The following is a 288,358-nucleotide window of genomic DNA, read 5'->3' as shown; positions in this document are numbered from 1 at the left end:
ACAAACTTAACCACTACACCAAACTGGCTCTCCAGAGGTGTCAAACTCATAAGTTTGACACCAGAGGTGTCAAACTCATAAGTTATGAGGGCCAGATCTGACTCAAATGAGACCTTGTTGGGCTGAGCCATGTCAGGCCAGGCCGCATGTGTACCTATTTAAGATTAGGCAGCAGAGATATAAACTTTATAAAGGACACAGACAAACACAAATATTTTTTTTAAAAAACCCTTAAAATGAAACATACTTAAAACATTAGCACTTATTAGTCTTAAAGGTGCTTTCTTTGTATCACTCCCATGGGATCCAGGGAACTAGGCAAAGGATGTTCTGGCTCTTTCCTTCCTTTCCCAGGGGCCAGGAGGGGGATTAACCTCAGCCAATAGAAGGAAGAGAGGCTTGGCTGAGAGAGCCTGGCAAAGCAAGCTATTTCTCCCTCCCCAAGGGAGGCGCTTCAGCTAATGTAGAAAATAGAGGCTTTGCTCTGTAGGTCCTGCGAGCCTGTCAAAGCAAACTGTGATGAAGGAAGCAAGAGAGAGGGAGAAGGAAGCAGATGACAGCCAATTGCTCGGGGTGTCTGATATGAGCCCTCCGAGGGCCTGATTTGGCCCCCAGGCCACATGGTTGACATACCTGGGTTAGACTTCCAGAAAGCTGGAAGAAGCTTGGCCCTTGATTAAAACAATGGACAGATGTTATCATAGGGTGCTAGGTCAGACTGACGCATCTGGAGCAATTTTAACCACAGAACTATCTTTTCTAACAATACTTCATATTTTAGGTGGTATTTCCAGAAAGCTCCAGGGCTCCATTCTAATTCATTTTGCCATATTAAATCCTAGAGGGAAACATCTGCGGGAGCAGGACTCTCGGGTACAGCTTTCCTAAGGAAATCAGTAATAGTGAATTTTTATTTTCTATTAACAATAACAAGCTCAAAATACGATTCCTGATAAATTATTTATTACTGTGAAAACATGACTATGAGTTTTATTCTAGTGATATAAAAATTTAAGCAGAGCTTCTAAGTATAACTGACATTTTAGCAGGAGAGGTCACGAAGTATTCGTGTGGCTCTAAATCTGAGCTGCTTTGAGATGTTCAGTAACAAATCAGTGATTGTCCACAAAGTGTGAATGTGCTTTTATTGAAAAGAATCTACTTTTTTGTTATACTTAAGGATACAATTTATCTGCCCTTCTGGAATGTTTACCATGTAAGCCACTGAGACTATAAATATTTTCCACATGCTGTCTGTTTTATATTTTTTTTAAAACAAAGACTGATTTCTATAGGTTGTGGTGAATGTATGTGTATGAGAGAGTCTATGAAGGGCTAAAGACATGAAATAATTTGCAGCAATGCCAGAATCTCAGCATTTCATTTCTAAAGGGGAAAAATATAGGAAGAGTTCTATAGCTAGCATAGCCTGATCCTGATATTTCTGATATCCCAAAACAGTTTAAGTTAAGAGAGCTATATGTTGTCAATAGTTGGGTTCGCTCTTAGCTTCGTCTTAGTTGGATTGAGTCTCAGCCAGCTCTTTTTCACCCTTCCCACCACAGTCTCCAAGCACTCAACCAGGTTTTGCAAGCCAGTGTCTGGATGGCCGTCCATCAACAGACACAGCTGGGTGTCATCAGAATACTGGTGACACCCCAGCCCGAAGCTCCACTCTAACTGGGCAAGGGGGTCCATACAGATGTTAAACAACATCAGAGAAAGGATTGCCCCTAAGGGACCTTGTATATTAAAGGGTAGGAATACCTTGATTTATAGCTGAGAAGAAGGGGTCTCTTATATTGCTCTGGCATGGGGCATGTAGAGGCCCCTCATTTTGGATTATATTATTTCAGGGATCTCTCTCTGTTTGCTATCAGAAGAAATGCAATCCCAATTAACAGACTGCCACACTTGCATTCAGAACCCAAATTTCGGTGAGTATCAAAACCATTTTGAGCATCCAATATCCTCTTCTAGGGGATCAAAGCAGTTTTATAAATTGTCTGAATTTCCACATCCAAAATGCCCCCACAATAAAGATGCAAAAAAGTATATCATAGAGGTTCTTTGTTTGGTATAAAGATATACATATTCCTTGACTGCAATAATTTTATTTACTTCTTGTATAGTCTGCCTTGCTCCCTAATGAAGACCCAAAGCTGTTTATAATGATAGATTAAAACTGAGATCGCGTGACCTGCCCAAGCTTCCATGGCAGACTGGGGATTCAAACCTGGGTCTCTTAGATCCTAGTCTCTAACCACTACACCACACTGGCTCTCTAATAATGCACTTGGATCACATGGATTTCAATGAAATGAGGTTCAGGATTGCACCATTTCTTACTGAACAGTAAATTAAGTCCTAATGAAAATCTCCTCTCTCTATATATATATATATTATATATGCTCTTTCTTTTTCACACACTGCCTCTGAAACGGTGTTGTAAACTATGTATATTGAAACAATGTGCTTCAGGGGATGGCAGACAAACATATCAGTTACACAATCAAAAGCAATCTGAAGCTGAAAATTGATAAAAGTATGAAAGCCTTTCACCCAGGCTTAAACCAATGCATTTTAATCAAGAGTAACAGCTGCCTTCACTTTCCAGGTCCTGATAGCTTAGAACTAAAGGTGCTGGAGCTTTGTGACCCTCCCACTGACCAAAAGGCTTTGGATAGTGCTGCCTACAGAGAGCTCATTAGCTACACGCAGTGCATGAACAGGAGAGTCTGATGACATGAGTGGAGTTAAGCAGACTCTTTGTTTTGTAGCAAACAATAGGCTCAATTTAGTAAGCTACTGTGTCTCAGACTGAATTGGGGGGAGGTTGAGACTTGTTATGAATCTATTCGAAATGATTTAATTAATGGTTCAACTACTCAAATAATTCAGATGCCTGGAGGGCCTAGATCAAGCAGATATTCCCCACAAGGAACAGAGGCGAAGTATGAAACATGATGTCAGCCTCCAGGTGGGACTGGGGATCCCCTGGAATTACAGTTCCTCTACAGAGTACAGAGATCAGTTCCCCTGGAGAAAATGAATACTTAGGAGGTTGGACTTCATGGCATTCTACCCCACTGAGGTCCCTGTCCTCCTCAGGCCCCACCTTCAAATGTCCAAGAGTTTCCCAACTTGGAGTTGGCAATCCTACCCCCCAACTCCTGCACGAATGACTATGGAGGACCTGGGAATCTTAAGTGTGGAGGCAGATTAAAAAGCATATCAAGAATTTTTTTTAAAAAAGATTCAAACAAGAGAATACAGAGACATTGACAATAGTGCCAAGGCACCGCTTTAGGTATGTCTAGCCAAGTGTCCCAATGAAGCTCAGGATATGAATGATAGAATAAGCAGTTCCCTGTTGTTTACCCCCAGCATTTTACCCTCAGCATATGCCATTGAATATTACAGCCTCATTGGCATAGCCTTAGCATGGTAGCTTCAAAAGGACTGCTTCCACTAGGGTTGAACAACCCACATATATTTTAGAACATTCTCCACATATCAAGGCATAAATCACATTCAAGGAGAACTATAAAGACACGTGTCTTAGAACATATCTCCCGTGTTGGTCATCGGGTTCCGGGAGTACCGCTTTTTCAACATTTTACAGAGACTAATCATGATATCGAGTCCTTAAGGTTTTTTGCAAATCAGAAGTTGGAGAGATCTGAGTGTAAAGGAGGTGATCCATACAGGATTTTTATTGCAAAAAGAGGCTCGATGGATTCATCGCCTCAACTCAGTGGAACCCTTTGGCTTGAATCAATCTAATGATTTGTCATGCTATATCTAAGTGTTTACTGGAGTACATGTTGTAAAATAGTTTGCTGAGTTTTATAGTCATGGTCCCTTTAATGCGATTATGCGCAACGGCTGTGGTTGAAGTGATATTGCTTGTGTGCGAGTGCAATTCAAGCCGCCTCTTGAAAAGAATGTCTAAAGAAATGGGTGAGTAAAAGTGATACTTGAAGAGGCATTTTTGTAAGTTTGTTTCACAATTTACCGCCCCCCCCTCTTTTTGTTTTAATGTTGAAGGTTAGGCTTGTAACTCCTTCATTTTTCCACAGCAAATGCTAAGATTGTTATTCGGCTTGTGAAAAAGCTTTGTTTAAGCGGAATGTGGATCATATAGCCGGCAACCGCTGAAGGAAAATTACCCTTTGGAGCCAAATTCTGGATATTGACTCTTTACAGACTGAACTTCGGATCTATTGTGGCCTTTACTAAAGAAGAAAACTTGGAGGAGTCCTACAGAATGAACTTCTGTGGTGTATATCCCTTTAAGAGGGTTATATATAAGTTAAGATAGGAAGTAGGGAGTGAACCTTGCAGCTGTAGGACGTGATTTTATGTTGTATGTGTTGACTGACTTGGAGATAATAAAACAAACTTGAAGACTGATGTGGAGGCTTTATTGAAGAGACATAACAAATTGGCGATGAAAGAGGGATGGCATTTCTGCCTCTGAATCCACCGGTACCTTTTTTTGCAAAATCCAGGTGAGCCTCCAATTATTTTCACCTCATGGATCCGCATGTTTGAGAATTACCTGCTTGCAAGTAGTGACACTGTGGTGTCTGAAGAACGTAAGCTTGCATTGCTTATCCACTCCCTAGGAGTAGAAGGACAGCGTATTTTTTATACACTCCCTCTTGTGGATGATAAATATGAGACAGCTCTTACTGCATTGAAGGGTTTTTTTGTGCCCAAGGTTAATGTGGTTGCTAGTCGTTATAAATTTCGTCAACGTGAACAGAGACTGGGGGAGTCAAGGTTACAATCCATTGCAGCTTTGAGAGACTTAATTGGCCCCTGTGAGTTTGGAATGTTGGCTGATGAGATGATCAGAGACCAGCTGGTTGAAAAGATAGCTGTACCTCGCATAAGGGACCGGCTACTTTTAGAACCAGAACTTTATTTGGATAAAGCTATAGCAATAGCAACCCAAACCGAAGCAACTTTGAATGAACCTAAGATGATAAGTTTGGGCACTGGAGATGGAATAAAAGAAGTGGAACTGTTGCAGAAAGTGCCAAGACAAAGTCAAGACTCTGTAAAAGAACTGAAAGAACAGGTTGGAAAGCCAGGAAATCAGAGACACAGAATGCCAATAAAAACCTGTTTCCATTGTGGCTCTATACAACACCTGGCAAATGACCTTAAGTGCCCTGCAAAAGGAGTACAATGTTGTCATTGCAAAAAATTTGGACTTTTTTAAAGACTTGTTATAGCTGTCAGAATAATCATCAGGTGCATGCAATCCAAGTGCCTGATGTAAATGTTTTGAAAGTGAATGGGAATAGAAGTATCTCTGAGGTAAAAAGAATTATGTGTACTGTTAAGATAACCGTTAGTCCCTTGGGGGAGAGTCATGAAATTGAGTTGATGTTAGACACTGGGTCAGCAGTCTCTATACTATCTGAGGCATTGCATTTGCAATATTTTGGGAATGTACCATTAGTGGAACCAAAATTACAACTGGTTTGTTATTTAAAGAACCAAATACCTTTATGTGGTTGCCTATCTGCTGAAGTGAATTGTGGTACAAGTTGTGCACCTGCAGAATTTTATGTTGTGCTTAATGGTACCCCTATTCTTGGCAGGGACTTGTTTGCTGCATTAAAGCTGATGGTAGTGGATGGCTGTGTTGTGGCCCCACAACTGGAGGCTGAGTCTATAAAGTAAAAGTGAGGTCTAATGTAAAAGTGAGGTCTGAGTCCATAAAGTAAAAGTGAGGTCTAATGTGATCTTTGTGCAGCAGAAGTTACTACGATTGTCATTTGCTGTGAGAGATGCTGTGTCAGAAGAGCTTAAGAAATTGATGGAGAAGGATATTATTGAGGAGGTGGACTCATCAGAATGGGTCTCACCCATAGTGGTGGTAAGAAAGAAAGACAAAAGTATGCATCGTTGTGTAGGTCTGAGAGAACCTAATAAGGCTGTAGTGATTGATGGTCATCCATTGCCACATATAGAAGAAGTGTTCTCTGAATTCACAGGAGCTAAGATGTTTTCCACCAAGTTATGTTGCATAGAGAAAGTAGAGATCTTACAGCATTTATTACACATGATGGGTTGTTTAGATTTAAGCGTGTTCCATATGGATTGGCTTCGACCCCTGCTGCTTTTCAAAAGATGATGTCTTTAATACTTAAGGGGCAGAATGGGGTGCAGTGCTATTTAGATGATATTATTTTATTTGGAAAGACCCCGGAAGAACACGAGAGAAATTTACAGTCAGTATTAAGGCATATTAGTTCAGCTGGGCTGGAACTTAATATGGAGAAATGTAAACTTAGGCAGGTGGAACTTCCTTTTTTGGGACATAGTGTTTCAGCAGAGGGGTTGAAACCTGATGTAGATCATGTTGAAGCAATTATGCAGGCACCACCTCCAACGGATCTACAAAAGTTGCATTCTTTTTTTGGGCTGACTTCATGGTATGCAAAGTTTATCCCTAATTATGCTTCAGTTACTGAGCCATTGAGAGAACTGTTGCGTGGAAGTCAGCCTTGATATAGTCATCTGCAGCTCAGGCTAGTTTTGAGACTGTAAAAGATTTGATCATTCATAGCCCGGCTTTGGCATTGTTTGATCCATCTCTGCCTATAATTGTAACAACGGATGCTTCTGAATATGATCTGGGAGCTGTTTTATCTCAGCTCCATGAAGGCAAGGTAGAAAAGACAGTTGCGTTTGCATCAAGAACAATGACTGAGGCCGAAAGAAAGTATTCTGTGATCAAAAAGGAGGCTCTTGCATGTGTTTGGGCCATAGAAAAGTGGAACACTTATCTGTAGGGTCATCAATTTAAATTACGCACTGACCATCGCTCCCTGATAACACTGTTGACATCAAAAAGATTGGGAAGAGCAGGAAATCGAATAGCTAGGTGGTCAGCACGACTGCTTTGTTCTAGTTATGAAATGGAATATAAACCAGGAGCAGAAAATGTAACAGCTGATTGTTTGTCGAGGCTTCCCTTGCCATCCTCAGGTGCATTGCCAGAAGAGGATGTAGAAGTAGTTGCACTGCTTTCAGGCATTCCGGTAGCAGTCACACAAGAGAAATTTCAAGCTGCATGCTTGGCATGCCCAGTTCAGCAGAAACTAAGGGGATTTTTGATGAATAAATGGCCTAGTAAGGAAAAGGGAATGGAATTAGAACTGTTGCCTTATTTTAGAGTACGTGATGAACTCTCATTACAAAATGGCTGTATTTTACGAGGTACACATTGGTTGCTTGTCCCAGAAGAATTGCAACCTACATTTGTAGCTCTTGCTCATGATACACATCAAGGAATTGTACGCACAAAATGACTGCGTGATTTGTATTGGTGACCTGGGATGGATTCACAAGTGGAAACAGCCATTAAGGCTTGAGTCACCTGCCAGTTACATAAGACAGCGGTTACACATCCCACACCATTACAGCTGGCCGCATTCCCACATTCTGCTTGGGAAAAAGTTGCTATTGACATTGTGGGACTTTTGATACTGCCTCTATTGAATGTCGCTATGCTATTACACTGATAGGCTATTTTAGTAAGTGGCCAGAGATAGCATTTACATCACAGGCCACGTCAGCTGCTGTGATTAATTTTTTGGTGGTAGTTTTCAGTAGGGAAGGGGACCCTAAAGAGTTGATCTCTGATAATGGCACCCAATTTACTTCTGTGGAATTTGAAACATTCCTTGCAAAGCAAAATATTATACACAGGAGGTCATCAGTGTAGTACCTGCAGGCTAATGGAGAGATTGAACGATTTAATAGAAGTTTGAAAGATAGCTTGCTCCCACCACAAGCATAATTTATTAATTTATATAACAATCTCATTTTCAATGTATTAAATTGCCAACATGCAGATGGAAGGACAGCATTTCAGTACTGTTTCTTGCCATTATCCATATACTTTGAGTTCACTATACATTCATTTTCTGTATACAAACAAGCCGACTTTCCCATTATTAAAAAAAAAAAAAACCGCCAGACAGAATTTGTACTATTAAAATTGGCTGAGGTTAAACATTCATACTCCTAAAAGGGAGGGAAATTGATATTTCTCCTAATTTTTAAAGTATCTGTGGAGGTGTTTTTGTCTGACTCCTTTCTTTGAGGAACAAAACATTAAAAGCACTTCAGTACAGGATCATGATTAAGCCTTAAATAGAATTGGCATTGATGCACCTACCTGTTGAGAGTAAAAGCTTTTTCTGTCAGAGATTGTAACCACAAATGGTTTCCCAGGGACTGAGCCCTTCTGATGCACTTCAGTCCTATCAGCTGTTTTCTTATCTAGCATCTTTGCCTCCCAATGCTTAATAACAGTGACTTAAGGACCTGTAAAGACAGGGGGAGAAAGTCATTTTGAACAGGCAGGCTACATTTAGCAATGTCACCTTGTTCTTCTGTGTGCTTACTTTGTCTTAAAGGAGAGAAGAAACAAATTGTTTCAGTCACAGAAGGAACAAACAAATATATGGGGGGAAAGTTTCATTGGAAGCTGTAAAGAGGGAGAGAAAAATGTTCATGGGGGACAAAGAGAAGGTCTAGTTTTGATTGAGAGTTAGATTGCTGAAAGATATCTAACTACCTTTTTGGCAAGATCAGGCCATTTTTTTAAAGTCTCATTGGACTACCATATGGCAAACAGTTTTGCCCAACCGTCTTCATCTTCTTGAGACGTAATTGGTTCAGTATTTTATTTGTCCACTCACTAGCTTCTTCTAAGAACTTATCATTATTGTACACTTATTTAAATTTTCAACGTAATCAACAATGACACTTTCATTTTGACGTTTTGGTTTATCCAATTTAGACTGACAGATCCACTCCCCCACTTAGTATGGGAGTAATGCTAGTTTGCTTATATGCATGGAGCTTATGGCATGTGTGTTTGTATATGTTGTAATTGGCTGATCTAGAGCAGAATGTTCTTTTTCCCCCCTTTAATGTGTAAATGCAGTGGTTTAGGCCAGCTGAGTGGTGTGTTTATTAGGTAGCTTGGTTGTAGGAAAGGAAATATACACTGATCTAAATCAGGCTCCTGCCTTTAAGATATTGTATGTTTATACTCTGCTCAATAAAAGCGACTTTGGAACCTAAGTACCCTGCTTCTTGAACCTATAAACAAAAGGAAAACATTTCAGAACTTTTATGCGTAGGAATATCCAAGAACCCGACTCTAGCCTGCATTTTAACTTATACCTTGATTAAGGACAAGGAAATGCCGGACCTAACCCTGTCTCTGATCTAGAAAGAGATCCAGCTTTTCTGCGTGTGAGGCAAGGCACCCCATTTTCTCTCAAATGGGTCTGTAACCAGGATTTTTTTGGGGGGAGGGGGTGCTGAGGTGCTGGGAGGTGCTAACATAATTAACAGAGGAGGAGGAGAAGTACTTCACCTTGCCCACCCAACAGACTCTTCTTCTCCCTCTAGCAGAAGGTCTTGCAGAGCAGGCTGGTGGGCAGGGCTGGGGGTGAGGTGAAATTAGAACTGGCACTGCTGCAGGGAGCTACTCTTCTCCCTCCCCTCCACTGTGCCCTTCACTGCACCTGTGCCAGGGCAGCAGGGCAGGAGCTCACTGCTTGCATCATGTGATCACCTGTCTGCTCCAGGGGACCTTCTCCCTCTCTGTGAGAAGAAGAGCCTGGTAGGTGGACAAGGTGAGGTAGCACTGCTGGGTTTAAATTCACCTACCCCACTGCCCTGCCCACCCTCCTGCTCCATGGAACATCTCCCTCTGCCCAGTGGGTTGATGAGGTGAGGTAGCACAGTAAGGCACAGCAGCTCATGCAGTTTAGGGTGGGAAGTGCCAGGGCACATTTGGGAGGGAGCATCACACTCAAATGCCTTCTGTGGCTACAGGCCTGCATCCCAAAGAGTTAAAGTGAATACTAGCAAGCCTACTCCAGCCTGCAGATATCCATAATTGTGCCTTTCTGCTTATACTCTTCTTAGCACTGTCAAGGCTGAAATCAAGAATGTGATAAGGGGTGGAGGGGAATATGGTGACACTGAATGAAAATGGCCACCTGATGCTATCACTCCACAATCCCTCTTTCCTTCCCCGTTTCTCAAAGCGATCTAGTGGACTGGTCATGGACTCAATCTATGGGCCACTTAAATCCTCATCACAATTTTGCTAAAACACACACAAAAAGGTACAACTTTTTTCAAGCTGAACTCTGAGAAATCTATCCTTCCTGTTAGTCCAATGTCGGCCTGCGAAATGACACCTGTCACCTAAAGGACAGATAAAGCTGAAGAGGAGCGATAAAGCAGATAAAGTGGAAGCTACAACATGGGGAGGATATGGGCAGATAAATTAATTACGATGGATTCTTCCCTTCGACAACAAAATCTTAAACTGAGGGGCCTTGTGGAGAAATGGAGGGAAATGTGGTACTCCCAACCAACGCTCTCTCTAAGCTGTGGAGTCTTGTGAGCAAAAAATTCTACTTCGAGAGCTACTGGCATTAAAGCTGTGAGCGAGCAATTTGGCCACTGCATAAATTAGTTTATTCTGGGGCCATCCTTCCCAAGGTAAGACGAAAAATGTGTGAGTTGGATGCTAAAAAACAGTTGACTAGCTCACACTAGCTCAGCTTAGAGAAAACACTGCTCCCAACCTTTCTGTCTCAATGGTTGGCTCTGGAGACAGGAGCTGAAGGCAACATAATACCAGTTGTAACAAAAGCCTTTCATATCGCTTCCTTAGTAATCTGAAATGCTGATCGTCTAGAGACATTATTCTAACATTAACGTATCTTAGAATAACTGTAAAAACCTTAGAAAGCAGCACTGCAATGTGGCCACCTGATCTATAAGGGAGAGAAAAAATTGAAGTTGATCAAGATCTCCGCCTAGAGGCCACTGGAAAATGGTAGAAGCTGAAGCTTTCTAATCTTCAGAAGAAAGCTTTGCACTGCTTCGCCTTGGATCTTGAAATGCTGTTGGGAGATAATTAAAAAAAAATCCAATAAATGACGATGTACGTCTCCCTCACCACTGCTGTCAGGAAACGAACTGTCTGCCAGGTAGCCGTCCTGAAAGTTGCATAATTTTCACACTGTTGCTGGAACTGTTCTCGTACCGAATGTGCATTTGCTGTTCCGGATCACGTTTGTACAAGGTATTTTTTACACTGTGTTAAATCTGCTGTGTAGGGTTCGGTAGGGACAGAGTGATCTGCCTCTTATAAAGGTAAAGATAAAGGTAGTCCCCTGTGCAAGCACGAGTTGTTTTTGACTCTGAGGTGATGTTGCTTTCACAACGTTTTCATGGCAGACTTTTTATGGGGTGGTTTGCCATTGCTTTCCCCAGTCATCTACACTTTCCCCCCAGCAAGCTGGGTACTCAATTTACCGACCTCGGAAGGATGGAAGTCTGAGTCAACTTCGAGCCGGCTACCTGAACCAGCTTTCGCTGGGATCGAACTCAGGTCGTGAGCAGAGGGCTCCGACTGCAGTACTGCGGCTTTCCCACTCTGCGCCACGGGGCTCTTATAGCTCCTCATTAACTTTATAGTTCTTGCAGTTATCTGCTTTGTCACAGTTTCCTAGCCTCTTGCAGGTCACAATTGCCTGCAAGAGTTCTGAAGACTACTGCACTGAGGAATTGATTTTTATATACTCTCTTTGGTGCAGTGGTTAAGTGCACGGACTTTAATCCGGGAGAATGGGTTTGATTCCCCACTCCTTCCCATGCAGCTGCTGGGTGATCTTGGATCAGTCACAGTTCTCTCAGAGCTGTTCTCTCAACAGAGGTTCTCTCCAGAGCTGAGCCCACCTACTTCACAAGATGTTTATTGTGGGGGAGGGGGAGAGGGGAAAGGAGATTGTAAGCTGCTGAGACTCCCAGTGGAGGGTGAGGTATATATCTAATATCTTGCTGTTCATTGTTTGTTCTGGTGATCTATTATTCTCTGTGTCTTGTTATCAATCAAATTAGTGAATCCTTTTAAGCTAAAACTAAATCCATTTTAACTAAAACTAAATCCATTTATAAATTCTGATTCAATTAATTTAATTACTCTATCCTTATAAAATTAATTAATTTGATTGATTGGTACTGATATCTCGATTCAGTAGAAATAGTTGGACTTTTGAAATTGACATTTGCACAGGGATTGGGGAAAATTGGAGAGCACACCTAATTTATTACACATTATCTTATTTTTTATTTATTCACCACTGGCACTACTGGAAAGACTTGGGGCACTGTCTGCCATGTCATTTTATTGTTGCTATATGACCTTCTTAGCAAATTGAATCTTTGCCTTTTGATTTTGCTCTTAATAATTCTTATATAACTGTCACTAAAGATACTTCCACCCGGGGCTTTGTTTTGTAGAAAAAGTCCAGCAGGAGCTCATTTGCATAATAGGCCACACCCTGTGATGTCACCAGAAGTGTCATCATCATCCTGTCATGCCCACCTTGCCATATCACTGGAAGTGACATCAGCTAGGCATCCAATGAAAATAAACAGAGGATAACTGTGACCCCAAACTGCTGACCCAAATTGCCAACCCAAACTGCCCAGTAAACTTCTTTGGAAGGGTCCCACAGCAGTCAATGGGACTGACTCCCCAGCAGCACTAAAAGGGAGGGGCTTAAGGTTAAAGGGGAAGGCTGCAGCCACTGATGCTTCTTACCAACTACAGCACCGAAGAAGCTCTTTCCATCAACGCAAGCCTAAATAGAGTTATATGACTCTAAGACCACTGAAGTCAATTGGTTTGAAAGGGCATCACTCTGCTTTAGCGTTGCACTGTAGGTATCAGGATGGAAATCGAGAGAGGCACAGTTCCTGCCCAAAATTAAAATGGCAATCTTCACTGTTATTACAATTTGTCAAGGACTTACCTGCAATCTTTAAGCTTGTTTGGTGTAGTGGTGTAGAGCCAGTTTGGTGTAGTGGTTAAGTGTGCGGACTCTTATCTGGGAGAACTGGGTTTGATTCTCCACTCCTCCACTTGCACCTTTTGGCATGGCCTTGGGTCAGCCATAGTTCTGGCAGAGGTTGTCCTTGAAAGGGCAGCTGCTGTGAGAGCCCTCTCCAGCCCCACCCACCTCACAGGATGTCTGTTGTGGGGGAGGAAGGTAAAGGAGATTGTGAGCCACTCTGAGCCTCTTCGGAGTGGAGGGCAGGATATAAATTCAATATCTTCATCTACCTCACAGGGTGTCTGTTGTGGGGGAGGAAGGTAAAGGAGATTGTGAGCTGCTCTGAGACTCTTCAGAGTGGAGGGTGGGATATAAATCCAATATCTTCATCTACCTCACAGGGTGTCTGTTGTGGGGGAGGAAGGGAAAGGAGATTGAGAGCCGCTCTGAGACTCTTCAGAGTGGAGGGCGGGATATAAATCCAACATCTTCATCTACCTCACAAGGTGTCTGTTGTGGGGGAGGAAGGTAATGGAGATTCTGAGCCGCTCTGAGACTCTTCAGAGTGGAGGGCAGGATATAAATCCAATATCTTCATCTACCTCACAGGGTGTCTGTTGTGGGGGAGGAAGGTAAAGGAGATTGTGAGCTGCTCTGAGACTCTTCGGAGTGGAGGGTGGGATATAAATCCAATATCTTCTTCTTTTCTCCCAGGCCTTCCTCTTCTGAACAGCCTCCTGTCGGATGGCTCGGCTAGCTCCTTGTAATGTACTGGAAACCGAGATGGTTTGAAGGCAACATTGTTTATTGAGAGCACATTACAAAAGTGAGTACACGCGGCCGGGGTCCCGCATATATATATTTCCCCGGATGCCCCCCCTAGTCCGACCAGGCCAATCCTGGTTGGTTAAACTTCCCGCCACAGATGTTGAGGGGCGGGGCCACTTGCGAGCCACATCAGGGAACCCGAGGGTCTCCCTTCGGTGACCATCGCCATGCGGCCTGGCCACTTATGGACAATACATAACACTCCTGCTCTGCAGGGCTGGGGCTGACAGACCCACAGGCTGACTGTCCGCCAGCTGACTTGGCAAAAGCCAGATCTGAACTCTGCAAGCTTTCCAGTGACTCCGCAAGCTTTCTCCACTAGCAATGAGCAAAACTCAAGGGAGAGAGGGTGGTGAGGGGGAAAGAAGCTAATTCTGCGTCTGCTGCCTCCCGCCTACACTGAGATTCATCAGCTCCCTCCCAGCCCTAACAGGCTCACTTACTCATGAGGAAACATGCTTCCTGAACAGCTAGAGTTGCAGGAAGGGGAGAAGAGAGCAAAGCTTTGGACAGTTCAATTCGAGGAGATGGCTCTGGCAATGACGACCACCCAAGCAGCCCAATGCCAAGAGGAGTGGAGGTGCCACAGGCTCTTAGGCCCAGCTGCAGCACCACTGATGACCATGTTGCAGAGTGACGGGCAGCAGGACCAGCAACAGTGCTGCTGCACTGACCTCAGAGTGCTGTGCCTGACACCATCCCACAATACAAAATTCAAACTGTGCATAAATACATAACAAAGATTGACTATAAGGAATGTTATTTCGTAGATGAGCAGGATGGAAGGAAGAGTAGTGAAGATAGTTACTTTTATCAACCTTTTTCTTATAGTTCTTAACTGCTAAGGTATCCTGGCTAGACCTGAAAGCATTAGCTTCACAGAGCAGCATGATTCGACTATGCTGAGGTTTTTAGACACTATTGTGTATAGGTCTAGTCAGGATATCTTAGCAAGAACTCTAAGAAAAAGGTTGATAAAAATAACTATCTTCATTAATCTTCCTTTCATCCTGGTCATCTACGAAATAATGTTCCTTATGCTCAATTTCTCAGACTTAAAACGAATCACACTTTGCCCATTAATTTCCATAAAGAGAGTGAAGAGTTAAGCTCCAATTTCTCCCAGCGAGGTTCCCCAAACCATGTTATAGAGCAGGCTAGACAGAGAGCAATGGAAAGGAATAGACATACAACATTACCATACAACAGAAGTGAAAGATCAAAAGATAGATTCATTTGGTCCTTGGATTTTACTCCATGAGCTTCAGTTATCAGGAGTATCGTATGCAGACATTGGCACATTGTAAAACGCTTACCTGGGTGCCAGGTTCCACCCATGGTGGGTTTCAAGAAAATGAAAAATTTGAAGGAGCAACTTGTGAGAGATAATATAAAGGAAGCTAGTGGGAATGAGAGCAAACCTATAGGACACCATAAATGAGGATCTTGCAAAACATGTACATTTATGTTAAATACAGCTGAATTCATTGAACCTCATAGTGGCTACAAAATTGTTCCAAAAACTTTTTCTAATTGTTCCACACGTGCTGTTGTATATTGTGCTCCCTGTGCATGCCCCAGGGTCTACGTTGGGTGTACCACAAGACCATTGAAAATGAGGGTGCTGGAACATGTCTGTCGCTTGAAGAATGTGGTACAGGGGGCATTCAGGTTATGTTCCCTTGAACCTAATGGTCTAAATAAAAATAATGACTTGTCTTGTTTTTTATAATGTTGACTATTGGAAAGATTTAGGATACATAGGCTACTTTAAGACATGTCACTTGGAGCGCTAATTGTAGACACCTCTAAATCACTATAAGCACAGCAGGCTACTATAGGAGCTTGAACTGGTGCCAATTTTATGCTGTTTGGTGTGTAATGAAGTGAATGTGAGAAATTTTTGGAGGTTTTCCCCCTGGATTGAATGATTGTAAGTATATGCTATGTGTGGTTATTTTGTGTTTTTGATGGCAATATTTGTATTTGACACGGAATTTATTTATATATAGGCTCTTGACAAAGCCGAGGTTGCCTTGTGCAATCTCGAAACACGATAAGTAATTAGCTAGCAAGCACGTAGAGGAGGAGGAGATAGATTCCATTGTTGTTTATTGTGCTGAAAATGGAAACTGTGCCCCTCCTGTGGGTCTATCAGCAAAGGGTTGCATTCTTAAGAAGACATCTATATGGACATTTAATTGAGTGTGAACACAGACTTGCAAGCTACTTACCCTACTGTAGTTTTCACACCATTAGATACTTGTTGTTTGCCTTTTGAGCTATTGTCCTTTTGTAAGTGTGCATTAGTATTTTTCAATTTTGATAAAATCTTTTGAATTTACCGTTTCTGGGTAAGGTAATTGAGAAAGCGGTGGTAGAGCAGTTCCAAGCCTTTCTGGAAGATACTTCTAACCTTGATCCCTTCCAGTCTGGCTTCCATCCTGGTCATGGAATGGAGACTGTTTTGGTTGCCCTCACAGATGACCTTAGAAGGCACCCAGATCAAGGCGGGTCAGCACTGCTATTGCTGTTAGATCTTTCAGCAGCATTCGACGCGGTCGATTACGAGGTTCTGTACCTGAGTCGGGGGGATTAAGATCGGGCATCTGACTTCCCACCCTGGATGGTGCTCCTCTTGTACCAGCTCAGAAGGTGAGAAGTCTGGGGGTGATACTGGATTCCTCCCTTTCCATGGAGGCCCAAGTCACAGCAGCTATGTGATCTACCTTCTACCATCTTTGGCAGGCCAAACAGCTAGCACCCTATATGATGCCCTAGGACTTAGCTACAGTGATCCATGCAATGGTCACTTCCAGGCTGGACTACTGTAACTCACCCTACGTAGACTTGCCCCTGGGGCTGATTCAGAAACTCCAACTGGTGCGAAATGCGGCAGCACAGCTGTTAACTGGACTGCCTTTATGGGCAGGCAGTCAGCCGATGCTGTGCAAATTGCACTGGTTACCAATTGAGTACCAAATCCGCTTCAAGGTTCTAGTACTGACATTTAAAGCCTTACGTGGCCTGGGACCGACACACCTGTGAGACTGCCTCTCCCCATATGAGTCCCGAAGACTTCTGCGATCTGCTAATCAACATCTTTTGGTCATCCTTGGCCCAAAGAACGTCCAACTTGCCTCGGCCAGGGCCTTTTCGGCCCTGGCCCCAACCTGGTGGAATCAGCTCCCCATGGAGATCCAGAGCCTACTGGATTTGTTATCATTCCATAGGGCCTGTAAGATAGGGCTATTCTGCCAGGCTTTCGATGGAGGCAAGCGGGCGTCCTTCACTGTTTATATCATCTACTATCCTCCCCCACAGTGACTTACCACCTGAATTATTATACTTGGGCCAACAACTATATTTTAATCTGCAATATGAGCCTGCCTGCCTTTGCTACATTTCACTGTGCCGTCTTGTTTTAACTGTACTTTATTAGTCTTTTATTGTATTTCAACTGGTTTTATTGCTTACAATCCACCCTGAGCCCCCTTGGGAAAGAGCAGAATATAAATTCACCAAATTGAATAAATAAATAAATTCTGTTATGCATTTATACACAGCTTGTATTTGGTATTGCCGTTTTCTACCACGTATTGCCTGTTTTTCTACTTGCTTATTATTGACATCATCCCGGAGCAAGCTCTGCCTTCCGTGAAACCTCCAGGCTTGAATAGTAAGTTCCCCTCTCCTCACAGCCATGCTGCAAGAAATTCCAGAGATGAATTTTTTATGGGGCATAAAGCGGCTGCCTTCTTCTGCCAGAGTTGGAGCCCTGGGCATCCCAGTCAGAGCTCTGGCTCGAAAGAAGCCCCGTTTGAGACTATAATTGACCTAGGGGTCAGAGAGAAGTCATTCTAACTTTGTGATTTTCCTGGAGTGAGGCCTGGACTATGCTAAGTTTGCATTGCAATGAACAACTGCACAGAAATGCTTAAGCCCCAACCTTAGACTCTGAGACTTTAAGATTGTGCCATCTAATACCAGGTACCAATGGATTAGATAAAAAAGCTAGCGTTCTTGTTTTTATGTTGTAAGGCTTAGAGCCTGTGTTGCCTAGTCGCAAGTTGGTTCTTTATGAATTTAATAAACCTTATATTAAAGTCTGGTTTTTTGTGTGCATCTAGCGTTGAGAACCCACTAGGCCTGGGTGTGGGTTCCTTGACACCGTATTAAACTTCAGGGTACACACACACAGGTGGTGGTTGCTCTAGGTGATGGGATGTGTGGCTTATGACTGCTCACTTACCATCGGTGGAATTATTTCTCTCATCTTTCCACCCCCCCAATAAGTAATTGCATTAAGAAATTTCAAAAGATACAGAATATAAAAAGAAGAAGAGTCACCAAATAAACTGAAACGGCGACAAAATGCTAGATAAAATACAGTTTTAATATAAGTAAGTAAGTAAAATTTTATTTGTATCCCGCCCTCCCCGCCGAGGCAGGCTCAGGGCGGCTAACAACATTTCATACAAATACAATAATAATATAAAACTTTGAATTAACCATAAAACATTGAAATTTAACATTCTTTAAGAACCAGTCAATGTAATTAAAATTATATAATTTAATCTGACAGTAATGATGGCATTTTGACGCTAATTTCTGTCAGATTGCATAATTTTCATGATGCCATAGGTCCTTAGACAGGGCCGTGTTGAGGATCCATTGATTAACAGCATTATTCAGCAGTCCGTATATGCTAATTTGGAGAGGGTGGTCTTGCAGGCCCTGCGGAACTGATCCAGGTTCCGCAGGGCCCGTACCTCCTCAGGGAGCTGATTCCATAGGGTGGGGGCCGCATAACATAGCTTAAGATTCTGAGAGTACTCCATCGTTACTGCATAATGTGTATTGGACCTAAAGCAAATACCATAGCACCAGGGATACTATTTAAAACTGGGATTCCAGAAACTGAATGAAGCAGACAGACATAAAAATAAAGAAACGAAATAATTTGTTAAAAGTAAATAATAAAATAAATACAGAGACACAGCTAAATTATAAATGAACATTTATAGAATACATCCTCAAAAGTATCTAAAGAAAATACGTAACTATCATGACAATTAAATGCAAACATCCAGCCACTCCCGTGCCCCAGAGAAGAGAGGAAAGAACAGAAGTAGAGACATTTGTGAAGGACTATATGGAGGAATTTCTTGGGATGTTACATAGCTCACAAAAGGAAACCACTTAGCTGAGAAGTTGGAGGAATCGGATTGTTGAAGGTTGGAGTTGATTTTGTCCATTATAAAATACTCCCACACTTTGGAAATATTTCTCTCATCTTAAGCCCCCTCAGTAACCAATGAGAACATAAACAGAAAACTACAGCGAGACTGCAATAGAAAATTTACCTTAGGAGAACCCAGGTCCTGGGTGAGGGAGCAGAATGCCCTGTTTCAGTCTGAATATGTTTTCAATAATTAATTACAGAACACTCTGTTGTAGCTTACCTGTGTTGAAGGATGTACGCTACTAGTGAATAACCACTCTCGTGCTGTTTTCCCTGCCTTCCAAAAACTTGGGACTAGGTCTAAAAGACTGCAGTGACACATTGATGAAACAGAGTGCAGCTCCAGAATTTATCTCAAAAGGAAAGGACTTCCCTGCAAAAGGCCAAAGGGATGTGAACATAATATCCAGGCAGTGTTAAACTCTACTCCTATGACTCATGACAAAAGGGGGGGAAAGGGGGAGGGGGAGAAATCTAAGGTCTTTGCAATGTTCTTTCTTTCCTTCCTTCCTTTCTTCCTTCCTTCCACCAAGATAAATGTCTTTTCTGCCGAGTGCTGAGTCTGCAAAAATTCTGCACATATGCAGTGTTTTTCTCTCACTAGAAAGTGACTGCATAAATCTACCTACTCAGGAAAGGAACTCATAGGTTGGGAGAATGTTTGCATGTAGGAGTAATTCAGGAATCTCCCCTTGTTTTGTTTACTTAAAATATTTATTAGCTGCCCTTCCTTATAGAGCTCAAGGCAGCTTACAACATAGATAAAAATATCAGATAAAATACATTAAAAACATAAGACGCATTAAAACATAAAACCAAAATTCAAAATTACTACTCAGGACCGCGAATAAACTTCACCAAATGCAGCCCTGAATAAAACCCTCTTCAAAGACCTCCTAAAGATCAAAAATGAGAGGGTCAGGTGCAACTCTCTGAGGAGTTTGCTTCATAACCATGGAACTGCCCCTGAAATGGCCCTTTTTTGTGCAACCAGCAAACAAGCTCCATTGATTGATAGGACAGTCAGCAGGACCTCTCCCTGAGATCTTAATTCCTGGGCAGAAACATATGGAAGAAGACTTTAAGATAACACAGGTAAGGCCTTAAAGTACAAGCCCAATATTTTGAATTGGGTTCAGAGCAGTGCCAGATTTAGGACAAATGAGGCCCTGTGCTAGTTAAGTTATGAGGCCCCTTACTTGGGCCCTGAATAGGATTGCCAAGTCCAATTCAAGAAATATCTGGGGACTTTGGGGGTGGAGCCAGGAGACATTAGGGGTGGAGCCAAGATCAAGGCTGTGACAAGCATAATTGAACCCCAAAGAGAGTTCTGGCCATCACATTCAAAGGGATGGCACACCTTTTCAATACCTCTCTTCCATAGGAAATAATGAAGGATAGGGGCACCTTCTTTTGGGGCTCATAGAATTGGACCCCCTGATTCAATCTTTTTGAAACTTGGTGGGTATTTTGGGGAGAGACACTAGATGCTATTCTGAAAATTTGGTACCTCTACCCCAAAAAACAGCCCCCCCCAGAGCCCCAGATACCCGCGTATCAATTCTCCATTATTTTCTATGGGAATAAATCTCCATAGGGAATAACAGAGTTCACAGCAGACATTTCCCTCCCCTCCCCCCGCTTTCTGACAACCCTGAAGCGGGGGGAGGGCCTCCAAACTGGGGCATCCCCTGCCCCCACCTGGGGATTGGCAACCCTAGCTCTGAAGGAGGTAGGCCCAGCATGCCTACACAGGCAGTCTGGCATACATGCTGAGAAAATTTAGGAATAGTTAAAATATTACATGTCACCTGGTCAATCATTATTTTCAACAAGTTTTAGGCAATATATGAAAGCGCAACGCTCACGTCTTTGTTCCCTGATATTGTTGGCGTTCTTAGCTCATCTGAGTGGAGGCCCTGTTCGATTCACATCACGTGAACAGCATGTTTTCGCCCACTGATAGAACATACCATACGCACAACTTTCCAACACGCATACATAACTCAGTGTACGCTTTTGCAATTGAGGTGATCCACTTGAATTTTTCAGATATAACGAATTTGTGTAGACCGCAGGCAAATCCATGTTCGTATGCAAACGCTGTGTGGTCATGCACACACACATACAGAACAGATCTATTTGTAATAAACTGATGTAGATAGATCCAAGAGGGCAGCCGTGTTGATCTGAAGTAGTTGAACAAAGCAGGAGTCAAGTGTACCTTTAAGACCAACCAATTTTTATCCAGAACATAAGCTTTCGTGTGGATAAACGTCAACTGCGGGGTGACATGATAGAGGTTTACAAGATAATGCATGGGATGGAGAAAGTAGAGAAAGAAGTACTTTTCTCCCTTTCTCACAATACAAGAACTCGTGGGTATTCGATGAAATTGCTGAGCAGACAGGTTAAAACGGATAAAAGGAAGTACTTCTTCACCCAAAGGGTGATTAACATGTGGAATTCACTGCCACAGGAGGTGGTGGCGGCCACAAGCACAGCCACCTTCAAGAGGGGGTTAGATAAAAATATGGAGCAGAGGTCCATCAGTGGCTATTCGGTGGTAGGAGGATACAGAGGGTAAGGATATCGCCGCTTGCACTAGGCAACAGGAAAACATCACACATGGCGGACTGCATTTATGAACTGAATGCTGCTAGCCTCTAAACTTGAGATTTTCACCAGTATGACAATATTTTCAATATGTTATATTGTATAAAATGTTATGCTGAATTGTTCAGTGTCTTTTCTGATATCGAATGACAAGCTTTTCTTGCTAAAAACTGCAATTGTTTTCAGCATTTGCTATCAAGTTACGCATTGGGAGCAGCTTTTATATCTGAAAAGTTTAAGTTAGATCAACCTACTTTTAGGTTACTAATACATGCAAAAACTTTTGCTGAATCGATGGAGGATTTCAGCATGGATTTTGAAGTTGTTTTGGAAGGAAAACTTTCAGCGGGATTTTGAAGTTTTTTTGGAAGGAAGATGGGGCCCCCCTGGCCAACGGGGCCCTGTGCTTAAGCACACCTAAGCACAATGGTAAATCCAGCACTGGTTCAGAAGCAGATTGGTAGCCAAAGTAATTGCTGTAATAGCAGTGTCACATGCTCCCAATAGCTGGCCCCAACCACGGCATTCTGCACTAGCTGCAGTTGCCACTCTTCAAGGGTAGCCCTCAGTAGGGAGGGATGGTGGCTCAGTGGTAGATCATCTGCTTGGTAAGCAGAAGGTCCCAGGTTCAATCCCAGGCATCTCCACTAAAAAGGGTCCAGGCAAATAGGTGTGAAAAACCTCAGCTTGAGACCCTGGAGAGCCACTGCCAGATAATACTGACTTTGATGGACCAAGGGGCTGATTCAGTATGAGGCAGCTTCAAATGTTCATATGAGCAGAGCATATTAGAATAGTCCAGTCTAGATGTAACTAAGGTATCAGTCACTAAGGCTAGATCTGACTGGTCCAGGAACACAAGCAGTTGATGCCCCAGCCAAAGCTGAGCAAATGCACTATGATCCACAGCAGCCACCTGGTTTTCTAAAGTGACTGCAGTGTCAAGCAATATTCCCAAGATTTTCACAGGGAGTATGATTCTATCAAAGACAGGGAAGATCAGAAGTCCCTGTTCTGCCTTTCTATTTAGCCCAGAGTACTTCTTGTTGTCGGAATTTAGTTTCGTCTTATCCATCTTCATGCAGCCCATTAATGACTCAAAGTACCTGTTCAGCATATCAACAGCACCCATGGAATTATGCAGAAAAGAAAAGTAGAGCAGGGTATCATTTGCATTTTGGTGACACTAAAGGCACATGTTTGAGACTATGCTCAGATACCATGTGGTACATACCTTATGGTGTGTGCAAGTGACATCACCAGGTCCATCATGTGAAGCTGCTGGATCCCACCTATGACATCAGTGCCCAAAATATCTAAGAATTTTGGGTTCTGAACTGTACTAGAGTGGCAACTTTTTTGTTCCTTTAAAAAGCAGAACTTTATGATACAGCTTGTCCTTTGAATTAAGTCTCTATTATATCTGACTTATCTATTCAAAGTGGGAGGGAGAAGTTTCTGAAAACTTTATAAACATTAAAAAAATTGGTTGAGGGCCAAAGAAATTTTGTGGTGAGGCGATATGAGCAAGGAAAAGGTTAGGATTCTCAGAACCCAAAATTCTTAGATATTTTGGGCACTGATGTCATAGGTGGGATCCAGCAGCTTCACATGATGGACCTGGTGATTCTGAGAATCCAGCCGGTTCAGGAAAGCTGGACGAAAGAGGAAGCCCTTCTCCCAATCAACATCTTGGTGCTAAGAGTGATCAAACTGGCCCTATTGCACTTTGCCCCAGAGATCTTCGGCATGCACATTCTTATCCAAATAGGCAATGTATCCACCAAGGCCTACAGCAACAAACAGGAAGGGATCCAGGTCATCCTTCTTTTACAGTGAAGCATGCCAGATCCTGTCATGGACAAAGATGTATGTAGCCTCCACCAGGGTGGAACATATAAAGGGGGCAGACAATATTCAAGTGGATTGGCTGAGTCAGCAGACCATCAGACAGGGAGAATGGTCTCTCAACAAGAAGGTCTTCCAGTGGATCCTATCCAAACTGGGCAAACCAGTTGTTGACCTTTTTGCCTCCCCAGAGAACCATCAACTGGACATGTTCTGCTCCAGATTTTTCCATCCAGGCGCTGACAGCCACTTGAAGCTGAGGATGACTTCCACCAAAGGAACAGGAAGTGAAAGAAATTAGTTCCTGCTTCCCTAAATGTAGGATAGAAATTGCCCACAAGATGTCCTCCTATCCTCAGAGGAGAAGGACCCTTCATGGTAAGTAGCCAGTGGTCGTTTTGGTCTGCAGCCAATATCGGGCGATATTATTTAGCTCCATGCTATGACAAGTTTCAGCTGCCCCTTTCTGCACATTAAGCATCTATTGACATGACATTTTGTTTCAGGACTATTCAAGGGGAGTATAACCTCATTTGGAATAGGCTGAACTCCCATTTCCATATTAGGTTTACTCCCAACCCAAAGCACATTGGTTTTGTTTGGATTAAGTTTCAGTTTATTTGCCCCCATTTAATCCTTTGCTGACTCAAATACTGGATTAGCATTCCCACTCACTCCCTGGTCTTAGATTGGGTCATTAAAATTACATATACTATTCTAGATGCTGCTGTACCTTAGAGTTAACAAACCTGAATTTTGACAAGTGGATAGGGGAGACAGTTGGAAAACCTTGCCTCATCACTTCAAGAATATGAGGAAAAACTGAAAGCCACCATTTTAATTTATTTTAATGTATTTTTCTTCTAATGGCAAATGATATGTATGTTACATGTTAAAAGGTAAATTAGTTGGATGGGAAAAACTTCTGAGAAAGTAATGCCCTCTTTTTGACCCAGGCTTATATAATAGAGTGATTGACAGACATTCTCACATTTTGACATATTACTGTTTTATTGCTTTCGCATGCTCGTGCTACCCAGATCAAAGGTTTGCTCAATTTGTTAATTTTACTATTCTGTCATTGGATCTTAAATTTGTACCATTTTGCATTCTACATCACCGCCTACCAGCTATATCTAGCCCTGCTCTCTGTGCCTGATTCTTCTTCTGATGAAATGTGCTTGGAGCACACGGAAGCTTGCGTTCTGAATAAAACTTTGTTGGTCTTAAAGGTAAACTTGACTCCCACTTTGTTCTAAACGGATTACAGCGAGACTGGCAAATTTCAAGGTATTTATATAGCCAGAATATTTCTAATACAAATTTATTAAGGGTTCAATGCTTAGTCACCCCCCCCCCGCCCCCCGCTTTAATTTGCTATAAACTTGTGAAAACTTGTAAAAGGAAACGAAATGTTCTTTTTTTAAAAAATAAATAAATCCATATATGGTCGACGAGGTGGAAAAATAACTTTTTTTTATCATTGGAGTGGGTATGTGGATATGATGGGAGATGATTAGAGAGCATACCTCCGGCTAGGTCTAGAGGCTGCCTTAGAGGGAGAAAAGTCGGTAAATTCTATCTACAGAACAGAGAGGCGAGAGAATAATTTTAGTTTAAAGCGACCAAGTATACATTCTAGCTGGTAATTCAGCTCATTTAGGTGACATCGATTTGAGAGATCTGGGAATGGACTAGGAATGGCATCCGGATTTTAAGGGGACATTTGGTGGTTGATTATTTATGGAGGGATGGTTTGCACAGTCACCTATATGAGGATCCAGTACACATCATGAGAAGCTGGTATGCACACATAAAAGATAACATATGATGTCGTAGAAAATCCATAGAATCATAAATAACTTGACCCAATTCATGCAATTATAATTTATACTGGACCTATGAATTAAGTGCCCATACTATACAGTGCATGGTGTGCAGAGCAGGGGTCATGTAGAAACCAGTCCATTCACTGGAGAGCCAGGTTGGTGTAGTGGTTAAGTGTGCGGACTCTTATCTGGGAGAACCGGGTTTGATTCCCCACTCCTCCACTTGCACTGCTAGCATGGCCTTGAGTCAGCCATAGCTCTGGCAGAGAGTGTGCTTGAAAGGGCAGCTGCTGTGAGAGCCCTCTCCAGCCCCACCCACCTCACAGGGTGTCTGTTGTGGGGGAGGAAGGTAAAGGAGATTGTGAGCCGCTCTGAGACTCTTCGGAGTGGAGGGCGGGATATAAATCCAATATCTTCATCTATCTCACAGGGTGTCTGTTGTGGGGGAGGAAGGTAAAGGAGATTGTGAGCTGCTCTGAGACTCTTCGGAGTGGAGGGCGGGATATAAATCCAATATCTTCATCTATCTCACAAGGTGTCTGTTGTGGGGGGGGGGAGGATGGTAAAGGAGATTGTGAGCTGCTCTGAGACTCTTCGAAGTGGAGGGCGGGGTATAAATCCAATATCTTCATCTAACTCACAGAGTGTCTGTTGTGGGGGAGGAAGGTAAAGGAGATTGTGAGCCGCTCTGAGACTCTTCAGAGTGGAGGGAGGGGTAAAAAACCAATATCTTCATCTAACTCACAGGGTGTCTGTTCTGGGGGAGGAAGGTAAAGGAGATTGTGAGCCGCTCTGAGACTCTTCAGAGTGGAGGGAGGGGTAAAAAACCAATATCTTCATCTAACTCACAGGGTGTCTGTTCTGGGGGAGGAAGGTAAAGGAGATTGTGAGCCGCTCTGAGACTCTTCGAAGTGGAGGGCGGGATATAAATCCAATATCTTCATCTACCTCACAGGGTGTCTGTTGTGGGGGAGGAAGGTAAAGGAGATTGTGAGCCGCTCTGAGACTCTTCAGAGTGGAGGGAGGGGTAAAAAACCAATATCTTCATCTAACTCACAGGGTGTCTGTTGTGGGGGAGGAAGGTAAAGGAGATTGTGAGCCGCTCTGAGACTCTTCGAAGTGGAGGGCGGGATATAAATCCAATATCTTCATCTACCTCACAGGGTGTCTGTTGTGGGGGGGAGGAAGATAAAGGAGATCGTGAGCCACTCTGAGACTCTTCGGAGTGGAGGGCGGGATATAAATCCAGTATCTTCATCTACCTCATAGGGTGTTTGTTGGTGGGGGAGGAAGGTAAAGGAGATTGTGAGCCTCTCTGAGACTCTTCGGCGTGGAGGGCGGGATATAAATTCAATATCATCTTCATCATATGTATCATTTCCATAGCTACAACTGATTTTTTAGGATAGAGTTTTATACACACCTGTTTGTTGTCTTGGGAAATAGATCACTCAGTAGCTGTATTCAGTTCAGATCAAGCTAGTGTTAAGGCCAGAAACAGGCTGGATTGTTAAAATTCTTGAAATGAATATTGCCTAGGACCGGGGAGTTAATATTTCTGGGAACTACTTGATTTTTCACCAACTGCTATGGAAGTTGCCAGACACTAAGTGGTGGCTTGTTGGGTGGAATCTGCCACAAAATGGTGGCTTGTACAAAAATCGCATCATCATCAGTTCTGCAAATAGCAATTTTCGTGTGCAGAGGAAATCAGTATGAACTTTTTGCATTCAGAGCAAGCGTGCATAGGGTTGTCAAGTCCGACTCAAGAAATATCTGGGGACTTTGGGGGTGGAGCCAGGAGACTTTGGGGGTGGAGCCAGGAGCAAGGGTGTGGCAAGCACAATTGAACTCCAAAGGGAGTTCTGGCCATCACATTTCAAGGGACTGAACACCTTTTAAATGCCTTCCCTCCATTTGGAATAATGAAGGATAGTGGCACCTTCTTTTGGGGCTCATAGAATTGAACCCCCCAGTCTAATACTTTTGAAACTTGGGGGTATTTTGAGGAAGTGTCACCAGATGCTATGCTGAAAATTTGTTGTCTCTACCTCAAAAAACACCCCCCCCCAGAGCCCCAGTTACCTATGGATCAATTTTCCATTAACCTATGGGAATCAGTCTCCATAGGGAATAATAGAATGCCTGGAAGACATCCTCCCCCCACCCCGCTTTCTGATGACCCTGAAGTGGGGGGAGGGCCTCCAAGCTGGGGGATCCCCTGCCCCCACCTGAGGACTGGCAACCCTAAGTGTGCATGTGTGTGGAAGTGGAGAAATAAGAGCTAAATAGGGGTGAGGAGGAGTTCTGTTGCTATCATCCCATCCGGAGCAAAGGTCCCTGAATATGTGTACGGCCTTCTTTTCCCAAACAGAAAAGGGAAGACGGCTGATGTAAAGAATAAAACCGTGATTATAGCAACACTGGGAGAGGGGCTTGGAGACTGATTTGCCACATCAGTGACCCTCACCACTCTTGCTCTAGAACAGGGGTGTCAAAAGTGCAGCCTGTGGGTTGGATCAGGTCTGTGGTGGGCTCCTATCAGGCCCGCAAGCGACTCACTGTTGACTGCTTCCTTTTCTCTCTCTTGCCTGTACAGAGCTGATGGAATTCATTTATCAAATGAGGGCAACAATATTTTCCTGCCGGGTTTGCTGCAAGAGGTTCGGGCAGTGTCACACTGTCCATTGGGGGCAAAGGTCTAAGCAGAGGTTTGGCCTTAGCTGTGTCAGGGTAATACAGGTTGAAATGTAGAACCAGTGAGCACCTTAGGGCATATTCTTGTTAGGGAATAGGGCTGTCTGTCAGGAACTGCCTTTGGGTTTTGTGACCCTAGTCAGGGAATGAAGTTTGCCCTTGGGAACTCCCTGGCTAAGCCACTCCCTGCAAGTTGTGTGGATTCAGGGGGTGCTCTGGGGCGGCTACCAGTCGCCCATGCCACCAGCTGGCTGGCGCAGGTGTCTTGCCCAATGAAGGGCAAGGAGGATGGTGCCTTGCCTGTTCCACACCTGCTAGGTTCCTCTCCCTGCAGCACAGATTGTTGCTCGTTAAATAAAATGGTGCTTGTTGGATTCCAAAATGGTGTCTGTCTCCTTGTTCTGAGTGAGGGAATCATCCCCTGAACGATGTGTATTTCGAAGTCATCATTTTTTTTTTAAACTTCTAATTTTTCCCTGTAAAGAGAGATCAGGCACCCAAGGCATTTTATGCCCAGACATTTTACTTTCAACTGTGATATCAAGGCAGAAGTGCAAAACTGTATTAGTTGACATAAATATGCAACCTGTTGGATCCTTCTAATTAAATAGATAGATGGAAACTGTCATTCAAATTGAACATGTGTTTCCTACATTTCCTCCTGTGACAACTGGATTCACAGATTTAAGACTAAATATGTTAGGGGAAAAATGTTCTCTGTGGCAGAATGCCCTAGAAACGGGAGAGGTGACACCAACTCCAACAGTGACAGAGTAGTGTGTTAGAAAAGAGGGCAGAATGATTAGAAGCTGTAACTTTGTCCTGTTCGATCTGAGATGTCGGTGAGATTTCAAGAAAAAAAGATCTGATAGTTGTAGGCTATTAGCATGTGAACTTCTGCAGATTCAGAGTGCACTGGCTAAATGTTCTGCAATTAAGAGTGATTAGGACCCTATCCCTTTCAGCTGCCTTGAAGGGTCAGTAACTTTGCCCTCTACAGAGCCCTCTGGTCTCTAGCTGTGGGCTGCTGCCCTCATGCCGGCTGGCAAGAAAGTCAGAATCTTCCAGAAAGACAGGATAATATTGCTATAATTCTTGCCTTGATGACATCAGTGATGTTAACTGGCTGGTTACTGGAATGTTTCGGCTGTACAACCTGGTTTCTTTGCTTTAAAAGGACAGTGATTCTTCAGTATGTGCTATATAGTGGTTGGAGCATTGCATTAGGAATTAGGAGGCTGTAGTCCATAACGTCTTCTATGTCATGATGGTCACTGGATGCTCTTGGTCCGATCACTGTATTTCATGTTATCTAATCCTACAGGATTGTTGAGAGGACGGAAAATCCTGCAGTCTGTTCTGTGCTCTTTGAAGGAAGGGTGGGGTAGAAATATGGTAGCTGATGGTTTTGTTGTTTTGTAGGTTCTAACACTTTTTAAAAACTCTACAAACTCTTTAGAGAGGGTTTTTTTTTTAGATTAATGGCTTAAATAATGACGTCTAGGAGGGCCAAGTGTAAGCTTAGGGTTCGGGAGCCTCACTAGTCTTCACAGTTTTAAGGTGACGTAACAATGGGTGTGATCAGATGGGCATTTCGGTCCACCATAGCCAACCCCCACCTCCAGATTTAATGGGAGTGATCACATATGCACATCTCTTCCCCCTGGCCCACTCACGCCTACCTCGTGCTGTGGCGCATCCCACATGCATTTAATAGACACCAGGAACTTCTTGGTGGCAAAGTCAGTGAGGCACTTCCATGAAGTGTTCCCCACTATCTGATTGGCAGGGCATGCCATGGAAGCGCAGGAGTGGTGTAACTGTTCCACTCTGCTTGTTTGCAGCCCATCCCTGACATCATGGACCAGGACTATGGGAGCCATTTTGGTGTAGTGGTTAAGTGTGCGGACTCTTATCTGGGAGAACCGGGTTTGATTCCCCACTCCTCCACTTGCACCTGCTGGTATGGCCTTGGGTCAGCCATAGCCCTGGCAGAGGTTGTCCTTGAAAGGGCAGCTGCTGTGAGAGCCCTCTCCAGCCCCACCCACCTCACAGGGTGTCTGTTGTGGGGGAGGAAGGGAAAGGAGATTGTGAGCCGCTCTGAGACTCTTCGGAGTGGAGGGCGGGATATAAATCCAGTATCTTCATCTACCTCACAGGGTGTCTGTTGTGGGGGAGGAAGGGAAAGGAGATTGTGAGCTGCTCTGAGACTCTTCGGAGTGGAGGGCGGGATATAAATCCAATATCTTCATCTACCTCACAGGATATCTGTTGTGGGGGAGGAAGGGAAAAGAGATTGTGAGCCGCTCTGAGACTCTTCGGAGTGGAGGGCGGGATATAAATCCAATATCTTCATCTACCTCACAGGGTGTCTGTTGTGGGGGAGGAAGGGAAAGGAGATTGTGAGCCGCTCTGAGACTCTTCGGAGTGGAGGGCGGGATATAAATCCAATATCTTCATCTACCTCACAGGGTGTCTGTTGTGGGGGAGGAAGGGAAAGGAGATTGTGAGCCGCTCTGAGACTCTTTGGAGTGGAGGGCGGCATATAAATCCAATATCTTCTTCATCTTCTTCTGTGTTGCAGGGTGAGCAGGCACCATCTGATCACCACAGCACATCTCTAACTCTAGCGGCTTTTAAAAAGTCAAAAGACTGCTGTGGCAAAATCCAGTCTGATCGCACCCAATGTGTGTAGCTCCTGTTACACGAGGAGAGTTGGGAGCGACATGCAAATTCCATGTTTGCTTGTGCTAGAAGTGCTACAACAGCCATGTGCGTTGCACAGTCAATCTAGCACATTGATTTCAACCTTTATATTGGCATGCCTTGATCCAGAATAACAGCCTGTAAAGATTAAAAGAGTCACTCTGCTTAAATATTCAGGGTATGTTTCTTGGTGATAATCCCTGCCTTTGAAAGGAAGAAAACCAAAGTGTCACAAAAGATGCAACACTGGTATTACCATGCATCTACCACTTTTGGCTCTTTCAAGGCTGGTGTGCATTTGTCATCTGCATAAAAGGCAGAAATTCGACAGGCAAATGATTTTTTTTTCCTGTGTGGAAATGCCGTGATGTAAAAGTTTACTTTCTGCTTGTTATAAACCTAGTGAAAGCACCAGACGCGTGCCAAAACAGAGGCAGTAGCCCTACTGATAGACAAGCAAATACTGGATTCTCACTTGCTTGTTTGGATGGTGTGCTGCTCTTATGTTGCTATAAAAGAGCAGTTCTGGAGTTTAGATGATTTCCTAACAATGGAAGCAGATCTGTTACAGAAGAGAAATGATCAGGGAATTAATGCTGAGGAGGAGAAGGGAAGTCAAGATAGGATAATTAGCCTTGTCCTGCTTCTGGCAAGCTGTTCTTATGTCTGAACCATCTGCTACATAATTAAAAAAAACAAAACAGAACACCTCTTTGCTAGTGGTCTGGCTACTGAAAACAAGCAGTTTCTTAGGGATTGTAATTCTGGGGGATATACGTAATATGCTCTTTCTAATCTCTATTTACAGGGGGGGATTTCTACATTTACATTACATTTAGAGTTGCCAGGTCCAACTCAATAAATATCTAGGGACTTTGGGGGGTGGAGCCAGGAGCAAGGATGTGACATCACTTTTGTGATGTCATGTCCTGTGATATCACTTCCAGGTCAAAGGTCAAGTGATGTCACTTCCTAGACTCCACTTCTTCTGATGTCACTTCCAGCACACCATTCCCAAACTCCTTCCCTTCCTGTGATGTCACTTTCTCCTTTCAAATTAATTTTCTCTCCTTAAGGTAACGGGTTTCAATACAGAACAATACTTATTCGACAAAATTCTTTTGGATTCCCAAGAAAAGTTAATCTCCAAACTATATTCATATTTACTTCAAATGAAGACACAAGATGAAGTTGTAAAGGACTGTATGGTTCAATGGGCAAAAATTTTTTGGTTATAATATTGCATTAGAAGAATGGGAGAGACTGTGGAAGCTTAATGTTAAACTAACTAGGTCAGTAGCCTTCAAAGAAAATCTTTATGAGATGTTGTATAGATGGTATTTGACTTCACAGAAACTGTGTAAGATTTATACTAATATGTCTAACAAATGCTGGAAATGTACTAAACAGATTGGCACCTATTACCATATATGGTGGGCATGTGAGATGGCGAAAGACTATTGGAAAATAGTGCATAAAATGTTACAGAAAATTATGAAAACTCCATTTTAAATTAGAATTATTTTTATTGAACGTATTTCCTGAGGACTACTCTAAAGAGATGAGACATTTATTGGCACATTTTATCACAGCAGCTAGGATCCTTCTGGCACAGAGATGGAAATCGCAAGAAACTCCCATGAAAATGGACTTGGTGGGAAAAGTTCTAGAGACAGCAGAGCTGGACTTTCTATCCCAGCTGATGGCTGGGAAATCTAAAGAAGAAGCAAGAAAATATTGGATGAAATTGTATGCTTGGTTGGATACTCAAGACTCTTAAGATTCTCTCGTATGAACTGACTTCTTTTTGCTTTTCTCCTGTATTTTATATTATAAAAGTCATCTTTACAGGAATTGTTAAAACTATTAGATAATATCAAAAGATTTATACTATAAAACTTTTAAATGGAATATATACACCTTAGACAAAATAATGTGGGACAATTTATGTAAAGAAAATTAGAATTATACTTGAACTTTATTTTTTGAAAGTATTTTATACAAAATATGGCCAGAATGTATTGTGTTTTTATCTCCCCACCCCCTTATTCCTATTCCTCATCTTTTTCTGAAACTAATAAAACAGCAATGTGTCCAACTGGTCAGTGAGTAGACAAGATGTCAGAAATGACTGAAGCTTTCTTTATTTTAGCATTTTTAGCACAGTGTGGAAATTCTTCATGATAAGAACTTTGCCTGAGAGCAATCAGAAGAAGCATCAGTGGCCATGTTGGAGTCTTGAGAAAGCATGGGAAAAGTAGGTCTGATGGAGGATTTAGGCTGGAGATAGCTGCACAATGTATCAGGGTCCGAATTTTTTTATTTTGTTTTATGACTATCAGCTTTGTCCATCTTCTCACCATGCGAAAAAAGAAAAAGAAAATCTGTGCTCAGGTGATACAAATAGGAAGGTTGGGAGGAGAGCTCAGTTCTTACACATCTTCCTCCATTAGAGTTGATGCCCCGCTCCCATGTTTTAAATACCCTACCGACCAGCTGGTTGGCGGGCTCTTTAAATGAAGGGGGAGGCTGGCCTGTCTGCTTCTGCTGGTATTCCCGTGTGATCTGGAGAGCACCCAAGAGCAGGCACCAGCCTCCTGGGTGATTTAAAGGCCCCACTGATCAGCTGATTGGTGGGACCTTTCCTGGACACGGGAAGGGCAGTGGCTGCTCCTGGATGCCATCCTGCGCAATTTAAATTGCCTTGGAGGGAGGGGGCAACCTCCACTCTCCCAGTCTAGGGTGTCAGCAAGCCTGGTACTGGCCCTGAGAGCAGGCACAGCCTCCACCATCACCTCCAACACAAAGACATATTCAGGGAGGGGGGTGCATTGCTGACCTTAAAGGTACTGTTGGGACAAATGCAATGTTGAGGAGGGTAAGAAAGGAGGGTAGGCATAACCTCCCTTCACCTCCAGCACACACACACATTAATGGAAGGGGGGGGAACTTTGTTGATCTTAAAGGTGCTCATGCCGCTGGGTCACATGTGATGCCAAGGATGTTGAGAAAGGAGGATGGGCACAGCATTCCCCCACCCCTCTCTCTCTCTCTCTCTCTCACACACACACACGTTTTAAAAAAAACTTTGTTGAACTTAACAGTGCTGCTGAGTCAAGCATGATGCCAAAGAAGGGAGAAAGGAGGACATGCATGGCCTCCCCTGCCCCTCCATCCCTAGCACCCATGCAACCAGACCCCACAGCAGACACACACCTCTCCCTCCCCCAGGGCTCCTCCAAAGGCTGCAGCATGGCAGTGAAAATCCAGCCACCAGCTTTTCCAGGAATCTGACCTTCTCCAAAGTCCCACACGGTACAGGAAACCCAGCAGCTCTGTAGACACCTCCCACCACCAGCTCACTGGCAGAAGGTCAAATGTGGGGTGCTGGGAGTGACCATGAGGTGAAGTGTGGGCATTTACCCCTCTGCCTGGAGAGCATGGCCTCAGGTCACTTCCACTCCCCCAAGAAAGCTGCCTGATGGAGGTGGCGAGGGGCCTGAGAGTATCCTCACCTCCAGCAGAGCCCAGTCCTCAGAGCCAGGAAGTGCCTGCTGTGTCAAGCATCACATCTCAAAATAACCAGCCGTTGATTTTGAAACAAAGTATTGGTTTATTGATAATCCATTGCGCTTGGGTAGGCACCAGATTGGAAGTGATACAATGTAACTCTAGAATACTAGCTTTATTGGGGCACATCAAAGATATCTTAGGAATTCCTACTCAGGCGTGTGAAATTCACACGCTTGCTACTTTATCTATTCATGCGGTTTAGCAACATCCTGGGCCCAGGTCTGCACCTGGGAAAGTATTCCAGGAGGCCTTATCTTCAAAGAGGACGTTCCTGCATTTGCTACTAGTGCGAACCAAGGAAGAAGTTACATGGCTTTGATGTGCAACACATGAAAATAGCAGTTAACAACACAACAAAGAAACAAGATGCTCGACATGCTGGCCTGTCAGAGACTTGTGCACTGTTTGGGTGTGGCACCTGCAGGGAAAATCAATGCCACGCACCAGCTCACCCTATGGGGAACCAACCAACTCAGCAAAACACGACGCTCCATTGAGGACTCTGCCTGTGGTGCTCTAGCCCCCCCCCCCCAGCAGGGGATTGGGAAGCCTAATTACATTTGTGCCATTGTTTATAGGTTCTATTTTGTATTAAGGAAGAATTTGTTGCTCTAGATTCGGACTTTCTTACCTCTCTTGACTGCTACCCATTATGCATTTAGAACTGGAGCCCACTGATCCTTGTGCCCATTCACCTCAGTGAAAATTCTATGAAGTAAGTTTCTGACGTGAACTTTGTTTCTACACTGTTGCATATTATTTGGCCTGTATGTTTATGTTTTCTTAACCTGAAGGGACTTAATTCATCTCGATTTTCTAGCTAACCATCAGCCTCAAATGCGATCGTTTCCCAGAATCCGTAACAATATGTACTTGACAAGATTTTCAGTAGTTTACCAGTAAATAGTTGTTTACATTATTTGCATGCTGAACATGATGAAAGAACTGTTTCACTTTTAATGTCGTGTTCTGTTGATAACATATAATTTACAGTACTAAATATAATAATGACTAGCTTCAGTGTAATTTCCTTATACATGCAGAGCAATGGATAACTCTTTATTTGTAAACCCAAGAAATTAAATTTGGGAGTTAACTGACCAAGGAAGGGGGAAAGACCAGAATTTCTGAAGCAATGTGGCAGAGATCATTTGAGAGATTTCATAATGCAAGTAAGGGGGAGGGGAAGATTAATCTGTCTTCAATAACCATTGTTTCCTGCTGAGAAGTGATGGGAAATCTGGCCTTCCTCAGCCTAACTGACTCTGGGCTAAGGTCAATATACAGCAGGAAGAATGAGTCAGCCACCAAAAGAGTGGCCGCCACCGCTGCCTCCCCCCCCTTCCTTCCCATATCCAGGAAGGAAGTGGGGAGGAGGCAGCTGCTGCCGCTCTTTTGGTGGCTCGCGTCCTTTCAGCTCTTGCCACCCCCAGGCTCAACCCCGTGATGATCGTGAGTGTGCCGGAGGGCTGGTTTAGGAGCCACAAGCCTCCGGTGCCCTTTTACTCTCCAATCAGCTGATAGATGGGGGGATTTAAAGAGCCCAGGAAGCGCAATGCTCAATCGCCCCTTCCCGAGCATTGAAATGGTGGGGAAGGGAGGGAGGAGGAGGCATGGCAGAGGAAGGTGGCAGGGCAAAGGAAGAATTTGCCTAGGGGAAGGGGGAGGGCTGAATTCGGCACCCTCGCCCTGCCGGAGCCCTAGGCAAATGGGCTGGCCCTGTCTAGGGCCATTTTTCTTCAGCTGGGATAAAAATGTGCAAGCTGGAGGCTAAAAGATTATGAGCTAGCTCACACTAACTGAGCTTAGAGGGAACACTGGTGGTGAATGTTGGCATTAGAGGAAGGCTGTTATTTTGCTTTTTACCACCTTTACTATTTTCATATTCACTGTTGCACTAAATATGGCTGCCTGATTTATGTTGGATAATATCTGGAGACTTTGGAGGTGGAGCTGGGAGACAATAAGGTTTGGGGAGGGGGGGGGGGCTCAGCATGATATGATGCCATTGAGTCCACCCTTCAAAGCTGCCATTTTTTCCAGGGGACCTGATTTTTACCAGCTGGAAATCAGTTGTAAAAGTAGATCCCCAGGCCCCACCTGGAGGCTGGCAAGCCTAGCATTAAAAGCTTTTACAAGCCACTTGTTTCTTCTTAAGCACTTACAATAAACCTGTTGTTGTTATACTGCCTGGGGCCTCATGTCTTTTTGGTCATGGATAGAGGGTGTTTGTTAGGAAGGTCCGGCCCCTTCCCAGCCGAGACGGCATCGCCGTCGTTTAGGCTGGGGGCCGTCTTTGCCCCCTCGGAAGGAGGGAGCAGAAGAGTGACAGCCCCGGTGCATCCGGGTGCTTTTTCTGGGCGGGCGTCAGGGCTATATAAGCCCCAGCCCCGCCCAGAGCTACGCAGTTGTTTCGGGCTCTCTGCCCGCCCACCCTCCCCTTTTGGCAGTACAGGTTTCAACCGGTCGCCTTATTAGGGGCCAGGTAGGAATTTTTTCACCTTCACAGAATTGGCCCATGTGGAGTTGTTTTTCGCCGACCGTGTACTGCCTTGTAGTGTTAGGGTTTATTAGTAGGATTTTTGTTCGGTCGCAGGCTGGAGGATGTTTTGGCCACAGTGTTTTCAGGGGAGCACCCATGGCCTAGCACCAGGTGTGCTGGTGGTCTGTATGAACCACAGATGAGCTACACGGCTCAGTGCGGGGAATGCAGATCACGAAAAAGCCTCACCTGGGCAGATCTTTCCATGGGGGATTGATGCTAGCCCAGGTGGAGAATGGCTTGGGGCCTTGCCGCTCAGCAACAACCCGAATACGGCGGGCTTGTGCTGGGGGCAGGGATGCTCGCCCTTCAGGACAAGGTGGGGTCAGGGGGTGACCCCAGGGCTTGTCCTTCTAGGCCCCATCCCTGCCAGTTATAGGTTTGACAAGTTCTTTCAATAAAGTGGCCCGGTTTTTATGCCCAACACATTGAGCATTTTCGCACTAACCTTAATCGGGAGCGACGTCCCTCTTCACCGCGCAGCGTCTGCGCGGATTTCGCACTAATTGCTCCGCAGAACTCGGAAGAGCCGCAAAGTCCCGCGGCTTTTGCGTCGCAAATGTAAACTGGTTTTTGGCCAGTTTACATTTGCGACGCAAAAGCCGCGGGACTTTGCGGCTCTTCCGGGTTCTGCGGAGCAATTAGTGCGAAATCCGCGCAGACGCTGCGCGGTGAAGAGGGACGTCGCTCCCGATTAAGGTCAGTGGGAAAACGCCCATTGTGTCTGCCTCTTCATTCCGACTGGGGGGGGGGCAAGGGAGACACAGGGGTTGGATGGGTGCTCTGGGCCCTTCCTTACCAGTATGGTGACAGCCAGTAGAAGGCCCTTCCTGGTCCCCTGCTTGGGACAAGCAGTGAAGCATTACAAGTGGGTCTTTTTTTGTTTTGTTTTGCTGTTTTCCTGGTATGCTACACTTGCAGAGTATAAGAAAGCTGATAGCACCCCAAAACATCAGATCATTTTCCTTTTACCCACTTAAAATTGCAAAACTTTGTGCTATTTATTTCTCATGCTTAGTGGGTTAAATGTAACTGCAATGTGCAAAGTACTATGGGCTCTTAAAAGTCTGGTTCAGTTAGAGGCAAAGGTCTGCACACAGGACCGGCCTACCTGAAGGACCGTCTCTCCCCGTATGAGCCCCAGAGAGCACTGAGGTCAGTAGGAAAAAACAGACTGACTACCCCTGGGCCAAGAGAAATTAAACTACAGAACACTCGCACACGGGCCTTTTCGGCTGCGGCCCCATATCTTTGGAACCAACTCCCAGAGGAGGTGCGGGCCCTGCGGAACCATGATCAGTTCCGCAGGGCCTGCAAGACCACCCTCTTTAAATTAGCTTTTATGAACAGCTGAATTATAATTTTACAACGAAGAAATATCCGCCATCAGCATTAACTAGAATATAGCGTCAATGATAATGTTATGGTTTGTTTTAATTAATGCACGAACTGGTTTTTAAGGTTAAATTAATGCTCAACTTTAATGTTCTTAATGTTTTATTAATGTACCATTGGTCATTGTGTTGTTTATTACTGTTCTATTTATTAATGTACCATTGATCATTGTGTTGTTAGCCGCCCTGAGCCTGCTTCGGCGGGGGAGGGCGGGATACAAATAAAATTTTACTTACTTACTTACACAAAGAGGCCTAAAACCAAGCCTTCCACTTAGGGTTGCCAAGTCCAATTCAAGAAATATCTGGAGACTTCGGGGGTGGAGCCAGGAGACTTTGGGGGTGGAGCCAAGATCAAAGCTGTGACAAGCATAATTCAATCCCAAAGAGAGTTCTGGCCATCACATTTAAAGGGCCAGCACACCTTTTCAATACCTTCCTTCCATAGGAAATAATGAAGGATAGGGGCACCTTCTTTTGGGGCTCATAGAATTGGACCCCCTGATTCAATCTTTTTGAAACTTGGTGGGTATTTTGGGGAGAGGCACTAGATGCTATTCTGAAAATTTGGTGCCTCTACCCCCAAAAACAGCCTCCCTGAGCCCCAGATACCCGCATATCAATTCTCCATGATTTTCTATGGGAATAAATCTCCATAGGGAATAACAGAGTTCCCAGCAGACATTTCCCTCCCCCCCCCCCCGCTTTCTGACAACCCTGAAGCGGGGGGAGGGCCTCCAAACCGGGGGATCCCCTGCCCCCACCTGGGGATTGGCAACTCTACTTCCACTAGAAGGCTGGAGTTGCTGCTTTCTAGGCTTCCCAACCCCTGGTCTCAACAGAGGAACCTCCAGGTTTCCAAGCTCCACTCCACCCCTAGCCAGCAAGCCGGTGGGGGAAGTCCCACCCCTACAGCCATGATGTGCCTTTAGATCTCCCACAGGTTTAGAAGCCTGCAAACACGTCACATTTTAAAATACATGTGCTTTTAAATTTGAGCAGGAAATGAAAGCTGCATCAGAAGGGTCCAGCCGCAGAGCCACGTTTGCGTGTGTGAGAGAGCCGAGTCCCTCTGCTTGCTTTGGTTTTAGACATCTTTGTATAGGAACCAGAGTCAATAAGTGTATGTGTGTGTGTGTGTGAGAGAGAGAGAACAGTCTCTGTGCTTGTTTTGGATTCTTTTCAAATGCCTTTGCATAGAAATCTGTTTATGCGATAGAGGAAAATGTCATCTCTCTCTCTCTCTTTTCATTTGCCTGTGTTAGTCTGAAACAGTTGGTTGGAAATACAGCAGCTCCTGTGCGTGAAGCCTCAGTGAGATCACAAAGGCATGCGCTTGCAAACTCTGCTTTGTTAGTATGTGTTCATTTTCATTTACTGGCATTAATGGAGGGACAAGGAAATGAAAACTACTTTAAAATTGAGACACAGTTTGGTGTAGGGGTTAAGTGTGTGGACTCTTTTCTGGGAGAACCAGGTTTGATTGCCCACTCCTCCATGTGCACCTGCTGGAATGGCCATAGCCATCGCAGGAGTTGTCCTTGAAAGGGCAGCTGCTGTGGGAGCCTTCTCAGCCCCACTCACCTCACAGGGTGTCTGTTGTGGGGGGGGGGGAAGATAGGAGATTGTAAGCCGCTCTGAGTCTCTGATTCAGAGAGAAGGGCGGGGTATAAATCTGCAGTCTTCTTCTATTTGGGGGAATTGCCCTGCTGTATTTTTATTTATTTTAGGGAATGGGAAAGTCTCCTGGCTCTACCCCCAAAGTCTCCTGGTTCCACCCCCAAAGTCCCCAGGTATTTTCTGAGTTGGACTTGGTAACCCTACTGCTTTCTTTGCTTTTCAATTCAATCCAGGAAGCAAACGGGGGGTGTGGGAGGGGGGAATCACACCCTGTGATCTTATTCAGGAAATGTTGTGGCTCAGCATGGTCGAGCTTCATTTCTAGAACATGATAGCGTAGGATTTGCATTTAATGAGCCTTTTCTTAACAGTTCTGTTGCTTGAAAGGGTACATTTTTTGTTTGCTTGCCCTGCTGTATGGTATTCAGGGTAAACTAATACATTCTTCATTGTCCGTTTTAAAATGATCACTTTGAACCTGTTAGCCATTGCTTCATGCAATGTTAGGGTTGCCAGTTCCCAGTTGGGGGCAGAGAATCCCTGGTTTGGAGGCCCTCTCCTTGCTTCAGGGTCATCAGAAAGCAGGGGTGGCGTTAGGGAAATGTCTTCTGGGCATTATATCCTGTGGAGACCAATTCCCATAGGTATGATGGAGAATTGATCCATAGGTATCAGGAGCAGAGGGGGGTAGGCTTCCCAATCCCCAGGTCCCAGCGGGGGATCCCCCGTTTTGACAGGCTTCTCCCCGCCCCCAGCCAGCTGGCCGGCGGAGGAAGCCCCGCCCCCACAGTCATTCTGTAGATTTAGAGCTCCTGCAGGTTTAGAAACCTGCAAACAGTTTTTAAAATGTGTACCTTTAAGGCTGAGCAGGAAGCAGGAAACAGGAAGGGCTTCATGGGAAAGGATCAGTAACAGTTTCCTCAGAGAACGGCCCCTCCCTTCCTTTTGCTTTCGTTTTCAGAGCGAGTAAAGTTCTGCAGGAACAAGACCCAGTAAGTATTTGTGCGTGTGAGAGAGGGAGGGGGCAGGGGATTCCCTGGTTTGGAGGCCCTCCCCTCGCTTTAGAAAGTGTGAGGGGGGGGAGGAAAATGTCTACTGGGCACTCTATTATTCCCTATGGAGAAAGATTCCCATAGGGAATAATGGGGAATTGATCCACGGGTATTGGGGGCTCTGGGGGGGGGCTATTTTTTGAGGTAGAGGCACCAAATTTTTAGTATAGCATCTAGTGCATCTCCCCAAAATACCCCCCAAGTTTCAAAACGATTGGACCAGGGGGTCCAATTCTATGAGCCCTAAAATATGGTGCCCCCATCCTTCATTATTTCCTATGGAAGAAAGGCATTTGAAAAGATGTGCTGCCCCTTTAAATGTGATGGCCAGAACTCACTTGTTCCTGGCTCCACCCCCCCAATGTCTCCTGGCTCCACCCCCAAAGTCTCCTGGCTCTGCCCCCAAAGTCCTCAGATATTTCTTGAATTGGACTTGGCAACCCTGGGGGGGGGGGCTGTTTTTTGAGGCAGAAGCACCAGATTTTCCGCATAACATCCAGTTCTCCTTCTCAAAACACCAAGTTTCAAAAAGACTGGACCAGCGAGTCCAGTTCTATGAGCCCCAAAACAAGGTTTCTCCTATCCTTCATTATTCCAAATGGAAGGAAGGCGTTTAAAAGGTGTGCGGTCCCTTTAAATGTGATGGCCAGAACTCCCTTCGGAGTTCAATCATGCTTGTTGCACCCTTTCTCCTGATTCTACCCCCAAAGTCCCCAGCTATTTCTTGAGTCACACCTGGCAACCCTATGCAGTGCTAGGTTAGAGGAGAAGTCCCCTCCTGCAGCCATATTGTCTATTGCCAGAAGAATACACAAGGAAGGAACCGTGGCGATTCTAGCCATGTCACCCACATTCTTTCTCAGCTCACTTGGCAGAGTAACCCTGATAGAATGCCAGAGATCTCCTTCAGTGCAACAGGACTCTTTTGCCATCTTTTTGGCAGTGATCAAATGTGGCTGCCCATCTAGAACTTTATTGCAGTCTTGTTGGTGACCAGACAATATCCCCTCTGAGTATTATATAGATTTCATGAAGGGATGAGTCAGAACTGGGAACTTCAAGAACGACACATTACTTTGTTTCAAAAGTTAAGACGTTTATTGAGAACTTAGTGTCCAGGAAAAGAGCAGGTTGACTCTGATAGCCTTCACAGCTATCGGCACATTCTTATGCAGTGGTAACAGAAACAATAAAACCATTTCTCACACCCAGAGAGACAGGCGTCTGTTCCCAGGCCCCTTATCTCCAAACGTGGGGGGAGGAACCCTGCTGCTCTTCTCTGGCCTGTTAGCTTCAAAGGCCAACTGCAGATGTTTCCCAGGGCTATCTGTCATCCTTCAATGGTTAGTATTTGTTTGAAATGCAAAGCTACAGGGTTAGTAGACATTTCTAATATGGAGTCAGTCAGGCTAATAGTAGTTGCTCAGCACATAGGAAAGTTACAAGTTCTGACATACTGCCCCCCCTAAGCTTTCGCCCTGGGCTTGTACGGTGGAATTTCTTAAGCAGGTGAGGAGCCCGCACATCGCTGGCCTTGACCCATTCGTCACAGCTACTCGGGAAGTACTTCCACCTGATGAGGTAATACAGCACCCCCCTTTTGACCCTAGAGTCCAAAATTTCCTGAACCTCATGGTGGCTCTGGCCCTTCACTTGAATAGGTGGTGGTTCTGGAGGGCGAGGGTGCCAGGATGTAGCTCCAGGTTCCTTGCGAAGAAGGCTGCAATGAAAAACAGGGTGGATCTTTCTAAACATCTTGGGCAACTCTAATTCCACTGTGACCTCATTGATCACCCTTTTTATCTTGAATGGGCCCAGGTATTTGTAGGCTAGCTTTCGGCAAGCTTGAACGCCCACTGGGGGGAGTGTTTCCGGTCGAAGTGCTTTTTTGTAGTCCTCCTTGGCACTTTCCAAGTTTTCTTGTATCACCTCCACCCTTCTTTGATCCCCTCCCACCATTGTTGGCACGAGGTCGGAGTTGGCTCTTCTGGTTGCCCTGGTAGTAGCGGGAAGGGCTTCCCCTCGTAGCCATTTACAATTTGAAAAGGGGAAGCTTTGGTGGAACTATGCAAGCTATTGTTATACCCATACTCTGTGAAGGGTAGGAGTTCTACCCAATTGGATTGCTGGTAGTTAACATAGCAGCGTAGGTTTTGCTCTAGCAGCCCGTTCACCCTCTCCGTCTGTCCGTCGGTCTGGGGGTGGTAAGATGGAGCTCAGTCCCTGTTCCATGCCCGTGATCTTACAAAACTCCCGCCAGAAGTTGGCAACGAACTGTGGCCCGCGGTCACTAATCACCTTATCTGGGAATGAGTGAAGGCGGACCACGTGATTGAAAAACAAGTGGGCTAGCTTCTTGGCGGTGGGCAATTTCTTGCACGGGATAAAGTGAGCTTGCTTTGAAAATGTGTCGACTACCACGAGAACTACCGTTTTCCCTTGGGAGGGTGGTAGTTCCACTATAAAGTCCATGGAGACCACTGCCCAGGGCCTCGCGGCTGTGGGCAGTGGCTGTAAAAGTCCGGGTGATTTCCCCCCCCCTTCTCTTTGCCATGATACAGGTGGGGCAGGAGCTCACAAACTCTGAGATGTCCCGTTTCATCTGCGGCCACCAGAACTGACGTGCTAGGTGTACTGTTTTTACGTACCCGAAGTGCCCCGCTAATCGGCTGGAGTGGCATTGCGTTAGGATTTCCCCCCTCAGGCACTTAGGCATGTATATTTTCCCATTGTAATACCACAGTCCTCCTTCCCCCTTCTCCACCCCTTCCGGCCTCCCTTCCCCTGCTTTCTCCGTTTCCGCTACCAGTCTCTCTTTTCCCTCTGGTTCGGGGAGGCCTGTTTTTTTCCCGGAACAGGTGGTGACTCCCCCTGCAACCTGGGAGGGGGGAATGATTGAATCTATTGTCTCTTCCCTCTGGCTCTTGTGCTGCGGCATGCGAGAGAGGGCGTCTGCTAAAAAGTTCTTAGATCCGGGTATGTGCTTTAGTACAAAGTCAAATTTGGCGAAGAATCCCGCCCACCGGATCAGCTTGGCCATGAGTTTGCACCGGCCCGTTAATGCCTCCAAGTTTTTGTGATCTGTCCAAATTTCAAATGGAACCCGTGCCCCTTCTAGCCAAGAGCGCCACGTTTTGAGGGCGTATGTTACCGCGAACGCCTCCTTGTCCCACACTGACCAATTCCTCTGTTCGTTTGAGAATTTGCGTGAGATGTATGCGCAGGGTCTCAACTCCCCCTCTTCATCTCTCTGCATTAATATTGCCCCCACCGCGACGTCGGAAGCGTCGCATTGCACCACGAAGGGCTTAAGTTCATTGGGGTGGGTTAGCACCGGCTCGCTAGTGAATAGTCTCTTTAATTCATCGAACGCCTCTTGGCACCTGGGTGTCCAATCTAGGCGGGCCCCCGGTTTCTTCGCCTCCTCCCCCTTCCCTTTGGTCTTGAGCAGATCCGTGAGTGGTAGCATCACCTGCGCGAACCCCTTTATGAATCCCCTGTAAAAATTTGCGAACCCCAAGAAAGATTGTAGCTGCCGTCGGGTTCGGGGGGCTTCCCACTCCAACACCGCTTGTATTTTGGCGGGGTCCATCGCCAGCCCCTCCCCGGATACTCAAAACCCAAGATAGTCTAGTTCCGTTTGGTGGAACTCGCATTTGGTCTGCTTTGCATATAGTTTGTTTTGGTACAGGGTGGTCAGCACTTTCCTGACCAGGGGCACGTGCGACTCTAAGTCTTTTGAGTAAATAATGATGTCATCCAGGTACACCACCACCCCCTTATACAGGTACTCTCTCAGTACTTCATTTATAAAGTTCATGAACACCCCCGGTGCCCCCTGCAGCCCAAACGGCATCACTAGGTATTCAAACTGTCCCATTGGGGTGTTGAAGGTGGTTTTCCATTCGTCCCCTTCTTTGATTCGTACTCTGAAGTACGCATCTCTAAGGTCGAGCTTCGTGAACACCTTGCCCTCTGCCACTGTGCTCAACAAGTCTTTAATCAGCGGGATCGGGTAGGCGTTGGACATAGAAATCCCGTTTATCCCGCGAAAATCACTGCAAAGTCTTAGGCTCCCGTCCTTCTTCCAGAAGAGGACCGGGGCTGCGTGGGGTGCTGTGGCGGGGCGAATGAAGCCCCGTTTTAAATTCTTGTCTATGAATTTTCTCAGTTCCTCCTTCTCTGCCCACCCCATCGAGTATAGTTTGGCCCGTGGCAGCTCCTGGCCCGGTATGAGTTCAATCGCACAGTCTGTGGGGCGGTGGGGCGGCAGCTCGTCAGCCTCCTCCTCGCTAAACGCCCTCTTCAAGTCCCGATACTCTTTTGGGATTGACTTAACCTCCTCTATCGTTAAGCATAGCCTTTCGTTCTGAGGCGGGGGATTGGGGCCCCACTCCCCCCGCCAGTGGTGGTGCTCACACCTCCAATCCGGGAAGTTGATGATCTGCGCTTCCCATTGTATGTCCGGTTGGTGCCTTGCTAACCACCCCGCACCCACAACCACGTCAAACGAGGAGGCGGGGGCCACCACGAATATTTCTATCCGCCAGTGCTCTTTTGTCCCCACTGGCACTGCCTGCATCTCCTCCGTGCAGGGCTCCCCTTTCATCACCGATCCGTCCATCTGCTCGAACTGGATCGGGTGCGGTAGTGGAGATTTGGCTTACCCTAGTGCCTCTACCAGGCGGGTGGTGATAATCTCCCTCGTGCACCCCGAATCTATAAGAGCGCGGGTGTGCATGAATCGTTTTAGTTTGGGATTTAGCAGAGTCACGGCCATAAACAAAAGTTCCCCCGTTATTCTCACCGTCATTGGTGCCGTCACTTCTTTGACCTGCCTCGCGGCACCCATCAGAGCAGGTCGCTGTCATTTCCCGTCAGCTCGGGGTCCCAGGTCTCCTCGCTCGACTCCTCGATGGTTATAGTATCCTCGTCAATCGCCATCGATGTGGCGACGGTGCCCCGGCTGGGCTCCTTCGCTCTCCCCCCGGCTTTCTTTGAAGCCGTGGCGATGGGTTTGGGGGGAGGGGTGGCCATCCGCGGCTTCTCCGGGCAGTTCGCCGCCAAGTGCCCCGGATCCCCACACCTGAAGCAGCGTCTCCCCCCCGGCGGGCCCGGTGGGGTGACGGTTGTCTGGGTTTTCCTCCCCTCGGCTTTAGCGGGGTTTGGGTCACTTTCTCCCCTTTCTTTACCAGTTGCTGCTGGCAGCGGATGCCCACGTGCTGCAAGTTGGTCTCCACCTCACCGGCTAGTTATATCCAGCCCACCAGGGTATCCGGCCGCCCTTGATGGTAGCACCGGTCGAGGATGTTAGCGTTCAGCCCATTTTGGAACGCGGTGTATTTCATTTGCTCGCTCCAGCCCCGCGAGCAATGTGCCATGAACTCGGTAGCGTATTCTCGTATTGTGCGGGCTCCTTGGTCGATACCCCTAAGGGCAGCGATTGCTTTCACCTCTTGCAGGGGATCGCCATACTGCCGCAGCATCACCTGGAGGAACCCCGCTATGGTGGTTAGCTCAGGTCTTCTCCCCGCATACAGGCCCACGAACCATTTTCGGGCAGCCCCTTTCAGTTTAGAGGTGAGGTAGTCCACTCAGCTCGCTTCGGAGGGGAAGCTCGCGCCCCAGTGGGTCATGAAGCTGTTGCACTGGATGGTGAAGTACTCCACCTCCTCCGGATCCCCGTCGAAAATGATCTGTAACTCCCGGCTCCTCGCCCCCTCCCACGGGCCCGGGACAGGTGGCACCGCGGGCAGGGGAATCGGTCCCACCGGCGGCCCCGGCGGCGCCCCCACCGGTGGGCCCGCCGGCTGTCCTCTCGGCGGTGCCCCAGGTTGGCCATCGGGGCCCCCCGCCGGCGGCCGGGCCGGGCCTTCTCCCCCTCCAGGCGGTGCCGCTGGCTGATCCGGCACTCCTGCGGGCGGCCTCGCCGGCGCCCCTCTGCCCGGTGCTCCGGTTCCATGTAGTGCCTGGATCTGCTCGCAGATGGCGTCCAACTGCCGCTGCAGTTCCCCGGCGAGTTGCACGTGGCTCGCGTGGACCTCATCGTGGATCTCCCTTGCCCACAGGAACATCTCGTCTCGTAACATGCGGGCATCGTCCTCCCCTGTGGGGATCGGGGCCCCTTCCCCCTCACGGTCCTGCGCCGTCGGGTTTGCCCCGGCCTTGGCTCCGGTACCCGTTATCAGTGCTGCGTAGTGGTCGGGTGGCCTCGTCCATGAGTGCGGTCGACTTGCGCGGCTTCCAACTCTTCGGGGTGTAGAGAAGCGTTGAAAAATGCATAGGGTCCTTCACCTTACGCCTCACCACCGTCACTCCGGGGTTGACCGGCTGCTCTCTAGGTGGGGTGTTGGGCTCTTGGTTATCTGGAGCCTTTGTTGCCAGCTAAGTTGCCAGTTTGGATAAGCTCCAAAGGGATCAGAGTCAAAATGTCAGAACTGGGAACTTCAAGAACGACGCATTACTTTGTTTCAAAAGTTAAGACGTTTATTGAGAACTTAGTGTCCAGGAAAAGAGCAGGTTGACTCTGATAGCCTTCACAGCTATCGGCACATTCTTATGCAGTGGTAACAGAAACAATAAAACCATTTCTCACACCCAGAGAGACAGGCATCTGTTCCCAGGCCCCTTATCTCCAAACGCGAGGGAAGGAACCCCGCTGCTCTTCTCTGGTCTGTTAGCTTCAAAGGCCACCTGCAGATGTTTCCCAGGGCTATCTGTCACCCTTCAATGGTTAGTATTTGTTTGAAATGCAAAGCTACAGGGTTAGTAGACATTTCTAATATGGAGTCAGTCAGGCTAATAGTAGTTGCTCAGCACATAGGAAAGTTACAAGTTCTGACAGGATGTGCTGAATGTACACCTGAGAAATTTAATTAGAGACACCAAAACTAACCTAAAAATGTTTTTTTCCTTAATCCACTTTTTTGGGGGGTGGCTATTTCTCCAGGGTAGAAATCACAGCAGCATTTTGCATTTGATGTAACAAAACAGAGGCTGGATGGCCATCTGACAGCAATGCGGATCCTGTGAATTTAGGGGAAGGTTTTTGTGAATTCGCTGCATTATGCAGGGGGTTGGACTAGATGACCCTGGAGGTCCCTTCCAACTCTTTGAGTCTATTATTCTGTGTGGGTAATTGTATTCACAGGACTTTACACTCACATCACATGGAACATCTTTCACAAACCCTGGAATCCTAACAGAACATCTAGCATTGATTAAAAGGCAAATGATACCAGCCCTGCCACTTAGCAATTAATCACAGAAAAGGAGAACTGTCACTAGCCCCATCTTCCTTCCTTCCTTCCTTCCTTCCTTCCTTCCTTCCTTCCTTCCTTCCTTCCTTCCTTCCTTCCTTCCTTCCTTCCTTCCTTCCTTCCTTCCTTCCTTCCTTCCTTCCTTCCTTCTTTCCTTCCTCCCTCCCTCCCTCCCTTCCTTCCTTCCTTCCTTCCTTCCCTCCCTCCCTCCCTCCCTCCCTCCCTCCCTTCCTTCCTTCCTTCCTTCCCTCCCTCCCTCCCTCCCTCCCTCCCTCCCTTCCTTCCTTCCCTCCCTCCCTCCCTCCCTCCCTCCCTTCCCTCCCTCCCTCCCTTCCTTCCTCCCTTCCTCCCTCCCTCCCTCCCTCCCTCCCTTCCTTCCTTCCCTCCCTCCCTCCCTCCCTCCCTTCCTCCCTCCCTCCCTCCCTTCCTCCCTCCCTCCCTCCCTCCCTTCCTCCCTCCCTTCCTCCCTCCCTCCCTCCCTCCCTCCCTCCCTCCCTTCCCTCCCTCCCTCCCTCCCTTCCTTCCTTCCTTCCTTCCTTCCTTCCTTCCTTCCTTCTTTCTTTCTTTCTTTCTTTCTTTCTTTCTTTCTTTCTTCCTTCCTTCCTTCCTTCCTTCCTTCCTTCCTTCCTTCCTTTCTTCTTCTTTCTTTCTTTCTTTCTTTCTTTCTTTTCTTTCTTTCTTTCTTCCTTCCTTCCTTCCTTCCTTCCTTCCTTCCTTCCTTCCTTCTCTCATCCATCTGTCCTTAATTTTTCCTCCTTTTTTGGCTGATTCCTCACTTGAGCAGAAATATTCACATTTGCCTTGTAAACTTCACTCTAGGCAAAATCTGCATTGTCTGAGTGAGGTCTGAAAAGTAAATTTCTTCCAGAGGTATTAATAGTATGTCACATATTCTAGAATCCGTGACTGGTTTGTCATTTCATTTGTGGTGCATGAGTCAAGACATACAGCTGATATGCCTTGTCAATGTTTTCCATTTCTGTTTGTTCATATAATTGAGCTTTTTTTTTTGCTATAATAAAAATCTCTTAGGATGTAGCTTTATTTGCACATGTCATTCCTATTTTTTCAGTATATAGAAAGATGCACATTCTGTTATTATGTGTAGATATCCCTCTAACACATACGGAAGGAAGATATCAGTCTTGATAGGCATTCCTTTACTGGTGACAACTGCCTTATAATGTGCTGTGTTCTCATACTTCTGTAATTGAAAGATTCCCTACCTCTTTAAGCTGATGGTGTCACTATGGATGGGATAATACACTCAGGTAAGTTGTGGTGTCTCTTTATGTTTCCAATTTTTTAGGTGAGGATATGGAATTGAGATAAAGAGGTTGACACCAACTGAATTACTTGGTGAGAATATTCCTCCGGAAACAGATTTTAAGTGTCAGTGAGATAAAGGAAACTGCAGGGTGCATTGCTTCAATCACAACTCCTTATAAAGCACACGCAAAAAAAGGATTACAGAAACATTTTCACCCAGCATGCATGATCTTACAAGTGAATTCATTGGACAGAATTGCCACAAATCCAATTTGCTTCTCCAATAGAGATCGGATTCTTATTATTTTATGCCCACCTATTTTTTTTTAAATAAAAATTCTTATAAAAAGCTCAAAACTGTGAATAACACGAATTAAAACCTTAACATTTTAAAACGCCTTCAGGCCTTGTAAAGACAAAAATGCTAAAACGATGTTAAGCAGTGCATATACATCAATATTTTCCCCAGTTTCTGAAAATTCAGAACCATTAGGGAAACCAAACGTGCAAATAAATGTGCATAGCTTTTTCATTTCAGAGTAACATTCATGACATCCATGAAAACGGTTGTATTTAAATGAAAGCACAAGGCTAGTCTGTGACTAACGAGTACAATGCTAATTTTCTCAATTTCATTTTGAAACCCAAACTCCATTTTGAAATATATAAGTAGCTGTTTCCAAAGCCTGTGATTACTATTCATCCTTCTCAACTGACCCAAATCTCTAGGAGCTTTCCTTGAGCTTCATTTCATAGAATCAAGCAGAGAGTTCACTAAGAATGATTACCTGCCCCTTTGGCATTCAAAGGTCCTGTGGAAGCTGAAATTATTTTTCCCGCCATCATGGAAACTTGTACTGTCATATTCATTGATATATGTTCTATGCATTTTAACTTTAATTATTTATTGTACATGTTTTTGTTATAAGTCCCTCTGAACCCTGCTCACAGGGAAGGGCAGACTAACAAATGCAAATAAATAAAGCTCTCTGCTTTAAAACACCCACCTGAATCAATCAGATAAGAGGATCATTAGTTCAGTATGGATTTTTAAGATCTCTGTATAAATTTACAAATAGCTATATCAAAATTCTTTCATGCACAAGTGATTCATTAGCTCCTGGGGGGTTATCTAGGAATGGGCATGAACCAGAAAAATGCTGTTCGTGATAGCTCATGGCTTACCCAGTTCATGAACCACAAACCATCATAAAATTTTAGGGGCTAAATGAACCGGTTCAGTTCATGAGGTTTGTGTTGCAGTAGAATACTCCCACCCCCACATGCTAGAGACACCAAACTCACCAGGGATCCCTGGCTGACTCTCCTCAACCTGTCCTCCAAGTTGACGTGTTTGAATTTATAGAATCTGTGTTTTGTAGGCTTCCCAACCCTCCCGCACTGGCGGGGGACCCCAGAATTTCCAGCCTCTTCCCCCGCTCCCCAAAAAAACAGAAGCGGGGGGAGGGGGAAAACGGCGCCAAGGAGCGTTTCCAAAGATGCCGCCTCTTCTCCGTAGCTGCTCCTCTGGCAGCCGGGCAGATGGTCAGCTGCACCGCGAGGCTCCCGAGCGGAACTACACGCAGCTGACTGGGCCTCAGGAACAGGCGGTCGCTCTCGGTGTTTGACTACCTGGGCTGGGGGTCGTTGGCCGGCTGGGAACGATGCGCTCAGCGTGCTAAGCCTATAGGCATGCGCATGAGGGCTGTGCACAGGGAGGCGGGCGCATGCTCCGTGTGGCACGTTGCGTCCTGGGGCATGTCGGCAGTATCCAAGGTGGTGCTTGGGGTGATGGTGCTGCTGTCAGTCGGTGCCATGGCCGGCATTCATATCCAGCAGAGCCATCTCAGAGAGGCAAGTGGAGGCCCCTGCCCCGTTCGCAGGAAGGCGCCGGCGGAGGCCAAGCCGCATCCCACCCCCCACTCCCGTCCCGAGTGCAGGGTCACACAGCATTTGACCTTTGGAGTTCAATTATGCTTGTCACAGCCTTCATCTTGGCCCCACCCCTAATGTCTCCTGGCTCCACCCCCAAACTCTCCTGGCTCCACCCCCAAAGTCCCCAGATATTTCTTGCATTGGACTTGGCAACCCTAGTGTTATGACCCCCCCAAATAAGTTGCCCCAGGAAAGTGTTTTCTGAGGAAATGACAGGTGCAGGTTCAGGTGGTTCAGGAGTGTATGGAATGGATCCTGTGCAAGCTTCAGACACCATATTTGCAGGGTATTTCTGGCTTACTCTCCTCTACCTGCCTTCCAAGGTTGGTGAAAGTAGAATTTTTTTTACTTAATTTTTTTTATCATAAAATAATATCAAACTCTATGTACATACAATATATTAAAGACATGAATAAATAAAAATACAATACTACTAATAATCTTGGTAATAGAACTTAACATAATACACATAATATATAAAAGTTCACATTTGTGTAAGAATATTAATATAAAACAAGGTCTAGGTACTTGTTTGATATTTTACATTTTTTTGAGGAATTTTTGTTGACATAATCAAAAAACCTAAACCATTTTTCTACAAAGTTTCCCCCTGCATTGGAGTTTTCACAAAACAGAAGTTGTGAGGCAAATTTGTCTTGAATTACAATGTTCCATACTTTTTGAAACCAGAGGGTAATAGATGTTAGTAAAAATGGTCAACTATGCTCACAGGCACAACTAGAGGCAAAATTGAAGACTAGTATTCCCTGGTATGAATACCACCAACTTCACAATGCATTACACAAGGTGATTTCTGTAATACCAACTGAAGGTCAACTTAATAGCTTTGAAAAACTTATCAAGAATGAAAAAACCAGTATGAAAGGAGTGATTTCCAAAATCTATTTATTATTGAACCAGAGAAATTGGACACAGCTAACATTGCAACAAAATGCATGGCACAAGGACTGCACTTTAAAATTATCAGAGGAACAATGGTCCAAAATTTGGACCTCATCATTATTCAAAACTCTGGAAGGAAAACATCTGGAAGGAAAACTTTCTCCAGTAGAACACGGCACTTGATCCCAAAAGATTCTACAAACCCTAATTCAAAACTAAATCGACAATTTTTAAATTGCAGCAATATAAGTTGTTTTCGAGGTGGTATTTGACACCATCATCTTTAAGTCATGCTAGGCTGCTGCCCAACTTTATTTGCTGGAAAGATGTGGGGAAACTGGAACATATCTCCATTGCTGGTGGTCCTGCCAGAAAATCCAATCTTTCTGAACTGATGTAATAGATAAAATTGACATCATAATTAATGGCTCAGTCCCTCCGGCACCCAGTCAGATATGACATCTAACAGGCCAGGTGGGGTATCTACTGGTGGGTTAGGCAGATGGAACACCAGCCAAATAGCCAAACTCTACTCGACATCCCATGCCAGGCCAGTACATTCAACACCAGCGATATTTGGTGCATGGAGAGCCCTGAAAAAAAAAAGAACCTTGGATGAGCAACTCCACACACACCCTGCCCAGTTGTACAAGACTGATGAAGAACTAAAAAACCGGGTGGGGCAAGTTGGTAAAGGACAACTTTTTCACCCTCCTAAACCCAAGTCACACAATCCAGATCCACATTAAGTTCTGCAAGGTACTCTTATTGGACTAAGGTTTCATTATTAATGGACCTGCCATTAAACAACACTAGTGTTGGAGACAGGTACAAATTCATAGCCCCACAGCTGACATTCCTTGGGATGGAAAACCAAAATTAACCAACACACTGTTAGCTGTAATAGCACACAAGAAGGATGTAAATAAAGAACAATTTTCTTTGTTAAGAAAAATTTTCATTAATGTCTATAATGTCAGAATCTTATTATTACATTTATATTATATTTGTATATTTGTAAAATGGACAGGAATGGGCAAATTTAACTCAGAGAATCATTACATCTATTACTGTGGGCAAGAGTCTCATAGAACAAATGGTGTGACTTTTATAGCTAACAAGAGAGTGAGGAAGGCAGTAATGGGATACAATCTCAAAAATGACAGAATGATCTCAGTCCATATCCAAGGCAAACCATTCAATATCACAGTAATCCAAGTCTACGCCTCAACCACTGACGCAGAAGAGGCTGAAGTGGACCAGTTCTATGAAGATGTACAACACTTTCTAGAACTAACACACACACAAAAGATGCATAGGGACTGGAATGCCAGAGCAGGAAGTCAAAAGGTAACCGGAACAACTGACAAATTTGGCCTTGGAGAAAAAATGAAGCTGGGCAAAGGCTAAAAGAGTTTTGTCAAAGGAACAAGCTAGTCATACCAAACACCCAATAACCTAAAAGGTGGCTCTACACATGGACATCACCTGATGGGCAACACAGAAATTAGATTGATTATATACTCTGCAGTCAAAGATGGAGAAGCTCCTTACAGTCAGCAAAAACAAGACCTGGAGCTAACTGTGGCTCAGATCATGAGCTACTCATTGCAAAATTCAGGCTTACACTGAAAAAAACTGGGAAAACCATTAGGCCATTCAGATTTGACCTTGATCACATCCCTTATGAATATACAGTGGAGGTGAAGAATAGGTTTAAGGAACTAGAATTGATAGACAGAGGGCCTGAAGAACTATGGTGGAGTTTCGTGACATTATACAGAAGGCAGCAATCAGCACCATCCCCCCAAAAAAGAAATGCAAGAAAGCAAAGTGGCTGTCTGATGAGGCTTTACAAATAGCTGAGGAAAGAAGGAAAGTGAAAGGCAAAGGTGAAAAGGAAAGATTCACCCAACTGAATGCATATTTCCAGAGAACAGCAAAGAGAGATGAGAAGGCCTTCCTGAAGGAATAATGCAAATTAATAGAGGAAAATAATAGACTGGGAAGGACAAGAGATCTCTTCAAGAAAATTGGAGAAATCAAGGGAACGTTTTGTGCAAAGGTGGCCATGATAAAGGACAAAAATGGTAAGGACCTAACAGAAGCAGAAGAGATTAAGAAGAGGTGGCAAGAATACACAGAAGAATTATACAAGATGGATCTCAATGTCCTTGACATCCATGACGGTGATATCATTGATCTTGAGCCAGACATCCTGGAGTGTGAAGTCAAATGGGCCTTAGAAAGCATTACAAATAACAGAGTGAGCAGAGATGACGGTATCCCAGTTGAGCTATTCAAAGTCCTAAAAGACGATGCTGTTAAAGTATTGCACTCATTATGTCAGCAAATTTGGAAAATGCAATAGGACTGGAATAGGTTCCAATAGGACTGGAAAAGGTCAGTTTAGTCCCTTGGACTGCAAGAAGATCAAATCAGTCAGTCTTAAGGAAAATCAACCCTGATTGTTCCCTGAAAGGTCAGATGCTGAAGCTGAAGCTCAAATACTTTGGCCACCAAATGAGAAGGGAGCACTCACTGGAAAAGACCCTGATGCTGGGAAAGACAGAAGGCAAGAGAAGAAGGGGATGGCAAAAGATGAGATGGCTGCAGAGCCTTTCTGATGTAATTAACATGAATTTGAGCAGACTTTGGAGGATGGTGGAAGACAGGAGGGCCTGGCGTGACTTGGTCCATGGGGTTCCAAAGAGTTGGACTCAACTGTGTGACTGAACAATAACAAAATATTTGCATATATATTATATTGGTACACAATATTATTACCACTGAACATGGAGCATTAAAGCAACAGGCAGAGTACATGAAAGTCCAATGGAAAAACAAATAAATTCACACTCATCAGTTCTCAAATGGAATCCATCAAGTCTATAAGAAGTCCTCTATGAAGTCCTAGTCCACACGAGGATTCTAGATAATACCTCGTTCCGATGACCTCATTCGTTGGGAGGGAACATAGGTGGGAAGGGGTCTGAGCTCTTCCATTTCTCTGGCCTTTGGAGTTTCAAATTAATTACAGTACGAAAAATTGACTCAGTACATTAGGAGAGCTGCGCTTCCTTTCTAATCTCTGAATTTTGTACAGATGGGCGAGATCGCATAGTTTACCACCTATGTGATTTTTTTTTTTTTTGGTTCTTCCTCTGCATTATTAATGGCGCATGTATAGAGTACATGTACATATATGTATGTACAAATATTTAAGTAAATAAACAAAACGATATCTAAATAAGGTGAACCAATAGGTATTCCCCCTTGACCTGTATGGTCCAGGCTACCCTGATCTCAGACCTTGGAAGCTAATCAGAGTCAGCCCTAGTTAGTGCTTGGATGGAAGATTACCAAGAAAATCCAGGGTCACTGCACCGAGGAAGGCAACAGAAAGCCACCTGTGAATGTCTCTTGCCTTGAGGGGTTGCCACAAGTTGCTGACACTTGACAGCACTTTGAACACACAATAGGTATGCTGCAGTGAGGCTGAAGGTGAGAAACACAGAAGCAGAAGTCCAGTGTCATGGGAATATTTCCATATAAAGAAAAAAGAAGAATTCTCCGGGGTGAGAAAAGAAGCATTGGATACTGTAGTAGTAATAGTAGAAGAGATTGGATTTATACCTCGCCCTTTATTTGTAGTCTCAGAGTAGTTTATAATCTCCTTTCCCCTCCCCACAACAGATACCCTGTGAGCTAGGTGGGCCTGAGAGGGATCTCTGAGAACTGCTCTTGAGAGGAGCAGCTCTGAAAGAGTTATGACTGACCCAAGGACAAAACCAACAGGTGCATGTGGAGGAGTGGGGAATCAAACCAAGCTCTCCCCGATTAGAGTATGTGCACTTAATCATTACACCAAACTAGCTCCTACTCAAATCTGTCTTAGTGTGCAATGCTAATGTTGGCTTTCTTTCTAAGGGCCAAATGCTACACCAACAACATTATTTGCCTTAAACATTAGTGACTACAAAATCCCAGTTGATTGACTGAAGAAGAAGAAGAAGAAGATATTGGATTTATATCCCGCCCTCCACTCCGAAGAGTCTCAGAGTGGCTCACAATCGCCTTTACCTTCCTCCCCCACAACAGACACCCTGTGAGGTGGGTGGTGCTGGAGAGGGCTCTCACAGCAGCTGCCCTTTCAAGGACAACCTCTGCCAGAGCTATGGCTGACCCAAGGCCATGCTAGCAGGTGCAAGTGGAGGAGTGGGGAATCAAACCTGGTTCTCCCAGATAAGAGTCTGCACAAGAAGATATTGGATTTATATCCCGCCCTCCACTCCGAAGAGTCTCAGAGTGGCTCACAATCTCCTTTCCCTTCCTCCCCCACAACAGACACCCTGTGAGGTGGGTAGGGCTGGAGAGGGCTCTCACAGCAGCTGCCCTTTCAAGGACAACCTCTGCCAGAGCTATGGCTGACCCAAGGCCATGCTAGCAGGTGCAAGTGGAGGAGTGGGGAATCAAACCCGATTCTCCCAGATAAGAGTCCGCACACTTAACCACTACACCAAACTTGCTCTCCAAGGACCAAGGAGAGGCCTGGTTTCACTATGAAACTGCTGTGTCTCCAATGATCATCATGGGTGGTGCCTGCTCCTGTCTTTCCTCTGTGGGCTATCAGCATTTTGTCTTGGAGATGGTCAAGAGCTTTACTTGGACTCAGTTGACTGGTGGAGAGGAACTGATCTCTATCCTGACTTCCAAAGGGAGAGAGTAGGGGCAACAAAATAGAGGTTTTATAGGAATGCATACGATTGTAAAAAGGTAAAGGTGCAAGTTTAAAGTGTAAAAAGGTGCAAAAAAAGGTAACCCTATGCAAGCACCAGTCGTTTCCAACTCTGGAACAACGTTGTTTCACGGCAGACTTTTTACAGGGTGGTTTGCCATTGCCTTCCCCGGTCATCTACATTTCCCCCCCAGCAAGCTGGGTACTCATTTTACCAACCTCAGAAGGATGGAAGGCTGAGTCAACCTAGAGCTGGCTACCGAACCCAACTTCTGCCGGGATCGAACTCAGGTTGTGAGCAGAGTTTAGGACTGCAGTACTGCAGCTTTAGCACTCTGCACCACGGGGCTCCTAATACTATTGTATTCCCATTTAAAGAAATTCTAGTCTATTTCAGCAATTGAGGGCAGTTTCATTAAGGTTAAAATAGTCACGTGGTTAAAATAGTCAAGATCGCCGCATGCATCCAACTGGGGCTCCTAAACAAAATATACTGTAGTACTGTGGCTTTTTAATATGTTTTAATGTCTTTTATGACTGATTATGGGATTATAATATCTTTAAATGAATGGTTAAGAATTGTAGAAAAGGTGTATTCTGTGCTAGCCCTCATCTTCTAGGAAAACCCTGTTGGTTAATTTTCTACTTGGTGGAATATAGTTTTCTACTGTTAACATATCTGGAACCAGTCAATTATTTCAGAAAAGCATCTTCTAGGCAGGGTCCAAACTACCGGCTTGGGGCGGCAGCATTCCAACCCAGAAGTGAGCTGGCACAAACAGAAGCACCCTGAGATGGTCAGATGGTGCATGACCCGCTGCCAGGGCAGACGCAGGCGGTGCACACCTCGGAGGAGTGTCCACTGTGCTCAAGTGCTTGAGCTGCCACGTCTCTGGTGCTCCCCGGCTGTTCAGACGGCCGGGAAGGCACTTCGGAAATGCTCCCCTGATTGAAGACCACCCGGGATCGGGCCTTCTCCATTGCAGCCCCACTGCTGTGGAATCAACTCCCGGAGGAGGTACGGGCCCTGCGATATTTAGACCAATTCCGCAAGGCCTGTAAGACCTACCTCTTCAAAATAGCCTTCCCCTAATACCGAGCCAAGAAAGTCTCGCTGGACATGTTTTAGCCACTGCATTTTATTAAGGACCTAAGTTATAGCACCGCAATGTTAATTTTAATGTAAGTTGTCAATGATTTAATGATGATTTTGTAATTGTAACTGTAATTACTATGTATGGTTTTATTGTATTTTGTATGCTGTGAGCCGCCATGAGCCTGCCCCGGCGGGGAGGGCGGGATACAAATAAAAAGTATTATTATTATTGTTACCACTTCAGAAGTGGTAGCATTTTGGAGCACAAATGATGCCGTTGGACAAGGTAAGGCTGGGAGCAAGACGGGAGCCAGATGTGCATAGATGGATGCACTTCCCAGGTCCTGTCCCTGTGCTGGCTTAATCTGCCAGTCTGAATTCAGCCCTAGAAATCTAAAGTTTTAAAATGCATATAGTTTATGGAATTAGCTGCTGACAGTCTCCAGAGTAATGGTTTCTCACAGACCTCTGTTACACACTTCTAACCTATGTTAGCCAGGAAATCATTTACCACAGCACAAATAACTTTAAGTATTTGACTGTCAAACTGGATCAAACCAGCTTCAGTTAGAAGTACTTTCGTCTAACTGCATTGTTGATAGAGTATAAGGGCATTTCATCTTCCTGCTATCTACTTTTACATTTATAGACTTTAAATGACTAGTGCATGAACTATGCCTAATCCATATCAATGTCAGCAGTGATTATTCACTGATCTTATAGAGCTACTTGATTAAGATGCTCGTCAAAGTCACAGTATCCCATAACCTTCGTGAAGGTTACTTATATTCACAATAGCTATTAGTTGATTTATTTTTGAAAATTCTATCCTGTCCTTCCCCAAGGAAGAATTTTCAAGGCCCAAGCAGGACATTCGAATGGCTAAAAGTTGTAATGAAATATAACATTTTTAAAATAAACAAAGTAAAACATATAACATTAGCACCAGCCTATGTCCTATCATAGGCATATCAGCTTAGAAGAAAGTCCAGCTTTAACTGTGCTCACGCCCAAGTAGGGTTGCCAAGTCTAATTCAGGGAATATCTGGGGACTTTGGGGGTGGAGCCAGGAGACTTGGGGGTGGAGCCAGGAGACTTTGGGGCGGAGCCAGACTTTCCCATTTCCAAAATAAATGCATAAAAATACAGCAGTGCAGTTCACCTGAATAGTCATCATTTCCTCATCCCCCAATAGTTGCAATTCTACTAAATGAAAGTGTAAACACACAAAAAGCAGCCCAAATGCAGCGTTTGCAAGCTCACATTTTTGTGATCTCACTTGGGCATCACTCACAGGAACTACTGTTCTTCAGCCTAACACAGGCAAACAAAAGAGAGAGAGGTGGAGTTTTCCTCTATCCCACAAACAGGCTCCTATACAAAGACTCTAAAAACAATGCAAAACAAGCACACAGAGAAACACACACTATTACTGCCTCTCCTACAAAGACTTCTGAAAAGTACTCTCTCTCTCTCTTTCACTGGGTCTGGTTCCTTCACAATGACATCTGACAATTGCAGGGGCTACGCTGCTCTCTCTCACACACATACACACACTCTAACTTGCTGTGAAATGAAAGCAAAACAAATGGAGGCTCTGATTCTGACCCTTCCCCATGAAGTCCTTCCTGCTTCCTGCTCAACTTTAAAGGGGCACACACAAAGAGGCATTTTAAAACGGGACCTTTTTTTGCAGGTTTCTTAACCTGCAGTAGATCTAGAGGTACTGGTGGCTGTGGGGGCATAGCTTCCCCTCTGCTGGCCAGCTGGCTGGGGGCAGGGGGAAGCCTGTAAAACCAGGGGATCCCCGCTGGGACCTGGGGATTGGGAAGCCTACTCCCAAGTAAGTACAGATAGGACTATAGCCTTGCTTCCAGCATTCCTGGATATAGCTTCTGATAGTTGCAGCAAAATATTGTCATGCTCTTCAGAGATGCCATAATTAAGATCCAGACTAGATGCCACATGTGATACAAATTGAGACACAGGTGCCTGACCTGTATAAACTGGGGAACGTATCTTAAAAAATGCCCCATTGCTAGGACACATGGAGCTAAATAAATAGGTACCTCTTTCCTGCAGCCATTTCAGCTGGAGAAAATGGCATGTAAAGAAACATGAAGCCCTTTCTCTAAGCAGTGGTGGAAAAAGGTGCCTCCAATGAGAGACCTTTCACCATAGCATAGGATTGCCAAGTCCAATTCAAGAAATATCTGGGGACTTTGGGGGTGGAGCCAGGAGACTTTGGGGGTGGAGCCAGGAGACATTGGGGTGGAGCCAAGATCAAGGCTGTGACAAGCATAATTGAACTCCAAAGGGAGTTCTAGCCATCAGATTTAAAGGGACAGCACACCTTTTCAATTCCTTCCTTCCATAGGAAATAATGAAGAATAGGGGCACCTTCTTTTGGGGCTCATAGAATTGGACCCCCTGGCCCAATCTTTTTGAAACGTGGAGGGTATTTTGGGGAGAGGCACTAAATGCTATGCTGAAAATTTGGTGCTCCTAGCCCAAAAAACAGCCCCTCCAGAGCCCCAAATACCCGCGGATCAATTTTCCATGATTTTCTATGGGAATAAATCTCCATAGGGAATAATAGAGTTCCCAGCAGACATTCCCCTCCCCTCCCCCCGCTTTCTGATGACCCTGAAGCGGGGGGGGGGAGGGTCTCCAAACCGGGGGATCCCCTGCCCCCACCTGGGGATTGGCAACCCTACCATAGCAGGAACTGAAGCATGGTTGCTGTAATTTAGGCCTCAATTTGACTCCTCAGTCAACAGACCCAAAGGCCTGGCAACTTCTTCTTCAAGGGGCTTTCCTCTTGAAAGTGGTATCATATGTTCAAGGCTGCAATCCATCACACAGCTAATTAAACCCAGTGGGACCTATTTCTGATTAAATATGCATAGCATCAGACTGAACCTCATTGGCAGCTAGATTTGGAAAAGCTTTTTTAGGAGAGATTAGCAACAAAACCAATTTATTGTTTTGTTTTTGGGGGGTTTTTTTAAAGCACAACTCTCTAATAAACTGCCAGAGGCCAATCCAAGTTTCAGCATCATGCAGTTAGCAAAATCAAGGACAGATTAGATTCTAAACAGTTAATATTCATTTACCACCATGGTGTAGTGGACTGCATTTATAGGACCTGCAGGAACTAGATTCAAATCCCCACTTGACCATGAAATCTTGCTGGGTGATCTTGGGCCACTCCCACATTCTCATCTTAACCTATCTCAAATGGTTCTTGTGAGGAGAAAACGGAGGAGAGGCGAAGTGTTGTGTCTTACATTTCGATTCCTGAATTACAATACAGTGCGAGTGCACACTCGGGGAAGTGACCAGTGGGAAACCGCAGGTCGCTGGACATAAGGACTAAATACAATCTACCTATGAAGCTCTGTGGCAGGAAGTTTAACTGGCCAGGATTGGACCTGGCCAGGGAAGGGGGTTGTTCTGGGAGATGTATATAATTGGGGACCCGTCCCTGCCATGTTGTCTTTGTGATGTACTCACCAATAAAACATGCTGCCTTCTAAATGTCTTGGAACTCATTACATTACACAGGCAACGAGGATGGTGTAACGTACTGAGACAGGAGACGTTGGTAGGGCAACATGCTTTAATGGAGGCACGTTACAAGAGAGGGAACACGCGGGCCGGGCCCCGCTTATATACAATATCCCGGAACAAACTCCCTGGCTGGCCAGCCCAATCCTGGCCAGTTAAACTTCCCGCCACAGCCTGTGATGGGCGGGGTGTTTCGCGCCCTGTGCGGAGTCGCCTGGGGGCAGCCCAGTCGCCTCTGCACATGGCCGCGTTTGCTTGGTCTATCGTCCTTGCGTTATATCGTAATGGCATCCTAGCGATACACTACAGATGGGATCCTAGCTGAGTCTGTGGGCAGCTAGTTCTCCCATCGGGAAACGGCCGACCTGGCTGGAGACAAAGAAGGCATACAGCCCAGAGGGGCAGGCACACCTGTCGCTGCCGGAACACCCGCTGCTACCGGAGTGGCCTCCGCTGCTGAACTGTTATCTATGGGCGAACGTGATTACAGACGACAGAAGGAAGCAAGACATGATCCTGAGTGTCTGCAGGGATGCCACATTTGAGATCGCCAAAGTTCTCTCAGCCCCCACGAAAGTCACCGCAAAGACTTACGAGGAGGTAGTCACCCCAGTTTGGTGTAGTGGTTAAGTGTGCGGACTCTTATCTGGGAGAACCGGGTTTGATTCCCCACTCCTCCACTTGCGCCTGCTGGAATGGCCTTGGGTCAGCCATAGCTCTGGCAGAGTTTGCCCTTGAAAGGGCAGCTGCTGTGAGAACCCTCTCAGCCCCACCCACCTCACAGGGTGTCTGTTGTGGGGGGAGAAAATACAGGAGATTGTAAGCCGCTCTGAGTCTCTGATTCAGAGAGAAGGGCAGGGTAAAAATCTGCAATTCTTCTTCTTCTTCTTCCTTACCCTTCTGACCGGGCATTTCTTACCCAGCCATCCATCATCGCCTGCCAGTTCCTGTTCCACAAGAGAGATCAGGGGGCGGGAGAGACGGCTGCCGTCTACCTGGCCGCTCTCCACCAAATTGTGGCAAACTGTAGTTTCGACAAGCTAGAGGAAGCCCTGCAGGACCAATTTGTCTAGGGCCTCTGGGACGGAAGGCTACAGCAGAAGCTCTTAGCAAAGGAAGAGCTGACCCTCCAACTCACCTTCAATGAAGCTACCACATTTGAGAGAGCCGCCAAGACTCACTCCAGCCCCTGGATGGAGGCTGTCCACCACGAGGAGATGGAGTCGGATGAATACGAGGAGGAAGAGGCACACCAACTCTGCCAACAGCCACAAAATGGGTCAAAATCATTCACCCGGATGCAAACTGCACGGAAGCAAGCCAGCACAAAGTGCGCCAGCTGCGGAGACCCACACGAGCACAGACTGCCCCCACCGCAACGCTAATTGCAGGAACTGCGGGAAATTGGGCCACATTGCGTGATCTTGCCGGGCCAAGGCCAACCACAGGCGCCAGTCTATGCTCCACGACTCGACTGACACTCACATGACCACATCAACCAGCATCCAGGTAATGGATTTGCCCCTGGACACCCCTGATAAGGTCAAGGTGTTGGTCCAAATCAAGGTTGCTCCCTGCTTAATGGAGCTGGACTCAGGATCCTCCATCTCCATAATCTCGGAGGAATCCCTAAGAAAATTCTGCCCCCACGTCTGGCCACCCTTGCAGCCTGCTGATTTCATACTGCGGGACTTCCAGAAAAACCCTGTATGGATTTTGGGGTGGGCCAGTGTGAGGGTAGAGTTCAAAAATTTTAAGGGTGCTCTGGACATACTCGTGGTCAAGTGCCAGCTCACCACATTACTGGGTCTGGCCTGGTTCAGACCACTGAGCATAAAAATAGCCGCCCTGAGCCTGCCTTAGCCGCCCTGAGCCTGCCTTGGTGGGGGATGGCGGGATATCAATAAAATTTTATTATTATTATTATTATTATAAATAGTCAGGGTGCAGCAGATACAAATGCACAATTTTAAAAATGTGTGCCAGGAATTCCCGGAGGTATTCGATGGGACCCTGAGGTGCTACAAGGGGCCACCCATCACCTTACAGCTCGACGGAGGGATGGTGGCTCAGTGGTAGAGCATCTGCTTGGGAAGCAGAAGGTCCCAGGTTCAATCCCCGGCATCTCCAAAAAAGGGTCCAGGCAAATAGGTGTGAAAAAGCTCAGCTTGAGACCCCGGAGAGCCGCTGCCAATCAGGGGAGGGACGGTGGCTCAGTGATAGAGCATCTGCTTGGTAAGCAGAAGGTCCCAGGTTCAATCCCCGGCATCTCCAAAAAAGTGTCCAGGCAAATAGGGGTGAAAAACCTCCGCTTGAGACCCTGGAGAGCCGCTGCCACTCTGAGAAGACAATACTGATTTTGATGGACCAAGGGTCTGATTCAGTATAAGGCAGCTTCATATGTTCATATGTTCAACTGAATCCAATAGTTTAATTAAAGATCTTCCACAATACCCATCTGAGAATGGACTTTTTGTCCAGGATTGGGAAGGTGTCATGACAAAATAAGATCTCTTCACTTTCTACTTTCAACCATGCACTGATACCCAGTGCATGGTTGAAGCATATCAGCAACTTCCTTTGCCAGAGGGAAGAATTCTAATCCAATGATACAAAACACTATCTGTATAATACCTTTTATTAGGACCAACCCAATGATATAAAACTGTATGCAAGCTTTCAGTTTCACCAGAAATTTTCATTAGGCCAGATGTTACAGAATAAAAAAAAGGAGGGGAAGCAGATATGAAGTTTGTTCTTCTGATGCGGGTGTAAAGGTGGCGTCATGCCAGCACAAAATGGAATTTCTGATAGACAATGGAGACTGATGCCCAGTTGCTGTAGATGCTAGGGCCATATGAACAAGAAGCAATAAAGCAATTAAATGAATGATGTGGCAACAATTTCCCAATTGATTTCCACTCAATGCCTTCCCTCCAGTCAAAAGAGCAAATCCTCTCTCAATTCCTTGCAAGTTAAAAGCCCATAAAAGGGGGTCAGGGAAGGGCTGAGATAGAGTTTCCTTTCCTCCTTTCCCCTTAGCCTCCACCATTCGGCAGGAACCAATCAATTGCAGCAGGAAATGGAAGATCTGGAGCAGGTTGTGTGAGAGAGAATAGGCAAAGTATGTTTTTTTTTTTAAGGAATAAGCATGATCCAGGTAAATCTAGAGAGAAAATGACTTCTAGGATGGCCAGACAGAAAGAAGAAAGTTCAAGCACAGGAGTGGTACATTTGAAGGCTTCTCCTTCAGCTTGCTCGCCCTTGAGAGCTCACACAGTTCCGCAGAGCCTGCAAAACGGCTCTCTTCCATCACGCTTTTTCATAATGACATCTACAGCGATTGATTGGGCCCAGAAACACCACCAGTGGCTTGCCTGAGACTTCCAGAAGTTTAAAAATCAACCAGTCTGATCACCACCACTAATATCTTGTTGTTCAGATACATCAAATTAGCAGCAGATGTTTTTAATGTTTTTCTATTTAAAATTGTTTATATTTACTGTAAAATGGTTGGGTGGGCATACTATTGCTGACCCTCATATTGTTAGCTGCCCTGAGCCTGCCTTGGTGGGGAGGGCGGGATATAAATTAAATAAATCAAGTGTGTGGACTCATATCTGGGGGAGCCAGGTTTGATTCCCCACTCCTCCACTTGCAGCTGCTGGAATGGCCTTGGGTCAGCCATAGCTCTCGTATAGGGTTGCCAAGTCCAATTCAAGAAATATCTGGGGACTTTGGGGGTGGGGCCAGGAGACTTTGGGGGTGGAGCCAGGAGACATTGGGGGCAGAGCCAGGAGCACGGGTGTGACAAGCAGAATTGAACTCCAAGGGAGTTCTGGCCATCACATTTAAAGGGACAGCACACCTTTTAAAATGCCTCCCTTCCATAGAAAATAATGAAGGATAGGGGCACCTTCTTTTGGGGTTCGTAGAATTGGACCCCCTGGTCCAATACTTTTGAAACTTGGGGGGTATTTTGGGAAGAGGCACTAGATGCTATACTGAAAATTTGGCACCTCTACCTCAAAAAACAGGGGGCCCCCAGAGCCCCCGATACTCGCAGATCAATTCCCCATCATTCCTTATGGGAATTGTTCATGGAGGTGCATAATGGCTGTGGGGGTGGGGCTTCCCCCGCCGGCCAGCTGGCTGGGGGAGCGGGGAAGCCTGTAAAACCGGGGGATCCCCCGCTGGGACCTGGGGATCGGGAAGCCTACTCTCGTAGGAGTTGTCCTTGAAAGGGCAGCTGCTGTAAGAGAGCCCCACCTACCTCACGGGGTGTCTGTTGTTGGGGAGGGGGGAGGTAAAAGAAGATTGTGATCACTGAGATGCTGAGATTCAGAGTATAGGGCAGGATATAAATCCAATATCTTCTTCATCTTCTTCTTCCTCCTTTTCTCCTTACTCTTAATGTCATCTAGGAAGGGAGGATTACTGAAAGTGGGACTGAAGCAGGCAATGCTAGGAAGTTAGGAGGAACCATTTTTTAAAGCAAAAACCCCAGACGCACTACTGCCCAAGATAGGGTGGCAAGTTCAATAAGGAGGTATTGAAGGGGATGGTGGCTGATAGGGAACAGCAGAGTAAGGCAAAAGGAAAGCAAGATTGATCTCCCCCCCCCCACTTTCTTCCTCACCACTTGCCAGAAATCAGCGAAGGAGAGGCAGTGGTGCAAAGTGGTTTCTCCTTCTTCCCTACAGTTGCCAGATCCAACTCAGAAAATATCTGGGGACTTTGGTGGTAGAGCTAGGAGACTTTGGGGGTGGAGCCATGAAACTTTCCCATTCCCTAAATAAATAAATAATACGGCAGGGCAGTTCCCCTGAATACAGTCTTAATTCCCTTGCCCCCCAGAAGCTAAGCTTCCACTAAATGAAAGTGAACACACACAATCTCACAAAACAGCCAAAATAAACACAGTTAGCAAGCACACACTCTTGTGATCTCACTGGAGCAATTTACTCAGGTTACTGAATATAACCAACTGCTGTACTTCAACCAACTTCTTCAGACTAATAGGAAAATGAAAGAACAGCCTAGGGGGTGGAGTTTTCCTCCAAAGAAACAGAGGGACTGAAAGCAATGTGGTTCTGTCTGCTTGCCGCACCCCCTGCAACTTTCCTGCTGAGATTTAAAGGCACACAAACATTCCAAAAGCAAACAGTTGCAAACTTCTTCTAAGGTTTGAAGGCTCATGGTGGCTGTTGGGCGGGACTTCCCCCACTAGCCAGCTAGCTGCTGGTGAGGAGGAGCCTGAAAAACTGAGGGTTTCTCCAGCTAGATCTGAGGACAGGCAAGCCTATTCTTCCCTGTTCCCTCCACCTCTTACTTTCCCATTGCTTGCAGTAGTTTATCTGCTTGAGGGCGGCTAAATGTGGTAGATCTGAGGTCCTCCCCAGATCTACCACATTAGGTACAAAGAGCTGCTGTTGCCATCACTTGCCACTACAGCTGTGTCACTACAACTGGTCAGTTAAGGGCGTCGTAGTGCTACCCATGGAGTTCCCCACCCCAGAGCCCAAGGCAGGTCCTGGCATGTTCCTCGGCCTGGCCAAAAGAGAAAAATAATGATGGGACCTCTGATCACATCTTGTGGTCTTTAAGGTAGCCAAAGCCAGGAAAAAACAGGGGCTTTGGTGAATAGCCCAGGGGGTCATAAACCCATCAGAAAATTATCAAAGATTTCAGGTTTTCACGGCTGGTAACATCTTTAGGGTTTGTAGAATCTTTCGGGCTCAAGTGCCGTGTTCTACTGGAGAAAGTTTTCCTTCCAGACGTTTCGTTCTCAGCTGCGGAGAACATCCTCAGTGGCGTTGCAGCCGGAGCAGGCGCTCAGACCTTCTTGGCTGCTGTGCATTGAGTCAGAAAATTCTGGGGGGGATTTAGCTCCTTCAATGTTTATTTCTCTGATTGCATTTTCCCCTTTTGTTCTGGGGTCACAGTACTTAAAGTCCCATTTAACTCACAATTCCCTCAGATGCTGAGGTTTTCAGCTGACGTTTTGTCATCTCTAACATGGTAAAATGCAGAAGAACAAAGCAGGAGTCAAGGACCACCTTTAAGAACAACAAAGCTTTATTTTTTTATTTTATTTTATTTATTTATGTTATTGCATTTATATCCCACCCTCCCTTAACGGGCTCGGGATGCCTTGCGTTCTGAATAAAACTTCGTTGGTCTTAAAGGTGCGACTTGACTCCTTCTTTGTTCTACTGTTTCAGACCAACACGGCTGCCCACCTGGATCAATAGTAAAAGGCAATGGCATCTGTGAAGACAGCTTACATAGACAGCATTTTCTTCGTTGTATAAATTGTGGCTTTCCAAGGTGAACACTCATGAAACACACCCAGTCTGTTCCCTTCTTTTGAAATACTACTTAAGGAGTTCTACAGCATTCTAGTTCGTGGTAGATCGAGCAAGGGAACAATGGCAGTTCCGTTCTTCTTCTTTATTCTGTGAAGGTTCTTATTCTGTGAAGATTTTTGCCTGTCCTTAACATGAGCGTGTTGAGCATTCTCTTTGAAGTAGAACGCCGGCAGAAAGTGCCTGAAGTTAGGAATATGTATAGGGCAGACCACTAATTAGCTGCACACATCACACAAATCATCTTACAGCTTTCAAGTCAGAGAGCTTATTTAATTGTGCGGAGCTTGTGAGATAACACAACTCGCCTATGACACCATTTGTTCAATGGGAGCTGCATATTCCTTTCATGTTTGCTTGAACTTCCTGCATCCCTTCTACTGGTGTGAGAGGGATTTTGTGTCCCAGATAGTTTAGCAAGTGCTCATCATTAACCATTATTTTCAAAAATGGAACATAACAGTTAACACTGGTGAGAGATTAATAGATCCTAATTCATCTGGCACTAACAGATTTTTGTTTCGGTGTTAGACTTAGTGAGAACAGTCTTAATTGTCAGCATTCACTGAGTTTAAAAAAAAAAACACGTATCCTGCCTTTTGTTCCCAGAAATGTTAACAAAAATAAAATAATCAACAAATAAAACATCTGCTGGCACCAATCAAGCATACATAGCATTATGTCAAACAGGAGGGAAGATGGCATGGTTGCTCCCCAAAGATGGAATAACGAGTCAGACACAGAGTGTTGGAGTAAAATTGGGCCACTTTATTAATTAAGCTAATTGGCAGCAAGGGTACCCCACCAGCGGCCTGGCCAGGGCTAGGGGTCACCGCGACCGCTCCCCTGCCATAACGGGTGAGAGACCCAGCCCCCCAGCCGGGCAGGCCCAGCAGGGAGGCCCGCACCAGAGGGCCCAAACCCAGACGTACGTCTCACCAGAAAGCACCCTCTAGCCGAGTCTCCCGGGAGTCTGCATTCTCCACCCAGGTCTTCAAACCCCAAGGTTGATCATGCCAGACCCCAAATTCCCCAAAAGGGGGATGCTTCACAGTCCTCCCCAGGCCGCATAGTGCCCTAAACCCCAAAAAACCTGCCACTAAAGTGACCGCCTATTTAACAGCACCTCCCGATAGCCAACTCCTCAATCCACTGTAACGCTACATAGGGTAGGCGAAAAACACCCCTGGACCTCGCCAATCAGCCAAGGGGTGAAAAAATTCCTACCCGGCTCCTCCAAGGAGGCAACCAGCAAAGTGCCTACATAACATACAGGGCGGGCAGGAGGGCCGATTGTCCTCAGATGCCGCAGACTGAGGAGAGCACGGATCTGACCGTTACTCAGTCAGACCACGCCTCCCAATCTGCGCGCCCAAAACGGGTGCCCCCTGACTCTTCCCATCTAGGGAAGCAAACCTGTGCCTCTGCAGCCTAGCAGCTACACTGCAGGCTGCAAGCACATGAATCTCATCAGATCCCAGAAGAGCTAAGCAGGATCAGTACTTGGATGGGAGACCACCAAGAAAGACTCTGGACTGGAAGGCAATGGCAAACTACCTTGCTTCTCACTTGCCTTGAAATCTGTTGCTGGGATCACCATGTCAGCTGAGACGTGATGGCACTTTACATACACATTTTGTGAACAGGAAGAGGAAGAAGAGCTGAAAGTACTGTACTCGCTTAGCAAACTGTTACCAGCTAAAGCTAACCAAAAGCTGCTAGATTTTAACCTGATACCCTGAAAAAAGCACAAATTAGGGCAAGACTGAAAGACGTGCAGAGTGAACATATGAACATACAAAGCTGCCTTATACTGAATCAGACCCTCGGTCCATCAAAGTCAGTATTGCCTACTCAGACTGGCAGCGGCTCTCCAGGGTCTCAAGCTGAGGTTTTTCACACCTTCTTGCCTGGACCCTTTTTTGGAGATGGCGGGGATTGAACCTGGCACCTTCTGCTTACCAAGCAGATGCTCTACCACTGAGTCACCATCCCTCCCCTGTGCATTCTTCCATCTAAGTGGCGTTCTTCCATCTACGCCAAGCTAGGCAGCTGGCTCCCGTCCTACCTTGCTCGGACTTAGCCACAGTAATGCAATGGTCACCTCCAGGCTAGACTACTGCAACTCGTTCTACGCTGTCCTGCCCTTGACTTTGACCCAGAAACTCCGTGTCCAGAATGCGGCGACTTGAGTCCTGACAGGAACTCCATGGACGGCACATTCTACCTGTGCTGTGCCAGCTACACTGGCTTCCAGTTGAGTACTGAGTTAGATTCAAGGTTCTTTATGACCTTTAAGACCTTGAGTGATCAGGGACCAATGTATCTACGGAACTGCCTCCTCTGCTTTGTTCCTGGAAGAGCAATACGGTCTACAGGTAAAAATCTACTGGTAATCCCTGGCCCCAAAGAGGCCTGGCTGTCCTCAACGAGGGCCGCGACCTTTCTAGTCTTGACCCCAACCTGGTGGAATGCTCTGACAGAAGATACTAGGGTCCTGCAGGATCTTCTACAATCCAGCAGGGCCTGCAAAGTAGAGATGTTCTTTCACGAGCACTTGCTTCCTTCATAGAGTGGAATCACTCAGAGTAGGGATTGGTATTGAATTTTAGTTGTCAGCCAAATTCATTTGTCTTACTGTTTATTAAATACTGCTGAATTATTAAGAGGGGTTGCAGTAGGAAGGGGAATGAGAATAAATTGCCTCCTTTATGTGCCAATGAACATGTTATTCCATTATTGTATACATTATTACATTACTTGATGAAAACCCTTGGATGCAACCCATTGCACATATTTTCTGAGCATTTTGTAATCCCATACTTTTCTTACTAAAGAACTTGTCAAGTCTAATTCTGAGTCAGAACACATCCACGGTGATGTGACCACAAAGTAAGCACTTTCTTTTATTCCCCTCGTTTCTGTTATTGAGTTCTTCCTATGTTTTTCAAGACGCATGTATGTGCAGCTCTCTTTCTCATGAACTAGCTGTGAGTGAGGCATAACTGGTCATCTTAATTATTTGAGATACATAAAGCTATTTGATTGGGACTTGCCAAAATATGTATTTTATTTTGATTCGCTAAAGATTTTGTTCCCAGTGCCTATTATTGCATGTCTTTCTTGCTGTCAATCTTTTTTCTAACAAAAGTTAACTGGACAATTGACTCATTCGTTTTTATAGAAAAATGCCACTTCTGTCTGCAGTCTGTGAATACAAAGACTCAGACCTCAAATGTCCAGAGTTTAAGGTGCATATATGAATGGCCATGCTCATGTACCTATGTTCCCAGGTCCGTCGCTACAGCGGGGTCCGGGGGGGCAGGCCACTTCATTCAACCCCCCTCCCCCTTTCTATCTGTATGGCCCCTCCATTGGAGGGCCTCCAATCTGCCCCCTTTGCTCACCACCACTCATCACTGGTCTGAACAAGTGCAGCATTGCTACTGTAGGGGCTTGGTGGGGGGGGGAGAAACCTATTTGCAGCCGGATCCCCCTGGAAGGTTTACCGAGTTAGACAAATGTGGGCGGGCTGTCACTTTACGTGAGAAGAAAAGGAAGTGTTTAAGGCCAAACCGGGTGGCCCCCTCGCTCCCACAAACAAACAAAAATTCTGCTGCAGGTCCCACCAAACATGAAATCCTGGCTACAGCCCTGCCAGTTCACCTGAGAATATGGTCAAGATCTGGCTTCCTTGGATGTAGTTGTTGTAGAATCTGCCAACCTTCATTCTTGCCTAAGAAAAATCATTAGGTAAGTAATAAAAGCCCAAGTGTGGTGGCAATTCTCAGGATTTTTATTGGATGGATGTGGCTTGAGCAGGATTGGCTCACACTGTCTCTGCCATGCCATTGGCTGTGTCTGTTCTCCCCATTAGGCAAGAACCCTAGCAGAAGGCCACTGACCTTAGATGGAGACCACTCTCTCCTGACAGGGAGCTTACTGAGTAGGACTGCTTCTCCTCAGGGCCTGTTGTAGGAAGTCCAGGACAGTCCGTCTGAGGGCGGCAAGGAGGTGTGAGGGTGTAAAACAGAGGAAAGATTTGTGGTGCCTGACCCCCCCCCAGCCCCCCTCCCCCAGCTATGGGCCTGTGCTCATGAGAAAACAGCAGGGGTCCTTCTCTTCAACTAAGGCAAAAGGAATGTTCATTCACAGCAGGCATTTCCACCTGCCAATACTCTTCACTCTTTCTATTCCAATTAGACTACAGTGGACTCATATGATGGAATGGACTCTGAAGGAGAGGCCTTTCCTCCTGGGGAATCACTGTTACCAATCTCCAGATGAGGGCTGTAGAAGCTGACTGGGTGATTTCAAACCAGCCTAAACTGTCTTACGAGGCTGTTGTTGTTCAGATCAAAGGGGGGAGGGGAGAGGAGAGCAGAATGACGTAATGGCTGAGGACTCCTCCCATTAAACAGGGTTTATTAAACCCTCCCTATTAAACAGCCTGTCAGAGAGAGACTGTTAGTCTGAAAGGTATCACTACAGGCCTCTGAGGGAGGCCTTTCCCCCTGGGGAACCACTGTTGCCAATCTCCAGGTGAGGACTGTAGTAGCTTGACTGGGTGATTTCAAACCAAGCTAACCTGCCTCACGAGGTTGTTGTTGTTCAGATAAAAGGGGGGGGGAGAGGAGAGGGGAATGCTGTAAGCTGATGTAATGGCTGATGACTCCTCCCTACCCTATTAAACAGTTTGTCAGAGATAGTCTGTTGGTCTGAAAGGTCTCACTACAGGCCTCTGAGGCAGAACTCATTGGGCCCAGTGCTGACTATGGCTACCAGTTCCAGGTTAGTGAGAAATTCCTGGAGATTCTGTGGTGGACTTTGAGGAGGCTATAGGAGTTAGGGCTTCAGAGTGGGGTCTGCCGGATCCAGGTCCTTGCTGTGGAAGCTGACTGACTGATTTCAGACCAGTCACAGACTTCCAGCCTAACCTGCCTCACAGGGCTGTTGTTGAGATCACAAGGGGGGAGAGAATGATGTAAACTGCTTCGCCCCCCCCCCCCTTGTGAAGAAAGACTAATTTTCCTATATAGAGGCTGCAAGGAGGGCACAAATGATGGAAAGCTGAAGTCAGAGGGGCAGATAAAGGGAAGGAGATAGGCTTGCCAACTCCAGGTTAGGGAATTCCTGGAGATTTAAAGGGCTGGGCCTGGAGAGGGCAGAGTTTGAGAAGGTGTGGGACCTCAGAGAGGTACAATGGCATAGACTCTGAGCCTGCTTCGGCGGGGAGGGCAGGATAAAATAAAATGATGAATGAATGACTCCAAACCAACAATTTCCTCATGGGAACCACTGTTGCCAATCTCCAGGTGAGGGCTGGAGATCACTCAAAACTACAACTGCTCTCCAGATGCCAGAGATCAGATCCCCTTGAGGTGTGTGTGTGGGGGGAGTGAATACCTTCACTTTGGTGGGTGCGAAGACAGCAAGAGTGGCAGACACTCACACAGAGGCCTTCAGTGGTATCTTTCCATGTTGATGGAAAATTCCTGGAGATTCTGGGGTAGACTTTGAGGAGGGCACAGTAGTTAGGGCTTCAGCATTGAGTCTGCTGGACCCAGGTCCTTGCTGTGGAAGCTGACTGACTGATTTCAGACCAGTCACAGACTTCCAGCCTAACCTGCCTCACAGGGTTGTTGTTTAGATCAATGGGGGCAGAAGAGAATTATGTAAGCTGATTTGGTTCCTCACCCCCCACTGTGGAGAAAGACAACCTATGTAGAAGCTGCAGGGAGGGGGAAGGAGATGGAAAGCTGAAGTCAAAGGGGCAGATAAAGGGAAGGAGATAGGTTGCCAACTCCAGGTTAGGGAATTTGTGGATATTTAAGGGGTGGGGTTTGAGGAGCGGTGGAACCTCAGACAGGTACAATGCTATTTCCTCCTAGGGAACCACTGGAGATCACTCAGATTTACAACTGCTCTCTAGATAGCAGAGATAAGCTTTCCTTGAGGTGGGGGAAGTTAATGCCTTCACTTGGGTGGGTGGGAAGACATCAAGGGTGCTAGACACTTGCCCAGAGCCTCCTTCTAGAGCCCATTGTATTGTTTTCCCCACAATGGGCCTTACTCCTAGTGTCAGTATAAATGTTTAAGTCTTTCAGATGCTACAGGATTCTATAGGCATAATCCCTAAACAGTTTATATTGTTTGAAGAACAGCATCTATTGTTGCAAATCTATTTTGAAACTTCACAGAGTTTCACTAAGGGCGTTTTCGCACTCACCTTCAGCCGGCGCGGCCCCCCTCTTCACCGCGCAGGATCTGCGCGGATTTCGCACTAAATGCCACGGAGCAGCCGGAAGAGCCGGAAGCTCCCGGCGCAAAAGCCGCTCAAACGTAAACCGCCAAAAAGCAGTTTCCGTTTGCGCGGCTTTTGCGACGGGAGTTTTCGGCTCTTCTGGCTGCTCCGCGGCATTTAGTGCGAAATCCACGCAGATCCTGCGCGGTGAAGAGGGGGGTCGCGCCGGCTGAAGGTGAGTGCGAAAACGCCCTAAGAGTTTATGATAAAGCATGAGGGTCTGTGTCATGATATGAGGCCTACTGCAACCTAGAGGGCAGGGAGAAGCCTGCCTAGGAGTAGATACAAGAGGCCCACATCTCCCAGGATTCATTTTGTCACTCTGATTGGGTAGCAGAGTTTTTTGAGGGAAAACCTGCCCAGAAGGGGTGGCAGCTGGGAAGAAAAAATAAAAGATCCAGCTACAGAGGAAGGTTTGTTCTTTCTCTGGAAAAGGTTGCGGGAGAGAAGACAGCTGGAGAGAGGGTTCCCTCAGTCTAAGGAGGTGGTGAGTTTTTGGCAATTGAACCAGGGAACGTCTAGTCAGACACATCAGGATTTTTATTTATTTACACCAGCCTTTACTGTTTCTTTATTCACTGTTGCACTAAAAGTCTTTTATTACCCACCTATTGTTTGAGCACTTATAATAAATTTCTTGTTGTTATTGTTAAACTGCTTGAGTCCTCATGCCTCTTCAGTCATGTTTAAAAGGTTTTGCTAAAGGAGAAGATACAAGGGTGATTGGGTGCTCTGGGCCCACCCATTCAGACCCATTCCAGAGTGGTGGCAGCCAGTAGAAAGCCCTTTCTGGTCCCCTGCTGTGTGACAGTCTGCTGTTTAAAGTTTAAAATCCCAAATTCTTTGGTATGCCCAAAAATCGTTCTGTGAATCTTGGCCTTTGATATTTGCTTAAAGAGTGGTAATACAAGGTATACCTCTATTTGTATGCAAAATGACATTTGAATTACTAAAATACAATGGTGAAGTCAATTGTCATATTAATAGCAATGCTTCAGTGTCTGATAATAACAATTTGAAAAAACTGAAGCCAATTGTGCTCTGCCTAGTACAGCATCTAGCTTCATATAATAAGCTAAAACACAAAAGACTCGTAGACTACGCTGGTATTTTAGACTAGATTTTTAGACTAAGCTAATTTTTTTAAAGGCATAAATCAGTTTATTGGTTAATAATTAAAATACATCAAATGCGTAATAAACCCAAAGTACAGCCGAAAAAAAACATTTTGCCTACTCTATACATAAATAGGGTGCATTGCAAAATAAATAATAAATCCAACCGACTAAGCAGATAAAACCATTTAAACAATAGGTTTCTTTTGATACATTTTAGCCTAGACAACTTAGCATAAAACTAAAAATGAGAGGTATTCTTCATGGGTTGATGAGGATGAGGCACAGCGGGGATTAAATTTCCAATTCAGGAAGGGCTCTCATTTTCATAGTATCTATTTTCTTCTCCTGAGTTGTAGGGAAGGACTACGGGAACCTGCTACTTTGTCTCGAAGGAAATACTCCCACAGCTTTGATGCCCCAGTCTGTATGGATGGAGATTCAGTCATTTTCCATTTTAGTGCAATAGCATATTTTGCAGCTGTAAACATTGGAGAGAGGAGTTCCCACTGTGCAATAGAGATATTATATTCATCCCAGATATTTAAGAGAATGAACTAGGGAGAGAGTGGTACTTCCTTTCCAGTGAGCCTTGTGATTCGAGCTAGAACAGTTCGTGAGAATGTGGTGATAACTGGGCAGAGCCACCAACTGTGAAAGAAAGATCCTACCACACCACAGCCTTTCTAGCAATCTGTGGAGCCTCCAGGAGATACATGTGGCAGTCGGACGGGGTTAAATACCACCGTGAGGCTACTTTATATCCTTGAAGTATAATATTTAGGGACTTAGGAAAGGAAGGAGGGGATTGCCAAACTTGAGACCACTGATCTTCAGAAAATGTGCACCCAAGATCTGCCTGCCAGTCTAGTTTGCATAGTGATTGAGCTTCGATGCCATAGTTAAGGAGGAGCATGTAGATACGTGAAATCAGACCCTTTACTTGAGAATCATCAGAACTTAGCATGCATTCAAATTCAGTTAATTTAGCTCTGAGAGGGGGTTGAAAAGGGTGAGAGTTTATAACATTTCGAATTTGTAAATATTCAAACCAAGGCAAGACAACAATATGTATACGTTCTCAGTCACATTTTAATTTCATATGTCCCTGGGCTAGCATGTCTTTGAAGCAGATTAGGTGCAACTTTCTCCAAGCCAGAAAAGAATGGGTATTTACAGCAGGGGGAAAATCAGGATGGCATGTAAATTCTGTTAATAATGAGGTGAGTGGAGCTCGAAAGTTAGAGGTTCTATTCCATACTCTATATAAAGCCTTCAAGAATGGATTAGAAATAGTCTTGAGGGGCCAGGTTTTATTGTGCCAAAGGGATTCACAAAAGGAAAACGATGTTATTCTTCCATTGTTTTCCATTCTGCTATGTATGTAGGCTTGTAAAACTTAATTATATTAGACAAGACTATAGCCTCATAGTAGAAACGAATGTCTGGTACAGCCAGTCCCCCGAATTGGAGTGGTTGTTGTATGAGGATGAAACATATATTTATTTTATTTATTTATTTATATTGGGATTTATACCCCGCCCTTCGCACCGAAGGTATAGACCTTAGTCTTACCTTGCCAGATAAAGTTTTTAATATCTCTCTGTCATTTTTGAATGAGAGAAAGGAATATCAGTGAGGCGGGCTTGAAAATAAAATAACATCTTAGGAAGCAAAACTATTTTCACCAGTTGGATTCCTTCTAATAAAGATAAAAATTTTGATGACCAGTGAGTAAACAGCTCCTTAATAGCCTAAGAGAGTGTCATATGATTAAATCACAACAAGTTAGATAGTGATACCGGAATGGAAACACCTAAGTATTTCCATTTAGAAGAAGCCCATGAATATCTATGAGTGGTGCAGATGTATCATATCATATCAGGAGAAAGGTTGATGGGATAGAGGAGAGATTTGGAGGAATTAAGTCTAGCCACCTCACGAAACACTTTGGCAAGCATTTCAAGCCATGGGAGAGAGATTCTTGGATTGGATATAAATAAGACTAAATCATCAGCAAACAAACTAACTTTTACCCTGTGTTTGCCCACCAAAATTCCTGGAATAAGAGGATTATTACAAATTGAGATAGCTAGTGGCACTATAGCAAGAGTGAATAAAAGCGGCGACAAGGGGCATCCTTGTGGTGTGCCCCTGAGATAATTGAATTATGGGGGAGTTAAATTCATTAATGCGCAGAATGGCTTGTGAGTAATATATGGCATTCATGGTATGTCTAAATTTAGGACCAAATTTCATCTCCTGTAGAAGAGATTGCAAATAAAGCGGTTCAATGGTATCAAAGGCTTTTTCTAAGTCTAATGTTAATAAGCAAGTATCAGGAACTTTGTGAGCATGACAGTATGAAATTACATTTATTAATTTCTGAATATTATCTGCTAAATCTCTATTGGGGATAAATCCAGTTTGTTCTATAGAAGAACATAAGAACATAAGAGAAGCCATGTTGGATCAGGCCAATGGCCCATCCAGTCCAACACTCTGTATCACACAGTGGCCAAAAATTTATACACACACACACACACACTGTGGCTAATAGCCACTGATGGACCTCTGCTCCATATTTTTATCTAACCCCCTCTTGAAGCTGGCTATGCTTGTAGCCGCCACCACCTCCTGTGGCAGTGAATTCCTCATGTTAATCACCCTTAGGGTGAAGAAGTTCCTCCTTTTATCCGTTCTAACCCAACTGCTCAGCAATTTCCTTCCTTCCTTCCTTCCTTCCTTCCTTCCTTCCTTCCTTCCTTCCTTCCTTCCTTCCTTCCTTCCTTCCTTCCTTCCTTCCTTCTTATTGCTCTCAAACATCTGATGTTCATGTCTTGCAGTTCTCAAACATTTATTCTGTGTGTCTCCCACGTTAAAGAAGGTTTGGCCACCCCTGAGATAGTGATTATCAGAGCCAAACACTGAATACACTGTTCATCTGCATTCTTACCCACTGTGGAGTTCAAGTCAAAATCTGAACAATGCCACTGAGGGGATTTGACTTTCACCAAAGTGAGGGGTTTAGTCAAAATCTGTTTGACTAATAATTATGTTCATGTCAGCCTGTGCATATACATGACACTTTATAGCAGGGGTGGCCAAACTTGCCCAACGTTAAGAGCCACATTGAATAAATGTCAGATGTTCGAGAGCTGCAAGACATGAATGTCAGATGTTTGAGAGCTGCAGGGAGGGAGGGAAATAGATGAGGAGGTGGAAAGAAAGCAACTTTAAACACATTCTCCAAGCTGCTGGCTGGAGTGATTTAAACAGAGAAATGCCTTCTCCAAGTCCGCCAAGTGGAGGCTTTGAGGGCCACACAACATGTGTGAAAGAGCCACATGTGGCTCCCGAGCCACAGTTTGGCCATCCCTGCCTTATAGCATAATCAAAAAAGACAAGATCCTTTCCCAAGGCAATTCTTAAACATAAGTGGGCGGACAATGGTGAAGAATTGATTTAGCTGTATCTGTCAAGAGATATGTATGCCTTCTGAAGGCTATTTCAAAAGTTCAGTCCAGAGCAACAGTGGAAAGCAAATTGCTAGTGCCTCCTTGATTGGCAACACAATTAACACAACAAATAGCCATCTTCCCAAAGCACCTTCATGAGCAATGAGGATCCTGCTCCACTAACAGCAACCTTATTAAATAGAGTAGGGAGCAGTGGGCCTTCCTGAATTAGCTAACCTAGGTAAGCATTGAGAAATGTAGTCACTAATAATCGTGTTTAGACTTTGCATCATAATGGCGGTAAATAGTTTATAATCGTTCATTAATGAGATTGGCCGATAAGATTTTGGATCGGTAGGATCTTTGTCTGGCTTGGAAAACACCACTACCTTTGCAGTAGACCAGGAAAGAGGAGGAGATCCCAAATCCAATATGTGATTGAACAGACTTAAAAGATATGGAGAAAGGACATGTTTTAATTATTTGTATTATTCAGATGTGAAACTGTCAAGGCCAGGGGCCTTGTTAGTTTTCAATGATTTTATCACAAGATCCAACTCATGTTCTTCTATTGGTCTGTCTAGCAAGGAACTATGTGATTCAGACAATTTTTTAAGATCAGGAACAAATTTGAAGAAATCAGAGATTGAGTTCATGGATGGGTTGGTAGTGTGATATAGATTTGAATGAAATGATTGAAAAATAGATAAGATAGATGGGGAGGAAGTGTGCAATTCACCTGAACGATCTTTGAGACCTTGAACACCAAAATTTGTAGCTCCTTTTTTAACCTTCCATGCTAGCAGGCGTGAAGACTGAGGGCATTTTCACCACCGTGACTGTTTCAAATAAAGAAGATTGTGTTTCATTTTAGAAATGTCTAAAGGTTCAAGTTTCTTATGTTCGTTCACCAGTTGTTTGTAAACCCTTTTTGAGCATGTTCTCGTATGACTTTCTTCAAGAGTTTTAATATGATCAAGCAATTCTGATTGCAATTTAATCCATTGTTTGTGATGCAACTGAGATGGAGTAGCCTCTCACCACTGCTTTATACATATCTCAAACTAGGGGGAGGCTAACTTCCCCAGTAAGATTTAGATGAAAAATATCAGTTGTGGGTTGCTCCAAATTTTGAATAATTCTATCATTTTGGAGTAGAGAATTGTCAAATCTCCAAGTGTGGCTTTTATTTCTATGAATATCCTTGCTGAGCACACAGACCACTGCTGCATGATCAGACCAGCATCTGGGATCAATGGAAGCTGATGTGAGTCGGTTTATTAAGGAACTAGAAAGAAGAAAATAGTCAATTCTAGTGTGGGTTTGGAATTGATTTGAGAAATAGGTGAAATCATGTTCTTGTGCATGTAAACAATGCCATGAATCAATCAAATCAAAGTTTTGTAGGAGTTTGTGTAGCCTAGTATAATTATGGCATTGAGCATTATGTTGGTATCTTCTGGAAAAATTAGACTGGCGATCAAATTTCAGATCTATTAAATAGTTGAGATTAACTCCTAGAATTACTGGTCCAGTTTGGAAATTGCAAAGTTTATCTAACATACTTTGAATAAAGTCAAGCTGCCTGGAATTGGGGGCATAAACTGTTGCTAAAGTGACTGCAATGCCATTTAAGATACCATTTAAAAATAGATATCTTTCATTAGAATCTTGTTCAATTACCTGACAGGAAAATTGGACTGACCTGCATATAAGTATGGCAACACCCCTAGCATGAGAACAGCCTGGGGCATAGTAACTGGAGGGGAAACACTTGGACTTAAAAAGATAATTAATACCATTCCTCAGATGCGTCTCTTGAAGAAAACATATATCTGCTTATTTAAAAGGAATTTAATCCTTAAGTATGTGTGAATGTGCTTCGATTTGATTGTGTTATTCAATCCATGGCAATTTAGAGTGACTAAGTTAAAATTCATTCTGCAATAAAGAGAGTTTAAAAAGTGCATAAAAAGAAGGGGAAGAAAAAAAAGTCTCCCCTCTGAGAACCCGCCTAACATGCAAAGGATAAGACTCAAGTGCAATAAATTCTGTAAAATTAAGGCACTGTTAGTGAGATAATTCAAGAAAGAATAAAGAATACATAGAAAAATACTTCAGTACAAAATATTAAGCTAATAGTAAAATCAGTTATATTATCTAATGACCAATGCAAATTCATTAATGATAAAATTTGATCAATGCAAATCACAGAAATACAAAAAATCGATTTAAAGCATCTAAAAATAATATAAGCATATCCCATGAGATGTTTGTCCAGAGGAGACAGACTAAAGTAGTATAAAAATAGCAAATATAAAAGATAAAGGGAGTTATCGGCTCCTGCCATTTTTAAAGTTAAAACCAATAAGCAATAGCAAAGAAAAGAGTTCCAATGGAACTTTGAAGCAATTACTAACAGCAATACTATAAAATAGTGAAGTAAGTTAGCACCCATAAGAAACATGTCAATTTCTATGTAGGCTGAAACAGTTAAGTGTAGAAACCAATGGATACAGTTAACACAAGATACCCCAACTCCCTCCCTCACCCATAACCTTTGAAACAGAAACAACTGCCCTGAGCATTGAGCTTTATATGTATAAATCATAATAGGGCACATAGTAAGTATTAACACATTTCCCTCCCCTTTTCCCCCTTCCCCCTCCCAAAAGAGATTAAAAAGAAAAGAAAAAAATCCCAACTGCGATTGTAACAATGGGCTTTTTCGCACTCACCTTCAGCCGGCGCGACCCCCCTCTTCACCGCGCAGGATCTGTGCGGATTTCGCACTAAACGCCGCGGAGCAGCTGGAAGAGCCGGAAACTCCCGGCGCAAAAGCGGCGCAAACGGAAACTGCTTTTTGGCGGTTTCCGTTTGCGCCGCAAAAGCGTCGGGAGTTTCCGGCTCTTCCGCGGCGTTTAGTGCGAAATCCGCGCAGATCCTGCGCGGTGAAGAGGGGGGTTGCGCCAGCTGAAGGTGAGTGCGAAAACGCCCAGAGTGACCACAATGCCGCAAACACCCCACCATGAAGGGACTGAAGAGCAATAAGTCCCCTTTACCCTGAACCCTCCAACCCTCCCCTCTAATAGGTTAATTAGAAGGAATGGCCTAATTACAAACAATACAAAGTGAAAGTGCACAAACACAAATGCTTAAAGGCAAAAAAGACAAACCGATGGCAAAAAAAAAATAGAGCGGTAACTCATGGAATCAACACTATGTAGTCAGCAATTTCTAGCAGTGTCTAGGACTGGGAGCTTGCTAGTCTTTTGAGGAGAAGCGTTGGCCCATTTGCGCTTGTTAGAGTGCTTTCCCAACTCTATAGGCACTTCGAGGTTTAGAGATTGGAGGAGGGAGAGACCACCATCTATGTCATCAATAGTCCTTGTTTTTACTCTGTTGCGAACAATAAGCTTCCCTGATGGAGACAACTTATAACATATTTCAGCCTCAGCCGGCTTCTGGGCTATGGATTTTAGTTGCCTTCTATTTTGCAGGGTTTCAGCAGGTAGATCTGGGAAGATTTGTATAATCCTGTCATTGAAGGGAAGCTCCCCCCTTTTCGTGTGTGATAGCTAGCAGCTTGGTTTTTTGACACATGTCCATTAGTTCAAATATTATATCTCTGGGCTAGGGTTCGTATTAGAGTTAGGGTTGGTGAACGGGAAGGAGAGAGGCACAAATTAAGAATGATATAATGGTGGGTGGAGGTTGGTCTTTCAGTTGAAGCATGTTAATCAGCCAGTTCTCCAGGAAAATTATAAGAGGGGAATTCCCCTCCTCCTGCTCTTCAAACTTATGGCATTTAAAATTGCACTCTCGTACCTTATTTTCCAGGGTAAGTATTCGCTCTATGGCCCTGTCTGTAGATTTTTTCTTGTCTGTAGATTTTGAACACCCTCTTGGTTTGACAGACTATTTTCCATGGCTTCTTCAGCTATATGAGATTCCTCTTTTAGGGAGGTTTGCATGGCTTCCAGTTGCTCTGTAATCAGGCAGAGGATTTCTTGGATGTTATCCAAAATGCCATTGCGGAATGAATGTAGAGTGGATTGAAATTCTTGCGATGTGAGGAAGTTGCCAGTAGGTGAAGGTGGCAATGCAGCGGCAGCTATTAAGTCCATTGTTGCCATAGATGATGAAAGCCCTGCTGTGGCAGTTGTGGAGAGAAAATTGTGAATTGAAATTGCTTCAAATTTATTGGGTTTTGCCTTTTGTCCAAGTACCTTCCCCATACTCTGGATATGGGGATCAGTTAGAAATTTGTGTTTTTTTCGGCTTTTGGGGGTGAACAGGAGGAGAGTTCAGCTCTCACGCATCTGACACCATGTGAATCCACGTCCTGCCACTAAGCTAAATTTAATGCCCATCTTAAATTCATCAGTCTAGCAGACATGTTGGTATTAGGACAGATAGTGAACCAGGAGTAGCCAGTTTTGGAAAGAACATCGAAGTCAAGTATGGGAAGTACTAGAGCAAAGAAAGGTACTAAAAACCCTCCCTATAGACCTCCTAGAAAGGGTAATATTGACTTAGAAGAAGCTGAAGATTCTGACTCGGAGACTTCTCTGTTAGAAGAAATGGCGGTGGGAGGGAGTTACCCTCCCCAAAGCAAACAGACTGAGCTATTGCATGCCCTAACGGAGACAAAGAGTGAAATTAAGAATGATATAAAGCCTCTTGAACTTCTTAAACAGTCAGTTGAACCAATTAACAAGAAATTGGATGAACTCACTGCAGCAATGAAAACAACTGATAAGAAAGCTGAAGCTGCATATCAGACGCCAAAAAAGACAGCAGAGGATTTGAAAGACTTTAACGATTGTGAGTCCTGGGCCAAAAATAAGATCATACTTGTTAAAATCGAGAGAAAGAAAGACCAAGCTTTGTGGAATATCTGTAAATTTTGGAGAGACGGAAAACCTTACTACGGCTTTAAATAGATGGCTGAGTCAGATTCTTCTCACAGAAGGAGAAGCAGAGTCTTCCCAAGACATTGTCACCTCTGCCTTCTGTCTAAACATTTCCAAAAAGGCTCCTGACAATCTTTCCCCGGACATTGTTGTTAAATTTAAACAACTACAGATGAAGAAGAAACTTTTTAAAATTGTCAGGGAAAAACAAGGACTGTGCCTTGAAGACACGATAATTTTTTTATTTCCTGGTATTCCAGCTGAAGTAATCAATGCAAGAAGGAGACTGAGAGAAACAATGATTCTACGTGATAAAGGAATTCAGTATAGATGGTTACCACTAGGCCATCTAGTGGTCAATATGGAAAATCAAACTTTTATTGCATATAATGAAACATCAGGCAAGGAATTAATAGATAATGTAATTAAATAAATGACTGGAAGAGTTGAATCGGGAAATTAAGTTTTCTTGAAGAGAAGCTGAGAGCAATTAATAGGAGAATATGTATATAGTTAGAAGATAGGATAAAGATATGGTAAATGGGAACGGAAAATGGGAATTGAACTGTTAGAGCCAATGGATTAGCAAGGAGGTGGTGGGTGTGCCCCTCCAAGGCATTCGGCTGTAGAGATTTTTCTGCAGTACCCAGTTATGGAGGTAACCCTGTCCAACTTTCTTTTGCAGGCATGAGAGAAGATAAAGTTTTTAAAAATTAAGTGTGTAAAGATGGTAGTCTGTGAAAGAAGTAAAGAAGGTTTGGAAACAAAAAGGAAGAATATAATTATGATTAAAATAAGAATTAGAATAAGTGGTATGGGGATTGGGTGAGATCGGGTAAAGAACGGAAATAAGATAAAGATGGAGTGTATTTATCTGTTGTTAATATTCAGTTTGATTGGTAGAAGACAGCAAGCAAAAAAAGAAGCATATTTATATGTGATGTATAAATATGTTGATAGCGCACTTAATAAAAATATTAATTTAAAAAAAAGAGAGAGAGAGATTTGTAAGGAATTACTTCCTAGCAGTGAATTCTACACTTGCCTATTCTTTTGCTGTGGTAGCTTTTTAAATACAAGTAGGCAGATATTTTATGCAGCCATCATTGCTCTGCTCTTAGTACACATCTTCATTTTTTGTGTCTCATTGTACCTTCTAGACAAAGACGTTTTGCTTTTTTGTTGTTAGCCCTTGTAATCTGTATCCTGGAAATTAAAACTTCCTCTAGTACTTCAACTAGAATGGCTGCAATAGATGTGCCTATTTGGATGTGTGCCTAATGCCACTGACAATTAGATAGTGGCCAATCAGTTTATACCAGGGGTCCCCAACCCCCATGCCATGGACCGGTACTGGTCCTTGGCCTGTTAGCAACCAGCCTGCACAGGACAATGGGCACATGCAATGGGCACATCAGTGTCCTCTATAACTTCCAACTTCTGCATACCCTGAAAGTCCTTGTGGGCAACTGGAACCTCTGCTGCCGTCACCTTAACAACAGGTCCATCTATGCCCCCCAACACGTCTGTCTGTTCTGGCAGGCACTGACGACGTTGATCTAATTCAGACCCTAACGAAGAGACTTGTGCCTCCATGTCTCCACATGTCTCCACTGGTCTGCCATTTCCATTTACAGCCTCAATGTCCTCCAGACACAAATCCTCCTGCACCCTTTCTAGTTTCTCTTGCTTACTATTTTCTGTGGGTGTAGGGGCTTCAGGCTCTGGGTCTTTCACAACTTCCACAGTCTCTGGCAGTTGTGAGACCTTCCCTCTTTCTCTCTCCTGTCTGTCCATTTTTCTCCGCTCTACTATCTCTGCCCACTCAGCCTCTTCTTCTTCAACTGCCATTCTGGCTTTTTCTTGTTGTGCCTCTAATCGTTCCAACTCTAATTTATTATCTGTTTCCAGTTTAAGTATAGCCAGTTCTATATCACACAGCGCTATACGTAGCTCCAACCTTTTTATACCTTGGCTGTCGTTTCTCACAGCCTCTGCTCCCTCATCAGGCTGGCCATCATCTCCCTTTGCTTTTCCCGCCTTTTGTGGTGGTGCCATTTCTGACAGGAATTTCACCTCAAAAATAGTTCTGAGGTATAAAAATTTGTTTTTATTTTCCGTGGGTATTTACAAATCATGGCACTGCCACCAACTGTGAGGAACCCAGTCAGATGCTTTTCTCAGGAGGCAACCACTTTAAATGTCTCCCTGGTCACCTTCCCTCAGTAACACTCCCAGAAATCCTGTCAGAACTATTAATAATTGGCACCACACAGTTTTAAAATTAAAAACCACAAAACACTTATTAAGGAACAAAAGGCAAGAGAGAGGGACGAAATAATATTGATTATGACTGTTCAGTATTCCAAAGGCAAATCAGATGGCAGCTGGTTGGCAGAATAAATCACTTACAGAGAATAGAGTTTAATCAGGCTGAGGTAAAATATAACAAAGCCTTGGCAGAAGATCTTAAAAATAAACAATAGACCAGACAGGTTTCAGAGTCCCACTAGACTCTACTTCACACAGGCTGTCTGTGCCTTCTAGGCACTCAGAATGCTGTTTCTTCAGATGTTTTACCCTAACTTAGGCAGTGCCAAATCATGTAAATAACAAACTTCAATCACTCTTCCATGCACACATAGAGAACTCCTGACTGGTGTCAGTATTCTCCCTCACAGACCCTGGCACCTCTTGCAGGTTGGGTGCGCGGTCCAAGTGCATGCGATCCAGGAGGGTTGTCAGTCACCGACCCATGAGGAGCTCTGGTGGGCTGCGGCCGGTGACCGTACTGGGGGTGGTAGGTTGTGCCAGGAGGCACTCGGCGAGGCATGCTTCCCAGTCCCCATATATGATGCGACGGAGCGTATCCTTTGTAGCCCGCACCATTCTTCTTGCTTGGCTGTTTGTGGCTGGGTGGAAGGGGGCCAATCTTATGTTTGGTGTAGTGGTTAAGTGCGTGGACTCTTATCTGGGAGAACTGGGTTTGATTCCCCACTCCTCCACTTGCACCTGCTAGCATGGCCTTAGGTCAGCCATAGCTCTGGCAGAGGTTGTCCTTGAAAGGGCAGCTGTTGTGAGAGCCCTCTCCAGCCCCACCCACCTCACAGGGTGTTTGTTGTGGGGGAGGAAGGGAAAGGAGATTGTGAGCCGCTCTGAGACTCTTCGGAGTGGAGGGCGGGATATAAATCCAACATCTTCATCTACCTCACAGGGTGTCTGTTGTGGGGGAGGAAGGGAAAGGAGATTGTGAGCTGCTCTGAGACTCTTCGGAGTGGAGGGCGGGATATAAATCCAATATCATCTTCTTCTTCTTCTTCTTCTTCTTCTTCTTCTTCTTCTTCTTCTTCTTCTTCTTCTTCTTCTTCTTTGTTTTATTAAATTCCTGCCACAGAAATCCTGAAACTCGGCCGAGGTGAAGGTCATCCCATTATTGGATACCAACGTGTCTGGGAGGCCATGTGTGGCAAAAACCCTGCAGAGCGCCCCTAACACTGCCTGAGAAGAGGTAGAGGCTACTGGCATTACCTCTAACCATTTGTAGTAGGAGTCCACAATGAGGAAGAATATATGCCCCTGGAAGGGCCCCACGAAGTCGAGGTGCAGGCGGGACCAGGGGTTGCAAGTGGACTCCCGCTGTTGGGCCGGAGTGCGGGGTGGCACCGGACGTGTCTCCTGGCATGGCTGACATCGGGCCACCCAGGGTAGCCGCTTGTTGAAGTGCGCCAGCAAGCTGTTTGAAGTTAAAATGTCCTTTAATTCCTAGCTGGAAAGCAGCAGCTTGCCAACAACCCCAAACCCACGGTGCCCTTTTGTCCAGCAGTCTGTGTAAGGGCTCAGCTACCACCGCCTTGTGGGGAAGGAATGGTAGAAATTAAGAATTCCCAAGAATGACTGTAGTTCTGCCTTGTTGGTAGGATCACAAATGGCCTTTATTTTGTCCTGGCTTGGATGAATGCCGCTCGCATCCACCGTATACCCCTGAAAGTCTATGGTGGGCACCCCCAATACACATTTCTTCCATTTTACCTTTAACCCTGCCCCCTCAAAACGCTGCAACACCATTTGGAGGTGGTCGGCAAATTTGTCCTCGATGGCTGCCGCAATCAGCACATTGTCGAAGAATGATTGGACCCTGGGAATGCCTTTAAGAAGGGAGTCCATCAAGTTCTGAAACAGTCCTGGGGCCGCACTGACCCCGAACTGTAAGTGTCTAGCTCTGAAGGCCCCCGGTGCATCACAATGGTTTGCGCTTCTGCTGTGGCGCCATCCATGGGGAGCTATTGGTATGCCTGCGCCAAATCTAATTTTCAAAATAATTTTGCTCCCGCTAAGGATGCTAACACGTGACTCACCACCGGGATGGGGTATGCATGGCCTTGCAACACTTTATTAATCGTGCATTTATAGTCAGCGCAGATGCGTACGCTGCCATTGGGTTTGATTGGGGTTACTATGGGAGTCTCCCACTTAGCATTAGTGACTGGTTCCAGAACCCCTTGGCCATGAGGCGGTCAAGCTCCTCTTCAATCTTGGGCCTAAGAGCTAGTGGCACCTGCCTGGCCTTCAGCCGTATGGGCTGCACGTTGGGGTCCAGTTGTAACGCTACGGGGCCCCCGATGTATGTCCCCAGAGTCCCGTTGAAAACCGCAGGGAACTCTTTGCACACCTTTTGAAAATCCCTTTGAACAGGGGTGTAATGGATCCCTTCACTTAGATGCCCAGGGCCTGGAACCAGGACCGACCTAGAAGGCTGCACAGATCGTCCTCCACCACGATGAGGGAGAGCTCGCCCTTGAACTTTCCATACCTAATGTGAACCAGGCCCACTCCCCGGACTGCAACCTCCCGCTTTTGAAAGTCCCGGACAATAAATGAGGTTGGTTTTAACTGAGCTTCCCCCCCCGCCCCCCCCGGGGCACATCTCCCTGAACGTGTGGACCGAAATGACTGTTTGGCCTGCCCCGGAGTCTACCTCCATTTTGCAAGGCTTGCCTTCCATGAACACAGTCACGTAATATTTATCCAGGGAGGGAATGGGCAACTGGCACACCTGGGTCCCCAAAGCGGTGAGTGCCTGAAGGTCATCCACTAGTGCGACCTCGTCGCAGTGGCCTTTCTGTTGGTGAGGAAGTTTTCCTTGGTGCAGCACTGCCAACCAGCACACCCGAGCTATGTGCCCGGCCTTCCCGCATGTATGGCAGGTCATGCTCCTGAACTTGCACGTGCACCGCTCCTGTGGCTCCCCACAGCTGGTGCAGGTCTTGGGGGTGGTCAATTCTGTTGCTCATGGCCTAGGCTTTTGTTGGGTCACCTGATGCAGCTTGAACCAATCAAGCGCTTTGTGTAAGGATCACTTGGCTGACAAAGTGAGAAGCAATGCTAGGTTCACTGTTAAAGTACATGCATGATAATGGGGTGACAGGGAACCTACATGCATGGAACCAAGGCACCGCTTTTGCACGTTGGGTGTCCTTTTAATTTTTTTTATTTTTTAAAAAAGTCGCTTCAGTCAGGATTGTCTGATCATGCAGTGACAGGTCTGGTATGTGCTGAGGCATGTCACGGATGGGATTTCTGGTCAGGCAATTCTGTTTTAAAAGAACATCGGACTATAACAGGCATGCCTTGTGAGTGGTTTGATTACTACATCTGACTGCACCACTAGAGATATTTCCTCCAGTTCAGACAGAAGGCTGTTTGAGCAGCTTGCTATTTAGCCTACCCGCATCTGTTATGCTGCATTCAGAGCTGGCAATGCAATGCAGTTAGAGGAGGGTAGTATGGCTTTCCTAGGGTCCCCATGTTAGTATTATGTAGCCTGCTATGAAGCATGCTAGATCAAGAACTGTCAAAGTGACAGCTAATCACATGACACGAGGCACAGGACTAATTAACCTGGCTGATGTAAGGACTGGTAATGTCTGGATCTGTTCAGAGGAGTCAGCATGAGTCAGCAGTTAGCTGATTGGTGGGCTGTCCTATATAAGCAGTAGAGTAACAGCAAGGTTTTTTTCTCTCTTTGTATACGGATTACTGGTAAAGCACTTTGCTACTCTGGACTGTACTTGTATATAACTTCACTGTAAATATTGGTATAATACATGGTTTGCTATACTACCAAACCGGTGTGCTGGCTCTTCATATCAACGTTCCTGTTGCTAAGGCAAGTTACTGCTTTCGTCTACCTGCACTCAGCGCACGCTCCTGCCGTCACCCCAATACTGCAGAGACTAATGATGGGACATTTGCAGGGATGGTGCTTGGGGAGGGTGAAGTTTGGGAATGATGTGCTGTCACTTCTGGAGAACATTCTAGGAATTTACCCTAATCCCATTGGTAAAGATTTTTTTTTTATTCCCCTCCTTAATTTCTTGGGATTTGGGAATGGGGATAGGGAATTCCCCATTTGACCTGGACAATGGGGAAACCTAATCCTTCTCCGTGCTATATCATTCAGGATGGAGGCAACTCATGCCATAAGCTTACTAGCATCCCTGCTGTAAAAGGAGAGCCAGTGCTTTTATTTATAATTTATATAATGCTTCTGCAACAAGCTAACATTAGGGAGGGACGGTAGCTCAGTGGTAGAGCATCTGCTTGGGAAGCAGAAAGTCCCAGGTTCAATCCCTGGCATCTCCAATAAAGGGTCCAGGCAAATATGTGTGAAAAACCTCAGCTTGAGATCCTGGAGAGCTGTTGCCAGTCTGAGAAGACAATACTGACTTTGATGGACCAAAGGTCTGATTCAGTATAAGGCAGCTTCACATGTTCATAACATGGGAGTTCACAAAGCACTACATAAACATTTAAAGAAAATTAGGCAAGCCATCTGGACAAGCTGTTTGCAAGCTTGCTGCTTAATATGACTTAGGTCTTCTTCTATCACAGGTTAATAATCTCACTCCAGAGTGCTTACACCATCGACATGAATGGAAAGAGCAACTTTCAATAAGAATGAGTGATAAGTTGCATTTGCAAGGTGAAGTGCAATGTAAATGCTAGTATTTGGATTAAGTCTTTTGAAAGGCTGCTTGCCATTCCTAAATCTCTCAGCCTGAGTAAATGTTAATGCAGAAATTGACAGGAGGCCATCTCCAGTTCTTGGACTTCAGTCTGCCAGCTTTAATGCCCCATTACAACATTGCTGGCTCCACATGTATGCTAGCAATGGGCAAAGTGCACCTTTTATTAGAATTAATTAAGGGTGGGGTTTGCCAACAGTGAATGATAATGTGACTTTTGCATTCATCTGCCAATTGGTTTCTAGCCTTTTGCCATTTAGTTTTTTTATTCTAGACGAGGCAAATAAAAAAACATGACGTTTTTTTTTTAAATAAGACTTACATTTGTTTAGCATATGCAATTTTAGATTAGAAGGAAGAGTAAAATTTTTCTACCAGTCAGGGAGAGAATAAAAGAAGTTAAGAATAGAAACATATTATTCAGAGTAAACTTTTATATCAAAAGCTAATATGGCATCATCTATACAAAAAAAAAAAGGTGCTCCAAAAATTCAGTACGGACCTCCGAACTAGAATCATGCATGCAATTCTGGTTTGATGCAATACCAATTTTGTGCAGCTTTGTTTGGGGCATATTTTCAGTTTGTCAGTAATTTTTTTTATAACTTTTAAGCAATTTTATAAATTTCCATACTATTTTTTTTTTTTAAATCCTTCCAATAGATTCCCATGACACAGTCTAGCGCCTCTTCTGACTCTTGCTTTATCTTTCTGTGCATAGGTCCATTTTCTTTAGTCTCCTCCTTCACAAGTACTTGAAAGTTCAGATTTTTTTTCCTACCATATCCTATTCTACCCTACCCATATTCCTCATGCGTGACAAAATGACTCAGTGTCAAATGGTTTGCCATGAAGGACTAAAGTTTCTTTCTCATTGTGGACTCCTACTCAAAATGGCTGGAGGTACTCCCCGTGGCATCTACCTCCTCCTGGGCCGCCATAGGTGCCCTCCACCGTGTCTTTGCATCACACGGCCTGCCAGACACCCTTATCTCAGACAATGGGACGGTGTTAATGTCCGAGGAGTTTCAGGACTTTTGCACCCGGAACTTGATTAGGCACATCAGATCAGCCCCTTTCCACTCGGCCACTAATGGACAACCCAAAAGGATGGTGTGGACCACTAAGGAATCACTCCACCACATTATCCAAGGGGACTGGGAGGTCCGCCTTGCTGAGTTCCTACTGGCCCAGCATGCTATCCCCTGTACCACCACCAGTTGCAGCCTGGCAGAGCTCTTAATGGGCTGGTGGTTGTCCAGCCTCTTGGACCAGTTGCACCCAGACCGAACCCTAGACCTGCAGGAGATGCCGGAGGTGCTCCAGGCACCCCGGGGGTTTGATACTGGGGACTGGGTATCTGCTAAGAACTTTGGGGGCAGCCCAAATTTGATCCAGGCCAGGTGTTGGGGCCAGTCATGTGTGAGGTGATCAAGGAAGATGGGTCCACCCTTCGCCAGCACGTCAACCAGTTACGGTCTCGGGTGGCATCGGGGTCGAGATCGAGGACAACAGTCCTGATGACCAGCCAGCCTCTCCGACTCCTCCACCAGAGGCCCTGGATCCCACCCTCTGAGCCAAACTGGAGGCTCCTGAGGAATCTGAACCACCAGCCGAAATTCCAGCATTGCTGGCCCCTCCGCTAGCCGTGCCAGAAGCAGCGACCGCTCCTCCACCCCCTCTGGCACTCAGGTGGTCTGTGAGGGAGCACCACAAGCCTGCCTACCTGAGGGACTATGTATGCTGAGGCTTGTGAATTAGGGGGGGGGGGAGGGATATTGTGTTTGCGGACCAAAATGAAGACTATGATGGGTGTTCCTGCCTGGCTCATTGGAGCCTTAAGGACTGAGCTTGGGGAGTCAGGAAAAATAGGCAGCAGGATACAAATACTTGTTGCCCTGCTGCAGTCACGGGCCCCTAGCTGGTTTGAATGATCCGATGGCATGCTAGTGCGGGAACCTTAAAGTGTATATAAGTTGGCCCCATTGGCCCAGTAACTCAGTCTTTTAGTGCAGCCCTATATTATGCTGTACTTGGTGTACAGTTTGGTGTAGTGGTTAAGTGTGTGGACTCTTATCTGGGAGAACCAGGTTTGATTCCCCACTCCTCCACTTGCACCTGCTGGAATGGCCTTGGGTCAGCCAGAGCTCTGACAGAGGTTGTCCTTGAAAGGGCAGCTGCTGTGGGAGCCCTCTCCAGCCCCACCCACCTCACAGGGTGTCTGTTGTGGGGGGAGAAGACATCGGAGATTGTAAGCCACTCTGAGTCTCTGTTTCAGAGAGAAGGGCAGGGTATAAATCTGCAATTCTTCTTCTTCTTCTACTTAATAAAGAACTATGATCACTACCACCTCGCTTCTTCCTTGCGTCGAACCCACTATATTATAGGGGGACTTAAAAAGTAATAACACAGTTATAGCAATATGGAAAATGAGGGAGGCCATCATCATTTTGAGCTGTATTTTGGAGGCACTATTCATTTAATGACCTGAAGGTCAGCAGTTTCACCTATGCAAGATATCAAAGGGCCATAGGCCCTGGATCAAAAGTGTGCTTACATGTTTATATAAAATAGGGTCGCCAATCCCCAGGTGGGGACAGGGGATCCCCTGGTTTGGAGGCCCTCTCCCCGCTGCAGGGTAATCAGAAAGCAGGGGAGGAAAATGTCTGCTGGGCACTCCATTATATCTTATGTAGACCAATTCCCATAGAGTATAATGGAGAATTGATCCATGGATATCTGTGGCTCTGGGCCCCCTGTTTGCACCATAGCATTTGGTGCCTCTCCTCAAGACACCCCCCCCCCCAAGTTTCAAAAGATTGGACCAAGGGGTCCAATTCTATGAGCCCCAAAAGAAGGTGCCCCTATCCTTCGTTATTTCCAATAGAGGGAAGGCATTTAAAAAGTGTGTGGTCCCTTTAAATGTGATGGCCAGAACCCCCTTAGGAGTTCCATGATGCTTATCACAACAACCTTGGCTCCACCCCCAAAGTCCCCAGATATTTCTTGAATTGGACTTGGCAACCCTAATATAAAATAGAGTATATATTTGCCTGGCCACTCCTACAATTATTCCACAGATGTCTGGAAGGCAGTTTAAATCATAATTTATAACCTGGTATGCCAACTCCAAGCAAACTCATTTTGCATTTAAAATCAACAGTGTTCCATTGGACTATAGCCTGGGAGAAGAAGGGGAAGGTTGCTTCTTCTGTATTGGTACAAGTTCTGAGTGAGGTTTGTGTGTGAGTGTGTGTCCCAGACACTTTAGATAAGTACACCTGTGAGAAAGGCAAGGTTAGTTTTTATGTAGCTTTATCGGCCTTCCACCACAAAAGAGTGCGCTTCAGAGGCTCAGAAACCATAGAAGCATTACACAGATTTTCCATGTTGTTATGAAAACCTTGGAATATAAAGCTGATCACATAACGTGATTATTCTACATGTTGATTCGACTACCGGTGACTGAGCACTACTTTACTGCCAGATGTTTTACATGTGATCCTGGAAACTTTTTGGATTGAAAGATGAGTTTTAAAAATGATCCTTAAGAAGTGCCTTTGAAGTCCATCCCGTGATATCTGGTAAAGTATGCGAATATTGTTAAATAATAGAAGGTGGATAAAATACATGTTCTTGTGGGCATAGGTTTTGCATTCTCATTGCAGATGAAGTAAATGCAACAACAACAACAACAACAACAAATCAATCATTTTTGAGGCACTTGTGTGAAAAAGCCAAAAGAGTATATGCTTAGAAGAATGTCACTCTGTGGAAATCAACTTGTAGTTGTTGTTTTTTTAAATTTAGCAGAATGAAAGACGGACATCCCACATGGCATCCCGCATTGCAAATATAACAAGTGTACATTCTAATTGATTATGATTTCTCCATTCTCCTGTAAAATATCTAAGTACCCTTTGCTTTCTCAGATTTTAGAATAAAATGAAAGCTAAAAGGTATTTGCTCACATATGAAGGTTTTCAAGAAGAGTCTTATTTTTGCTGCTATAGATTGTTTTGTTAGGGGAAAAAATCCATACACAAGTACAGAAATGGGCTTTTTCTAAGATACTGAACATTAGAATGTGACCAAGTGAATAACTGTAACTACATTAAAATTTATATATATATTTGGGTTGCTTTGCTTTCAGCCATACTATCTAGGGTAAATGTTATAGGCTATAATTTCTGTGGACATCTTTCTGTGGCTTGTGAGGCTTGCCTTTGGGAAATGGTATTTGAAATGGAGGACTTTGCATTAGCAAATTTGTGCTACCTTTGTGCTATCCTACCACTAACCAACTTTTAAAAAAGATATCCAATGGTCAAGCAGTGTGCTCCCCCTTCCCATAACACTATTGTTAAAAGCAGACTCTTCCATTGTCCCCCTTCCCATAACACTATTGTTAAAAGCAGACTCTTCCATTGTCTATAATGACAAGGAACATGATGAATGATACATTCCAAATTATGCTTCTTTTCCCCTGAAGATCAGAACAAGGGCAATGAGAAGCATCTACCTGTGCTTTGCTAGCTGGATGTTACTCCCAAATACCACTAGCTTCATGTCTTTGCACTTGCAGAGGACCTCTCTCACTACATTTTATCCTGTCTTCTATATATAGAGCCCAGAACCAAATTTCTCACAGTGCTTTTAACGGGCCTAACTTTTTCTCAGACTCAGAAAAGCTGTTTCTTTTTGTTCCCTCCTAGAGAGTGGGTGTTTTCGCACTTACCTTACGCCGGAGTGACGTCCCTCTTCGCCGCGCAGCGCCTGCGCGGATTTCGCACTAATTGCCCCGCAGAACCTGGAAGAGCCGAAAAGTCCCGGGGCTTTTGCGTCGCAAATGTAAACCGCCAAAAACCAGTTTACATTTGCGATGCAAAAGCCGCGGGTCTTTGCGGCTCTTCCGGGTTCTGCGGAGCAATTAGCGCGAAATCCGCACAGATGCTGCGCGGTGAAGAGGGACGTCGCTCTGGCGTAAGATAAGTGCGAAAACGCCCATAGTCACTCTTTGCCTTAGTAGCCAAGAAAATTTGTGCTAAAGCTGCATCTAAAGAGGGCCATGCTTTTATTTGATTAGTACTTTTCAGTTAGATTGCTTTAATGCTGATGTTTGTAATTATATGCGTCAAATTTAACCATCTTTGGCCGTAGACAGTAAACTTTATTGCAATACGTGATATCATAACAATGAGAAGCTTGATTTGCCTTGGAAATAAATGTTCTCCCTAAATTTTGTTCAGCAGATGCAGCTCTGGTCACTAACACATGGGAGAGGGAGCCAGGTAGCACCTTTTTTCTCCATGCCAGTTTAGCCAGGGATCTGGGAGGTTTTTTTTTTTACCATCTTTTGGGCATGGAACAGGGGTTACTGTCTGGGGGGTATTGTGTGTGTGTGTGTTGTGAATTTCCTGCATTGTGCAGGGGGTTGGACTAGATGACCCTGGATGTCCCTTCCATCTCTATGATCTATGAACCCAAGTTCCAGATGGCCATCTTATACATGTATGCTTTACAACCTAACAATGGCGGGTGGAATTCTATAATGGGGGTACTGGAAGCTCCTTTGCGTATTAGGCCACGCACTCCTGATGTAACCAATCCTCCAAGAGTTTACAAGGCTCTTTTTTGTAATAATACTTCATGTAATAATTTTCATGATAAGTGGCTAACCATTAACAATGATTGTGACATCGATAGAAAATAAAAATTCAGACTATCACATTTGTTTCAATTGCTGAATCTATTTTCAGTTAATTTTCAGTTGTTAGCCGCCCTGAGCCTGCCAAGGTGGGGAGGGCGGGATATAAATAAATTTATTATTGTTATTATTATTATATGATATGGTATTTAAGGGGTTTATATAATATAGTCCATTTCCCCCAATTTTCCTGCTGATTTCAACTTATTTATGAAGAAACACTAGTCCAGTTTGAAACCTTTAGCCTCCAGCGGTTATCTACTAAAACAATAGCAATAGTTGTCTATTTAATCTATCATAGACGATCTATGGATTTATTGTCCAGCCATGCACCACAGTTAACTCTGAGTAGTTTTGGAAACCATGGTAACAGCTGTCATCATTTGTGCTATATTATAGTCCAGTTAATTATTCTCTAGCAATGGCTCTAGCATACTGCTATGTATGAAAAAGCTTTCCAATACAGAACTGATGGATGTCATTAAACTAATTCGTGGCCTAATTGTATATGTAGGAATTCTGCAATTAATGCTTATGAGGCTATAACCAAATACGTATGCAAATACATTGTCAAGCAATGCATCATCCTGTGGAATTTAGACTGTTATTTGTAGAAGTGGCAGGAAGCGCATTTGTATGTCTGTCCCTACTTGGTAATCCATCATATCATCAACAACTACCCCAAAATTGCTTGTTAATCAGTAACTTGGAGTTCAAGAGGCAGGACCTCTCCTGTATATGGCAGATACAGAATCAGAGCTATAAAAGTAAAATTATGAATGGTACAAAGCTATCGGCCATCGAAATATTTAGCTGAAGAACAAAAAGGTCCTTCCACTCGCAAAATAAAGTAAGAATCCAGCAGCACCTTTAAGATCAACAACAATTTATTCAAGGTATAAGCAGGGCTTTTTTCGAGCAGGAACGCACAGGGGTGTGTGGCCTAATATGTAAATCATAGAATCATAGAGTTGGAAGGGACGTCTAGGGTCATCTGGCTATGCTTGCAGGAAACGCACAAACACTTCCCCCTAAATTCACAGGATCTTCATTGCTGTCAGATGGCCATCTAGCCTGTTTAAAAACCTCCAAGGAAGGAGAGCCCACCACATCCAGAGGAAGCCAATTCCACTGAGGAATCACTCTAACGGTCAGGAAGTTCTTCCTAACGTTGAGCTGGAAACTCTTTTGATTTAATTTCAACCCATTGGTTCTGGTCCTACCTTCTGGGGCCACAGAAAACAATTCCACACCATCCTCTATATGACAGCCCTTCAAGTACTTGAAGATGGTGATCATATCACCTCTCAGCCACCTCCTCTCCAGGCTAAACATCCCCAGCTCCTTCAACCTTTCCTCACAGGACTTGGTCTCCAGACCCCTCACCATCTTCGTCGCCCTCCTCTGGACCCGTTCCAGCTTGTCTATATCATTCTTAAAATGTGGTGCCCAAAACTGAACACAAGACTCCAGGTGAGGTCTTACCAGAGCAGAGTAAAGTGATACCATCACATCACGTGATCTGGACACTATACTTCTGTTGATATGGCCCAAAATTGCATTTGCCTTTTTAGCCACCACATCACACTGTTGACTCATGTTCAGTGTATGATCCACTAAGACCCCTAGATCCTTTTCGCACAATCTACTGCTAAGGCAAGTCTCCCCCATCCTATAACTATGCATTGGATTTTTCCTACCTAAATGAAGAACTTTACATTTATCCCTGTTAAAATTCATTTTATTGGTTTTAGCCGTTTTCCAGCCTGTCAAGGTCATCCTGTATCCTGTTTCTGTCTTCTACTGTGTTTGCAAATGAGTTCCTGCTGGGCTTTTTCTATTAAAAAAACCTGGTGTGGTGATGTCAGGGTGTGTGGCCTAATATGCAAATGAGTTCCTGTTGGGCTTTTTTGACAAAAAAGCCCTGGGTATAAGCTTTCATGTGTCACACACTTCTTCAGTTACAATGAAATGGGAGAAAAGCATTCAAATTTATAGACAGAGTTGGAAAAAAATGAATTAGCATATAACATGATGTAAACGGTTTGAGATAAAGCAGGGATAATAAGCCAAGTGCACAGGGTCAGCAGCTGTATGGATCCAATTAAGGGCAAATTGCAACTTTGTTGGTCTTAAAGGTGCTACTGGACTAAGAACATAAGAGAAGTCATGTTGGATCAGGCCAATGGCCCATACAGTCCAACACTCTGTGTCACACAGTGGCCAACCCCCCCCCCCAAGTGCCATCAAAAATAGGTCTAGAAGCCCTTCCACTCCCCCCCTCAAGCACCAAGAATACAAAGAATCACTGCCCCAGACAGTTCCAATAATATGCTGTGGCTAATAGCCACTGATGGACCTCTGCTCCATATTTTTATCCAATTCCCTCTTGAAGCTGGCTATGCTTGTAGCCGCCACCACCTCCTGTGGCAGTGAATTCCACATGTTAATCACCCTTTGGGTGAAGGAGTACTTCCATTTATCCATTTTGACCCAACTGCTCAGCAATTTCATTGAATGCCCATGAGTTCTTTTATTGTGAGAAAGGGAGAAAAATACTTCTTTCTCTACTTTCTTCATCCCATGCATAATCTTGTAAACCTCTATCATGTCACCCCGCAGTCGATGTTTCTCCAAGCTAAAGAGCCCCAAGCGTTTTAACCTTTCTTCATAGGGAAATTGTTCCAAACCTTTAATCATTCTAGTTGCCCTTTTCTGGACTTTTTCTATTGCAATAATATCCTTTTTGAAGTGTGGTGACCAGAATTGTACACAGTATTCCAAATGAGTCCGCACCATCGATTTATACAGGGGCATTATGATACTGGCTGATTTGTTTTCAATTCCCTTCCTAATAATTCCCAGCATGGCGTTGGCCTTTTTTATTGCAATTGCACACTGTCTTGACATTTTCCGTGAGTTATCTACCATGACCCCAAGATCTCTCTCTTGGTCAGTCTCTGCCAGTTCACACCCCATCAACTTGCATTTGTAGCTGGGATTCTTGGACCCAATGTGCATTACTTTGCACTTGGCCACATTGAACCTCATCTGCCACGTTGATGCCCACTCACCCAGCCTCAACAGATCCTTTTGGAGTTCCTCACAATCCTCTCTGGTTCTCACCACCCTGAACAATTTAGTGTCATCTGCAAACTTGGCCACTTCACTGCTTACTCCCAACTCCAAATCATTAATGAACAAGTTAAAGAGCTTGGGACCCAGTACTGAGCCCTGCTTTACTTTATTCTGTTACTTCAGACTAACATGGCTACCCGCCTGAATTTATCTTCCACCAGCAGTTATGTGAGATTAGCAGACTCTGAAATATGATAATGAAGGACAAGCCAAGGATCAGAATCATGGAGACATCCCCTTCAACACTCACTTTGCTATCCTGCTTCTCATTTCAGCTTGCATACTCTAAGTGGAAGAAGAAGATATTGGATTTATATCCCGCCCTCCACTCCGAAGAGTCTCAGAGTGGCTCACAATCTCCTTTACCTTCCTCCCCCACAACAGACACCCTGTGAGGTAGATGAAGATATTGGATTTATATCCCGCCCTCCACTACGAAGAGTCTCAGAGCGGCTCACAATCTCCTTTACCTTCCTCCCCCACAACAGACACCCTGTGAGGTAGATGAAGATATTGCATTTATATCCCGCCCTCCACTCCGAAGAGTCTCAGAGGGGCTCACAATCTCCTTTACCTTCCTCCCCCACAACAGACACCCTGTGAGGTGGGTGGGGCTGGAGAGGGCTCTCACAGCAGCTGCCCTTTCAAGGACAACTCTTGGGAGAGCTCTGGCTGACCCAAGGCCATTCCAGCAGGTGCAAGTGGTGGAGTGGGGAATCAAACCCAGTTCTCCCTGATAAGAGTCCGCACACTTAACCACTACACCAAACTGCCTGTAGTGCATGCTACTGCCTGGTTGCTGTTAGATTTTCCTCATACATAATTCTTTCACAAGATGCTTGCAGCTTAATGGCATTTTACAGAAACACACAGGTCCCCTAAAACATTGATCCATAGGAGCCCTCAGGTAGATTTCCAGAGCTCTGTCTGCTGGCCTACAAACCCCTCTAGAGCTGCTATGTTTTGCTGCATAGTGTACATGTGTAGAGTACAAGAACACCACACTTTATTTGCATGCAACCAACAATATATAAGTACCGTGAACAAATTACTGAGAAATTGCCTCAACAATATATAATTTACAGGGCTTTTTTTTTTTGAGCAAGAATGCACAGGAACACAGCTCCAGCTGGCTGGGTGTCAGGGTGTGTGGCCTAATATGCAAATGAGTTCCTGCGGGCCCTTTTCTACAAAAAATTCCTGTATGAAAAATGGTGCCATCAGGGGGTGTGGCCTAATATACAAATTGGGTCCTGCTGGCTTTTTCTTAAAAAAAAAGCCCTGATATTTTATAACTTCAAGTGCAACTACTTTGGGATACAATCCTATAACATATTACATATAAAGTGCATTTCTCAAACCAATTCCAATTTCTTCAGTCCCATTCAAAGTAAAGCGCTTGTGCCAAAGTTCATATAGGCTTCAACGGTAATTCTCAGAACAGTGAAAGTATGCTTCGAGTTCACCTCAGTGGAGACGAAAGCCTGTGAGTCCATTTCCAAGTTCTTCTTCAAGGATGGGATTGAATGCTGTCCAATTAATCATTTCCTCTTGACCCTAAAGGTAAAATGTTCACACACAAACATGCATCACAAAAGAGTGGCACCACCTGGTCTTGATGCCATCTCATTCTCAGGGAACTGTAATGTGTTTTACTCTTATAAAACTGGCTTTATCTTGTTTGACTTATGACTGTTGTAAACCACCCTGAGCCTGACTATTGGGAAGGGTGGTCAAAAATTTGACAAAATAAAAATAAATAAAATCAGTCTTGTATGCAATTGTATAACAAAAACATATAAAATTATGAATAACTAGGAATAAGGCCCATTGTGAAGAAAAATACAATTGGCTCTATAAAGAGACTGTGGGAAAGTGCCCCCCCCCCCCAGAAGTGGTTCCCCAGAAGGAAATGGCTGGTTTGGAGGGTGGCGTCTATAGCATTGTACCTGTCTGAGGTCTTACCCCTCTTCAAAGCCCACCCTCTTCATGCGCCACCCCTTAAATGTCCTGGAATTAGCTGGTGGATTGTTCAACCACTAAGTCACACTGGCTGTCATAAGGGGGCTGCTGCTGAACAGAAGCAATTACAGAAATAACAGGAAGGTTGTACACAAAAGCACCAAAACAAGCCCAAAGGCAAACAACCACAAAAAGCTGCGTAGTATTTATAGCACTTAATGACAAAACTTAACATTTATTACCTATGCTGACCCCTTGAACACCTTCGATTTGAGCACTACACAGAGCTTCCGCTTCCAATATTGCAAAGGCTCAATAAAGACTTAATAAAGTCAGTCCTTGTTCAAGTAGGATACAGACGCTGTTCCAAAAGAGTCCATATGAAGTCCCAAAGTCCAGCCTAGGACAAAGCAGCGCAACAGTACACCGGTAAGTATCTGTTTCAAGTCACTTCGTCAGGCACATGCGTACTTCAGGGACTGATAAGCTGTAATTTACAATAATAATACATAATTTCAAAATACATACATCGTATCCAATATTCAAAGAAACCACCCAAGCTTCTGGAAACACTTACCCAAATCTGGCAGTTACACAATTCACAAAGAGTCACGCATCAATGGCTGGCATTCCACAACACTCAGGCCGAGCGCTTGGAATGCACACAATCTAAATACTTTTAACATCTAATTGGTAACAGCCCCATCCTGCCCTTGATTCATTTTGTTACAACATGCATAGTTAATACAAAAATCACCTTGTTTACAAACCATGTATTTTTAATCCTATTACAAATGACAATTGTTTTAAAATTTTAAAACTCAAATGTTAATTTCATTTAAAAATCAAATAGAAAAATCAATTTTAATATGAACTTTGCTTAAAAAAAATATTTTATAAATTGATGAATTTGATAAAATGTAATGCCCCAGTCTGTTTGCTAATTTCTTGTAGCCTTATTGCTAAAAATTGTATGAACTGTTTTACAAATATAATGGGTTAATAATTTACCCTAATTTACTTGCTGATTTCTTATTACTAACAATATGTGTATAATTTATGACGCCCTACACGAAACAGGTCTCTCCTTCAATCATCTGTATGCAATATGCCATCCTCTACCAGTTCAATAATGATTACCTGCACAATTTTGAAATGAAATGAATGTCAATAAATACAGCTCTCACATTTCACCACCTACAAAAAACATGATAACTCTAAAGATGAATTAAGTCCAGCTGGAGCCAAAGCCCCTAACTGGAACATCCAATATGACTCATTTCTGAGTAACGTCCTTCCAGCCATCTGGTCGTTCATGTGGTCCAGAACTTTATATATAGCCAAAAACTTAAAATTCTCAGGGCTATGCTGGGCTTGGGGGAAATGACTCACCAAAGGTGCATCTGGCACAGACAGATGGACCCAATTTTTGTGCTCCAAAATACAAGCCTTTAATGACCTAATAGTACTCCCCATATATATTTTTGGCACCCGCAAATCAGTCAATAAACGACACCCTTCATTTGACAAGTCAAAAAATGTTTCAATGTAATCCTAGCTCCATTAGGACTGACGAATTCTTTAAGCTGAATTGATTGGGGACAGATGGAACATCATCTGCACTTAAAATGGCCAGTAGGTGTCGCTCTATCAACTGTTGAGATCTGCTTGGGGAGCCGAGCCCTGACTAAAAAGTCTTTTATGTTCCATGTTCTCCTGAAACCTACCCACAGATTTTCTTCACAGCCCGGAATGTCTGCTACTAGGTGCCATTGTCTGTTAATTATCTTCCAGATGGGTTCTGCTAAAAGAGTATAGTCCACTGCCCATGTTATTTTCCTAGAATTTCTACCTCTGCAAGCTCTCCAGGCTACTAAAGATTCTCTCTGCACCCTGTGTGCCCTTGTAGCCGCCTGTAAGATCATTTCTTGAGGATATCCCCTTAAAGAAAAATCACCAGACATTCTACTTCGTTCTTTCAAATAATCTGCCTGTTTAGTTGCGTTCCGTTTTACACAAAGAAACTGACTGTAGGGTAAATTTCTCCTAAGATGTTTCAGATGGAAAGATTGATAACACAAATATGAAACCCTATTGGTACTCTTCCTAAAAGGTTTAACCGCTAGGCAGCCTGTCTTGTCCACATAAACTGTCACATCCAAAAAATTCACTTCCTTCGCATCGGCTGCAACAGTATATTTTAAATCAGGGTGAATATTGTTGTCCCATTTCAAAAATGGTTGCACATTGGAAGACTCTTTTAGTACGACAAATATGTCATCTATAAAACAAAAATATACAATAATATCCTCAAAACATGGGTTGGAAATACTGCTGTAAATAGACAGTTCTTCTAGTTCTGCCATGAACAGATTCGCCAAACTTGGAGCAAATGTGGACCCCATTGCCACCCCATGAACCTGCCAATAAAAAACATCTTGGAACTTTAAAAAGTTTTTTTCAAGGATGACATCCATAAGTTCCAAAAGAACATACGTGGGGGGTGTTTGATAGTTCTCCTTTCCAACACTTTTTCTACAATGTTGTGGGCTTCCTCCAGAGGAATGCTCGTATAAAGAGCCACGACATCCATGGTAAGCAGGACCAATCCTGCAGGTACTCTTAAGCCCTCTATTTTTTGAATAAAGTCTCCAGTGTCCCTGATATATGATTTCATATGTTGCACTTCTGATCTTAAAAAAGTATCCACATACTGTGAGATAGGTTCCAACAATGAATCATTGCCAGAAACCATGGGTCCACCGGAAGGAAGGCACCCATCCTTGTGAATTTTTGGCAATGTGTACAAAATTGGAGTCCTAGTATTTTCCCTTCTCAAAAACTTATAAACCTCTTTGCTTATGAGTCCCAATATCTCCGCCTCATCCAAAACAATTTTTATTAATCTGGCAACTTCATCAGTGGGATCATATCCCACTGGAATGTAGGTGGTGGAATCAGAGAGCTGCCTTTCTATTTCAGAAACATAATCTGTTCTATCCTGCACAACAACAGAAACATAATCTGCCTTTATCTGCGGGCTTAATTACAATAGAAGTATCAGAATGTAGATTTTGTAGGGCATCATATTCCTCCTTGGACATATTTTGTAGGGCATCATATTCCTCCTTGGACATATTTTGTAGGGCATCATATTCCTCCTTGGACATATTTTGTAGGGCATCATATTCCTCCTTGGACATATTATGCCAATGTCTCAAATTCTTCTTCTACATTGTTCTCAAATCTCTTAGTATAGTCCTCTCAAATGCACTGATCAGTGGATCAGACACGTTGGGAATAAAACTTGATTTTGGTTATTGCTACTGGACTCTTACTTTATTCTATTGCTTCAGACCAACATGGCTACTCACCTGGATTTATCTTCCACCAGCAGTTATGTAAGATTAGCAGACTCTGAAATATGATAATGAAGGACAATGAAAGCATTCATTCCACCCCCACCTCCACGGGAGCCATCTGGAGAGCAGTTGTAATTCTGAGTGCTCTCCAGCTCTCACCTACAGATTGACAACAGTGGTTCACCAGAAGGAACTGGCTAGTTTGGAGGGTGGAATCTATAGCATTGTACCTGTCTGAGGTCCTACCCCTCTTCAAAGCCCACCCTCTCCATGCTCCACCCCTTAAATGTCCAGGAATTAGCTGGTGGTTTGTTCAACCACTAAGTCACACTGACTGTCATAAGAGGGCTGCTGCTGAACAGAAGCAAGCAACCAGGCCTAGTTAAATCATGGCAGTCAGGTGGCAACAAGTCACCCAGAGGGTGCTGCCATGCCTAGGGTAGCTAACCTCCAGGTGAAGCCTGAAAACCTCCTGGCTGAATGCCAGACAACAGATCTCTCTTTCCATCCTGGAGAAAAGGACTGCTTTGAAGGGGGGACTGTATCCCATTCTGTTCACCTGAGGTCCCTCCCTTTACTGACAGAAGTTGGTTGCCTAGCAACAGCCTATAGCTAGGGGCAAGGCTGAGGGGAGAAGGAGTGACAGGAATGGTAGTGGCCATAGCCTCTGAAAAAAAATTATTTATTTATTTATTTATTACTTTGCATTTATATCCCGCCCTCTCCGCAAGCGGATTCAGGGCGGCTCCCAGCAGGGCCAGGCCTTGCTGCCTAGTTGCATTATGGTGGCAGTGGCTCCCTAGCTATTTCTGCAGCCTTCAGAGGCTGCATGTGCTGGGAGGCTGTCTGTGTGGGACATTGATGGGTAGCAGAGGTCTGTTGCTGACAGAGGTCGGTTAACAGAGAGGACACAGAGAAGAGTTGGAGATGTGGCTGTTTCTGAGGTAAGACTGTTTTGGTGGGTGGTTCAATATTCCCAGGCCAGCAGTAGGCAGGGACAGGGGAGTTAGCCAATGGGAGGCCAGAGACGTGAGCCGTGATTGCCCAATTATTTGTTGAGTACATGGAATGCACCTGTAAGTCATTGAGAGAGCTCCATTGGCCACCACCATAGGAAAATTATTATTATAGATTACAAACTCACCAATAAAGAACAGTTGACACATTTCACAAGCACAGATCTTCAGGAAAAATTCTGAACATTAACACAAAGACCACAGCCTTATAACTACAACAGCAACCATTAATTACAAACACCTGTGTAACTTTTTTTTGTGAATTAACATTTTATTGAATTGTATTAAAAAAGAACCATACATCAACACAAAACCAGATTTTAAATAATATAGTGTAATATCATCAACAATTGAAATAAAGACATCTTTTCCAAAAAGAAGCATGAATAGTAAAAGCTATTATTAAGACTAGAGGGGACTAGAGAGTTAAGTTTGAAAATCCAAAATGTTTCTTCCTTTTATAAAATTTCATGGACATCACAGATGGCATATGAGCCAGTTTGGTGTAGTGGTTAAGTGTGCGGACTCTTATCTGGGAGAACCAGGTTTGATTCCCCATTCCTCCACTTGCACCTGCTGGAATGTTCTTGGGTCAGCCATAGCTCTGGCAGAGGTTGTCCTTCAAAAGGCAGCTGCTGTGAAAGTCCTCTCAGGCCCACCCACTTCACAAGGTGTTTGTTGTGGGGGCGAAAGATAAAGGAGATTGTGAGTCTCTCTGAGATTCGGAGTGAAGGGTGGTATATAAATCCAATATCATCATCATCATAAGAGCTACCATTATATTTTAAAATCATGAAGAATGTATCATCAATTGAGTGGTTAAAATCAATATAGTGGAAGACCATAGGAGCATCCAGAATTTAATTTTTAATTTGGGATCAATGTTCCAGGATCCTGTCACTCTTTGCATGCAAGCTGAAAAGAACAGCAGGATAATGAGGTGCGGCTATTCTGGGGTAAAGATTCCTTCATGACAGAATCTGTTGGTTTGGTCCTCACATATGTCTCCCGATGCTCAGTTTGCATTTTTTGTCACTGGATATCTAGATATGCTGCCTGCTGTCTTGATCTTGACGCTGGAGAATTCATAACTTTGGATCTGTGGCTGTCAGCAGGCTTCTGGCACCAGGGGGCAAGAGATCCACACAGCAGCCAGTGCCTACATGGTCTACTGTGGCTTGCCACTCCTTGTCCCCTCCCCCCCAGCAGGAGGGCTGGGGTACAGGATTTATCAGATGGCAAAGCAGGTTGCTGATCCATCCCTATGCTTCCACCAGTGTCCCTTCACCTGTAATCAGTAAAGCTGTAGCCACTTTCTTTTCCTCATATATGTTGTCTGGGTCTTTGTTTCACACACTCGGTCCTTAATGTGCCCATGAGACACTGATTGCTGCAATATTTTCAGGCTTTCTTTCCACTTGAATTATATCTTAGCTGGATTATAAATTTACTGAGAATCTATCTTTGGCCAGCAGTTGAGACTACAATTCAGATTATATTATTACTGGACTTCCAAGCACCTTTCTGTAGTGGGGGGCAAGTATGCATCCCATCTCTCTATGACATTCCTTCACGTGATACACAGACTTTGCAGTATATGTGATTGTCTGGGTTGCATGATTCTGCCTCCTCAAAAACAAATAGGAAGATCCCATGAACTAGGCATCATTTTTAATAAAGTATGAGCAAGATATATCTTATGGAGAAATTACATGTACATTCTTGAAATGAATAAACACAAGGGCTTATATGTAATGCTACAGGAGAAGATGCTGGATGGAAGGAACATGAACTTATGTGTCCACTAGAAAAAAGAATCTTAGCAGCCCTGGACCCATATGAGCCTCATGGTTAGCCTGTGCTTCTAAACAGAATTTTGGAACTGATGCATAAGAACATAAGAACATAAGAGAAGCCATGTTGGATCAGGCCAATGGCCCATCCAGTCCAACACTCTGTGTCACACAGTGGCAAAAAAATTTATATATACACACACACTGTGGCTAATAGCCACTGATTGACCTCTGCTCCATATTTTTTATCTAAACCCCTCTTGAAGGTGGCTATGCAACTGACGTATGAACGAACACAATTTTTATTTATTGTCTTAGGTAGGGTTTTTGTGTTTTTTTTTAAGATGACATTTTGTGGTATAATTACGGAAAAATGCCTAGAGAAGTTGTGTGGTTTAGTGGTTTTAAAGACAGAACCATTAATCCCTGGAGAGCATCTTCACTACATGCTGAGACTATTTGCAAAGTCTCTCAACCAATTACTGGAGAGTTTGACTTGTGAGGGCAACATGTCCATATATTACTAAGGCCTTTCATTAAATCTTTCTTTTAAAAATAATTGGTTCTTTTAATCTATAATGGAACATGGACTTACAGGCTGCCTGTGATTAAAATTAAGGCTTATTTGTCATTTAATACGGAGCTATGTTTCTTCCGTAATTGAGCAGGGATCGATGCCAGCCAAGTGATGGACAGTAAGCTTATCCAACATGACGGAGATGGATTTCAGGGAATACAAGCTTTGCTGTTCTATGTACAAGTGGGATGAGCTGGCCATATCAGCAACATTTAATTACTTTGTAGGTAATTATTCATTTGAAGGACACAAATTTCTGCATACTGTTAGAAGAACTGACATACCAATACAATTATTGTTTGTCTTAATACATTGTTTGCATTTCTTAGTGGGAGACTGTAATTAGCTTTTCATTGCATTTGCATGAAATCACATTTTCTGAAATGTTCTATTTATGCAATAACATTTTCTTTTTAAAAAAATCAGAATGTTGATGTGATGAGGAAGTTATGGCACCATATATCAGGAAATGCGCACTGAGGAGTATTTATCAGAGATGGTATGGCTTTGTTTGTTGTTCTTTCAAGCGATAGAAAAGAGGAAAATAAACCATGCAATATTATTTCATGGGAGTTCTCAGGCATGAGGGAAAAATAAAATGTAATACAGGCTTTCATAATGAATATGTTCCGCTCCAGCTTCAATAGACTTATTTGAAGCTATGCTTGTGAATGTGATTCTTGATCAGGAAAGCTGGCTTTCTTTTGCTCCATTGTCTGTGTTTCCTGCAGCATAAATAATTGTTATCTCTATGCTGGTTGCTAAGCTAAAAATATTAAGGTTTCACAACCAATATTAGCAGAAGCAAAATAAATAAAAAAGGGGCTTTATTGGTGGCATCTGTGAACTGGAAGGACTATGTCTCAAGCAGGTTTTATCTATCTGTTGGAATTTCCATCTTTTAATTTACAGAGCAGAGGATGTTGAGTTTCCATCTTTACCTTTTTCATATTCCCTCATAGATGAATGCATTAGAATTCACACATTGCTAAACGAATGTGTTTTTGTCTGGGCTACTCCGTGTTTCCCCCCCTCCCCCCCTTTTCCTCCCTCCAGATCAACTCTGGATCTCTGATTCATAGGTCTGTTTCCCTGCCTGTCAAAATGCAATATCCACTGAGATAATACACATCATTTATGTGGCTAGAGTAGGGCGACACGATCTTGAATTACTTGTCATAAAAGCCGTGGGAAAATTTAGGAGAAAAATAATCAGAATGTTGGGATTTTGCTATATTTTTCAGTTAATGAAAATGATTGAAAGTTTCAGATTTCTTTTGGTTGTTGTAGATTTTCTACAACATGTTGTAGATTTTCTACAACATGGCTGTGTGGCCGTGGTCTTTGCATTGTGAGACCTGATGTTTCATCAGCAACTGTGACTGGCATCCTCAGAGGTGTAACTCAGAAAACTGGAGTTTTCTCTGGGTCAAATTGAGTAGAAGGTGGTAGGCAGGTAATTTATATCTACTCAGGCAGGTGGGGTAGGGCTGAGTCATTATCTTGTGGGAACTTCCTGGGCTAATGCTAATGGAGGAGCTTACCTGAGGGGGTTCTTTTTATATGGATTGGCTATAGAAATTCTAATCTTATCTGTAGTGCTGTTGTAAGCTGCAGGGCATTTTGTGTTTTTCAGGACCGGAAGTCATGCCCTATTCATTTTTAAACATTCTTTCTTCCTGTTGAAATTGTGTTTATGTTTATGAATTTCAATGGCTTCTCTGTGTAATCTTCCATGGTAATTGGATGTGTTGTCCAGCATTACAGCGCCTTGGAATAAGATACTGTGTCCTGTTTGCGTTGGGCTATGTTCAGCCACTGCTGATTTTTCAGGTTGGTCAAGTCTGCAGTATCTTTCATGTTCTTTTATTCTTGCCTGGATGCTGCATTGTGTGGTCCCAATGTAAACGTGTCCACAACTGCAGGGTATGCGGTATATTCCTGCAGAAGTCTCTTTTGTCTTTTGCTGATCTTAGCACCTGATGTATTTTTCTGGTGGTTTTGAACACTGACCGTTTTCGCACACAGCTTACCGTGGGGTCATGTTCCTGTTCTCTCCGCAGCGTCCGTCGGATTTCCCATTATCTGCGCTGAAATTACAGGAAGTGTCGCGGCTTTTGCGTAGCAAACGTAAACTGCTAAAGCCCAGTTTACGTCTGCTATGCAAAAGCCGTGGCACTTCCTGTAACTCCAGCGCAGATAATGGGAAATCCGACAGACGCTGTGGAGAGAACAGGAACGTGACCCCACGGTAAGCTGTGTGAGAAAACGGTCACTATTTATAGGTTATTTTTCTTCATAGGTTTTCCCATCTGAGCAATGATTCCTTTGATATACTATATGGCAAAAACACCTTTTTTTGTGGGAGACTGTTTTTCTTCAGTTGTTTGTTTAATCCTTGGTTTAATTGCTCTTCTGATTTCATTCTCAGAGTAGCCATTTGCTTGAAGTGCATGGTTTAGATGATTTAGTTCATCATTGAGAATATGTGGTTCACATATCCAATACAGAAAACCAACTCTCTCGTGGCCTGGCCCTGATGAGTCCTTGCTCAAAGGATGAAACAGCCCTGGAAATGGCTTTACCCCTTCCCTCTTTCATTTACTGCCAGAAACCAACTTTATCTATTCAGAAACATTGTGTGGTTGCACAGCAGCAGCCGCTGAGAACATTCATTTCTTAAAGCTACAAATGCTTAAAGTATTCATTTCTAAAAGCTACACACATACACACACACACACCATATTTTTCTGCAATCGTGAGGCTTTCCTCGGGTTTGTAGAAAGATGCTGCTTGTCTGTTCATGACTCCTGTACCAGATGAAACATTTTTACTTATACCTATTTCCTGTAGTTCGTAGTGTAGTTGGCTTACCTTCTTAATATAAGCGGAACTGCTTGCTTGTCATGCATCTTTCTGCTCTGTATTTGTTTCTGTTTATGGCACATTAATTTGAAATGTAACACTGAACAGTTCTGGAGACAGACTGACCATGAGTCTTGGATGATTTCACCATGTGAAATTCCTAGCAATGCAGTCCTGTGCAGAGTTACTCCAGTCCAAACCCATTAATTTCAATGGACTTAGACTGGAATAACTCTATAGGAATTCTCTATAAATATTTGTACAAGGACTAGGTTTGTTTTTCTTAGTGCTTATATACTTGGTATTATTATTATTTTTTGCTGTTTGACCAAGTCAAACAAGTAGATTTAAGCATAAAATTAAAGGCTTAAAATCCCATGGTTTTACATGGATTGCGCATGGAAACTTTTTTTTTTTTTTAGAAACAATGTGCAAATGTAGCCTAACACTGCAAGTGTTTAACATCCACATCTGCATGTAATTTATCCAAGTAAATTACAGGTAACTTATCTCTCGGAAGCTATAAAAATTGCATGAATGAGTTAATAAGCATGACTAGAATAAATGAATATTAACTAAGAGACTCTACAGACAGTTCATCTCTGAGCTACTCTTGCATGCCTCAGGTAAGCTGAGAAAAAAGAAACTAAAGTCTGTGTGAATTCAGTCCTCTGCAAAGTGCAACCGTCTCTAAGAAACAGACAATATCTGGACTTCTAACCAGTGCGGTTGTGCTGCAGTGAGGCAATAATACAATTCTATTTGTGGCAAAACTATTCCTGTCATTTAGTAACATTATACTTTGGACAAGCATTCATTCCAAGTGACGTGGGAGCATGGATGAAGTGGTAGCTAGTTGTTTCCAGCCATTAATGCAGCATAGCCATGTTAAATAAGAGCACGTGCTGTGTGGTCAGGGACTGGGAAAAAAGACAAGAAGGAAATGAGACTGTCCACATCCCATTGTATGTCATGGACTTCTTGGTCTGTTTTCAGAAGACAGTAAAACTCCAAAGATGTGTTTTCAGAAGAAATGGGGCCAGTGCTAGGCTTTTTGGTGCCCTAGAAGAAGAAGAAGAAGATATTGGATTTATATCCCGCCCTCTACTCCAAAGAGTCTCAGAGCGGCTCACAATCTCCTTTACCTTCCTCCCCCACAACAGACACCCTGTGAGGTAGATGAAGATATTGGATTTAGATCCTGCCCTCCACTCCGAAGAGTCTCAGAGCGGCTCACAATCTCCTTTACCTTCCTCCCCCACACAGACACCCTGTGAGGTAGATGAAGATATTGGATTTAGATCCCGCCCTCCACTCCGAAGAGTCTCAGAGCGGCTCACAATCTCCTTTACCTTCCTCCCCCACAACAGACACCCTGTGAGGTAGATGAAGATATTGGATTTAGATCCCGCCCTCCACTCCGAAGAGTCTCAGAGCAGCTCACAATCTCCTTTCCCTTCCTCCCCCACAATAGACACCCTGTGAGGTAGATGAAGATATTGGATTTATATCCCGCCCCCCACTCCGAAGAGTCTCAGAGCGGCTCACAATCTCCTTTACCTTCCTCCCCCACAGCAGACACTCTGTGAGATAGATGAAGATATTGGATTTATATCCCGCCCTCCACTCCAAAGAGTCTCAGAGCAGCTCACAATCTCCTTTACCTTCCTCCCTCACAACAGACACCCTGTGAGGTAGATGAAGATATTGGATTTATATCCCGCCCCCCCACTCCGAAGAGTCTCAGAGCGGCTGACAATCTCCTTTCCCTTCCTCCCCCACAACAGACACCCTGTGAGGTGGGTGGGGCTGGAGAGGGCTCTCACAGCAGCTGCCCTTTCAAGGACAACCTCTGCCAGAGCTATGGCTGACCCAAGGCCATGCCAGCAGGTGCAAGTGGAGGAGTGGGGAATCAAACCCGGTTCTCCCAGATAAGAGTCCGCACACTTCACCACTACACCAAACTGGCTCTAGGTGAGGCTATCTACTTGCATCCCACCCACCCCTTCCCCCTTAGCTAGGCAAGTTGGCAGAGGGGGTGCTTGCTGAAGCCCTGGCTTGCCCTCCTCGCTCAGCCATGTTAGACTTTGAAAATTATTGAAGGTTTAAGAAACTGGCAACTCACTGGATAGCACTTGGCTAGTCATTCTGTCTCAGTCTAATCCATTGTGCATGGAAGACAAAGGGTGAACAACGTAAGCAACAAAACTTATAAACAGCATCACCTCTATCAAGTGAGAGTAAGAATCCCACGGAACATGCCATTTTCATGCCTATCTCAGCTATCACTTACATGCGTAGTAACCATGTGAAAAGACTGTTCATGTGGACTTGTTTTACCACCATACCAAATTCTATCAAAAGATATGAGAAAATGATTACCCCCCATCTCAAATCTTGCCAAGCGTATTGCAAATTTCATATTATCTTCTAAATTTTATAGCAAGAACAGACAAAAACAGTATTACTGGTAATTAGTTCAGAGAAAGTGGGAGAGGGGGAAATTGACTTTATTAGAATTAGCTTTTTAAGGCGTTATTTTGCTATACATTTCTCACATTATTGCATTTGAATTTAGCTGAGAGATAACTGGAGCAGCTCATTAGTTCTGGAATACATTAAACAATATACTTTTCTAACACTTTGTATATATATATATATATATATATATATAAAAACCCTGAGTTTTAAATATCTGTAAATACCTACTGGACTGACAATATTGTAGATATGGTCCTGCCCCAAAAAGAATTACAAAAGCACTGTGAGCTTTGCCAGATTGGACACATCTTTCATTAACATCATCAAAGACAGCTTCATATGTAATTATTGTCTTACATGGCTATTCCTTCCACATGGGTATGGGTGTGTGTGTGGAATCAGAAACACACAGATACATGACAATGTACAGGTGGTGTGAGGCACCTGGTCAAAGGCTTTTCTCGGGAGGCGACCACTTTAAATTTCTCACCTTCCCTCAGTCCCTCAGTAACACTCCCCGAAAGCCTGTCAGAACTATGAATAATTGGCACCACACGGTTTTAAAGTTAAAAACCACAAAATATGTATTAAGGAACAAAAGGCAAGGGAGAGAGATGAAATAATATTGATTATGACTGTTCAATATTCCAAAGGCAAATCAGATGGCAGCTGGTTGGCAGAATAAATCACTTACAGAGAATAGAGTTTAATCAGGCTGAGGTAAAATATAACAAAACCTTGTCAGAAGATCTTAAAAATAAACAATAAACCAGACAGGTTTCAGAGTCCCACTAGACTCTTCTTCACACAGGCTGTCTGTGCCTTCTAGGCACTCAGAATGCTGTTTCTTCAGATGTTTTACCCTAACGTAGTTTTACCCTAAGTTAGGTCTGAGAGAGAGCAGAGCAGCTCTAAGATAAGCTGAGACAGCTGAGTTGTGGTAGCTGGGGAACTGCTGTTTGTTTGGTTGAGTGGGCTGAAGGTGAAGGTGATTGAAAGTGATTGGTGCTGATTGATTAGGAGTGGCTGTGCTCCCCACCCTCTTTGCATTTTAAGCTACGTCTTGCCAAAGGCTGAGCACATCACAGAGAGGACTGAGAGAGAGCAGAGCAGAGCAGCTCTAAGATAAGCTGAGACAGCTGAGTTGTGGTAGCTGTGAAACTGCGGTTTGTTTGGTTGAGTGGGCTAAAGGTGAAGGCGATTGGTGCTGATTGATTAGGAGTGGCTGTGCTCCCCATCCTCTTTGCATTTTAACCCCCTCCCCCTCCAAAGCCTTTTTTTACCCAATGGGAGTAAATGCAGGGACAATTATGGATGACAGGGAAAAATGTACCGAAAACTTCTGTCTGGATATTCTATTGTTTCCTGCTAGCCACCATTGGCTAGCCACCATTGTCAATGTGGATATCTTTACATTAATGCTAAACAGAGAATCTTTGCCATTTTGAGGCAGCCTGAGAGAGGTTTCTCCTGATCAAATGCATTGCATTTCGTTATACTGCACCACTTCTCAGTTTTCTAGGATTGGGCCTTCCACTCAGTTGTCAGAATTTAATCACACACACATGGCTCATCAAGTTCTTATTAGAAAGCGGTAACCTGTAAATCAGATTAGAATTTTATTTTGTTATGGGAGGCAATAACGTGTTTTTACCATCGCTCTTACTTGCCATGCATCAATTTAAATGGATTTAGAAAGGTGTAACTGCTTAGGATTGCACTGGTAGTAAAAGTTTGACATTGTAATAGAAATAATAGTGGCCTCCAGGACAATTTTTTTTTTTAAAAAAAATATCTCACTAACCTCTTAGGCATTAATGTTTAGAAAAAAAAAGGTGATGTGCAAATAAAATATAAATTTTGTCATACTTTTTAATTAGCGTGAGCAGTCAGCTTTGATAAAAGTTGCATTCTTTTAATAGATTGTAAACGCAGCAACGTCTCGACTTCTCTTATAGTTTTAGATCGACCATCCATCTTTCCATTAATGTTGGACATTTCAACATCACAGCTTGCTTGTATTCTTTAAGGTCTGTGCGAATGAAACTTGACTCCTTAATTGGTATGGGCAGCAGCGAGGCCACTGCTTTTGGTTGCATTTCTATAGAAGCCGTTCAGCGTTGCAGTTTCGATATCACTGTCACGTTACGTTGTCACTAGTGTCGCATAATTGCTACAGCAAGTGCAGAGTCAGACTCATCACATGCACCTCACTAATTAAAGAGGTCTGATAAATTGATTAGCCTGTTTGGGAAGAAAGTTTTTGATGTGCGGAGAAAACACAGCGGGCCTATTTGCGCATATTCCGTTAAATTGTAAAAGATGGCTGTCGATACAGATAAGAGAGCATCCTCTCCAAAAGATAAATACTACTGTAGCAATTACAATTTTAACCCCCCCCTCCCACTCCAAAGCCCTTTGTTGACACAATGAGAATATTTCTAAAGAAGACAGAAGTGGCTGTTCTGAGAACCACCAGCCTTAGCGGGGTTTTTTTTCATACAATGTTTTTAGTAAAGGTGGTAAGGGAAGCAGACATTATTTATGAAATGTGATGATGATACCACTAGAGTGCTAATGCAGTGTCATGAGCCAGTATTGTATAGTAGTTACAGTCCATGAGACCCACATTTGAATCCCCATTCAGCCATGGAGCTGATCAGGTGTCCACGGTCAGTCAGCCTAACCTGTCTCACAGCTTTGACATTCACCATGTAAAAACAGTGGGAGGGAGAGCACAATATGCAGCCCTGAGCTCCTCGGAGAAACGTATGACGGTTCCACAAAGCCTGGTGGCGATGTTCCACCAGGCACTTGTCTGAGGCAGCAATAGTTCCACCTAGCACTCTTACTCCCGCTTCTTTCCACCACTACCCCAAGATAGCGACACCATCAGGATTTGGACACCGTCTGGTTTTCTTCTAAAACTCAATGTTTATTGTTATTTACTTGGCTTAAATTGTTTTATACTGCTGTAAATTACCCCGAGCCTGGTTTCTGGGAAGGGCAATTAAATATAATCATCATCGTCGTCGTCGTTGTTGTAAATTTTAGTAAACAAATGCTAAGTAGCTAAGCAATGATGATGCATCAAAATACTGTAATATTTTGGAAGCCGAATTAGTAAACTGAGAAATAGAAAGGAATCTGACCGTGTGATTTCTGTTCATTCCACTTGAAAGTATACATGAGATGCCTACCCACTCTGATGTCATAGCTAATTCTTAAAATACATGCACACTATTAGCTCAATTCAGTTCAGGAAATCAGCTCCCACCCACCCCCCAAAAAATCAGCAAACACCTTAGTTTACTTCAAGTCCAATTATGAATCTCAAGGAGCCTGTAACAACCCTTTCTAATTACCCACAACCACCTCAACTTGTTTAGCTGCAGTTGCTTATGTGGTTGCTGCTGGCAGCGTGAATAGAAGGAATCTTTTTGTCGTCCCTTGGTCTCCTTTCTGTTCTCTTTGCAATACCTCAAATGCATTTCAGAGTAGCCCAAGTGCCAGGTGTGTTTTGTGGAATGTAGCCTGAAAGGAAACTAACATCAGGCACCCTTGAAACAACGCTCCCCTAGTGCCAGCTGCTGACAGAATAGTGTTAAGGGATCTCCAGATGCAGAACAGAGTCAAATGAAGAAATAGATTCTTCTCTTATTCTTCCTTTGCTTGTCCAGGGGCCTCTGTTGCTTACCACAGCAGCTGTAACAGCAGGAGTAAATAGGGTCTGTATTCCAAGCCTCAGAAACAAAAATTTCTGCAGCTTCTCTAGTCATGGACTGTTCATGATGAGCAGTCTTGATTGCTCAGGGGGGGAAGGAGGCTTATTGATTCAAGTGGTGGTTTTGATTGCCAGGGGCTTCTTCAGGATAGCTCTTTGAGCTATGAGGAGTCAAACATATAAACCATGATCAATGTTCCCTCTAAGCTGAGTTAGTGTGAGCTAGCGCACAGTTTTTTAGCCTCCAGCTCTCACATTTTTGTCTTAGCTCAGGAAAAATGGCCCCAGAGCAAACTAATTTATGCAAGAGCTCACAACTTTAATGCTAATAGCTCACAAGCTAGAATTTTTGCTCACAAGACTCTAAAGCTTAGAGGAGACATTGGCCATGATTTCTTAATTTGTAGATTGGGAGGGTCAACAGACATGAAATTAGAATGAACAGAGGCTGAGTAAACTCTCTGTCACCCCAAGAGGTTTCAGTATTTCCAAAGGGAAGGACAAATATCTAGACGATTACAATAAATGTTGAGAATATTGAAAATATTGTAATGGATTAAAACGTTGCAGCTTATGTTTAGTCCAAGAATTTGTTCCTTTCCTCTTCGTTCCTTTGTCTATGTGTAATTTGAGCTTTAGGTTGAAAGCAAAACCAAATGTGTCAGTTGTTGCTAGAAATCTAAATGGAAAGTTGGCCAAGAAGCTGCGCCTCTAGGAAGGCTTACAAAGATGCAGCAGAAGGCGGGGGATGAATTTCACCAATCCATTTGAAACGTGGTCCATTACCGAATAACAGAAAGTTTCCGCTGAAACACAACTGCGACAGCCATATAACACTGGTAATATATTGGTTCCCTTATACACATGGATGAATTACATCTAGAACATATCGATAGACCCAGGTGGGCGGCCGTGTCGGTCTTGCGCAGTAGAATAAAGTAGGAGTCCAGTAACACCTTTAAGACCAACAAAGTTTTATTCAGAATGTAAGCTTTCATACGCATGCATACTTCTTCAGACAAGGAATGAGGTACAGTGAGCTAGAACATATGTTGGGGGGGGGATTAAAAATAATGATCACAGGAATTGAAGATTTCTATTGAGCAATGATTCAAGGATATGGACTTGATGAGCTTGAAAAAAAGAATATCAACCCCACCCCCGCCCCATCTTTATCCAACCCTCAGGGCAATTTACGACAGATCAAATGCAAACATGAATATTTCCTCCTCTAAATACCAAAGTCCCAAGAATACAACAAACATAGCCATCTAATACACCAATAAAATGCCTACAAATCTCATTCCGGCAGTTTATAAAGCGCAATTAAGAACATACATTTCAGGCTGGATTCATTTAAATAGCTTTCAGCGTTCTTACGAAAGCAAAAATGAAGCTGCGAATATCTCTGGAAAAGGAGTTCCACAACCTGGAAATGGGAAGGCTTTGTCTCTTCTCAGCCGTTTTTGCCAGACGTAAAAAAGAGATTCAGAGAAAAGTTTCTTCTGGTGACCTCCGCTTACGTAGGGGGAAGCATTTCTGAAGGAATCCTTGCTTCGTGGTCTTATGATAAGGAGGATATGTTGCATTTCCTTTCTGGGAAACTCCCTTAGACAAAGGGTTCCCTGGAAAACACACTGGTAACAACCCAGTACCTCCTGAGAACATTTCAAATGACCTGCTGAGAAGGTATTCTTCAAGCGCAGTACTAAAGCAATAATGCATTGACAGGATAGAAACCCTAGGAAATATTGTGTAACCAACTCTGTAGCACCCCTAGAGTTTAGCACAGTGTGTGTGTGTGAGAGAGAGAGAGATTCAAAGAAATATCCCCAAGAAATAAACTGTACTAAGCAACCCCCCCCCCCCACTAATCTTTATTTAGAAAGGGTTTATTATAAAAGAAGGTGGAGGGAGGGGGAAAAAAGTGGGTTCAAATGATGGTGGGGAAAGGGCAAACACAAAGCAAGAAAAAATACAACATCATCATGGAGATGTTCAAATGAAAGGCAATACAGTTGGACTAACTAAGCTAAACACATGCTCCTTAAGTTGGGCAGAGTTCTCTGCAGTAACAAGAATTTGAAGGGATTATTAAACCCCTACTCAACCTCTTGTGTATTCAGTTTCTGCCAAAGCCTGAACACTGAAGACAAGAGCAAATAGTACAGAGAATTGGACCATGTCTGTTGTGGGGAAAGGAAGGGAAGGAGATTGTAAGCCATTCTGAGACTCCAATTAAGGGCAGAGTATAACTCCAGCTTCCTCCCTCTTTGCCATCCTCCTTTCTAAGAGCAACAAAGTGCTTTCCTGAATCTCATACAAAGTTCCATCCCTGACGTCAGAGGCTGTTACTACCAAGCAGAGCTGTATAAAATATTATCCCACCTCCGTCAAGCGCCTGCTAATGGCTCTGAACTTCCATGACAAATTGACAGCGTGGTCCAAATGAACTGCCCTTATCTAAAAGGAATTAAGTCTGTCAGGTTGATCCAATGTGGAGTGGAGATTAATGACTTATTCTCATGTAGCTGCCCAGATCCCAGAACCTCTAGGTGGCACCCTTGAGCCTTAGTAGATTTCAGGGTTTCTGTCACACAGGGCTTCAGTTCCTGATCAAATTATTTCAGAAGGTTTGTTTGGGAAGAAGTGGCCTGTAAGAATGCCTTCACAACAAACACAGCCAGTGGGTGACAATAAGCACGACATCCTGGCCATGCTGCAGCCCTAACACATGGGAGACGGCTTTCTAGAATTGTATAGAGATTCTTGAATTCTGCCTCAAACCAGTCAAGTGCAAAGAGCTCTGAGAGACTTTTCATGCATATATAATATGGATTATGGTATCCTACAAAATTTGTAGACAAATGTTTGGTTTTTCAAAGTGATATATTTCTTTATAGGCTGTTTATGAAGCCCTATGAAACGGCAACCAAGGCTACAAAGAAGGCTTACTTTGCGACCCAGATTGCATCGGCAAATTCTCACCTGGCCCAATTATTTAGCACAATTTGGACCCTCCCAAGCTTGCCACAGAGCAAGCCAAACAATAAGGAATTGGAAATTGGCTGTGAGGCTTTTGCAGATTTTTTTGCAGATAAAGTCCTATGATCTCCCTGCCAATTTTGATACAGTAAGTGAACTCGAGGCTCCGAGCACATCCTTTGGTTCAACCCTGAATCATTTCACTGAATCATTGGGGGGAGTTGACAAGGTCCTCTATACTGTAAGTCCCACTAGCTACAATTTGGACCCATGTCCGTCCTGGTTGATACGTGCTTGCTGGACAGAATTAAGAGCCCCATGGCATGAGATTATCAACAGATCACTAATTGAAGGAATATTTCCCATGCCCCTTAAGAAGGCAGTGGTATGCCCTCTCCTCAAAAATCCAACCCTGGACCCAGCCATATTGGCAAACTACCGGCCAGTCTCAAACTTGCTCTTTTTGGGTAAAGTAATTGAGAGGGCAGTGGCAGTACAGTAACAGGGATTTTTTGGATGACGCTTCCGTTTTAGACCTATTTCAGTCCAGCTTCCGTCCAGGCCATGGGATGGAGATGGAACTGGTCGCCCTCATGGATGATCTCTTGAGACATCTGGATCAGGGCAGCTTGGCAGTGCTGTTATTGTTACATCTGTCCATTGCATTTGATACAGTCAACCACCAGCTACTGTCCCGCCACCTCGCTGATGTGGGGATTCAGGGATCTGCCCTTCAATGTCTTACTTCTTTTCTCCAAGGCTATAGGGGAGCAATCATCCCAGAAGCACCCACTTGTATGTGGTCTGCCTCAGGGGGCAGTTCTCTCCCCGATGCTGTTTAATATCTACATGCGCCCCCCTTGCCCAGATTGTCCAGAGATATGGGCTGGGTTGTCACCAGTATGCGGATGACACCCAGCTCTATCTATTGATGGGAGGCCAGTCCAGCTGCGCCTTGGAAGATCTGGACAAGGCATCACAAGCTGTAGTGAAATGGCTCAGGCAGAGTTGACTGAAATTGAATCCAGCAAAGACAGAGGACCTGCTGGCCTTTGATGGGATGCCTATGGTGCCAGCTCCAAAGGTCAAGAGCTTAGAGGTGCTCCTAGAGTCTTCATTGGTAATGGAGGCCCAGGTAGCAGCCACTGCCACATCTGCATTTTACCACCTTAGACAGATGAGGCAGCTGGCTCCATACCTGGAGCACAACGACTTGGCAACAGTTGATCCATGTGACGGTCACCTCAAGATTAGACTACTGTGATGCCCTCTACATGGGGCTGCCCTTGACTCAAAATCAGAGGCTGCAACTGGTGCACAATGCAACAGCCAGGTTGCTAATGGAACTACCTGTATGGGAGCACATTCAACCTGTGCTGGAAACATTACACTGGTTGCCTGTGGCATTCTGGATTCGCTTCAAGGTGCTGGTCATAACCTTTAAAGCCCTATATGGCCTGGGACCTGTCTACTTTTGGAACCGCCTCTCCCCACACATACCCCAGAGAGCACTGTGTTTAGGGTCCCAAAATCTTTTAAGATCCCTGGACCGAAAGAAGCTCAATTGTCCACCACCACAGTCAGAGTGTTCTCGGTAATAGCCCCCATTCTGTGAAATGCTTTCCCCGAAAACATCAGGGCCCTGTGGAACCTGCCACAGTTCCACAGGGCCTGTAAGATCACACTGTTCAAACTTGCTTTTAATGGTTAAAGGGAAGTGGCTAGTATTCCACAGCACCGACAATCTCACTAAACTAACATAACTGAAACGAGAAACATCAGAATAACTAGAACATCAACATGTATCTTGGACTTTTAATGACTATAACATGGAAATGATTCTATTGTATATTCTGTTTTTAATATTTTATGGGGGGGGGTTGTTGTTATTAGCCTTTCTTAGCCCACCAGAGGAGAAAAAGGAAAAGGAAAGGTCCCCTGTGCAAGCACCAGTTGTTTCCGACTCTGGGGTGATGTTGCTTTCACAACATTTTCATGGCAGACTTTTTACGGGGTGGATTGCCATTGCCTTCCCCAGTCATCTACACTTCCCCCCCAGCATGCTGGGTACTCATTTTACCGACCTCGGAAGGATGGAAGGCTGAGTCAACCTCAAGCTGGCTACCTGAAAATCCAGCTTTCACCGGGGATCGAACTCAGGTCATGAGCAGAGCTTAGGACTTCAGTACTGCAGCTTTACCACTCTGCACCATGGGGTTCTTTTTTTCTTTTTTTCTTTTGCCAGAGGAGGGCAGGATATAAATCTGATTAAATAAATGAATAAATTTATGCCTTCTAAGGACAATGCCTCCCTGAGCCACTTGTGGGAAAAGCGGGATATAAATCTTAAATAAATAAAAATAAATAAATAAAAAATGCCTAATAATTAGAAAGCATAAAACAATATCCTTTGAAGAAATTTTGACTGGCTGAAGTATTCACATATGTATTATACTTCCTTAGTGGTCTTTAAATTTTCTAATGACAGTACCTACTGAACTGCAAGCACATTACAGGAAATCTTGTGACATCAAAGTCATACAACAGGCAGAGTCCATACAGAGACATGACCTCACTGGTGTCAAGGCGAAAACCATGGGCAGCAAAACAAAAAAGGTGGGGATAGGAAATACAAGCCAGGTATCAGGAGATAGATCAAGATGGGTAACCATGTTAGTTTGCCTGTAGCTCTAAAAAAGAGCAAAAATCCAGAAGCACCTTAAAGACTAACAAAATTTGTGGCAGGGTATGAGCTTTTGTGAATCACTGTTCGCTTCTTCAGATCACATATCAGGAGGTACGCAGTAATGAATGCTCTGCACCACTGAGCTCATCTTTCTGTCCTTCTGCTCTTCTAGACATGCACACAAAGAGATAATATTGATATATAAAGAAAGTAACGATTCAATGCTTCTGCAATCTTATAGACCTATCTCACTATTGAATATAAAGTATAAAATTTTCACTGTAATTATGGCTGAAATGTTAAAAAGTATTACAGAAAAAAATCCATCCAGACCAGACTGGTATTGTGCCCAAGAAGTACATGAAAGATAATGTATGTTTGCAATATAATTGGTTAAAAATGGAGGACCAAAGTTATGTTTTATTTTCCTGGGCACTAATAAAGCTTTTGATAATTTGTCATGGTCTTTTCTTTTAAATGTCCTAGATTCATGAACTGGATGTCCTAGATTCATGAACTGGATATGAGGCATTAATTTCCTAGATTCATGAACTGGATATGAGGCATTTATTCTTAACAGCATGCAAAAAAAATAATGAATGGACTATTAACAGACTGACGATGTAGAAAAAGGCATACATCAAGGATGCCCATTTTCTCCACTTTTATTCATTCTTGCAATGGAGGTGTTGGCTTCCAAGAAAAGACAAGATTCAAATACCGAAGGACTGAGGGTGGATGGAGAATTTAAACATAGCACAGGATCTACTCAATTGTTTTATCAATTAAGGACCCCCAGATTTTACTGCTATACATCATAGAACAAATTGAAAAGTATGGATCCTTATCAGGATATAGAATTAGTAGGGAAAAAAGAAAGATGATATAATTTTTTTTTAACATGACAGGAGAAGGATAATGTTAAAGGAATTTCAGGGTATGAAATAACCTTTAAAACAGTTAAATATTTGGGAATGCACCTGTCTGGACAAAATGATATACCGCTTAAAGACAATTACAAAACCACATGGACAAAGATACAAGGAGACTTGGCTAAACTAAAATTATCATAGTTGGGAAGAATCTCCACAATAAAAATGAATGCAATGCCAAAACCAAATTTCTTATTCCAAATTCCCATACAAGGGGAAAAAAAACTCTGATGAAATGGCAGAAACAAATAAATGAATTTATTTGGAATGGGGGAGGGGGGAAACCAAGGTAATTAAATTCAAAGTGTTGCAAGACGGGGGGGGGGGGGAAAGGAGGATTGGCAGTTCCTGACTTTAAACTATATTATCTAACAGCCAAACTACTCGGAATTGCAGAATGGATTAAAAACTCAAATGACAGATTAATGAAACTAGAAGCTACTGTGGATTAAAAGGTTTACTTCAAAAATAAAGCAGAAAACAAAAATCATGTAATTAATGACAGCTTACTTAAGACTTGGAAGTCTTTAAGAAAAAGAATCAGTCCCATGATATCCCCAATTATGTTACCAATGCATGCATATTACAATAAATACAGAAGAAAAAGCAATGTCTTCTTAATTTACAGAAATATAATAAACTCAAAAGGTGAAGTTAAATTGTGGCAAGACTCAAGAAGAAGCAAAGAAGATACAATGGCTAGTCTAAATTCAGTTCACTTCTAGACTTAAGAAAGATCTTATCACAGAAATAACTGGAATAAGAGATCTGATGGAGTTTGCAAAGATTATTACACAACATAAAGATCATTTGCTAGGATTACTCTACAGATTATTACTCAAATATGACATGGAGACAGAACAAGTTAAAATATGCATGATAAAATGGATGCCGAATGCTGGCAATGAAATACCTTTCCGAAACTGGAAAAAAAATAATGGACAAAAGGCATAAAGTTTTAGCCTGTCAGACTCCAAGAGAAAACTGGTATAAGATGTTCTTCCAATGGTATCTTACTGCTATGGATGTTCACAAAATAGACAAGAATTACAAATGTACTTGCTGGAACTGTAAGGGAGTAGAAGGTACGTTTTACCATTTGTGGTGGTAATGCAAAAATTAGGAAATATTGGATTGAAATTCATGCAGAGATTAAAAAAAAATCTTAAAATTAAAATCCCACTGAATCCAATGACAATGCTACTGGGAATGATCCCAGATAATGTGGAAAAGACAGGATCTACTCAAATATATGTTATTGGAGACAAGAACACATCTATTTGGAAATCAGAAGTTTGTCCAGCGAAAGAAGCCTGGTGTAATAAATTAGCTGAATATGCTGTAATGGCAAAATTAACAGATCGAATAAATAAAAGATTAATGGAAGAATTCCAGCAGAAATGGAATGCATATTATTTATATTATGGCAATGGTTTGTAACTGATACATTTCTAATACTTTAGATAAAAAGTTGATACCTCCTGAAAGTTAGGGAGAAATTATATTCATTAATCTATATTATTCCTTTTTGATACTCGGTAATGTAATATGTCTATTTCATCAATAAGACTTAAAACAATATTAACTAAGCAATATGTTGATTTTTTTCCTAGAAGAGTTATAAATGCTATTTTAAAAATACTATAGTAAATTGTTTACATTGTTTATATTGCTTAAAATGGGGTTTTTTTAAAGCATATTGAAATTTTGAGAAATTAAAGTTGATACTAATGGTGTTATTAAGGGACTTAATTAACATTGACCTCAGAGGATATTTAGTGATCTTTACTTTTTACTATGTTTTATTTGGACTTGACAATGGACTAAATGGTTTTATTTTAAATCTTATCTCATTCTATACAACTATATTGTACATATTTTATTCTCTTGTGATTCCTGGTTTGTAATGGTCTATGGCCAAATACAAATACAAATAAAGCACAACACTGGCTATTTCAGTTGATATTCTACTTCTGATCTATGTATCTATTATACTTATTCTATATATTAGAATCATGTCCTCAGCAAATGGAAAATGTAAAAGCTTCTGATGGATAATGCTTAATGACTTTCTGTTATTCCTTTCCTCCCTTTCGTTTCTGTACCCCTTAATGTTTATATATGAATGATGTGGAAAGCAAAATTTAAAATACTGGACTAAAAAAAAAAGTCAGCAACAAAATGTATGCAAATCAAATCTATGATCCCAAAAGAAGGTGCCCCCATCCTCCTTATCTTCAGTGGAAAGGGAAAAGGCAATTTTAAGAGAACACATTCTCTTTAAAGGGCTTTTGTGAGATGCTCTGCACTAGAATCAGGTGCGAAGCAGTGAATTCACCCACCTTCCAGGTGAACTTGCCACTTCAAAGTGGACTTGCACACAGCTTGCATCGCAAAAGCAATTTAAAGGGAACACCTTTAAATAGCTTTTGCAGTTTTCACAAAGGTCACCCAGCCCAACCTGGGGCTAAGTAAACTTTGGGTTCAAGTAAGCAGGCTAACAAATTAGAAACAGCTGGGGTATACCTGTGTGCACCTCAACTTCAGTAGCTGCCACTAGTCTTCTGTTCTTCCCTCCAATCAGGAGCCAAAGGACCAACTCCAGGCCTTACTGGGAATGACTAAAAATTCTTCCCTGCAAGGTAGACTCACAGCTCTCGGCTTGACTTCGCGAACGAAGATTTAAGAAAGGTGCAGTAGTCCATGTCTGCTGCAGGCTCGCTGGTGGCTGACAAGACCAATGCGGGACAGGCAGGTCCGGCCACAGTGGCTGCAGGGAAAAGTCTGATTTGGGATTGGTGCTGTAGCAGTACGATTTTTCCTCAATCTCCTTTTATCCTCAAGACCAGCTATGCGTGCGTTCTCAAAGGAAGAGACAGCCTGGTGGATGGTGTGCCTCCATGCTTTGCGATCTGAGGCTAGGACAGACCACTGGTGATGGTTAATGCAACAGGTACCAAGGGATTTCTTCAAGGAGTCCTTGTACCTCTTCTTTGGTGCCCCTCTATTTCGATGGCCGGTGGAAAGTTCGCCATACAGGGCAATTTTGGGAAGGCGGTGATTTTCCATCCTGGAGATATGCCCTGCCCAGCGCAGCTGCGTCTTCAACAACAATACCTCGATGCTTGTAACCTCTGCCCGCTTGAGGACTTCAGTGTTGGTCACAAAGTCACTCCAGTGGAAGTTGAGGATGGTGCGAAGGCAGCGCTGATGAAAGCGCTCAAGGAGTCGCAGGTGATGACGGTATAAAACCCACGATTCGGAGCCATAGATGAGGGTTGTCATCACAACCGCTTTCTAAACATTGATCTTTGTGCCTTTTTTCAGATGCTTGTTGCTCCACACTCTTTTATGCAGTCAGCCAAATGCACGGTTTGCCTTTGCCAGTCTATTGTCAATCTCCTTGTCGATCTTGGCATCTGAGGAGATGATGCACCCCAGGTAGCTGAACTGCTGGACTGTCTTCAAAACTGATTCACCCACAGTGATGCAAGGAGGGTGATAATCTTCCTGGGGTGCAGGCTGGTGGAGAACTTCTGTCTTCTTCAGACTAACTTCTAGGCCGAATAGCTTGGCAGCCTCTGCAAAGCAGGATGTTAGATGCTGCAGAGCTGATACCGAGTGGGAGACAAGTGCAGCATCATCAGCAAACAGTAGCTCTCGGATAAGTTTTTCCATTGTCTTGGAGTGGGCCTTTAGTCGCCTCAAGTTGAACAGGCTGCCATCGGTGCAATAGCGGATGTAGACACCATCGTCATCATCTAGATCTACAGCGGCTCTTTGAAGCATCATGCTAAAGAAGATCGTAAAGAGAGTTGGCGCGAGAACACAGCCTTGCTTTACACCTGTGCCTATTGGGAAGGGCTCCGAGAGATCGTTGCAGTGTCTGACTTGGCCTCGCTGGTCTTCATGTAGCTGGATGACTATACTGAGGAACCTTGGGGGACATCCTAAACGTTCCTTTGTTGTTATTTTTTTACCTCAAGTAAGGATGCCCGTTGACCGCGGCTAGCCAACTGGGGGGGGGGGGGGAGATGAGCTTTGTTTAGGCCACCTTTTCTAGGCCCCTCTCCATATGGAGCAAGCAGTGCTGTCCCTAAATAAGGCTGCTAGGTCGTTCAGGGTGCTGCCCAAAAATGCTTTCGTCTCCGGGTCAGCATCAAGTGACCAATACCCTGAACCGCCTACATGCAGGATCGGGACTGCAGCTTCCAGTGGCATCTTCCACCTGCCGTTTAGCCCCTTGCCCATCGCTGCAGGACTTGGTATGTTGTGGGTTGTGGATGTGGATACCCTTCAGGCCTGCGCAGAGGAATTTTTAGGTGAAGCGCAGTGTGCGCAGTACTGGCTCCACCCTTTCACCATGGGGTCATCTGCCATAGCCCAGTAAGCCGGGACGCCGGCAGCGAGTCCTCCAGGTGGTAGATGTTACATTAACGAGCTCTGTCTGCCCGGGCTTGATGTTAGAGTTTTCCTTCTCTTGGCTGGTGAGGTTGGTGAGCCCAACCTGCCCATCCGGTTATTCCGCCGGACATTCGGTCGCACCATGACGTGGCAAACTCTGTGAAAATGGGGGGGACCAGCAAGAAGGTGTTGCCACGGATGCAGTGATGTAGGAGAGGCCATTCCAGTGACCATCTGCCAGGCATAGCCAGACAGTGACCACGCAGCATTCACTACACCGGGAAAGGATAGGCGATGTATTGCGCATGCACTTTCCCTTGGGGGGGCAGGACACCCGGAGGGAGCCCACCCCCCCCCCAAGACTCACAGCAGGAATTCACAAAAGTTCAGTTTTAGTGGTAAGTGGTTTGCCAGTCTGAGGCTGCGTGTGACAAATGTGGAGACAAATGTGAGCTGTGAAGACAAATGCCCAGAGTTATGATTTAAAAAAATAAATAATGTTAAGGTGCAAAGAGTACTATAATACTTTTAGAACAGTTCATTGAGGAGAAAATACACTAAATATTTAGATGCTAGATAAAATACTTCAAAAGCAATGGTTCGCAAATACAAGCCATTACCTTCCAATTGCAGGTTGCAAGACAACTCTTCTCCAGAGTTCAGCAAACCAGTACTGGATTGGCTTCAGCAAGCAAAGTCCCAAGATGGTCAAAATAAGACAAGATATGCCAATAAGCCATCACAGCTTGCAGGCACCTTCCAGGATAAAAAAAATAGAATTTTAGATGCTTCTGTTATTGCTGAGAGTTGCAAGTGTTGCTAGGCTTTTGCACCGATCAAGGCTCTCAGCAATTTCCTATGGTCAAATGATTGACCATATTAGCCTCTGCCCATGTGAGAAGACAGAAGAGTTGTCTCCAGCCAGCAACTTCACCCCTTCCAGGTGACTAATTGAATGGAATGCACAGAGCAGATAAAGAGCAAAAAGAAGACAAGGCACAGCAGGTGTTATCTCTTCTGTACAAGGTCACTGTGCCTCTTCCCAGCAGCACAAGTTGAATCTCTAGAGAAAAACTGAGCAAGCAGGCCACAAAACAGCCTGCCCAAACTTTTAAAAACAAACCATTTTGAGTGAACCAAATGTCTTAACAGCAATGCAAACTGAGCTGCATGCTTGTCAACTCCACTTTGGAGTTGACACTTGAGCTGTACAGCTTGCATTGTAAAAACCATTTAAAGAGAATGTGTCCCCCCCCCCAAGCTTTATTTTGGGCTCAACTGTATTGAGGCATCTGTTCAGCTCGGTTTATATGGACTGAACACCCCTGGTAGCCACCTCTAAGTTAACTCTGGGAAAGTGTGTTGTGGTGCTTTCTCATGCTTCCTTTCCTATCTTGCCTATCTGTTACAGGTTGATATTACATGCCTTATGGTGTGGGGAAGTGTCAGTATAGGTGAACCATGACATAATGAAGCAACTGATTGCTACCTTTCTGTCACTCCAGTGGTCTCAGGAATGGCAGTGAAAAGCCAAGCCAGTTGGAAGCTGAAGGAAGAGAGATGCTTGGCTGGAGCTGAGTTTAAGCATGATAAACAGAAACTTGGCTCCTGTTTGCCCTCTCCTCGAGAGCAGCGGGTGGCATCTGGGTCCAGGCCTAATGGAGAGGTGCCTGGTTGCTGCCTTGCATCCCTCTAATAACAGTTAGAAGCTAAAAGGAGAGTCATCAGTCAGAGCTGGCTCAGCCGACTTCTCCCTTGATAGTCCCGAAGGACTCTTTAATTTCTTCTCCTTCATTTCATGACTGCTACTAGAACAGGTGGACTTTTTATACTGAAATATGTCATTTCTATGAATCTGGTAATGGTGGAAACAATCTAAAGATTCCAGTCAGCATAATCCAAGAAATCCATTCCATTTGAATTTAACCTATGTACAAAAGACTCACAGACCACACCAAATATGGAAGGACGTTTTTTTTTCAAATATCATTTTACACTTTACATTAGAATGATTGAGCAAGAAACTATAATGTTCCTGTTTCTGAGTTCCTTAAATGGGAAAATTTGGAACACGTGGTTATGTTTTTGAAAACAAGTAGCTACTTATAAAGAGGAGTCTTTCTTTGAAGATTTCTCACCTATGCTCCTGATTGAGCACTGATGTAAAATCATTAGGACAGTTTAAGACTTTTAATGATGTATCATTTTGATACGAGTTATCTAGCAAACTTTCTATCTTCATTTAAATATATTAATTTCTTAACTTAATTATTGGTATGCTTAATTATCTCTGGATTATTTCTTTTTGCCTGTTCATGGTGTGGATTACACCATAGTTCAACCAAGTGATGCTATTCATTGGAGACAGTAAAGCAAGACCTTTGATCTTATTTCTCACTTATCTCGATTGTTATGTATCTTATCTTGTGTGAACAATTTAGACAAGACGAAGAAATGCATTCTATTCCTAATGATTGTTCAATGGATTAATTACAACAAATGTGATTATTTCCAGAAATGCTTTGGTACCTCAGTACATGAAACAAATGTCTCATGTACTGAGGTACCAAAGATTATCAACATGATAATAAATGAGTTGGCAGGAGATAATATACCCTGTAAATAAGTGTTAACAAGTTTTATGCATCATACATGGACTGCAGCGTATTGAAAAAAAATGCCTTCCTGGCTTCTAAAAATAAGTTTTAGGGACTCATGAAAATACATGAGGTAGTTAACAGTAGAATAGTAGGATAAGCAAAATACATGAGGTAGTTAACAACAGAATAAGCATAATAAGGGCAAACAGCATATATCATCATCAGTTAAAAGAAGAAGACTGCAGATTTATGCCCTGCCCTTCTCTCTGAATCAGAGCGGCTTAAATTCTCCTATATCTTCTCACCCACAACAGACACCCTGTGAGGTGGGTGGGGCTAAGAGGGGTCTCCCAGAAGCTGCCCTTTCAAGGACAACTCCTGCAAGAGCTATGGCTAACCCAAGGCCATTCCAGCAGCTGTAAGTGGAGGAGTGGGGAATCAAACCCGGTTCCCCCAGATAAGAGTCTGCACACTTAACCGCTACACCAAACCACTACACCAAAGAGCGATAACTTCTATTGAAATCTATTAGTTGGAAATAATGTTGACATATAGCTAGCTTTATTTTGTCAGATCTTGGAAAGTTAATAGAATCACACCAAGGAATACTGGGGTTGCTATGACAAACCACCTCTGATAACCTGTTGCCTTTAAGACCCTGTGGCCTTAGGGTCTGATTTGGTTGCAATGATGAAACATAACTGTTATTATTAGATCATGCTTCAAGGAATGATTTTTGAAAATGCAAAGCCCACAATGCCATTTATTAATCTCAAGAAATAAATGTAATTCTTTCACCATCATATTCTGAAACAAGAGCACCATGTCCTGGTGTCATCCATGTACCACATTTAAATAGCAAGAACACACACAGGCATTTCATAATTATGGAACTTTTCCTCTTTGGACATTCAGCAACCAAGATCAAAGGTATGAAATAATTTAAAGTTGCATTACACACATCTGTTTTCTTTTCGAGATGTCATCTTCCATGAGCTTTTGGGAAAGGATGAGTTTGAATTGAACTCACTAAGTATGTATGAAGAGGTAGCATATTTTGGAGACTTAATAAGAAGCAATGTAATTAAATTGAAGCATCTCAGTTAAATATTAGTTGCAACGCTTCTAAATTTAATTCTTGTTTTAAAATTTGTATTACTTTATTTTGGAACTATAAATAAGATCATGAGTAGCTCTAGGCATAAGTAAGTTCATAAAGATATTTAAGAACATGCTTGTGAACCGCTCCTGGATTTTGAAAACAGATTCTCCGGTGGTCCTGGTAGTGGGTCAGTCCTTACTACTGGGAATGTAGCTCCTCGTCTCTCAGAATACGGTCAGCTTAAACTTGATCCCGGAGGGGAGGGGCTTATCCTCTGGTTTCCCAGTCTCACCAGCCCTACCCTTGAAGCAGGATGTGTCAGCTTGAACTCTGTTGAGCTTGAAGATCCTGATAAGAAAAAAGAAATTGAGATGTGGTGGTCAGAACAACTTGGTAGTGGTCTGGCTGAGCTGACAAATGGTAGAGCAAACATAATGGATGCTCAACTAAAAAGTCTTTCTACAGGTATGTCAGAAATTCAGGACACTGAGAGTGGACCTCTTGGTTATAGAAGACAATCTTCATCTGACACTACTCAAGTCCATATTACAAAATCAAAAGGCAGTAGCAGAGACCCGCTGAACAAAGATTGGTCAGGGTGTCTTCTGTATGCCTTTTCATCACTTTGAATGATCCAGAAACTGTTCTAGTAGATTATAGAACAAGGAGCAGAGATCATAGTAATTGCTCCCTTCTCCCCTCTGTAGTAGACTCTTGGAGACTTCCGATGCGGGAGGACCTGCTAGTGCAGGGGGCAGTGTATCATACCCAGCTGCAAACATTCAACCTCACTAATTGAGGTTGAGAGGCAACAACTAGATAGCACTGGTACCACTCAAGTGGTCACTCTATGTTAGCCCCCCACAGAGTCTCTGCCAATAGTGCATATAGTAACACTTGGAGCGTCTTTTCAGTCTCGGATATAGATAAAGGTTAGATCCACTGGCAGCAAAATGAGTTACATGGTGGCCTTTTTAAAATAGACTGGTCTAGAGAAAGGCCTTAGTTCCACTACCCTGATAAGACAGGTGGTGGCTATTTTAGTCATCAGGGAGACAAAACGTGTGTGTGTATGTATGAGAGAGAGAGAGAGAGTCATTGGTCTTACAACTCACAGGTTAAGAGGTTCCTTTAGGGAGCAGTACATAGGCCCCACTAGGAAGCTGAATGGGGTATTCTAGGTTCTCTGTAAGAAGCCCTGTGAACTAATGGCCTCCTATAGTCTGAAGGAGCTGATGCATAAAGCAAAATTTCTACTGGGGGTTACATCAGCTAGGAGGCTTTTTGGAGCTGAGGGTCTTGTCCATAGACAAGAAATTATGCATTTTACATGTTGATAAGCTTGCATTCAGTGTTCCCTCTTAGCTGAGTTGGTGTGAGGTGGCTCACAGTTTTTGGCCTCTGGCTCACGCATGCTCGTCTTGGCTCAAGGGGTGTGACCCCAGAGTGAACCGATTTGTGTGGTGGCTGGCAGCTTTGGTGTTGGTGGCTCACAGGGTGGTGTTTTTGCTCACGGGACTCCGCAGCTTAGAGGGAGTATTGGTTGTGTGACACCCAGCACTGGTGGTTATTCCTAAAGTTAATTCTCTTTTTACAGATCAGAACATGTAATTATACCTTCATTCTGTTCTAACCCATTACTTGACAGAAAGAAAGATTAGCGCGGTTTGAATGTCCGTAAGGTCTTATGTCCCGCCCAGACAGGACTAACCCACTCAGATCCATCGACGTCTTGCTCCTCTCCTTTAGGAGAGCATCTATAGGGAAGCAGTTCATGGCTTCAACCTTACATTGGTGGTTGAGGGGCTGAATCAGGGAGGCCTATAAAGTTGAAGATTTAGATCCTCCCCAAAGTTTTACAGCTCACACTTTGAGGGGAGTGGCCACCCGGGTGGTCTGTAGTTGCTTTCCTTCACTGGAAGTTATTTGTAAGGCAGCAACATGGAAGTTAATTCATTCCTTTACCAGGCACTATAGAATAGATAAGCTGGCCTCGGCAGAGGTTGCTTTCAGTAGGAGAGTTCTAAAGCAGGGGTGGCCAATGGTAGCTCTCCAGATGTTTTTTTACCTACGACTCCCATCAGCCCCAGCCAGCATGGCCAATGGCTGGGGCTGATGGGAGTCGTAGGCAAAAAACATCTGGAGAGCTACCGTCGGCCACCCCTGTTCTAAAGCATGCTGTCTGCCTGGGGAAACTGCTAAACCTGCCCTGGGATGCACTGCTTTGTTATGTCCCAGTAGTAAGGACTGACTCACTACTGGAGAATGGAAGCTTTGTTTCACTGACCGTGAAACTTCTTTCTTGGTGGCCCTGGAGTGGGTCAGTCCTACCCGCCCTTTGACATGGGGCAGCTTCTAAGTATGGGCGATATCCTTAAGATCTATCCAGGTTCAGAGAGATCATTATGCTGTGTTTTTCCCCTGCAAGTTTCTTATTCCTGAGAGCAGAGCTCTCTGTTTTTCTAGGTTCTTTTTAGAGCTCCCCTAATGTAGGTCTTTGATTACAGAGGGGTAGTCTGATGTCGGAAAGCATTTAGATGGGGGGGGGGGGGGCGGGAGTATGTTTTTTCCTTCCCTGTTTTAAATACAGGAGAGGCTTGGATATGACTGGGAAACCAGGAGATAAGCCCCTCCCCTCCAGGATCAAGTTTAAGCTGGCCCTATCTTGAGAGAGGAGGAGCTACATTCCCTGTAATAGGGACTGACCCACCCCAGGACCATCAAGAAAGAAGCTAAGTGAAACAAAGTTTCCGTTCACAAACATTTGAGTAAATGGGAATAATGAATACTTTCTGGGAAACTACAGTTCGCTCATGGACATTCCACATGCCGAAGCAGACTGTCAAATAAATTATTCATCGTGAATTATTTGCTTAGCACTAATGATAGAATTATCGTCCAATGTAATATTTGGAATTAGCATCAGGGCAGTATAGTTCAGTCACACCATAGTGTCTTTTACCTGTGTACCTTTTAATTTGGTTCCATTTGTTTTTTTAAGGACTCGAGTGGGTTCAACTGATGTGCAGAATTGTTAGTTCTAGATTTATTGATTTCAGTTATTCTGTCCTGTGCTCCTATTGAGGATGGTAAGATATGCTTCTTTTCAGTTGCTGTTTTACTTACTTATTTTATTTACATGTGAAAGTTTGCTATTTCATTGTCCTACCCCATTTGGCAGCTATTTTCAAAAGCAAAGAGCTGTATTTGCAAAAAAAGTTCTGTATTACGTGTATACATAAAAACTTGTTAGACCATTCTCTTTTTGGCCACTGTGTGACACAGAGTGTTGGACTGGATGGGCCATTGGCCTGATCCAACATGACTTCTCTTATGTTCTTATGTGACACAGAGTGTTGGACTGGATGGGCCGTTGGCCTGATCCAACAGGGCTTCTCTTATGTTCTTATGTGACACAGAGTGTTGGACTGGATGGGCCATTGGCCTGATCCAACAGGGTTTCTCTTATGTTCTTATGTGACACAGAGTGTTGGACTGGATGGGCCACTGGCCTGGTCCAACATGGCTTCTCTTATGTTCTTATGTGACACAGAGTGTTGGACTGGATGGGCCATTGACCTGATCCAACATGGCTTCTCTTATGTTCCTATGTGACACAGAGTGTTGGACTGGATGGGCCATTGGCCTGATCCAACATGACTTCTCTTATGTTCTTATGTGACACAGAGTGTTGGACTGGATGCGCCATTGGCCTGATCCAACATGACTTCTCTTATGTTCTTATGTGACACAGAGTGTTGGACTGGATGGGCCATTGGCCTGATCCAATAGGGCTTCTCTTACCACCCTGAGCCTGTTAGGGGAGAGCGGGATATAAATCTGATAAAATAAATAAATAAAATAAATAAATGTTCTTATGTTTCTATAGAACATTAGTGTGTTCAAAGCACTCGGCAAACATAGCCACAGTAATCCTTACTACAAGCATATAGAGCAAATCAGTACCATTATTTCCATGGTGCAGATGGTGGGAGGTAACAGGCACAGTTAATAGTGAATTGCAACAGACCATATACTGTCTTCATGGGAAAAGCAAATATTTGAACTAGAGGTTGCTTTGGCCTTATATTAAAAGCACTTCTGCTATTAGCAGTGTCTCATGATCATCAAACAGTTGGCCATGTTCTAAATAAACATGAAAGTAGTGTCGTTAGCCTGTCATTAGGGGTTTTTCCCCTTCTTTCTGTATGGGAGCATTGAATGCTGAAAGGCAAACTGAAGGCAATTTCCAAAGAATTGTATGATATTGTTTGGGAGAAGGGATCAGAAATTAAAAGTAGAACAACCCCATTCCATAGCTATTACAATCCCTACCACTGTTTTCACCTTCATGTCTTGTAGCATGTCTAGGATTTTTCCGAATAAAACTCAGATCCATTCTGCAGTAGCAGTTGCTCCACCCCCCAGGCTTCTTCCTTCCCCGGATCAAGCGATCGATCCCCTAATAGTTGCTGTGCAGCCACGTTTTGCCCCGTGGCTCCCTTCAATTTCCCCCATGTCTTCCTGATCTTGTTTTTTTGAGATCAGGAACACTCGAGGAGAACTGGAGGAAGCTGCAGGTCAAAACGCAGCTGCACAGCAACTGGTGGGGAATTGATCACTTGATCCAGGGAAAGGAGAAGCCCAGGGGTGGAGCAACTGCTACTGTGGAATGACATCGTTCCATGTGGATCACATCCTTCCATCTATTCATCAGGCCCCTCCTGTCACTCTCTCTGTAATTGAGCTGATGTAGACTTCAAGCAATGTTGATAACTTATGCTTCACTGGACTGAACATATGAAATATATTTTGGTTGCTGTTTTTGTATATTAGATTGTGGTTTCAGTGTGGGTAGCTTGGATTTTGCTTATATGTCTTTTTTATCGTTATGACTATGTGGTACCCTGCCCTGAGCCTGTTCACAGGAAGGGTGGACTAAGAATCTAAGCAATCAAATAAAACAGCGAAGTTTTAAACAAGCCAGTGTCTGTGTTACCCTTTGTGTGACTGCTGCTGGTCACACATCTGGCCGCATGTTCATAAGAACTTGAAAGATGAGGGATCAAGGTAACCAACTAACATTTTGTATAATTTTAACCTCTAATTACCATTGGTTTATAGGGTAATTACAAATATTGTCTCCTGAGAAACCTGTATAAGGGTCAAGAAGCAACTGTCAGAACAGGATACGGAACAACTGGTCGGTTTAGTGTAGGAAAAGGAGTTTGACAAGCATGTATATTGTCACCGTGCTTATTTAATTTATGTGCAGAGTACAGATGGTGGAAGACAGGAGGGCCTGGCGTGACTTGGTCCCTGGCATCACAAAGAGTCAGACTCGACTGTGTGACTGAACAACAACAACAAAAAATATCGTTGTTATAAGAACATAAGAGAAGCCATGTTGGATCAGGCCAATGGCCCATCCAGTCCAACACTCTGTGTCACATAAGAACATAAGAGAAGCCATGTTGGATCAGGCCAATGGTCCATCCAGTCCAACACTCTGTGTCACAGAAGAACATAAGAGAAGCCCTGTTGGATCAGGCCAATGGCCCATCCAGTCCAGCACTCTGAGTCACACAGTGGCAAAAAATTTTATACATACACACACGCTGTGGCTAATAACCACTGATGGACCTCTGCTCCATATTTTTATCTAAACCCCTCTTGAAGGTGGCTATGCTTGTGGCCGCCACCACCTCCTGTGGCAGTGAATTCCACATGTTAATCACCCTTTGGGTGAAGAAGTACTTCCTTTTTATGCATTTTAACCTGACTGCTCAGCAATTTCATCGAATGCCCACAAGTTCTTGTATTGTGAGAAACGGAGAAAAGGACTTCTTTCTCCACTTTCTCCATCCCATGCATAATCTTGTAAACCTCTATCATGTCACCCCGCAGTCAACGTTTCTCCAAGCTAAAGAGTCCCAAGCGTTTCAACCTTTCTCCATAGGGAAAGTGTTCCAGCCCTTTAATCATTCTAGTTATGGTTTTTAATGTGGGTTGTTTTTTTTTTTTTTTTTGAGCAGGAATGCACAGGAATGCAGTTCCAGCTGTCGTGGTGTTGGGATGTGAGGCCTAATATGTAAATGAGTTCCTGCTGGGCTTTTTTTTTAAAAAAAAGGCCCTGGTTTTTAATCATCCTAATCCTGTTTGCCTGTCAGACTTTCTGGACTCAAACCACCATCATCTATAAAAAGAATGACTTTTTAAAAAATACCTGTATGTGACTTCTACGTACATGTCTGCATCTCTGCACTTGCTGTTAAAAACCTGCCTTTATTATTTGTCTTTTGGCTCACTTTGGGCTCCAGCTTGGCAAGCAATTTCCATGTCAATGACAGCAGCCAATAGTCTTCTTCTTTTTTGAGCATAATGTGATTCCACTTTTCTCTTCACCTATCTCCTCTCCACCTATCCACCTATATAACAGGGTCAAAAAAAAGACAAACAAGTTGACAGAGGAAAAACTGTAGAAAACATATACGGACATTTTTATAATGAGTGGGCAAGCTTTCCAAAACATGGTTGGAGAAGTTTGAATAGTGCATTACTTACTTGAAGAGCTTCCTTTATTTGTGCCCTGAGATTCAACAAGGGGGTGTCACCGTTTTCAATCCGAGCTACAAGTAGGGTCTACAACAAAAAGTAGGTAAACATGATTTCTGAAATTCATAGCTGCTTGATGAAAGGGCACATTTTGACACGAAATATGCTGCCATTTTGAATATTTTATTCTGCATGTGTGAGCTAGAGCCCCTTTTAATCCATAAATGGACATAATGTTTTCTGGCCTAACTGCCAGGATGTCTTAACTTCCAGTTCTCTTACACATCTACATTCGAGCATAGGTCAAGGTGCCATATTCCTGCCTGGCCTATGTGAACTATTTGGGTCCCAGTCACTAAGGCAGTGCTTTCATGTACGGGCCCCTACCCGATAAGACAGACTCCCAGCCTGCTATCACGTGCAAAGCCCCGGCTCTGCAGAGCAAGAGATTGTGTGGCCGCTATGAACTATGAAGCGATGTGGTTTTCAGCCCTCCTGTTGGAAGCCATTACAAGGGTAACAGCAGCAGAGATCATCTTCCTGTAGTTCCAGATGGCATGAGAGTGAAGCGGGAGCCCCATGTACTCAAAGCACACCTGGACATTTCCATAATACAATCAAGCTTATTGAGCATCCTGCCGGACATTCCAAGCAGAACATCTGGCAAAAGACTGTGCCAGCTGAGATGGGTAGAAGACAATGACCAAGCCCAACCCGGAGACCAATGCCATTGTGTAGGTTGGGTGTCACTTTAGATAACAATTCGGCCCTATATTGTCACTATAGATAACTTTGTTCAGTTATGCTAAGCCCATTACTTCCCAAACGTCACCATGGAGCCTCCCCTTTGCTGAGGTCACATACCACATGTCCCAGCATCATAACCCACCTGACCCTGTGTCAAAGGTCATCTGACTTCAGTCCCCTGAAGGTACAGGGTTGTCCTTAAAAGATCTAACCCATGGCTCCTCAGGTGTGCATCTGACAGTATACCTACCCTGCTGTTTAGACTCACCCCCAAAACCTGATCAGTTCCGGGTCCCCAATAGTAAGATATGTGGACCATGTCTTGATACCCCTTTCCTTTTTCGTCGCTATTGGAGCTTCACCTGAAGACTACGATATCATCTTGTCTGTGTTTTCCCATATATGTTACCCCTATCAATTACCCTCTACTTTTCTTAGACCTGTATGAATGTTGAATAAATTTATTTCCTTGTATGCTTGACTGATATTCGAATAAAATCCATTTATATATTACCAAATACTCTCCTTGTCATTTAAAGGAAAATTCTGGAGGTCATCTCCTGTATACATAGATTCCGTATCCCACTAAGCCGTAGTTGCCCACCATTTCAAATTCCCAAACCTCTTTTCAAGGGCAATTTGGCTCACGCATGGTGATGCTGTGGATGTTTTAGATGCTGCGCTGCTTTTTTTGTGTTTGTTTAGTTTTTTTTTTAAATAGAATTATGCATACTATATTATATATAGTATAATATAGTATATTTTGTAAGTTATTCCCCAAGTATTTTGATTTAAAAAAAACCCCTACATAAATAAATCAAAACTTATAAAAGTTCAGCATGATTTCAGCTGTATAAATACAGTATAAGCTGCAAGGAAAAGCTTCTGAACTCCCTATGACAAACAGTTTAATAAAATCAGTTGTGTAAAAGAAAATGTGCTCCTTGGCAAGGCAAGTGTCAATGTTATGTCCTCTTTTAATAAAACAGCACTTATATCAGACATGCCTGCATACCCTTCATTACAGTGACATTATCAACTACAGTTTGAATAAAAGTATTTCTCGTATTCAAAATGATGCATTACTGTGAAGACGGTCATTCTCAGTGACGGACACATGATAATATAATTTCAAGCTCACCCTTGTAGTTTCACTCACGGATAACATTTTTTTCCCTAAGGTACCTGCAAACGGAACCCATTGTTTAGTTTTAAACAACCAGCAAGCCAGCAATTTATATAACCAAACGTTTCCCTCTACAGTCTTTGATTGCTCAAGGATTCTTTACTACTGTTTCCAAGCCTCCACTGATACCTGTAAGGCACTGTGATCCTTACAAAATATCCTATACTGTTTGCAGTTCGTGACACAACATCAGGCAGCACTGGAAGGAGAGTTGGATGAATGGATTGAATCTGGGTCAGAAGCGTCTATCAAAAAAGAAACAACAACTAAGATAAAGTGCTAAAGTGGATATGATAGGTTACTGAAAAGGTTATCATGAATACATGTATGATTTCCTTTCTAGCTTTCCCTTCAGATTTGAAAAGAAGACAAATGTTAAAATCTTGACATTTACAGTGGATGCAAACCTCATCTTTACTTCCAGCTGCAAAAAAAAAAAAATTGGGGGGGAGGGGGGGAGACTATGTTTGGTGCTGCCATCTTAGCTTTATAAAGGGCAAAGTATTTAATAATAGTAACTGAGAACCACTGGAGTAGAGAAAAGCTTCCAGTTAGGGTCAGTATAAGCGTGTGGCACTGCTAATTTGTTAATTGTATTCTGACAAAGCGGCTGAGGTTCAGATTACTCAGGGTCACTCAGGTTCAGGTTACTCAGGGAGCCTGTGACACGGTAGGCTTGGGAGTCCTCATCCTGCTCCGTGCCCAAATGCTGTGAGTAGATAACATAGTGTTTTTAAGTTTACAAGTGATTTGCTTGTGTCAAGAGTCGACATTCAGTAGAACACAGTGAGGGAGTTGCTCTGCTGGGTCTAAATGCTGAGCCAGAATCAGCTCTGCTTACGGCGACCTTTCCAGTCCACTCTGTGGATTACCATCTGCTAAATTCGCTTTCAGAGTCTGACAACAAAACCACAGGAAAATTTATTTTATGGGCACTAAAACATCATGACCAAGTTCTGAAACCATCTTGATAGACCGGATTCTGAAGGCACTGATCTAATTTTGGCATATATGATATTTCAGGGATTTTAACAATAAATAAATGTGTTATCCTTTTCTTATGTGCTTCTTCCATGGTTTCTGAATTGTGCATGTATGTGTATTGTGGTTTACTGTGAGTTTGTATTGGACATATAGACATATGAAGCTGCCTTATACTGAATCAGACCCTTGGTCCATCAAAGTCAGTATTGTCTACTCAGACTGGCAGCGGCTCTCCAGGGTCTCAAGCTGAGGTTTTTCACACCTATTTGCCTGGACCCTTTTTTGGAGATGCCGGGGATTGAACCTGGGACCTTCTGCTTACCAAGCAGATGCTCTACCACTTAGCCACTGTCCCTCCCCTAACAAATGAAGCTGTCTTATACTGAATCAGACCCTTGGTCCATCAAAGTCAGTATTTTCTTCTCAGACTGGCAGCGGCTCTCCAGGGTCTCAAGCTGAGGTTTTTCACACCTATTTGCCTGGACCCTTTTTTGGAGATGCCAGGGATTGAACCTGGGACCTTCTGCTTCCCAAGCAGATGCTCTACCACTGAGCCACTGTCCCTCCCCCTTGTATTGGGGAACCAACCTGAGAAAGTATATCAAGCTGTTGTGATACGTGAATTATACTAATGAGAAAGTATTTAAGTACATGGAGTATATAATATAGTGGGTTCAACGCATGGAAGAGATGTGGAAGTAGTGAAGTAGTGGAAGTAGTGATCATAGCTCCTTTATTAGGCACAGCATAGTATAGAAAGAGCTGCAAAAAACACCAGAAGGAATAATGCTATCACGCTGTAACTGGTCAGTGTGCTGCCTAATGGTGGACACGCCCTCTGTGGTCACCTTGTACATAACTTACCCCAGGGCTCAGGTGATCCTGGCCGGGATCCAATTTGGGCCACCCCAAAGTTTTTAGCAAATACCAAATCCCCTGTATCAAACCCATGGGGTGCCCGGAGTGCTTCTGGCATCTCCTGTAGATCTAGGGCTTGGTCCTGGGCTTCCGGAAAGATGGCGGAGTGACACGGGGCTCCTTTCCCTGTCTCAGGAGGGAACTCCGTTTGGGGGGTGATTAGGGGGCTTCCAAGCTTGGGGGCACCTCTTAAAGGAGCAGTCTGGAGACGCTCCGGAGCCTGGTGGGCTTGCTGGTCGTGAGTGAGGAACGGAGGTTCCTCGCTCAGTGCTAGTTTTCCTCCTGGCCATTACCCTCCCAACACCTTGGTGCCCAACTGTGCCGCCGGAGAGGGAGATCGGAAAGCTATCTTGATTTTCCCTAAGATTTCAACCTGCTTAGTAGTCTTTTTCTTATCTGGATCGCCATACCTCGGAAAGTGAGCCTGGAAAAAGGAGCTGAACTTGCTAGTTCTGGATTCCTGTGGCGTCTGAGCGGTGCTGCGGTCTGGGAAGATTACTGGAAGTGCGACTGCTGAGAGGCGGCTGGAGGCGTGAGTGCTAAAGGCGACCGGGTGAGCGAACGAGGGAGCGTTTGAAGCTGTGGTGGCTCGGATTACAGCTTGAGTGGGGCAGTGAGGGAGTAAGATCTATTTTTTTCTCCCCCCCCTTTTTTTTTCTTTTTTTGGGGGGGTTGTTTTGTGGTTTCTGCCTCACTCGGTTTTTGACTGGTCTGATTTATATTGGAGTGGAAGGGGCCGTGTAATGGCGGACGCAGCCGCGCTTGCTGATGGGGTGATCTAGCTGCTTTTTTTTTTTTTTTTTTTTGAAAGCGTTGGAGGCGTCTGATCTTTGTAGCTGCATGGGTCTCCCTATCTTACTTTCTTTTACTTATTACGTCTTGGCATCTGCAATGATTGGTTTTTTTTTTTTTTCTTTCTTCAGCCCCCTTTATTTTTCTTTATTTTCTATCGTTTGTTTTGAAAGAGGTGTTTGCTTTGTCTACTGCCTGAAGTACTTCCGGGATTAACGCTAAACAATCTAAAGGGTAAAGCAGCAGTTTTGAGTGGCTCGCCACGGCTGCACTTTACCGAAGCTTCTGGGTCCTACTGCTAGAGTTATACTTGTAACTCTTGATATCTGAGTACAGAGACAGAGACAAAGACAGGATCAGTGACTGTAACTGCAAAGGACGCTGTGACAGCTGTGAGTAACATCTTGGACTCTGCCTTATCTTGGCTGTTTGTTTGGAGACTAAGACATTAAGTTGCTGAATAGAGAAGAAGTTACTGGAAGAAAAGAGAGACTGAAGAAGAAGGAAGAAAGACTTTAGAAGGGAGCAGAGGTGGAAAAACATAAGACTGTGTTTTGTAAGCCTATTTGTCTCTTCTTAGATTTAACAATTTCTTTTCTCTTAGCTACTGTTCGTATAAGCCTATGCAGAATATAAATTTTATTAATTGGAGTGTCTAAAGTAATCTGTAATAGAGGGTTAATTGCTAAATTAAGTGCAGGATTGCTTGAAACAAAACAAAGGGTTGAATCTTTTTAAATCTATTTGATTTGTATTGTATTTTCTCCTGTGGTGGCGGGGTGTTTAAAGTTTGGATGGTTTAACTGATCTCTTAAGTCATAGTACTGATTGCAAATATTATTGATTGGTATAGTGCTCACCACGCATTGCTATATTGCTATATTGATTGCAAATAATACAGTAAATATTATTGTTTCATCTTTTTTATTTGAAATTGGACTACAGTAAATTAGAATTGAGTTCAAAACCCTGGGTAGGAGAAATATACTACCATGACGGAAACAAAGATTAAAAAATATTTGCAAGGTACCCCCCCCCCCCCCGTTGGGGGGAGGTAAGGTAACCCCAGGTCCAGCAAGCCAGGACGCTTTGGAAAAATTGCAAAATATAGTCACAACTGGATTCAAAAAGAATCAAGAAGCTCTTGATGAGATGAAGACAGATTTGTTGTTCCAGATTAAGAAAACTAATGACCAGTTGGCGGACTTTCAAAAACAATTACTGGCTAATACGCAACAAGTCCATGGTTTAACTGCAAAGATGGACAGAATGGAAGACAGAGAAAGGCAAACAAGTAATATAGTCAGAGAAAACCAAACAGAATTGATGGGGTTGGAGGACCGGGTGATGAGGCTGGAAATGGAAAAAGCTGCAACTATTCTCCGCTTTCAAAACCTGCCAGAAGAGAAAGAGGAAGATTTGATTGGCAAAATTACAACCATTTTGATGGTGGATGATGAAGATTTACTAGAAGAAGGCCCAAGAGATATTCTTTGGGCTAAAAGAGTATCTTCCAGCTACACAAGGAAGTTTAAACTTCCCAGAGAAGTTCAAGTAAAATTCGTCCGCCCTGAGACCATTGGAAGAGTCTTACAAAAAGCAAGAGAGTTTGAAATGAATTGGAAGGGTACCAAAATTAAGATTTTGAAAGAAATACCTTGGAGTGTTAGACAGCGGAGATTCAAATTTAAGAAATTGTCCACCTGGTTGGTCAAACATGAAATTCAATTCAGATGGCTCATCCCACAAGGCTTATTCTTCACATATCAAGCCAAAAGATATAATATCACCACGGAGGCAAAGATGGAAGAATTTTGGGAGGAGCATGTCAAACGGAATGGATCTGAGTCTGATGAAGAGCAGGAAGGTGCCAAGGGACCTCTTGAGGTGTCTCCCAAAAAGCAGCGTGAGAAGATTAAAACCAGACTTCAGAGCAAGAAAGACTTACCCAAGATACCTGATAGTATTGATCCAACAAAATGAATTCTAGGATGGGAACCAAGATACTCTCTCTGAATGTTAACGGCTTAAATGAACCTGGGAAGAGAAAGAGAACTTTTCAGCAATTGTTTAAATCGGGTGCACAAATTATCTGCTTGCAAGAAACCCATATTAGGAGAGACAATGTGAAGTATCTGGCTAACAAAAAGTTGGGTACCCTATACTCATCATGTGATCCTCTTAAAAAGAAGAAGGGTGTGGCCATATTTATATCCCACCATATTAAATCGAACTGTCTATATTCAGATGAGCAGGGTAGAATTATTATTGTGGAATTGGAACTGAATGGTCTTAAAACAATAATTGGAAACATCTACGCCCCTAATGAAAATCAAGAGAAGTTTTACCAGGATGTGTATAGCAAACTTTGTGAATACAATTCGGATAGATACTGCATTGTTGGAGATTTTAATGCTATATTTGACATCAAAATGGATAAAAAATATGATGACCCTCAAAGAAAGAAGAAACATCGAAATTTATTACCTAGTACCTTTTTGAAAATGGCACATGAATTGAATTTGGTTGATGCTTGGAGGACAAAAAATCCAACTACAAGAGATTTTACTTTTTACTCCCACGCACACAAATCTTGGTCAAGAATTGATATGTTTTGGATATCTTTGGGTATGATATTGTCTGTTAACCAAGTTGATATTCTTCCCCAGTCCTACGCTGACCACAGCCCAATTGTGTTAACTTTACAGGAGCAGTCAAGAAACCCCCGTTGGTCCTTAAATTTACAAATTTTGAAAGAGCCCCAATTTTTGGATGGGGCCCAAAAAGAGATTCAAGAATTTTTTAAATTAAACTTGGAAAAAGATACGAAAATGTCAACTATATGGGATGCATTCAAAGCTTTTTTCAGAGGCCTTGCGATTAGATATTCATCAAAAAAGAAGAGAGAACAAAGGAAAGCCTACAATGAACTTATTACAAAATTGAAGCATCTTGAGGAACAGCAGAAAATTGGAAATTCAAAGGAGATGAAGTCGAGAATCACTTTTGTTCAACATCAAATAAACACTCTTTTGGCGGAAGAAATTGAGAAAAAACTGAAATGGGTAAGGCAAAATTACTTCGAAAACGCGAATAAAGTGAGTAGATGGTTGGCCTATAGGTTGCGAAAGGAGAAAGAGAAAAAAACTATAAAAATGTTGAAAAATCAAGTTCAGGAGGAAGTATTTCAAAATCTTCAAATGAAAGAAATTATTCAAGACTTTTACCGGTGTCTCTATAAAAAGCAGAAGATGGAACTACCAAAACAAGAAGAATATATAAAGACGGCAGAAATGAAACAATTAACAAAGGAACAGCGAACAAGCCTGGAATCCCCCATTTCAATACAGGAGATTGTGGACGTAATTAGACAGCAAAAGAGTAATAAAACTCCAGGTCCAGATGGTCTTCTGATTGAATTTTTTAGAGCCTTCGAAGACTCACTATTGCTGCCCTTTAAAAGAGTACTTGAAAACGCTTACAACACAGCTGAGATCCCAGATACTTGGAAAGAAGCTTTAATTACGCTTATTCATAAGGAAGGTACTGATCCTTCTGAAATTAAAAATTATAGACCAATTTCACTTTTGAACAGTGACTACAAGATATATGCAGCTATATTAGCAAATAGATTGAAGAAAGTAATCGCTGGATTAATCCATGAAGACCAAGCTGGCTTTGTTCCAGGACGTTTGATGAGCCAGAATGTGAGGTTACTCTTGAATTTGTTTGAATACTACAGAGAGCATTCGGACAAGGAATTTGCAGCTATTTTTGTAGATGCAGAGAAGGCTTTTGACAACGTCAACTGGAACTTTATCAAAGCAACGTTGTCTGCCGTTGGTTGTGGTGAAAGGTTCTCCAAAATGGTAGAAGCGGTTTACTCAAAACAGATAGCCAGAGTGAGCTTCAATGGTGTGATGACCGATATAATAGAGATAGAACAAGGTACGAGACAGGGGTGTCCGCTATCCCCTTTACTTTTCATTTTGACATTAGAACCGTTGATTAAGAAGATTAGAGATGACACCCAAATCCGAGGGACTAGAATTAATAATGTAGAGTTTAAGACGTTGGCGTTTGCAGATGATCTCGTATTTACCTTGGAGCAACCCTCTTCCTCGATGGTATTTTTAAAGCAAAGATTAAGAGAATTCGGAGAAGTATCGGGATTCAAGTTGAATGTCGCGAAAACGAAATTTTTAACCAAAAATATCGAGAAAGAACAAATCGAACTCTTAGAACATTTGTCAGGTTTTAAATGTGAAAAGAAGATAAAGTATTTGGGGATACAGCTGACAAATGACTTAAAATCCTTATACAGAGACAACTATGAAAAAATATTAAAAGAACTTCGTAATGATCTTACCAACTGGAAAGACCTACAAATCTCTCTTCTAGGCAGGATTGCTACAGTTAAAATGAACATTCTTCCAAGAATTCTATTTCTGTTTCAAACAATTCCAATTACGCTGCCTAAATTATTTTTTCAACAACTTAACCTCATGACTAAGGCCTTTATTTGGCAAGGCAAGAAAGCTAGAATTAAACTGAAAGTCCTACAAGATAGTAAATTAAGAGGAGGTCTAGCATTACCGGACTGGAATTTGTACTATAAAGCTTGCTGTATCGCTTGGTTGAGAGCTTGGTGTAAATTGGATAATAGAAAACTATTGACCATCGAGGGCGCTGGTCTGGGAGAAGGCTGGCATAGCTATATGTGGTATCATACCCCTACAAAAACTGGTCGCTTTTTTAGACATGAAATAAGGAAGTCCTTGTATAGGACTTGGGAGGAAATTAAAGTTTACTACACTCATACTCCAAAGTGGTTATCTCCGATTGAAGCTTTGACTCACCCAAACTTGTATAATTGGGATATCGTGCAAGATTACACTTATCTTTTAAATGACCACAACGAATTGATCGAGGAGGAGACTCTTAAGCTAAGTTGGTGGCTTCAGTGCCAACTTAAATCAAGATTTCGCAATGACAAAGAAAAGGGGTTTGCGAGCACACCACTGGACTTAGATCTTATTTTGGACTCTAAACAAAAGATAATTTCTAAGGTATATGACTGGCTGCTTCAAATTAAGATGCAAGATGAGGTTGTGAAGGAAGCATGGATCCGCTGGCTGAAGGATTTCGGCTACAATATAGATTTGGAAGAATGGGAAAGATTATGGAAGCAAAACCTAAAATTGTTGAAACCAGCAGAATGGAAAGAAAACCTATATAAAATGGTCTATAGATGGTATCTTACACCAGATAGGTTGGCCAAAATTTATCCTTCTTACTCTAACAAATGCTGGAAATGTCTAGAAGTTAAAGGGTCTTTGTTTCATATATGGTGGAAATGTAAAGCGGCAAAAAAATATTGGTCGCAGGTGAATATTTGGATCCAAAAAATCCTAAAAAAGCATATTAACCATGTACCGGAATTGTATTTGCTGAATATTTGTAGACAGAGTTTGCCTCTTCCTAAACTGAAAATATTATTGTATATAGTTACTACTGCTAGAATTCTATATGCTAAGTACTGGAAAAATGACATAATTCCTAATAGAGATGAGTTTATTAACAAACTGTTGGCTGCCGCAGAATCTGATTTACTATCTACAAGATTAAGAAATGGCAATGTCCAAAAATGTCAAGAGGAATGGGATCCTGTTTATAAATGGGTTAAAAGTAGAGATGCTGGAATTGAGTAAATATGGGACATTCTTTTTGTTTAATATGTAGATGTTTAATCCTTTCCATCTCCCAGCGTGTATGGCTGGGTAGGTGTTTTGTTTGTTAGACTTGTTTGTGTTGATTTGTTTTGTGGGTGATTGAGAATGTTGTTATTTTTGTTCTATATATGTTTTTCTGTTTCTTTTGATTTCTTTACTCTTATCAATAAAATCTTAAAATTTCAAAAAAAAAAAAAGATCTAGGGCTTGGTCCAGGTGCAGCCTGTCGAGGAAGGTGGACAACTGCCAGTCCATTAAAAGCTCTGCCGGGCTGCAGCCGGTGGCAGTGCAGGGAATAGCATGCTGGGTTAATAGGAACTCGGCTAGGCGTGACTCCCAATCCCCATGGATAATGCGGTGGAGGGATTCTTTAGTCATCCACACCATCCTTTCTGCTTGGTCGTTAGTGGCCGGGTGGAAAGGGGCTGACCTATTGTGCTGGATTAATTTGTGGGCACAAAAGTCCTGAAACTCACCCAACATGAACACAGTCTCATTGTCAGATATGAGGGTTTCTGACTGGCCACGTGTAGCAAAGGCCCGGCAGAGGGTGCCGATAACAGACCGGAAGGAGGTTGACAACACAGGGTATCCAGCCACACCTCCAGCCACTTCAAGTAAGAGTACACAAAAAGGAAGAAAGTTTGTCCCTGGAAGGGCCCCGCAAAATCCAGATGCAAACAGGACCAGGGATTGCACGTGGACGCCCACTGCTGCACTGGAGCACGGGATGGTGCAAGTCGGGACTTCTGGCAGGGTTGGCAACGAGCAACCCAATATTCGATCACGTCATCAATCACAGGCCAGCAAACATAGCTGTGGGCGAGTGCATTCATAAGCACGATCCCCAGGTGGGTTTCAAGCAATGCAGTGAGGACTCACTGATGCTGTGCCGGGGGCACCACCACCCTACTCCCCCGCAACAAGCACACTTTATGCACTGAGAGCTCATCCCAGTGGGAAGCATAAGCTGTAAAATCCGGGCCCACCCAACTGGTGGGCCATCCCCTCCACACCCTGTCCAGAACATGGAAGAAGATCTTGTCCTTGGCTGAAAGGTGGGCAATGTCCTTAGCATGCACAGGATGGTCCGGTACAGACTCGAAAAGCAGGATCTGGTGTGCTGGAGCTGGGTCTCCCGATGGTAACGGCAAGCGGCTCAGGGCTTCAGCGTGGCCTATTGCCTTTCTCAGGCAGTACTGGAGGACATATTGGTATCCCATGAGGAAGGTGGACTACAGCAAAACCAAGGGTGAAAACATCTGCAATGTTTGGCGGTCGGGGCAAATAGGCCCAGCAATGACTTATGGTCTGTTAAGATGGTGAAGGGCCGGCCATATAAGTAATCATGGAACTTTTTAACCCCCACCACTGTCGCCAGAACCTCTTTGTCTATTTGCGCATAATTGAGCTCCAGTTTCTGTAAATTTCTTGAATAATAAGCCACCGTGACCTCTTGGCCATCTGGCAGCAAATGCTCGATCTCACCCACCCCGTAGGGGGAGGCATCACAGGCCAAGATGACGGGCAGCCACTCGTTAGAGTGGGCCAGCAAGTTATTTGATATTAAGAGGTCCTTCACCGCCTGGAAGGTGGCAGCTTGTCGGCTGCCCCAAACCCACTTGGCCCTCTTGTCCAGTAGCCTATGGAGAGGCTCGGTCACTGCTGCCTTGTGGGGGAGGAAGGCGTAATAAAAGTTCAAGAGGCCAAGAAATGCCTGTAATTCGGCCTTGTTGGCGAGTGCCGGTCGATCACAGATGGCATTAATCTTGTCCTGGGCCGGGTGGATTCTACCAGCATCCACTGTGTAGCCCAAAAAGTCTATAAGCGGAACCCCCAGCAGACACTTTTCCCGCTTTACCTTCAGCCCGGCCTCATCGAAGCATTGGAACATGGTGGGAAGGCAGAAGGTGAACTCTTCCTTAGTGGCATCGGTGATCAGCACATCATTGAAAAACTGCTGGACCCCAGAGATGCCTTTTAAGAGAGAGTCCATTAGGTTCTGAAAAATTCTTGGGGCTACGCTAACTCCGAATTGCAGGTGCTTGACCCTGAAAGCGCCCTTGTGCATGACAATAGTCTGTGCTTCCACGGTAGTGGCATCCACTGGAAGCTGTTGGTATGCCTGGGCCATGTCCAAAACATGGCGGACAACTGGGACTGGGTAGGCGTGGTCTTGCAGTGCCTTATTGATAGTACATTTGTAGTCCGCACAGATGTGGACACTCCCGTTGGGCTCTACGGAGGTCATGATGGGTGTCTCCCAGCGTCTGTTGGCTACTGGCTCCAGAACCCCTTGCACCACTAGGCGGTCTAACTTCTCATCTATTTTTGGTTTAAGGGCGAAGGCAACATGCCTGGCCTTAAGCCTCACTGGTGGTGCAGTTGGGTTAAGCTGGAGGGACACGGGGGGCCCTGTGTATGTTCCCAGAGACTCATTAAAGACTGACAGGAACTCTGCACAGACCCTTTGGAAGTCTATTTCCAAGGGGGCATGATGGATGCTGGTCACATGGATCCCTAGCGGCTCAAACCACGATCAGCCCAACAAACTCGCCAGGTTCCTGCCACAACTAGCAAGGGCAAGTTTCACCCAGATGAAGGTGACCCCATGAACTGCCACCTCCTTCTTTTGAAAGTCGCAGACAGTTATCGGAGAGGAGTGCAGGCAGGGGTTCTCCTTGGGGCATAACTGTTTGAGGGTCTTGGCCGAAATTACTGTAAATTTACTGTAAATTTATTACTGTAAATTACTGTAAATCTATCTCCATCTTGCATGGTCACCCTCTATAAACACAGTCACTTTAAGCTTATCAGGGGAGGGCATGGATAGCTGGCATAACTGGTGGCAGACATGGTGAGGGAGTGCAGCTCATCCACAATGGTGGCCTCATGGCATCGGCCATGTTGGCGTTGGGCCACGGAGTGGGTCGGCTTGGACCTGCAGACCTGTGTCAGGTGACCCAACTTGTCGCACTGGTGGCAGATGGCGTCCCTGAATTTGCACAATCTTCTTTCATGGGGCTCCCTGCAACTGGCGCAGGCTTTGGGGGTCATTGACTCTGATGCATGTGGATGCAGGCATTGCTGGGCTGCTCGATGTAGCTTGAGAGCGTCGTCCCCATTGGAGTCATCCGCCACTATGGTTGGGGGAAGTTGATGAGTGCAGGTGTTGGGGCTGCATCCTTTTTATTTGCTCGCCTCTTCAGTGGCTGTGGCTATCTGGAGGGCCTTTTCCAGTGTGGGGTTGACCTCTGCTACAATCATCCGGTGGGCCTTCATGTTGTGGAGGCCGTGGGTGAATTTTGCGAGCAGAGTATCCTTTAGTTGGGAGCCATATTCAGCTTTCATGCCCATCTTGCGCTGGAAAGTGAGGTGGTCTGCCATGGTCTCACTCTGCTGCTGGTTCTTGTCAAGGAACTGCAGTTGTCAGGTGAGGTGGGTTGGCTGAGGTTCCTGCAGCTGTCAGGTGAGGTGGGTTTTGCTGGTTCCTGTCGAGGAACTGCAGCTGTCAGGCGAGGTGGGTTGGTCAGCACCTTGATTATCCATTCAAAGGAGGATGTGACCAGGCTTTCCGCAAGCTCAAGGTGGTGATGCTGCAGGTACTCAGCAAGATGGCCTTCTTCATCACTTGGTCCTCCTCCCCATTGTTGATTCTCTGAGTTGGATACCTGAGTTGGATGACCCAAGATTCCCAGGCCTTGGGATGAGTGGTGTCAAATTCAGGGAGGTACCCTTGCAGTCTGGGAGCGGCAGCCATTATTGGGCTGGGCGGCGGTGTCAGTCGCATAGCAGCACAGGAGCTTGGTGCACTGGATGATGTCAGTTGGTCCTGGGCTTTGCTCATCTGGATCCCATCCTCGTCACCAGTATAATATAGTGGGTTCAACTCATGGAAGAGACGTGGAAGTAGTGTTCATCGCTCCTTTATTAGGCACAGCATAGTATAGGACTGCACTTAGAACTGAGAACTGGGCCCGCAGGGCCAACTATATATACAGTCAAGTTCCCACGCAAGCATGCCATTGGATCATTCAAACCATCAGTGGGCCCGTAATTGGAGCAGGGCAGCGAGGATTTGGATCCTGCTGCCCATTGTTCCTCAGTCCCCAAGCTCAAGCCTAAAGGCTCCAATGAGCCAGGCAGGAACCTCATTCCAAAGTCACAACGTTTGTTTGTATACACAACAGAGTACTAAAATTATCTTTGCATACGTGTCAGAATACGTGCCAGAACTCACACATAAAGGACAGCAATCTTTTATCAATATCGATCTTTTTCAATTTCCCCCAAAGTCGATTTCTATAATCAAAAGCAGTGGCCAAATTGACTGTATATAGGACTTGAGTTAGTCCATTCATAGCTGAATATAGGCCACATAATACAAGATTTGACAGTGATCAATTGTCCCTTGACCTTTTCTAAACCTTGCTTGCTGGGGATGAATGAATGAATTTATTTATAATGGTCTGGAGATATATGATGTTATTATCAGTGACCTAATGTTCCAGTTTTTGCAGACGATATTTCCCATAGAGGTTTGAAGCTGTGTTAAGAAGACTTATGGGATGATAATTTTGGGGGGTTCATATTGTTCCCTTTTTTTATGGATGGGAACTACAATACTAGTTTTCCATCCTACTGGAAATATACTCGTTATTTATCTGATTAAGCAGTTTGACTAATATCAGGGTCCACCACCTGGGAAAAGTTTTAATCAAATCTGAAGGAATCAGGTCATCCACAACGGATCTGCCAGGAACCAAAGTTGTAATAACGGATTAGATTTAAGACTCCATCGCTGGGTCCCACTTTGGTAACAATAGCAGAAGCTCATTCTCCTGTTTCTGTCAACTTTGACCCAGATGGGGTGGAGTCATAAACTTTGGAAAAATGCTCAAACCAAATGTTTTCATTTATCTGCGCATCCTAAACTAGATGAAACTAACTCCCCAAAATGGTAGTATATATTAGCATGAAAGTGAATATTTTAAGACAGATGTTGTATTTTAAAATTTTAGTACGTTTTAAAATGTAATACCCAATGGCCACATACAATAAACTTGACTGACGACTAGAATGATAAATGCATCTTAGAGTGTAGCATGAAGTATTTAACAATGAGAAATTCTTTAATAATCATGAGTGCTGATTCACTAGATAGATAAATAGGTGTCCTTTTTAACTTAGTAAATCACTGCCCCAGAATGTTGAACATTATTCAAAAGGGTTTGGACAAGGTACCTCACTCCTGAATGCATTTAGCAATCATGGGATAAAAGGATGGTTTATCTTGGATTAAAAACAGATTATATGACAGGAAACAAAGAATTGGACCAATGGACAGTTCTCACAATGGAGGGAAGAAGAAGAAGAAGAAGAAGAAGAAGAAGAAGAAGAAGAAGAAGAAGAAGAAGAAGAAGAAGAAGAAGAAGAAGAAGAAGAAGAAGAAGAAGAAGAAGAAGAAGAAGAAGAAGAAGAAGAAGAAGAAGAGCAGTGGGGTCCCACATGGATCAGTATTGGGGCCAGTACTGTTTAATGTAGTCTGGAACTAAGGGTGAGTCATGTACTGACTAAGTTTGCAGGTGACACAAAATTATTCAAGATTGACACAGATTTGAACCTGAGCCAGACCAAACTTTGACTGGTTCGGGAACCCTGAACTGAGGGAGTCTTCTCTGACACTCACCAAGCTCCTGCTTCGTTCATTTAGAGTGTTCAGCTCCCTGATGCACAAACACCACTTCCGGACGGTGTCAGGCACTTCCCCGGTATGCCCATATCATCCAGAAGTGACATCTCCTGACATGCTCACATCACTTCTGGGTAGCACAGGCTTGTCAGGGGTGGTGCCCAACCCCACCCGGAAGTGGTGTGCATGTTTCAAGGGGCCACCACGCTTGCATCATTTCTGAATGACACAGTTGCACTGAGGATGGCACTCAATGCAGCCCAGAAGTAACATGTTTGTGTCACCAGAGGGACCCCAAACCAGTTCAGTTTGGGCAGGTTTTGCTCAGGTCTTCAGTTTGGATGTTCAATTCATGGCCACCCAGTTCATGAACCCTGAACCAAACCAGGCTTTCCTGATCTGTGCCCATCCCTATTCAGGATAGTGAAAACCAAGACTGACTGCGAAGACCTCCAAGAGCACCTCCACAAACTTGCTGAGTGGGTGATAATGTGGCAAATGACGTTCAACTATAGGCTAATGAGGTCTGGTTGAACTTGCTGAGACTGAGGGGGAAAGATCTTGGGGTCATAGGAGATAGTTTAAAGAAGGTGTTAACCCAGTGCGCTGCAGTGGTGAAAAAGGCAAACTCTCATGTTAGGGATTATTAGGAAGTGGCTTGAGAATAAAACAATTGATATTGTAATGCCCCTGTATATATCTATGGTGCAGCCTCATTCAGAATTCTGTGTACAGTTCTGGTCACTGAATCTCAAAAATGACATTTATTTATTTATTTGAGATTTATATCCCGCCCTTCCCACCAGGTGGGATATAAGGCTGGAAAAAGCACAGAGGAGAGCAACCAAGTTGATTAGGGGGTTGGAGCACCTTCCTTATGAGGAAAGGCTGAAGAGATTGGGACTTTCCAGTTTGAAGAAGATTGTATAAATGTCATATACATATATGGTTGCCTTCCTAAGGCTGGCAACCGATGGAAGATTTACCAGCATGGGGGAGGGGATGCTAGAGAATCACCTCCATGTTGTCAAGGGTTTCTTGTCAATGATCTTATGTCAGCTAATCTCAAATGTTGATCTGCATATATGTAACATGATTTTGCCTTTTTATAATGCATTTTGCTGCTGAGTTATGATTTTGCTTTGCCTGGATTTGCTCATTGTTTAACACATGTGATCTTAGAATGGAATGGGGTATACAGCAGTTTCACGAGAGAGCCACAGCCTCTGGTTTTTCTGACCTTGAGAAACAGGTGCCTTATCAGAACTGCTGGAAAGAACGGTTTGGAGTTTTCCATTTCCAAAGAAAAGACACTTAACAACTGGGGGGGGGGATGGGCACATATATTTAAAATGCTTTACCACCGTTTCATCGTGCCCTGGATTGCTTATGCCATTAACTGCCATGCCTAATGTATGTATCTGTTGATAGCTGCACAGCACATATGAACATATGAAGCTGCCTAATACTGAATCAGACTCTTACGGCGTTTTCGCACTGACCTTACGCCGGAGCGACGTCCCTCTTCACCGCTCAGCATCTGCGCGGATTTCGCACTAATTGCTCCGCAGAACCCGGAAGACCCGCAAAGTCCCGCGGCTTTTGCGTCGCAAATGTAAACTGCCAAAACCCAGTTTACATTTGTGATGCAAAAGCCACGGGACTTTGCGGCTCTTCCAGGTTCTGCGGAGCAATTAGTGCGAAATCCGCGCAGACGCTGCGCGGTGAAGAGGGACGTCGCTCCGGCGTAAGGTCAGTGCAAAAACGCCCTTGGTCCATCAAAATCAGTATTGTCTACTCAGACTGGCAGCGGCTCTCCAGAGTCTCAAGCTGAGGTTTTTCCACACCTATTTGCCTGGACCCTTTTTTTGGAGATGCCAGGGATTGAACCTGGGACCTTCTGCCTACCAAGCAGATGCTCTACCACTGAGCCACCGTCCCTCCCCTTGACACATGTAGTGATATCACTTCTAGCTTGACCTGGAAGTGATGTCACTGTGCTGCTTGTGATCTCCCCCCTTTTTTTCTTCCTGCCAGTCCACCAAGTTGTAGCAGGGGAAGATGGTTGGTGATAGCAGGTCTCTCAATAATCCAAGAGACCTGACAGCCCTACAAGCATACATCAAAAATGGTCTGATGTCATCTCTCAAGGACAAGAACATCCAAACTTTGGCACATGGATTACCATTTAACCCCAGACCCTTTTCATCTGGTTTGTCTGAAGTGACACTGGAGCTAATGTAACAGAAGAGGCAAGAAGAAAGATTCCATCAACCTCTTTATCTTTGGGATTATTCATAACAAAAACTTCTAGGCATTGTTCACACTTAGCCAAACAGAGAATTATATGTAGGGGAAACTCAACCATTATAAAACAGGATAGTTCTAATCCCAAATTCCTTTTCCCTTGGCATTTGTGAGTATTAAATATTCTCTATCATAATATACTTAAGAGCTCTATGTCAATTGTCCTCAATCTTATTTGGAGAAAATTAAGACTCCTGTACCTTCAATAGCCATATCAAAAGGGGAATTTGAGCATTTGCACAATTCACACAAGAATGAGAAATGCTACACTTACCCAAATTCTATAGAACTACTTACAAGAGTCCTTGGTGGCAGAGTTCAGGAAATAATCCAATACCACACTTTGAAGTTTGCCTCCAATGGCTTACTACAGCAGGATTTTTGAAACAGACAATAGCTTACTACTGATACAACCAGGCCTCATTTTGGGCCGGAGCTCACAGAAATGGAGGTCTGGAACCTCTAAAGTTTATTGTGCTCTTTCTTTCTTACCCCCCTGCCAAAAAAAACCACACTTGCGTCTGGGCTCCATTGTTCAAACCCCCTGTGAGAATTTTGCTGAACTCTTAAGATATGACAAACTTTCTAATATCCCCCCCTCAAAAAAAAAAAAAGGGAAAATAACCAAAGCATATAAAGCAGACAGATGAAAACTTTCATCGTGCCACTGTGGCCACATAGGGAAAAGTAATTTTAAAAGTATGGCAGGACATGGGAGTGAGGTTTGATCATGACAATTATAATTGAAGAAGCATTTTAAGGTAGATGCTGAGCTGATATAATTTAGTACGCCTTCCGGTGATGTCAAGGGCGTGTGACATATGCAAATGAGTTACACAAATGAGTTGTGCTAATGAGCTCTGGCACCTCTTTTTCTACAAGATGACCCCTGGATACAACAAAAGGTCCTTTAGAGTACAAGCACTAACACACACTATATGACCCTTATCCAGTTATCGGCCATCTGGCTGTGCTGATGGGAACCGCCATCGCCTCCACCAGAAGTCGGAGGGGCAACAGGGCTCGGGGCATCCTGATCCTTGGGTGGAAAGTGGAGCCAGTGCTCTCTAATGGACAGCTCTGCCCCCACCTACTCAGCCGTCATCTTGTGCTCAAGCAGAGAGCAGTTCTGTGACTCACATCTCAGATCCAAGTCGAGGCCTACAAAGTTGGGCAGCAAAGACGGAGGCTGAGGTGGCAGCAGCAAGAACGTCAACAGGGCTTGTCAGTCGTGGTTTGGAGTAACAGCTGAGGCTGTGTTGCTAGCACTCAGGTGTTAGTGCATATTCCCCCCCTCCTTATTTCAGCCATCTCCCTCTATGATTGGGTAAAGGATTGGGAGGTGGGGTGGGTTTGGAGAAGCTCCTGGGCAGCACTCTTGGGTGGTCGGTGGGGACCCATGGCCAGTGGCAGACAGGCTTGGCACAGGTCCTAGCTTTGAATTGTCCCACCATTTTTTCAGTTAGCACGGCTAGTGGAGCAGGGGAATAAGCACTGGACTGTTTTCTCACCCCCCTGAGGGAGTGCTTTCTACAGGTGGTTCTTGGGGCGGGCCCATATTTCTGGTGTGGTTAGGCCCAATGGCCATTTTGTCCACCTTACCATCAGTGGCCATCTTAGGCTAGCTGTATCCTGCAGGGACATAGAATCTTGAAAAGACCAGGGGTGCTCCAGGAGAAACAGCCCATGCTCAGGGCTCCACCAAAGAGGGTTGCCCCAACTTTATCATCCTCAGATGAGGAGGATGGCTTGGATAGGCAGACTATTCTGGATAGGTTAGCAGCCTTGGAGCAAGTGCAAGGGATTGTACCCTCAGCCCCACACCCTCAGGACAGAGGGGGTGTGGGTCAGCATCAGATGAGGTGGGGTGCTAATAAAAAATTCCAGGCAGATATACTCAGTCAGCTGTCTTCCCTTGAGAGCAGGTAAGGTGAGCCACCTCCAGCTCTGGTTTGTCAAAACCTTTAGACCCCTCCTTCATCCTCAGTCAAAACACCTACAGCTCTGGCAACAAGTTTTGGACTCCTTTTCTTGGTGGGAAAACCCAGCAAACTTGATGGAAGGTCCTCTCTTCCACCTTCCCATCCCAACTTTTACAGTTATGACCAATGCCTCCTGGTTTACCTAAATGGTCTTTGCAAAGAAGGTCCTGGGGAACAACACCTGCTTTCCCATCACATCAATTTCTTAGAACTCCTGGATATCAGGTACATCCTACAATCTTTCCAACACCTTCTAAAGAATTGCATAGTGACAGTCCTGACAGACAACACCACTGCTCTCCATTCCCTAAACAAACAGGGAGGTACAGTCTCCAAGAGACTCTGCCTTCTTGCCCTGGACATCTGGGAGGACTGTCTCTCTCTGAATATCATCACTGTAGCCTCTCACCTTCCCAGACTGCAAAACGTCACAATGGACTTCCTCAGCCACGGTGGTGCTTCCCTTCACGAATAGGAGTTGAAATGGAAATATGTTCAACCCCTGTTCCAGAAATGGGGCCAAACAGCCATAGGTGTATTTGCCATGAGGGGACAGGATCCTCTATCCCTGGCATCAACAGCACCTCTTTCTCTTCCCCTTCTACCCCTCATAACCAGGGTAGTGAACAAAATAATAAAGGAAGCCCCATTGTGTATCTTAATCACACCATGGTGGCCAAGGCAGTACTGGTTCCCCACTCTTCTACTTCCATCCAAGGGGATCTTCCATCAATTTCCCCCAGAACCTGACTTACCCTTAGTTAAAAGGGTCAAGTCTTGCTCCGCAATGTGCTTCACATGAAACTAATGGCATGGAAATGACCCTAACTGAACTCTCTGCCAAAACTGAGCATGTCTTCCTTAAGAGTAGAAAGCCCTCCACTTGTAAGTCATATGACTATAAGTGGAAGCAATTCCTTCAATACCATGCTTCTGTAAACAGTTCACTGCCAAGCTCTGCCTTGACTATTGTGTTTGGATTCTTATTGTCTCTGGTAGATAGGGGTCTAAGCCACTCCTCGATTAGAGTATATTTGGTGGCCATATCAGCAACCCATGCTCCAGTAGATTTTTTTTTTTAATTTTCACTCACCTTTGACAAAGAGGTTTCTAAAGAGTCCTCTATGTCTGTTCCCACCAGCACACCAACCCACACCTGCTTGGGATTTACATTTAGTCCTACACCGCCTCACATCCAGGCCACTTGAACCCATGGCCACCTGTGCCCCTCATCTTCTAGCCTGGAAGACAACCTTTTTGGTGGCCATTACATCCTCTAGGTGTGTAGGAGAACTGAAGGCCTTATGGTGTGACACCCTCTTACCTTACATTTCATGAAAATGGTGTCTTCCTAGTGCCAGATGTCAATTTCCTGCCTAAAGTACTCTCAGAATTCCATCTCTTGGCAGACATTGTTTTATCTGGCTTTTCCCCACACCCAGACTCCATGCACTTAACGTCCACAGGGCGTCGTCTTTCTACTTTCACCAGACACATGATCATCACAAGTCACCATCTTTATTTGTGTCTTATGCATCCAAGATCCGGGGACACAAAATTTCCTCTCAATGCCTGTCGTGATGGATTGTGGAAACCATCAAATTATGCTATCTGTTGGCGAAAAAGCCATTCCCCGGACCAGTTTGCGCTCACTCCGTGAGAGTGCTAGCAACTTCCATAGCATTACTCTGAGGGGTTCTTCTTCTCGAAATGTTCAGAGCCACCACTTGGGTAACACTGCACATGTTTGTGAGGCATTACGCTCTGGACAGTCACCACAATCAGAGGACCTCTATGGGCCAGGCAGTTTCACAAGCAGTTTGTTCCTGAGACCTACAGCACCCACCTCAAGGTAGGACTGTTGTTTGGCTTGCTACTCTCCAATAGGTGTGAAGCACAGAGACCACGAAGAAGATAAACAGGTTGCTTACCTGTAACTGATGATCTTCAAGTGGTCATCTGCGCATTCACACCACCTGTCCCCCTTCCCCACAGCTACAGATCCTCCTCTAAGGGTTTGTAGTGGTCAGAAGGTACCGAAGGGATGCTCATGCCCCTCCCATTGAGCATGCACAGTGAAGCCCCTGTGCATGACACTGCAAAGGTGGCAAAAATCCTCTCCATCTAGGCTTTGAAGGTACCGACTGGCATTGGTACTATATCCCATAGCTGTGAATGCAAAGATGACCACTCAAAGATAATCAATTACAGGTAAGCAACCTGTTTTCCTTTCTCTTTAGGTTCTGTGGTCTGCTGCAAGAGGAAAAGAATTTCCATCTGTAGGAAAAGCTTTGTTTTTTGGGCAGCTCCTCAAACCAGGAGAACATCCACCAGCTCCCAGTTGGGGCTCAGTAAATGGTCCACTGTGAAGTGGTGGGGGCATCAAGGCTTGCAGGAGCTGGGTCTCCTGCCTTTGTCATTCGGAAGGAGGACTGGTCCTCCGCCTCATGTTCTTGTCATCCACTTAGATGGCAATGAACCTTGGTCTGGTCAAAGGGAAGACCCTCGTGCTGCAGACCAAGGGAAACCTAAATGTCATATAGAGCGGATGGCTGGGATTCTACTGGTGCGGTCTGCCATGATCCCACACTTAGTTTGGCATGACATCACAGATCTATGGGGTATTGACAGAGTCCAACACAAAACAAATAGGGAAATTAAAATGGCCCTGGAGGGTGGGTGGGCCACTATTTACCTCACCCTCAGATCCGGGCAGAATGCATAGACCTGTACAGTGGTGATGGCATTCATCTTTCAGAGGAAGGAAATTATGTGATCTTGGAGGATTTATGGCAAGGTCTAAGGCCTTCAGATGGGCGCAATGACCTAAACAAAGTCTTGGCTTTTGTGGTGGCAAGGTTATATTAGGGGATTGTTACGCAGCTTGGTGAGCACCATTCAGCACTCCTATTTTGGGGCCTACAGGACTTGCAAGATCATCCCCTGGGCTGTGCAGTCGGGGGTGAGGAATGCAGACTACCTTTGGGATTGCCTGGATTAATCATCCCCTTAAATTTTGCAGCTTGGGGGTTGGAGCTCCAGGTTATAGCCCACTCGCTGTGCTAGCTGGCTGCAAGCAATTTTGGGATGGCTCTACCAAGGGGCAGGGTGGCTTGCCAATAATTCAGCAGGGGAAGGGTTGTGAATGATCCCTTGCTCTGTCCGTGCTGCTAATTAGTTTGCCCTTGCTGTTTAAACATGTCAAAGTTAAATGAAGTGGCCCTTCGTCTACTCAACCCTTTGTGTTCAACCCTTTCTTCTGACTGGGGGTGAGGGCGAACACACAGCCCCCGAAAGAAACAACAAGAGGCAGGCTAAACTGCTAAAGAAAATAGTCAATACATTTTGACAACTAGTTAACGTACCACAGGTCCCCCTACCTTTCAGCAATATTTACATTAACCAGGCTTTTAGCTTACTGTTGCTTCTCCAACAATACCATCATTGAAAGATTTGGTTGGAGCCAAATGAAACAGAAGAAGAAGAAGAAGATATTGGATTTATATCCCACCCTCCACTCTAAAGAGTCTCAGAGCGGCTCACAATCTGCTTTACCTTCCTCCCCCACAACAGACACCCTGTGAGGTGGGTGGGGCTGGAGAGGGCTCTCCCAGCAGCTGCCCTTTCAAGGACAACCTCTGCCAGGGCTATGGCAGACCCAAGGCCATGCTAGCAGCTGCAAGTGGAGGAGTGGGGAATCAAACCCGGTTCTCCCAGATAAGAGTCCGCACACTTAACCACTACACCAAACAGGCAATTTCCACTACTGCCTCCTTTCTGCTACAAGCCCTCTTCACATCAATCAGGGTCCTCTGTCCCTCGGTGTATCATTCCATGGAGATCCACGAGCTAGGGAGGAGGGAGGGAGATCCAGGAGCTAGAGAGGAGGGAGGCAACAAAGTTCCGCTCTGCCACTGGGAAAATCAGTCTGCATCCAACTAATTGCCACCCTTCATAAAATTATGTAATTTTAATCAGCTTTTCAGATTTCATTACCGGCTCTTATAGTTGACTCTTTCACAAGTATTAATCCCCTGTACAACTTGATTGAATGCGTATGTTCCAGTTGATCGTATTTTGTAAAAAAATTAATTTAAAGGAGAAGAATTTATGAACGTCCTCCCTGCGTTTGGTTGAATTTTATGTGCAAGAACGTTACCTTAAATACTCTTAACAATATCGTGTTACCTTTTTGCTGTCACAATAAATTTACCAACAGCAAACAACTGAATAAGGCTAAACAGGGAAAAATAAAAAAACCCCCACATTTACTATATTACTATATTAGGTGCCTTACACAGGAGGGGTTTTAAAGTATTTTTTCAAGATAAGTGGGTTAAAATTAAATGTCAAATATAATTTGGTTTAAGATGTCTGAAAGATATGATTGTCCTTAGAGGAATTCTGAAGGCTCAGTTCTCCTTGCCAAATGGAGATTTGCATAATAGCGAGGTATAAGGTTATATATCGTGTGGCTGCATGCCAGACCATAAACAGCTTGGTAAAGCTGCTGAAAAGTTCAGCCTGAAACACATTAATCATAGCAAGGAGGTGGATTTCTATTTAAAACATGAGACTCACTGACTTTTTATTTCTTAAGCAAACAGAGACTTTGCAATCCTATTGATTCCTGCGTTTCTTTGAATTTAGCTGGGGCTGTTTCAAATTCCAAACTAAATGTTATTGACATAATTGTTTCATATTCTTGAGACTATGAAACATGATGGCAAACTGTTTAGCATCAGCCTTATAAAAAAGGTGATGTTCAAGGCAATAACCGAGTCCTTCTTTGTTACACAGTCAGCGGAGAGTGATCTAAAAACAACAGTAGGATCTTTAACAAAATACCCAAACCATCTTTGATTAAAATTTAACAACCTTGGTATAATCACTCTATACATTTGTTTACTTGTGTAAATTACTAAGCATTCTTTTAACATGTTTTTTTTTTTTTTTTAAAGACGGACTGGAGAAATGTTTTATAGTTCCACGACATACTGCTTCTTGCAAGAAAAATCATCTAGACCTTTTTGAAAACAGCAAGCTACCATTGCACCTAGCTGACTTTCTTTTCTATCTTGTGGATTTTCTACATGGTTGGATAGATCTACCGAGGGCATACTATGCATCCCAAAGAGACCTAATTCTGGGCAGGAACTCACAGGAACGGAGCTCTGGAACCTCTAAATTTATTGTGCTCTTTCTTTCTCCTCCCCCCCCCCCCCCCACAAATAAAACCCCCTTGCTCCTGGGCTCCATTGTTCAAACCCCCTGTGAGAATTTTGCTGAACTCTAAGATTTGACAAACTTTCAAATATTTGACAAACTTTCAAATATTTTCCCCTCACAAAAATGGGAAAATAACCAAAACACATAAAGCAGACAGTTGGAAACTTTCATCATGTCACTGTGGCTACATAGGAGAAAGTAATTTTAAAAGTATTGAAGAAGATATTGGATTTATATCTCACCCTCCACTCCGAAGAGTCTCAGAGCGGCTCACAATCTCCTTTACCTTCCTCCCCCCCCCCCCCACAACAGACACCCTGTGAGGTAGATGAAGATATTGGATTTATATCCTGCCCTCCACTCCAAAGAGTCTCAGAGCGGCTCACAATCTCCTTTCCCTTTCTCCCCCACAACAGACACCCTGTGAGGTAGATGAAGATATTGGATTTATATCCCGCCCTCCACTCTGAAGAGTCTCAGAGTGGCTCACAATCTCCTTTCCCTTCCTCCCCCACAACAGACACCCTGTGAGGTAGATGAAGATATTGGATTTATATCCTGCCCTCCACTCCAAAGAGTCTCAGAGCGGCTCACAATCTCCTTTCCCTTCCTCCCCCACAACAGACACCCTGTGAGGTAGATGAAGATATTGGATTTATATCCTGCCCTCCACTCTGAAGAGTCTCAGAGCAGGTCACAATCTCCTTTCCCTTCCTCCCCCACAACAGACACCCTGTGAGGTGGGTGGGGCTGGAGAGGGCTCTCACAGCAGCTGCCCTTTCAAGGACAACCTCTGCCAGAGCTATGGCTGACCCAAGGCCATTCCAGCAGCTGCAAGCGGAGGAGTGGGGAATCAAACCCGGTTCTCCCAGAGAAGAGTCTGCACACTTAACCACTACACCAAACTTGCTCTGATGGGAATAATGATGGGAATGATGGGAATAAGGGAATATGCTATGATGGGAATAAGGTTTTATTCTGACAATTGTAATTGACAGGCTGGTCGGGGTGGTGGGCAGTGCCAAGCCTAAACAGACCAGCTCTGCCCCTGACCAGCATCTTAATGGAGGGTGTCATGACATATTATGTCCTTCTCTCCCTCCTACCACAGGGGCAAATCAGTTCCTGGTCACCATTAGTGGCCAGTAAATGGGTGCAATGCTTGGATTTTTTTTTTTAATTCATAATCCCTTGCTTACTAATCAAGATAAACCATGCCCATATAGAGTCACGGGGGTAGCCATGTTGGTCTGAAACGTCAGAATAACATATGAGTCCAGTGGCACCTTTAAGACCAAGAAACTTTTACTCAAGGTGTAGGTTTCCATGTGCATGGACACACAAAAACTTATACCTTGAATAAAACTTTCGTGGCCTTAAGGGTGCCGCTGGACTAAAAACAACAACAATAAATGCCCGTATAATAAGTGCTTTGAATCTGAGGGGAATTATGTGCGGCATTTGTGATCTATCAGGAGTTGTTGCAGTGCCTTATTGTTCGGTGTCATTTTTCCAAGTTGCATGAAGATAGCAGAGGCTGCAAGAGGGTAAAGTACATAACAAGGACAAAGTCCAACTAGAAGAATCCATCTGTCTTCCCACCAAAGAGATTCATGCAAGTTAGTATTTCAGTGGACAGCATTTCTGCATTCCACCTATCATTGCACTGTGTCGCTATTTAAACAAATATATGGAGCGGTCTAGCTTTTCTAGTCTCCCAGTCATAGCCAACCTACTCTGCAGATGTGAGGATGGAGGCAGAATCCTTTGACTTCCCCAATGAAAGCATTAAAAAAATGCACACAGATGTTTAGGAGGAAAGGGAGAGATCTGTGTTTACAAATGATCTTCTTGCAATGCAAGAAAGAAGAGATTCAGAACTAGACAAAAGAGCAAGAGGCCTACCTTAGGGACCGTCTCTTCCCATATGTTCCCCAGAGAGTACTGCGATCAGCCTCCCAAAATCTGCTCGTAATCCCCGGGCCAAAGGAGGCCCGGTTGAAGTCAACCAGGGACAGGGCCTTCTCGATAACAGCCCCTTGCTGGTGGAACCAGTTACCGGAAGAGGTCAGGGCCCTGTGGGATATTGGACAATTCCGCAGGGCCTGTAAGACAGTCCTCTTCCGGTTGGCCTATAACTGACCGGCACCAAAACTACCAAAATACTGAAGGAAGTTATAGATAGCACACTGTTGGATTGATGTACTTATTTTAATGTTTTTTAATGTTTTTTAATGTCTTAATTATGTAAACTCTTTTGTATTTAAAATTCGAATTTCATTGTTAGAACCTCTGTGTTGTGAGCCGCCCTGAGCCCGCTTAGGTGGGGTAGGGCGAGATATAAATAAATAAATAAATAAATAAATAAATAAATAAATGAACAAATAAATAAATAAATAAATAAATAAATAAATTTCTCTTCTCCCTGAGTCTTCGCTTTTAAAGTTTTCTTTTTCTCAGACACACTCCAACACTGGAAGACATTGAAAGAAACATCACAGTAGGAAGCAGAGCTTTCTTCACTCATACATTCCATTTTCCCCCCCAAATAAACAGACCTCCACCACTCCATCTGAAGACCTTCCGAAAGGAAAGAAATCTCACTCGTAACAATTAATGCTTCCTTCTGTCTGATCTACAAGTCAAATTTCTAGTTATCATTGAAAGAGCGATGATTTGAGCTATCTAGCTGAAATGAATTGGGGAGTGGTGGTAATTTCATTGGGAGAAAGTTTGGCCTGCATGCCCTTTTTGTTGACCTCCAGGGCAACCAGTTAGTTGCTGTGTGAAACACTCTCTGTTGGACTAGATGGACCACTTATCTAAATCAGCATGTTCTTATGTTCCTTTGCGGGTTCCTTTGCTGGTAAGGTGCTTGATTCTTTCATTACATTTAGGTTGCATGAAGCTACATGTGGAAAAGGACTACCAATGAAACTAGTGGAAATGTCTAAGATAGTGTCATGGGTGCTGGGGACCCTGCAGAAGAAGCTGAGCCTGCAGAAGAAACTGTGCCCCTGCCACCGGCACCAGTGCCCCTGTCTCCTACTGGAGAAGATCCAAGCCCCCCTGCCTCACCCTCTCGGGTGGCTCGTGTGTGTGACCGCCTTCGTCAGGACCTCAGGGATCGGAGGAGGGCGGCACGCTCACAAGCAAGACGCTCCCTGAGCCCTGAGTTCTAAAAGAATCCTGGCCCCTCTAGGAGTGAGGATGCCTGAGTCTCAGCAGGATCCTGGCCGCCCTCTGAGTCAGCAATTAGTCCAAATGGGCAACAGACAGCAGAGGGCTATATAGCTGTGGGCTTTGGGAGAAGGCTTTGTGGAAGCAACTAGTCACTTACCTGACGTTCTAGCATCCACTTTGGCTTCTGGACCCCCTGACTTTGGCTTCTGAACCTCTGACCTGCAATACCTGGACTGTGATTTGGTTTTGGCGTTTTGAACCCTCTTTGCTCACCAGCTACAGACCTTGGACTGCCCCTGGACTTCGCCTGGCCTGGCCCCAGCTCGTGACAGATAGACTCCCACCTTGACTAGTTTTAATTCTGTTGTTAAAAAAAAAAAAGGTCTTGCATTTTTAGGACTAAACCTAATGTTTATTTTTCTGCAAGCCATACAAGGGTTTCCCCCGAGAGAACCTGATGTTCATGATCAAGTTACTATTATTTCTATTTTTACAAATTCCCACCAAAACAATTGTATACACAGAAGAAAAAGAGATAAGCAGTTCTTAAGCTCCTATCTTTTAATTCAAGAGCATGCAAGCAACCAAGTGGTTGTTTTTTAGTCTGAATTTATATCTTCTTAAACATAAGTAGTTTAGCTGGTTCATTGGTTAAGTAAATGACATATGCAGTACTTGATAAGAACAACGTATTTGTCTCTTTTTATTCCAGAAAATTGTGAATATTTGGACTTGACAAAAAGAGGCTCTACAAAATCCTTTAAAATATATAGAATTTGATTCAGTGATTGTGAGCTTAACATGCCTGGACTGAATATGTAGCTGTGGATGTTTAATACGAATAAGTCACTGTTGCCCAAACATATCACTGTGTTTTCAAAGAATAAGCTCACTTGTTACTGTAACTATAGCAAGCTGATGTTAAACCTAGTGAAATTAAAATGCAATTTGTATGCTTTAGTGAACAGCACCACTGATGGGTTATATCAATATGCAGCAAACCGACGATTTCATAAGATTTGCCAAGAAAGTCCAGTATTAAAGACATAAAGATTGATTGATACTTCTTGAAGGAGACTAGTGTGTGTTTTAATACTATTACTTGGAAGATTGTGCACGTTTAAGCTACACTTAAGATACGGTTAGACTTTTTTCATAAAGTAAAACTCATCAGGAACAAATCACATTTGTAAGTGCTTCTTAAAATAGAGTTAGAGATCATTTTAAAATTCACAGAAAGGAAGTATTTGGAACAAGGTGAACACTATGCTTTATTTATTATTACCGCCTTAAGCATGAGTTTCAGGATGTGCCAGTTACTGTCATATGACATTTTGAATGCTATTTTAAATTAATCCACTTCTAGAATTCTAAGTTTTGGGAAAAAATAATTACAGCTTCAATAAGCCTAGGATTATATATTTTGGGAGGCACCTAAGCTACATGATCCAATGGAACCTTCTGGAATGGAATGCTGTTCCTTTCGTGCATCTATGCCATTCTATGTAACATGTAAAAATGAGTCGAATCTCAGTTAAGATTTTTGAACACTGTTTCTTGAAGATTCGAGGGCACTTAGATTGAGAAAAGTCTCCATATGTTATAGGTCTAATTAATAAGGTTTAATTGTTTATTGAACAGATGCATGTTCTGTAGCCTAGACTGTAGGTATCAGAGCTGCAGCATGATATGGCAGAAACACAGACGTTCCAGAGGAACTATGCTAAAAGTTTTCCTGTTCTGTTCTGGGATGGGGAGAGACTGATGCTGTAATGCAGTAATTCAGAATGTGGTGTCAAGTCGGCTGATTCAATAACGAGGCCTTGTTGATACAAAGTTTCTAGTTTATTGATATCATTGTTCTCGACTACTAGGAGATTGAAAGACTGAAGATCATACATTAGAAGCAATCATAGAAGGTACACATCAAAAGGATTCTTAAGGGAGGGGCACTCTATGCAGGGCACATTCACACATTGATGTTACCAGTTCGTTCTCAGGCCGGGCTCGGCCTTGAGCGTCCTCCTGGCTCCAAACCTCCCCCGACGCCCAGAGATGCCTGAGAAGGCACAATAATCTCTTTCCCATATTCCCATTTCAAAGCAATACTACATAACAAAGGAAAGGAGGGGGGTGAGGACAGTTCAGGCTAGCAGCAGTGGAATATAGTGTGGCTTTACCCAGGATACATCTCTCCTGAACCAAAGATTGAATGCAGGCTTGACCAGAGTTAAAGCAGACTTGACATGTGGTCCATAAAAAAAACATGGTGCCCACTAGGTTATTCTTTAAAGCAAAGAGTCAGTCTTAGCTTTTGTCCAACTCCCTGGAACAGGAGATGCAACAGAATCTCCCAAGAGACATCTCTTTTGGGTTTGCACGGACTGCCCATTTAGAGATAATTGCATTCATGACTGGATGACCCTTGCCTCAAAAGCTGAAACTAAAAAGAAAGTAGAAAGGGAGAAACCACATTTTAATTTTTCTGTTTAGTGATTTAAATATCTAGCCTTAATGTCAAAGTACATATCATACTGACAGTGATTAGCTTTATAATAAAAAATACTATAATAGCTTATTACAGACCATTTGCAATTAAATCCTAAGCAGAGTTACACCCTCCTAAGTCCACAGATTCTTTAAGATAACTAGCAAATTCCAGGGGAAGGTGCCCAAAGTAATGCCCCATGAGTGAGCTTTTAGCCAGTATCACTATGTTCTTTGATAGTATCTAGGAGGGAGAACATGGCTTCATGATCTTAACTAGATAATAATCCAGAAACTGATCTTTTTGAATGGATTCCTTAGCCCATTTCCAGACCATTGTGGGGAAAAAAAGTGGGGGAGGAGAAAAAGCTGAATGGTGCCTATTCATTTCACCACAGGTGATTATCCGGCAAGGGAAATCTGAGTGTCACTCATGAATTCTAGATTAGGGAATGCCTTTGGGCTGCTAACTTTTCTCTTCTTTTTTAATTGCTGGCAGCAATCTTTATAGTTATTAGTACACCTACAATTCTTTAAGCTCTAAAGGCAAAAGGCACATCCAATTAAGTGTGACTTGCAACGTTAAGCAGACAGCATTGTTAAATAAGTAGCTATAGACTTGTGAAAACATGCTTCCTAGGTATTAATTATGCAATGATGGAAGACACTGAATGTTACATACAGCTCTTATTAGCTCTAAATTAAATGTACATCCGTGAGTTTTCAGTGAAAGCTTTTATTTCTTTTTTCTTCACTTTTGAAACATGATACCATTAGTAATCCGAGTAACTCACAAGTTAGTGCCCTTTCTCCATTTACGCCACATACTTCTAACTACCACACCATAGCCTTTTTTAATTGCAATTGTTTTCAGATAAAAGATCCCACTAAATATACAAAAGAGTCAGTAATCAAACCCCAGCACCACTCATGTATGCTATTCCGGGAGGAGTATTACACTGAATCTCTAATTTAAAAAAGCTTTTAACAGGAGGCAGCTTGAGTCTGAAGCTGTCAGTTTTCCCCCTTGTCCTTGATGGCATACCAAAAAAAAAAGGTTTTACTTTTTAGAGATGCTCTAGTTCCTTGAGACATTTGTATTCAAACGTTACTTTTGCTTTTTTGTGTTTTTCTCCTGGGACCACAGCTCTGCTCTTCAAATACAAAGAAACAATAAAATACATCAAGAACAGTGGACCTCAAACCTAGTGTTTCTCTACTTGTCTTGGAATGTTATTTCCATATAGAAAGTGACTCTAATGGGACTCTTGTAAATGGCAGGGAATTTAGCCGTGGTGGAGCCTTCTCCAGAAATTGGATTTTTGCTTAAGCAAACAGCAAATCGTGCAGCAGGGGGAAAGCTATTTATTTGGCTGCCCGTTGAAGAGCCTTACAAAAAAATACACTTCAGTCTGCTATGATCAGCCAAGTCAATCTATTTAGTATTTTTTTTTTAAAAAAAAGTAATCCAGTTGCTTCAACGAGATACAGAACTAGCTCTTTAAATTGCAGTCAACGTGTCTCCTTTAAAATCCCCACTTTGTCAACATTAAAAATGGACCAAAAAAATAAACTAAGTAGTGTTGTCGTTAACAGGCAGATCCTACTCTCACCAGCGGATGGAATCAAAATTAGAATCCAAGGGAAGGAAGATTTATTTACATTTTCCAGGTTTTTGTAGAAATCACACATAGATGTGATCTATGTAAGATTCATAGACATATGAAGTCTGAAATCGCTATTGCCATTTTCTTCTGTATTGTATTTTGTTCTAAGCTTGTATATTGGCATATATAAACAATAGCTGGATCAGTATTGGAATAAAGCCAGAGATAGTACGGTATGCCCATCTCTGTATCTTATTATACTGTTGCCATTTCATCACTTTTAAAGTTAAGGACCAATTCAAAGGGTGCCTTCTTCAAAAAATAGAAACAGAAGGCAAATTACTACATGGCAACCTCACATATAGCTCCAACTTTCTTTGCCATAAAGACCAATAATATTTCTTTAACTTTGTTTTCAGTGGGAAGCATATTTGCAGTTTTAACATTTTTTTTATTTTCCATTGATTTTGATTACACTTGCAGGGATTCTAGTGCTCTGCTATAGATTCAGCTTGCCAAATTTCAGGCAGAAAGAACAAGTTTTCTAACAAAGTAAAAGCAAAACATTTTGAAAGAATTCTTTCTGCCAAATATCATGAAGATATTGCATCATTGTTTTATAGGTAGATCCAAGAGGGCAGCTGTGTTGATCTGAAGCAATAGAACAAGGAGGAGTCCAGAAACACCTTTAATTAATTAATTAATTTTATTTCTGTGGATTTGTATTCTGCCCTTTCCCATAAGGGCTCAGGGAGGATTCCAACATATCAAACAGTTAAAAACTAACAATACACCAGTAAAACAGTTAAACAATTAAAACATATTAAAAGTTAAAAGTTTTAAGACAATTGACAATTGAGCCAATAGCTCAGATTTAATGCAAGTTAAGGCAACGTGGATAAGGTAGACACTTAATTTAGGTGTCCGAAAATGCCAGCTATATTGGCCCGATTTCCTCCAGTCCAGATGGTAGTCAGTGTTGGGAGGCCAGTTAGATGATATAACTAGATAACGACACCCACCCGCCTCAGCCTGGTGGAACAGCTCCGTCTTACAGGCCCTCTGGAATGGTAATAGATCTGGGAGGGCCCGAACCTCCAAAAGAAGCTGATTCCACCAGGTTGGGGCCAGGGCCGAAAAAGCCCTGACCCTGGTCAAAGCAAGACGGACTTCCTTTGGGCCAGGGATGGTCAGAATATGTTGGGTGGCCGAACGTAATGACCTCTGGGGCTCATATGGGGAGAGGCGGTCCCTCAGGTATGCTGGTCCCAGGCCGCGCAAGGCTTTAAATGTCAGTACTAATACCTTGAAGTGGACCCAGTACTCAGTTGGTAGCCAGTGCAGACTGCGCAGCATCGGCCAACTGCTTGCCAGTACAGGCAATTCAGTCAGGAATCATGCTGCTGCACTCTGCACCAGCTGGAGTTTCCAGGTCAGTCTCAAGGGCAAGCCTGCGTAGAGTGAGTTACAGTAATCCAACCTGGAAGTGACCGTTGCATGGATCACTGAGGAACCAGGAAGGGTGCTAGTTGCCTGGCCTGCTGAAGATGTCAAAAGGCAGACCGTGCAACAGCTGTGACCTGGGCCTCCATAGAGAGGGTGGCATCCAGTATCGCACCCAGGCTCCTCACCTTCTGAGCTGACACAAGGGATGCACCATCCAGGGTGGGGCACCAGATGCCTGATTCCAGCCCCCTGTGACTCATATACAGAACCTCCATCTTAGTTGGGTTAAGTTTCAGCCAGCTCAACTTCAACCAACCAGCCACTGTTTCCAATACCCTGGTTAGGTGGTTTGGGGTGGAGTCTGAATGCTGTCCATCAACAGATAGAGCTGGGTGTCATCTGCATATTGGTGACAACCCAGCCCCAAACCTCTGGCAATCTGGGCAAGGGGGCGCATATAGATGTTAAACATCATCGGCCAGAGAATAGCTCCCTGTGGTACACCACACTCTAGTGGGTGATGCAGGGAGGACTGCTCACCAATCGCCACCCTTTGTTCTCGACCACGGAGAAAGGAGGAAAACCACTGTAAGGCCACCCCATGAACTCCAATGTCAGCAAGGCGGTGGGTCATTAGATCATAGTCAACAACCAGAACAGTCTCCATCCCATGGCCAGGGTGGAAGCCAGACTGGAAGGGATCGAGAACAGGAAAAATTGAAACTGCTTTGCCACCACTTTCTCAATTATCTTGCCCAGAAACGGTAGAGTCGAGACTGGGCAAATTGGCCAGGACCAAAGGGTCCAAAGAAGACTTCTTCAAAAGCGGACTCACCACTGCCTCTTTTTGCTTGGCTGGGAATACCCCTGATGACAGGGATAGGTTAACAATCTCCACCAAGGGCCCCTGAATATCATCCCCACCTGCCTTGATAAGCCACGATGGGCATGGATCCAAGTGGTGGGCTTCACTGCAGCCAAGATCCTGTCGACATCCTCCTGAGAGAGACTGATAAAATGGTCCAATATGGGACCCAAAGACGGGCAACAGGCTTCCAGTTCCCGTACTGTATCAATTGTGGCTGGGAGATTATGGCGGAGAGTCGAGACATCTGTGAAATAGGTCGCAAAAGCCTCACAGCTAATGTCCAATTCCCTAAACTTTTGATTGCCTGTTGGCACCATAGTCAATGATCGAATTGTTCTAAATAATTGAGTTGGGCACTATTTCACAGATGCAATGGAGGCCATATAGAAGTCTCTCTAAGCACACTTCACTGCCTTCTCATAGACCTTCATAAACGTTCTATAGGAAGTTCTAGACTCCTCGTCATAAAATCTCCACCACACTTGCTCTAGCTGTTTAAGCTGCCGTTTCATCCTCTGCAGCTTCAAGGTATACCAAGGAGCTGTTTTGGTGCAGCGGTGAAGTAGGTGCCGGGGCACGATATCGTCGATGGCCATGGAGACCCAGGAGTACTAATCCTCCACTAATCTAACGAACCGCCTGGGGGCATTGGATCCCGTAGAGCTTCCCAGAGCCACTCTGGGTCCAGTTGGCTTCACGGGCAAGTATAAATCTGCTCATCACCGAAACAGGAGGAGGGCTGCAAGACGGACTTTCAAGGCACAATGATCTGACCATGGAACTGTATTCACAGCTACCAGATTCAGTGTTATCCCAACCCCAAAGACCAAGTCGAGCGTATGGCCGGCCTGGTGAGTGGGAACCGAAACAAACTGGCTGAGTCCCAGTGTCTCCATGGATGACACCAGGTCCTGGGCCTGCAAGGATGCTGCATCGTCAACATGGACATTGAAATCCCCCAGGATTAATAGCCTGGGGAAGTCCAGTGCCCAGGTCGATACCACATCCAGCAGGGCAGGCAGGCTCTCTGGGAGTGCATTGGGTGTCCGGTACACTACCCAGATAGCCAAACTCTCCTCGGCTTCCCAAACCTGACCGGCACATTCAATGCCCATGATATTTGGAGCAGGAAGTGCCCTGAAAGAAAAAGACTCACTTAAGACCAACAAAGTTTTATTCAGAATGTAAGTTTTCATATGCAAGCATACTTCTTCAGAAAAGGAATGAGGTACAGTGAGCAGAGCTATATAAAGCTGGTGGGCAGTGGTTTAGAATGGACTCCTACTTTGTTCTATTGTTTTATAGGTAGTTAACATTCTCATTTGTAGAGCAGCCACAGGAAGCTGTGGCAACATTGGCACAAGAGTTAGCTTGTTCTCCCTCCCTGGTTCCTTAACTGGGTATGAGGAGGAGTGTCCTATTTTTAAACAAAAGTTGAACTTTCATGTGAGGGTGTTAAATGCCATTAAGTGGTTTCCGACTTAAGAACATAAGAGAAGCCATGTTGGATCAGGCCAATGGCCCATCCAGTCCAACACTCTATGTCACACAGTGGCCAAAATTATTTATATATATATATATATATATATATATATATATATACACACATACACATACACACACACTGTGGCTAATAGCCACTGATGGACCTCTGCTCCATATTTTTATCTAAACCCCTCTTGAAGGTGGCCATGCTTGTGGCTGCCACCACCTCCTGTGGCAATGAATTCCACATGTTAATCACCCTTTGGGTGAAGAAGTACTTCCTTTTATCCGTTTTAATCTGTCTGCTCAGCAATTTCATTGAATGCCCACGAGTTCTTGTATTGTGAGAAAGGGAGAAAAGTACCTCTTTCTCTACTTTTTAAATCCCATGCATTATCTTTTAAACCTCTATCATGTCACCCCGCAGTCGATGTTTCTCCAAGCTAAAGAGTCCCAAGCGTTTCAACCTTTCTTCATAGGGAAAGTGTTCCAGCCCTTTAATCATTCTAGTTGCCCTTTTCTGGACTTTCTCCAATGCTATAATATCCTTTTTGAGGTGTGGCGACCAGAACTGCACACAGTACTCCAAATGAGACCGCACCATCGATTTATACAGGGGCATTATGATACTGGCTGATTTGTTTTCAATTCCCTTCCTAATAATTCTCAGCATGGTGTTGGCCTTTTTTATTGCAAACGTACACTGTCTTGACATTTTCAGTGAGTTATCTACCACAACCCCAAGATCATTCTCTTGGTCAGTCTCTTCCAGTTCACACCCCATCAACTTGTATTTGTAGCTGGGATTCTTGGCCCCAATGTGCATTACTTTGCACTTGGCCACACTGAACTGCATCTGCCACGTTGATGCCCACTCACCCAGCCTCAACAGATCCCTTTGGAGTTCCTCACAATCCTCTCTGGTTCTCACCACCCTGAACAATTTAGTGTCATCCGCAAACTTGGCCACTTCACTGCTCACTCCCAACTCTAAATCATTTATGAACAAGTTAAAGAGCATGGGACCCAGTACCGAGCCTTGCGGCACCCCACTGCTTACCATCCTCCATTGAGAAGACTGCCCATTTATACTCACTCTCTGCTTCCTATTACTCAGCCAGTTTTTGATCCACAAGAGAACCTGTCCTTTTACTCCATGACTCTCAAGCTTTCTAAGGAGCCTTTGATGAGGAACTTTATCAAAAGCTTTCTGGAAGTCAAGGTAAACAACATCTATCGGGTCTCCTTTGTCCACATGTTTGTTCACCCCTCAAAGAAATGTAACAGGTTAGTGAGGCAAGATCTTCCCTTACAGAACCCATGCTGAGTCTTCCTCAATAACCCGTGTTCATCAATGTGCCTACTCATTCTGTCCTTGATAATGGTTTCTACCAACTTTCCCGGTATTGAAGTCAGACTGACTGGCCTGTAATTTCCCAGATCTCCTCTGGAACCCTTTTTAAAGATGGGGGTGACATTTGCTACCTTCCAGTCTTCAGGAAAGGAGACAGATTTCAATGAAAGATTACAGATTTTTGTCAAAAGATCCACAAGTTCAACTTTGAGTTCTTTCAGAACTCTCGGATATATCCCATCCGGACCCGGTAACTTATTAGTTTTTAATTTGTCTATCAGTTGTAGGACCTCCTCTTTTGTCACCTCAATCTGACTCAGGTCTTTCAACACCCCTTCCAAAATTAGTGGTTCTGGGGCGGGCAAACACTTCTCATCTTCCACGGTGAAGACGGAGGCAAAAAATGCATTCAGCTTCTCAGCCATTTCCCTATCCTCCTTCAGTAATCCTTTTACCCCATGGTCATCCAAGGGCCCCACTGCCTCCCTGGCTGGTTTCCTACTTCTAATATATTTGAAGAAATTTCTAATATATTTCTAATATATTTGAAGAAAAGACTTATGGCAACCCCATGACTTAATGCCCTCCCTAACATTCTATTGCTAACAGCCTTGCTCTGGTATTGCAAACTGAGGGCCACGACTTCCTTTATTGAGTCATCATGTGAGGGAAACTGTATCTTATTCCCTCCACTCAGCTGATTTCATCGTTGTTTCACAGTAGAGCTGACTTCTGGTATCAGAACTGGATTGGGTGAAAATGCTTTAAGCGCTGGAAAGGTCAATGATGAAAGAGAGGTAAAGTTTTAAATCCAGTCACCTGCATTCTCAGCTTTTGTTTTAACATACCTTTGCTTGACTTTCACTGAACTGTTTCTGGCAAACTAGAATGATGTTCACATGTTAAAAAGTAAATTAGGTGGACAAGAACATCTCTATCCAATGCATTTCTCTTTTAGCTGTATTGACATACTCAAACAGGGATATTGTCACTTTATCTCTTTACATATACTCAGGCCTTGGATTCAATGGGAGCTCACAGGAGCACAGCTCCTGAACGTTTCTGAGAGTTCCTCCTCCTCCTTCTGAGAGTTCCACCTCCTTATCCATTGAATAGTATGTGCAGCTGCATAACAATCCCTGGATGAGCTCCACCACCTATTTTTCTACAAAATGACCCCTGCATATACTAAACCCATCATTCACTATATTTTAATGTGTGTTTTTTTTCCTAATGGCAAACTATATGTATGTTACATGTTAAAAGGTAAATTAGTTGGATGGGAAAAACTTCTGAGAAAGAAATGCCCTCATTTTGGCCCAGGCTTATAACAATAGAGTGATTAATAGACATTTTCACATTTTGACATGTTACTGTTTTATTGGTTTCTCACGCTCATGCTACTTAGAAGGTTTGATCAATTTGTTAATTTTACTATTCTGTCATTGGAACTTAAATTTGCACCATTTTGCATTCTAAACCACTGCCTACCAGCTATATGTAGCTCTGCTCACTGTACCTGATTCCTCATCTGATGAAGTGTGCTTAGAGCACACGAAAGCTTACAATCTGAGTAAAACTTTGTTGGTCTTAAAAGTGCGACTTGACTCCTACTTTGTTCTTCTGGGTTTTTTTTTCCTCTTCAACTGCCAGCAACTTGCCTGTTTTCCAGAAAGCATGAGCAATTTTTTGTCTCTTTCTCCTGAGGCCATGCTACCACACCTGCTAGAAGAAAAGCTAAATAACATAGCTGTGCCTTGCCTCTTGTCTTATATATATGTATGTATATACTGTAATACAACTTCAGTTTCACCAAGAAAAGTGGGTACAAATGGTATCCTTTAGTCATAAAACCGAAGCCATGGTGGCAATTTCCAGCGTCCTGATTTGTTGCAGTCACTGGGACTGTACTGCACCACTCTGGGTGTTTTTACATTCAGTTTGATCCAGAGTTTTAGTCTTCAAATCGCCTGCCACTGTTCTGCTTTAATTGTTTTCCTTTTACATTTAAGCGTTTCAGTTTGGGGGGGGGGGTGTCTGTCACTTACCCACTGCTGCCTTCTCCACATTCTTGCAGGATTGGCTTGCAATCCGTCTCTCCTGTGCCATTGACTGATTCTGCTCTCCCCCACTCACCGCCGGTCCTGTCAGGCAAGAAAACCATCAGATGGACACTGACCTCTGAGAGAGACAATTCTCTGCTGGGTACTTACTGATCACTACTGCCTCTCCTCAGGGCCCTGTCTATCTCTCTTCACATTTTTCTTTCTCACATTCCTTTCTCCCCCTCTTTTTTCTACTTCCCCCTTCTGTTCTTTCTTTCACTCTTTCTCTGTATCTCTGTCTTTCAGTCTTTTTATTTCATTCATTCTGTCTGTCTACCTTCCTCCCTTTAATCCACACAAACAGTAGCAGTTAACATCTCTTCAACTGACAAGGAATGTTCATTCACAGCAGGGAGGGCTACTTCAGAGGGGGCGAAAGGGAGGCTTGCAATGGCTTTCTTCACAGTGTCAGCTGCTTGATACTACCAGCCATTTCCTCCCAGGAAACCACTGTTGCCAAACTCCAGGTGCTTGGTCCCCCCCCCCCACTGTGAAAAAAAGACTGTCCTTTTCCCATGTAGAGGCTGCCAGGTTGCCAACTCCAGGTTAGGAAATTCTAAATGGCGGAGATCACCTCCCCTTGAGGTGTGTGTGTGGGGGGGAATTAATGCCTTCACTTGGGTGTTTGGGAAGACAGCAAGGCTGGGGCCTCAGAGGCCTTTAGTGGTATCTTTCCAGGTTGGTGGGAAATTCCTAAGTGAATTCCTGTAGTGAGGGATAGGCCTTTCCTCCTGGGAACCACAGTTGCCAATCTCCAGGTGAGAGCTCAGAATTACAACTGCTATCCATATGGCAGAGCTCAGCTCTTCTTGAGGTGGAGGGGGGGAGTGAATGTCTTCATGTGGATGGGTGGGAAGACAGCAAGGCTGGAGGGGGCACTCACACAGAGGCCTTTAGTGGTACCTTTCCTGGTTGGTGGGAAATTCCTGGAGATTCTGTGGTGGAGTTTGAGGCGGGCATACGAGTTAGAGCATCAGAATGAGGTCTACCAGACACAAGTTCTTGTTGTGGAAGGTGACTGGGTGATTTTGGACCTGTCACAGACTTCTAGCCTAACCTGCCTCACAGGGTTGTTGTTCAGATCAAAGAGAGGAGAGGAGAATGATGTAAGCTGCTTTGGTTTCCCCCAAGTAACAAATAAATAGTTTATTTGGTTTTGTAGTGATTTTGTTCCATTAAATCACTAGTCAAAGGTTCTTGGCCTATAGGCTTAAAGTATGGTCCAGAGGCCTGTCATTTAAAACTTGTAAAATTAGGCCTCTTCAGGGCTTTTTGGGTAGAAAAAGCCTAGCAGGAACTCATTTGCATATTAGGCCACACCCCCTGGCTTCACCATTGTTTTAAACTGGACTTTTTTGTGGGAAAAGTCCAGTAGAAACTTATTTGCATTGTAGACCACATCCCTTGATACAAAGCCAGACGGAACTGTGTTCCTGTGCATTCCTGCTCAAAACAAGCCCAGGGTCTCTTGTCCAAAGTCTAAGTGTTTGCAGAGATAAGGGTTTGGTATTTGGCCTGCCACAAACAGATTCAGATGGGAGTTAGCAGAGCTATCTCCCAATTCCACCTAGCTGTGGGGTAAGAATCAAAGCCATATAAAATCAAACCCCATGCTAGCAATTAATTCTGGGGGTGACGTCATCATGCTTGTTCCCAATTGGTTGTCTTGGGCCCAGCAACCGGTCTGGTGCAAGCATAAAGTTTTGGCTACCTAATGCCATGTTGAGTCTGATTCCACTCAGGCTTCCTTGCTGGTTGTTATGCTGCAGGTCTCTCTCTCTCTGTGTGTGTGTGTGTGTGTGCCAAAAGGCACAGTCGAGTAGGTCCATGTGTCAAAGCCAGAAGTTCAGAAAGCACAAGAGATATCAGGGTCAGAAGCTGTGGTTGCGGCATCTCCAGAATTTTGATGAGTTGCTCCCATGCCTGAGCTGTCTGAAGTCCCGTGTTTTATGGGTAGCTCACAGGTGGGTCTCATTGAACTTGCAGGAGAGCTGTCTGTTTGGCTTATTAGCCCCAGGTGCTCCGCCTTCCTTGACAAACGCAGAGCTGAGAGGTGAGCACTCCTCTCAAGGAACTGCAGGTGCACCTGTTGCCTCCTGCATTCCCTGGGCTCTGGGGAAAAGGGAGGTTAGGCATCCTTTCCTGAACCCTGGGTTGTTGGCTCACTGCCTATCGGAGTTACCTCCTCTGTGGTCTCAGTGCCCATGGGGCTAAGGTCCACACTGTCCTTAGCAGCTTCAGCAACTGGTAACTGAGGACCTGCTTCCTCTGCCCCAGAGTCAGAGACAGGGGTGGTAACCGGCTCTATCTGAGCATCAGCTGCTGCAGGCTGCTGACCCATGACACCTTTATACAATGTTTGTTGGTTTCTCAAGAAATAAAAAAGGTTAGCCACTATAGAAAATGGAATGCTGAACTAGATGAGTGGCAAGGCCGTCGTTTGCCTAGGGCCAGATTTGACTAAGCCGCAACACCAAGTAAATTTGGGCTACTATACCGAAAAGGTTGGGAAACACTTTTCTATCTAATAGCCTTTCTTTCATGGTGTACCACAGTCAGTCATGCCTGGTCAATGTACCTCACAAAAATTTCTCTTTCATTTTTTCTATCCTCCATAACATGTATTTCTTTGCTTCAAGCTTTTAAAATAACGACCATATTGTTAAGTTTTAAATTATCTGGTTTTTTTATTTTATTTTATGACTGATCTTGTTCTGTTTGATGATATGATTTGCCAGTGGCCCTTCACTTTCTGTTTTCTTAAATAAGTGGCGACCTTTGTATGTATTATGCTGCCTTCCAAAATATTATGAACAATGAATATCATTCATTGTTGTTGTTTCATACGAAGCGTGCCTTGTGCCTAGCCCTTTTATCTTTCGAAACAAATCTGCAGATTGAGAACAGTGACAAAAAAAAAAAAAATGTTTCATTGCTCACCATCAGTACTTGTAACCAATAAACATGTGCTTTTTAAAAAGATTCCAGGTAAAATTGATGAGAAATTTTATGCCACATTTTGAATTTAATGGAAAAAAGAAAATATCTTAATCTTGCTAGGGATAGGAGGCTGGGGAAGGGAGGACCCCAAAAGACCCTGAAATTTTCTACTATAGACTTAAATGTTCTGATTCAATTAAGACTAAGAGCGTTTTCACACTGACCTTAATCGGTAGTGACGTCCCTCTTCACCACGCAGCATCTGCACGGATTTCGCACTAATTGCTCCACAGAACCCGGAAGAGCCGCAAAGTCCCGCGGCTTTTGCATCGCAAATGTAAACTGGTTTTTGGCCAGTTTACATTTGCGACGGAAAAGCCGCGGGACTTTGCGGCTCTTCCGGGTTCTGCGGAGCAATTAGTGCGAAATCCACGCAGACGCTGCGCGGTGAAGAGGGACGTCGCTCCCGATTAAGGTCAGTGCGAAAATACCCTAAGTGAAACTCACAAAGAGCCTTTATATTCTTAACTGAGAGGCAGGCAATGATGAATTTGGCGAATTCTTGCCACAGAATTGAACCTAGTGAGCTACAGAAGAATTATACTGCATTGCCATAATGCAGTGAAAAACAGAAATTCCTGAAGTACAGTGTGAGCATGTGGGCCCAGTTCCAGAGACGGCAGAAGTACCTAAGCTCTGTTGAAATCATTGGTTCTTAAGTTAAGCACATCAATGTTTCCCTGTGCATTTCAAAAATACTTGCATGCAATTAACTTTCCCTGGATTGGGGCCACAGTACTCCGTTCTTGATAATTCAAGAATCGTTCACAAGGTAAGGTTGAACATGTCCGTTAATTTGTCGTGCTACTGGCTGTAAATAGGATGTGATTCCGAGATGATGTTTTCGAATTATCTCTAATTTGAAGGAAGTGCTTTTGCTTTGTAACAAATTACTGTTTGCAAAAGTTTACCATGTTTTCTTGTCAATTAAGATGCTCACACTGAGTTTTCCTAAACAACGCTCTGCCTGTGGGCACTACAGAGTCTTCTTCATCTATTCCTTTATACTGTGTCCTCGGCTTTAGATCAATAGAAAGAATGATACAGGCATATGGGATAGCTGCACAAAATAGACAGCTCTATGTTCACCACGGGCTGAATATATCTCCTTGTATCTGTCTTGCTATAGTAATACTGAAGGAGATGATAGTACAAAAGGGCGCAGTCAAACTTCATGAGTTAGCAGTATCAGAATATGCAAATGCATAACTCCGAAGAGTCATATTCCTGATAATCACAAACTCATTTGTCAGTTGTAAGATCATTTCGTAGCATTGGACTTCTCTAAAGGTTACCAAGTTCCTGAAGCTATGCTCTGTTAAGAATTCCGTCCTTCTTTCCCCTGAGGGGTTTGTTCTGGAAGGTGCTCCACTGAAATGATTGAATTTTGAGCAGAACCCTCAGAGTACAGAAGGAAAGGAGGAGGGATAGATTTCTTCCTCTTACTTCTGCTGTTCTTAGCTAGGAGGCCTCTCTCTTTTTTGGGTTCTTTTAGAAGAAGAAGATATTGGATTTATATCCCGCCCTCCACTCCGAAGAGTCTCAGAGCGGCTCACAATCTCCTTTCCCTTCCTCCCCCACAACAGACACCCTGTGAGGTGGGGTGGGGCTGAGAGGGCTCTCACAGCAGCTGCCCTTTCAAGGACAACCTCTGCCAGAGCTATGGCTGACCCAAGGCCATGCCAGCAGGTGCAAATGGAGGAGTGGGGAATCAAACCCGGTTCTCCCAGATAAGAGTCCGCACACTTCACCACTACACCAAACTGGCTCTCGTAACATTTCTTCTTAAAGAAATTTATTGTAACATTTCTTCTTAAAGTTGCACAACTCTTGAGATTTGACAAGAATAATCCTAGTCTGGTAGTTGCATCTCTTTACAGACTAATACACTGAGTACTCTGAAATTGGCTAAGGCTTTCAGCAGGTGATAAAGCTTTGGCCAATTCTGTGTTTTATACACAGGGGAAACATTGACAAGTGCAATTCTAGGCAGACATATTTTGGTTTAAGGTCACTTATTTCAGTGGCTTTAGAAGGGAGGAACTCTGTGTAGGATTGCACTGTCAGAGTATTAGTTGTTAAGATATAATGCCTTGTTCATCAGATTGCTTCTCAGAATGTCCCCAGGGGTCAGCATCCAATCTGATGAACAGCAGGAAGAGGGGGAAGGCCTCCTTCAGTGATCAAATCCAATGCAATGTATTTTCAGATTTTCTCTAGATTTTTACAGGCAATTGCCTTTTGCTTAAAAAAAAAAGAATCCTTGCGTCCGAGAAATCTTCAGAAAGTAGTTCTTAATTTGAGGAGGAAAAGCAGCTGTTCCAGTCCCTTCATTTACTTGGAATTATAAATGCGACACCTTTGATTATTATCTTTATAGTAAAATTTTAAGAGCAAATGGGCTGGATATCAAGTTTTATATAAACCAGCTGGATACTGAGTCGTCAACAAGAAGGAAATTAGAGGGTATTACTTTTGATTTTAATTTCATGGCATAGTCTTCTCAAGTGCTTTGCTAATTTTTCTTGAAGGATTTTGAAAATCCTGTCGGGATGCTATTGCCTTAAAGCATTTCAGAAAGTGTGTACGTGGGATCCTCTGATTATGCAAACAGGAGGCAGATCTTCCTTGCCTTTTACTTTGCACAGCAGCCCTCTGTGACCCCCCCCCCCCTAAGGCAACTTCCTGGCTTCCAGCTCGCTGGCTGGGTTCAGGGGGCTGAGCTGCACTTGCACAATGTCTCCCCGGTGTGTGGCTCACTGGCTGGGCTCAGAGGGCTGAGCCACATTTGCACAGCGGCTTCCAGTGGCTGGCTCACTGGGTTGGGTCATGCTTGTATGGTGGCTTCCTGGAGCCCAGAGGGAGGGAGGGGGACTCCTTGAGAGAGATGCAGCTGGGCTGCAACAATGCATAGTGGTGCTTCTCGGGACCCCGCCCCCCACCCGATTCCTGGTGACTCAGCTTTCTTTCTTTCCTTTGTTTCTGCTTAAGTTTCTGACCTCATCCGGAGCAGTGCTCCCTCTAAGCTGAGGAGTCTTCTGAGCAAAATTCTACTTTTGTGAGCTATTGGCATTAAAGTTGTGAGCTACTGCATAAATTAGTTTGCTCTGGGGCCATCCGTCAAACTGGTTAAGTGTGCGGACTCTTATCTGGGAGAACCGGGTTTGATTCCCCACTTGCACCTGCTGGAATGGCCTTGGGTCAGCCATAGTTCTGGCAGAGGTTGTCCTTGAAAGGGCAGCTGCTGTGAGAGCCCTCTTCAGCCCCACCCACCTCACAGGGTGTCTGTTGTGGGGGAGGAAGGTAAAGGAGATTATGAGCCGCTCTGAGACTCTTCAGAGTGGAGGGCGGGATATAAATCCAATATCTTCATCTACCTCACAGGGTGTCTGTTGTGGGGGAGGAAGGTAAAGGAGATTGTGAGCCGCTCTAAGACTCTTCGGAGTGGAGGGTGGGATATAAATCCAATATCTTCATCTACCTCACAGGGTGTCTGTTGTGGGGGCGGGAAGGTAAAGGAGATTGTGAGCCGCTCTGAGACTCTTCAGAGTGGAGGGCAGGATATAAATCCAATATCTTCATCTACCTCACAGGGTGTCTGTTGTGGGGGAGGAAAGTAAAGGAGATTGTGAGCCGCTCTGAGACTCTTCGGAGCGAAGGGCGGGATATAAATCCAGTATCATCTTCTTCATTTTCTTCCTGAGCTAAGACAAAAATGTGTGAGCTGGAGGCTAAATAATGGTGAACTAGCTCACACTAACTCAGACAGCTTAGAGGGAACACTGGTCTGGAGAGCTTTTCCTTCCATGTCTGACCCTGGACGTCCCTTAGGCATGAGAGTGTGAGGTGAGTGCACTTTCTTCTGGTGGGAACCTATATACATGAACTGAAATGTTAACTTCCTTTTCCAGGTATATGAATATATGTGCTTGCACATGAAAGCTCATACCCTGAATAAGCTTCTGTTGGTCTAAAAGTTGCCACTGGACTTAAACTTTGTATGAAGCAGCACTTATCGTAGATTTCTAGCAAGCCCTTCACAAATTGGAGGGGGAAAGCTTGAAGGTTCCATATCTAGCACTTCAGCCCTTAGGAGGAAGTGCTTGAAATTAGGTCTCATTTCTTTTTGGCCAAACGGGCAAATCAGTAGCATTATTCTTATAAACAAGTCATAGTGACCTTGCTTTTGAATTTATTATCTGGATGAATGTAAAGAATTATTGGGGAGGGGGGGGGAGACCAAGTGTTGTTAAGCGTGGACAGAAGGGCCAATTCTGCAGACAGTAGTAGTTTAAAATAGAATAGAGAGCATTAAATACTAAGTTCGATGCATTTGGATTGCACACTCAACTGGCTTCATTGATAACTACATACTAAGACAACATGGCAGGGCTGAGACTCCGCTTATGAGCATGCAAAAGAACCCCCCCCCCAACTTCCCATACCAAATCATGCCAGTCAGGTTCCATGCCCTGACGGCTCATTGGTTACTTTAAAGGAGTCCAGATCTCAGACGTAAATATCGCATTGCTAGCGTTCCCCTGGTTGCCCGTGAAAGTTTCCCACCATGTATGAAGCCCAATACATAACACCCCTCCCCCAAAAGTTCCAAAGGATTTAACACACATAATTATCTAGATACCCTGGTCAGTGATGCTCCCTTTGTGAGCTCTGGGGCTCTGTCATGGGAGGAGGTGTTGCCGGAGCTGAGCTCAGTGCAGCCGCAACTGCACTTGGCCGTGGTGGGGGAGCTGGACTAGTCTGTGGTGGGGAAACTGGAACCTCTTCAGAACTTTCCCCCATTAAGGGTAGTGGGGCCCCTTCATTGAGAGTTTCAAGGGCTGGGCATGATGTTTCCAGCTCACCCCCAGTCTGTGACAACACTGGCTCTTCCCCATCCCAGCCTTCTTCATTTCCCCCCGGGCTCTCTGGCTCTTCTAGGAGCATTCTGCAGTGCAGCTGGTCTGTGTGCCAACGGAGCAGTTGGCCCCCTTCCATTGACACCTCGTAGGAATGGGGCCCCGTGACTCATATCACCCTGGCCAGAATCCACGCAGGGTCGCTCATGAAGTTCCGAGAGTACATGGGGTTCCCCAGGAAGAATCCTCTGGGCTCCTCTTAGTTCACTTGGTTCAGGCTCTGCTTTGGGGCCCATTTGGGATGCAGCCAATCCAAATGGGTCATGAGGTGCTGCCCATGAGGAGTTCCGCAGGGCTGTGGCCGGTGAGCATGATGGGGGTTATATGGTGGCCAAATAAGAAAGCAGCCAGCCTGTGGTCCCAGTCCCCTTAAATGATTCTGCTTAGGGACTCCTTGGTCGTGTGCACCATTCTTTCAATCTGGGTATTGGTGGCGGGTTTGAAGGGAGCTGAGCAAATGTAGTGGATTAGATAGTGTCCCAAGAACTCCTGGAACTCCCCAGACATGATAGTCCATGAGGTTTTGGAAAATTCCTGGTGCCATGCTCACCCCCAAATGTATTTATTTATTTAATTAATTTCCCACCCTCCCCGCCAAAGGCAAGCTCAGGGCGGCTCACAAATTAAGGGTCACACAATCACATTAGTGTGACCAGATAGGGTAAAACAACAATAAAAACATAAAACATAAAAACAATTATTAAACATCTATGGTGGCTCACTGTTCTAGGAGGTCCCAGGATCGCCATAGCATGATGAGGTAGACCGTTGGCAGTGTCTTTATGGGCCAGTCCCCTTGCTGCAGGTGTTTCCATCATGAAAAGGCATGGCGGAAGAGTGCCGTTTTGCAGGCCCTGCAGAACTGTGAGAGCTCTCGCAGGGCCCTGACCTCCTCCGGCAACTCATTCCACCAGCTGGGAGCAGCAGTGAAAAAGGCCCTGGCTCTCATTGATTTGAGCCTCACTTCTCTGATGCTGGGAACTGTCGACAGGTTTTGAGACCCGGACTAAAGTGTTCCCTGGGGCATATACAGGGAAAGGCGGTCCCTAAGATATGCAGGACCCTGGCCATATAGGGCTTTAAAGGTAGTGACCAGCACCTTGAAGCGAATCCGGTACACTATCGGTAGCCAGTGCAGCGCTTTCAGCACAGGCTGTGTTATGTATTGACTTTAAAGTGTACCGCATGGTGAGCCCTGCAGAAGGCGACCCCAGGGTCCCCGGATGTAGCTCGCCATTCACCCCGCCCACCAAGACCTGTGGCGGGAAGTTTGAATGGACCAGGATTGGCCTGGTCAATCCAGGGGGCAGTTCCGGGCAACGTATATAAGCGGGGCCCGGCCCGCATGCTTGCTCTCTTGTAATGTGCTCGCAATAAAGAATGTTGCCTTCAAACCGTCTCGGTTCTCAGTACATTACAGGCTGAATGTGTTCTAGTAAATGAATTCCCATTAGCAGCCTGGCTGCGGCATTCTGCACTAGGTGAAGTTGCCGGATTTGGGACAAGGATCATTGCATGGATCACTGTTGCCAAGTCATTGTGTTCGAGGAAGGGGACCAACTGCCTTGCCATCCGCAGATGGTAAAAGGCTGACTTGGCAGTGGCAGCTACTTGGGCCTCCATTGTTAAAGAGGGATCCAAGAGCACCCCCAAGCTTTTAATCTTGGGTGCCAGTGTGAGCTGCGTTCCATCAAAGGCCGGTAAATGGACCTCCGGCGACTCAGATACAGAACCTTCGTCTTCGTTAGATTTAATTTCAGTCTACTCAGCCTGAGCCACCCCACCACAGCTTGCAGTGCTGTGTACAGATCTTCCAGGGTAGAGTTTGACTGGCCACCCATCAACAGATAGAGCTGGGTGTCATCTGCATACTGGTGACAACCCAGCCCGTACCTCTGGGCAACCTGGGTGAGGGGGCACATGTAGATGTTGAATAACGTCGGAGAAAGAACTGCTCCCTGCGGTACACCACAGATAAGTGGGTGTCGTCGGGATAGTTCATCTCCTAGCGCTACCCTCTGTCCCTGACCCTGGAGAAAGGAGGAAAACCACTTCAAGGCCAACCCCTGGATCCTAGTGTCGGCGAGGCGACAGGTCAGTAGCTGATGGTCGACCATGTTGAACGCCGCTGACAGGTCTAGCAACATCAGCACTGCTGAGCCACCTCTGTCCAGGTACCTCTGGAGGTCATCTGTGAGGGAAACCAGAACCGTCTCCGTCCCATGACCCAGAAGAAACCAGATTTATGTGGGTTAAGGATGGAAGCATCATTCAAAAATTGCAACCACTTCATTCTAAAGGCTCCCCCAGTGGGTGACAATTGTTTGTGCCTCAGCCGTTATGTCATCTACAGGGAGTTGCTGGTATGCCTGGACTAAGTCCAGCTTCCCAAACATTTTAGAGCCCGCCAGGGACACTAGGATGCGGCTGACCATTGGGACCAGGCATGCATGGTCCTGCAGCGCTTTATTAATGGTGCACTTGTAGTCCACGCAGATGTGGACATCCCTGTTGAGTTTGATAGGCATCACGGTCTGAGTCTCCCAGAGGACATGTGGGACTGGTTCCAGTACCCACTGGGCTACAATGCGGTCTGTCTTGGCCTCTATTTTGGGCTTTAGTGTGAACAGGACACACCTCACCTTCAGCCTTATGGGAGCAATTCTGGGTTGAGTTGAAGGATACCGGAGGACCCGTGTAGCAGCCTACAGCTCCATCAAATACCTCAGGAAACTCTTCACAGATTTGTGCAGAACTGTGCGGCTTAGTCTGATTCACCATTATGATTTCTATCCCAAGGGGCTCAAACCACGCCAGTCCCAACAGACTTGTGAGCTTGCCGCTCACCACCAACACGTCCAACATGCCGTTGAAATGCTTGAATTGCACTGATGCAGCCCCACCCCTTGATGTGCAATGGGTTCTTTTGGTAGTTTCTCAGGGTGAACCCGGGAGGCTGAAGCTTAGGGCCTCCCTTGGGGCATAGCTTGTGTAGGGTTTCCTCTGAAATGATAGATATGGAGGACCCAGAGTCTAGTTCCATTATACAGGGGGCTCCCTCCGACAATACCGTGATCTTGATTTTGTCAGGGGTGCCTTGGGGCAAGTTCTGTACTTGAAGTCAGTTGAGGGAGGTGGTGTGCAGCTCCGCCTCTTCTTGGTGGGCTGTTGGGTGTCTCCGGTTCCCTTTCATGCAGTGATATGGTGATATGTCTGGTCTTGCTGCAGCTCTGACATGTGGCACTCTGGAACGGGAAGGAATGGCACTCATGGGGCTCCCTGCAGCCTGCACATGGGGCCTGGCAGTGCAGTGGAGTAGCCTGTTGTCCTGAGCGGCTGGCGGTGGCTGGGCCCAGCAAGCTTGCTGGTCTGGGAGGACCTCAGTGGGTGCGCAAAACCTCATCCCCAGATTTTCCCAACTCCACGTCCTTGTAGCGGACAGCCTTGTAAGCCGTGGCATCATTGAACGCCGTCTGGAGGGGGGTCAGCCCTTTCTTTGTGAAGAGCTTCTGTTGTAGTTTCTCATCTTGGATGCCCCAGACAAATCGATCTCTCAACACTTCATCCAGTTTATCAAACTCACAGTTGCCAGTGATTTGGCAGAGTGCAGCCAAGTAAGCGGTGGCCATCTCCCCAGCTTCCTGGTCTCTCTTGTGCAACTGGAAGCAGCGTGCGGTGATGGGAGGCTTGGGCGAGAAGTGCCTGTTCAGGAGTGCAATAACCTCCTGGTAAGTGTTTGTGGTGAGCTTTGCTGGTGCAGCAAGGCCCTTGGCAATCTCTAATGTAGCATTCCCGCAGAAACTGAGAAGCACATCTCACTTTTGGCTGTCGTCTGTGATTTCGTTGGCCTGCAAGCAGCAGTCCATGCGCTCTGCGTAAGTCTCCCACTTCTCAGGAAATGTGGGGTCAAAGTTGGACAGATTTGGTCCCGGAGCCACAGCCATGATCCCAGCAATGATGCATTGCAAATGGAGCATGGGGCACTGGAGCTTGGTGCACAGTGCATGTGGGCAGCTGGGCGATAGGCTGACTCAATGGGATGCCACCATTGTAGCCAGTATTAAATACTGGGTTCGATGCATTTGGATTGCACTCTGAACTGGCTTTATTGGTAACTACATACTAAGACAACATGGCGGGACCAAGACCCCACTTATGAGCATGCAAAAGAACCACCCCCCAAGTTCCCATACCAAATCAGGGCAGTCAGACTTCGCGCCCTGACTGCTCATCAGACTTAACTATCGCATTGCTAGCATTCCCCTGATTGCCCGCAAAGTTTCCCACCATGCATAAAGTCTAATACATAACAGAGAGGTTGCACAGACTCTTTGATTTTGGACTGAGCAATGCTTAGTTCCAAAAGTTCTCAGATTGCTCTTACTAGTGAAGGAACAGACAGACATGGCTGTTCTCTATTCGGACACTTGGCTACTTGTGTGTGCAGGATTTTAAAGTGCTATCAAGTAATGACCGACCTGGTGACTCCAGCAAGGAGTTTTCAAAACAAGTGAGAAGCAGAGGTGGTTGGCCATTGTCTTCCTTCGCAGAGTCTTCTTTGGGAGACTCTCTTCCAAGTACTGACCCTGCTTAGTATCCAAGATCTGATGAGACTGGGTTGTACTATGCTGCCTTCCCACCCAAATGACATCTTAGAGTGATGTTTTCTGCAGGCAGTCACAGCCCCGTAGCCAGAAATTTTGGGATGAGGGGCCCCCAGGGGGTAAAGTTTTGGTGGGGAGGCCATGGGGCTTGCCTGCTTCTTCCAGTGGCCAGCCACCCAGCCCCAGCTCTCTCTTGTGCTCTCTCTCTCTCTGGTACACTCTCTCTGTCACTCTCTCATGCTCTCTCTCTCTCTCTCTTACTTGTTGGTTTTAAACAATTTTCTTAATTAGCAATATATTGTTATAGAAATCTATAAGAAATTTTAAAATAATACAAAATAAAAACAATAACAGTAATTTATCAATCCTTGAAATCAACTTTTCATTATCACCCAACAGCATTTTTTCCAATTCCATTTGCTCCTGTCTTATGCCTTCATTTTTAATGTCCTGTTCCACCAAGCTCTTAATTTGTTGTAGCTGAAACCACTTATATTTATATTGTAATTCTTCAGCTGATTTTGGTTCCACGTTTCCTCCATGTATTTTTAATAATTGATTGAACATTAAACACATCCCTGCATCAGTTTCTGAAGATAATTTTAATACTTCCGTTGGCACAATCCATAACGGCTTTCTCTCATCACTGTATTTTTTATATTTTACCCAAGTACTTAGCAAGTTTCTTCTTATATAATGGTGTGAGAAAAAACCATCCATTTTATTTTTCCCATAAAACATATATGCATGCCAACCAAAAATATTTCCATGACCTTCTAACGCCAGCAGCTTCTTGTTTAATAACGTCATCCAATCTTTAATCCATACCAAACAAACTGCATCATGATACAATTTTAAATCTGGCAGTTGGAAACCACCTCTTTCTTTTGCATCAATTAAAATTTTCATTTTAATTCTTGGTTTCTTGCCCGCCCATACAAATTCTGAGACTTTTCGTTGCCATTTACTGAATTGTTTATTGTCCTTCACAATTGGGATTGTTTGAAATAGAAATATAATTCTTGATAGAACATTCATTTTAATTGCAGCAATTCTGCCCAGCATAGACAAGTTCAATTTATTCTATTTTATCAAATCTTCATCAATTTTCCGCCAAAGCTTTTCATAATTATTTTTATACAAATCTATATTTTGCATAGTAATTTTCACACCTAAATATCTTACTTTTGTGGCAACTTCACACTTTGTTACTCTTTGCAGTTTTTCCTGTTGACTCTTTGTCATATTTTTACACAGAATTTTTGATTTTTCTTTATTTATATAGAAGCCTGCCAATTCTCCATAGTCTTGCATTTTATGAAGCAGCAATGGTGTCACACATAGAGGATTTTCATTAATAAAAATTACATCATCAGCAAACGCTCTGTATTTATAAGAAAAACCCTTCAGTCTCAGCCCCTCTATTCCTTTATCTTCTTGTATTTGCATAAGCAATATCTCTAGCGTCATTATGAATATCAATGGAGATAGAGGGCAACTTTGCCTTGTACCTTTGCTGATTATCATTTTCTCCGTCAAACCTGCATTTATGCAGAGTCTTGCTTGTTGCTCAGTATATATCGCCTTAACCATTCTTATAAAAGCTTCTCCAAGTCCTAATTTCTCCATCACTGCAAACATAAAGTCCCAATTCACATTATCAATGGCCTTCTCTGCATCTGCAAAGAATAATGCCACTTCTTTTTCAGGATACTTCTCATAATATTCAACAATGTCTATGACAGTTCTAATATTATCTCTAATTTGTCTTCTGGGAAGAAATCCTGCTTGTTCCTCTTTAACAAAATTGTTCAAATGCTGTTTGAATCATTCTGCTAGTATCCTAGCATATATTTTGCAATCGTTGTTAAGTAATGAAATTGGTCTATAGTTTTTTACATTTGTGATGTCTCTGTCTTCTTTTGGTATCAACGAAATTATTGCTTCCTTCCATGTATTTGGTATTTTCCCATCAATCCTTATAATATTCATCAATTTTTGAAGTTTTGGTGCTAACACTTCTGCGAGGACTTTATAAAATTTTGCTGTGAAACTGTCTGGACCTGGTGCCTTCCCCAATTTCATTGAGTTTATTGCTGCTTCAACTTAATTTTTTTCAGTTGGTTCATTTAAGACCTTTTCCATATTTTCTGTTAAGGGGTTTACCTGAATTTTCTCTAAATATGCATCTATTTTATTTTTATCCACCTTTTGACTTTGAAATAGCTTAGCACAGTGTTTAAAAAATCCCCTTTTAATTCCTGCTTGGTCAACTATTTCTTTACCTTCCGATACAATTTTAGTAACAAATTTACTTTTCCCTTTTCTTTTTCATTTGCCAAGCCAGGTATTTTTCAGGTTTATTTGCTCCTTCAAAGGATTTCTGTTGTAATCTCTTAAGGTTCCATTCTACCTCTTTATTTAACAAATGTCTCAATTGATTCTGCGGTATTGTAATTTCCCTTATTATTTTCTTTCCCCCCGGTCTTTTTAAAGTTCTTTTTCTTTTTTCCAATCTCTTTTTGAATATCCAACAATTGTTTCTCTTTATCTCTTTTATTTTTATTATTCATTGTGATTAAAAGACCTCTAATTACAGCTTATACGCATCCCACACAGTTTGGAAATGAATGTCCTCATTTTCATTTATTTGAAAGAAAGCTTTAGTTTCTTTTTCTAGAGACATCACTATCTCCGTTTTCTGTAGCAAATCTTCATTTATTCTCCATCTCCTCGTCTTTTCCACACTTTTTGCCCACCACATCAGTGGATTGTGATCAGCCCCAACTTTAGGAAGAATCTCTGTTTTTTTCATCATAAGTCCAAGATCTTTTGTAGCCCATAACATATCAATTCTTGAGAAAGAGTTATGCCTTGCTGAAAAAAGAGTATAGTCACGCACCTTGGGATTAAATTTCCTCCATGTATCTTCCAGGTTTTCTTGCTTCACTAAATCAAAAAATGACTTTGGTAATTTCCCCTCCTTACTTCTTCTTCCTGATCTGTCCAAGTCATTTATAATTGTTCCATTAAAGTCTCCCATTATCATTATTTGATCATAAGTCACTTGGTCTAATTTTTGTGTGATATCTTTGAAAAAAGAGTCTTTTGCCCCATTTGAGGCGTACAATTCCAACAACAATGTCTTTTTTTCATTCATTGTCACTTCCATAGCTAGATATCTGCCTTCACTGTCCTGAAAAATCAATTTTGGATCCAATTCTTGTTTAATATAAAAAAATCACACAACCTTTTTTTCTCTTTAGCCAAGGAAAAAAAATCTTTTCCCAATTGTTTATTCCATAAAAAATTGTAATCCAATTGTTTAATATGTACTTTTTGTAGACAAATTGTATTACATTTTTGTTTTTTTATCCATTGAAAAGTAGCCGGTGAATTTAGTCCATTTACATTCCAAGATAGTAATTTGTAATCCATAATGGTTCTTCTTTTTTATTCTGTATCCCCAAATCCCCTATTTTCTTCAAAAAACTTCCACAGTTTCAGTACATTTGTAATTGTAATCCTTTTTCCTCCATGTTCAAAACTTAGACCTTCTGGCAGTATCCATCTATATCTCACGTCCATATCCCACAATTTATCTGTTAGCTTTTTATATAGTCTTCTGTCATTTATAACTTTTCTTGGCAACTCTTTCATGATTCTTACTCTGCTTCCATCAACTTCCAGTGTTTTTTCAAATTGCTTTTTAAAGATCTTTCCCATCATATCTCTTGTAATAAATTTGACTACCAAATCTCTTGGTAATTTGTTTTTCTTTGCATACTGGGAATTAACCCTATATATATAGTCATACAAATAACTGGATTCATCAGAGTCTATTTCTAAAAATTCAGCAATGATTCTTATTATATATATCCTTAAATCAGAACCTTCCTCTTCAGGTACTCCTCTCAAATGAATCTGGTTTTCCATTAACTTGCAATCTTGCTTTCTCCTGCAGTTTATTAATCATGGAATCTTGATCTTTCACCTTATTGTCAAGCATGTGGTTTCAATGATGAGTCAAGTTAGATACAAAACTACGTTTATTGATAGGCCGATACTTTCAGTGTAACAGATTCTTGAGAGTGGTGCTAAAGATACATTGATACAATACTTTTAAGGTTTACTTCAAAAGGATTCCAAAAGGTGGGGTCGAGGGATGCGGTCTCACACATAAACTATCATAAATGTCTACATTCTCATGGCGTTATCAGGACTCCGTCCTTGCTTTCCCCAGATGTGTCACACTCTCTAACAGGAATGTATGGGAAGGTACTGATTACTCTTTCTCAAGTTAGTTTCGTTTCTCTCTGCTTCTACTTTGCAAGCAATAAAGTAAGAAGGGGGAGGGGGAAAGAATAACAGAGCTAACAGACCTTGGTCCTCCATGATATTTCACAGACCAGCTTTATGGAGGACCCTAAAACAATCAATTACCAATGGAATTTTACCATGCTTGACACTTATTTCTAACCACATGTACTTTGTTTAACGTTTGTGAATCCTTTCTAAGGATCCAACCCCGGAAGTCTCTCTCTCACACTTGCTGTCACTCTTTCTCTCCTGCTCTCTCTCTCTCTGTTTCTGCTGCTTTTGCTATTGCTCTCTCATGTTCTCTCACTCACCGTGCATCGTGGCATTCTCTCTCATGTAGCTAAGATCTTCAATCTCTTTCTTTATTTCTGACTTCACCACCTCTAGTTCTTTAACTACTTGCTTTTTATTTTCTGTTATTAGGTCCTTCATCACTTTGATCAATCTTGCCTCCAGGGCATCTAGTTGTTCTCGTATCATTGGCATCTTTCCTTCCTCAAGTGAAGCAGTCCTTGCGCATGTCAGTTCTGGCAGCTTCAGCTCTGACATTCCACTCCCCTCACTGCCAAAATAAAATTTTGGGTTGATCTTTACAAATTAAAAATAAACCACTGGATCTTAGGAGATGCCTTTTCCAATGTACCCCAAATCACCATCCTCAGGGCTTCCTAGCCTGAGATATTAAATTTTAAAGTTTTTAAAATAGACAAAATGGTGGCTGCAATTTTTCTAGCCCTTTTAAAATTTTCTTTTTCTCCAAAAGGCCACCAAAATTGGTACCTCTCATATATTCCAATATGTTTCACTCTGTAGTAGTGAAATCTGCTGGCTCCAATAGTTTTTAAAGTCCGATTTTTCTTTGTTTAAGTTTTAAATTATTTTGACCTTCTTTTAATGGCCACTGCAATTTTTCTATGATTGTCAAGTCCTAGAAAAGGCCAGGAGGTCTTTAAATTCCCTTCTTTTAATGGCCTCTTCCTGCTTTTCTTGCCACAAAGTCCCGTTCTCGATGGTTGAAAGATCTCATGATACAATTTATATGTCACTTCCTGTGCAATCTTCCAGCTCAGCAACTCAATGACGATGGGGTTTTTTTACAGAAACCGCAAGTATTCCAAATGTAAGTTGTTTTTTTGCCTTTAACTTTGCTTCTAAGTCTCCCAAAAATCTCAAAATTGCCCCCTTCTCTTGTTTATAACTTTAAAATATTGTAGCTAAGTCCAGATTTCAATCTTTATCTCAAATAAAGTTGATTTTAGTCCCGGAATGAAAGATAAAGATCTTCTTACCTTGCAGCCAAATGTAACCTTTTTTAACACCGTCCTCTTCAAAGAATATTTAGAAATTTAGATAGTCCAAAGAAAGCTTGACTCTTTGATGAATTTAAGTCAATTTAATGACCATGGAGACCCTCTGTAGATGCTGGAATGCAATTCCTTGATGGGGACTCTTCAAAGCCTCACAGGAACCCCACTGGGACTCCTTTTCAGCCAAAGTAAATCCCCTCAGAATCTTCCATGCATGTCTTGGCCTTTTCCCTCGCTGAGAAAAGCAGGCAGCAGGCGTTGGGTTCACCTTCTCTACCCAGAACAAAGGCTGCGGTCCGTTCCCCTTTTGAGAAACGGCTCAATTTGCCATGATCCAATCCCAGAAGTCTCTCTCTCACACACTTGCTGTCACTCTTTCTCTCCTGCTCTCTCTCACTCTCTGTTTCTGCTGCTTTTGCTGTTGTGCTCTCAGGTTCTCTCACTCACCGTGCATCGTGGCTTTCTCTCTCGTGCTCTCTTGCTATCGCTCTCTCCTGCTCTCTCTTGCTTGCTTTTGCTGTTGCTCTCTCTTCTTGCACTTTCACTGTCGCTATTGCTCTCTCGTACTCTTTCTCTCATTAGCTCTCTCTTGTGCTCTGTCGCTCTCTCGTGCTCTCTCTCTCTCACTCATTGCCATGCTCTCTCTGTTGCTGTTGGTTTTGCTGTCACTCTCTCTCATACACTCTCAATCGCTGTTGCTCTCTTTTGTGCTCTCTCTCTCTCTTGCTGTCACTCTCTTGTGCTCTCTCTGTCTCGTTCACTTTTGCTGTTGTTCTCTCCTCTCACGCTTCCTCACTGTCGCTCTCTCACTCACTATCACTCTTTCTTGTGCTCTCTCTCGCACTTTCTCTGTCACTCTTGCTGTCACTCTCTCTTGTGCTCTCTTACTTGCTGTCACTCTCTCTCTCACCATCACACTCTCTCATGCTCTCTGTTCTTGCTCTCTCTTGTGCTCTCTTGTGCATGGGGGAGATAAAAATAGCTTGGGAATGGAGGGGCCCTGCACAGGGAAGGGGAGTTCACATAGAGTGACCTTCCCCCTCCGGGTCCTTCCATAGTTACAGGCCTGTACAGTCACCTACTCATAGCTAGTAGGCCGTAGCCAGGATTGCACATGGATTTTCCCAACCTGCTAGTAGTCTGCAGCCAAGATTGCACACTTAGTGAGTAACACAGCACTCTTTATTCCTGCTCTGCTTGACAGGAGTACCTGGCTTCTCTTGTCCATGTCCATTGATTGGGGGGAGGGAGTTGAATTCAGCCCCTCTCCTGTTCCCTGTAATGCTTCCATTATGGTTATTCCACACAATATATTCATGGAACATTCACTTAAAATATATGCACAAGTATTTCTACCCAGTAGGAACTGTGCAAAAGGTCTCTCTCACACAAGTGAGTTAGGCATTTAGAAGTGAGTAACATAAATTAAAATTATTTTTTCATTAAAATCTTCCTAAATGTGAGTTTTGTACTGCCCCACAACTGGGAATCTTTCTTCTTTGCACATGGTTAAATTTCACCCTGATCTGAATGGCCCAGGCCAGCTCAATCATGCATCCTTGCTGCGATTACCTGGGGTATCTGGTGATGCAGGGGGTGTGGCCTAATATGCTAATAAGTTCCTGCTGGGCTTTTTCCTACAAAAAAAGTCCTGCCATAAGAGTTCATGATACCCCTGGAGACAAGAAGCCAGTAGGCACAGGGGCTGCAATGAAATGGAAAAAGGGGCCATATTGCACCCATCTCACTCTTCTTCTTGTGGATTAAGAATGACAAGGTTTCCATTGCTGCATATGAGATAGGGTCAGTCTTCCACAATTCTCCTTCAACAACTATCACTGACAAGAACTCGTGGGCATTCGATGAAATTGCTGAGCAGACAGGTTAAAACGGATAAAAGGAAGTACTTCTTCACCCAAAGGGTGATTAACATGTGGAATTCACTGCCACAGGAGGTGGTGGCGGTCACAAGCATAGCCACCTTCAAGAGGGGGTTAGATAAAAATATGAAGCAGAGGTCCATCAGTGGCTATTAGCCACATGTGTATATGTGTGTGTGTGTGTATACACACACACATATATTATATATATAATTTTTTTTGGCCACTGTGTGACAGAGTGTTGGACTGGATGGGCCATTGGCCTGATCTAACATGACTTCTGTTATGTTCTTATGTTCTCCCTTCAGGGATTAATGCAGGCATTGTACAGTCCTGTATTCTGTCTTCCTACTCTACACATGACCTGAGATCCTAACAGACCATCTCTGCATATACTATTTGAGACTTTATATCTTCATGAAGGACTTTCCTTAGTGAACCAAACTTAACCAGAAGTTCAGTTGATAGGGACTCATGGGAGGGGCTTTTCTGTTGCTACCCCCACTAATGGAATCCCCCCTGACTTGAGAGCAACCACACCTATAAATGTAATTTAAAAGCTTAATTATTTCAAAGAGCCTCTAGTTTAGCCAAGGATGGGAGGGGTTGCTATGGTTGACATACAGCATGACTTCAAGAGCAGTAGAATGATTTTCCTTATTTATTGTTTAAATCATTTTTTGGTTTTATGTAGTTTGGTTTTAAATTATACTGTGAACCATCTTGGGGGACCAAATATGGTTGAAAGGCAGTCTAGAAATAATAAATAACTCAAATAGCGGATTTATTTACACTAAATAATGTACATTTAAAAGTACATTATTTGCACGTACATGTTTCTTAATAGCCTACTGCATCATTGTGTCACATCTCCCAAATGCAGAACAAAAAACAGGACAACTCTATGAAAAACCCAGCAATTCAAAATCACTGAGGTAAATAGGGAGGGGACCAAATAGATTTAATGTTGCATTTTCTGCACAGTAGAAATCCCCCCCCCCTGATATTTTTTTCAATATTCTCAATATTTCAGAAAGATCATGATTATTACTATCCTGAAAGTTCAGAAATATTTATACCATTTTGGGAATCTGCTTTGAGTAATTTGTTCATGTTCAGGATTATTAAGACTGGGTAGACTGGAGGTTAGGTGGATTATTAAGAATGGGTAGACTGGTCAATAGGCAGTTGACCTGGTTTCTGAACTCCAGAGGCCAAGTCTAATATCAGTGTTTTCAGTGATAATACACCAGATTCTGAACAGCACTGAAAGAAAGCAGCAGTAGCCCTGGCATCCTGGAGTGGTACATTAGGTCAACCGCACCGGGTCTAAAAGAAGGTAAACTAATTTCTCAATAATTCCAAACATTTCAGGATATAAATGTCAGGACTCCTGAAATTTCAGGAGTAGCATTGCTCGCTTTTTATGCTTCACGGTCAGTGGTGTCTGTTCAAAAAAAAAATTGGGAAAAACTTGTCAGAAGACTAGCTGTGATCATGAGCAGACACTATAGGCTCACAGAAATAGCAAGTAGCAACTCTCAATCCAAAAATCTCATCCTTAAAAAAAAAAAATGCTATGTGACCTTTTAATAGTGTAAAAGTCACAGCAGTGGAGGATGGGTAGCAGTGAGACAGTCTAAATTGTGTGAAAAAAAAGCAGCGGTGATCTTGCAAACTGCTATAACAGCAATCATCCAGATCCATCTGAACACTTCACCAAATGGCTTCCTGCGCATTAAACCAAGTGATGTTTCAGCACACCAAGTTCCTGATTTCCACACCTATTTAATAATTATTGATTCCTGGCCTTTTATCTGGATGCTTCTATTACTGTTATGATATTGATGTTATTTTCTGCTGACTTCTTGTTCATTTATTTGGCGATTTATTGTAAATTGAGTGTATAGGCTTTTTTTTAAAAAAAAACAACAACTGCTTTTTGAGAACAGTTTGGAGGAAGAGTGGGTAAACATTTCATAAATACGTACATGAAATTTAGCAACATCACTACTCCACGGTGTATGGTGCAATACTCTTTGTGTAAAGACAAACAGTGCATGCTAATTTTTAATACTTTGCTGCCACTGGCTGCTTTGCTCTTGGATTTTCTAAATGCTAATGTTATTACTTTTCCTCAAATAACACAAACTCTAATTTAAAGGGAGAAACCCCCCCCCCCCACCTCTGAAGACCTGGCAAATATATGCAATTTGTGGTTTCAGGAACAGTGGTGCAATTACAGTATAACCCTGCACTTACCAACCATTTTAACCTCAATTTAATGTGCACAGCAACTCTCCCAGAATGACCTTGACGGTACAAAATGTTTTGCATTTTTAAACAGGCTTGGCCAAATATAAGGATGTGCAATTTCAATTAATAGAATATTATATCCAAACATGATCTAATGCTTCATACATTCTGAAAATGTTCCACTATTTACAATATTCTAAGAGAGACTCTTCGTTTCAGCAATGCCCTTTTGAATTGCTCTTCATGGGTTTTTTCTTCCTTTCCGTTATTAGTTCGAATGTGGAGTGATGCTATTAAGAGACTGTAGCTGAAAGACCTTGTAGCTGAAACAGGACATAGTGCGAGTACTACGCACAGTGCGCTGTGTAGACCTCAGTGGCAGGACACCGCTTGTAAGATCCATTAGAGGCATTCGCAAGTGTCTGAGCCAAATTCTAAACTTGAATGTTTGGAAATAACAATGATAGGCATAGCAAGGAGGCCCGTCTAAAATCCACCAGGGATCGGGCCTTCTCAATAACGGCACCTTATTGGTGGAACCAGCTGCCGGAAGAGGTGCAGGCCCTGCGGGATCTAGGGCCTGTAAGACAGCCCTCTTCCGGCAGGCCTATGACATTAACTGACAATGAAAAATATCTTGGATGGAACAAAATGCATCTATAGGCCGCCGGTTTTATTCTATCTTGTTTTTATTAATTTATGGTTTAATTGTATTTTTAAATGTTTTAAACTGAAGTGTCTGGATTATTATGTTGTAAGCCGCCCTGAGACACTTAGGTGAGAAGGGCGGGGTATAAATCTTAATATAAATAAATAAATAAATAAATAAATAAATAAATAAATAAATCACGCCACAGAAAGAGGTGACAAAAACAGCCCTAAAAAGAACTTTCGGAAATCTCAGGATCTCTTTTCATAGGACCCACATACAACAGCTAGATGCATGAATGTGTTAGACACACGTTTTGTTTCTCCCATTGAAATCAGCGGGTCCTCAATTTACTTATAGTCCTTTCCACACATGATGTGGCAGAACTGTTCATGGACTGTATGTTGCTGGTGAAAACCTATATAAAAGCTCACACAGATGGAATTATGTACAAGAAGATGTGTGCATGCAAATGAGAGAGAGAGTAAATTAGGTCATGAAACATATCCATTCTATCCCCCCTTCCCACACATGTACTGACATAGTCGTCTTGGAAAAATTATACCATAAGAACATAAGAGAAGCCATGTTGGATCAGGCCAACGGCCCATTAAGTCCAACACTCTGTGTCACACAGTGGCAAAAAAATTTATATACATACATACACTGTGGCTAATAGCCACTGATGGACCTCTGCTCCATATTTTTATCTAAACCCCTCTTGAAGGTGGCTATACTTGTGGCCGCCACCACCTCCTGTGGCAGTGAATTCCACATGTTAATCACCCTTTGGGTGAAGAAGTACTTCCTTTTATCCGTTTTAACCTGTCTGCTCAGCAATTTCATCGAATGCCCACGAGTTCTTGTATTGTGAGAAAGGGAGAAAAGTACTTCTCTCTCTACTTTCTCCATCCCATGCATTATCTTACCATGTGACTTGACTACACTGGATCAAGCCATGAGATTCTAAAGAAGAATTTATTCTGCTCATTTGATTTCTTTATGCCATGTCCTATGTCCTTGTCAACACTACAAGGAGAAAAGCCATCTTGTAAGATTTACTAAAAAGGCAGAAGAATTTCATAGCAATCTAAAAAAAAAAACCTTACCTTTACACACACAGAAAAATCCCTAAGTCAATAACCTCTTCAGCTGTAAAAATTTGCAAAGACATTCATTTATTAAATACTTAGATAAAAATCTCATTGTTTTTATCTCTTTTTACCATTTTAAGGCAGCATTCAGAAAACATCATGTACTGCCATGAATGTATGGACTTCAGCAAAAAAAAAAAAAAAAAACTTCCCAGAAATTAATTTTTATAATTCTTAAATAGTAGTGCAGACTTCAAGTTTGTATCATTGGAGAGGTCAGCCATTAATTATGACAGTGGATGATTTGTGTCTTTATCTCCGTTATCATATTCATGGACGGTGTGTAATGAGATTCATTTAGCTTCAGATACATTTCCAGGATATGAAAATCCAAAGTCTAATATAATTTATAGAGGAGATAATGAATAAGCAGCGTAATTACGTTTAAGGGAAATTGTGATATTTACGAATGAATTGGTGTAAGAAACTTTGATCATTGGGCGGAATTCAGAAGAGCTAAGCAGCTTCCACTGGCTCTGGAACCATTTTGAATTAATGCATTTCAAGACCAAAGAGTCCATTTGGTACTAAAAGCAGTGTTGCAGACTTTCATTCTTCAATATTATAGTTCTGTTTTGGTAGTTAGTTATATTTTTGTCATCCTGGAGAATGCTGTGAGAGAGTCCAGGGGCAGATCTACATTTTTCAGCCCCTCAAGCTTGAACTATTATGGGGGCCCCTTCACAACCACCAATAGGGCAATGTCCAAAAAGGTCCAAAGGGCCCTGCTGCCCTTGCAAGGACCTCAAGACCCAAATGACAGAGAAAAGGGTGGTGGGGTGGAGCCCTTGAAAAGGGGCCGTACAGTGAGTCCCTTCCCACCAGCAATGAGGTCTGGGTAACCACTGTTATCTTCTTCAATGGGCTTGTTCCACGGCAGATCATCACAAGTCTTATAAAAATTTAACCTCTACACCTCAGATTTTGATTAAAATTGCTGTACTGGGTTATCTCACATGTCAAAGTCAGTTGCATGAATAAAAATTTCCTAGGCTATGCCTTATAGTTTCCGAGTTAGGGGGGGGATGAAAATTAGAGAAACGTGTACATGCATGATCATATATGAACATATGAAGCTGCCTTATACTGAATCAGACCCTCGGTCCATCGAAGTCAGTATTGTCTTCTCAGACTGGCAGCGGCTCTCCAGGGTCTCAAGCTGAGGTTTTTCACACCTCTTTGCCTGGACCCTTTTTTGGAGATGCCGGGGATTGAACCTGGGACCTTCTGCTTCCCAAGCAGTTGCTCTACCACTGAGCCACCGTCCCTCCCCAATCCTGTTGAAAAGCGATGCTGCAGACACTTCCAGACACTGAACATTCAAAACTTTCTCACTTCTGTGGATTCTTAGATGCAACTGAAAATTGTCATTCCGACTGAATCTCTTTCCACACTCTGAGCATTCAAAAGGCTTCTCCCCTGTGTGAGTTCTTAAATGCTTTTGAAGATGGCTACTCAACCTGAATCTTTTCCCACACTCGGAGCATTCAAAAGGTTTCTCCCCTGTGTGGGTTCTAAGATGCTGTTGAAGATTACATCTGTGATTGAATCTCTTTCCACACTCTGAGCATTCAAAAGGTTTCTCCCCTGTGTGGGTTCTTAGATGCTGTTGCACATGGCTGCTCTGATTGAATTTCTTCCCACACTCTGAACATTCAAATGGTTTCTCCCCTGTGTGGATTCTTAGGTGCTTTGTGAGACTACGTCTGTGACTATATCTCTTTCCACACTCTGAACATTCAAAAGGCTTCTCCCCTGTGTGGGTTCTGAGATGCTGTTGAAGACTGCCACTCAACCGGAATCTCTTTCCACACTCCAAACATTCAAAAGGTTTCTCTCCTGTGTGGATTCTTAGGTGCTGCTGAAGACTACGTCTGTGACCGAATCTCTTTCCACACTCTGTGCATTCAAAAGTTTTCTCCCCTGTGCGATTTCTTAGGTGCTGTTGCAGATGGCTGTTCTGACAGATTTTTTCCCCAATGTCATAGAATGATGAAATAAAACATAGTAAAGACCTTTATATATAACTTTCTATTTTAGACACCTCTGTAGTGACCAGGGTCACTTATTTTGAAATTTTAGTTGGCAACTTTAGACCCTGGGTAAGTGCTTACAGCAGCCTAGCCTTTAGCTGGAATCCCTGAGGCTGGCAGGCCACCTGTAAACTATTACAGATCATTTCCATCCCCCTGTCATACTAGATCATTTCCATCCAGCCAAGTTGACTTGTCAAACTTGTCATTAGCTAGGGAAATCAGGTGTAGCTAATTAAGGTGCATGGTTCCCTTAGAAGCTAAAAGAAGGGAAGTTTCTTTCCCCTTATGCTTGAGTTGAGGTTTAAGCTGAAGGTAACACTGAGGCTTATCTTGGAACTTATTATACTGATGGGGAATCATGGATTTGCATTTGCTGGACTGGAATGCTGCTTTGCCTGAGGGCTGATGTAAGCAACCTACCTTCTGAACTGTATTTTTAACCCTGTACTGACAACATATGGGGAGGGACGGTGGCTCAGTGGTAGAGCATCTACTTGGGAAGCAGAAGGTCCCAGGTTCAATCCCTGGCATCTCCAAAAAGGGGTCCAGGAAAATAGGTGTGAAAAACCTCAGCTTGAGACCCTGGAGAGCTGCTGCCAGTCTGAGGAGACAATACTGACTTTGATGGACCAAGGGTCTGATTCAGTATAAGACAGCTTCATATGTTCAACTGGTGGAACCACCAAGGTAATTTGATTAAATGCGCTTGCATTTAAAACCTTTTGGGATTCGTCTATTTATCAAGGCTTGGCAGAAGCTTTTTTTCCTGTATTTTTCTAGTGACATATTCACTTACAGTTTTGTCACAAGAGCTTCCTTGCAATATGACTTTCTAAAGACAATAATGCATATAGAATTTAAGCACTCTTCGGTCATGGTAGACCAAAATTTGTTCTTTATAATGGAAAGCTTTGAAAAATTCCTTTCTGCTTCACAGCTTGTGATAAGCATTGTGATAGGCTTAAGTGCAGTAGTAATCTTAGGGAACACTTAAATCAGGTGTTACTCATAAATAAGCTGAAGAATTTCTGCACATTGCATTTCAGATGATGTGTTTTCTTCAGCATTCTGGGATTTCCTAAGGTGTAAATATTCTTCGAACTGATAACACTCATTTACAAATTTGTGGTCAATATCATCTTTGTACTGTGATATTATAAATTCAATATTGTCCTCATCAATTATTCACTAACTCTGAGAGGAACTTGAACCTTTTTGCAATCTGCTCAGTCCTCTTGCCTAACTGGATTACCAAGCAGTCATAGAGTTAATTTAGAAGTTCTGTCCTAAATTTGTCAGCTCTCCTTTCAAAGAAGCCTTACCACTTGTTCCATCTGAAAATTTCTTTGGAACAATGCGTTTGGAAGCATCAGAATAAGAACATAAGAGAAGCCATGCTGGATCAGGCCAACGGCCCATCAAGTCCAACACTCTGTGTCACACAGTGGCAAAAAATGTTATATACACACATACACTGTGGCTAATAGCCACTGATGGACCTCTGCTCCATATTTTTATCTAAACCCCTCTTGAAGGTGGCTATACTTGTGGCCGCCACCACCTCCTGTGGCAGTGAATTCCACATGTTAATCACCCTTTGGTGAATAACTTGAGATGATGTCTTCACATAAACCTTTTGCTTCTGTTCTGATTCATAGCATGCAATCCAGTCATCTGAATTTTCTCGGAGTTCTTTAACAAATGAAAGATAATAGCAGAAGTTAACCTTCAAATACATCTAAACAAGAGGTTTGGAGTTTCTTGCTTATTTTGTTGAAATGCTCAAGAACGTCTTACCAAACAACTGTTAAAATAGCATATTCCTACTTTACCAACCTGCGGTATAAATTCTTTGCATTTCGTTTACATTCGGAATATTCAAAAATCTGTTTGGGAATTTCCTGTATATCCATTTTTAATCGCCTGAACTGCTTCATATTGTGCAGACTATCTAGTTGCATTTAAACTCTTTTGGGAGAAATCTAGATTGCCCTGTGTGTTTAAAATTCCCCATCTTTGTGGAGATCCAGAAAATAAAACGCGGAGCTCTTGCAAAATGCCAAATTAGTCAACAACCAGGCACAGTAGACACTGCTTTTACTCCAACAAGGTTGAGTGAATGGGCTGCACATGGCACATAGTCTGCATACCTGTTAATGTTTTTAAAGAGTGCTTACAGCCCGTTCTCTGAGCCCTTCATGTTAGATGCATTATAGCTATTTTCAAGTGTAGGTTTAGGTTCACCCAGGACTTCTTGTATTTAATTAAACAAGGTCATGGGTTAATGGTTATCTATTGTTATAAATATTAAAAATCTTTCACAGGGTTTTCCGTTATAGTAGTATCGAACCACAATTAACAGCTGGTCAACATGAGTCAGGTCAGGCATATAGTCACCAATAATAGAGTGGTATTTTGTGTCTAGATTGTTGATTTGAGTCACAATCTCATCTTGCACGTGTTTCTCCATGATTTCTATCAGTACTTCATACGTGGTTTTGGATAGGTAAGTAATATTTACTTTTTCATTTTTACCTTTCTCAAGATGTTCACGTAAAAATGGGTTGAACCGTGGCAGAATTTCCGGCTGGCAACACTCTCCTCTCTCCTTATACTCCCTTTGGATAATATATAATTGCACTGAAATTAAGGCATTGTTTTGCATGTACTACACAAGGTCTGTGATGAGAACTAAAGGGGAAAAGGGTGGTAAAAATCCTCCAAACAGACAACCAACAAGGTCAGCATCTGAGTCAGAAGACGAGTTGCAGCTGCTCTCCTTAGAGAAAATGACGTTGGGAGAAATGAGTCCAGATACAATTTTCAGATACAGATAAAAGGAATAGTCCAGATACAGAAAAAGGGAAGTACTTCTTCACCCAAAGGGTGATTAACACATGGAATTCACTGCCACAGGAGGTGGTGGCGGCTACAAGCATAGACAGCTTCAAGAGGGGACTGGATGGAGCAGAGGTCCATCAGTGGCTATTAGCCATAGTGTATTGTTGGAACTCACTGTCTGTGGCAGTGATGCTCTGTATTCTTGGTGCTTGGGGGAGGGCTTAGTGGGAGGCATAGTGGGAGGGCATAGTGGGAGGCATAGTGGAAGGGCTTCTAGTAGTCCTGGCCCCACTGGTGGAGCTCCTGATGGCACTTGGGTTTTTTGGCCCTTAAATAAAAGAGGAGGAGGAGCCCTTGAGAAGGAAGTAGAAGTTGTGTGTCTGTGAGAGAGACAGAGAAGAAGATATTGGATTTATATCCCACTCTCCACTCCGAAGAGTCTCAGAGCGGCTCACAATCTCCTTTACCTTCCTCCCCCACAACAGACACCCTGTGAGGTGGGTGGGGCTGAGAGGGCTCTCACAGCAGCTGCCCTTTCAAGGACAACCTCTGCCAGAGCTATGGCTGACCCAAGGCCATTCCAGCAGGTGCAAGTGGAGGAGTGGGGAATCAAACCCGGTTCTCCCAGATAAGAGTCCGCACACTTAACCACTACACCAAACTGGCTCTCCAAAGAGGCTTGTCTTTGACTCTCTCCCACATGAAGCTATTGAGCCCTCTGTGTGCATGTGCATGAGAGAGTGGGGGGGGGGGGGGAGAGAGGCAGGCAGGAAGCACAAAGCCTCGTAGGGAATGGGAAAAATCCACTTATGGTGTGGTTGCTGTAGCAGCCATAGAAAGGAAGCAGAAGAATGAAGTTGCTGGGGGGGGGGGGTGTATTTAAGCCCTGCACAGGCTGGGTGTGACCCACAGGCTGCTTGTTTGACACACCTGCCCTAGGAGGTAGGCGGGGCTCAAAGAGCTCTGAGAGAACTGTGACTGACCCAAAGTCACCCAGCAGCTGCATGTGAAAGAGTGGGGAATCAAACCCAGTTCTCTAGATTAAAGTCTGCCGCTCTTAACCATTACACCAAACTGGCTCCCTTATGAGGTTCTTGTAGGGTAACCCACATATAAATTATATAAGAACTGCAAACTCCACAGCTGCAGATGACTTTTGACCTTGCAATTAACATGAAAGATAAGGTGAAACTTATTATACCATACCAGTTCTGATAGTTACAATTTTACATAGCCCATGAAGGCAGAATGAGAAGGCTCGGCCCTTCCCAGCCAAGCCGGCATTGCCGGCGTTCAGGCTGGGGGCCGTATTTACCCCCGCGAAGAAGGGAGCAGTGCTTGACAGCCTCAGCAGATCCGGGGCTCCGTCTGGGCGTGGCGTCAGGGCTATATAAGCCCTGGCCCCGCCCGGACCTTGTGCGGCTGTCTTCTTGGCTCTCTGAGTGAGAGCCTCGGGCGGGAGCGGCGTTGTTCAGGCCCTCCGAGCGTCGAGAAGCGGTCGTGTTGGCTGGGTGTTGGAGCGTCGGCGGAGCGGTGCAGGCGTTGGTGGCAGCGCGAGCGGCCGGTGATCGATCGCAGCGTGGTTTGTTGTCGGGTGCAGGGGGCTTGTAGTGCAAGCGGCGGCTATTCTGGGGGAGTCTCTTTGGGGTTCAGGGTGCCTGTGTGTGGCCAGCAGCGGCCGGGCTCGGTCCGCAGTGCGCGCAGCAGCCGCTTGACAGGGAGGTTGTCCCCAGCGAGAGGGCAGCCTCGGGTGCTGCATAAAGCGCGTGCGGTGGTAATTTTCGAGGCTGTTCGTCCCCGGTTAGTTCCCTGGTGACGGGAAGGCCCTGTGCTCGGCACAAGGCGTGCGCGGTGGCCATTTTAAAGGGCGGTCGTCCTTTGGCGGCAAGGGGAAGCCCCGTGCTTTATACTAGGCGCGTGCGGCGGCCATCTTCTTCGAAGTTTTGGGCGGCAAGGAAGGCACAGAGCTACCTGTGCACTGCGCACGCGGCGGCCATTTTAGAGGACCGTTGTAGCGGCCATCTTACATAGCGCAGCGAGGTGCATTAATAAAAGCGCACCCATCGGCGTGCGCGGTGGCCATTCCTGGCCATCATAATTTTCGGGTGATATTTTGAGCAAGTGGCCTGTGAAAGAGCATTGGCTCAGCGGGCTGCGGCGCCTTGGTAACCCCCTTGTATAACCGGCTGCCTTGTTCAGAAGGTTGCAAGGGGGTATATTTGCCTGTGGTCCTGCAGGGAGTTGCGGGTGGAATAGTCTTCTTTAATTTGCCTTCCTCACCATAGCTGTGGTTGGGTGGCTTGTGCTAAAATAGTCAAGGTTATCACTATGGCACCGAAGAAGGGTCATGGTAAGGCCAAGGGTAAACAGCCTGCGCGTACACCCCGTGTGCATCCAGCTGAGGAGCATGGTCAGGGGGAGAAGAAGAAGAAGATATTGGATTTATATCCCGCCCTCCACTCCGAAGAGTCTCAGAGCGGCTCACAATCTCCTTTACCTTCCTCCCCCACAACAGACACCCTGTGAGGTGGGTGGGGCTGGAGAGGGCTCTCCCAGCAGCTGCCCTTTCAAGGACAACCTCTGCCAGAGCTATGGCTGACCCAAGGCCATGCTAGCAGGTGCAAGTGGAGGAGTGGGGAATCAAACCCGGTTCTCCCAGATAAGAGTCCGCACACTTAACCACTGCACCAAACTGGCAGGTCCGTTTGGCCATTATTAATCAGTTAGAGGCTTTAGAGCAGCAACGGCTCACTGCAGGGGCTCCCATATGGCAGGGACGTCGCCGCGCTTCTGGGCGGTCGACGCGCATTATGTTTGAGGCAGAGATGCTGGCTCGCCTGTCTGCCTTGCAGGGCAGAGTGCCGGTGCCTGATTCGCAGCTGGAGCCAGATGACGAGGATGACCCTGGAGAGGGACCATCAGGTGATCAGCTGAGCGGCGGCGTCTATGGAGGCGGTGTACCGCAGACTCCGGAAGGTGGTGGAACTCCTGCTGATGCTGGGGGTAAGTTGTTGGCACCACAGACTCCAGGGTGGCCGTGGGGACCTATGCAGATGCCCGCCCTTTCCCCTGGGTTGGGCGGGGGAAATTGGGGCATGGGGCAGCCCGGCACACCCGCTGCCCAGTGGGGGGCCGGGCTGCCCTGGCCTTGCGGCCTACAGGGTTCAGTTACTCAGGGGCCTGGGTTAAGTAGTGCTGGCTTGCAGGCAGCAGGTCTACAGGTAGGCACGGCGACACCTGCAGTCCCCACAGTGCCGCCTTCCCAAGGGGTTCTGCCTTGGGGTGGGCGGCAATATGTCCAGCTACAGGGAATGTGCCCTACTGGGCTTGGAGGTGGGTGGTTTTACCCGCCAAACCCTTATGCGAGTATACCATTCCACGCGCTCCCATATGGAGACACCTCGTTGCCTCTGGGAGATCATTTAACGGGGACTACCCGGGAAAAGATCTTGCGTGGTGAGTATATGGATGTGTTCAGCCTTCTCTATAGAGAGCTCGAGAAAAAAAGCAAAGATGAGCTCGATGAGAAGGAGAAGGAAAAATTAAAACGCCGTAAGGTAGATAGGACTTGGGCAAACTGGCTGCCTGGCTTTTTAATTTATGCGGGTGTTATTGCCAGGGCGCAGCCGGCCCGTGCGGCCGCCCTGTTTTAATATATTGACATTATTTACAGGGCATATACGGACTTCGTCGGTGCAGCTTGGCTGCAATACGACGAAGCCTTCCGTATGAGGGAGGCTGTCCACCGGGGTTGCCTTGGGACCAAGTCAGCCAGCAGCTTTGGCTGCAGCTGATGTCCCCGGCGAAACCTAATGCTGGTGACAGGTCCGACAGCGGACATTTAGTCCAAAAGCAACAGCAGCAGCTTACTGCAGGGGCCCGCCCGTTGGCGGGCCAGCCGGTTCAATCCCGGCTGCTATGTTGGGAGTTCGCTTCTAAGGGAGTGTGCCCCAGGAAGCTCTGCAAGATCAAGCACGAGTGCCCGCTGTGTAGCGGGCCTCATGCCCTGTCCGCCTGCAGTAGATCTAAGCCAAAAACTTGGGTCAAGTGCCCTGGGGGTGGCGGCAACAGTCAGCAGCCCCCTGGAAAAGGGGCCCAGCCCCATTCGGCTGAGGGTTCTCAATGAGTTATTGAGAAAGTACCCACGCAAGGCTGATGGGCAATACTTGTGGGAGGGGTTTTCCTTTGAGTGTCAGGAGGGCAGGGTCCTTGGACCCTTTGATTCGCCTCCTGTCCCAACGTTGCGGGTATCTCCCTTGGGGGTGGTGCCTAAAAAGGCGCCCGGAGAGTATCGCCTTATCCATCACCTGTTCTACCCCAAAGGGGCGTCGGTCAATGACGCCATCCCGGAGGAACTGTGTTCAGTGCGGTACACTTCATTTGAACAAGCGGTCAAAGTAGTGCGGGGTTGTGGCATCGGGGCTGAGATGGCGAAATGTGACATCAAGTCAGCATTCCATCTCTTGCCAGTGCACCCCGAGGATTTCGAGCTCCTGGGTTTTTGCTTCAAGGGCAAATTCTATATGGATTGCGCCCTACCCATGGGTTGCTCGGTATCCTGCGCCGCATTCGAGCGCTTTAGTTCCTTCCTTGAGTGGGTGCTGCGGGACAGGACTGGGTTCAGCGACACGGCGCATTACCTGGATGACTACCTTTTGGTTGGTCCTCCAGGCACTGGGCAGTGTGCCAAGTTGCTGCGTTCCTTTCAGGATTTAGCCAACGAGCTGGGGTTCCGCTGGCGCATGAGAAGACTGAGGGACCCAGTTCGGTAATCACCTTTCTGGGTATTGAGCTGGATACTCACAAACAGTCTTCTCGGCTGCCAGAGGCGAAAGTATTGGAACTTAGGGCCCGGTTGGCTGCACTGAAAGGTCGGCGCAAGGATTCGTTGCTGGAGTTGCAACAGGTGGTGGGTCACCTTAACTTTGCATGCAAAGTGGTGGCACCAGGTAGGGCTTTCTTACGGCATCTTTGTGACGTTATGCGGCAATTGCGTTCCCCCCATCATCGTGTCCGGGTGACCGCAGGAATGCGAGCGGACCTGGAGGTTTGGGAGATGTTTCTGGATGCATTCAATGGTGTTTCCTTTTGGAGGGAGGAGTTGAAGATTGAAGCTGAACTTCAGATCTCCTCGGATGCCTCTGGATCTACTGGGTTTGGTGTGTACTTTAGGGGACTTTGGTGTGCAGAGCAATGGCCTACAGAATGGGTGGACAGTGGGCTCAGTAGGGACCTGACATTTTTGGAATTTTCCCCTATCCTAGTTGCCATTTGGCTCTGGGGTGAGCAACTGGCCAACCATTCTGTTCTCTTTTGGTGTGATAACATGGCAGTGGTACATGTTATCAACTCCTTGACTTCAAAGTCTCTGCTGGTCATGAACCTGGTTAGATCTTTTACGCTCTGTTGCCTTCAGTTGAACATTTTGTTCACGGCAAGGCATGTACCCAGGGTCTGCAATGGGGTGGCGGACGCTCTATCTCGCCAACAGATGGAGCGTTTTTGGCAGCTCGCCCCAGAAGCGGACTTGCGGCCGGAACGGATGCCCATGGATCTATGGCGGCTTGGGAAGCTGAAGCCGGTAGGGCCATCCAGTTGGCTTTAGCGCCTAGTTCTAGAAGGGCTTATGATAGGGCGGCCTCTCAATTTCGGGAATTTAGGAGGGCTGCTGCGCTGAAGGATTGCTGGCCGATTCCCATGGCTCATGTTATGCCATTCAGCGTATATCAGAAACAGAGGGGTCTGGCGTTGAAGATTATTAGAGGTCAACTGGCAGCGTTGGCCTTTATTAGTAAGGCCCATGGGTTTGCGGATTGTACAGCCGATTTTAGGATCAAGAAAATGCTGGAGGGTTGGGCCAGGGAGCGTGGCCCGCGCGTAGATGACCGACAGCCCATCTCCCCTTCCGTTTTGAAGGGGCTGTTTGGCAGCTGGCCAGCCATTTGCTCTTCCCCTTTCGAGGCCTCTTTGTTTCACGCGGCTTCATTGGTGGCATTTTTTGGTGCCCTACGGATTAGTGAATTAGTGTTGCAGTCTAAGACTGACATTTCAATGCGGGCACTCCAGGCCGGAGACGTCAAAATTGACCAAGGGCAGGTCGTGTTGACGTTACGGCGGTCCAAGACTGACCAATGGCGGAAGGGGTCCATTATCACTCTTGGACAGTGTGCGGTCCATGATTTGTGCCCAGTGCGGGCGGTTAGGCATTATATTCAGATTAGGGGCACTGGGGATGGCCCCTTCTTTTGGCATGAGGACGGCTCCCCCCTCACCAAATTCCAGTTCTGGGTGGTGACGAGTCGGGCTCTGGCCGCAATAGGCCTGAAGGGTGTCAGATTCGGGACCATTCGTTTCGCATTGGAGCCACCTCCACTGCTGCTTCAATGGGTGACACCTCAGCTTCTATACAATGCATTGGGCGATGGCGGTCGGTGGCCTTTAAAGCGTATGTGCGCCCGTTAGTGACATAGGGGGTCGAGGGTCAGGCGGGGGTGGTATTGCTTTGCTAAGATCAACAGCCTGACACTCTTACAGTCTTACAGGTGCTGTGGCTCGTGGTGAGAGGTGGCGTATTCTCATCTGCGGGCACAGCATGGTGTTTTGGGCCGCCCATCAGGCTCGGCGGTCTTCGGTTGGCACCCAGCTGGGCCTCAGTGCATGGGCAGTCGTGGAATGGCTGGGTCGTCGGGGCCTGCGGTGGCCTGGTATTATGCCCTTATTGTTCAGGGAAAGGGCTGCTCCGCCTCCACACATATTGGTTGTTCACTTAGGTGGGAACGACCTGGGGATGCTGCAAGGCAAGGCTCTCTCGCAGCAGGCATTGGCCGATCTCCGTGAAATTAAACGGAGATGGCCTGGGGTGATCCTGGTGTGGTCAGTGATTCTGCCACGCAGGGTGTGGAGGTACGCCCTTTCGCCTGGGGGTATTGAGCGCGCTAGGCGCAAGGCTAATAGGGCTCTACAAAAAGCCATGGAAGATGGCTTGGGAATTTTCCTTCCTCATCCGGCCATATGGGTCGAAGATGCTGACCTGTATCGGTCGGATGGGGTTCATCTTTCAGAATTGGGCAACCGGGCCTTTTTGGATGAAATTCGGCAGGGCTTGCGGTCGGCTCTGGGCCGCCCGTTGGGGCGCTAATGCCTAAGCAGAGGCTTGGCATTGGCGGTGGCTGGGAATGTGTTGGCCACAGTGTTTGCAGGGGAGCACCTATGGCCTAGCACCATTGGTGTGTGTGGTCTGTATGAACCGCAGATGGGCTACACGGCTCAGTGCGGGGAATGCAGATCACGGAGAGCCTCACCTGGGCGGATCTTTCCATGGGGGATCGATGCTAGCCCAGGTGGAGAAGGGCTGGGGGCCTGGCCGCTCAGTTACAACCCGAATACGGCGGGTTTGTGCTGGGGGCAGGGTTGCTCGCCCTTTGGACAAGGCGGGGTCCGTGGGTGACCCCAGGGGCTTGTCTGGTTAGGACTTATCCCTGCCGAGTTTACAGGTTAATTGAGTTTAATAAAGCGGCCCAGTTTAAACCCAATACCTTGTGTCTGTCTCTTCTTTCGACTGGGGGGGCAAACCATTACTGCAAGCAATCTGCTTTCATTTGTTTTTGAACTTTATACTCAGAAATATTCTAAGGAGCTTCTTCTAGTTTTACACTTAAAGTAATTATCAAATGTGTAAACAAAACATTGCATTGACACATTAGGAATTACATAACTTTCCTACTTTTCTCTCCTCTATGCACACGTACAGTAAAATGTCGACAACACAGAGAGACTTCCTCAATTAAAGCAGACAAGAAAAAAAAAGGGAGGGGGAAACATTAATTCTCCCAGCAGATGACAATCTGCGCAAAGAACTGTGAATTTTTCAATGAAGCAGTAACAAATGGCTGCAAAAATACCATCTGACTTTTCTTCCTGCGGCCTTTGGTGGTGACAAAATGGATATGGAAGGATAGGGCTGCGGACCAAGAAAGTGAATAAACAAATATCTGAACAGTTGGAAATCAGATTGAAGGAAACATTATCCAAGGGGGCCTGTGTTGGGAAAATGGAATAAGAGTAAAAGTGCTTGAAAATAAATGATGAGAAAAGAAAAAAACAATGGAGCCATAGTAGAGAGCAAGGGTACCCCATATTCTGCTGTTTTTTGGAGGTGAATCACCCCCATGTTACACGACTGATTTCAGTGCTGTTATAAAGATGGTGGGAAATGACTCCTAGAGATAATCTGTCAACAACTTTTACCTATGACAGTGAAGTGAACTTCCAAAGGCAGTACACCTCTGAATAGCAATTGCTAGGTGATTAACAGTGAAGGAGAAATGTTGCCTTGAAAAAGTATGTGGATTTCCTAGTAGCATTTAGCTGGCAACTGCTGGACACAGTAAGACAGACTAGATGGACCCGTGGCCTGATCTCTCAGGGCTCTTCTTAATACAGTTACTAGATACTTTCTCCTCTTCAGTTACCAAGAAATTTGATGGAAATTGCTGCTATATAATACCCCGTCCCCGGTTGTATCTCATTGCAATTACTGTGTCTACCCACCTTTAAAAAAAAACTCCTCCAAATATTACTAAATAGGTGTGATTTGCTGATCTCAGGTAATTTCAGATTTGCTGGCACCATTTGCTGCTGTTATTACTGAATGAAATATTTCTGCACAGATTCTTCATCCAAACTGAGCATTAACTACCCTTTTTTTGCAGCTATTTACCTGGCGGTTGTTCAGTTATCCTCTGACTTCCCAAAGCTCAAACCTACCTTCTCAAAGGAAATAGAGAGTACGTGATGAATATTTTTAAAAATAGTATTTACATGGGGGGGGGGGAGGTTCTGTGTGTGTTTTAATATGTGCACATGACACAGAATTTCAACAGGTTCTCCCCGCCCCCCCCCCCCCTTTCCTGATGGTAAAATGACTTGATTGGAACTACTCCAAGGAACTAGAAAATGTTGGCCTGCATCATGGAAAGTGTCATCAAGTCACAACTGACATATGGTGATTCTGTTGTGTTTTCAAGGCAAGAGACGCCCGCCTCTGTGCAGCACTCCTATTATTTATTTATTTAATTCTGTTTTTAGCCCACCCTTCCCGTAGGACAGGCTCAGGGCGGGTTACATCATAAAAACAATCAACAGTAAAAACAGTAAAAGACCAGTTTAAATATATATAAAATCCAAAACTACAGAGTGGCAAGAGAGACTAAAATGGCAGGTTCTGCCTCACAGACATGGCCTGTTGTCCAAGTCCAGCAGATCATATAGCACTAGGCTTCCCTGGTGTGCTCTCAAGGCTGACCTCATTGAATTTCTGAGGTCTAATGAGATCAGGATAGGCTGGGCCATCCTTATACAAACAGGTTCTGTAAGATTAGTGAAACTTGGAGAAACGTCAACTGCGGGGTGACATGATAGAGGTTTACAAGATTATGCATGAGATGGAGAAGCTAGAGAAAGAAGTACTTTTCTCCCTTTCTCACAAATCAAGAACTCGTGGGCATTCAATGAAATTGCTGAGCAGTCGGGTTAGAACGGATAAAAGGAGGTATTTCTTCACCCAAAGGGTGATTAACATGTGGAATTCACTGCCACAGGAGGTGGTGGTGGCTACAAACATAGCCAGCTTCAAGAGGGGTTTAGATAAAAATATGGAGCAAAGGTCCATCAGTGGCTATTAGCCACAATGTGTATATATATATATGTAAATTTTTGGCCACTGTGTGATACAGAGTGTTGGACTGGATGGGCCATTGGTCTGATCCAACATGGCTTCTCTTATATTCTTAGTGATTGATGGGAATATTCAAATCTTCCTTCTAAAACTTGGCTTCAAATTCAGCGCCAGTTAAAAACTCTATGGCAACACTATTCCCGAATTCAATTCAATTGGTTACTGAAAGGGAATTAGATCTAATGGCTCATTCTTGCCTTACCTTGTGATGAGTCTAGCTTTCATAAACCTATTTGCAGTCCCAGCACCTACTGAGGGAAGAAGGCACCAAAAGTGATGACCCCGTTCAAAGCAACCCACCAATAATACTGTCACACAGTGCTTTTTGGAATAAATGTGGGGGGAAATGGCCACAACTTTTATTGGTTACAGCTGTAAGAAGCATTGGCTCAACATGAGTCTACCAGATCTGGTATCAACTGATCCCACATGCCAGTTGATGTACCCCTTCCCACTCAGTCTTCTGACTGGGGTGAGGAAAAACCATGTAATGGCAGGATTCCACAAGGACAATATCCACTAAATGGTCTCCCCTGCTACCTGAACCTGAGGGTAACCTCGAGCTGCACATGACCCTCGAAACCCTCATGCCAAAATTCTTTACAAAGATCTTCATATGTCAAGATATTGGGCCATGCCAGCCGATATCACTAAGTTGGGCTCTTTTCGAAGAAAGTACCCAATTGAAAATTAAGGAGTCTTTCCATTTAAGCTGGTAGCTATAGTTCAGCAATAAACTTATTATTAAGATTTGGGCATGGAGCAGCTTAATTCAAAGATTAAAAAAAGACAACAATAGATTTATTTAAAAAAAAAAAAAGAACGTGTATAAAGACATACAAATAGGGGAAGGAAGTGCACAAGAGAGCAAAGCTTGCAAAAACAATAATCCTGATTGACTATGCTTACCAATCACTGCCAGCTGGTAACCTTGAGGCTGTAGTAGGAACCTGGCAAGGAGTGATTGATTCCTCACTGACAGTTGCTCTGCCCCCCCCCCCGCCCCCCGGGATTCTGCTTGAGCTGGCTCAAGAGATCGATTCCCCACCAGTTGCTGCGTGGGTGCTTTTTCTGTGGCTACCTCCCATTCCTCTCGCAGCAACCAGATCTGTTTTTTTGGAGATCCAGTCACTGCAAGGGGAATGGAAGGTAGTCATGGATCGAAAGGCACCTGCACAGCAGCTGGTGGGGAATCGATCACTTGAACCGGCTCAAGCAAAAGCCAGGGGACAGAGCAACTGCCGGTGAGGAATCAGTCAGTGTCTATGGCAGCAGGAATTGCAGCAGAGTGGAGGTTCTAGAGCAAGTAGTTGACTTCTTCATCTCTCTACATCTTCAACCCTTGAGCCTCTGAGCTGGATCATGCTTGCTCCTTTGGTCTGGCACCTAGGCTTCCTTTAACCTAGCTGAGTCAGCTATGACTTCCTAATAAGCTAGCCAATCAAGATATTTGACCACTTTATATGTCATTTCCCAGATGGATCTAGATCTTCAACTGTCAAGTAGCAGTCATTCCCTTAGAAGGCCGGCTGTCAAGTGATTAGCTTGACATTTCCCAGCTGCAACATATCACACTGTGTTGGTGACCAGTAACAGCTGCTAAAATATCTAATTGGCTCAAATCATTTGGATATCAGTCCCAAAACCACTGACATACGGGTGTTGCATTTGACAAAAAAAAAAAAAGCTTGAACATTTGCAATTTAGAGACACGCACTTAAACACAAAATAGAGGGTCAATTTCTTGACATCACATGCTGTCAAAAGAGCACACAGGCTGCTTTTTCAAAATGGATCCAACCCCATGCTTATACCGCCCTATGGTTGTGTCAAAGAAATGAAGCAGAAACTATAAAGAATAAGAACACTACCCCCATACCACCTCCTAATACATCCAACCCCCCCAGTGAGGCTACCAACTAACCCTACAAACATTTCCAATCTAGCACTCACACATAAAAAGGGCTGGATGGGCAAGTAATCCCACATGGTCAGTTGAGGAGGGCTGGCTGGCATGGAGTGCCTTAACTCCCCAGTGGTCTCTCCCCCTCCCTTGAGCCCAGTTCATGCCCTGCCAAAGGACCGCTTTGGAGGAGAAGAGCTAAGATTTCCTGCTGTTGCATCCACCTGACCCCTCAACTGCCTTTGCTGTCCCATTCCACGTAACGACATGACCACAATGGCTGCCCATTGTCCTGCTGGCTCTCTCCTCTGTGAGCCTGCAAATAGTGTTTGCAGTGAGTCAAGGCCCCATTTGCAATCCCAGCACCTATTGAAGGGAGAGAGCTGTGAAGCAACCCCACCAATAACACAGTCATGTAGGCGTATTATGCACTGGGGTTTCTCTCGCTGTTACTGTGCACATCTTTAGGGTTTTCTTTGTTGTTCTGCATTCCCATTGCTTTCACCTTGCATGTCCATTGATTCCGCACCCCCACCCCCATTCTGCATAGATTTTCCTGCCTTCAGAGCTCAGTTTGTTTTCCATTTGCTTTCTGCCTGGTTGTTCTGAGAATACTTTTGTAGCTTTGCTTCACTTCCAAGCTGAAGGGCATTCAAAAGCATACATTCCCTCAGATTCCCCCCTCCCTTTTCCAGCCCCTCAGAGGCCACTCCTCTGCTGACATTGAGGTCCTTCCTCTCAAATCACTGACACATTAGTCAGTTTCTTGTGTTCAGTATATGAAATCCCCATGCAGGATGCCTACTCCTAGATTTCATCCTTGGGAGCTGAAAGGGCAAAATGTGTTATCCCCCTATTTGTTCTCTTTTTCTCTACAGTCACTATCTTTTCCTCTTTTCTTGCTACAGCCCCAGCCAAAGACCAAGATGAGACGCAGTCTCAGCAAGGACAGTTGATTATATTAAGCCAAGAGCCCCAGAGGTGAGGAAGTCAAGGATACATGGGTCTAAAGTGCAAAAGGAGGGCAGTCTAGCACCTGTGACAACCCCTCTATTAAGGAAAAATGTGGGGGGTGGGGTTTGTTGCAGATGCAGAACAAATGCACAGAAATACACCAGAGAAAAAAGAATTGTGCATATGGCAAACACACAAATCCTAAGTTGAACTTAAAGTGTTCATTGCTTGGATTCTCCAAAGTAAGCAGAGTAAGCTGTCAGTAGATAATGGGCCTTCCTAGCCTGTTGGTAATCGTCTGCCTTGCCACATCCACCCTTTTGGGGCAGATGACCCTAGTCGGGAGCACTGCTCCGGCCAGTCTGACCAGAAGAAGGTCATGGTAGGGAGCTATACCCTCTATTGCTTTCTCAAGTTCATGCCCTGTACAATTATTTAGGGTATCTGGATCATTAACTTCTCATACCAAGAAAAACCTGAATGCTAAGATATTGGCTCTTAGCTCTGAGGTTTTTATGAGCGTTTTTTTTCCTTTATTTTCTTTTTTTTGGGGGGGGGGGGATCTTGTCTCTCCACTGCAATCTCCGAGCCACTATTGATACAGTAAGCAAATTGGAAGCCCCTTGGCTGACTTTGGATTCAGTGAATTATATTGAGAGAGTTCAACTTCCAAGGGACAAAATACAGACTGTCTGCCTAATACACAACTTGTCTGGAGAGACAGTAAAATATGTAAATGGTCACTTTCCATTCGGGTACCTATAGAAAATTTAGTAATGTACAACATTCACAATAAACACCACCTGCCCCCCCCCAACACCAAGAGCTTAAGGGGTATTTCCATAACACAAATTCGAATTCCTCATATCAATTCCCATACTTTTTATCCATGAATACAGTGGGTCCCAAGTCTTTTTACAATCTTGTGAGTTCCCTCCTCTTAATCTCATTGTTAACGTATCCAATTCTGCAGCTTCTAATAACTTTTGTAAAAATTCATTCCTATCAGGTATTTTGGGGACCTTCCAATATTTAGCATATAAAATTCTAGCCACTGTAATAATATGCACCAAGAGTTTTTTCTCCAGTTTGGGTATATTTTCTTTAATGACACTCAACAAATATAATTCTGGAGTATGTGGAAGCCTTACTTTAAAAAAAATTTTGACACCAGATATTGATTTGGGTCCAATATTTTTTGGCATGATTGCACTGCCACCAAATATGGTAAAGGGTCCCCTTTATTTTCCCACATTTCCAGCATTTGTTAGAATAGCTCGGATAAATTTTGGCCAGTCTTTCTGGAGTCAAGTACCATCGATACACCATTTTATATAGGTTTTCTTTAAATACCGATGATTTGGTTAGCTTTAAATTTTGCTTCCAAATTTTTCCCCCCATTCTTTCAACTCAATATTAAAACCAAAATCTTTCAGCCATTTTATCCAGCTCTCTTTGATTATCTCATCCGGCATTTTGTTCTGTAACAACCAATTATAAATTCTAGAAATAAGTTTCTGATTATCTTGTATTATCATATCAAATTCATTTGGTTTTCTAGAAAAGCCCATTGCCTTGTCAGTTTGATATCTTGAGTTAACTTGCGTCTTCGTCCACAACCTATTTTAATACTGTCATCTAAATATGGATTTTGAGCAGTATCCAATAATATTCCGTAGTTATAATTAATATCCCAACAGTAAACATTAGGTTGCAAAGAAGCTTCTACAGGGATAACCAATAAGGCACATAAGTATAAAACATTTTTTTTTTAATTTCCATCCACACTCTATAAATTGGTTTCCTAATTACATGTCTAAAAAAGATGTTACTACCAGGAGGGGCCTGGTACCAGATATATGAGTGCCAGCCTCTAACTAGACCTGCACCTTCTAATAATAACATAACGGTGCTGGTTATTACCTTTAAAGCCCTATATGGCCGAGGACCTGCCTACCTTAGGGACCGCCTCTCTCCATATGTTCCTCAAAGAGCACTGAGATCTAGTTCTCAAAATCTTTTAAAAATCCCTGGACCAAGGGAGGCCAGACTGAAAACAATGAGGGAGCAAGCCTTCTCAACAATGGCTCCCCAATGGTGGAATCAACTACCAGAGGAGGTGCGAGCCCTGTGAGACCTAAATCAGTTTCACAGGGCTTACAAAACCGCCCTCTCTCAGCTCGCTTTTAAGATGGAACCCGGACATCTAGCCATCCTATAAATATTTTGAACTGTAGCACCTTAATTGATAATCTATAATGGTTTAACTGTTTAACTTTTAACTTAATTCATGAATGTAACTTAACTATATTTTAACTGTTTTTATAGTAATGATTGTATTTTACTGTAATCATGGTATACACCATGTCCTGTGAGCCGCCCTGAGCCTGCCTTTGGCGGGGGAGGGCGGGATATAAAAATAAATTTATTATTATTATTATTAACAATCTTTTATTTTCCAATAAAAGCCAATCCTTGGCCCAGGCTAAACAACATGCCTTGTAGTAAATTTGCTATTCAGGTAAGGCTAGACCCCCTCTCGTTTTACTATCTTGCAGGATTTTAAGCTTTTTTCTTGGCTTTTTGTTTTGCAATATAAATGCAAGCTGTTGAGCTGTTGGAAGAAAGTTTGCGGTAATGTTGTTGTTTTATGCTGTTTTATGTTGATTTATGTCTGTAATATTTATGCTGTTGTTGTTTTTAGTTGTTTTTGTACATGTATGTTGGTTAATAAACTTTGTTGTTTTGGGAAAAAGAAAAATTTAGTAATGGAGTTTCTCAGATCTATGGAAGATAGTGCATTATCCACCGCACTACAACTCCGAGGGGAGGCAAAAGTAAAATGACCAAGGAGGTCATGCTGAGTAGAGCCATTTAAAACAGTAAGTTTAAAATGGACACAGAGATCAACTAGAAAATGGCCTGCCTGATTGACAGTGAGATCTTTAGATTGTCTATAAAATAACTAGAAAATGACAAAGGGTGTTAAACAAGGGTGTGTTCTGCCCCCCTCTCCCTTTTTAATCTATTTCTCGTGAATCTCCCTTCTTGCTTAGCTAAAATAGATGGCCATTCTCCTAAACGGAACACTTTTTCAGTCCCTATTTTATTATACACGGATGATGCAGTGATCCTTTCTTTTATCAGGGTTGGCCTACTGCAATCCTTATCAGAGTTCACTATTTACTGCAGACAGAACTCTCTGTTAATTTTGACAAGACAAAAATATTGGTCTTTTCTAAATCTTGGAAATGTTTTCTCTGCAGAATAGAGGGCAGAGAAATTGAACAGGTCAAATTGTTTAGATACCTCGGTGTCTTGTTTCAGTGCAACTTAAAATGGTGCTTCCATTAGGAGCACTCTCTTAATTTGGTCAGGAATAGGATCACGGCTATAATGTGTTTTTTTCCATCTAAGAGGTAATCAATTTGTTCCAGCTGCCCTGAGGATTTTCCAGGCTACAGTTATCTCATGTCTGCTGTATGGGATTGTGGCAGGAAAAATAAAGGCACCTGCAATTGGTGGTTGGTCAGTGGACAAACTAGGCCAGAGGCTCAATCAGAAAGAACAGCAGTTTATTTTAACATGCACGCACACAGAGCGGCTCTTGCCAAAAATAATCTGTGTGACTCGAGGCAACACACAAGCTTTTATGCTATAAAATAGTCATGCATCAGCACATATATCTTTTCTACAGGAACAAAGCAAGGGCAAGGGTTGATACTTCACAGTACTTTCCATACATGGCATTATTATTTGCAATCGCAAGCTTAACTGCAATTTCCTTTAAAGTCCACATATTTGTCACAGCGTCTTTGGGCCTTGCCGGGACTCTCCCGGGGTGCAGATACATATATGTTTGCTCCAGTAAGCAAACTAACTTCCCTTTTAGCTGAACTCTGCTTCTACAAGCTAACCACTGCTCTGTTTGCTTTTCTGCAGTGAGAAATGGCTTGGGACCTTTCGCAAGAGGAAACCCACTTCTCCTTTTACCTAGAGAGACTTCACATTGTAAGCACTTTAAAAAACACTTTCAAAACCCCCTTTTCCCCCTTCTGACCTTGTTTACCCAGACCAGCCTAGTCCGGTACAAGGTGTTGGTTATGACCTTTAAAGCCCTATATGGCCTAGGACCTGCCTACCTTAGGGACCGTCTCTTCCCACACGTTCCCCAGAGAGTACTACGTTCAGGTTCACAAAACCTGTTGGTAGTCCCCGGGCCAAAGGAGGCCCGCCTAAAATCCACCAGGGATCGGGCCTACTCAATAACGGCACCTTATTGGTGGAACCAGCTGCCGGAAGAGGTGCGGGCCCTGCGGGATCTAGGGCAATTCCGCAGGGCCTGTAAGACAGTCCTCTTCCGGCAGGCCTATGATATTAACTGACAATGTAAAATATCCTGGATGAAAAAATGTATCTATAGGCCGCCGGTTTTTACTCTATTTTGTTTTTACTAAATTATGGTTTAATGGTATTTTAATTGTTTAAACTGAAATTGTTTTAATTATTGTGTTGTAAGCCGCCCTGAGACACCTAGGTGAGAAGGGCGGGGTATAAATCTTAATATAAATAAATAAATAAATAAATAATATATTTTCCCCTAATTTATTTAAGGCTGTTTCAGGATCCCTGTGTGGCTCCGGAATTTCTTTAAAGAAATTGAAAGCATTAATGCTATCTTCCTGTGCAGGATTTTTGGCCTACCTAAGTCTGTCACTTATTTTACCAATGTGAGGAACCAGTCATGGCCAGCTTGGGAGGGTGACCACTAAGAATTTTTTTCTGTCACCTCCACTCAATACCTCAGGCACACACAGAGAAATCCTGTCAGAGCTATAATGACTGAGCACCAGATGTTTTAGATTCAATAACTACCAAAAAAATTATTGGTTCACAAAAGGTGAGGAAGAGGGATAAAATAATATTAATTAGTTGTTATCAAAACAAATCAGTTGGCAGCAGGAAGTACAAAATAATCAATCTCCAAACCACCAGAGATTTGTCAGGCTGAGATAATATAAAACTATAAACAAGCAAGCTTTATAAATATGAACTAACAATTAGGCAGGTTTCTTTACTATACAAGAATTTTGGCTAGGCAGGCAGTGCCTATCTGGCACTAGGAATGCTATGCAGTGGTGTAACCCTATGCTCAGGCTTCCACTGGCTGCTGAGCAGCTTCAGAGTTTCCTGGATGAAATATCAGCAATAGACCCATACCAGACTGGTTTCCACCCCAACCGTAGGACGGAGGCAGCGTTGGTTGTCCTCACAGACAATCTTTGAAGACAGCCGAATAGAGGTGGGTCAGTGCTGCTGATATTATTAGATCTTACAGCAGCATTCAACATAGTCAACCGTGATCTTTTTATCTACCGCCTTGCCAATGCAGGAGTTTGTGGCCCATGGGACAGTCTTGAAATGGCTGAACTTGTTTCTCCAAGATCAGGGAAAGAGGGGGGTGGGGTGGGGACATCAACTAGACATCTACTAATATGTGGAGTGCCTCAAGGGGCAATCCTCTGTCCACTGCTGTTTAGTACCTATATGTGCCCCCTCACCCAGCTAGTTTGGAGCTTTGGGCTTGGGTGTCACCAGTGCGCTGATGACACCCAACTATATCTGTTGATGAGTGACTGACCAGTCTCTGCCCAAATCTGGCCGAGGATTTGGAGACTGTAGTGGGATGGTTGAAGCAAAGCTAGTTGAAGCTGAATCCAACTAAAATGGAGGTACTGTGGCTGGGCAGGGGGATGAGACTCAGGATTGTGGCACCTATCATCAGGAGTTTGGGGGTGATCTTGGACCTATGGAGACCCAGATCATCCAATGTTGTCTGGTGGGCATTTTTCCAACTCTGCCAAGCCAAACTCCCCGTCTCAACCTGACTTTGCCACCCTAAGTCATTCAGTGGTCACCTCCAAGTTGGATTACTGTAACTTGCTTTACACAGGGCTACCCTTGAGACTGACCTGGAAGCTCCAACTGGTACAAAATGTGGCAACATGTGTCCTTACAGGGACCCCAAGTAGATCAAGTGCTGCACCAACTGCAGATTCAAGGTCTTGGTGCTTACCTTTAAAGTGCTTGACTGTCAGGGACTCACATATCTCCAGGACTGCCTCTCGTGGTATTTCCCCTGAAAGGCATTAAAATCATTGGATAAGGATGTTCTGGTTGTTCCCAGCCCGAAAGATATCTGACCGGCCTCAACCAGGGCCAGGGCCTTTTCTGTCCTGGCCCCAGCCTGGTGAAACTCTCTGCTGAGTGACATCTGTGCCCTGCCTGATCTACTAAAGTTTTGCAGGGCATACAAGGCAGAGATGTTTCACCAGACCTTTGGTTAAGGCCAGTTACAGCTCTCTACAACTGACTGACATCCTCCCTCCCCGTGACTGAATGCTAGCAATCCTAGCACTGTCATCTTGTTTTAAAATGTTTCTGAATTTTTTTAAATATTGTGTTTTTGGATTACTGTAACTTGCTCTGTGCAGGCTTGCCCTTGGGGTTGATCTGGAAATTCCAGCTGGTAACTGCATTGCTTTTATGGGCAAGCATCCGGCCAGTGCTATACCAATTGAACTGGCTACCAGTTGAGTACTGGATCTGCTTCAAGGTTCTGGTTTTGACATTTAATAATAATAATAATAATAATAATAATAATAATAATAATAATAATAATAATAATAATAATAATAATAATAATAATAATAATAATAATAATAGATTTTATTTATATCCCGCCCTCCCCACCTAGGCGGCTCAGGGCGGCTAACAACATTTCACACAATTAACATGAATAGATAAAACTTAAATTTAACAATTAAAAAGAAATTAAACATAAAAACCAGTTAATTAAGTTAGGATACATAATTCAAATTACATTAAATATATCTGGCAGCAATAAAATTGTTTGGCGCTGGTTCTGCCAGTTTAGATAATTCCGTGATCGTATGCAGCCTGGGGACTGACATACTTGTGGGACTGTCTCTCCCCATATCTGCCCTGGAGATCGCAGCATCTTCTGACCATCCCTGGTCCGAAGGACATTTGACTTGCCTCAACCAGGGCCAGGGCCTTTTCAGCCTTGGCCCCGGCTTGGTGGAATCAGCTCCCCATGGAGGTCTGGGCCCTACCTGATTTACTGCCATTCCATAGGGCCTACAAGTTAGAGCTATTCTGCCGAGCCTCTGGTTGACAAGCAGAAAAAAAGCCCAAGGCTCACAACAAAACAAAATACTGCAAAAAATAAATGCATTGAAACATTAAACACACAATAAAGCACCACACATTTCAATTACAACCCAGCTGCAAATCAATCACTGACTCGAGAAAATATGTAAGAAGCACTAGTCCATGTTGACTGTGTCTTTGCCACAGTTCTTAAAGAGCTCAAGCTCCAATTTCTTCCGCAGTCATGTAGAGCCGGATTTTGGACTAAAAGTCCTGAAATTCATTGAACGTTCCAAATATAGAATCCAGAGCACAACAGCGGACTGGTAATGAACCCGTTTCCCAGATGACTGCTTCGTCAGGCGCTGATCCATTATCTGAGGACCCTCTAGTGCACAATCACAGTTGCTCATCGAGTCAGTTCAGCTGGCGCTTCTGGTAGCCCAGAAAACCTTTGGTTGAGGCAATGGATGTTCTTATTCCATCTGCTTGGCCTCCCTTGCTTGCTATGATGCTATCTTATGTCATTATTATATCCTTGAGCTTATAGCTGTACTGATTTATAGAATGTGTCCAATGGAAATTGCTGCCTATTGTATATATACTGTTTTGTTTTACTGTATTGTTATGGCTTTAGTTTGAAAGTTTTAATTGTTTTAAAATTTGTTATCCACCCTGAGCCTGTCCGCAGGAAAGGACGGAATATAAGTTAACAAAAATAAACAAATAAAATAAAATTTGCAATGTGGGCAAGGCTGTCTGAGTCCAAAAGGCATAGGTCATTAACATTAGAGCTTCCATTATCCACATCAAACGTACAAGCATTAGATTTCCCTTTAGTAATAGCAAAAACATATAGAGTGTTTTCCCACAGAGCTTACCGCGGAGTGACGTCCCTCTTCACCCTGCAGCGTCTGCGCGGATTTCCCACCAACTGCTCCGCAGAACAAGGAAGTGCCGGGCCTTTGCATCGCAAATGTAAACCGCTAAAAACCAGTTTACGTTAGCGACGCAAAAGCCGCGGCTCTTCCTGGTTCTGCGGAGCAGTTGGTGGGAAATCTGCGCAGACGCTGCGCAGTGAAGAGGGACGTTGCTCCGCGGTAAGCTCTGTGGGAAAACGCTCATTCTTTGCCTATCTGGTCATCATTGCTCTCTGTAGTGTGGCAATCAAACCTTTTGTCAGTCTGATTGTGTTTAGTATTTCCTCTCCCACACCCTCTAGAGGGGGTTCTTTCAGTGGGAACACATGTAGCATGATCCCTTTCATGCTCTACACACTTGGATGAACAATTACATGCAACATGTCCACACTTGGAAAGTATAAAACATTTAACATCTTTCTTTGCAGTTCCTTTTTGAAATCCAGCATTCACTTCAAGCACAGACTGATTATCAAGGACTTGGGACATTTCTCTTCTGCTCCTCTCTTCTTCAGAGACCACAAATTTCAAGTTCAGATCCTTTGGGACCTTTAATACAGCAATTTCATTAGCATAGGATCTTGGAAGTGAATTGAGAATCAATGCAATAGCTATCTTATCTGAGACTGGGTCTCCTATAGTTTTCAATTCGGAAACGGTGGCCATTATCTTGCTTAAATACTCATTCAATTTTTCTCCTTCCTTCATCTTCATGTTAAGCAAACTTTGAAGGAAAAAAAGGCTATTGTTCTCTGATTTTGACTAATATTTCTGGGTAAGGTATTCATACATTGATTTGGCCATAGTACATTCAAGAAGTAATCTGTTATCTTGTTTACTAACACTTCCCTTATCTACATACCACGGCTCCTGGAATTTAAAACCCTGCAAACAGAAATCCCTGGGGTGTACTGGGAATAGCTGAAAGGCTGACTGTATATCACATTTGGCCATCAATGCTTTGTGTCCATAAACCCACACCAACCCCACTGTGTGATTAAACTGCTATAATGCAGGGTAATTTTTTTTAGTGACATGTTGTCACATTAATTGTCTATGGAACAACTGTGAGGCAGGAATAGCCAAGGCTCTTTGTCCTAGATGTTGTTTTCTGAATGTTAGTTATCCTGAAGTCCTGTGTGATGGAAAAGGGGACTACTAATCCTTTAAATAAGTAATAAAGAAAAATGTATATCAGAATCATGACAAAAAATGTTCAGAAATAAGCAAGTCTGCCTGTTAAATAAACAGCTTCATGGCTCTTTGTGCAGTTATGAATTCAAGAAAGACACCCACCCCAAGTACAGAATGGATGACTAATAACATAGTGGAATGTTAATAGAGGAAAAAAGGAAGGCTTTTTGCTCCCAGTCATAAGATGCCATTGTTATAATATGTGAATTCTAGGGTCCTGGACTATAATGTTCAGATTTAAGGGGAGGTGGTGGTTAGATGCTTTCATGCTGAACATGAGTTCTAAGTGTTCACTGAAACACTCTTGTCTATCAGCAGCTATTGTAAGTTCCCATTTTAATCTTTCCACCATTCTTTAAGTATAATTGTTTTTAAAGTCTTCTGTTAGATTTTATCTGTCATTCTCATTTATTTTCCATTTTGGTCTGATTGTATAGATGCTGGGGATTAACACACAGTTTGTGATATCTGAACATAGCACTTGGTCTGTAACCTGAACTTTGGAAGAAGTAAATATCTACATTTCTCATTGATTTAAATGAATAATTAGAATTTTGTCCAAGGAACTGAGATACCATTACATTATTTGCACTGCTATTTTCATTTATACAAGTGAAAGCTAGGATGTCAGCACTAGTGAGAGATTTTATTAACACTGCAAAACTGCTAAATACAATAAGACCCTATTCTACTCACACTCACACAAAAGAAAAAGTGCCTCATCAGTGCACTCCTAAGAAGAGTTACTCCCGCCTAAACCAATTTTAAAAATTGGGTTTAGACTGAAGTAACTCTGTTTGGAATTGCCGTTTGCCAAGGAAAATTTTCCTGCATTTTTAGAAATCACTCTTGATCACTTTTGGATTATATAATTTTTCCAGTTCATGGCAGTAATTTGGAAATCATTTTTAATATTAAATATTAAATGCAAATATTAAATTTTAATATTAAATGCAATTTAATAGCATATATTAGCCACAGAAAGAGAACAAAAGTCAGCGCTACCTTTGTTTTCGATATGGCCATTTTCCTGAAACTAATTTTACTTTAATTTTTTGGATTTATACCCCACCCTATCCTGCAAGCGGGCTCAGGGTGGCTTACAACAATAAAACAGACATCAAGATTAATATGACATCATAAAACAACTAATGTAAAATCAAAGCAGCATATTCAGAGAACAAACAATATTTCAAACATAGGTGCCAAACATACAACAGCATATTGGTGAATGACTGTTGACACTTAGAATATTTTTCCCCCTCTTCATTCTGCTTCCATACCTTTAACATGTCTACGTGGGTGAGAATATTTAGTCAAGTGTTTCCTATTTAATATATTGACTTTTACCAAGGGCTTGGGACATTTGACAGAAAACTGCTAACATAGTGTTATTAACACACTGTGTATTAAGGCAACCTAAAGTTCTTTGTTGACAGAATTCTGATTAGCTTCTCACAATGTTCACCTTTGAGTAGGCTGTGCACAAAGAGAAGCATTAATGAAACACAGATGTATAACAGTTAATGAATATTCAAAAAGAAGTTTCATGTTTTGAAAGTTATTTCCTAATGCTTTCGCTCACAAACCGATCACACGCGGACTAGCAAGGCCATAGGTGCTGCGTAGTGTCTTAAAGATACACTATGTCTAGCTCTATACATTTTCAATGAAAAGTTCTGATAAAGTTAGCATGCTGTTCTGAATTACCCTTTTATCAATTGTTCTCTAGAGTCCCTTCAGTCCTTAGTGACAGATTGCTCTTTTGAAGTGTATTTATTTTTTATTCTCTCTCCCTTTTGTTATACTACAACAGGTCCTCCTCTCTGCCCTGTTCTCCCTGAATTGATTTCTATTTTTTCTCCCTACTGTTTTTATTGGACTTTCCTCCTGGCCCTATTTTCCTACACCCTTTTTCTCAGGCTCCTTTTCAAAAGGCATATGGAACCCAATGAAAAATTGGGGTCAGAAGAGGTCAAATTGATTTCTCGTACGGTTCGTTATACATTATATCTATTGTGCCATTATGGGGCAAGGTGTATGGATAGATAATTTTTTTTCCCTCACTCCGTTTACAGAAAAACAAACTTTGCAGATATTAAGGTGTAAGCAGGTGGGCATCTATACCTATATGCAAACCAAAGGATTCTGGAGCAGTACAGTAGCTGCAAGCAAGTTCATCTTTTGCTGCTGATTGAGTAAATAACAACTCTTATGGTTGATTTAACCATGTTAAAATTTAACCACATTCCATACTTGTGTTGCTGTTCATAAAAGCCCTATAAAGTGATATTTAAACTGTATTTACTATTTCTAACAGAGACAAGTTGTGAGTTTAACATAAAATGGGTGGGGGGCATATAATTGTAATGTCTGTAGTCAGCAAGCTGGCCCTGTGATCCCCAAATAGTCATGGCCTGACTGTGGCAGTGCTTAACCTATAGTGTAGGGGGAAGGAATCTCCAGCACTGTGGCGGGGCCCAGAGAGCCAGCATGGGCATTAGATGGTAGAAAAGGCAAAGACTGACTACTATGGAAAGGGACAGAGGTTTTAGGTGCATTACAAGGGGGCTGTGTGTATTGCTCAGGTGGTTTTTTTGTAAGCATGGTCAAAAAGGAGCCCGGGAGAAGGGCCACCCTGTGCGCTGCTGTAAGAACATAAGAGAAGCCATGTTGGATCAGGCCAACGGCCCATCCAATCCAACACTCTGTATCACACAGTGGCCAATAATTTATACACACACACACACACACACACACACTGTGGCTAATAGCCACTGATGGACCTCTGCTACATATTTTTATCTAACCCCCTCTTGAAGCTGGCTATGCCTGTAGCCGCCACCACCTCCTGAGGCAGTGAATTCCACATCACCCTTTGAGTGAAGAAGTACCTCCTTTTATCCGTTCTAACCCGACTGTAGATGGCCCCTGGTCCAAGGCCACTTTTGGAAGTGACAATACTGTTTTGCAAGTACTGTATGCAAAAGGCCTTTTTTACATAAATGCATTTGATGCTGTTTATATATATTTCTTGGTACATGAAGCATAAATAGGAAAATTAGCTAATGAACTACTACTAAATTGACTGAGAAGTAACTCTAGTTCTGGCAGATTCATAGAAAATGAAAGCCAGCATGATTTCTTCTGATGTACACTCACACAAACATGTAAAATCACACATTAACAGCTATGTTAGGCTGTTTAACCAAATCCCTGAGAATTTTGAGGCACTCATATAACCAGCAACATACTAATTAAATGCATACCACTTAATGCCTAGATATGAGAAATAGATTACTACATAGGATACACCAGTAGTTGTGCGCCTAACATTTTTAAATGTAAATTAAATGAAGAGTGCCGTGAAAGAAGAGGATTCTTAATTGTAGTGAACTGTATGCTTTCGTAGTGGTATTGAGAAAGGGTGAAGGCCCAATAGTGGAACAACTAGACTCAGGTTCAGTCCCTGGCATCTCCACATAAAAGCATCAGATAACTGATAAGTTGAGAAGACCTCTGTCTGATATCCTGGTGATCCATGGTTACTCAAAGAAGATAGCACTGCCTTGATACACAAAGACCACAATCCTATGGGAGGCCCAAAGTGCTTTGGGAGCAAACCTTCCTCCATGTTGGCAGAAATCACATTTGTGCTGGCGTAAGTTCAGTTCTGCCATGCTGGAGGGCACTTACGTGGGTGTGGAGCCACTGAAGTGCTGCTCCACCTGAGAGCGGCAGTGCCATAGGGCTGTGCCCAAGCGTTGGTGGAAGTGCAATGAAGTGAGGTGCTCTGGCACAGGAGAGGGTGGATTTGGGGGCATGGCCCGGCTTAGGTGGCTCCCTAAGGAGTTTGGGCCATGACATGCCCCCCCGAGAGGTGTAAAGTTACGTCTGCGAAAATGGTGGCATATCCCATAGGCACTCATTGGGACCGAAAACAAAGGTTGTCCCCACCACCGCGGGAGCTTGCAAGCCCCTTAGAAAGTGGTGTAATTGCCTCATTAATCCCCTTGCGCCCCGGGCTGGCGAGCCCCCTCCTCAGCAGCCAATCGCCATGCCCCCTTTCCTAGAAATACTTCCTCTCTGGCTTCGTTCAACTCAGTTGTTAGGGACAGCCGCGTATGGCGAGGAGTTCTGCTGATGAGCTCTTCGCCATGTGGACTTAGAGCGAGGGACAGTCACGTTGGTGATGGGCTCATCACTGTGCTGTTTATTTGACAGTATCTTTGACTCATGAGGGGAAGAGCAAGGTTTCTCCCCTGGGGCTAACTGCTCTTGTTTCCAGGTGTACACAGGTTCCCAGCTCCCGGAGGCTCAGCATGTGAGGACTGTCGCCCATGGCTGGGTAAGTGGAACTGTGCCCCCCATTGCCCTCCCCTCACTCAAGACCGGGTGGTGTGCGAGCATCTCCATCACTTGAACCAGGCAGCAGGCTCTGTCAGTGGACATTTGCTGGCCCTTCTCTCCCTTCTACTGCCTGCTCCCCTCCCTTGGTCTTTCTTCTGCCGCATTCCCACCCCTGGCAGGGCATGGGGGGGAGGGTTCTGGCAGCTGCCCCAATGCAGAGAGGTGGGTCAGAGACTATCTCTTTAAGAGAGCGCCCGGCTGAAATGCAGGCCACTCCTCCAGCTGCCACCCCTGCAGGTGCTCTTGATCTCTGTTTCTGTTTTGCAGGTGGGAATCCAAAACAGAGACTTCTGTGTGTGGTGCTCCAGCCCCCCTCACTCCTGTTCCCTCCCCGTATTGGTGAAACGTCTCTCCTTTGCCTTTGATGGTCTGCCCATCATTGACTCCGTTCTCTGTCTGGGGGAGGGTTGGGGATGGCTATCAGCCTCTCCGGGGCCGTCTCTCCCCACCCCTGACTGTCATGAGCCGTGGTGCATGCGCCAGGGCTGACCAATCTGGGAGAGGTGGGCTGGCCCTCCCCTCTGGCTGCCTCCACCTCTTTTGCATGCCTACGTCAGTCCTATGCCAGTGGAGCTGCCATGGCAACACTTTCCCTTGTGGCAAGCTATGCTTCTCCCATCCACACGCTCCAGCATGCTGAAGTCCTCAGGAAGTCTACTGGCAGTGCAGCAGTTATGCCATGGCTGGCCGTCATGGAGGTTAGGATTGGGCTGCTAGGCTTTGACTAGTATGGCAGTTTCATGTGTTCATCCCATTGGTGTAATTTTAGGAAGTGTTTTGCTGTCTCTGTCATTGATGATTGAGAAGTAATATGAATCATGGTAACTAAATAGTCATATCTTTGTTAATCTCCAAATATGCAATTTAAAATCCTGTGACCTTGGGGGGGGGGAGAGGCAAACATTGTGTAATTAAAATTGAGCAATATACTTCCAAACACTTTTGTTCTTAATTATCATTTAATTGAAGGAGTATTTCAACTATACCTCTCATAAATAAACTTGTATAAATGTTAATGGGGAAAAGATATTTAGTATAACTATAATATTTCAATAGGTATGTCATAGGTAAGGGGTTTTTTTAAGTTTTATACAGTGCTATATTTCCTTTAAGTTAGTAAATTTACACTTCATCCATACTTTGGTTAACTTATATTTAATTTTATATTGATAATCAGGGGGGGGGGGGGGTGTTGCAATTTTAGCCATGCAGTATCTCTGGAAGTGAATAATGCCCTGAAATAATACTTTCTGAGAGATTTACAGAGCAATTCTAAGTAGAATTACATGCTGAAGAAGTGTGCATGCACACGAAAATTTTGTTGGTCTTAAAGATGCTACTTGACTCCTACTTTGTTCTAATGCTTTGTCAATGACCTTAGAAGTATGTAACTTTGCTTAGAATTGCACTTAGACCCTTTTTTGCCCCGCTCCTCATCTCATGTAAGAATAGTTGTGTATGTGTCAACACTCACTATTAATCTTGGACAACCCTGGTTTCTAGTACCTGTTTTTATTTTGCCTTTTGTGAGGAATTATAAATGTCATTTAAAAACATTTCTTAGTGTGAATAAACATTGATCAATGTTCTTACAGTTTTACCCTTGAGAGGAAGATGGTAGATATATGTTGGCACACACTCACCACCACACACCTCTGTAAATCCATGCAGTTGTTCAGAAAGTGACAGAGCACTGCCCCATCATCCCCCCAGTGAGTTCATACTGAATGAATTTCACTTGCAGCTGATACATATATGCAATCATAACTATTAAATGATATACTGAAAACACACAGCTGCCATATGTAGTGTCAGACCAGTGATCTGCCTAGATTACTATTGTCTACTCCAACTTGGCAGCAGCTACCCAGTATCTCAGGGAGAGGTCCTTGACATCACCTACTACCTGGGATAATCTTGAACTACTGTCCCCCTCCAAAAGTCTTTAGTAAGACTAAAGACGGATAAAGACTCCAAAAGTCTTTAGTAAGACTGAGACGGATAAAAGGAAGTACTTCTTCACCCAAAGGGTGATTAACATGTGGAATTCACTGCCACAGGAGGTGGTGGCGGCCACAAGCATAGCCACCTTCAAGAGGGGTTTAGATAAAAATATGGAGCACAGGTCCATCAGTGGCTATTAGCCACAGTGTGTGTGTATATATAAAAAAATTTGCCACTGTGTGACACAGAGTGTTGGACTGGATGGGCCGTTGGCCTGATCCAACATGGCTTCTCTTATGTTCTTATGTTCTAAGACCTTTTCCCCCAAAACAGAAAAATGATACCTTGCTTCAGAAGCCAGGGGACCGAAGAAACTTCAGTAGTATATAATGAGGAGTGAATTCAGGCAGTGATCTTCGGGCTGAAAATAGGCCTGCAGAAGAATTTCTGTGATAAAGCCGAGATTAAGATACTTTTAACTGGTTATTTTTCTACTATTATTTTGGATTAATGTCCTGCCTATATGGTGAGCAATTTTTAATGATAACAGAAAAATTATTTCAGGTGTGAAGTGGTGTTGGTCTGAAGAAGTTGAACAAAGAATGAGTCCGGTGTCCTGTTTCTGGCTGCTATCCTGTCTCCGTACTTCATTATCTCAGTTCATTGAGGCAGATCTACATATGCATAAACATAAACCATACAAATGCAGAAACACCTAAATGTACTTCAGTGCTCATTTCAGCCCCACTGAACTGGCACGATGTGACTTAGATGTGTATGGGGATATGCAACTGCTGTTATCATATTATTTGAGATAAGTTGCCAATGAGTACAATCAAACCAAGCCAAAGTGTATCTTTATCTGTATTACCAATACATTCTATAGATCAGAAGAAATCCCTTGAAATAAAGATTTTGATTGTGAATATATGTATGTGATACATTCTAATCCACATTTGTTTCCTGGGTTTTGGATTATGGTTCCTTTAGACCAACTGGGGTGTTTCTTATCCTTGGGGTCCATCATACTCTGCTGTGCCAGCTAAGGCTTTACCTTTTGGTGATCTGGCCTTACCTCTTCGGGATCACTTGTTGCTGGCCACCAAGGATAAGATACTGAAAGGGGAATTCGTGGACCTATTCCCTCTGCTCTATAGGGAGCTGGAGAAAAAGGATAAAGAGGATTTGGATGATAGGGAAAAGGAGAAAATCAAGAAGCGGAAAGTTGACAGGACATGGGTGAACTGGGTGCCTGGGTTCATTATTTACACTGGAATTATTGCCAGGTCACAGCCATGGAGGGCCATGTCCCTTTTTCAGTATTTTGACATCATTTACAAAAGCTATACTAGCTTTACCAGCCCAGCCTGGCTTCAATATGATGAGGAGTTCAGAATGAGGGAAGCTTTGACCCCAGCCCTTCAATGGAATTAGATTCAGCCACAGCTGGGGCTGCAGGTTATGTCTACAGCACGACCTAACCTGGGTGATAGGTCAGACAGTGGACATGTGGTTCAGCGCACAGCCACTGCTTCTGGTGCCCGCAGCAGTGCGGGGCAGGTGGTTCAACCTCGCCTGCTTTGTTCGGAGTTTTGGTCCCAGGGGATGTGTGGTAAAAAGAACTGCCCATACAAACATGAGTGCCCTCTTTGCGGGGAGTCTCATTCTTTCACAAATCGTTCCAGTGGTAGATTCAGGCAGGGACAGCGCAAGCAGGGCCCGGGCGGTGCAGATAAGCCATTTGGTAAAGGGCCCCGGCCCAATAAGGGCGACAGTGCTTGAGGCATGGCTCCATGATTATCCAAGGGATGAAGATCGGCTTTATTCGTTAAATGGTTTTAAGTTTGGGTTTATAATTCCTTTTCAGGGCCCCAGAAAGCCATTTATGGCCAATAATTTGAAGTCAGTTGTAGGAATGGAGCACATAGTTCATCAGAAGATTGGGAAAAAAATTAGCCGAGGGTAGGATGATTGGCCCATTTTCCGCACCCCCTGTGAATACCTTAAGGGTCTCCCCGTTGGGCCTGGTGCCTAAAAAGGCTCCAGGTGAGTTCAGATTGATTCATCATTTATCTTACCCCCATGGGGAATTGGTGAATGATGCCATACCAGAAAATTTGTGTACTGTGCGGTACACATCTTTTGACCAAGCTATGCAGATGGTAAGGCGTTGCGGGGTAGGGGCTGAGTTGGCAAAGTGCGACATAAAGTCCGCCTTTCACCTCCTACCGGTTCACCCTTTGGATTTTGAATTGCTGGATTTTCATTTTGAAGGGCGGTTTTGTATGGGCAGGGCCCTGCCCATGGGGTGCTCCGTTTCTTGTGCGGCCTTCGAGCGCTTTAGCTCCTTTTTAGAATTGGTGGTGAACTGCCAGGCTTGTTTGAGAATGTGGTGTATTATCTGGATGACTTTCTGTTTGCGGGCCCCTTAGGCTCTGGCCAGTGCGCCCATTTGATGGGCATTCCTCTAGCCCATGAGAAGACAGAGGGCTCTACCTAGCGACTGATGTTCCTGGGGGTTGAAGTTGATTCATTCCAACAAACTTCACGCCTCCCAAGGGACAAAATTCTAGGTCTGCAGAAAATGTCTGCTCAGTTTTTGCTGCGGCAAAAGGCGACCTTGAGGGAGCTGCAGCAATTTTGGCATGTAAGGTGGTAGCTCCTGGTCGCCTCTTTTTGAGGAGGTTGTGTGATGCAATGGCTGGATTACGCCAGCTGCATCACCGAATCGGGATTTCATGCAGCATGCAGGAGGACCTTTTACTATGGAAGGAGTTTTTAACCTCCTTTAATGGTGTCTCCTTTGGAGAGCTGAGTTACAGCTGGAAGCTGAGCTGCAAATTACATCAGATGCAGCAGGGTCCCTTGGGTTTGACGTCTACTTTCGCGGACACAGGTGTGCAGAGGAATGGCTCCAGGAATGGGTAGATGCAGAGTGGAACAGAGATTTAACTTTCTTGGAGTTCTTTCCAATCTTGGTAGCCGTTTCGTTGTGGGGGAATGAATTGGCAGACCACACAGTCCACTTTTGGTGCGACAACTTAGCCATGGTGCATGTTATCAATTCCCTCACTTCAAAATCTCCCAGGGTGTTGAGGCTGGTGCGGGCCTTCACTCTCTGTTGCTGAGGCTTAATATTTTATTTTCCTCCAGGCATGCACCTGGAGTGGCTAATAGGGTGGCTGACGCTCTCTCAAACAGATGCAGAGGTTACGCCAGCTGGCCCCAGATGCAATTCTTCTTCCTACAATGATGCCCCCCCTGGGATATGGATGATTGGTGGGTCAAGGCCAGCTGAGCAATAAGTCTCACCATTGCTCCTAGTAGCAGAAAATCGCATAACAGAGCAGTATGCCAGTTCGAAAGTTTTAGGAGCAAAGTGGGTTACCAAAGGGGATGGCCCCTTCTGGTGGAGCAATTACTCCACTATAGTGTATCTTTAAGGGGGGGGGCATTAGCAGTTCGATCAATTCAAGGCCAGCTGTCTGCGTTGGCCTTTGCTAGTAAGGCTTTGGGTTTCCAGGAGAATACTGGTGGCTTCCGCATTAAGAAAATGTTGGAAGGTTGGTCTAGAGAAGTTGGGCCCAGACGGGATCCTAGGCAACCGATTTCCCCTGCAGTTCTTAGGGGTTTACGATCAGTCTGGGGCCAGGTGTGCGTGTCGGAGTACGAAATTCTGCCATTTCACGCCGCCTCTCTCATGGCATTCTTTGGGGCTCTCCAGGTGAGTGAGCTGGTGCCTCAGTCCAAATGTTTCAGGGAGGGCCTTGATGACCCAAGACATTCGTCTGGCTGGCGGATCTGTATATGTTACAGTTCGTCGTTCCAAGACCGATCAACTGCAACGGGGGAATACTATTAGTTTGGGTTCCTGTTCTGATGTTGAGATCTGTCCCATAGCGGCTTTAATGTTATACATGGTTGCTCGTGGTTTGGGTGCCAGCCTGTTGTTCTGTCACGGGGACTGCAGTCCCCTGACAAAGCATCAGTTTTGGACAGTGACGTGCAAGGCCTTTGCTATGCTGGGCATTTCGGGAGTTAAGTTCGGTACTCATTCTTTCCATATTGGAGCAGCATCTACGGCTGCTGCCCTGGGGTAATACTCGCCTTCCATTCAGAAGCTTGGTAGGTGGCATTCCTTAGCATATAAGGGCTATGTCCGCCCTCTTGCACTGCAGTAATTGGCATCACGTTATTAGGGGGCTATGTTATTCATCGTTTCTTCTTTTCTCAGGTGCTGTGGTCCGTGGAGAGAGACGATGCGTCCTCATATGTGGACACAGCTTCGTGTTTTGGGCTACCCATCGAGCCAGGAGGACTTCGGCTGGGTCACAGCTGGGGCTCAGCAAGTGGGCCACCATTGAATGGCGTGGACAGCGGGGTCTCCATTTGTTGGGCCTGTTGCCCCTCTTGTTGGAAGATGTGCATGTGTTGCCACCACATGTTGTGGTGATACATCTGGGTGGTAATGATTTAGGCCAGCTCAAGGGAAAAGCCCTTGTGTTGCAGGCCAAAGATGACTTTAGAGTCTTCAAGAGGCATTGGCCACAGGCTTTGATCGTGTGATTGGCCATGATCCCACGCTGGGTATGGCATGTGGCTTGGAACCCACAGGCGATTGAGAAAGCTCACTGTAAAGCCATTTTAGAATTTAAGAGCCCTCGAGGGGGGTTTGGGCCACTTTCTTCCTCACCCTGGGATCCGGGCTGATTGCGCAGATTTATACAGGAGCGATGGTGTACATCTTTCAGGCAAGGATAATGACACCTTTTTAGAGGACTTGAAACTTGGGTTTAAGGAAGTGTTGGGCGTTTAGTGGGTGCAGCTGCCTAAGCAGAGTCTTGGCCTCGCGGTGGCTGTGTTAGGCCAAATGCCCTCAAAACGAGGTTGGGGAATTAGTTTAATGGACACTTGGCTTTAATAGGAATCTTTTTATCAATGTATACCAGGCTCAACCATTCAGAGAGAGATGCTCGATAAACTGGACTCTAATTTAATAAAATCAATTGTAATTTATTTGAAATAATAGTTCTTTCATACAAGATAAAAATACAAAACAATCACGCATTCACACAGGTCTATAGAAATATAGATAGATCGATAGGGGTACATATAAGGATGAACATACAGGGTGATACTACCTCTCGCAGACTCCAAGGAAGACTCCGATGGCGACGAATGAGGGAATGGGGGAGGACCCGAAACTGATCAGGAATCGGGGATGGATCTATACAGCGGGTATTGGGGGTTGCTGAATAGAAAGCACACATGAGTGGAGTTGGGTCAGAGGTTAAATAGGCTCTCTTAGACCCTCAAGGGCTGGGAGGTCTTGGGGAGGAGCAGGGGGAGGCTCTGTGATGACCAAGGAGGCCGGACATTAGCAGAGCCAATGCTGAGTTCTTGCTGACACCTAATTGGATGCCAGTTTGGGCCAATGAACTTCACCTGAGTCCGGTGAACCTGGAAATTTCCAAGCTGCAATGCTGCCTGGGGCGGCTCCAAGGTATTAGACTGGGGTGAGAATGGGAATGGCTGGATACTTAAGGTTAAATGGGATTATCTGGGAAGGTGACAATAGGGAATCAAATACTGGCCTAGGTATCACCCCGGTTAAACAAAAGACTTGGTTGAGACAGGAGATGGTTTTCCTCTTCCTTATCTTCTTCCTGGCAGGATCCATTGTCTAGGGTTCTGCTAAACAATCAGGACTAACAGTTGGGCTATTAATCCATTCATGAGGCAAATGGGTTGCTTGCAGGCAAAGGGTGACACAGGGTGATTACATGATCTTCCCACTGAGAAGGAATGAGTCCAGCCTGGCAGGGTATGCTTGGATCAGGAAAGCAAGATGGATTCTGCTGTTAGCCTTTGGTTCATGGAGACAGGCTGGAAACATGGTGGCCTGGCTTCTTCCACTGCAGCGGCCAAGACTGGGCACACAAGGAGCAGCTGGAGCATGTCTGTAGTTCTGGCTCACACCCTTCAGAGATGTAGAATGCAAAGCTGCCACATAAGCCTTAGAAACTGTAAGCAAAGTCCACTTCTTAGAGCAGATGTGTGAGAGCCAAATCTCCAGGCACCCTGGCAACCACACTGGCGATCACGATGTCCACATGTATGAAAAGTAGGGGGCTTTTCCTCACAGTTGGGTTTTGGACTAAACTTTCATTATGAAGCTCTTTAAGCACCTGTAGCACCCCAGCTTTGGGGCACGGGGTCTTGCTAAATCATTCCTGGACCGTGCGGGACTGTTGAGTGTTGAAGCGGACTGCTTTGAGTTTGCATGGATTGATTTGCCCGTTAGCTGTGTGGCTGGGGGTTGGAACGCCAGGGCATAACCTTTGCTAGGCTGCCCGGGTACGAGCCATGTATTTTGGCTATACCTAGGGGTAGGGTGTCTCGCCTGTCATGCATCAGGGGAGGGGTGTTTTGTCCCCTGGCCCTGCCGTGCTGCCTGTTATGTTATAGTCCTTGTGTTAATGTAATAAAGAAAGAAAGTGGCCCTTTAGTTACCCAAACCCTCACGTCTGTCTCTTCCTTCCGTCTGGGGGGTGGGGGTGGGGGCAATGTGGAATTCAAAGCATGAGTATCTGGAAGACTTTGTGAAGTGGATTATTTGGTGATCATTGAAAAGGTCACTCAGAAAGACCATGCATGTCATGCTCGGTAATTCTTTGTCTTAATAGCCTTTTATTTAATAAAAGAATTATAAAATTGGAAGGCCAAAAAAAAAAAAGTGTGATCCAAAGTTGGTATGATCTCTTTTCTTTCTATCTCTTCCCCTGTCCAAAATAGTGTAAGATCGAAATTCCAGGCTACTTTTGTGGATTCAATTTTTGTACATTATTAAGCTGGCAAAATGGCATTCTACAAAGGCAGTGAGCAAAGCTTCAAAAACAATTTCTCATCACGTCCCAATGGCTGGCATCAAAATGCCAATTTACAGCCAAAGGCAGTGCTTGTCTGACTGTGAATTTGATTGCCCACTCTTTGATCAGTGCTATACCCTACCACCATTCGACGCACACACAAAAAGAAACCGAACAATTTCATTGTGCATCAAAGGTGAAGCTGAAAAAGGTGAACAATAGAGCCTTGGCACAGCTCAAGTGAAACCTTGTGAAGTGCCACTTACTGTGGCAATGTGATTTGAGCAGGCACTGCAAGGGGATGTGTTTTCATCTTTTCAAGAGATTGGATATTTTAGGGAAAAGCAGAGTGCAGTAAGCAATGAAAAAAATAGCAAAAACACCAGGCTAGAGATTATTGTCCCATGAAAATGACGGCTCTGTCCCTTCAGTAACAAACCATTTAAAGATTGCCAGATTAATGACTGCCCATTAAAGAATTAACCAACAGAAGCAAACTGAGTATTTGTTTGAAGGCACCAATTACAGTTCTGATCCTTTGGAGTTGCAGCTGCCTCTCCCATTTTACGGAGAAATCTAAATCATGACAAGAACATCAATCTGTTGCAGGAGGAGCATCATTCATTTGGCTACCACAAACCTCATCCATATAATTTGTTCTTTTGCTTAATCAGCCTCTGCTAATTTAAAAGCTTTTCAGCATGTGATAGGAGAAACAACAACAATGTATAAAGGGTCTGTCAAGCAGGCGGATTCAATGACGAGTCAAAGTGGATACAAAGACTACATTTATTGATAGACTGCTACTTTGGCTCAAGCCTTGGCTTGAGAAGAATGAAACCAATACATTGATACACAAGTTTTAAGATACACTTCAAAGGGATTCCTATGGGGAGGGGAAGCAAGGGAGCGTTCACACATAAGGTATCAAAACTACATACATTCCCAGGGCATTATCAGGCATTCGGCCTTGCATCACTCAGATGGTGCTTCCTCCCACAGGAGGATTCATGGGAAGGTGGTGATTGCTTTGGACAAAGGAGACCCGATAGATGTTGTTTACCTTGACTTCCAGAAAGCTTTTGATAAAGTTCCTCATCAAAGTTTCTCATCAAAGACTCCTTAGAAAGCCTGAGAGTCATGGAGTAAAAGGACAGGTCCTCTTGTGGATCAAAAACTGGCTGAGTAATAGGAAGCAGAGAGTGAGTATAAATGGGCAGTCTTCGCAGTGGAGGACGGTAAGCAGTGGGGTGCCGCAGGGCTCGGTACTGAGTCTAGGGATGTGCATTCGGCTTGGCCGAGCCAAAAATACAGCCGAATCAACGCTGATTCGGCTGTATTCTGCATTGCCCGCAGCCGAAAGCCATTGCCGCCCATTATGCGGCTCCCGAACGCAGCCGCCGTATTCTTCCGAACCTCTATTCAGAAGAATACGGTACGGCTGTCAAAAGGCTGCTCAGTGTGTCAACTTCAATAGAAAAGGCGGGAAGTGGCTTTTGCAGCCTCAATGGAGCTGCTTGCTTAGCTTCCCGCCTCTCCTATAGCCTCCTTGGGATCAGGGGGGGGAGGGGGAAGAGGAGCCCCAGCAGCCAATCCAAAGCATGCATTTGCAAAATGCATCGCAAATGCATGCTTTGCTGGGCTGTTGTTGTGTACTGTGTAGCTGATGGCCCAGCCATCAGCTACATTGTTATTTTGATCTTTTGCTTACTTGGGTATCCAAGTAAGCAATGTTCTCTGGCCAATCAGAGAGAGCAGTGCTATTTTTTGAAATTGCTCTCTGTAGGGCCAGAGAACCTTTTAAAGGAGTCTTCCTGCTGGACTCCTCCATTTCTGTGTTGGTGTATGTGGTGTGGGTTGGTGTAAGAGAGATTGTGCTGCTGCTGGTGACTGGCTGGCCCTTGGCTTCAGCTCCTGCCTGCTGCTCTGTGCTCTCTCACTGCCTTACCACCTCCCTGGACTCAGAGAAGACAAGGTAAGACAGTTTTGGGGTTCTTGTTTTAGTTTTTGTTGGTAAAAGGACTAGAGTCCCTTTACTTGTTCAGGTTTGGGTGGGTGAGTGCTGGGTGGGTAGAGTAGCCTATTTGGGGTTGAGGTGAGGTTCTGCTGGGGGTGTGGGGGCCTGGGGTGGGGTGGTTTTGCTAATTTGCCCATATCTTAATTTAGTGAGAGGACTTTTTAAAGTGCAGTGTCCTTTTACTTCTCCTGATTTGGGTGGCTTGGATTTATTGGGGTTAGGGTGAAGGGGGTTTTTTTTTGGGGGGGGGAGTTCCTGTATTATTAAAAGTTGAGTGTTTTACTGTTTCATTGTTTGATTTGTTGCTGCTGTGTTGTGTTGCTGCTTTGTTACTTTTATCTTCAGGTTATTGGGGGGGGGGGTGCTGTTTGGCCTAATTTTCATTGTTTTGTCCCTCTTTTCTAGTTCTGGTTTTAGGGGTGGGGGTGTTGTTGTTGACTTATTGGTGAAAGGCCACTTTTTAAAATCTTGAGTTGGTTTGCTTGGCCTCTTGTGATTCTCTGGTTTTGTTTTGGTTTTTTAAAATTACCTCTGGTTGGTGTGGGGGTTGGCGAGGGTGTGTGTGGGCTGGGTCACTTTCTTGTTGTTATAGAGTGATTTTTGGAATCTGAGTGTGCTCTCGGTTTGGCTAGATTGTGTTGTTTGGGGCAGGGAAGCTGGCACCTGGGTGAGAGACCCAGAGGCAGCAGGCTTTTTGTGGTTTGCCAGCTCTCCCCGTGTTGTTTGGGGCAGGGCTGGAGAGCTGGCACCTGTAGATTGTGTTGTTTGGGGCAGGGAAGCTGGCACCTGGGTGAGAGACCCAGAGGCAGCAGGCTTTTTGTGGTTTGCCAGCTCTCCCCGTGTTGTTTGGGGCAGGGCTGGAGAGCTGGCATCTGGGTTTGCTGCAGCCAGGTCTGCAGAGCAGACCTTGAGCAGATTGTGTTTTGTACTGCCACGACGTTGGCAACTGGGTTTTTATTGGTGCCAGGCCTGCAGGGTTCATAGATTAGATAGAGGGATGTAGTGCATTTGGGGCCTATAGAGATTCTCTGGTGTGAAGTTAGGTTTGGCTTTGGGTGCCCCAGGAATTGGACCCCCTGGTCCAATTTTTTTTTGGCCTTGTGGGTTTTGTGTGGGACAGTCCCCTGAAGCTGCACAGCACTTTGGGGGGCTCTCCTCAAACCCCCTCCCCTCCAGGCGGCTTCAATTATACCCTATTTGCCATTGATTTCAATGGCCCATAGGGTATAATGATGGAATAGGGGCACCCTCTTTGGGTGCCCCTGGAATGGGACCCCCTGGCCCAATCTTTTTGGGACTTGGGGGGGTTGTAGGGGAGAGTCCCCTGCAGGTCCCCTGTGAATTTGGGGGCTCTCCCTCAAACCCCCTCCCCTCCAGGCGGCTTCAATTATACCCTATTTGCCATTGATTTCAATGGCCCATAGGGTATAATGATGGAATAGGGGCACCCTCTTTGGGTGCCCCTGGAATGGGACCCCCTGGCCCAATCTTTTTGGGACTTGGGGGGTTTGGAGGGGAGAGTCCCCTGCAGGTCCTCTGCAAATTTGGGGGCTCTCCCTCAACCCCCCCCTCCAGGCGGCTTCAAATATACCCTATTTGCCATTGATTTCAATGGCCCATAGGGTATAATAGGGCCGTATATTCGGAAATAGCCGCGCATTACCGTATATGCGGCTATTCCGAATACGGCATTCAGAAGTACAAGGGGAATCCGAATTTTTTTCCCCCGTGTACTTCCGAATCCGTGTATTTCCGAATTTTTTTTTTTTTTTTTGCACATCCCTAACTGAGTCCCATGCTCTTTAACTTGTTCATAAATGATTTAGAGTTGGGAGTGAGCAGTGAAGTGGCCAAGTTTGCGGATGACACTAAATTGTTCAGGGTGGTGAGAACCAGAGAGGATTGTGAGGAACTCCAAAGGGATCTGTTGAGGCTGGGTGAGTGGGCGTCAACGTGGCAGATGCGGTTCAATGTGGCCAAGTGCAAAGTAATGCACATTGGGGCCAAGAATCCCAGCTACAAATACAAGTTGATGGGGTGTGAACTGGCAGAGACTGACCAAGAGGAAGATCTTGGGGTCATGGTAGATAACTCACTGAAAATGTCAAGACAGTGTGCGTTTGCAATAAAAAAGGCCAACGCCATGCTGGGTATTATTAGGAAGGGAATTGAAAACAAATCAGCCAGTATCATAATGCCCCTGTATAAATCGATGGTGCGGTCTCATTTGGAGTACTGTGTGCAGTTCTGGTCGCCGCACCTCAAAAAGCATATTATAGCATTGGAGAAAGTCCAGAAAAGGGCAACTAGAATGATTAAAGGGCTGGAACACTTTCCCTATGAAGAAAGGTTGAAACGCTTGGGACTCTTTAGCTTGGAGAAACGTTGACTGTGGGGTGACATGATAAAGGTTTACAAGATAATGCATGGGATGGAGAAAGTAGAGAAAGAAGTACTTTTCTCCCTTTCTCAGAATACAAGAACTCATGGGCATTCGATGAAATTGCTGAGCAGCCAGGTTAAAACGGATAAAAGGAAGTACTTCTTCACCCAAAAGGTGATTAACATGTGCAATTCACTGCCATAGGAGGTGGTGGTGGCCACAATCATAGCCACCTTCAAGAGGGATTTAGATAAAAATATGGAGCAGAGGTCCATCAGTGGCTATTAGCCACAGTGTGTGTGTATGTATAAAATTTTTTGCCACTGTGTGGCACAGAGTGTTGGACTGGATGGGCCATTGGCCTGATCCAACATGGCTTCTCTTATGTTCTCTGTAATTAACAGTCATAAAACAAAGAGGGGCCAGGAAAGGATAATAAACTAGCAGCATTTGGTTCTGTATGATCTTACCCAGGCCTGCTTGTGACAGACCAGGAACCCATCAGTTATTGATCAGAATTAGCCATGCTTGACAGGGTCTGGGGTTGGCTTTCTATTGCACACAATTATAACTGATAACATACACTGTAAAATTATTTTTACATAGAAGAAACAAATGCAAAATGCAAATGTAAAGATGATCCAAATGTATATGCATTAGTGCCATTCAATGTTTTTACCTCTGCCTATTAATTGCCTGTCTTGCAGATTCCAAGGTCTGTAGCTTTGAAGCATTGGGAAACTAAATATTAGTCATTTCCTGACCCAGACTTTTTATTGAAAACAAACATCTGTGGCATGTGAAAAGTCAGTAGAAGCTTTAAAATAACCAAAGATTATACTTTGCAATTTTTTTTTATCAGAAATTACAAATAAATGCCACCAAAGGTGAATTAATTTAAGACATGTATGCTTCAATATTCTCCCATTTTAACTGTTGATGACACAAAGTCAGTACATTCTTACTGATCTGCCAGTGTATACAAACAAAACTCTTCTGCAATATAGCTCATGTAAATATGACAGCAGCAATCAGAAAGCTTGCCAGAGTCTGAAATAGTGTACTGATTGGCAGAGGAAGAAAGGAAGGAAGGAAGGGAGGGAGGAAGGGAGGAAGGGAGGGAGGGAGGGAGGAAGGAAGGAAGGAAGGAAGGAAGGAAGGAAGGAAGGAAGGAAGGAAGGAAGGAAGGAAGGAAGGAAGGAAGGAAGGAAGGAAGGAAGGAAGGAAGGAAGGAAGGAAGGAACATATGAACATGAACATATGAAGCTGCCTTATACTGAATCAGACCCTTAGTCCATCAAAGTCAGTATTGTCTTCTCAGACTGGCAGCGGCTCTCCAGGGTCTCAAGCTGAGGTTTTTCACACCTATTTGCCTGGACCCTTTTTTGGAGATGCCGGGGATTGAACCTGGGACCTTCTGCTTCCCAAGCAGATGCTCTACCACTGAGCTCTACCACTGAGCCGTCCCTCCCCTAAGGAAGGAAGGAAGGAAGGAAGGAAGGAAGGAAGGAAGGAAGGAAGGAAGGAAGGAAGGAAGGAAGGAAGGAAGGAAGGAAGGCTGTGCGTAAAACCCAGCTGGGACTATCCTGTTCAGCAAGAACATCTGCAGTGCTAACAGTTCTTCCTGAAGAACATTCATATCAGACTCATGTTTGCTGAATTCCTCCCTCTTTTCACTACCCAATTATTTCTTGGTAAAATGAAATTAGATGTCAATGAAACACAGTGGCAGATTTTAACATATCCTGCCGTTACAAATGTTGGAGCTCCTGAAGTGTTCCTTATAATAAGGGGAGATGTAATTTGAATTAGATCATGATTCATTATCATTCCATTTACACTCATAGCATAAATTCAGTTTATTGGTACCCTTCCCTACTGTTTTATTTATTTATTTTAAACTATTCTGTGTCACCAATTAACATGACATCCAAAGCAACTCATAAATATTAATAAAACAACCAACCAATGGGAAATAGTATCCTGAACAACAGATAGATAACATCCCATTCTGAGTTATTAAAGTTGATATGCACATTTTAGATTAACAAGACAGTGTTTTAAAAAAATCAAAGCCCAACCCGCTAACCATCAAGCTTGGAGGATTACCATGATCAATTATACTGAAAGCCATTGAGAGTCTGTGAGAATCAACTTGATCTCATTTCCCCTGTTTCTCAGTGGAGCAATTTTACTGATCCAGAAACTAAGCTGAAATGGCTGTAGATAATTCTAATCATCCAAATATGGCATAAAATGGGTTACCATAGCCTGTTTGAGCACCTTGCCCCCCAAACTGAATACTTAAAAAAGAGGGGTGGGGGTAAAGGTAGTCCCCTGTGCATGCACCAGTCGTTTCCAAATCTGGGGTGACATCACATCACTATGTTTTCATGGCAGACTTTTTATGCCTTCCCCGGTCATCTACACTTTCCCCCCAGCAAGCTGGGTACTCATTTTACCAACCTCGGAGGTTTGGAAGGTTGTATCAACCTTGAGCCGGCTACCTGAACCCAGCTTCTGCTGGGATCAAACTCAGGTTGTGAGCAGAGAGTTTGGACCGCAGTACTTCAGCTTTATCACTCTGCGCCATGGAGCTCTTAAATTGGATGGTACAGTAGGCTAATATTGAGAGAAATTATCAGGCTGCAGTTAGGGTGTATTTTCATAGCCATCTCTGTCAAGATATTTGCGGTCCCACGCCTTCTCAAAGAGCGATTCGTATTTTCCAGGTGCTGTATCAGCTGGATGTTAATAGCTACAATAGGGAAGAGTCAATTCAGCAGGATGCTACATTCCTCCAAGCACTCTGCCAAGCAACCTGATGCTTCAAAATTTGAAAAAAAAATGATATAAAAAATAATGCAAAGGCAGATATTCTAGGGATATTCTAGAAACTACTACCCCGTATCCAACCCCATATCTTAGGGAATGAAATACCGGCCACAAAAGAGAACAGTCTCTCTTTTGTGCATTTTTGAGGCAAAGTGGATGTTTCCTTCTGAAATGATTTCAAAGCAGCTTTGGGTTCTTGTCATAGGCCTTTTATGCACGTCAGTTCCCCTTTGCATTCATATTATATGTCTGTGAGGGGAGGGGGTGTTCCTTCGGCACACATTTTGATCACTTCCAGGTTGGCTTTGTGCTTTTGTTCCCCCGCCCCCATTTTCTGAGTCCTCTTTTTTGGCAACTTATATTTTGGTTTGCTGCCAAGCCAAAGAGAACCAAGAGCAATAAGAAAAACATCAGGGGTTTCTGTCCTGCCTTTCACCACCCTTTGATGTCAACTTCCCCATCCACTTCAAAGTCATTCATACCTTTCTAACTAAATCCAGCACTGTAAACAGACGCCCAAGATGGGCCACATCCTCTCACACAACTTTTTGATTTCCCCCATTGCTTATTTTTTTTAAAAAAAATTAGCTATCTGAGCTAGTGATTAAATTTTAATCAAGAATTATTAAGAACATAAGAGAAGTCATGTTGGATCAGCCCAATGGCTCATCCAGTCCAACACTCTGTGTCAAACAGTGGCCAAAAAAAAGGAGGTTCTCAAGTGGAGCTAGAAGCCCTTCCACTTTGCCCCGCCCCCACCAAGCACCAAGAATACAGAGCATCACTGCCCAACAGTTCCAATAATATGCTGTGGCTAATAGCCACTGATGGACCTCTGCTCCATATTTTTATCCAAACCTCTCTTGAAGCTGGCTATGCTTGTAGCCTCCACCATGTACTGTGGCAGTGAATTCCACATGTTAACTCCAAATCATTTATGAACAAGTTAAAGAGCAGGGGACTCAGTACTGAGCCCTGTGGCATCCCACTGCTTACCGTCCTCCACTGCAAAGACTGCCCATTTATACTCACTCTTTGTTTCCTATTAATTAGCCAGTTTTGATCCACAAGAGGACTTGTCCTTTTGCTCCATGATTCTCGAGCTTACTAAGGAGCCTTTGATGAGGAACGTTATCAAAAACTTTCTGGAAGTCTAGGTAAACAACATTTATTGGGTCCCCTTTGCCCACATGTTTGTTCCCCCCTCAAAGAACTGTAACAGGTTAGTAAAGCAAGATCTTCCCTTACAGAACCCATGCTGAGTCTTCCTCAATAACTTGTGTTCATCAATGTGCCCACTCATTCTGTCCTTGATAATGGTTTCTACCAACTTTCCCAGTATTGAAGTCACACTGACTGGCCTGTAATTTCCCGGACCTCCTCTGGAACCCTTTTTAAAGAGGGGGTGACATTTACTACCTTCCAGTCCTCAGGAACAGAGGCAGATTTCAATGAAAGATTATATATTTTTGTCAGAAGATCCACAAGTTCAACTTAGAGTTCTTTCAGAACTCTTGGATGTATGCCATCCAGACCTGGTGACTTACTAGTTTTTAATTTGTCTGTCAGTTGCAGGACCTCCTCTCTTGTCATCTCAATCTGACTCAGGTCTTTCAACACCCCTTCCAAAATTAGCAGTTCTGGAGTCGGCAAACACTTCTCATCTTCCACAGGGGAGGGATGGTGGCTCAGTGATAGAGCATCTGCTTGGGAAGCGGAAGGTCCCAGGTTCAATCCCTGGCATCTCCAAAAAAGGGTCCAGGCAAATAGGTGTGAAAAACCTCAGCTTGAGACCCTGGAGAGCTGCTGCCAGTCTGAGAAGACAATACTGACTTTGATGGACCAAAGGTCTGATTCAGTATAAGGCAGCTTCATATGTTCATATGTTCACAGTGAAGACGGAGGCAAAAAATGCATCCAGCTTCTCAGCCATTTCCCTATCCTCCTTCAGTAATCCTTTTACCCTTGGTCATCCAAACGCCCCACTGCCTCCCTGGCTCGTTTCCTGCTTCTAATATTTTTGAAGACATTTTTATTGTTGGCCTTTATGTTTTTTGCAATATGCTCCTCATGGTCCCTTTTTGCCTGCCTGATCACAGTCTTGCACTTTATTTGCCACAGACTGTATTCCCTTTTATTAATCTCACTTGGAACAGCTTTCCACCGCTTAAAGGAATCCTTCTTACCTTTTACACCTTCCGTAACTTTGTTTGATAACCATGCAGGCCATTTCTTATACCTGTTTGTGCCTTTCCTAACTTGTGGTATATATTTTATCTGAGCTTCTAGGATTGTAGTTTTAAATAGCCTCCAAGCTTCCCCAAGGGTTTTGACTGCATTTACCTTTCCTTTCAGTTTCTTCTTCACATGCCTCCTCATCTCAGAGAATTTACCCCATTTAAAGTTAAAAATGATTGTGCTGGTCTTTTGGAGCAACTCCCTATTTATAAAAATGGTGAAATCAATAACTTTATGGTCACTGTTCCCACACGGTGCAATCACTTTTACATCTTTCACCAGGTCTTGGGCATTACTTAGGACCAAATCCAGGATCGCCCCACCCTGGTAGGTTCTGTGACCATCTGCTCCATAGCACAGTCATTGAGAGCGTCTAGAAACTCAATCTCTTTCTCTTGACCAGAACACATATTGACCCAATCAATCTGCGGTTAATTAAAATCACCTATCATGACACAGTTTTTATGTTTAGCCACTATATTTAATCCTTCCATCATATTATAATCATCCTCTATATTTTGATTTGGTGGGCAATAACAAACTCCCATAGTCAAATTTCCTTTTGCCCCCCCAGTCGAAATAAGAGACAGACACAAAGTATTGGGTTTAAACCGGGCCGCTTTATTAAATTCAATTAACCTGTGAACTCGGCAGGGATGATCCTAACCAGACAAGCCCCTGGGGTCACCCACGGACCCCGCCTTGTCCAAAGGGCGAGCAACCCTGCCCCCAGCACAAACCCGCCGTATTCGGGTTGTAACTGAGCGGCCAGGCCTCAGCCTTTCTCCACCTGGGCTAGCATCGATCCCCCATGGAAAGATCCGCCCAGGTGAGGCTCTCGATGATCTGCATTCCCCGCACTGAGCCGTGTAGCCCATCTGCGGTTCATACAGACCACCCGCACCACCGGTGCTGGGCCATAGGTGCTCCCCTGAAAACACTGTGGCCAACACATCCCCGGCTAGCGACCAACTAATAAGCAACCTACACAACCTAACACTAAAAAGGCAGTACAAGGTAGGCGAAAAACAACTCCACATGGGCCAATTATGCGGAGTTGAAAAAATTCCTACCTGGCCCCCAACAGGGCGACCGGTTGAAACCTGTACTGCCAAGGGAGGGTGGGTGGGCAGAGAGCCAAGAAGACCGCCGCACTCACTCAAGGCGGGGCCAGGGCTTATATAGCCCTGACGCCACGCCCTTCGCTACCCCGGATTGACTTCAGCTGTCAATCACTGCCCTCATTCTTCCGCGGGGGCAAAGGCGGCCCCCAGCCCGAACGCCGTCTGGCCGGCTTGGCTGGGAAGGACCGAACCTTGCCCCCCCAGTCGAAATAAGAGACAGACACAAAGTATTGGGTTTAAACCGGGCCGCTTTATTAAATTCAATTAACCTGTGAACTCGGCAGGGATGATCCTAACCAGACAAGCCCCTGGGGTCACCCACGGACCCCGCCTTGTCCAAAGGGTGAGCAACCCTGCCCCCAGCACAAACCCGCCGTATTCGGGTTGTAACTGAGCGGCCAGGCCTCAGCCTTTCTCCACCTGGGCTAGCATCGATCCCCCATGGAAAGATCCGCCCGAGGTGAGGCTCCCCGTGGTCTGCATTCCCCGCACTGAGCCGTTTAGCCCATCTGCGGTTCATACAGACCACCCGCACCACCGGTGCTAGGCCATAGGTGCTCCCCTGAAAACACTGTGGCCAACACATCCCCGGCCACCGCCAATGCCAAGCCTCTGCTTAGGCATTAGCGCCCCAACGGGCGGCCCAGAGCCGACCGCAAACCCTGCCGAATCTCCTCTAAAAAGGCCCGGTTACCCAACTCTGACAGATGAACCCCATCAGACCGATACAGGTCAGCATCGTCGACCCGTATGGCCGGATGAGGGAGGAAAATGCCCAAGCCATCTTCCATGGCTTTTTGCAGTGCCCTATTAGCCTTGCGCCTAGCGCGCTCGATCCCACCAGGAGAAAGGGCATACCTCCACACCCTGCGTGGCAGAATTGCTGACCACACCAGGGTCACCCCAGGCCATCTCCGTTTTATTTCACGGAGATCGGCCAGTGCCTGCTGCGAGAGAGCCTTCCCTCGCAGCATCCCAAGGTCGTTACCACCTAAGTGAACAACCAATATGTGTGGAGGCGGAGCAGCCCTTTCCCTGAACAATAAGGGCATAATACCAGGCCAACGAAGGCCCCGTCGACCGAGCCATTCCACGACCGCCCATGTGCTGAGGCCCAGTTGGGTGCCAATTGACGACCGCCGAGCCTGATGGGCGGCCCAGAACACCATGCTGTGCCCGCAGATGAGAATACGCCGCCTCTCACCACGAGTCACAGCGCCTGTAAAAACAAAAAAGGGTCAGACCGGTGAACTTAAACAGCAATAGTAACTGCGCTTGACCCTCCGCCCTTTATGGCCCAACCGGGCGAACGTACGACTTAAAGGCCGCCGACCGCCAGCGCCCAATGCGCTGTATAGAAGCTGGCGTGTAACCCATTTAAGCGGCCGTGGAGGCAGCTCCAATGCGGAACGAATGGGTTCCAAATTTTACACCCTTCAAGCCTATCGCAGCCAGGGCCCGACTCGTCACCACCCAGAACTGGTATTTGGTGAGGGGTGAGGCATCCTCATGCCGAAAGAAGGGCCCCCCCCGCACCCCTAAACTGGATGTATTGCCTAACAGCCAGCACCGGGCACAGCTCATGGACCGCACACTGCCCCAGAGTGATGACAGACCCTTTACTCCATTGATCGGTCTTAGACCGCCTTATTGTCAACTCCACCTGCCCCTGACCAACTTTTACATCTCCCGCCTGAAGCGCCCACATGGACACGTCCGTCTTGGACTGTATCACCAGCTCGCTGATCCTCAGGGCACCGAAAAAAGCCACCAACGAAGCCGCGTGAAACAAAGCGGCCTCGAAGGGGGAAGAACAAATGGCCGGCCAGCTGCCAAACAACCCCTTCAAAATAGAAGGGGAGATGGGCTGCCGGTCATCCACGCGCGGGCCACGCTCCCTGGCCCAACCTTCCAGCATTTTCCTGACCCTAAAGTCAGCTGTCCCGTCTACAAACCCGTGGGCTTTACTAATAAAGGCCAACACCGCCAGTTGGCCTCTAATGGTCTTCAACCCCAAGCCCCTCTGCTTCTGATATACGCTGAACTGCATAATGTGAGCCGTGGGAATCGGCCAGCAATTCATCAGCGCAGCAGCCTTCCTAAATTCCAGAAACTGCGAAGCCGCCCTAGCATAAGCCTTTCTCGTACTAGGCGCTAAAGCCAACTGAATGGCCCTACCGGCTTCAGCTTCCCAAGCCTCCACAGCTCCACAGGCATCTGCTCCGGCCGCAGGTCCGCTTGTGGGGCGAGCTGCCGAAAACGCTCCATCTGTTGGCGAGATAGAGCGTCCGCCACCCCATTGCAGACCCCGGGTACATGCCTGGCCGTGAACAAAATGTTCAACCGGAGGCAACGCAACGTAAAAGATCTAACCAGGTTCATGACCAGCAGGGACTTTGATGTCAAGGAGTTGATAACATGTACTACTGCCATGTTATCGCACCAAAAGAGCACAGAATGGTTGGCAAGTTGCTCACCCCAAAGCCAAACGGCGACTAGGATGGGAAAAAATTCCAAAAAGGTCAGGTCCCTGCTAAGCCCACTGTCCAACCATTCTGTAGGCCATTGCTCTGCACACCAATGCCCCCTAAAGTACACACCAAGCCCAGTAGATCCGGAGGCGTCAGAGGAGATCTGAAGCTCAGCTTCGATCCTCAGCTCCTCTCTCCAAAAGGAAACACCATTAAACGCTTCCAAAAACAACTCCCAAACTTCAAGGTCCGCCCTCATTCCTGCGTTCACACGGACCCGATGATAGGGGGAACGCAACTGCCTCATGGCGTCACAAAGACGCCGCAAAAAGGCCCTACCAGGAGCCACCACTTTGCACGCAAAGTTAAGGTGACCCACCAGCTGCTGCAACTCCAGCAACGAAACCTTGCGCCGACCCTTCAGTGCAGCCAACCGAGCTCTAAGGTCTGCTACCTTCTCCTTTGGCAGCCGAGAAGACTGTTTGTGGGTGTCAAGCTCAATCCCCAGAAAAGTAAGTACCGCACTGGGTCCCTCAGTCTTCTCCTGTGCCAAAGGGACCCCGAGCTCACTGGCCAAATCTTGAAAGGCCCCCAGCAATCTGACGCACTGCCCAGTGCCCGGAGGACCAACCAGAAGGTAGTCATCTAGGTAATGCGCAGTGTCGTTGCACCCCGTCCTATCCCGCAACACCCACTCAATGAAGGAACTGAAGCGTTCGAATGCGGCACAGGATACCGAGCAGCCCATAGGGAGGGCACGGTCCATATAGAATTTGCCCTCGAAGCAGAACCCCAGGAGCTCGAAATCCTCAGGGTGCACTGGCAGGAGGCGAAATGCCGACTAAATGTCGCATTTCGCCATCTCCGCGCCAATGCCGCAACCCCGCACTACTTTGACCGCTTGGTCAAATGAGGTGTACCGCACCGAACACAGTTCCTCCGGGATGGCGTCATTTACCGACGCCCCTTTGGGGTAGGACAGGTGATGAATGAGACGATACTCCCCAGGTGCCTTCTTAGGCACCACCCCCAGAGGAGATACCCGCAACGTTGCGACCGGAGGCGAATCAAAGGGTCCAAGGACCCTACCCTCCTTACACTCCTTGGCAAGTTTCGCTCGAACTACATGTTCGAGACCCACCACCGACTTAAGGTTGGGAGCCAAAAAAGGGGCCCTAGGCCCCTGATAAGGGATCCTAAACCCAAATGAAAACCCCTCCAACAAATATTGCCCATCGGCCTTGCGCGGGTACTTTTCCAATAACTTACTGAGGACCCTCAGCCGAATGGGACTGGGCCCCTTTTCCAGGGGGCTGCTGATTGTTACCACCGCCCCCAGGGCGTTTGCCCCAGGCTTTTGGCTTGGACTTGCTACATGCGGACTGGGCATGAGGCCCGCTACAAAGCGGGCACTCGTGCTTGAACTTGCAGAGCTTCCGGGTGCACACTCCCTTAGAAGTGAACTCCCAGCATAGCAGCCGGGGTTGAACCGGCTGACCCGCCGATGGGCGGGACCCTGCAGCAAGCTGCTGATGTTGTTTTTGGACTAAATGTCCGCTGTCCGACCTGTCACCCGCATTAGGCCTCGCCGGGGACATCAGCTGCAGCCACAGCTGCTGGTTGACTTGGTCCCATGGCAACCCAGGGTTGACAGCAGCCCTCATACGGAAGGCTTCGTCATATTGCAGCCATGCTGCCCCGACGAAGTCCGTATACGCCCTGTAGATAATGTCAATATATTGGAAAAGGGCGGCCGCCCGGGCTGGCTGCGCCCTGGCAATAACGCCCGCATAAATCAAAAAACCGGGCAGCCAGTTCGCCCACGTCCTATCAACCTTGCGGCGTTTTAACTTTTCTTTATCTTTCTCATCAAGTTCATCTTTACTTTTCTTCTCAATTTCCCTATAGAGAAGGCCGAAGACGTCCATATACTCTCCACGCAGGATCTTTTCCCGGGTGACCCCCGTTAAATGATCCCCGAGAGGCAGGGAGGTGTCTCCAAAGGGAAATGCATGCACTGGTATACCGGCATAAGGGATCGGCGGGTAAAACCACCCGCCTCCAAACCCAGCAGGGTACATTCCTTGCCCCTGTGCATATTGCTGCCCCCCCCAAGGCAAAACGCCTTGAGGGGGTGGCCCTGCGGGGGCTGCTGGTGTCGTCGCGCCCGCTTGTGAACACGCTATCTGGGGTCCGGCACTGCCTAACCCGGCCCCCTGTATACCAGAACCCTGTAGGCCCCAAGGCCAGGGCAGCGCTGCCCCCCACTGAGCAGCGGGTGTGCCGGGCTGCCCTGCACTCCAAGCCCCACCGCCCACCCCTTGAGGAAGGGCGGGCATCGGAGCCGGAGCCCAGGGCCACCCCGTGGTCTGATGTGGTAACAACTTACCCCCAGCAACAGCAGGAGTTCCTCCACCTCCAGGGATTTGTGGCACGAAGCCACCGCCGACACCACCACTCAGCTGCTCACCAGATGGTCCCTCGCCAGGGTCCTCCTCATCGTCAGCTTCCGGCTGCGGCCCAGGTGCCGCCGCTCCACCCTGTAATGCAGACAGCCTCGCCAGCATCTCAGTCTCAAACATAGCGCGCGTCGACCGCCCCGAAGCGCAGCGACGCCCCTGCCAAATGGGAGCCCCCACTGCAAGCCGTTGCTGCTCTAAGGCCTCAACCTGGTTGATGATGGCCAAACGAACCTGTTCACTCTGGGCCTGATCCTCAGCAGGGCGCACACGGGGAGGACGTGCGGGCTGCTTGCCCTTGCTTTTACCCTGACCCTTTTTGGGTGCCATATTAATGGCCCTGCCTTGGTGAGGACAAGTACTTAATAAGGTAACCCCCCCACAACTTCTCTGCAGGATTTAATCAGCAGGCTCGCCGATGGATATGCGTTCCCCTTTAGTAATGTAAGCACAGGGTAACTGGCTATGCCTACAAGAGAAGCCTCCCAGGGACTATTACACAATGAAAAGTCCGCTATGACACGCCACCAAATGGCCATTTCCAGCCCCCGCAAAATGGCCGCCGCGTGCGCAGAGCGCTGTGTCCTATGTGCCACTCCAACGGACCCAAAATGGCTGCCGAGCCTTTCTTGCCACCCAAAATGGCCTCAAAATGGCTGCCGCGCCTTTCTTGCCGCCTAAAATGGCCTCAAAATGGCTGCCGCGCGAAATGGTTGCCTGTGTAGTATAGGACCACAAACGGCCACCCAGGGCAGCAAGATATGGAGCTGTTTTCCTCTCCCCAAGGATGACAGGAGCCACCCTCCTTGTCAAAATGGCTGCCGCAATCGCCCTGTGCCTAGCACGAGGCTCCCGATGACAACCGCGCCATCAAACGGCCGCCGCGCGTGCAGCGGACCAGCCCCGGCCGCTGCCACCCACCAACCAACACACCCAAGAGCCTGCCTGACAGCAGCGTCCGCTTGCGCAACCAGCCCCTCGCACCCCGAACAAACCAAACCACGCTCCAGATCGATCACCGGCCGCTTGCGCTGTCGCCCCCGCCTGCGCCGGTCAGCTGATGCACCGACGCCCGCCTCAGGAAGAACGACCCTCGGACACTCCCCAGGCTCCTCAGGCCGAAACGACGCCGCACCGCGCACGAGGCTCTCCGACAGAGAGCCAAGAAGACCGCCGCACTCACTCAAGGCGGGGCCAGGGCTTATATAGCCCTGACGCCACGCCCTTCGCTACCCTGGATTGACTTCAGCTGTCAATCACTGCCCTCATTCTTCCGCGGGGGCAAAGGCGGCCCCCAGCCCGAACGCCGTCTGGCCGGCTTGGCTGGGAAGGACCGAACCTTGGGCCCTCTATTTCGATCCAAAGCATTTCAAGAAGGGAATCTAATTCTCTGACCTCAGTCTTACTGGACTGTAAACCCTCTCTGACAAACAGAGCCATCCCACCTCCAACCCTTCCCTCCCTATCCTTTCAATATAATTTATATCCAGGAATCACCGTGTCCCACTGATTCTCCTCATTTACCAAGTTTCTGAAATTCCCACAATGTCTGTTTTTCCCCAACACTAAACATTCCAACTTCCCAATTTTCCTTCAAACACTTCTAGCATTTGTGTACAGACATCTATAATTTCCCAGGCAAGTTAGGCTCGCAACCTTCCTCCTGCTGTCTTGAGACTTTGGCAGACAGTCCATACTGTTTGTCACCATCTCAGTGGACAACTCTGATCCATTACCTAGTAGAAAAGTAATAGCTAACCCTTCATCTCTTTGAGATGAGTCCTCCTGAACCAGAGACATTTCGTCTCCTGTCGGCTTTCCCCCAAGATTTAGTTTAAAAACTGCTCTGCCACCTTTTTGATTTTAAGAGCCAGCAGCCTGGTTCCTTCTGGTGACAAGTAGAGACCATCTCTTTTGTACAGTTGCCGCTTGTTCCAGAAAGCATCCCAGTGCCTAACAAACTTAAACCCTTCCTCCCTACACCATCTCATCCACACATTGAAACTTCTAATTTGTGCCTGTCTTTCCAGCCCTACATGTGGAACAGGTAGCACTTCTGAGAAGGCTACCTTGGAGGTCCTGGCCTTAAGTCTCCTGCCTAGCAGCCTAAATTTTTCCTCCAGGACCTCATGACTACATTTCCCCACATCATTGGTGCCGACATGCACCACGGCCACTGGCTCCTCCCCAGCATGGTCTATCAGCCTATAAATGCACCAGAGGAAAAAAATAATGGTTCATAAGGCAGGCACAGAATCCAGAGTAAAGCTTAAGGTCTTGACTACTCAGAAAACCTGCAGCATTGTGCATGCGTAATGGGCCAATGAAGAACAAAGGCAACAGTCAGTGGTCTTATTTGCTTCTTGGTGGATCCTTGACAAGAATTGGCTACCACCTCTCCTTTTCAGTTCAGCATGAAACAAGCTCCCCACCCTTTTTTGACACCATGTGTGGGATTCACATGTTAAAGGGCTGAGCCAGACTTTTAGGGGCCTCACTCAAATTGACTATGAAGTGGGGGGCTTTGCATGGTCCAAAGTGGCAAGGTATATATAGGCCTGGCTAATCTGGTTAGGCCTTAACTGGGATGGCAGGGGAAAAAATGGGTTGAGTTTGAATTGGTAAGCACCCCAAGATGTCAGTGATAGAGGGATCAAAAAACTGGGTCCATATTAGCTATGCAGTCTAAGTGGCTCATTAAAGGCCTCTTCAGGGTTGGGGGGGGGACATACAATAAGCCTTATCAGTAGTGGGTGGACTTCCGATTTCAGCGCAACACCATTGAACACATCTTGCAACCTTGGCTGTGAGGGTGAGCTGAACCGAGCGGTTTGTGGGGGGGGGGGGTCTCCAGAATTCCATAGACTCAGCAGAACTCAAGTGGAAGAGCTCTGCTAGCAAGGGGGGTGAATGGGAGTGAGGGGAGTCATGACTGGCTTCCCAAACTCCTGAAAACTACCCCAAAGCCCTGACCACTGTGGAAGCTTCAATGGTGCCCTACTCACTGCCACCGGAACGTGGAGGAGGAAAGAGCACTAAGTGAGCGAAGGAGTGGTAAGATGACTTGACTAACAGACGACTCGACTAAACAGAGAAGAATTAGAAGAAATAAACTTTATTCTGCATGTTGCATCTCCTCTTTGTTCCCTTTGCTATCAGGAAAGCCAGCCAGCAGGTTGCTGAGAACGGCGATAGGAAACACTGATGGGGGACGAAGAACGAGGCGTATAAAAAAAAAAGGAAAAGGAAAGGATTCTAGCTGGTGAAACTCTTTTTGCCTGGAACTAGCTGCATGCCCACAAGTAGGGAGGAGAGAAAGAGTTGAAAGTGCCAACCTTCTGGGGGTTTTTTTGTTTTGTTTTTTGAGGCTGGTGTATCCTGGTATATCCTGTCGTTCTTTCCCCTCCCTTTGAAATACTTACAACTGGAACTGTGGAGAAAATTATGTACAGCTGTCTACTAGTCGACTGATATTCTTTGTATAACCAGTTACAGTCAAGAGAAAAGGGATTGGCTACATTAGGAATATTGAATTTTTCCTCTTGAACATTAGGAATATTGACCTCTTCATCACTAAACTTCATGGCCAATGGCTAAGGCTGATGGGAGTTGGAGGCAAAAACATCTGGAGAGCTACTGTTGGCCACCCCTGCCTTATCAGATTATATATACTGTCTTGGGACCTTTCATCTTGATTGAAGTACTAATTAATGAACTGACAGAATATTGCAAAAGTGTATTTGGAATGTTACTTTAATTTATAGACATACTTTTGGTTGGTGGGACTGTTAGAAAGGAACAGGAGTGGAGAAGGAGAAGAACCGGATAGACGACATGCTCAAGAAATTGTGTGTTTTTTTCTCCATCTGTTTTATTTATTTATTTATTTATATTTTGACTTGTTCCATGTTCCATGGAAAATTAATTGAAACAGTACATAAATTGATTTTTGTACATGAGAAAGAGGGTGTGAAAGGCGGTGTGAAAAGGTGTGAAGAGGTGTGTAGTGAAAAATTAATTGAAATATAGTATATAAATTGATTTTTTTATAAGTGAAAGAGGGAGTGAAAGGCTGTGTGAAGAGGTGTGAAGTGGAAGTCTGAAGTGAAGGTGCTGAGGTGAGGAGCTTGAGTGAAGGAGTGTAAGGAACAAAGGAGTGATTGAAAGTGATTGATAGTGTGAATGACTGTGTGGTGGTTTGTTGAAAACAGCCTTTGCAATATTTGATTTGATTACTTAACTAATTCTGACTTAATTTACTTAATATTAATTGGACTGCTTAAAATTAACTGAAAATTAATATTAACTGGAATTTATTATAAGGTTCTTGGAGAGCTAATAGGCCAAATAGTTTAAGATATAGATGGAATTTTAAGGCACCAGGGACTTATAGAGTCTTAAATTTATTATTCTTGTGAATTTAATTAATTAATGAGTCTTAAATTCTAAAGTTTAGGGTCTAATTATAACTTAACTAGTTATAATTGAACAATTCATATATACTTGTTTATTTGAGGGAAATTCCAAATAAGTTGATGTCTGTACAAAGATAGGTACAAGTAAAACTGAAGTGAAGGGGTATATTTCAAATCAAGCTAAATATAATCTAGACTTTAGTTGAAAGCATTAAGGTGAATAGAAGGGGAAAACAGAAACGAAAGCCCAGTAGGAAACAAAATGTCTAAACCAATTAAGTTTGTCCTATCACCCGGAGCATCACAATCGGTGGGGTCGGCACTATCCCAAGATGCATTAAAAGAACTACAATCAACACTGGAAGTGTCCTTTTTAGGCACTTTAAATAAAGTACAAACCAATTTGACAGCACAAATAGGCATGATTGACAACAAAATAGATGAAATGCAAAAGCAGTTATTATATACAACAAAAGAAATAGCAAATCTTACACAGGTCACAAATTAAATAGATGCCAAGTTGATTTCAGTAGATAAAAGAATTACCAGAGTAGAAGTCAAACAGAAAGTTGTAGATAATCAAATTACAAAATTGGAAATGGACAAAGATGAAAATATTTTAAGATTTTTGAACATCCCTGAAGATAAACAGAAAGACTTACCATTTTTAATTGCAGAAGCATTGGTTCACACTCTGGGTAAAGAGACAGCTGAAGTTGAAAAGGAGATAGACTACGTTCATAGAGTAAACTCACTGTATGCAGGGAAACATGTGCTTTCCAGAGAGGTTCATTTGAAATTTGTCAGAAGACAGATAAAGAGGTATGGCGAAAAATAAGAGAACAGCCTATCAAAATCAAACAAAGACATCAAAGTTATGAAAGAGATCCCCTGGCAGGTCAGGCAAAGAAGGATTTATTACAAAGATCTAGCAACTTTTCTCCAGGAGAAAGCTATTCCATTTAGATGGCTATTTCCAGAAGGGCTGCTTTTCACATTTGAGACAGTGAGATACAAAATAGACTCAACATTCAAACTAAAATACTTTTTAAATACTCAAGCTAAGAGCTGGTTTAAAAAAAAAAGAGAGAGGAACAACTCTAGAAACTCTTCTGAAAGATCCAACAATGCAGAACAAGAATCAGAGAGAGATCAGGAGGAAGCTACAAGAGTAGAGACAAGGCTACAAAAAAAGGAAAAAAATAATAACTGAGAGAAATTTAAAAAAAACAAGAGATGGCAACTCAATTGAAAATAATTTTGATAAATATAAATGGTCTTAACTCACCACAAAAAAAGAAGAAAACACTCCATCAACTTATTAAAATGAATGTCGATATTATCTGTTTGCTGGGGACACACGTAAGAGAAAAAGATGAACCCCTTTTGGAAAACAAGAAACTAGGTAAACTATATACAGCCTCAGATAAGGACAAGAAAAAGAGAGGTGTGGCAGTCTACGTTAAGGGGAAATTTAACTCCAAAATATTGTTGAAGTCTGAAGATGCAAAAATTTTAATAGTGGAATTAGTAAATGCAGAGCAGAAACTTCTGTTGGGTAATATCTACGCACCAAATGAGAAACAGGAACCGTTTTTTAAAAGACTACACCAAATAATGGCTAAATACAATTATGAAAATATATGTATAGTGGGAGATTATAATGTGGTGTTTGATAAAAAGGAGGATAGAAAAACATCAAGTCCTGCAAGTAAGACAGGCCAACTACTTCAAGAAGTTTTCTACAAATCACAGATAAATATACTTTAGTGGACTTATGGAGAACATGGGACCCAAGCACAAAAGATTTTACATATTACTCTCACAGACACAACTCTTGGTCACATCTGAATATGTGCTGGATGACCTTAGGAATGACAAAACACTTAGAAAAGATAGAAATTTTACCTAGAACATTTGCGAACCATAGTCCATTGCTTATAACTTTAAAAGGAGTACAAATGAAATACAGCTGGAAACTCAATACCCATATACTGAAAAATAAAAACTTTATACAATAAACTAAAAAAGAGCTGCAGTCTTATTTTGATATAACCTCCTATAAGGTGATCTGGGAAGCTAGTAAAGCCTTTTTTAGGGGGCTAGTGATAAAATTTACTGCTAGACAAAATAAGGAAAAAAGAAAGAATATTCAGGAGTTAATGGATCAGATGAGCCACAAGAAGTCGGAGTTCAAAATACAGCTGGGATCAATAAAACTGAAACAAGAGATTAAAATTTTACAACATAAACTGAATACCATTCATTTAGAGGAAATGAAGAAGAAGCTGAAATATGTAAAACAAAGATTTTTTGAACATGCAAATAAGCCTGGAAGATGGCTGTCCCACCGAATTTGGAAAGAAAAAAAAAACCTCTTTGAGAGACAACAATGGAATAGAGAAATATAAGACTCAAGATATCAAAGAAATTATAAGAAAGGTTTATACTGAGCTATATCAAAGAACTGAGGTTAAAACTTCCCATCAACGTCAATATTTAGAAAAACAAAAGCTTCCACAAATTAATGATGAACAGCTGAGAAGTTTGAACCATCCTATAATGCTACAAGAAGTTGTGCAAACCTGAGAAACACAGAAGCCGGACGGTCTACCTATTGAATATTACTCAACATTTGAGGACCGCCTTCTGTCATCCTTTAAGAAGCTAATAGATTATTCTTGGTGTGAAGGAGAAATCCCTGAGACATGGAGACAAGCTAACATCTCACTGATCCATAAGGAAGAAAAAGACTTTAAGAAATAAGGAATTACAGGCCAATATCCTTATTAAATGTTGACTATAAAATTTTTGCTACCATACTGGCAAATAGAATGAAAATAGTTCTAAATACTATCATCCATCAAGATCAGTTGGGGTTCCTTCCCAGAAGACATCCGAAATAATGCTCGGGTAATATTTGATGTTCTTGAATATTATGAAGCCAATCCGGATAAAGAACTAGCGTTATTTTTTTTAGATGCTGAGAAGGCATTCGACAATATGAATTGGAGTTTTTAAATTTAGCAACTCAAGATTATGAACTTTGGTGATCAATTCATTAAAATGATTCAAACCATCTGCAATAAACAAGAAGCAAAAATCATTGTTAATGGGGATTTAATGGAGAAAATCAAACTTCGGAAAGGGACTAGACAAGGATGTCCATTGTCTCCTTTATTATATTTACTATCTTTGGAGGTTCTTAATATAGCTATTCGAAAGAATAAAAAAAATCAAGGGTTTGAGACCTAAAGGAGAAGAATTTAAGTTACAAGCTTTTACAGATGACATGGTTTTCATTTCAGAAAATCTGGAATCCTCAATTGACCCTGTGACAGAATCAGAGGGTTAATGGAGAAGCTGAGGACTCAGAGAGCCCTGAGTCATCTGACCCGAAGGTGGGGGCCAGGGGTGCTCAAAACTCTCAAGTCCCGGGTGACAGCTAACGGCTCAGAGGTTAACTTAAAAAAAAAAAACCGGTCAGAAAGGGAGAGTTGGACTGAGTGTGGTGAAAGAGGCTTGGTGTGAAGTGAAGCTCTATTACACTCGGTGAAAACAGCCAGGTGGCTGAGCGTGAGGCATATCTCTAGGTCACGAGTGCCCTCTAAAGAAGAGGAAGGTGACAGAGAGTGTCTAAGTGGAAAACCTTAGTGGTCACAGACATATGATACACTGCTCCTAAGAGTTTATAAGGTGGCTGAGGGAGAGCCGAGGGTCTGAGGGAGTCAGGAGAGCTGGGGCTTGTCAAACCAGACGACTCGAGGGACAAGGCACTCCAAGCCCAAGAGGCCAGCCTGATTAAAGTTTAGGAGAGTGGATTACTAGAAGAACTGTGTACCCTGAAATACCTCAGAGCATTGCTGGAGGGTCTAGCTGGCATACTGTATAGGAAATGTTATTCCTACAAGATACAAACTAGCCTCTGTACATACCTCCCATCCCCCAGTTAAAGCCTATTTTGTAAATAAAGAACTATAGTTTGCTGTTACCGTCTCTGGTGCCTGTGTGATTGGGAAAGACTTCAAATCTGCAGTGGTCCCCTGCTCATATATCGTTTCAGACCCCCAAAGAGACTAACGTATATTTAGCTGCCCTCGCTGAGGCAGGAGGCGATAGACTGGCATCCCCATAGGAGTGTGTGATAGACCCATTATTAAAAGACTTAGAAAAATTTGGAGAAATGGCTGGATTAATAATTAACCAACAAAAAACTAAAATTTTGATTAAAAATATGTTCTATCAAAAAGGTCGATCCTTACAAGAAAGAACAGGCTTCCAGACAGAGAGGAAAATAAGATACCTGGGGGTACATATCACAAACAGATGCAGCTCTTTATTTGACATCAACCTCACAATCTTGAAAGAGGATAGACATATAGTTATACATATTATAGCTGCAGCCAGAATTCTCTATGCAGCCTATTGGAAACAAACTAGGGTGCCTACAATAGAAGAATTAGTTGAAAATTTTTATAGAGTTCGCAGAATTAAATATTTTGACTGATATAATAAATGGTAAATCTAAGGAAGAAGCACTTATGAAATGGAAAAAAAATATGACTGTTTATAAACATAATGTATAGATATAATATGAGCAATGGGAAAAAACAGATATACATAACTATTAGTTGATAATGTTATAGAACTTCCAAAACTGGTAAAATAATTTGTTTGTTTTTCCTTTTCTTCTCTTTGGGATAGTTTGTTCTTAATAATGAAGATTGGATGATTATCTTTCAATTAAGTTTAAAATAAGATAAACAGGAATTGCTCATTTCCTACCACCCGCACGTGAATACATATATTGGTATAAAGCAGGGGTGGCCAGCGGTAGCTCTCCAGATGTTTTTGCCTACATTGTTTTTGCCAATGGCTGGGGCTGATGGGAGTTGTAAGCAAAAAACATCTGGAGAGCTACCGTTGGCCACCCCTGGTATAAAGTGACCAACATTGATTTTGGAAAACTGATGTTAAGTGAAGATATTGTTTCCTTGTTGGTGGTTTTTTGGTCACTCCTTAAATGTTTTGAATAAGATGAAACTAATAAAAATTTATATTGCAAAAAAAAAGCTTATCAGTAGTGGGTGAGGACTATGCCCCTCCATCCCCTCTAAGCACTAGAGCAGGTCTTGAGAAGAAAGGTTCAGAGGCATTCCAGACCTGACTCAGAGCTGGGGTCATATTGCCCTTTCATCAGGCTTGCCTTTCAAGCCAGCTGCAACTCATACATTAAGGTGTTAATGAAGTTAAGCAGATCAGTTTGTTATAAAATTCCTAGTTTAACCAGAGAGCCGGTTTGGTGTAGTGGTTAAGTGTGCGAACTCTTATCTGGGAGAACCGGGTTTGATTCCCCACTCCTCCACTTGCACCTGCTAGCATGGCCTTGGGTCAGCCATAGCTCTGGCAGAAGTTGTCCTTGAAAGGGCAGCTGCTGTGAGAGCCCTCTCCAGCCCCACCCACCTCACAGGGTGTCTGTTGTGGGGGAGGAAGGTAAAGGAGATTGTGAGCCGCTCTGAGACTCTTCAGAGCGGAGGGCGGGATATAAATCCAATATCTTCTTCTTCTATCTTCTTCATCCATAATTTGTGTTGTGCTTTCATTCAAGGGGTGGTAGGCAGTTGGTAGATCAACTCACATATTGTGTATTGTCGATTCCGAAGGAAGAAAGTTAAAATTCATTAACAGCCATGCAGAATGAATCTAGGGCAACAATTTCCAGTTACCTGGCCACAATTTCCAGTTTACATCTTTGTTATTGTTCTGGTGACACTGAATGTGCATATGTCAATTCGGTATACATTCATTTATGTCCTTTATGAGTTTCCGCATAATTGCAACAAATTGAACAGGAAACACTTAGTGGGGTTTGTCTACTGTGGAACTACCATTGAACTACTTAATGGGGCAGGGTATTCTTGGTGGTGGTACCAAGTCTATAGAATCAGGAGGAGTTCCATCCCTTTAAGATGCCTGGTTGAAACCATTCTTTTTAAGTGGCAATTGGGTTTTGCTTTCTTGTTTTACTGTCTCCCCCCCCGCCCCTCACTTTCTTTAGGCCAATGAAATGGAGACTTGAAGGCAATACAATGTCCTGTCCTTACACTGCTATTCAGCTATACATTCTTTTATGCTGTATCTAATTCCAAGGATGCAACTTGTCCCTTCCTCCACCTTCAGTAAGGCAGTAAGAGAAATGGCACTAATTCTTAACGATATCATAATGCCATAATTCAAAAAGCAGGTGTTGCTGTGCTACAAATAGTCGTGCAAACAGGCCCATGGCTACGGGGAGGCACACAGGGTCCATCTCACCCTCATGTAAAGCACCTGGCTCCACCACTTACAACTGCTGCCACCACTTTGCACTCTCTATAAAACTGACCGGGGTGGGGGTGGGGGGGGAGATCATGACGAACGCCTGCTTGCTGCAGTGTGGCAAAGGAAGGAGGGTTGTTGGAACTTGTGTTGAAGGACTGGACTGTTGGATCAACATGTGCCTTGTGCCTAAAAATTACTCCTGACTTGAGGAGATGTGACACTAGGTCTGGGGAAGGGGAATGTTTTGACAAGCTGGATCAACATGTGCCTTGTGCCTAAAAATTACTCCTGACTTGAGGAGATGTGACACTAGGTCTGGGGAAGGGGAATGTTTTGACAAGCTGCCTGCTCCCCTGAGCTTCTGGAGAATCTGAGGCTTGCAGCCTGCAGCAACGCTGGTTTAGCCTGGTTTGCCGCCCTGGAAGGAGAGAGTCGGGCTCGCCCGTTTGGGCACGCAATGCTGTGGGCGGGGCCTGGCCGTCTTAACGGCCAGACCTCCGCCCTTCCTGGCAGTCCTGTGGACAATCGGCCCTCCCGCCCGCCCTGTATGTTATGTAGGCGATAGCTTGTTGCCTCATTTGAGGGGCCGGGTAGGAATTTTTTGCGCTCCAGCTGATTGGCAGTTGCTGGGGTGTGTTTTTTGCCTATGGATTGTGGAATTGGCTATCGGGAGGTGCTGCTAAATAGGTGGTCACTTTAGTTGGCAGGTTTTTGGGGTTTAGGGCACTATGCAGCTAGGGGATGACTGTGAAGCATCCCCCTTTTGGGGAATTAGGGGTCTGGCATGATCAACCTTGGGGTTTGGTGACCCGGGGTGTGGAGAATGCAGACTGTCCTGGAGGCTCGACTAGAGGGTGCCTTCTGTCGAGACGTGCGTCTGGGTTTGGGCCCTCTGGTGTGTGCTTCCTTGCTGGGCCTGCCTGGCAGAAGCTGAGTTACACAGCTCCGGCTGGAGGGCTGGGTCTCTCACCCGTTAATGGCAGGGGAGCGGTCGCAGTGACCCCTAGCCCTGGCTAGGCCGCTGGTGGGGGTGCCCTTGCCGTTTATTATGATGTTTAATAAAGTGGCCCAATTTTATAAAAATGTATTGTGTCTGACTCTTTATTCCGACCTTGGGGGGCAAAACACCTTTGCTGCTGGTGCAATCCAACCTGTAGGTCTCCAGGTGTTTGATTCTGTCTGTCTTTGCAATTGGTATCCCATGAGTCTTGCTTTTTCACTCCCTTATGGGGGCAAGGGTGGAGGGATTTGGGGATGCAACTTGCTCACCCAGCCAGGCACTATTGGCTCTCTGGAAAAAAAGGAGAGGAGGAGGCCACCCAAGGCAACTGCAGTGGACCAACCTAGCAGCAGAAGGAATGGCTTTTGCTAGGGCAGGTTGTGGGGTGAAGGATGCTGGAAGGAGGGCATGGAGGCAACTGGGGCAGAGGGAGACAGATGTGTCTTTCCCAGGGCCGGATTGAGACGAAGAGAGGCCCTAGGCTACTCCACTTGTGAGGCCCCTCCCAATCCCCCACCCTCACGACTAGAAGAAAATGGGAGCGTTATAAGCAAAACTGAATGATGCCAAGGATGATGACAGGTATTTAAAATTTTGCAATTCACCATTTCCCCTCTAAAGGACATAAAATGTTATTGTTAAATACCATAGTTATTGGAAAAAATGGATATATGTTAAAATTAACACTGAAAAGCTTTTGCAATAACTGAACTTTGTACACCTTTTGTGGAATAAGCATTAATTTTTAGGAAAATGAAGTTGTAATGTTATTCTTTAAAAAAAAAACCTTGAGTTTACAAATTATATTGCCTGGGAAGTGTAAAAAATATGATCATGATTACCTGACAGTGTGGCGCTTTTAGAATCTACTTTATGTTGTCATTAAACAGTCAGTTTTAAAATACATATTAATAAGTCAACGACTACCATCAAATACAGTAAGATTAAAAATGGTTTTTTTTCTAGCCTTCCTCATAGCAAAATCATCCAAAACTTCATCAAAATTTGTTTGTCTAAGTGGAGCTATTCAAAGTCCTAAAAGAGGATGCTGTTAAAGTGATGCACACATTATGTCAACAAATTTGGAAAACGCAACAGTGGCCACAGGATTGGAAAAGGTCAGTTTATATTCCAATCCCAAAAAAGGGTAATGCCAAGGAATGTTCAAACTATCACACTATTGCACTCATTTCACATGCCAGCAAGGTCATGTTAAAGACCCTACAAGCTAGAATTCAGCAGTATGTAGATTGGGAACTACCAGAAGTTCAAGCTGGGTTTCGGAGAGGTAGCGGAACTAGAGATCAAATTGCCAACATTCGATGGATTATGGAGAAAGCACGGGAGTATCAGAAAAACATCTGTTTCTGTTTCATTGACTACGCTAAAGCCTTTGATTGTGTGGATCACAACAAACGGTGGCAAGTCCTTAAAGAGATGGGAGTACCAGACCACCTCACATGTCTCCTGAGAAGCCTGTATAAAGGTCAAGAAGCAACTGTCTGAACAGGATATGGAACAACTGATTGGTTTAGAACAGGAAAAGGAGTTCAACAAGGATGTATATTGTCACCCTCCCTCCAAAGTTTTACAAGGGAGATATCATCGAGTCCCTTTAGGCGACAGACTCTGTTCCTGTGGAGCGAATATTCCCGACTCAGTTCAGCATATATTGCTTGATTGTTCCTTTTATCATCATCTCCGTAAAGATTTATTTTGCAAGCTGTCTTTCTCCCCAGCTTTGTCTATTCTGCCACCCTTTATTATTTATTGAACGATTCTGAGGGGGAGGTTAACAAGACTGTGGCAAAATTTTTGGCTGACATCCTTAAATTTAAATCTGACCATGTATGAATGCATCTGTAAGCTCTGTTTCATTTTGATTTTATCTCCAATGTTTACATTTTTATATTCTGTGTATTTTTATTTGCAACTGTTATGCCATTAAAGGCTTGGTATGGTATTGTCACCCTGCTTATTTAATTTATATGCAGAATACAACATGCAGAATGCTGGCCTGGATGAAGCAGAAGCCGGAATGAAAAATTGCCAGGAAAAACATCAACAACCTCAGATATGCAGATGACACCACTCTAATGGCAGAAAGTGAAGAGGACCTAAAGAACCACTTGTTGAGGGTGAAAGAGGAGAGCACAAAAGTAGGCTTGAAACTCAACACCAAAAAAAACCTAAGATCATGGCATCTGGCCCCATCACACCTTGGCAAATAGAAGGGGAACACATAGAAGCAGTGACAGACTTCAGTTTTCTGGGATCCAGGATCACTGCAGATGGTGACTGTAGCCATGAAATTAAAAGACGTTTTCTCCTTGGGAGGACAGTTATGGTGAACCTGGGCAGTATAATAAAAAGTAGAGACATCACCCTGCCAACAAAAGTCCGTATAGTCAAATCGATGGTATTCCCAGTAGTAACTAAATGAGAAGGGAGCACTCACTGGAGAAGATCCTGATGATAGGAAAGACAGAAGGCAAAAGAAGAAGGGGACAACAAAATATGAGATGACTGGACAGTGTTACTGATGTAACAAACATGAATTTGAGCAGACTTCGGTGGATGGTGAAAGACAGGAGGAACTGGCATGACTTTGTCCATGGGGTCGCAAAGAGTCGGACTCAACTGTGTGACTGAACAACAAAACCACTATAATTGCTGTGGGAAAAGTGGCTCTGGCCAGAAGGGGGTTTGAGGGAGAGGCCCCAAAACTGCAAGGCAGCTTCAGGGGACTCCCCCACATGCAACCCCCCTGGCCCAAAAAGGCTGCACCCATCTGTGGGCACCCCAAAAGGAACACTGTTCCCAATGGTGAGAAAAAACCAATGAGCCACTTCCCCCACTGTAATTATCGTGGGAAAAGTGGCTCTGGGGAGCAGGGGGTTTTGAGGAGAGTCCCCAAAACTGCTGTGCAGCTTCAGGGCACTGTCCCACACAAAACCCACAAGGCCAAAAAATGTTGTACCAGGGGGTCCAATTCCTGGGGCACCCAAAGCCAAACTTAACTTCAAATCAGAGAATCTCAACAGAACCCCAATGCACAGAATCCATCTATCTACTCTATATGCACCCTGGCAACAATATAAACCCAGTTGGCATCTCAGTGCCATACAAAACACAATCTGCTCAAGGTTTGCTCTGCAGACCCAGCTACAGCAAACCCAGATGCCAGCTCCCCAGCCCTGCCCCAAACAATGCAAGGAGAGCTGGCCAAGCACAACAAGCATGCTGGTTCTTGGTCTCTCACAGAGATGCCAGCTTCCCTGCCACAGAATGCACAATGTACAGATGCCAGCTCTCCAGCCCTGCCCCAAACAAAGCAGGAGAAAAAGCGCAGACCAGAGATGGAAACCAGCCCCCGCCCCAAACCCACCCCACAACAACCTGACTAGGTAGGCCACAGGAAAATGGCAGGGGAAAATGGCCTGTCCCAAGGAACCAGAGTACAGCAGACTATCAGAGGCCCAAAGCAGGAGAAAAGCGCAGACCAGAAATGGAAACTATTCCCCCCCAAAACCCACCCCACAACAACCAGAACAGGTAGACACTCAGGCCACAGGAAAATGGCCTGCGCCAAGGAAGCAGAGCAGCAGACTACCAGAGGCCCAAAAGCAGCAGAAAAACGCAGATACAGTTCAAAAATACTTTCAACAAACCAGACAATGTAATAAAATTATAAACTGATTAAAACAAAAAATCCCAGCCAGGCCAGACCATACCAGAGCCACCCCAAGTCTCGTCCCCCCTCCCCGGCAACCCCCTCCAACAGAATACCAACCAGATACCCCAAAGCAGGAGAAAACACAAGGTTTTCTAAAAGTTAGAAACAAAAACCTGCTTATAAAAATTCCCCAATCCCCTTCCCCACAATAAGGGAAAAAAGGAAGGATCTCCCCCAGTCAGATGCTCAAGTCCAGGTCCAGGAACACCACCAGGCCACAGAGAGCAGAGCAGCAGAGCACTGTGCCAAAGCAACAGAGGCTCAATATCAGTTCACATTCTCTCTATGGCAAAAAGAACAGTAATGGAGGGCAGGGTGCAAGAGATGGTAAATACATACCCTCTCTCTGCCCATGGACAGAACAGAACAGTTTGAAAATAAATTGTTCTGTTCTCTGATTGGCTTGAGGGGGAAAATGTGCAATTCCATCGGAGAATTGCAGTTTCTCTCTTCCCCCTAATTTCCTCAAGAGAAACAGCCCTGCAGGGTCATGCAAAGCCATGCATTAGCTATCTGCAAAAATACATGGCTCTGATTGGTCAGAGGCCTCCTCCCCCCTCCCCACAGCCAGAGTGGAGGAAAGGCCAGGGAAAGATGGGAAAGGCAATCACAGACTGCCTTTTGCCTTTCCCCATTGTTTTCTATGGAAGGAATAACTTTACCGAATATTTCCGAATAATAGCATAGTTATTTGGAAATCAGGTATTCAGAAATACAAAATAGACTCAAAAGCCTATACGGAATACCTATTTCTGAATATTTACCAAAATACTTCTATTCGATAAATATTCGGTAAACCCTTTACCGAACTGACAGCCCTAGTATGAAGCAGTATTGTTTGGATTTATTGGCATGACAACTGACACCACCAATATTTTCATATCCAAGGAGTTCTGAGAAAGGGATTGCAAGTGCATGCTGCAGGCACTGACAAGGTTCTGTGAAATCCCTGCCTGGGAGGGGTGAGGCCAGTGCCAGTCCCATGTGCTTGCTCTATTCAAGCCAAGAAGGAGGGAAGGAATGGGAGGGACTTGGGAGAGCTTGCTTGCCTGGTCTATCTGTCCCAGCCAGCCCCCCATTCACACTCTCCCACTGATTAAAGTGCAACATGTACCACTACTGATCTGGCCCTTGAGCTGGGGAAGGCTGTGCAGCTGGTTGTTGACTGGGCTGCTGGCTCTGGAGTCCTGGAGTCTGCACTCTGAATAGTGGCACCAGGGACATAGAAGGGGCATGGCTTGTCAGTCCAACCCCTGCACAGTCTCATCAGGGCTGGCCTTAAGGCAATTGGAGCAATTTGGCCAAATTGGGCCCCACGGGCTACTTCTTAGGGGGCCCCCCATACCAGGGCAATCTAGATGGATTTCATTTATATCTCTAAAATTCTGCAGACTTTGGCTGTGAACTGGGGCCCCACAAAAATTTTTTCCAGTTGGGCCCCAGAGTTTCAGATTGGGCCCCACTAGCTGGCCCTGAGTCTCATAGCTGCTGGGCCCAAGTTGCCCTGCCTTTTGCATGAAGTCTTGGGTTTGCAATTTTGGGAGAAGGGAGACTGCCTGCTTGGGGGGGGGGGCAGGGCTGTGGAGGCCCCTTAGATTTAGAGGCCCTAGGCTTCAGCCTACTTAGCCTATACATAAATCCGGCACTGGTCTTTCCCAGTGCTGCTTCCTGACTCCGCTTCCAAGCAGCCCAGCAACCCCCCTCCCTAAACTCTAGCTGTATAAACTGCTAGACTGTTTTCCGAACGTTAGGAGTTTAACTTTCCTCCCCTCCCCTTTCCTTCTTTCCCTCTCACCCCACTTTTTTCTCCCTCTTTCTCCTGCAATACATATTTCTTTCTCTTTTAGGGGCCATATCCTGATCTGGGAAGTAGTGTTGCCTCTGCCCGCCCCCCAACAAAAATTGTTTCTGTGTGCTCCACTAAACTTGAAATCCTGGCTGTGACCCTGAGTGCAAAGCTCTTGCACACCACAGGAATTACTCTTCTATTCCATATAAACTGCTAGACTGTTTTCCGAACGTTAGGAGTTTAACTTTCCTCCCCTCCCCTTTCCTTCTTTCCCTTTCACCCCACTTTTTTCTTCCTCTTTCTCCTACAATACATATTTCTTTCTCTTTTAGGGGCCATATCCTGATCTGGGAAGTAGTGTTGCCTCTGCCCGCCCCCCAACAAAAATTGTTTCTGTGTGCTCCACTAAATTTGAAATCCTGGCTGTGACCCTGAGTGCAAAGCTCTTGCACACCACAGGAATTACTCTTCTATTCCACATAAACTGCTAGACTGTTTTCCGAACGTTAGGAGTTTAACTTTCCTCCCCTCCCCTTTCCTTCTTTCCCTCTCACCCCACTTTTTTCTTCCTCTTTCTCCTGCAATACATATTTCTTTCTCTTTTAGGGGCCATATCCTGATCTGGGAAGTAGTGTTGCCTCTGCCCACCCCCCAACAAAAATTGTTTCTGTGTGCTCCACTAAACTTGAAATCCTGGCTGTGACCCTGAGTGCAAAGCTCTTGCACACCACAGGAATTACTCTTCTATTCCACATAAATGGAGCGGGGGGGGAGAATCACAAAAATATCAGACCGATTTCCCACTAAACTTACGCCGCTCTCACTCTCCTCTTCTCCACGGGACTGCTGCTGGATTTCGCACGAACTGCCCTGGACCATCGAGTTGCTCCACCTCTCTTCAAGTTCCCTCCGCAGCAGGCAGGATCCTCTGAAAACTGGTTTCTGTTTGCCATGGAGGGAACTTGAAAAGCAGCAGGGCAACTTGCCTGCTCAGGGCAACTTGTGCGAAATCCAGCAGCAGCCCCGCAGGGAAAAGAAGCAACGAGAGTGAAATAAGGTGAGTGGGAAATCGGTCTCAGCTTCGGAAAAATCAGGTGGGTCACTGGAGAAGAAATCAGGAGAACTGGGAAATGTTATGAATGTTATCTGCAACCACCATTATAATTGTGTGTGTGTGTGGTTAGTGGCAGTTGTGCCACAAATTACCGGTATGCGGTCATTCATAGAAGCACCATCTGATTTCCAAATTATCAGTCAGTGTTTCCTTGTGTAGACAGTAGATTCCTAGATTCATAATGGAAATGTCCAAGACAGAGTCAGAAACAATATTGTTTATCTCAAAGCTTTTTATTCAGTGCCATAGAATATTATTCCCCACCTTAAACATGCAACTTTGGTTTCCAGGATTTTTTGAGCTACAAGGTTTTGCAAGTGCTAATGATTACATTTAACAGCAGCATGGAAACACACGTTTGAGGATATCCAACAGAAAACATAATCAGGTAACCAAAGGAGAACAATTATCTGTCATACTAATTGGCAAGTTCCTTTTAACCTTTAATTAACTCTGAATTTTCAATGGGCCTGAATGGTCTTGTTAGATGTCTTGCAGATAGAAGGTCATAGAAATACCTTTTTTCCTGATTGCACAGTTACAATATAAATAAAATATAGGGGCATGTAGGCACTATAAGGCCACAATACTCATTTACACTTTGAAGTGTATAAACTATGAAAATCTTGTGTGGGGGGCGGGGGGGGGGGCTAGTGCTGACAGGAGATTGTTTTTTTTTCCCCTTGCAGCTTCAAAAGAAAATTCAAATGGATTTTACATTCACAGTTTGTTTCTTTTGGCACATTTTTGATACAATCAGCAACCATTACTTGAAAGGTTTAGCGCTGATTAGCAAAGAGTCTAATGTGCCTTCTTCACATGCCATACTTGAGAATACTCCATGTAGGGCAAAGGTTATGATGCACATGAACAAAACAAAACAAAACAAAACACTATTCTCCAGTGCAACAATTTATTTGACATGCCACAGATGACTTCTTTATAAGATGCTCCATCTTGGTAAATGGTTCATCATAGAAATCTGCAGGAAAGATAACATGTAAAGGAGATGCACCTGCTGCTTCCACAGATAGAAAATTTAAGAGGTATTCATTTGCATGTTTGATTTCTTGGTTATGTTTATATGCATATTAGTCTTATGTATCCTGAGTGGGATGATACACAAGGGATGCTCCAGTTTCTTCTCATTTTGAAGTCTCTCCTTCCATATTTGTATTTGAACTAAGTTCTGAATATTTGTTTTTAAAATGGCTTATCATTGTCAAAAGGACCACCATCTTACCTACCAAGTGTGAGTTAAAACATGGATGTGCATCATTCTGCAAGCAGGAGGAAAATAAGGCCACACCGTAGATAGGAGTGTGAGCGAGGACCCCCTATGTTTACATATATACAGACATCGTGATCACTGGTTTGGTTTGGTTATCTTAGGCATGTATCCTGCTAGACTGCCCAAGCCTTTTGTCAAATGGAACGTTCGACAAAAGACGATGCCAGCCAGAAGAGGAAAAAGAGGAAGACCAGTCTTAATCCAGAGCCAGAGCTATTGTGTAAATCGGGTGTTACCTTAGATATCAATTCGGCCCTCTATTGTAACTTCAGATAAGTTTGTGTAGCTTGTTTTAATCCTCTCAACCCATGCCTTGCTCAAACTGTCACTTTGGAGCCTCCCCTTTTCTGAGGTAATGTACCATGTGATGCAGCATCATGTCTCATCTGAACCCATGTCATAGGTCCTTGGACCTCCTACCCCCTAAGGGCTCAAGGTAGCCCTTATAACCTCTGACTCAACGTCCAACAGGTGTGCATCTGACAGTACCCCAATACCTGATCAGTTGAGGGCCCCTCCCTCAACTCCCTTTTTTGTCACCATTGGAGCCTTCCTTAAAAACTACGATAGGTAATTGTATTGCCCTGTTTGTCCATCCTTTGTGTTACCCCTGTAATTTTTCATGCTTTGTTTCTTAGGCCTGTATGTGTGGTGAATGATTTTAGTCCCTTGTATGATTGTCTTTATTTTATAATAAACACCCTTGATTATTAGACAACATCTCGTTATTGAGTGACTTCCAAAGGAGACACCTTCTGTATACATAGATCCTGATCTCCCTAGAGCCTAGTTGCCTACCAAATTAATTTCCCAAACCTAATTTTAGGGCAATTTGGCTAACAAGAGGTGTGTGTGGGGGGGAGAACAAGGTGCAAGGTAGAGCAGTTGATTAGACCTTTTAGATCCCAATGCATTTCACATAGGCTTCGTTAGGGGATCTTACAGAGAAATTTCCTCTGACTTTCACCTTGTAGAAGTCAAACAGCAAACACAACATCAAATGAGGACTTGCAGAGATATAGCAGCATCACACAAAACAGGCAGCACAATGATTGTGCCTCAGATAGGGTACTTCTTAAATTACATGTTCAACTGTAAGTTATCGAGCATTCTGAATTGACTCATATATATTCATCCACAATACAATCCACATGTGAATCAACTCATTTTCTTTTCTTTCTGTTTTCTTTTGTTGGAAGGTGATAGCCAGGAAACAATCAGACAGAATGCAATTATTTGGGAGTCTCAGTAAATTAGTTTCATAATCGTCGTTAACTGGAATTGCTGTATTTGGATCATATTGGCTACTGACTTCTGGTAACGAACTTTCATCTTTCCTTATAGAATATACCACATACTTGTTTCAAGATAGTTTTCAATAACAACATTGTTTTTTCTTAAGTTTTCTTGTCTCTAGTTTCTGCATGGGCATACTATAAATAATCTTGGTAATGAAAGCATATGCGTAAATACATACGTGCTAATATTTATAACTCTAGTTTCCACAATAATGTCCAGAGGAAGCACTACAGGACTTAGTTTCTTTTGGAGAAAACAGACCCTACGTTGCCCTAGCAATATCACATACAAGAACAGCATAGCGGAGGCAATGGAGCTTCCCACAGAAAAGCAGTAAAACTTCTGATCCTGTCTCATTTTCTCAGAGCAAAAGTATGGATCCTTACAAGACTTCTATCTATCCAAGAAAACTCCAGCTCAAAATCTTCCAGCTATCTATCTAATCTGTTATCCAATTTAAAGTGAAAATTGCAGCGCCACAATTTTCCTGCCTAGCTGCCATTTTTCTCCCACTAGCTGAAGGATATGACCTTTCATAGGCAGGGGAGAGGATTTCCAATCATTATCTCCCACGCAGGGAACATGAACTGATAATCACTGATCATAAGCAAACAACCAATTTAACAAATGATAGTCATCTGGGAGCCATAATGCCGTCTTCTTCCCCCAAAACACTTGTCTTCTTTGACAAGATGATTTAAAAGGCTTGCAGCTGCGATTCTTCCTAAGGATAGATAATTTAACAAGAATTAAGAACATGCAAGATGATGCATGGTAGATAGCCATTTACATATTTGCAAAGAAATTACTTTCTCTGACATCCACGTCACCACACAATGCCCCATAGATAAAAATCCATCACCATCAGTAAAACAAAAAGACAATATGCCTCTATAACAGTGCCCGCCTCATGGTCCCACTGGATCGCTTATGTATGCCGCTTATGGCTACCCCAGCCCCTCTGTCGCCTCAGTTATTCCTTTTAAAACTTTCATCTCAGGAATATATAACTCAAGGGGTGGGTAAGATACGGATTTCGCTCTTCTAGTCTCTTCGGGGGTTTTGCTTTCCGATGGATATATGTATTCACTTTGTAGGGGACCACAGCAGTTTGGACAGTTTTCCCAAATTATAGGCACCAGAGAACTTTAACGTAAACCACAGATATTTATTATAACACAAAGACTTAAACTGGGGATATGGGAGATATATACACGGGCTATAAAGTATCTCACACAGTTAACAAGTTGCTCAGTTGTTTCAGGCTTTAAAATATCTTTTTCTTCTTTCTTAGGTCTCTCAGGTTCACAGTTGCTCTATATAATACACTCTCCAACTCTAGTATAGGCTGGCCTCTTGGGTATGATGCACCAAGTCTCTCTAGTCGACTGGAGCCTCTACTCCCAGCCCTTCAGACTCTTAGACCCACATCTGTTCCCTCAACCACCTCTCTAGATCTTAAGAGATGTATGTAAGTGTCTGTGACCATTCAGGTCTTCACGGTGACTCTTCCTTTTAGTCACACACAGCCCCTTGCTGTGTTTATAGAGCTAGCAGTCAACTTTTCTTCTCTCCTCAGTCACTGTCTCAGCTCCCTCAAAGACCAACTCTCCCAGACTCTGTCAGGCACTAACCGACTCCCTCAGCCGTTAGCTGACACTCTCACACTGAGAGTTCTGAGCACCATGGCCCCCACCCTCAGGTCACCTGACGCAGGCTCTATGCGTCCTTGATTTTTCTTGGTTTTCTGTTAACCCATACCTTACTGCCACAGCCTCTTACCCAAAGCTATTGTTTGTGATAGATTCATGATGTCACAAGATTCACGATGTCATAAGGAAGTCCCTATCAAACTATTTCTCCTCCTTTACCAGGATATCCTGCTTCATCTTGCATGAATCTCTCAGCCCATCAGACCCTTTAAGCTCTTGAAATTTTGCTCAGCTGCTCTGGGAAATATGCAATTATCATTATTCAGCTTGCAAGAGTTGGTGAGGGACAATTAATAATGTGACTTTGGAGTGTGATATACAGATGGAAGAGCTCCAAACTGTTGGCTAGGTTTGACAGGCCAGAAGTTTCATAATAACTCAAGAGCTATTAAAGAAACTAAACTGATTTGGAAGTCTCATAATGTCGTCTCAGCCATCAATAAAAAATGTCTGATTAAGGGGCTTTATATCAAAACTGGAAGACTGGATGTCTTGTTTTTTGTTTTTTGTTTTATTTTAAAAATAGATGTTATTAAAATACATAATTCAAGATTAACATATGGAATAACTGTAATTTATATATATCTCAGAAGAAGGTTACAATATATAAACACTTGAGATATAGTGTGAATATAGTTTAAGAAAGGAACATAACGTGGATGAAAGTAGTACAATTTTGACACTGTTCTATATAAAATACGCAACAATAAATCTATAGAATTACCTCTAGGTATTATTTAAAAGGAGGAAATAAACAAAGATAAGCAAATCTAGCCATTCTAAGTTGTCAAGGGCTGTAATCACACACATTGATGGTGTGCTCACACTACACTAAATAATGCATTTTACATCTGGATTTTTACTGTGTAAGAATAGCAAAAATCAGGATGTATAACACATTATTTAGTATAGTGTGAACGCACCATAAATATTGCACTTTCAATCCACTATCAGTGCACTTTCCAATTGGATTTTGCTGTGTGAACTGGCAGAATCCAGTTGGAAAGTGCATTGAAAGGGAATTGAAAGTACATTATGCAGTGCAGGGGTGTCAAACTCATGATGGTTGGATTTAACACAAATGGGACTTTGTGCAGCTGAGCCATGCATGTCTTCAAAACATAATACCAGCAGAGAGATAAACTTTATAAAGGATACAAAGAAACACAATTAATTATACTAATTTTAACTACAAACATACTTAAAACTCTTGTGATGTTTTGTTTAAACATGGAAATAGGGGAACAGTGGGATTTGGCAATGCAGTTTTTAAAATAAAGCATCAAGAAAAAGCACAAGAATCAAAGCAGAAACTAAAAATATAAACTGACAATATAAAATGCTCTGGGCCTAAGAAAACATGAAATGGCTGGGCATTGTAAGCTTCTCCCCCCACCCCGCCCCCAGGTCTACTCAGATTGGCAATAGCTCTCCATAATATTTCCCTTTGGCTGTGGGTTCCAGGGTTAGAGTGCTCACTAGGTACCCATTCTCAGATCCATTCAGCAGAGACAAGCTGGCTCAAAACATCAATTCTATTTGTGAGGAGCTTCAACTGGCCATCAATGCTGCAAAAGTAAAACTGCTTTAGATCCACTCCATTGAAATACATTGCAGCACAGACAAAGTTGCAAGGAAAACACTAAATGGATTTTCCACTAAGGTCCCTGGTGCAGAGACCTTAATGGAAAATCCATTCCACATTTGCAAGCCCAGAAAAGCTTTCAGCTGAAGCAGGCAAAGACGAGGCAGAAGGAGCTGGGAATGTCGTCAGCAGCTTCAGAGCTTCAAAGGGTGAAAACAGGAGGGGGAGGGGGGAGAAAACTATTGGGGGCCTGATCAAAGCCCTGGGCAGGCTGGATGTGTCCCATAGACCAGGAGTTTGACAGCTCTGATTTAGTGTGTGTGATCGCAGCCAAGATATAACCGGGTATAATCAGATCCAAAAATTCCTTAATAGAAGATTCCATTTCTCTGCTAAATGTGTTTGGTTTATATTATTTTCATGGTGAAGTATGCTACTTGAGATTTTATTAAGTGTACTGTACTCCCATAGTTATTTGCATGTAAGAGATTGTTTTTTTTCCAGCACAAAGCTTTAAGAGCCTTGACAGCAGTCCGCATTGCCATGACTTGCTCTTTATAAACGTTGAGGGTTGCTCTCTCCCACAGATGAAGAAGTTCCACTTCTGAATTTTTGGGATATCATATCCCATGTATTCTTTGATTCGTTCTATTATTTGGACTCAAAACCGATGAACTTGTGTGCATTCCCACCGGCTATGAAAAAATGTACCTCATGACCTATGAAGGGTGTCTTGTGGCATACTTGCAAACCTTGATCAGTTTGCATACATTCTATGTAATACTACGGCGGTTTCCCAATATATACTTCTATTATCTGTGTATTTAAAACTGCAAATAAAAAGATGGTTTTCTGTATACAATTTTAGTCTCGGTACCTTAGCGGTGCCATTTCAAAAATTGTTTATTCATTTATTTAGTTAATTTATATTCTGCCCTTTCCTGTGAATGGGATCAAGGCAGAGTACAACGTATAAAAACCATTAAAACAATTCAGCAATAAATAGCCGAAACCATTAAAACTATGAATCAATCAACAAAACTTCTAGATTTGCAGCTGCTGTTCCTTGCTATTTGTAGCTAAAAAGCTTCAAGTCATAACAAAGAACAGCATTAAGTAAACTAGAAAATTTGCAGCAGATTAGCACATTTTATCTAAACATTCAAAGGAACAGCAATCTCATATGGGAAAAAAAGTAGGATTTATGGCATTAATGCCAAGGATTGATTTGCCTTGGATCTCCTTGGAGACAAAGAAAGCTCAAGGCTCAATTGGGTAACCACATTTGAAACAACCCTTAAAGAGGCATGATTTTTGCCACTTCTATTGTAACCACACCTCCTCCATTCAGGACCCACTGACCCATTCAGGACTCACCCACACTCCCTTCCTTTAACTTTACAGGATTAGCCAGTTACTTATGGAGCCAAACAGGAATCGGCGGTGGGGGGGGGGTGTCCTCTGACTGGCTATTGAAGAGCAGTTTTGCCTGTTTCGTTATGTTGGAGTAGAGGTGGTTAAATAGGCTTGGTCTTTAGATTGTTTAGGCCGTAACTAGTTTGGCAGGGATAGGGATGCCTGGTAACAATAGATGGGGATGATCGAAAAGCATCCCAAGGCATAAGCAGTGATGGAGGGTGTGTCCAGATCACTGGCTGCAAGGTAGGGTGCAGCTGGGAAGGCGTGCCCTCAGTGCTGAGCAACATATTTCTGAACTTGGAAACGATTGTGTGGTGGGTCAGGGGAAAGGCTGGGCACTTCTCAGCACATTGTGTGCAAGCAGTGATAAACAAGGCCAACAGAAAACACAGGCTGAGTTTGGAGCCAGAGGAGGTCTGCCCAACAAAGGCAGCTATTGTCAGGTTGTTTATCACAGCCTACCCATTTAAATTTGTTAGCATATTTAATGATACTACATAGATCCGCATAATTAATTATTTAAATAAACTAGTTAAACTCAATGCTGTTGTCTTGTGTGGAGAGCCAGTTTGGTGTAATGGTTAAGTGTGCAGACTCTTACCTGGGAGAACCAGGTTTGATTCCTCACTCCTCCACTTGCACCTGCTGGAATGGCCTTGGGTCAGCCATAGCTCTGGCAGAGGTTGTCCTTGAAAGGGCAACTGCTGGGAGAGCCCTTTCCAGCCCCACCCAACTCACAGGGTGTCTGTCGTGGGGGAGGAAGGGAAAGGAGATTGTGAGCCGCTCTGAGACTCTTCGGAGTGGAGGGCAGGATATAAATCCAATATCTTCATCTACCTCACAGGGTGTCTGTTGTGAGGGAGGAAGGTAAAGGAGATTGTAAGCCACTCTGAGACTTTTCGGAGTGGAGGGCGGGATATAAATCCAATATCTTCATCTACCGCACAGGGTGTCTGTTGTGGGGGAGGAAGGTAAAGGAGATTGTGAGCCACTGTGAGACTCTTTGGAGTGGAGGGCGGGATATAAATCTGAGACTCTTCTGAGTGGAGGGCGGGATATAAATCCAATATCTTCATCTACCTCACAGGGTGTCTGTTGTGGGGGGAGGAAGGGAAAGGAGATTGTGAGCCGCTCTGAGACTCTTCGGAGTGGAGGGCGGGATATAAATCCAATATCTTCATCTACTTCATTAGAGGTGACTGGGACAAGTAATTGGTGGGATATTCTGGACCTAGGAGGATTAGTTAACCCGTGGGCCTCAGTTTGATTAGGTTCTTTATTGCTTGTCTTTCTGGATATAGTTTTTCATTAAATTAAACACTAACAACCAGTCACATCTCTTTTAAGCAAATTCATTAGCTATTTGTTATACTTACTACGATCAAGTAGTAAGCTATTTGTTATACTTACTACGATCAAGAATCATGCTGATATCTTTGACGTACTGCTAGCTATAAATTAGAATATTTTTGACTGAGTACTTTTGTTAATCACAGCAGTGGGAATGCTAGAGACTCTTTGATACATCCCTAGATCTGGATGCTAAAGAGTAACCAATGAGCAGTCTTGGTGCGAAACCTGCCATGATTTGGTATGGGGATCTGGGGTGGTGGTTCTTTTGCATGCATATAAGCCGGGTCGCAGCCCCGCCATTTTGCCTTAGTATGTAGTTATCAATAAAGCATGCTCTTTGAACTCTAATGCATCAAGCCTGTCAGAACTTGAAGAACTTCAGACGATTCCCAAACTCGTTACAAAGTATAGAATCTTTATTGAGAACTATAGTGCTGAAGGTACGAGATAACAGTAATGCCAGCACTGGCATTTGGTTACATTTTATGCAGTCAGAAGAGATACCATAAAGTCATCTTTCACACGGATTGCAGACAAGTGTCTCCTTCCCAGGCTCTGTTATCAGAAGGGAGGATGCTCTCCTGCTGTGAAGGCCAAGCGGCCTAGCTTCAAAAGGCCACCTGCAGATCGGTTACCCTTCAGTGATCACAGAATATTGCCAGGCCCTGGGGTTTTGTGTTAGTTGTTTATACAGCATAGCATGGGTTAGTATCAGGTTACAGCATGGAGTTGGTCTGGCTAACAGCACATAGGAAAGTTACAAGTTCTGACAAAGCCCAGTATTTGACACTGGCAATGAGGATGGGATCCTGTTGAGTCAACCAATCGCTCAGTCACACCATGTGCACTGCGCCCCGAGCTCTAGTGTTGTTTCTTTATGTGTTTCAATTGAATTATTTACATTTTAACTGCATTTTAATTTCTCATTGTTTTTATTTTTAAGGTTCATCACCCTGTGGACCTTAATCTGGTAGAAAGGCAGCAATAAAAAGTTATTAATTGCTTGTTGTTAACCATTCAGTTGTGTCTGACTCTTGATGATTCTATGGGCCAGCCCTCTCCATGTTTTCTGATCTTGTACTTTCCTTTGAGTTGGTAGATCCAAGTGGACAGCTGTGCGGGTCTGAAGTAGTTGAACAAAGCAGGAGTCAAGTTTCACCTTTAAGACTAACCAAGTTTTATTCAGAACGTAAGCTTTTGGGTGCTCTCTAAGCACACTTCATCAGACGAGGCGATCAGGTACCTGATCCCCTTTGCACATTCGCACAGTCTAATCTGCATTTGGTTGCAAGGCTGATATCCTTCCATATTCAATTCATGCTCATCATTGTTTCTCCACATCCTGAAAAGGGTAAGCACACTTTCCACAAACAAATTTACATTTGCATAAATAAGAAGTTTCATAAAAGGTGGATAAAATAATAATAAAAAAGGTGAAGCTTTGATTCTTTCTTTCCCTGACTGGATTCATCACAGCTCAGTGTCTATTTGTAACAGTTTCTTCCTCCAGAAGTTTTACAGTTTTCAAAATTAAGAGAAAAAGAAGGAGGTGGTGAATCTGTTATCAAAAACCTTTACTTGGCAGATATGGGTGCTTGACTTTGATGTTCTTTCCAAAATTGACTGTGTTTTCTGGGAGTAGTGGTTAATCTTCTGCAGGAAGAGCAGGAGCATAGGAGGGATGCAACCGGCCCGAAACTCAGTCACCACGCCCCCTTTCGATGACGATTGACTTTACTTTTAAAGCTGTTAAAATATATATCTGACTTTTCAAGAAAAAATCTCCTTAATTAATAGCCTTGGTTAAAAAAGAGGCTCCTTCTAAGCAATGTAAGCATCTAGAGACAGCTGGAAACAAGTTAAAAGTCCTTCGGAGTAAGAGCAATTTAGCTCCAACAGTTCAGGCAGCCCAGGCAGCAAACAACGGAGGAAAAAAAGGGTTGGAAGGAAACTGTTATGCTAGCTCTTGTCTTGCAATCATGTAAAATATGTCTAAATGTTTATCCTTACCAAGGTTAACCAATAAGCTGGCCCAATAAGAAACAAGCAGCAAGGTATTTAAGTTGTCTTTTGGAGAAACCACCTCTATTTATGAACTTAAATACAGTTGAAATTTTAAATAACCCTTCACAGCTAAAAAAAAGTCTCAGCCTCTTTTAAAACCAAGAAAATCCCATTGATGCTGTTGAGACAAAGAAAATTTCTACAAAAATATGGAATATTTCCAACAAGAGTTTTTCACAATGCTAAGACCACTCCCCTTCTCCAAAGCCACTTTTTAATCATTGTGTCATGCAGTTGGAAAGAAAGGTTCTTTTCATGTTACCATCATCAACACAGACTCCTGTGGAAACAGACTCATCTATTCAGCCAGAACAAACACCCACTCTTCTCATGAAAGCCTCTCATTTAGAGAATTCTATGGAGTTGGGTTTACTAGCATCTTTCTCTGATCTCTCTAAGGAGGAACGTCTAGAGATTATGACTAGGTTAGAAGAGCTGCTTGAACACCTTCAGGACACAGCAAAACCGGCCACCCTTACAGAGGAAAGTGTCTCCAGTAACCAGGGCTCTTTTTCTAGCAGGAGTTCCTCTGCATATTAGGCCACACACCCCATATGTAGCCAATCCTTCAAGAGCTTAGAGGGCTCTTAGTACAGGACCTACTGTAAGCTCCAGGAGGATTGGCTACATCAGGTGGATGTGGCCTAATATGCAGAGAAGTTCCTGCTAGAAAAAGAGCCCTGCCAGTAAAGCCGTTTGAAGAGACATGGGGTGAACTCCTGCTAAGATCCAGTATACAGTCCAGTATACATTAGAAAGAAAGGAAGAGTCATTTATAGCATCTACTAACATTCCAGATCTGATGGAATTGTCAAATGGAGCTATAATAGACAAAGAGTCCAATGAGCAGCCATCCTGCA

Source organism: Heteronotia binoei, chromosome 5 (assembly GCF_032191835.1).
Source record: "Heteronotia binoei isolate CCM8104 ecotype False Entrance Well chromosome 5, APGP_CSIRO_Hbin_v1, whole genome shotgun sequence".
NCBI lineage: Eukaryota > Metazoa > Chordata > Lepidosauria > Squamata > Gekkonidae > Heteronotia > Heteronotia binoei.
This window is presented reverse-complemented; position numbering follows the sequence as displayed.